At 43.6% G+C, this 288,358-nt stretch overlaps 2 protein-coding genes across 8 annotated transcripts; one reads left to right on the top strand and one right to left on the bottom strand.

Annotated features, from left to right (window-relative positions):
* Positions 1-8,428: 8,428 nt before the first annotated feature.
* Positions 8,429-82,763, bottom strand: LARP7 (La ribonucleoprotein 7, transcriptional regulator). Of its 4 annotated transcripts, none has more exons than XM_077278894.1 (13): positions 82,661-82,763; positions 79,814-80,027; positions 49,726-49,826; positions 49,567-49,650; positions 48,814-48,978; positions 46,478-46,586; positions 44,618-44,989; positions 43,064-43,202; positions 28,309-28,457; positions 25,461-25,561; positions 15,862-16,021; positions 10,374-10,465; positions 8,429-8,750 (listed from the first exon to the last, which is right to left on the bottom strand). In XM_077278894.1, the coding sequence occupies exons 2-13, from the start codon at positions 80,025-80,027 to the stop codon at positions 8,670-8,672; spliced, it is 1,767 nt and encodes a 588-aa protein (XP_077135009.1). In that variant the 5' UTR covers positions 82,661-82,763; the 3' UTR covers positions 8,429-8,669. The 4 variants fall into 4 exon arrangements, with proteins under 4 accessions (XP_077135009.1, XP_077134988.1, XP_077134994.1 ...); XM_077278873.1 differs by lacking the exon at positions 82,661-82,763 and adding an exon at positions 82,245-82,414; XM_077278879.1 differs by lacking the exon at positions 82,661-82,763 and adding an exon at positions 82,118-82,252.
* Positions 82,435-232,264, top strand: ZGRF1 (zinc finger GRF-type containing 1). 4 transcript variants are annotated; one of them, XM_077278833.1, is made up of 29 exons: positions 82,435-82,567; positions 82,910-82,970; positions 96,138-96,215; positions 98,922-98,981; positions 105,324-105,500; positions 110,207-111,731; positions 119,451-119,548; positions 134,012-134,182; positions 142,376-142,469; positions 143,302-143,396; positions 145,213-145,339; positions 147,413-147,876; positions 152,158-152,299; positions 157,728-157,909; positions 159,678-159,874; positions 186,616-186,755; positions 187,075-187,221; positions 197,618-197,732; positions 198,214-198,461; positions 206,649-206,808; positions 207,529-207,606; positions 208,319-208,466; positions 208,935-209,062; positions 210,159-210,282; positions 217,195-217,371; positions 219,755-219,889; positions 222,027-222,291; positions 223,280-223,416; positions 231,931-232,264. In XM_077278833.1, the coding sequence occupies exons 2-29, from the start codon at positions 82,950-82,952 to the stop codon at positions 231,934-231,936; spliced, it is 5,439 nt and encodes a 1,812-aa protein (XP_077134948.1). In that variant the 5' UTR covers positions 82,435-82,567; positions 82,910-82,949; the 3' UTR covers positions 231,937-232,264. The 4 variants fall into 4 exon arrangements, with proteins under 4 accessions (XP_077134948.1, XP_077134977.1, XP_077134968.1 ...); XM_077278853.1 differs by having other exon boundaries at positions 82,477-82,594; XM_077278843.1 differs by lacking the exon at positions 82,435-82,567 and adding an exon at positions 82,682-82,810.
* Positions 232,265-288,358: the final 56,094 nt, after the last annotated feature.

Below are 288,358 nucleotides of genomic sequence, written 5' to 3' on the forward strand. Positions count from 1 at the left end.
TGCTATATACTACATGGGCAGTGTGATATACTGTATGGGCAGTGTGATATACTGCGTGGGCTGTGTGATATACTGCGTGGGCTGTGCTATATACTACATGGGCAGTGTGATATACTGCATGGGCAGTGTGATATACTGCGTGGGCTTTGTTATATACTGCGTGGGCTGTGCTATATACTACATGGGCAGTGTGATATACTGCGTGGGCAGTGTGACATACTGCGGGGGCTGTGCTATATACTACATAGGCAATGTTATATACTGCGTGGGCTGTGCTATATACTACATGCCCTGTGTTATATACTACGTAGCCTGTTATATACTGTGTGGCTGCTATATACTGCGTGGGCTGTTATATAGTACGTGGGCTGTGTTATATACTGTTTGGGCTGTGTTATATACAGCGTGGCCACTGTTATATACTGCGTGGCCTGTATTAACGCATAAATATGTATGTATGTATACATAGCAGCCACATAGTATATAGCACAGGCCACATAGTATTTGCCTGCTACATACTACCTGGCTCCTATATACTACGTGGCCTGTGCTATATACTATGTGGCTGCTATATACATACATACATACATATTCTAGAATACCCGATGCATTAGAATAGGGCCACCATCTAGTATATATATATTAGTTGTGTAAATTTTCAGGTTATACAAATTTTTATGATTATATAAAAAGGAAGCAGAAGGTCCATTGTGATGCCATTGAAAGGAGCTGTGGGGCTAAGCACAAAATTGGGCAGATGACCTGGAGACTATTTCTGTAATTTTAAAGTAATGCTTTTGTAAGTAGAATTAAAGAGGACCTGTCATTAGGAAAGCACATGCATGTAGAAAAGCCGCAGAGACACCATCACGTGTTTCTCAACGCAAGCAATGAATAGCCAGGTCTTTCACCAGGAAGGAACAACCACGGGAAGAGAAGCATCCAATAAAGGAAAACCACCTATGCCAAAACATGGTATCCATCCACAGACAGCTGTTTCGGGGTATTTGCCCCTCATCAGTGTGGAGTAGGAAGCTGGCTATTAGGAGCAGTGCCTAGTGAAAAGGCTATGAACATAAGGATAGGTATAGGCATAAGTGGTTTTCCTCTATTGGATGCTGCCCTTCCCGTGGTTGTTCCTTCCCGGTGAAAGACCAGGCTATTCATTGCTTGCGTTGAGAAACACATGATCGTGTATCCGCGGCTTTTCTACATGCATTTGCATATCTCCCATAAGGGATGGGGACAGTGTTCTGGATCACTGCGTTGAGAAACACGTGATGGTGTCTCCGCGGTGTTGGATGTTTTGATCTCCCCGAGGTCATTCATCCTTATGTTCATTAGGAAAGCACAGTCCAATCTGCCAGCATCATGTTATAGGGCAGTGGGAGCTGAGCAAAATTATATATAGTTTTGCAAGAAAAGAATCAGTCCAACCTGTGATTTCATCATTTACAACTCTGCTGTTTCTGGGGTCTTCGGTCCAGTGAGCGGTCCTTTCAGTGACTGACAGCTAGCTCTGTGTGCACTCTTATATAAAGAAAGCTGTCAATCACTCATCTGACCGCCTACTGGACCCCAAATCCCAGAAAGAGCAGAGGATTAAATGATGAAAACACAGATTATACTTTAACTCAGTTTTGTGGTGGAAGTTTTGTCCACACATCAATACTATAAGTATTTTCTGTTTTAGGACTGGGAAAGAAGAATGCTGTAGTGATCCATGCACTGGCCTCAAGGATTTTAAAGAACTATTAAATTTGCTGGCATTCAGTTTTAAGTCTGAAATATCAACATTAGTGTTCATGTTTCTAGACTGGAAAACCAGCTAAATTCTCATAGTGCACACCTCCTATTGATAATTGTGACTGTTTTCTACCAGCTCTTAAAGTGAACCTGTCAGAAGGATTGTGCTCAGTAAACCACATACAATGTCAGGTGCATTTATCAGGCAAGCACCGGCAAAAATCCTCTTCAGGGCTACATACTGTCCTTTCTCTAGTAACACTGCTGTTAGTGGCATTCAGTGTAGGGATAGCATATAATAATAATCTTTATTTATATAGTGCCAACCTATTCTGCAGTGCTTTACAATTCAGATGTTCATATACAACAGTTATAAGCAGCAATGTTAAAGATAAAACAATAATTAAAGCGAAAATAATGACGATCCTTCTTGTAAGAGCTTGTAATCTACAATGAGATGGGGGTGACACAAAGTGCAGGTGCTTATTTACAATGATGGTCTCTTCTCGACCCTCTTCAATCTGGCTTCCGCTCTTTACACTCTACTGAAACTGCCCTCACTAAAGTCTCTAATGACCTACTAACAGCTAAATCTAATGGTCACTACTCCACGCTAATTCTATTGGATCTTTCCGCAGCATTCGACACTGTGGATCATCAGCTCCTCCTCACTATGCTCCGCTCCATCGGCATCAAGGACACCGTTCTCTCTTGGTTCTCCTCCTATCTCTCTGACCGATCCTTCACTGTATGTTTTGCTGGTTCCACCTCCTCTCCTCTTCCCCTTACTGTTGGGGTTCCTCAAGGATCAGTCCTAGGCCCCCTCCTCTTCTCTTTGTATACTGCCCCTATTGGACAAACAATCAGTAGATTTGGTTTCCAGTACCATCTCTATGCTGACGACACCCAATTATACACCTCTTCTCCTGCTTTCACTCCGACCTTCTTAGAAAACACCAGTGATTGTCTTACCGCTGTCTCGAACATCATGTCCTCCCTCTATCTGAAACTGAACCTGTCAAAAACTGAACTCCTCGTGTTCTCTCCCTCTACTAACCTACCTTTGCCTGACATTGCCATCTCCGTGTGCGATTCCACCATTACTCCCAAGCAACATGCCCGCTGCCTTGGGGTCATCCTTGATTCCGAGCTTTCATTCACCCCCCCACATCCGATCACTAGCTCGCTCTTCTTATCTGCATCTCAAAAATATTTCTAGAATTCGCCCTTTTCTTACTTTCGACTCTGCAAAAACTCTTACTGTCTCACTTATTCATTCTCGTCTGGACTATTGTAACTCTCTACTAATCGGCCTCCCTCTTACCAAACTCTCCCCGCTCCAATCTGTCCTGAATGCTGCTGCCAGGATCATATTCCTCACCAACCGTTACACCGATGCCTCTACCTTGTGCCAGTCATTATACTGGCTACCCATCCACTCCAGAATCCAGTACAAAACTACTACCCTCATCCACAAAGCACTCCATGGCTCAACACCACCCTACATCTCCTCTCTGGTCTCAGTCTACCACCCTACCCGTGCCCTCCGCTCCGCTAATGACCTCAGGTTAGCATCCTCAATAATCAGAACCTCCCATTCCCGTCTCCAAGACTTTACACGTGCTGCGCCGATTCTTTGGAATGCACTACCTAGGTTAATACGATTAATCCCCAATCCCCCCAGTTTTAAGCGCGCCCTAAAACTCATTTGTTCAGATTGGCCTACCGCCTCAACGCTTTAACCTAACTATCCCTGTGTGGCCTAATAAAAAAAACAAACAAAAAAAACAAAAACATAATCAGGTTCCTCGCATCATGTTCTCATACACTTTATGCAGTCAATAGCACTCTGTGTCTGTACTGCTACATACTGTACTTAGGCAGTTAACTGGTTCATGCAGCTTTACATGAACACCCGAGCCTTACACTATGGCTGGTCCAAATAACTAAAGCAATTGTTACCATCCACCTCTCGTGTCTCCCCTTTTCCTCATAGTTTGTAAGCTTGCGAGCAGGGCCCTCATTCCTCCTGGTATCTGTTTTGAACTGTGATTTCCGTTATGCTGTAATGTCTATTGTCTGTACAAGTCCCCTCTATAAGTTGTAAAGCACTGCGGAATATGTTGGCGCTATATAAATAAAATTATTATTATTATTATGGTCCAGCCATTTTGAGGGAATGGGGGATAGATAAAGGCTACATGAGGTAGTCACCAGCCACTATTTGTAATGTTTTTGGGTGCATTGGAGTTTGATAGAAAATTACCATCACACCTTCAAATAGAACCTGAAGACCTACCTCTTCCGACAAGCCTACAACCTGCAATAACCACCGATAGACCAAACCGCTGCACAACAGCTCTACCCTCACCTACTGTATTCTTACCCATCCCTTGTAGATTGTGAGCCTTCGCGGGCAGGGTCCTCTCTCCTCCTGTACCAGTTATGACTTGTATTGTTTAAGAATATTGTACTTGTTTTTATGTATACCTCTCCCCACATGTAAAGCGCCATGGAATAAATGGCGCTATAATAATAATAATAATTATGTTCAGAGAAATAGTGAATGGGGTATATATAAAAAGGACATCAATTAGGGAACGTGATAGGCTGTTCTAAACAGATGTGTTTTTGGGAGCGACTAAAACTGTATAAATTGTGGTTAGTCCTAATTTCTTGGGGTAGAACATTCCAAAGAATTGGCGTAACTCGGGAGTGGGGGGTACAGATTAGTGCAGAGATTAGTTGAAAGCCGCTTGCAGAGCGTAAAGAACGGGTAGGCCGATAAACAGAAATGAGGGAGGAGATGTAGGAGGGTGCCACATTGTGGAGAGCTTTGTGGGAGAGAACTAACAATTTAAATTGGATCCTATAACGTATGAGCAGCCAGTGCAATTACTGGCACAGAGAGGAGGCATCCGAGTAACAATTGGCCAGATAGAGGACCCTGGCTGCTGCATTAAGGATGTATGGGAGAGTGGAAAGTCGAGTGAAAGGGAGGCTAACTAATAAAGAATTACAGTAGTCAAGGCGGGTGTCACGGGCTTACTGCAACAGAGAGAAGCCAGAAGACTGCAGCATCTGATTTCTCCTACTCCTGCACTGATTAGAAGAATTTTACCTTAACACGCTGCGCATGCTTTTTACTGGAAGCCCCAAAGAGAATGAATGGAACCGCAGTCAGGCATACCACCTGCCACTCCATTTTAAAATGGGGATAAAAGTGTCCTATCAGGAATAAAACCCCAATTTTCCGATGGGTGCGGTTTCCAATGGTCAGACCCAAACAATCAATAAGTTATCACCTATCCTGAGGAGCTCATGGATCGGTGTGTTTTAACCAAAGAACCTCTTTAATGCAAACTACTGGTAGCCCCAAAGAGCATGAATGAAGCCGTGGTCAGGCTTTTAAAAATGGGCATAAAAGTGTCCTGTCAGGAATAAAACTTCCCAGTTCTTCCGATAGGTGTGGTTCACAGTGGTCGGACCCAAACGATCAATAAGTTATCACCTATCTCGTGATGCTCATAGATAGGCATGTTTTAACCAAAGAACCTCTTTAATGCAAACTACCATAATTGTGCATTCCAGTTATGGTGTGTGCACGGTATAGTTGTGCAGGACCCACCTGCGTAACTCCACTACGGTATAACTGGGATAACAGTTAACAAGCATTTTCATATAGCTGTAGGGTGGGCCCCTAGGGTCAATTCCTCCTATAGACCCCAGACACCTCATGTCTCTTGTCCACAACCCTCATGTCCCTGGTCCTTGCCCCGCATCATGCTACATCCACGGAAAAAGGAAAATAAAAAAGATTTTTCTTACCTGTCTGTGCTCCCCTCATCTTCTCCCTTCAATGTGGTCATGTTAAAATGGCCGCTAACCTATCAGAGGTCATTGACTGACGTCAGGGTGCCCATCAAGGTCACTTTCATGCAGCATCGGATGCCTGGACACCCGACGATTCTCCGGTGGACTCGAGTCCTCGGGGGGCCTGGAGCAGGACATAGAGGTGGCCCGCTGGTTTTAACTGAATGTGTGTCCAAGCTGACCCCTGCATCCCTAGTCCTGGACCCATATCCCTTGTTCTGGCCACATGTCCCTGGATCATGCCCATGGTGCCATGCCCCTGGTCCCATTCTATGTTCCCTTGCCACTGGTCCCATGTCCCTAGTCAAATCTTCCTGGTCGTATATTCTGGCCTCATGTCCCTGGTCCTTTGTTCCTGGCCCATGCCCCTGGTCCCATGTTCTGGCTCCATGCCCTTTACCCCATGTCGTGGCCCCATGCTCCTGGTCCTTTGTCCCTGATCTCATGTTCCTGGTCCCATGTGCTGGCCCAATGCCCTTAGTCCCATGTAATTTCCTCATGTCCAAAACAAAAGGCTGCTAAAGAACATTCAGAGAAGTTTTTTTTAAAACAGCCGCAAAACATGTGGGGCGGGGACTAGAGCATGTGCTCAAGCCCCAGGGATACTCGATCGAATACTGAGCGTGCCTGAGCACCACAATGCTTGATCGAGTATCGAGCAGTAGGGCTACCATTAGGAATTTCAGGGCTCCATACTGGCCAAATTTGAAGGCCCCCTTGAGACTTTGCCCAGTCTCCACCCCAGTTCTGACTCCACCCCTCAAACTTTCCACAGTCCCATGGCCCATTCTTGGAAAAACTCCACTTCTGTACCACGTCTTCTCCAATCACACAATAACAGTTCCCATCAAATCCAACAGCTTTTGTTTTGACGAAAAGATTTTTTAAGCCTGCCACCACGACAAGGTAGACTCTTTTGGCAGGACCCTACTCTACTCTAACCTATTAAACATTAATTAAAATAGTAAATACTCTTTTTTAGGTTTATTTTTATTTATTTTTCTTTAAGGGAATGTGTCACATACATTTTTTAACTAATTGATAACAGATTGTGATAATTTTTTCATAATTTGTATTTCAGGTTTTCAGATTATTGTATTTTGTTTTCTGGACATTTATGGAAGCTGCTCTCTTGTCTATTTGGAGACATGGACATTGGACATATGCATGTATATATATAGATCATAAGACATTATAGGGGACTTTATTTCCTTGGGAGAGTTTTCTATACATGTTTAGTGAAATGCAGGAAGAGGGGAGAGGAGAGCTGTGACACTATCTACTGTGAATGGTGGATTCTGTTTCTCATTGTAATCCTCCTAGTTATGACAATTACGTGACGGCTGAAAATGGATCTCTTCTGGACTTGTCAGTCTATTAGAAAAGCAGTTTCTTTTTATTTATTATTTTATGATATAAAGGGGTGACACAAATTTTAAAGGAAATTCTTCCAAAACTTTAAACTGAGATTAACCCCTTAACCTGCAGATATGGGAATTATCTGACTGATCCTGGCTCTGCATTATGGCTCAGTGGTCAGTAAGGGCCGAGGGTGTTGTTACAGACGCCGTTCTGTATACTCAGAGGGGTGACTAAACCAGCGCCGGCCCTGTGGCTGAAATAAAATGCTGCCAGGGATAATAAAGTGAATTTTCTTCCCGCAGCATTCGGCTACATGCAGGCGTCGGGCAGGTTGGTAACTGATTTAACCCCTATATCTGCAGGGTAATAGTGTTTTTTGTTTGTTTTCTTTAAGTGACAGGTTCCATTTAAGTGTTTTCAGTAGAGGACATTACTGTGAAAAGTGATTTATTGTGTTGCAGAATTTGGGTTTTATCTGTATTTACTACTTGTACCAATATTTTTAGGCAAAAAAGATTTATTTCAAATGTACTACATGTCATGGTTTGTCTGGGTCAGTTCTTCTAGGGTTAATTCCTGTAGCCTCACACTGATCCTGGGTGGACTTTTTATAGCCTCCATCTGCATCCTTTGTCAGTAATACTTCCGCCCTTGGCTAAGTGTATTGACCCCTGAGTGAGTTTTGTGCTGTGTGCTGGTTTGCTTGATCCCTTGGCTTTTGACTAGGTCTGTTCTCTGGATACTGTTTGTTGGATTCCGTCTCTGTACTTTCTCTGTCCGTTTGGTGTTTGACCCCTGCTTGGCCCCTACTATCCTTTGTCTAGTCCCTTGGTACCGTTACGCTATCCCGTGCTCTGACCCCGGCCTGATCTGTTTATGTCTATGTCTGTGCCCCTTGGTAGCTCTGTTCTTTAGTTACCTTTCTAGGAGTTTTCCTTCAGCTTTTAGCTCCCTGGAGCTTAGGCCACGCCCTCCAGCAGTCAGGTGATTCAGGTCCTGTCAGGCCTGAAGCAATCTCTCTCCAGTCTCGCTTGCCCCGCATTCCTGGGAGTCTGTGGCTCTCTCCGGGTCCTGTCTTCCCAGGAGATGGCATCGGTGAGTGTCACTTATAACTCCCTTCGTGATACTACACAAGAGTAGTCACATCCCTGTTTAGGTGCTGTTAGGAACATGTATCATCAAACTCACCACAGGAAAAAACACTACAAACCGGGATTAACAGTAAAGTTGGCCTTTTTGCCAAAAACAACCCATCACAGCTCAGCTTTCATTTTATTAGATGCTATGAAAAATGAAAGCTGCACTGTTATTGGTTGCTATGAGCAACAAGGCCAGTTTTACTCACACAGTTTTAATAAATGAGGTCTGTTTTGTTTTATAGCTGTCAGCCAGTAAGAGGCGTATTATGTCAAATACATTGATTATTCGTCAGCCATCAATATTCACCTCAGTTAAATATATTTTTATTATAAAAACAATGTTGCAATCATTTTAATTCAAAAATGTCAAATCATGGGTTTTCTAATTGAGATGTAAAGAGTTGTAACAAAGAATCTTTCATGAGAACGTGTTCAAGTGCTACTGGAGCACAAATCCAACATGGAATATCCAACTCTGAATGAAAAGTGGAGACCAATTTACAAGCATAGGGTTATTTCATTTGTAAAAAGATGCAAAATGTACAGATTTCAAGGTTCTTCAAGGAATCGGATGTGCTTGCTTGCCTCCTGAGCCTTGACCAGCCTCATGTTTTCACCTTTGGCAACCAGCTGCAAAAAAAAGAAGCCCAGTCAGACCAGAAACTAATCTGAATGATCAGAATCCATACGCTACATCCAGAAGTCAGCTCCAGCGATCAAAGCTGCTGTTAACCCGTGATGCAAAAACATTAAGGAGATCAAAAACAAAAATACTGTAAAGTGGGAACCGGTTCAGAAAACAGCTGCTGTTTAATTATCCCTTTCAGCCCGCAAGTAGGAAGAGGGTTACAGACAATGCGCTGCCTATGGCCATTTTACGTCCCTTCCGCGGGAGTGACAGGAAACAGCCATAGCCGCACATAGTCTGTAACCCCCTTCCTGCTTATGCACTGAAAGGATAAGAAGCCATTTTATGTCCTATGAGGGGCCCCAACTTTGTTCCTATGTTTCAGAATACAAAAAGGCATAATTATTTGTATAATACAAGAACTAAGGGACCTTACCGGACAATAGCACAATGATACTGGGAAAATAAAGCATTATACTTTGTGTACGGAAATAAAGGCAGCAATAAAGGTTGTTTTTTGCAACCGTTCCCCAATGTGGCTGATAAAAAGGAGAATCCTTTCCATTTCATCCAACTAGTTTTGGCTAAAATCAATTACCTTTGTCATACAATCATGGCTGAAAGTGTTGGCACCCTTGAAATTGTTCTAGAAAATGAAGTATTTCTCCCAGAAAATCATTGCAGCTACGCTTGTTTTGTTATACACATGTTTATTTCCTTTGCAGTTATATATTCCAAACGGTGTGAAACCAAATGTTAAGTTCAGTGTGCCATGTGCCAACAATTTTGTCCTGTCCATTTTTAGTGTTTTGTGTGAAATTAAGTCCAATTTGCGTTTTGTGTGTGTTGTTCCAATGCACACAAAGGAATTAAACAGGTGTATAACAAATCATGTGGAAATACCGTATTTTTCAGATTATAAGGTGAACTTTTTATCTCTAAACTTGGGAGGAAAACTGGTGTGTCTTATAATCCCTAGTGAGTATATTGGGGAAGGGGGGGGCTTTGGTGGAGCGGGGTCACAGGAGGCGAGGATGTGGCTTCAGAGGCTAGTGGCAGGAGTGGAGCGATGTCGGCAGAATCCCATTTCCTGTATATTTCCAGGTGCTGAGCTTTGGGAAAATGGCTGCTGGATGACGAGATCTCGATGTGCGGATACGCCACCTCTGGCGGCCATTTTTCCCAGGCCCATGGCAAGGAAATCATTGGGAAAGGGGACTCCGCTCACCGGCCCTGACATCTTATGAGACCCAAGGGCCAGCAGTGTCGCCCCACTCATGCAGCCACTGGCCTCCTGAAGCAGCACCCTGCTTCCTGGGACCACCGTTGCCCCCCAATAAGCTACCGTAAAAACAGACTGTAAGAAGCACCCCCATTTTATTTTAAAACTCTTTATTTATTCCCCCCCCCCCTCCAAAAAAAAAGTGGGGTGCGTCTTATGCTCCAATGCATCTCATAGTCCGCAAAATATGGTACTTCATTTTCTAGAACAAATTCAAGGGTGCCAACACTTTTGGCCATGACTGTATATTCCATACATATAAAAAAAAGCAGAAATAATGGATGCATAATATATGGATGTACAAATCGCAAATTATCTAGAAAGGAGCTATCAAGTATTATACCTTTTTAGTGCCACGGATTTTTTCACGAGGTCTGTTTAATTTTGCTTGTCTGTCCACCAAGATCTTCTGCCAATATCTCTGCTCACTATCTCCTGCAAAAGAAAAGGCTTTAGCATTTACAAAGCTACAAATCAGCATGGTTCATTTACCGTATATATTCGAGTATAAGCTGAGATTTTCAGCCCATTTCTTTAGGCTGAAAGTGCCCCTTTCGGCTTATACTCGAGCCATTGTCCCAGGGGGTTGGCGGGGGAGGAGTGGCGGCTGTGACATCATACTCCCCCCCCCTCCTGGTGCAGTCTCTGCATGTCCCTGCTTCTCAGATGGTCTCTGGCACGCGCCGGCAGCTTGTATGGACGTGCCTCCACTTCCATAGGCGTGGAGCGCATATTCATTACTTTAATGAGCGGTACCACGTGACCGCTGAACAAAGGAACAAAGCTGCCAGCGCGCACCGGAGACCATCGGAGAAGCAGGGACGTGCAGAGACTGCGCCAGGAGGGGGTGAGTATGATGGGGGAGGGTGAGCCATGCGATATTCACCTGTCCCCGTTCCACTGCCACGCTGTGTCTTCCGCATCCTCTGGCTGTGACGTTCAGGTCAGAGGGTGCGATGACGTGTTTAGTGCGCGCCCTCTGCCTGAACAGTCACTGCAGAGACCTGGAAGACACAGCGGCGCGCGGCAGTGGAACGGGGACAGGTGAATATCGCAAGTGCCAGGGGCCTGAGCCATCGGTGACACCGGCACCTGGCCCACATAGCGCGCCGGTGTCCCTGCCTGCTCAGGTCACCGGCACCTGGCCCCCAGCGATGAAAGGTCAGTATGTCATTTTTTTTTTAATCGCAGCAGCAGCATATAATTCTATGGAGCATCTTATGGGGCCATCAAATTTTATGGAGCATTAAACGAGGGATATTATTCTATGGAGCATCTTATGGGGCCATCAACTTTCATGTAGCATTACCGTATATACTCGAGTATAAGCCGACCCCCCTAATTTTGCCACAAAAAAACTGAGAAAACTTAATGACTCGAGTATAAGCCTAGGGTGGAAAATGCAGCAGCTACCGGTAAATTTCAAAAATAAAAATAGATACCAATAAAATTAATTGAGATATCAGTAGGTTAAGTGTTTTTGAATATCCATATTGAATCAGGAGCCCCATATAATGCTCCATACAGTTCATGATGGGCCCCATAAGATGCTCCATATTAAAATATGCCCCATATAACGCTGCAAAAGGTTAATAATGGCCCCAAAAGATGCTCCATAGAGACATTTGCCCAATATAATGCTGCACAAATGTTGATTATGGCTCCATAAGATGCTCCATATAGATATTTACCGCATATAATGCTGCACAAATGTTGATTATGGCCCCATAAGATGCTCCATAAAGATATTTGCCCCATATAATGCAGCACAAACGTTGATTATGGCCCCATAAGATGCTCCATACAGACAGTTGCCCCATATAGTGCTGCACAAACGTTGAATATGGCCCCATAAGATGCTCCATAAAGATATTTGCCCCATATAGTGCTGCACAAACGTTGAATATGGCCCCATAAGATGCTCCATAGAGATATTTACCCCATATGCTGTTGTTGCGATTAAAAATAAAAAATTACATACTCACCTCTCGTCACTCAGGCCCCCGACACTTGCAATACTCACCGGTCCTCGTTAAGGCGTCGCTGTGTCTTCCGCGACCGCTGTAATAACGTTCAGGCAGAGGGAGCGGACTAACCATATCATCGCGCCCTCTGACCTGAGCGTCACTGCAGAGGACGCGGAAGACGGAGCGGCGCCCGGAACGAGGACAGGTGAATATCGCGCAGCGCTCCCCATTATACTCACCTGCTCCCGGCGCGGTCCCTGCATCTCCGGTCTGACAGCTTCTTCCAGCGTTGAGAGGTCACTGTTACCACTCATTATAGTAATGAATATGCAGCTCCACCCCTATGGGAGTGGAGTCGGGTCCATATTCATTACTGTAATGAGCGGTACCATGTGACTGCTCAACACTGGATGAAGCTGTCAGCGCCCGGAGACCGGTGATGCAGGGACCGTGCCAGGAGCAGGTGAGTATGTCACAGCCGCCGTTCCCCCTCCACCGCTGACCCCCCTGGGACAATGACTCAAGTGTAAGCCGAGAGGGACACTTTCAGCCTAAAAATGGGCTGAAAATCTCGGCTTATACTCGAGTATATACGGTATATGTGGCATATTATTTTATGGGGCCATTATTAACCTTTGTGCAGCATTATATGGGGCATATTTTTTGTATGAAGCATCTTATGCGGTCCATCATGAACTTTATTGAGCATTATATGGGTCGTATTTTGTATGGAGTATCTTATGGGGCCATCAGGAACTTTATGGAGCATTATATGAGGCTCCTGATGCAATATGGATATTCAAAAACATTTAACCTACTGATGTCTCAACTAATTTTACTTTTATTGGTATCTATTTTTATTTTTGAAATTTACCAGGAGCTGCTGCATTTCCCACCCTAGGCTTATACTCTAGTTATTAAGTTTTCCCAGTTTTTTGTGGCAAAATTAGGGGTCTCGGCTTATATTCGGATCGATTTATACGCAGGTGTATATGGTAATAAAAAAGGAAATATGATCGTCTATAACAGTGATGGCGAACCTATGACACGCGTGCTACAGGGGGCACGTAGATCCCTCTCTGTGGGCACGCATGCCAGGCCTCCTGCCCCACACACTCCACTCCCTTCCGATGTTCAAATGTATTTGTGCCTTTTAGTAAGATTATTATCTTGTTCTTAAAAACACTCAGAATAATCTTGCAGTGTAAATAGACTCCGCACAAAAATTTCTGAAACACAGACGTGTCCACAAGATATAATGACATGTGTCTGCATATTTGCTTTACTTGTACTGTAAGTAAATGGACAACATGTGCAACCTTCTACTATACAGATAATATGCATATTGAGTATGCTGCAAGCACAAGCTTCTTGCCTTCCTTCCACATATCATATACAAAGTACCAAGCTGGTACCAGCCAATGGATGGGGGTGTATTTTTTGCTGCTGAAAACACCTTCAACATTGTATGTTTATGGCGACATTCTCCCTAAAATTCAAAGCAACCTTTTGAAAACCTGGAGTCACATCTTCCTCAAATGGAAGTTAAAGGGAACCTGTCACCATAAAAACACCATCCAACCTGCAGGCAGCATGTTATAGAGCAGGGGAGCTGAGCAGATTGATAAAGTTTTGTGAGAAAAGATTCCGTACAAGGGATGGTCCAGATGACTAATTTTGGTCCGAGTGCAATCCTTCAAAACATCGGATCACACTCAGACCACTGCTTTTCAATGAGGCAGTGCACACGTCCGATTTTTTTCCTCGCACAGAGTGGTCTGCAAAAAGGTAAAAAAACAAAAACTCGCAGCATACAAGTCTTGCCTCCGATAAACAGATTGCACTCGACCATTCATATCTATGGGTCTGTGGAAAACATCAGATTGCACTCTGATATCCAAGTATGGTCCAATTTTCACGGACAAATTGAATGGGGAAATTTTTTTGTTCCACCTGAGAAAATCAGATCACACTCTGCAATTAGCATAATTGTACGGATTTTCTCGTGACCCGAGCCTAACTTGTGTTTTCATCATTTAAAGCCCTGCTCATTCTAGGATTTTCTGTCCAGCGGGCGGTCCTATCAGTGACTGTCAGCTCCCTCCTTATACACACTTACAGAAATAAAGCTGTCAGTCACTGATGGGACCGCCCACTGGGCAGAAAATCACAGAGACCAGAAATTTAAATGATAGAAAACAGATTATACTGGATAAAACTACATGGCAATGTGCTCAGCGTTCCCTGCTGTATAATATGATCCTGCAGATTGTGCTGCATTTTCATGGTGACAGGCTCCCTTTAAAGTGACTCCTCTTTTGTACTGTGCAGTAATATACTATGACTAGTGTTGAGCATTCCGATACCGCAAGTATCGGGTATCGGCCGATACTTGCGGGTATCGGAATTCCGATACCGAGATCCGATACTTTTGTGGTATCGGGTATCGGTATCAAAACAACATTAATGTAAAAATGTGTAAAAGAGAGAATTAAAATAAAAAATATTGCTATACTCACCTCTCAGACGCAGCCTGCACCTTACCGAGGGAAGCGGCAGCGTTCTTTGTTTAAAATTCGCGCTTTTCTTTCCTTTACGTGAAGTCCCGGCTTGTGATTGGTTGCGTCGCAGTCACATGGGCGACGCAACCAATCACAGCAAGCCGTGACGTAATTTCAGGTCCTTAAGGATTTTAAAATTACGTCCCGGCTTTGTGATTGGTTGCGTCGCAGTCACATGGGCGACGCAACCAATCACAAGCCGTGACGTCACGGGAGGCTAAACACGCGCGCATTTTATTAAAATGCGCGCTTGTCCAGCCTCCCGTGACGTCCCGGCTTGTGATTGGTTGCATCGCGGTCAACCAATCACAAGCCGGGAGGCTGGACACGCGCGCATTTTAAAATTTTAAAATGCGCACGTGTCCAGCCTCCCGGCTTGTGATTGGTTGACCGCGACGAAACCAATCACAAGCCGGGACGTCACGGGAGGCTGGACAAGCGCGCATTTTAAAATGCGCGCGTGTCCAGCCTCCCGGCTTGTGATTGGTTGACCGCGACGCAACCAATCACAAGCCGGGACGTCACGGGAGGCTGGACAAGCGCGCATTTTAAAATGCGCGCGTGTCCAGCCTCCCGGCTTGTGATTGGTTGACCGCGACGCAACCAATCACAAGCCGGGACGTCACGGGAGGCTGGACAAGCGCGCATTTTAAAATGCGCGCGTGTCCAGCCTCCCGTGACGTCACGGCTTGTGATTGGTTGCGTCGCCCATGTGACTGCGACGCAACCAATCACAAAGCCGGGACGTAATTTTAAAATCCTTAAGGGCCTGAAATTACGTCACGGCTTGCTGTGATTGGTTGCGTCGCCCATGTGACTGCGACGCAACCAATCACAAAGCCGGGACGTAATTTTAAAATCCTTAAGGACCTGAAATTACGTCACGGCTTGCTGTGATTGGTTGCGTCGCCCATGTGACTGCGACGCAACCAATCACAAAGCCGGGACTTCACGTAAGGAAAGAAAAGCGCGAATTTTAAGCAAACAACGCTGCCGGTTCCCTCGGAGAGGTGAGTATAGCAATATTTTTTATTTTAATTCTTTCTTTTACACATTAATATGGTTCCCAGGGCCTGAAGGAGAGTTTCCTCTCCTTCAGACCCTGGGAACCATCAGGAATACCGTCCGATACTTGAGTCCCATTGACTTGTATTGGTATCGGGTATCGGTATCGGATTGGATCCGATACTTTGCCGGTATCGGCCGATACTTTCCGATACCGATACTTTCAAGTATCGGACGGTATCGCTCAACACTAACTATGACGTAACTGAAGCCAGCTGATAACCATCCATGTATTTACCAGACAGGATCCGCAATTTCCAGTTGTGCTTTCTCTGCATTTCAGGGCATGAATTGAAGACTGCCTGGGCATCTTCGGGGGTTTTAAATCGCACATGGCACTCCGTATCACCTTCCAGCATGTCTACATATGCCACTTCAGATACTCCAGACAAAGCTTCCTAAAGGGGAAGACGCAACAGGTTAGTACATATTCACAAAGGCCAAGACCTAGTGAATACAGTCAGTGCTTGGGAAACTACCATTTTATCGACACTATTTTCTTACATTGTGATTTCAGATTAGTTATGCCTTCTTCTGACAGCTAGTGCAGGGAGCATATTGCTGCAGAAATATGGAAGCATGTCAGTGTTCTCTCCCCTGTGCTCACAGGCAGGGCCGTATTTGCCACTAAGCACTTGAGGGCACGAGCCTAGGGCGCCAGGATGCGGGGGGGCGGCACCTGAGCAAGGTTTTTTTTTTTTTTTTAATCCGGGCTCACCGCCAGCCCCCCGCCCCCCACCTCCCCACCCCGTACCCCGCCTCCTTGAACTCATCATACTCACCCTCCTCGGCTCCAGCGGTGCCTGCAACTTCGATAGTCTCAGTGCTGGCAGCTTCTTCCTGTGCTGAGCAGTCACATGGTACCGCTCATTAAGGTCATTAATATGGATGCATATTCATGACCTTAATGAGCGGTACCACATGACCGCTCACTCAGGAAGAAGCTGAAGCGCCGGGACTTAGGTGCAGGGACTTACGGAACGGTGTGACTGAGAAAGGAGAGTATGATGGATGGGACTGGAGGGGGAAACAGAGCCATGCATACAAGATGGGACAAGGGGGGGGGGAACAGAGCCATGCATACAAGATGGGACTGGGGGGAACACAGCCATGCATACAAGATGGGACGGGGGGGAACACAGCCATGCATACAAGATGGGACTGGGGAGGGAACAGAGCCATGCATACAAGATGGGACTGCGGGGGAAGCAGAGCCATGCATACAAGATGGGACAGGGGGGTTGCAGAGCCATGCATACAAGATGGGAGGGGGGAGCAGAGCCATGCATACAACAGTGGGAGCCACACAGAGCAGGACAGGATGGGGGGAACCACACATACTGGGATAGGAATGAGGGTACAATGCATACCCGGCTTATACTTGTGTCAATAAGCTTACCCAGTCTCCGTGGCAAAATTAGGTGCCTCGGCTTATACTCGGGTCGGCTTATACTCGAGTATATACGGTATGTAATATATACACATGTATGTGTGTGTGGATAGAGATATATATATATATATATATATATATATATATATATATATATATATATATATATATATATATATATATATACACATACATACATACACACACACATATATACATAGGGGTTGGACAAAATAATGGAAACATCTGGAATCAACAAAAGTTAGTTTAAAGGGAACCTGTCACCCTGTTTTTTCAGTATGAGATAAAAATACCGTTAAATAGGGCCTGAGCTGTGCATTACAATAGTGTATTTTGTGTACCCTGATTCCCCACCTATGCTGCCGAAATACCTTACCAAAGTCACCGTTTTCGCCTGTCAATCAGGCTGGTCTGGTCAAATGGGCGTAGTGACATCGCTGTTTCTTCCCCCAGATCTTGCTTATCTTTCCGTTGGTGGCGTAGTGGTTTGCGCATCTCGGCTTCAGGAAAATGGCCGCCGCGATCTCCATCTGCACACGCGCGGCATCCAGCGGCCATTTTCCTGAAGCCCCGGGCAGCAGAGCGCTCCATCTGCGCACGCGCGGCCTCAGGAAGATGGCCGCCCCCACGATAACCAGGGGAATAGCGCAGATCGCGCTCTTTTTCTTCACCTGCGCAGTTGGGCATGCGCAAACCACTACGCCACCAACGGAAAGATAAGCAAGATCTGGGGGAAGAAACAGCGATATCACCACGCCCATTTGACCAGACCAGCCTGATTGACAGGCGAAAACGGTGACTTTGGTAAGGTATTTCGGCAGCATAGGTGGGGAATCGGGGTCCACAAAATACACTATTGTAACACACAGCTCAGGCCCTATTTAACAGTATTTTTATCTCATACTGAAAAAACGGGGTGACAGGTTCCCTTTAATATGGTGTAGGTCCACCTTTTGCGGCGATTACAGCCTCAATTCTCCGAGGTATGGATTCATACAAGGTGTGAATTGTTTCCAAAGGAATTTTAGCCCATTCTGCAGTTAAAACACAATCCAGTTCTTTGAGCAACGATGGCGGCGGAAATCGAAGTCTAACTTGAATCTGTAAAATCGACCATAAATGCTCAATAATGTTGAGGTCTGGGGATTGTGGGGGCCAGATGAAATGCTCAACTTCATTAGAATGTTCCTCGTGCCATGCTTTAATGATTCTAGCTGTATGAATTGATGCATTATCATCCTGAAAGATGGCGTTCCCCTCCAGGAACAGTGCTTCAACCATTGGATGCACTTGGTCACCCAAAATGCCTAAATAATCTCGGCTGTTAATTCTTCCATGAAGGGATATCCTTGGCCCGGCGGATCTCCACGAAATAGCACCCCAGATCATCACAGAACCTCCGCCATGTTTTATGGTTGGGAGAAGGCAGTCTAGATGGAATGCTTCTTTTGGCTGTCTCCAAACGTACACTCGGCTGGAGGTCGGAAATAAGATAAACGATGATTCGCCTGAGAATATCACATGTTTCCACTGCTCGAGGACCAATTCTGGAGGTTTCTACACCACTCTAAACGCTTGGAAACATTTGTCATTGAGAGCAGCGGTTTTCTAATTGCATCTCTTCCATGGAATCCAGATTTGTGCAGCTCCCGATTTGTGGAAACTGGGTTCTGTAGGTGTTCAATGAGCTCAGCAGTGTTTTTCGGAGCTGTGGTCTTGCGATCCTCTCACACAATTCGCTTTAGAGTCCGACGGTCTCGCTCAGTCAACTTTGACTTTCGGCTGGACCTGTGCTTTGCTGCGGAAGTTTTTCCTTCTCTTTCAAACGCAGTCATTACTTTGGAGACAGTACCTCTTGACACGCCAAGCATTCGGGCACTTTCTGTTACACTAGCGCCTGCCATACGAGCACCAACAATTTAGCCTCTTTGAAAATCCGAGAGGTCTGCCATTGGTATCAGGTTCTCATCAATGTTCTTACAATTATGCAAAACAAACAGTTAAATTACATACACATATCACATAACACAAATAATCAACTACAAAACACTACCATATGTTACTGTTTGCATGTTTATCACATGTTCGAAGATCATGATGCCAAAACGTTAGGTGTCTCCATTATTTTGTCCAACCCCTGTATTTATGTGTGTGTGTGTATATATATATATATATATATATATAGATAGATAGATAGATAGATAGATAGATAGATAGATAGATAGAGAGAGAGAGAGAGAGAGACACACATAGATATATGTATATATAGATATCTGTCTTTGTCACCATAAAAGGAGGGGGGCCCAGACACAGTTCTTGCACAGGGGCCCCAAGCTGTCAGAGTCCGCCCCTGCCAAGGGATCAATTGTACTCGCATCTTTCAGAGGTGAGTCCAATTGAGGCTCTGACTGCTGGGTCAGAGAGACGTGAGCAGCGTGATCAGATCGTGCTGCTGATGTTGCTCACTTGCGCTGCAGAGGCAAACACTGGTGATAAGTGCTTCAGTGGAGCAAAAGACACCGAAGATTAAGTGCACGGGGGGGAGGGGAGGGGGAATTGGAGGGGGGAGGGGGAGATTTATTATGTGTGGAGAATTTGAGTGGGGATGGGGTTATTGTGTGTGGGGAGATTTGTAGTGGGGGGATTTAATGTGTGGGGGAGATTTGAGGACAAAATAAAGAGCAAAGGGGGAGGTGGGGAAACAGTACAGGGGAATGGGGGGCATGTATGAGGAAACAGCACTGGGGAATGGAGGGCATATATGAGGAAACAATATGGGGGAATGGAGGGCACGTATCAGGAAACAGTACAGGGGAATGGGGGGCATGTATGAGGAAACAGTATTGGGGAATGGGGGGGCATGTATGAGGAAACAGTACTGGGGAATGGGGGGCATGTCTGAGGAAACAGTATGGGTGCAGACAGTATGGGGAGCGAATGGGGGAATGTATGTGGACACAGTATGAGTAGTGATGTGAAAAATGTATGTGTGCAGAGTACGGTGAGTGAGGGTGATGGGATGTGTGCAGACACAGTATGGAGAGTCAGGTGAGCAGGAAGAATAGAAAGTGAGGGGGGAAATATATGAGACAGTATGGTGAACAGGAGGGATGTGAGAGGAGACAGTATGAGGAAGGAGGGGAATAGTGTGAGGAGACAGTATGGGTGGAGAAAAGTGAGTGGGCAATGAATAGAAACGGAGTAGTGCGTTCGTAGCATGGGGGGGGGGGTCAGTGTAAGGGCACAGCCAGGAGGGGACAGTATACCTAGGAGGGGGAGTGTGATGAGAGTGCAGTATACATACTGGGCCCTATAGGGTGGACACAGTGTGAGGACAGTGTGAAGACGGGGCTGGTATGGAAAGGAGAGGTCAGTGTGAAGAGCATATACCATAAGTGTGGGGGTCATATTTTGTGCAGACAATATAGTGAGGGGCAATTTTTTATTCAAGAGCATTATAATGACACTTGTATCTTTAAGGGCATCATGTGGAGATTTTCTGCAAAAGAGCGGAGAAGATGGAAGTCTGCAGAGACGGCTGTGGATGACAAAACTCATCATGGGGTCTGGACAAGATAAAGAAAAGAAGGAGAACGACTCCAGAGACAACGTCATCTATAAGGTGCCTGGATGTAAATGTTATTTGTGATACTGACTAACTCATGTTTTTATTGATGTTAGGAGCATTAAAGGGGATGTCCAGGTTTGTGATGAGGCTGCAGTCCTCCTTTGTGACTGCAGACTTCTGACTTCTCACAGTGCGCACTGCACGCTGTCAGCTTTCTCTCGTGCTGGTGATTTACATACATGCGGTCACGTGCTGACTAGACATGTGTGGCCTCACTCAATGAAAATGAACTGAGCGAGGCCGGGCTCGTCTAGTCAGAATGTGGTCAGAAGTATCCAAATCACATGCTTGTGCTGACATGACTGTCCACCGGCAAGAGAGAATCCTAAAAGTGTGCAGTGCATTCGCTGTGAGAATTCAGTAGCCTGCGATGTCAGGATTCAGCTCTGCAGGTTACAGTAGTCATCACATGGACACTTCACTCATATGTGACTTTCATACTTGTGGTCCTGTGACATTGAGCTTCTCTTCTGCTTCTCTGTTTTTCACTGATCATTGGGAGCATTAGGGAGAAGAGCTCATCGGTACATGACTAGTGTGAAAATCCCATATGTCCTTGGCGGGGAGGGGGTGAGGTAGGCCAAAATGAATTCTTGCCCCGGGTGCCAGAAACCCTAGATACACCTCTGGTGGTATGCTACTGCAAGCGGTGATTACCGGGTCCGGTGGAGGGAGGTCTGTGCACAGGCAGTGAGGCAGGGACTGAGGGTGTGAACAAAGAGAATGGAGACCAGGAGACTGCCCGTTCCTGTTTACGCCATAGCCTGGAGCCCTCATTATCGTAGGAATATGTCAGTTAATAAATTGTTTTTCTAAAGCTTTATAGTGTAGTTTTAGGTCAGGGAGGGATGGTTAGGGATGAGCTAGCAAGGTGCAGGGACAGGTAGTGATGGCTACTTGAGGACATGTGCGGCACTTGTGGTTTTGCACTTGCGGTGAGACAAAAAAAACACGGCTAGCAGCGTTTTCTTCCATTGCTCCAAGTACCGCATTTGCCGGATTGCGACAAAACCGCAAGTGCCGCACATGTGTGCAAGTCCCATAGGGAATGAATGAGGCAGAACGCAGTGTTGCCGTAAGTGATCCATTACACGGCAGATGCGGAAAAACTGCCGGATCTGCTGCAAAAGGCGACTTTCACATCAGCGATTATTGCCAAAGTCACCGCCGATAGTGTCATACTCACCAAAGGGGAGGCAGCACTAAAAGTGCCTAGGGCAGCAGAAACTCTAAATATGGCCCTGTTCACAGGTCTGACCTCTGGGTGAGATCGTTTGGCTTCACTGACCTGTGTGAGCGCGTGAAGAGCGTCTGCAATCGCAATCACAAAGGTCAAGCCAAAAGGATCTCACCCGGAGGTTAGACCTGTGAGAACAGGGGAAGAACACTGACATGCTTCCATGCTTCTACAGCAATATGCTCCCTGCGCTCGCGGTCAGACCTATGTGAGGTGAATGCAGGGAGTATAAGTTCTGCACACGGGGGGAACTCTCTTATGATGGCAGGAACTGCGCATGCTCAGCCTGCTGATCGGCCACTGGGAGGATGGATAAAGCTTGCAGATGGGAACGGAGAATCATTTTTAACCCCTTCACCCCCGGAGCTTTTTCCGTTTTTGTTTTTCGCTCCCCTCCTTCCCAGAGCCATAACTTTTTTATTTTTCCGTCAATATGGCCATAAGGGCTTATTTTTTGCGGGACGAGATGTACTTTTGAACGATACCATTGGTTTTACCATGCCGTGTAACAGAAAACGGGAAAAAAATTCCAAGTGTGATGAAATTGCAACAAAAGTGCAATCTCACACTTGTTTTTTGTTTGGCTTTTTTGCTAGGTTCACCAAATGCAAAAACTGACCTGCCACTATGATTCTCCAGGTCATTACGAGTTTATAGACACCTAACATGTCTAGGTTATTTTTTATCTAAGTGGTGAAAAAAAATTCCCCCCAAAAAAAATTTGCGTGATTTTCCGATACCTGTAGCGTCTCCAATTTTCATGATCTGGGGTCAGGTGAGAGCTTATTTTTTGCGTGCCGAGCTGGCGTTTTTAATGATACCATTTTGGTGTAGATAAATTCTTTTGATCGCCCGTTATGGCATTTTAATGCAATGTCGCAGCGACCAAAAAAACGTAATTTTGCCGTTTTGATTTTTTTTCTCGCTACGCCATTTAGCGGTTAGGTTAATCCTTTGTTTTTATTGATAGATCGGGCGATTCTGAAAGCGGCGATACCAAATATGTGTATGTTTAATTTTTTTTTACTTGTTTTATTTTGATTGGGGCGAAAGGGGGGTGATTTGAACTTTTATATATTTTTTATTTTTTTTATATTTTTAAACACTTTTTTTAAAATTTTTTGGCATGCTTCAATAGCCTCCATAGGAGGCTAGAAGCATGCACAACTCGATCGGCTCTGCTACATAGAGGTGAAGTACAGATCACCTCTATGTAGCAGAAATCCAGGTGTACTTTGAGCGCCGACCACAGTGTGGCGCTCAAAGCAATCGGCCATCAACAACCATAGAGGTCTCAAGGAGACCTCTGGTTGTTATGGCAATGCACTGCTGACCCCCGATCATGTGACGGGGGTCAGCGGTGCGAGCACTTCCGGCCGTGCGGCCGGGAGCGCTAGTTAAATGCCGCTGTCAGCGCTTGACGGCGGCATTTAACTAGTTAATGGGCGCGGGCGGATCGCGATTCCGCTCGCGCTCATTGCGCGCACATGTCAGCTGTACAAAACAGCTGACATGTCGTGGCTTTAAGGTGGGCTCACCGCCGGAGCCCACCTTAAAGCAGGGGATCTGCCAGCTGACGTACTATTCCGTCAGCTGGCAGAAAGGGGTTAAAAACTGTAAATTACAAAACCATTTATTTCCACCTTTCCTGCTTAGTTACATGTATTCTTTATGGTGACAAAACCCCTTTAATGACCGTGGGCAGCGTGAATCCAACAAACTGCATTTTTGTAGCTGTGTATGCTTTACACTTTAACGCTGCTGCGTTTCAGAAAATATGTATTTTGAAAAGCCATATAGTGACCAAGCATCTCAGATAATTAGTCTAAGAGACAAGTCCTCGGTGACTTCTCACCCCCCCTTCCCTTCACAGGTCTCACCCTATACACAAACACTTACTTACATACATACATACATACATGTACACACACACACACACACACACACACACACACACAAACATAAAGGAAACTGCCACCGGGACCAGCATCTATACTAAACTTATGGCAGATGATGTCGATACGTGATAAGTCTCTCAGACTGGACAAACATCTAATATCACCACCATAGATGCAATATTACACTTGGTGAATATAGTTCTTTCTGCAGATTGTTTTATAAATTTTTGATTATACTCTGAAACTGCTGATGGAAAATGGGCTTTTATCTTTTAAAGGGAATCTGTCAGCTGTTTTTTGCTATGTAATCTGAAGACAGCATGAGGAAGAGGGGTTGAAACAGATTTCAGAGAAGCCTCTCTTACCAAGTGCCAGGGTTTTGTTTGCTTGCAATGATTGTTTTAGTACCAGGAGTGTATCATTGCTGGGACACAGCAGGTGGGCATGCTACTCTGACACGCCCCCTCCTGTGATAGGCACCTCACTGTCTATGGACAATGTATATACAGAGGTGTGTGTGTGTTAAGGCCCCGTCTCACACAGCGACGCTGCAGCGATACAGACAACGATGCTGATCGCTGCAGCGTCGCTGTGTGGTCGCTGTGTGGTCGCTGTGGAGCTGTCACACAGACAGCTCTCTCCAGCGACCAACGATCAGGGGAACGACTTCGGCATAGTTGAAACTGTCTTCAACGATGCCGAAGTCCCCCTGCAGCACCCGGGTAACCAGGGTAAACATCGGGTTACTAAGCGCAGGGCCGCGCTTAGTAACCCGATGTTTACCCTGGTTACCAGCGTAAATGTAAAAAAAACCAAACACTACATACTCACCATCTGATGTCCGTCAGGTCCCTTGGCGTCTGCTTCCTGCTCTGACTGAGCCGCCGTACAGTAAGAGCAGAGCGCAGCGGTGACGTCACTGCTGTGCTCTCACTTTACGGCGGCTCAGTCAGAGCAGGAAGCAGACGCCAAGGGACCTGACGGGCAACAGATGGTGAGTATGTACTGTTTGTTTTTTTTTACATTTACGCTGGTAACCAGGGTAAACATCGGGTTACTAAGCGCGGCCCTGCGCTTAGTAACCCGATGTTTACCCTGGTTACCAGTGAAGACATCGCTGGATCGGTGTCACACACACCGATTCAGCGATGTCAGCGGGACCTCAAAGACCAAAAAAAGGTCCAGGCCATTCTGACACGACCAGCGATCTCGCAGCAGGGGCTTGATCGCTGGTACGTGTCACACATAGCGAGATCGCTACTGAGGTCGCTGTTGCGTCACAAAACTTGTGACTCAGCAGCGATCTCGCTAGCGATCTCGCTATGTGAGACGGGGCCTTTAGCTTCCTAGGCTCTCAGAACAGCTGCATCCAGTAAGCTAAGTGATACATCATTGGATTCCACTTCTCAGATGAGGTAGCAAAAACCTGCTGACAGATTCACTCTACGGAGCAGGGAAGAAGACAGTGAAAAGCTTGTATAGTTTGACTAATAACATACAGAGTGTTCAGAAAGGATAATAGTCATTCTCATTCTAGGATGGATTTGGACAGTTACCATGGCCTGATAATCTATCTAAAGATGCATACTGAATATTTTGCTAGATGAGATGGTGACATATCATCAACAACAAGATTATTGGAAAAGCTAGGTAAAGTAATCACCTTAACATGCTGGCGATTTGGGAAAGGCTCCAAACTGGTGATCTTCACAATAACCCCATTGACAAATTGGGGTCCAAGTGTTTCATTTTTCACAACGTTCACTGAAACACAACAAAAAACAAACAAACAAACATGAAAATCAAGAATTGATATACATCTAAATATCTACCTATTCAGAAGTTAAGTCATAATTATGGGCAGAAAATATAGCAATTTTGAAAAATGACATGTGTATGTATTTTCCATTTCCTCAATTGTCCATTTTAGGGAACTTCAGAGATTATAGAGGGGTGGCGGCACCATCTCATTTGGACTCTTATTAGTGTTAGCTGGTACGAAGAGTTTCTTCCTCTGGTGGACCAACATGTCCATTAATGACATGACAGCCAAGTGATATCAATGGGAAATGCACAATACTTTATTTCAGACTGGACTGAAACAAATAACCAAATCTGAAGGTGGCAAAGGGACCTACAGTACATTGGCCGCATGAAGTGGATCGCAAAATATTTGATATGTGGTATGTGCAGACCATGTCCCTGTACGGTCAGACACAGCAGGACACATTTATAAGATTATCCCAGCACAGGAACATTTTTTTTTTTTTTTTTTTTTTTTTAACGCATCCAATTGTGGAAATTATTATTATTGGAAGATTGATTAAAATGAAATTTGTTCATGGGACAACTCCTTTAAATCCATTATGTATCTACAGTTGGAATATGGATACAGATGAAAAGTATGGATATGGCCATTCCATGCCCTGCAGGGTTTGGCAGGTTCAGACAAAGCGCTGCAGGGCGTGTAGAAGCCTTAGCCATTCTTTTATCTATATTCTTATTCCGGCTATGGATTAGGCATTTAAAGGGAAGGTGCCGCATTTTATTTTTTGTATTAAAAATGATTGTTTATATAAACAATTATTTTTAATACAAATTTACATTTTTTTAACTTTAACATTTTTTTTAATTAATTTTTTTTTTCATCACCGGGCGCCGCCATTTTGCTTTGCAGTAGTGTAAGTGTAGTTGCACGACACTTACACTCTGCAAATACGGCAGCCCTGGGCATAGAGATCTGTGATCGGCATCCGACCCTATACTTTACATTGAGCTGCTCCCTGCTGTAATCTGGCTACGTCCCCTGAGCCGTCCACACCACAGCAGAGGCAGGAGATTGACACCATCTTTCTGGAGCTCACAGTGTGCTGTGAGCTCCAGCTTCCCAGTATAATCGCAGGAGCCCTGCGGTTATAGGAGGAGAAGGAGGAGGAGACCAAGGACGGCACAGGAGGGAGAAAGGACTCAGCGGCAGAGCAGTGAAGTAAGTATCAGCGGGGGAGGGGGAGAGGTAATCTAATCCTATCCTTTGTGATGCTGACTCTGAGTAGTGTATCTCCTTCCCATGTTTGTTACTGTGCTGAGACGTGTATCTAATCTTTTGTAGGATAGCTGCGGAGACACCATCACGTGTTTCTCAACGCAAGCAGTGAATAGCCAGACCTTTCCCCGGGAAGGAACAACCACGGGAAGGGCAGCATCCAATAAAGGAAACATTCAATACAGGAAAACCACCTATGCCAAGCATGGTATCCATCCACAGACAGCTGTTTCGGGGTGTTTGCCCCTCATCAGTGTGGAGTAGGAATCTGGCTATTAGGAGCAGTGCCTAGTAAAAGGCTGTAAAGGCACAGATGATTGGCCTCGGGGAGACCAAAACATCCAACACCGCGGAGACACCATCACGTGTTTCTCAACGCGGTGATCCAGAACACTGCACCCATCCCTTATGGGAAATATGCAAACGCATGTAGGATAGCTGCGGAGACACCATCACGTGTTTCTCAACGCAAGCAGTGAATAGCCAGACCTTTCCCCGGGAAGGAACCACGGGAAGGGCAGCATCCAATAAAGGAAACATCCAATACAGGAAAACCACCTATGCCAAGCATGGTATCCATCCACAGACAGCTGTTTCGGGGTGTTTGCCCCTCATCAGTGTGGAGTAGGAATCTGGCTATTAGGAGCAGTGCCTAGTAAAAGGCTGTAAAGGCACAGATGATTGGCCTCGGGGAGACCAAAACATCCAACACCGCGGAGACACCATCACGTGTTTCTCAACGCGGTGATCCAGAACACTGCCCCCATCCCCGGGGAAAGGTCTCTCCACCATATATCTCCCAGAATCCTTGCTGCCTGACATCCTCTGTCTACTTGTCAGTATAACTTTGCAGTCACCAACAAAATGGCTGCTCACTGTGTTCCTGAATATCATCCTCTCTTATCCCTTAGCAAACACCCAGAAGGAGAGGAGAGGAGACATCACACATGTCAGCAGACTCCGCCCATAATTACTGCAGTGCAGTAATGTGAGCTAGTTGTACACTAGGTTTTTGTCAAATTTCATTAGCTGCTCCCCCCTAGTGGAAATGCCAAACCTTTTAAAATTATTTTTCATATTTTACTAAATTATAAACAAATGATAATATTTTTAAGAAAATTTAAACATTAATTCTTTACATTTTTTCAATCGGTGGAATTTTTTTTTTTTTTTATGGCACCTTCCCTTTAAAGACACATGGTGAGTGTCGCATTTTACATGTGGACCTACTGCTGGGCCTTTTGGACTGAGTACCAAAGTGGTCTATACATTATTAAAAAAAAATCTAAATATGCCAGTCATGGGGTTTAAAGGCAAATCCCCCAAATATCCAAATACATATGGCCTACATATCTGCACTGCCTTTTTGTTGGGTTGCGATTATTTTACAATTAAATTCACTTAATTCATAATTTTATTACAGCATGTGAAAATATAAAAAATAACCTTCAATTTAAAGCTCTTTTACCATCTTTCACATTGGAGATCTGTTTTGTTTGTTCAGCTTCCATTTCTCCCATGGAATCATAGTTTCGCCCACTTATTGACTTTTTCAGGAAAGACATGCTGGCTCTCTGCAGTGTCAAATATTCGGTCTTCAGATCTAACCATTCTTGCCTGTTGTGAGAGAAATTTATAAATTGACTTTCCATGTGAAGCTTTGTTTCCTAAAGGCTCAGTAAAAAAGGATTATTAATTAGGATAATAGTACAACTAAGCTCAGCATCAATGAAACAGCACAAACATTACCTGCAAGATGTAACAGACACCCTTACATACAAACTGCAATAATTAGCAGAGAGGGACATGGATGTTAATGGGAGACAATAGCACTGCTTTAGGGTTGTCATAGACTAGTATGTCTACACCCAAGTTACTTAAAGAGAATCTGTCACCAGGTGTTTGCTGGCCCAACCGAGACAACATAATGGAGGGGCAGAGACCCCGCTTCCAGCGATATATCACTTCATTTACTGACTAATGCAGTTTAAAAAAAATGTTTTATCTACCGCAGATCTAGAAGTGCTCTGAATGCTGAGCTCTGTATAACCCTGACCACAACTCTGATTTGAAGCTTTCTGTATACACTGTGCATAGGCAGAAAGCTGCAGATTACTGGTGGGGGCATGATTGGACTATCTGGCAGCACGCCAAGTAGTACTCTAGAGATAATCTCTTGCTGATGAAACTGTAATTTTATACAATCTACACTGCACTTTTTTTACTATATGATTGGTGGAGGTCTAACCTCTGCGACTCCCACCAATCCAAAGAATGAAACAGCTGATGGATTGGTGCACCGATCCTGTTTTCATCTGCACATCAGTGCTCCAAGCTTTCCACTGTGCGGAGAAGTGCAGCACGACCATTACATTTACAGGAACAGTGGGACTGCCAGAGCTTGGACTCCACCAATCACAGTGATGGCATATTCCAGCAAATAGCCATCACTGCTACAATGGAACTACTTCTCCAAGCCTATGGTCTAACTTTTATGGACTTTTTGTATAAGTAAACCAATATATTTTTTGGAAAGCCTTTGGAGTAATTTTCCATTACTATCTGAAAGGCTAAAATAGAGCCACATGGAGAGAGATCTTCACTTTTTTCCCTTTTTTATTTATTAACACTCCGCTGAGACATGGCTTGCGTTTTTAGCCCATCCGAGGTGAAGATCCCTGGTCTTGCATTCACCTAGACCATTCTCCTAGAAGAGGAAAAGCTAGCCAGTTCTTAACATTATACGAGGTGAGCATCCACCTTCTTTTGCTGCCTACATACCTCACCCTTAGTGAGCATACTATACAAGCTGAAGGTCTCCATGCTTTCTCTACAACATGGTTTATAATAATTTCCACAATCGGATGTTTAAATAAAATGTTCCTGTGCTGAGATAATCTTATAAATGTGCCCCTGCTGTGTACTGTGTAATGGCTGTGTCTGATCATACAGGAACATGGTCTGCTCGTACCACAGCTCTTGGGCAGGGGAGGAAGGAAAAGAGAGTATACAGACATGACAGTATGGGATCACAATTCTTTGAGGTAAAAGATTTTTTTTTAAAGAATCAGCTGTGATCCCATGCTGTCCTGCCTGTATACTTTCTTTTCCTTCCGCCCCTGCCCAGGAGCTGTGGTGTGCTCAGACCATGTCCCTGTACGGTCAGACACGGCCATTACACAGTAGCAGCATATTTATAGGGTTATCTCAGCACAGGAACATATTTTTAAAACATCCAGTTATGGAAACTAGTATTAATCCAAGATGTATTGATTAATATCATCTTTGTTTGTGGGACAACCCCTTTAAGTATACTACTCCTACTATCTTCTTGAGCATTTGGCTTTACACATAAGATCTATTTACATGCATAGTCTATACCTTTAAGCTATGTACACAAGTTGGCTGTGGTTTCCCTGAGTGATTTAAAGACAATCTGTCAGCAGGTTATTGCCTCCACATATGAGAGCAGACTGATGTAGGCAAAGAGAAGCTGAATCCAACAATGCATGACTTCGATTACTGGGTGCAGCTGTTTTCTCACAATTAAGAGTTTTTAGATTTAGCCATGTAGCAGCGCACAGACAGCTAACCCGGCCCACACCATACAGGCTCTCTGTGATCACAGTCTATAGACAGTGAGGTGCTTATCACAGGAGGGGGTGTTTGGGACCAGGGCTCACAGAGGCCAGCAAGTCACAACAATCATAAGCTAGCACTACCACTGTAAGCAAACCTAAACCTCAGAGCTTGATAAGAGAGGCATCAAAATCTGTGTGTTAACCCCTACCTCAAGTTGTCTTGTGATTACATAGCAAAGACCTGCTGACAGATTCCCATTAACCACTTCCGCTGTCAACTCACACAGCGGCATTTAATATGATTGCGCTGGCAGCACGTCACTAATTCCACCGCATTCAGTCGCCCAATCTATCAAGATAAAAAATAATGAATCCGATCGGTAAACAGTGTAGCAAAAAAAAAAAAAGAAGTCAGAACATTGCATTAAAATGCAATAATAGGGGATCAAAAGATCGTATCTGCGCCAAAATGGTACCATTAAAAAACATCAGCTCAGGACGTAAAAAATTAGCCTTCACCCAGCCCGAGATCACAAAAAATAGAGACGCTACGGGCATCGGAAAATGACTTTTTTTTTTTTTTTTGAACAAACCTTGGAATTTTTTTTCACCACTTAAATAAAAAAGCACCTATACATGTTTGGTACCTGTTAACTCGTAATGACCTGGGAAAAAAAAAAAAAAAAAAAAGAGTTGTGGAATTGCATTTTTTTTTGCAATTTCACCGCACTTAGAATTTTTCCCTTTTTCCAGCACAGAATATGGGAAAACCAAAGTTCAAAAGTACAACTCGTCCTGCAAAAAGCAAGCCATTACACGGCCATATTGACAGAAAAATAAAAAAAGTTATGGCTCTAAGAAACGCAAAAATTAATATGGGCTGTGGTGTGAAGGTGTTAATATATGGTGTTACACTGCCATCTACAGAGGGCCTATTAGATGAGAAAGGTGACTATCGTATTGAACTGTACAGCCCTATTAGCAAGTGTTAAGCCCCCCATATACATTAGAGTAATGTCGGATGAACCCACCAGTATTAATGTATTGGGGGCCTGAACAATTGATCATGTCATCCAGGTCCAAGAAGGAAGCCCATACAAGGATTCTTTGTTGGTAGGCCAAATTTACCAGTTGCCTGACATGTACTGGCTATGTGGTGACAAGAAAATTAGGCCCAGACTGTACACCCCTTGGAAAGGACAATGTGCTATGGTAAAAACCTTTATGCCCTTCCATATATTTGATCTACCCAGCTGGGATCAAGTACTCCGAGATGACCACCTACCCCAGAAAGTAAAAATGGAACTACAAGTTTCTTTTGACCCCCATATCTACATAGACGCCATTGGGGTCCCACAGGGAGTACCTAACGAGTTCAAAGCCAGAAATGAGCTAGCAGCTGGATATGAATCAATCATCCCTATGATTGGGATAAACAAGAATGTAAAATGGATAAACTACCTATATTATAATCAACAAAGGTTTGTTAATTTCACTAGAGATGCTATAAGGGGGGACTTATTGAGCAACTAGGCCCCATATCCATCATGGCCATCCAGAACAGGATGGCCCTAGACATGATCCTGGCAGCAAAATGATAGGTACTAGCTGCTGCACTTCCATACCTGACAACACAGCCTCGGATGGGAGCATATCCAGAGCACGCAAAGGCCTTACTGACCTATCAGAAGAGCAAGCCCAAAACTCAATGGTAAAGGATCAATGGGACACCTGGTTTGGGGGTGGGACGGATGGCAAAGAGCATTCACAAAATTTGGGATAGCTATTTTATGCGTTTTGATTGTATTAGCCTTAGTTCTATGCTGCATAGCTCCATGCCTTAAGAAAACGATGATGAAAACCATGGAAACCACAGTGATGACCATGCACGCCGACTTCGATGAACTTCTAGATGAAAGAAGCTGTTGCGAGAGGAATGCCATATCCACCTCCCCCGGAATATGTCTGCCTGACACATGCCAAATAGGGAAAGACAAGGATCGGACTTCCTTCTGCACAAGTCAGTTAAGAGGGGTCCCTCTACTAGAGATGGGTCGTCTCGTAAGCGGCGAAAACAGCCATCATCAAGAACAAGTGCACTAGGACAGATCGACAGGCTCAATGAGATTAGGGTTTTCATTTTGCGTATCTCCAAAGGGGGGGGGGGGGGGGGGGGGTACTGTTAAGGACATTGATTAAAGATATCCAAAAATAGACGCTTTGCTGAATATTTATAAGAATCACAGATTCTAATTAATGTGTGCACGTGCTCTAAGTCATACCTGTCAGCAGGTTATACAACACTCAAGTGGACTATGATACGACGTGTCCACTTAGCTAATGAAGAATGAGGTAATACTTAGGAGAAAAACAGAATCATAAAAACTAATGAACATTGATTAAAGCCCTCCCAAAAGAAGGCGGACTTGGGGGTTTAACCACAGATTTACACTGGTAATTGATACCCTATAAAAAGGATGTACCTTCCCGGATTTGCTGCTAGTGACTGTTGTCAATCACAAGTGTTTTTTTTTTTTCTCTATGTGCATGTAAAATCTCTATCAAAGATACAATTTGTTTTTCCGTTACCTACAACTAAGGTCAGCCTTCCAGTCACACATGCGGAGTATGGGTACAGGCCGAGCTATCTCAGATTTACCGTTAATAGGTATCCTTAATTCGCAGGGTCCCCAGGGACTTATTTCCTCTCTGTATACCTATCTGTTATCCATGGGTGAGGGATCCACCATAGATTTAATTAAGGGGAAATGGGGACGGCTTCTCCCAGACACACTGGGAGAGGAATGGGACGAAATTTTGGAATCCCCAACTAAAGTCTCCCAATCAGTTAATAATAGGATGACACAACTATACATCATATATCAATCCTATCTGACCCCGATTCGTCTCTTTAAAATGGGTCGTCTACATTCATCAGACTGCCTGAGATGCCATTCTAGCAATGCAGATTTTATCCACATGATATGGAAATGTCCTATTGTCTTCCAATTCTGGAATGAGGTAACGACATTATTGACATCACTGGTGTCGATCCCTGTCCCACTTGAACCCCTGGAATGCTTGTTTGGAGTATGGGAGGCTGAGACTTGGGATCGTCATACGGGAATTTTTCTGAGGGAGACTCTGTTTTTGGCACGAAAGGTGTTGGCCCTGCGATGGATGGGGGGTTCTTGCCCAACTCTTAGAGCGTGGGTCGACTTGGTAAATTCCATTATTCCGTATGAGCGAGCATTATATCAGAATAGAGGTAATCCAGCCAAATTTGAGAAGATATGGGGAAGATGGAACTCCTCTTGCCATACTGTTTAGGTTAACATAACTTAACAATTATACAAGGAAAGGGTGTAAGATTGCATGGGCATTATCTACTTACAGGGCAGAATCTATCTAGAACTCTCTTTTAAGCGGCAGCGTGTTAGTTTTAGAGGTTTCATTAGAAGTTAAGGTAGTTAAAGTTTGAATAAGATATGAACAAATGATTGACATGCATTGCTTGTAACCTTTGCAATATCCCAGACATGGTTATGTGTGGTAATTTTATGTACCTTATGGATAATAACGAATATAAGCAAATGTATGTATGATTCATGCTGTAATCAATAAACGAATTTAAAAGATACAATTTGGCCTAGTGTGACCCCTTTAACATTGGGAAAGTTAAAAAGCAACTTTGTATTACCGTATATACTCGAGTATAAGCCGAGATTTTCAGCCCCAAAAAATGGGCTGAAAGTGCCCCTCTCGGCTTATACTCGAGTCATGGAAGGCCCCAGGGGGGTTTCGGCGGGTGAGGGGGAGCGACGACGGTCACATACTCACCTGCTCCTGGCGCGGTCCCTGCCTGTCCCATGGTCTCCGGCACTTTCATCCTCTGTTCAGCGGTCACATGGTACCCGCTCATTAAAGTAATAAATATGGACTGCACTCCCATAGGGGTGGAGCCGCATATTCATTACTGTAATGAGCGGTACCAGCGACAGCTCAATACAGGAAGAAGCTGCGGGCGCCGGAGACCATCTGTCTGGGAGAAGCTGCCAGGGACCGCGCCGGGAGCAGGTGAGTATTTCATATTCACCTTCCCTCGTTCCACCGCCGCCCCGTCTTCCGCGTCCTCTGCAGCGACTGTTCAGGTCAGAGGGCGCGATGACGTATTAGTGTGCGCGCCGCCCTCTGCCTGAACAGTCAGTGCAGAGAGACGGGACGCTGAGGAGCAGCGACGAGAGTAGAGCATGTCATTTTTTTTTTAATTGCAGCAGCATTATATGTGGCACATTGTTATATGGAGTGTCTATGGGGCCATAATAAACTGCATGGAGCATTATATGGGGCATATTTGTATATGGGGCCATAATGAACTGTATGGAGCATTATATGGGGCATATTTGTATATGGAGCATCTTATGGGGCCATAATGAACTGCATGGAGCATTATATGTGGCACGTTTGTATATGGAGCATTATATGGGGCGTATTTTAATATGGAGCATCTCATGGGGCCCATCATGAACTGTATGGAGCATTATATGGGGCTCCTGATTCAATATGGATATTCAAAAACACTTAGCCTACTGATGTCTCAATTAATTTTACTTTTATTGGTATCTATTTTTATTTTTGAAATTTACAAGTAGCTGCTGCATTTCCCACCCAAAGCTTATACTCGAGTCATTACGTTTTCCCAGTTTTTTGTGGCAAAATTAGGGGGGGGGGGGTCGGCTTATACTCGAGTATATATGGTATATTATATCAGGCTCTGAGTGACCCGTGGCCAGAATGCCCACATGTGCGGCGTGCAGGGAGCGATCCCTGCAGCTCCGCTGCCTATAGGAGAAAATGGCAGCAGAGTGGAGCTGCAGGGATCTGTTCTTTGCTACCTGACCGGCGCTTTCTGGCTGACACAGGCATGTGCGACTGGATGACGGTGAGGCTGATGCTGCGGGGGACGGACAGAATTGAGTGGTGGTGTTTGTTTTTCTAAACAACACACTGGGGAGAGGTCCAGGATAATCAGTGGAGGTGGGGGAGAAGAGAATAACGATGGCGATGGGGGAGAAGGCAGTGACCGCCGTGGGGGAGAAGAGAACAATGATGGCGATAGGGGAGAAGGCGGTGACAGAGGTGGGGGAGAACAATACATCTCTCTTACATAGTCTCCTTTATTATGTATATTGCTATCCCTTATTACACAATGTATATATATATATATATATATAAATAAATAAATCACACTATAATCTATAGCATATACAACTTGATTCCTTGAAGGGGGTTTAAATATGAGGGCTGTGCACTACTGTATTAGCTTGACAAAGACCACAGGTATCCTAGGGGTTGAAATGTTGCTGCTGTTTCTGGACTTGTAATGCCATCATATAACAAGTTGCTAAGTACTGGATGTTGAAACCACCTTCTTTTACTTCACTGTTGAATTGACAGGTTCCCTTTAAAGAAATAAGTGTTGAATGGTAAATGAAAGCTCTATATGCAGAACAGAAAGCAAATACCGTATTTTCCGGCGTATAAGACGACTTTTTAACCCTTAAAAATTGTCCCAAAAGTCGGGGGTCGTCTTATACGCCAGGTACGGCATGTGCAGGGAGCGATCCTGGATGTTCCCAGGGTCTGAAGGAGAGGAAACTCTCCTTCAGGCCCTGGGATCCATATTCATGTAAAAAATAAAGAATAAAAATAAAAAATATGTATATACTCACCCCTCCGAGAAGCCTGGCTGTCACCGCTGCAAGCGTCTGCCTCCGTTCCTAAGAATTGCAGAGCGTGAAGGACCTTCGATGACGTCACAGTCAGGTGACCGGTCACATGAGCGGTCACGGACCAATCACAGGACTGCGACGTCATCGAGGGTCCTTCACGCTCTGCAATTCTTAGGAACGGAGGCAGACGCTTGCAGCAGTGACAGCCAGGCTTCTCGGAGGGGTGAGTATATACATATTTTTATAGTGCTTTGGAACAAAGCACTATACTGTTATTCCACCGTGGTAAACTTCTTATTATTATAGTGCTTTGGAACAAAGCACTATACTGTTATTCCACCGTGGTAAACTTCTTCTTATTATAGTGCTTTGGAACAAAGCACTATACTGTTATTCCACCGTGGTAAACTTCTTATTATTATAGTGCTTTGGAACAAAGCACTATACTGTTATTCCACCGTGGTAAACTTCTTCTTATTCTTATTATTCAGTCCGCACGTAATGCGGCCCGAACCGCTAAACTCACAGACTCCAGTGAGGTGTCATTTCGAAGCCAGCGTCCCCAAGAGGTGTGCTAAGTATTTTTCGTGCCGATCGGATTTGTAGTTTTTGCGCAATTTGTGTTTGAAAAAAGTCTTTCAATGCGTTTCAATAGGGAAATTGTCCCATACGTTTATAATGGGCCTGGTTTCTGAGGCAATTTCTAAAAATAACTGCCACCTGGCCGATTAGCTCATTGATATGCGCAGTCAGACACAGTTACTATGCCAACGCCTATGAAGTCTACATCAGCTCACCAGGTCACAAGTTTTGTCAGATAATATCAGCTCTTAAAGTGACAGTACAGCACAATTCCAAACCACTATCTGTAGTCTTATAATTATAGTGCTTTGGAACAAAGCACTATACTGTTATTCCACCGTGGTAAACTTCTTCTTATTCTTATTATTCAGTCCGCACGTAATGCGGCCCGAACCGCTTCACTCACAGACTCCAGTGAGGTGTCATTTCGAAGCCAGCGTCCCCAAGAGGTGTGCTAAGTATTTTTCGTGCCGATCGGATTTGTAGTTTTTGCGCAATTTGTGTTTGAAAAAAGTCTTTCAATGCGTTTCAATAGGGAAATTGTCCCATACGTTTATAATGGGCCTGGTTTCTGAGGCAATTTCTAAAAATAACTGCCACCTGGCCGATTAGCTCATTGATATGCGCAGTCAGACACAGTTACTATGCCAACGCCTATGAAGTCTACATCAGCTCACCAGGTCACAAGTTTTGTCAGATAATATCAGCTCTTAAAGTGACAGTACAGCACAATTCCAAACCACTATCTGTAGTCTTATAATTATAGTGCTTTGGAACAAAGCACTATACTGTTATTCCACCGTGGTAAACTTCTTCTTATTCTTATTATTCAGTCCGCACGTAATGCGGCCCGAACCGCTTCACTCACAGACTCCAGTGAGGTGTCATTTCGAAGCCAGCGTCCCCAAGAGGTGTGCTAAGTATTTTTCGTGTCGATCGGATTTGTAGTTTTGGCGCAATTTGCGTTTGAAAAAAGTGTTTCAATGCATTTCAATACGGAAATTTTACCATACGTTTATAATGGGCCTGATTTCTGAGGCAATTTCTAAAAATAACTGCGAACTGCCACCTGGCTGATTGGCTCATTGATATGCGCAGTCAGACTCAGTTACTATGCCAACGCCTACGAACTCTACCATGACAGTTTTGCCAGATAATATCAACTCTTAAAGTGACCCACCCACCAATCGGATCCCGAGGTGCGCAGCCCACCAAATTGGACCCCGAGTGGCCTCGCCCAACAAATCGGACCCAGAGTGGCCTCGCCCACCAAATCGGACCCGGAGTGGCGCCGCCCGCCAAATCGGACCCGGAGTGACTCCGCCCGCCAATTCAGACCCGGAGTGACTCCGCCCGCCAAATCGGACCCGGAGTGGCGCCGCCCGCCAAATCGGACCCGGAGTGGCGCCGCCCGCCAAATCGGACCCGGAGTGGCGCCGCCCGCCAAATCGGACCCGGAGTGGCGCCGCCCGCCAAATCGGACCCTGAGTGGCGCCGCCCGCCAAATCGGACCCGGAGTGGCCCGCCCACCAAATCGGACCCGGAGTGGCGCCGCCCGCCAAATCGGACCCGGAGTAACTCCGCCCGCCAAATCGGACCCGGAGTGGCGCCGCCCGCCAAATCGGACCCGGAGTGACGCCGCCCGCCAAATCGGACCCGGGGTGGCGCCGCCCGCCAAATCGGACCCGGGGTGGCGCCGCCCGCCAAATCGGACCCGGGGTGGCGCCGCCCGCCAAATCGGACCCGGGGTGGCGCCGCCCGCCAAATCGGACCCGGGGTGGCGCCGCCCGCCAAATCGGACCCGGAGTGGCGCCGCCCGCCAAATCGGACCCGGAGTGGCGCCGCCCGCCAAATCGGACCCGGAGTGGCGCCGCCCGCCAAATCGGACCCAGAGTGGCCCCACCCACCAAATCGGTTCCAGAGTGGCCCCACCCACCAAATCGGACCCAGAGTGGCCCCACCCACCAAATCGGTTCCAGAGTGGCCCCACCCACCAAATCGGACCCAGAGTGGCCCCACCCACCAAATCGGTTCCAGAGTGGCCCCACCCACCAAATCGGTTCCAGAGTGGCCCCACCCACCAAATCAGCACCTGAGTAATGCAAACACCTCAGAATATCTCAAAACCTGAGGTAAAATACTGAGTGATGCGAACACTTCAGAATATCTCACGCCCTGAGTTGTCTACTTGTCCATAGGATTTTTGAGAATCGTGAAGTAAACCTCTGGGAGAGGTGAGCACCTCATAACTGGTTATGTTATGTTATGTACAGTAGATCTTTGGATGAGGCAAATGCCTCAGAGTGGGCCAAATTGTGAGGTAACGCTCTGGGAGAGGAAAACGCCTCAGAGCTGCTAGTACCGTGAGGTAATTGTCTAGTTATTCTTATTATTATTATTCAGTCCGCACGTAATGCGGCCCGAACCGCTAAACTCACAGACTCCAGTGAGGTGTCATTTCGAAGCCAGCGTTCCTGAGAGGTGTGCTAAGTATTTTTCGTGTCGATCGGATTTGTAGTTTTGGCGCAATTTGCGTTTGAAAAAAGTGTCTCAATGCATTTCAATAGGGAAATTTTCCAATACGTTTATAATGGGCCTGATTTCTGAGGCAATTTCTAAAAATAACTGCCACCTGGTTGATTACCTCATTGATATGCGCAGTGAGACCCAGTTACTATGCCAACGCCTATAAACTCTACATCAGCCCACCAGGTCACAAGTTTTGTCAGATAATATCAGCTCTTAAAGTGACAGTACAGCACAATTACAAAGCACTATCTGTAGTCTTATCATTATTGCCCCGCTCACCAAATCGGACCCAGCCCACCAAATCGGACCCAGAGTGCCCCCGCCCACCAAATCGGACCCAGAGTGCCCCCGCCCGCCAAATCGGACCCAGAGTGGCGCCGCCCGCCAAATCGGACCCAGAGTGGCGCCGCCCGCCAAATCGGACCCAGAGTGGCGCCGCCCGCCAAATCGGACCCAGAGTGGCGCCGCCCGCCAAATCGGACCCAGAGTGGCGCCGCCCGCCAAATCGGACCCAGAGTGGCGCCGCCCGCCAAATCGGACCCAGAGTGGCGCCGCCCGCCAAATCGGACCCAGAGTGGCGCCGCCCGCCAAATCGGACCTAGAGTAGCCCCGCCCACCAAATCCTCAACCCTGAGGGGCTATAACTACCAAACCAGCATCTGAGGGGCACCCAAGTGTGAAAGTCTTGCAGGGGCAGCCCGGGCACCATTCCAAAGCACTATCTGTAGTTCCTTCAGGAAATACCCATCTAGTTCTTCTTATTATTATTCAGTCCGCACGTAATGCGGCCCGAACCGCTTCACTCACAGACTCCAGTGAGGTGTCATTTCGAAGCCAGCGTCCCCAAGAGGTGTGCTAAGTATTTTTCGTGTCGATCGGATTTGTAGTTTTGGCGCAATTTGCGTTTGAAAATGTTTTTTCCCCTCATTGTAATGCATTTCAATAGGGAAATTTTCCCATAGGTTATAATGGCCGGGTTTCTGAGGCAATTTGAAATGTACCTGCCACTTGCCACCTGGCTGATTAGCTCATTGATATGTGCAGTCAGGCCCAGTTACTATGCCAACGCCTGCGAACTGTACATGACCCCAGCACAGTTTTGCCAGATAATATCAGCTCTTAAAGTGATAGCACAGCACAATTTCAAAGCACTATCTGTAGTCTTATTATAATTATTGCCCGCTCACCAAATCGGACCCAGAGTGGCGCCGCCCGCCAAATCGGACCCAGAGTGGCGCCGCCCGCAAAATCGGACCCAGAGTGGCGCCGCCCGCAAAAATCGGACCCAGAGTGGCGCCGCCCGCCAAATCGGACCCAGAGTGGCGCCGCCCGCCAAATCGGACCCAGAGTGGCGCCGCCCGCCAAATCGGACCCAGAGTGGCGCCGCCCGCCAAATCGGACCCAGAGTGGCGCCGCCCGCCAAATCGGACCCAGAGTGGCGCCGCCCGCCAAATCGGACCCAGAGTGGCGCCGCCCGCCAAATCGGACCCAGAGTGGCGCCGCCCGCCAAATCGGACCCAGAGTGGCGCCGCCCGCCAAATCGGACCCAGAGTGGCGCCGCCCGCCAAATCGGACCCAGAGTGACCCGGCCCACCAAATCGGACCCAGAGTGACCCGGCCCACCAAATCGGACCCAGAGTGACCCGGGCCACCAAATCGGACCCAGAGTGACCCGGGCCACCAAATCGGACCCAGAGTGACCCGGGCCACCAAATCGGACCCAGAGTGACCTAAGCCACCAAATCGGACCCAGAGTGACCCGGGCCACCAAATCGGACCCAGAGTGACCCGGGCCACCAAATCGGACCCAGAGTGACCCGGGCCACCAAATCGGACCCAGAATGACCCGGGCCACCAAATCGGACCCAGAGTGACCCGGGCCACCAAATCGGACCCAGAGTGACCCGGGCCACCAAGTCGGACCCAGAGTGACCCGGCCCACCAACCGGACCCAGAGTGACCCGGCCCACCAAACCGGACCCAGAGTGACCCGGCCCACCAAATCGGACCCAGAGTGACCCGGCCCACCAAATCGGACCCAGAGTGACCCGGCCCACCAAATCGGACCCAGAGTGGCCTCAACCCTGAGGGGCTACAACTACCAAACCAGCGCCTGAGGGGCACCCAAGTGTGAAAGTCTTGCAGGGGCAGCCCGGGCACCATTCCAAAGCACTATCTGTAGTTCCTTCAGGAAATACCCATCTAGTTTATTTTTATTCTTTATTTTTAACATGAATATGGATCCCAGGGCCTGAAGGAGAGTCTCCTCTCCTTCACACCCCCTGGGAACCACACGCCGTATAAGATGACTGGGCGTATAAGATGACTGGGCGTATAAGATGACCCCCGTCTTATACAGCGGGCATATCCCAAATTCCATATTTTATATGGAAAAGTTGGGGGTCGTCTTATACACCAGAAAATACGGTACTATTGTAAAGATGTGTAATGTGCTTCTTGTTTGGCAGTCATGCTTTCCTGATACACGTTGTTGGGAATATGACCACTGTCCATCACTGCCCTAAGCAGCTACCAATGCTAATGTGCACCTCTGCAGTAAGAAGAACTGCACCTTAGCAATGGTGACTGCTTGTGACATTTCCCTGCACAAGATAAAAAAAATTGTGACATTTTCTAAATCATTGGAAAACTGCTATTCATTGTGTCTCGTGAATAGATATTACATCAAGATTCATATTGCTTTTGTTTTTTTTCCTCCAAGAGACAACTTTTTTTTAATGACAGCCATGTATGAGGGTTTGTTTTGCCTAGCACAGGTTGTAGATTTTAAGAGTTCCATTTAGTTTATCAGAAGAAGCACTAAAAACTCAATTTCAACATAGTTACTCGGGTTTCATTCTTACAGTGTTCTCTGTGTGGTAAAAATTACAACTTTATTCGGACGGTGAATATGATTATGATTCAAAAGTTATATACAGCTCTGGCAAAAATTAAGAGACCACTGCAAAATGTTCAGTTTGTCAGATTTTTCTCTTTATAGGTATATTTTTGAGTAAAATGTAAATTGTTAATTTATTCTATAAACTTCTGACAACATGTCTCCGAATTTCCAAGCAATACATTTTTTATTTTTTTCTGAAAAAGGAGAAATGGTCAAAATTAAAAAAATGCATTGCTTTCAGATGTCAAATAATGCAAAGAAAACAAGTTCATAATCATTCAGAAGCAACAATACTAATGTTTTACCTTAGGAACAGTTCAGAAATCAATATTTTGTGGAATAACCATGATTTTTAATCACAGCTTTCATGCGTCTTGGCATGCTTTCCACCAGTCTTTCACACTGCTTTTGGCCAAAAATTTAAGCAGCTCTTGTTTTATGGCTTGTGACTATCCATCATCCTCTTGATTACATTCCATAGGTATTCATTGGGGTTCAGGTATGGAGATTGGGCTGCGCATGACAGGGTTTTGATGTGGTGGTCTCTTAATTTGCCAGAGCTGTATTTTTATGCTATGCTTAATAAAAAATATTAATGGGTGTTTATTGCAGTTTAAGAGTTCTAAGAAGATGGATCTCACATGAAGCAGAGGAATAGATTCCTTCTAGACCCTCAGGACAGGCCAACATTTGTAGAATACATAAAGCTAGAATTCCACTTTAGGCTTTGAAACGAGACCTAAACATGATTTTTTTGCTTCCTTGTTGATTGGCTTTTTTTGTGTATGGATCAGGCCAAATGACCTCTGAAGTCCCCACCAGTAAGTCTCCTTCTCACTTTAACTGTACATATAAAGTATTAAAAAGCAAAAAAAAACAAAAAACCACAAAACATACTTTGATAAGACTCTTAAGGGGATGACTTCTTCCCCAACTCTATGTCTCTCCCTATGCTTCTTCTTTCTTTTTCTCTTCACCTTACAAGCAGAAGTTTCCTTCTTGTCACTTATATCTTTTTCTTCTTCAGTCGAAATCTCTAGAAAAAAAAAAAAAAATGAAATAGAAAGCTTATTGCACTTTCTGGCACTACACTACAGACAATATTTAATTTGTCAGAGAGTGTGCAAATGCTCCTTAAGGCTGCGTGCACACAATCAGTAATACCAGGGTTCTGGATGCTGCATTGTACAGTACACACACAGTGGATGGAATTAATAGAAATCTCATGCCCCCTGTGCCGTGAATTTTTTAAATTCAAATAAAGTAGTTTTATCTTTGTGTGCGTTTTTATTTTTTTTTTTTATTACCGGGGTAGTAATGGTGGTGTCTGATAGACGCCTCTATCACTTATCCCAGGACTTGATGCCAGCTATGATTTTTGATGAATCACAGCTGTCGTGAATCCCAATTGCCAATCCCAGAGCTGGGAAAATCTGATTGATGCTGCAATTCTGGTGCTGCTGCCGGCGTGTATTTTAGTTTGTTAAGGGCTGATGAGTCGGAGAGCTGGACGGGACTGGCTAACCACACACAACTCCCACCTATGGGGGTGGTTTAAGCTACATAATGTGACCTTGGTTTGGGTCACAAGTTCGAGGTTGTAAGGTCCTGTATGAGGTCAGGCATGTGTGCTGGAAAGTCCTACGAGTGGACGGACTTCCTGAAGAGCACATGGTGAGGCCGTGTACCTGGAAGGTCTCTGTGTTGGAAGGCCCAGTGAGTGTACCACACATGGTGAGGCCGTGTACCTGGAAGGTCTCTGTGTTGGAAGGCCCAGTGAGTGTACCAGATTCCTGAATAGCACATGGAGAGACCGTGTACTTGCAGCGTCTGTGACGGCACCGTGTTAGGGAAGCTACGGACCTTCTTAGTGTCTGGACGGACGAGATGGTGATCCCAGTAAGGCAGCTTCCCTAGATGCCAGGACTGACGAGGAGTCAGCGTGTGGAACAGGATCTCCTGTAAGGTAACTCCAGACAAGGGAGTTATAATAAGGGCAGACAAGTATCTGCCATTGGAACAGACTGTTGGTGCTTGTTGTGTTCCGTGGATGTTAATGAACTGTTCGGCGGGTGGTCGCCCATGTTAACTGGACAAAGAGAAGTACGGCGTGTTTAGGGACCGTAATTCAAAGCCGTATACTACGAAGTGCTATGTGAGGTCTGTGATGTGTAACATGGCCTACAGAGGTTTATGAGTTACATAATAAACTGCATAGACTGTTTTGTGAGGAAAAACGTGCCTGTGTGCCTTCATCCCGTTGCCAAGCAAGTGTCCCCCAACACATGCAGTAAGCGCTGTCTTACAAGCATAACTGATCTGCTCACTCAGCCATTCTGGACACCATCTCAGAGAATCCCTTCAAAGGAAACCTGTCACCAATGCTGTGGAATAAGACTGCGGTGCATAAGTAAAATAATATCCTCAAACACATTGATAATGTCTGCATACCTCTACATTCTGTCAGCTCTGGCGAGGGCAATTTTGATTTTGATGGTGCATCTTCTTTATCGTGCAGTTTTCTGTACTTGGAAGAGTCCTGCTCCTCTGAACTGCTGTGCTTCCTTTTGGCTGGTCTGCCTTCCTCTGACAGGTCCGAGCTCTCTGCTCGGTCTCGTTTCCTTGTCTCCTTCTTAGAGGCTTGTCTGGCAGAGTCTGATGTATCCGTTACTGAGCTTTCAGAAATACTGCGCTGCCTCTTAGATTTTGCAGCTTCTTTTGTTGATATTTCCATGATAATCTGGTCATTGATCTCATCCTCTGCTGTGTCATCACTTTCCTTTTTGCTTTTTGATTTTTTCTTCTTCTTCTTTTTCTTTTCCTCTAAAATTAACAGAACAAAAAATGTATGAGGCTCTTCTGCCATTGTGGCTTCAATACATAATGTAAGGGGCTGATCCCAACAGCTCCTGCAGCACTGCGCTGACTAATCGGATAATCAGGCTTACTGTACACTGACGTGACAAGAACAGTGCTGCATGTTTTGCTCTTGGTGCCAAACCTGACGTAATTTGTGAACACTTCTACATTTATTATGTGTCTGCATGAGATGGCCACCTCACCAGCAATACATGGCCAGTAACGACCAGACATTTATGGTATATCCTGTAGATATGCCATAAATGTCTCAGATGGGAATAATACATATTTAAAGTGTTGATGGATATTCTAATTCATGATACTCTAGACCAGGGGTGAACAACATTTTCTGGTCCAAGAGTCTCAATCAATCTGAACCAATTCCAAGGGCTGTAATAAAACTATAGCAGTTTTATGATATAGGACAGTTATAAAATATTGCAATTAAAAGCCATAAATCTCAAATATATGCAAGCTCCAGCACTCCCACCTATCATGAAAATAAGCAGTAACCTTCTCACCTGTTTGCACTCTAAACAGTAAGAGACCCTGCATGCTGCATTGTACAATATGCGAGTTGCTAAAAAGTGTTTCATGCCTCCCATAAAACTACATTGAAAACAAGCTCATTCATGCGTGGCCACCTCACCACGTCATCCACTTCTTTCTAAAGTGATACATAGTGGTAAGGAGACCTCCTTTCTGCTAATATTTAGGGCATCCAGAGAGGGATCAGCTATTTTCTTTTCAGACATGATGATGATGTGGTGTAATCAGACGTTCCTGCTTCATGAGGAGGTGCACACCTCTCCATGAATCAGGAGCATCTGAGGAGCATCTCCATGGGCCACATCAGAAATCTTACTCCAGTTTCTGAGAGTGGAATAGATAACAGCTCGTCATGAATTAGACTAGCTGTAGCGTCACGCCCCTTTGGCGCACTGCTTCTGCCACATGTCCACCCATTTTGGAGGAGTTGAGGGAAACTAGTCTGAAAATGCCAAAAGTCACAACATTTCTGGCGTTGCGCTAAAATTTAGGGACTTTTTTAAGCAACTAAGACAGAATTCTGGTGAAACTGCTTTGATGAATAGGGGCAATAGTAAACCATAGGCACTTATCCATTCTTACACTGCACTACGCCACATACCTTCACTCTGGCAACAATCATATATGGCAAAAACCAGCACAAAGACAAAAATTTCTATGAATAGATGGTTGGTGGTTGCACGGAATAGCATCATGGGCCACAGGCTGTGCCCCTCTAATCTAGGCTAAGCAGCTTCATTTATGATCTTAACATCCCTGCAATTTCTATAGTTATATGGAGTAAATCACATCTACAAGATGTTTTTTGATTGAAAGATTATCACCAAATTGTAAGTGCTCACCATTGGCCATTAAACCTTATGCACCAACGTGCACATATCCAGCCCTTACATTAAGACATACCTGATTCATGGGTCTCTTGTGCCTTTAGCTCTGGAATAGGTTTGTTTTTTACAGTTTTTGGAAACATGCCTGCTTTTCTTGGGGCTTCCTCAGGAGGGTTGTTCAAAAGCTAAGGAAGGAAAAGAAAAGTTCAAGACCTTCAACTGTAGATAATTTTAGAGATGACATAGAAGTTGTCAAGTGGTAGAGTTTGTGTGTAACCTCTAACTTTAACCCTATTGCTTGGGAGTCAATTTTGGTTTTGAGCTTTTGCTTTTTCCAAGAGCCATAACTATTTTTCAGCCCGCAGAGCTTGACTGTTTTTTGCACAACAAGTTGTAGTGAAATGGTGTACAAAAAGATATTTTTAGTTTCGCCATTTATCACTAAAGCAATGTTGTTATACATAACCCCTTGTTAATTAAGCCAAGTTAACCTCCCCCACCTTAGGTTCATCGGCCGATTGAGCTTATTATCACTTTTTATTGCATTTTTTACTGCAGAGATGCAACATCCAAAGAAAAAAATAGCAATTCTTCTATTTTTACATTATTTTTTGCTCTTTGGCGCTTAACGTATAGGTTATCTAATTTTAGATTTTGATACATTGGACTTTTGCGGAGGTGGCTACACAGAATATGTTTAGATAACCATCTAAAGGAGATACCTTGTCACTAGCAGATGGGCTCACACAACTTGATTAAACCGTGTGCCAAGTTCCATAGATATATAAACATCCCGAATAGGGTCACCTTGACGTGGCAGGATGGCTTTTAGGTCAAAACAATGTTAACTAAGTACCTGTTGATATTTTAATGAATTATTGCTATTTATTTACTTACTGCAGGGTATTTGCTCATTTTGTTTTTATCAATTTATAAACAGTCTATATAGCAGTAAAGCAACATTATGCTGTAGGAAATCCTTTAAAGGGAACCTATCACCCCGTTTTTTAAAGATTAGATAAAAATAGTGTGAAATAGGGGCAGAGCTGGGCTTTACATTAGTGCCTTTTTGGTGCCTTTACACCCCCGTTAGGCTGCCGAAATACCTTTGTGAAGTGGCCGTTTTCTGCTGTCACTCAAGTTGGTCAGGTCGGATGGGCGTGGTCACAGCGCTGTTTCTCCCCCAGATCAGGCTCATCATTACGTTGGTGGTGTAGTGGTGTGCGCATGTCCAAAGCGAAGATCCACTGCCCAGGAGATTCAAAACAGCGCGGTCTTCGCTATTCGCCGTTTACCGGTGGGCGCGGCCATCTTTCCTGTGGCCGCGCGTGCGCAGATGGAGCGCTCTGCTGCCCGGGGCTTCAGGAAAATGGCCGCCGCGATCTCCATCTGCGCACGCGCGGAATCCCGCGGCCATTTTCCTGAAGCCCCGGGCAGCAGAGCGCTCCATCTGCGCACGCGCGGCCACAGGAAAGATGGCCGCGCCCACCGGTAAACGGCGAATAGCGAAGACCGCGCTGTTTTGAATCTCCTGGGCAGTGGATCTTCGCTTTGGACATGCGCACACCACTACGCCACCAACTAATGATGAGCCTGATCTGGGGGAGAAACAGCGATGTGACCACGCCCATCCAACCTGACCAACTTGAGTGACAGCAGAAAACGGCCACTTCACAAAGGTATTTCGGCAGCCTAACGGGGGTGTAAAGGCACCAAAAAGGCACTAATGTAAAGCCCAGCTCTGCCCCTATTTCACACTATTTTTATCTAATTTTTAAAAAACGGGGTGATAGGTTCCCTTTAAAAAAATGTAAAGCCCAACTATACACTTGGTGTCAAGACCAATGACTTGTTTGGCTTGCCTCATATGGTCAGTATATGAAGAACATTCTGTCCCAACTGATCACCCATTAACCAAACAAGCAATATTAGTATTTCCATATTTACATGGAAATATTCTGGTTAGTATTATGCATCCGTAATTTTCAGCCATAACTAGCAGCTGGCCCAAATGTTTTGAACTAGCATTAGAATAAAGTGGCATTAGTCCTGTATTCTCACCTATCCCTTGTAGATTGTGAGCCCTCGCGGGCAGGGTCCTCTCTCCTCTTGTTCCAGTTGTGACTTGTATTGTTCAAGATTATTGTACTTGTTTTTATTATGTACACCCCTCCTCACATGTAAAGCGCCATGGAAAAAATGGCGCTATAATAATAAATAATAATTAGTCCTCATCAACATCTGCCCAATACTGAATGCTAATTGGGTTTTGGAGATTGCTTATATCTACACTTGGCACATTATCTGATCCTTATTATCTAATGCATTCGTATAATTTACTGTGACTTTTCATTAAGAAACATAATACAGATAAAACAAACAAAAAGTAATAAAGCTAAAAAAAATAATCACCTCGATTGCTTTGGCAGCTTGTTCTGGTGTCTCAAACTCAATAAATGCAAATCCTTTTGTGTCACCAGTGGTTTTATACTTGGGGATGCTGATGTAGACCACTGTGCCACATTTACCAAACACCCTTTCTATCCAGCTGTGTGTAACGTTTTTAGGAAGCAGCTCCTGAGAACACAAAAAAATGTGTAAGTGACTGAAAAAGAAACACTGACCCCGGTCCACAGATGTTAGAAAATGCTCCAAATAGCTGATGTAGGATGGTTCAGCTCACGGTTACATGACAACAAAATATGAATGGCGGAGACACATCATGTCTGCTGATTGTTGGATTGTTTTTGTTAAAGGGATTCTATCAAATTCTTAAATGAGAAAAATTACAAAAGTGCTCATAAAAGCAAGGAACTTTGCAATTTACCTCTTATTAAAAATTCCTTGGTTCTCAAGAACTAGGGAATATTTAATTGTATTGTGTACTGCTTGACACCTAGGCTCCTGGCCACCTCGGCAGTCTGTGGTGGCAGGTTTCCTAGCAAAAGAGAGCAGCATTTGTAAGCACCGCTCTAAAGATAGCCGGATATTTCATAGGATGTACACATGAGATGAACATAGGCTGTATCCGTAGACCACAAAATGTGATTAGGTTGTTCCAACAAATTCTATGCATGGATTTTAGCGCTCTGATGCTTTTCGTCTTAGGAAGATAATCATAAGATGGGTCCGGAAGCGGCTTAGTCCTATTATATATACACTTACCGCGTATACAGTACGCGCATCAACATCTTGAGGTTTTTCACCAAGGGGAAGTCGTCTTCGGATTTTTGTGCTGTCCAAATTTATCTTAGAATCAAAGACGAAAGAATTAGAAGATGGGAATGAAGTGTAAGGGCGACTTGGTGATAAATAAATACTCACCTCTACTACAGAAGAATTCTTCAGAGCTCTGGCAATAAGCTTGGGATCTGTAGTCAGTTTTTTCATTTTATTAAAGGATGCCAAAAGTGAGAGGTCGATATCTAGAACAGAATATATTGATAGTATCCTTAAAAACCTGCGTAGTTTTAAATTGCAATCATCTGAAGAATGATCTGTATTGTGCTTATGCACCTAGAAACATTTAGTGGTATGGTTACGTTTTACACACCAACTGAATCCCATGGTGCAGATTAAAGATACATAAAACGTCATCCCATCCTGTACCAGGGATGTGTCTGGTGTAGCTCAGCCTTCAATACCAGACACCTCCCATAGACAGGAATAACTTTTTTTTTTTAGGGGAGAGGGGAAACAAACCATTCTTCTAACATCACATAACCCCTTTACAGGTATTATCCAAACAAAATTCTGTATGATAGTGCGTAGGCAGTAGTGTCTCCACCATGCATATGGTAAACGTTCACATTACCTGATGGAGTGCACCCTTCCAAGTACAAAATGCATTGTAAATGTTACATGAATTAGGACACATATAAAGACTTGCATTCTTTACAGTGTTTAGTCCTCAATTTTGTATCAATTTTTACTTGTAACATTTGTTTAATATATTTTTAATAAATGTAACTTCAAAACAAGTAAGTCCTGAAGATCTTGAACTAAGAACAGCACCACAAAACAGACCCCCTTCTTTTTTCATTGTTTTACTTTGGGCCGAATTTCCACTGAATCAACAAAGGTTGTGGCCATCTTCAAATAAATACATCCCCTCAACCAAATCAGGAACATCCTCACATTATACAGCACCAGACTGATAATACTACACATGAAGCATCGTCTCCGCTCAGATTTTCTTTTAAATGTCTCTTTATCACAAATCCCCAGCTTTGGGGTAAGCCTGGACTCTGCCCTGTCCATTCAACCACTTGTCCAAGCCCTTACAATCTCCTGCTCCCCAAATCACTTAAAATATTAGGGCCTGTTATCATCATCTGCCTTGACTTTTGCATCTCTTTAGTTCATTCTTAACTCCGCTGCTTAATTAAGCTACCTTTTATATGGTGAATGTAGAAATTTTTTTTTTTTTTTAGATACATTTACATTACATTTTGGGGCACTACAGGGATAGGTGCCTTTACATTACAAGGTGTTATTTATTTTTCACCAAAAAAGGCTTGGTGAGAGCTGGGTTTTAGTGGAGGGAATTAGAAAAAAAAATTGAAGCAAAAAAAAAAAAAAAAAAAAAAATGTGGTCAATTCTGTACTAGTATCCCCTATCCTGGTATGCATGGCCCCCTCATCCCTATCCTGGTATGCATGGCACCCCTTATCCCTGTCCTTGTATGCATGGCCCCCTCATCCCTCTCCTGGTATGCATGGCCCCCCACTGGGGGGGGTGTTTGGTTGCCCCCTGTTCATCAAGGGTTTTATTATATCCCACTTTCCAGTTCGGAACTTGCAGCTCTCTGGCACCCCCTTACCCTCAGGTCAGTCAGGGAACTACACCTAGGATAAGTAGTCGCCAGAAGGGCCACCTTGCTGTGTACTGGCTATTGGGCACTCTGCAGTGAGGGCGATATAACTATTCCCAGTCTCAGGCAGGAAATACACATATAAATCTCCATCCGTCACTGCCAGAGTCTCCCCAAAAGCCCAGAACACTTCGCTGCCACCAGCTCCTATTTCGTATGATTAATATCGGGCCAGGAGCCAACCAAATCAGTAGTGTTGATTTAGTTCGGAGGACGTGGCGATACGTTTAGAGCAAGGAGAACAAAGCTAGTAAAGTTTTATAGATTTTACTCCAAAAAGAAAAGGCAGTGTTTACAAAAATATAAAAAGATGCTATAAACGAGATAATTACAGTATATACAAGCAATTACAAAACAAAATGGATTAAAGACGAGGACTTGCATATCTCAGTCAATGGCACGCCATGCGGGAGGGGGGAGGGGAGTTCCCAAGGACCAGGATTCAGTTCACAGTAGGGATGGTATGTGCTGTCTCCCCAGGTCTGAACACATTTGTTCAGAGCGGCCTATCACGTCTCCTAATCAAAGTAATTTCATGTGTAAGTCTGTGTGTGTGTGTAGCCCATTCACTATCTCTATCTATCTCCCACTCCCTCAAAATGGCTGGACCATCATTGTAAATACACACCTGTACTTTGTATCTTCCCCACCCCATTGTAGATTGTAAGCTCTCACGAGCAGGGTCGTCTTATTTTGATTAATTATTGTATTGTTAACATTGTTACTTATGACTGTTTTGTTTGAAACAGTTAGGGTACGTTCACACAGGACTTTTTTGCTGCTTTTTTTATGCTAATTTTCAGCTGCTTTTTACAGTACCAGTAAAGCCTATGAGATTTCAGAAATCTCATGCACACACGTTGGTTTTTTATTTGATCAGTATTTTCTGCTTTGCTGCTTTTTTTGGACATAGGGCATGTCACTTCTTTCAGCGTTTTTGCTGCGTTTTTGCAGCGTTTTTTCACCCATTGACTTGAATGGGTGATGAAAAAAACGCTGCAAAAACGCTGAAAAAACGCATGTAGCATTATTTGCTGCGTTTTTTTGTGCAGAAAATCATGGCCAGCAGGAAGGGATCTCACAGCCAAGAGCTTAGGGGTGTGGTTAGTGAGGTGTGAAGAGCCATTGTGAGGTGTGAAGAGCCATTGTGAGGTGTCCTGATTGTGATCTATTGTGAGGGAGTTCCTGGTTCCTGGTAGTGAGGTGTGAAGAGCCATTGTGAGCCATTGTGAGGTGTGAAGAGTCATTGTGAGGTGTCCTGATTGTGATCTATTGTGAGGGAGTTCCTGGTAGTGAGGTGTGAAGAGCCATTGTGAGCCATTGTGAGGTGTGAAGAGCCATTGTGAGGTGTCCTGATTGTGATCTATTGTGAGGGAGTTCCTGGTAGTAAGGTGTGAAGAGCCATTGTGAGGTGTGAAGAGCCATTGTGAGGTGTCCTAGCAGCTGAAAATTGGCATAAAAAAAGCAGCAAAAATCTGCAGCAAAAATCTGCAGCAAAAAAATCCTGTGTGAACGTACCCAAAAAACGCACCAAAAACGCACCAAAAAACCGCACCTAAATTAGCATAAAAAAGCAGCAAAAAAAAGCAGCAAAAAAGTCCTGTGTGAACGTACCCTTAAACTGTAAAGCGCTGCAGAATATGTTGGCGCTATATAAATAAAGATTATTATTATTGGTATGCATGGCCCCCTCATCCCTATCCTGGTATGCATGGCCCCCTCAAGCCTACCCTGGTACGCATGGCCCCCTCAGGGATGAAGGGGCCATGCATACGAGGACAGGGATGAGGGGGCCATGCATACAGGGCAGAAAAGTACGCCTGCGCAGGAGCGCGATGCTGGGAATCATAAGAAAATGGGGGCTTATCTACAGTATTATAGAATGCTGTAGATAAGCCCTGAAAGGTAGTGGTCGTATCTTATATCGGCCAAACCTGGTGACAGGTTTGCTTAAAGAATTTGGTTGTTGGTCAGGATTGTGAATTAACTGGGAAAAATCATCACTCTTACCAGAGGATACGCTTTCCCCCACAGAATTAATGTCAGATACACAGAATCAGGTGGTAGAAAAAGAGGGATTTTTGGTTCTTACCGTAAAATCTCTTTCTTGGAGCCTTCATTGGGGGACACAGGTAACCATGGGTGTATGCTGCTGTCACTAGGAGGCTGACACTATGCAAATAAAGAAGTAACTCCTCCCCGGCAGTATACACCCTCCGACAGGCACCAGGCAACTCAGTTGGTGCAAAAGCAGTAGTAGGAACAGGTAATATAAAACTCAACCTATGTACCAACCCACAACAACGGCACGTTAGCCAACACGGTACAACTTCAAGGGAGGGTGCTGTGTCCCCCAATGAAGGCTCCAAGAAAGAGATTTTACGGTAAGAACCAAAAATCCCTCTTTCTTTCTCGCTTCATTGGGGGACACAGGTAACCATGGGACGTCCCAAAGCAGTCCCTAGGGCGGGTATTCTGCAGAAAAAGAAGAGTCAGGTTGGCCGGTGAGAAACCGCCGCCTGCAGTATCCTCCTACCCAGGCTCGCGTCCGCGGAAGCCTGAGTATGCACCCCGTAGAATTTGACAAAGGTGTGCATGGAAGACCACGTAGCGGCCTTGCAAACCTGCGAGGCCGAAGCTTGGTGACGAACTGCCCAGGAAGCTCCCACTGCCCGGGTAGAGTGAGCCTTCACCCCCGAAGGAGGCTGTTTGTCTTGGACGCGGTATGCCTCCAAAACCGCTGAACGGATCCAACGAGCAATCGTGGATTTGGAGGCAGGAAGACCCTTTCGACGCCCATCCGAGACGACGAACAGAGGATCGGCCTGACGAAAAGAGGCAGTTCTGGCGATGTAAATCCGGATAGCCCTGACCACATCCAGCTTGTGAAGGGATTTCTCCAATGGATGAACCGGGGAAGGGCAAAAGGACGGGAGGACAATGTCCTCGTTGATATGAAAAGATGAGACAACTTTCGGTAAGAAGGAAGGAACCGGACGAAGAACCACCTTGTCTTGATGCAGGACCAGAAAGGGAGAACGACAGGATAAAGCCGCCAGCTCTGAAACCCTTCTAATGGAGGAGATGGCGATCAAAAAGGCTACCTTCCAGGATAGAAGCGAGAAGGAAACATCCTGAAGCGGTTCAAAGGGCGGCCGCTGCAGGGCATCTAAGACGAGGTTGAGATCCCAAGGCTCAACAGGAGACCGGTAAGGGGGAGCTATATGAGCGACCCCCTGGATGAAGGTCCTCACCTGAGGCAGGGAAGCCAGGTCTCTTTGAAAAAGAATTGATAGAGCGGAGATCTGACCCTTCAAGGTGCTAAGGGAAAGACCCGAATCTAGGCCCGTTTGAAGAAAGCTGAGAAGGGGAGGAAGGGAAAAGGTCATAGGAAACAGATTGTTATCCTGACACCACCGGAAAAATGCCTTCCAACATCTGTGGTAGACACACGATGAGGCCGGTTTTCTCGCTCTTATCATAGTCTGGATGACGCTATGAGAAAAACCCGCATTCTTCAGGACCGCGGCCTCAACGGCCATACCGTTAAATTCAGCGACCGAGAATTTGGGTGGGAGAGAGGCCCCTGTGAAAGAAGGTCCGGAAGATCCGGAAGTCTCCACGGAACATCCGATAACATGTTTATCAGCTCTGCGTACCAGGCTCTGCGAGGCCAATCTGGAGCTACCAAGAGTACGGGGACCCCTTCCGACTTGATCTTCTTTACGACCCTTGGGATCAGAGGGAGAGGCGGGAACAGATAGGGCATCCGGAACTGGGCCCAAGAGATCACGAGAGCGTCGCATCCGACGGCCATCGGGTCCCGAGACCTGGCGACGTACTGGGGAACTTTGTGGTTTGCCCGGGAGGCCATCAAGTCGACGTCCGGAACGCCCCACCGCTGGCAAATCTGGCTGAAGATTGCTGGAAGAAGAGACCACTCGCCCGCCACGATGCCCTGGCGACTTAGAAAGTCGGCCTCCCAATTGTCCACTCCTGGGATGTGGACGGCTGACAGAGAGGGAACATGACCCTCCGCCCAGCGGAAAATTTTTGCTACTTCCGCCATGACTTGACTGCTGCGAGTCCCCCCTTGGTGATTTATGTATGCCACGGTCGTGGCGTTGTCCGACTGAATGCGGACCGGCTTTCCCGAAAGGAGAGACTCCCAGCGGATGAGGGCTAGGAAGATGGCTCTGATTTCCAAGAGGTTGATCGAGAGGCACGCCTCTTGAGCAGTCCAGCGGCCCTGGGCTGTGAGGTGGAGAAAGACCGCTCCCCAACCTTGGAGACTGGCGTCGGTGGTAATCACCTGCCAGTGGGGGGGTAAAAATGACCTCCCGCGCAGAATGGAGGTGGACAGCGTCCACCAAGAGAGAGACTGTCTCGCCCTGGGGGAGAGGCGAAACGGACGGTCCAGGGAAAGCGGGTTCCTGTCCCAGGCAGACAGAAGCTGGAGGGGACGAGAGTGGAACTGAGCATAGGGGACCGCTTCCATAGAAGCGACCATTCTCCCCAGAACTCTCATGGCTAGACGAAGGGACAGAGGACTCGGACCCTTTAGCGCTCTGACACCGCGATGAAGAGAATGAAACTTCTCCTTGGGAAGGAAGACCTGAGCCCGAAAGGTATCGAATTCCATGCCTAGGAACTCCAGCCGTTGGGTTGGAATCAAGGAAGACTTCTGGTAGTTGATCAACCAGCCTAGGCGAACTAAGGTGTCCAGAGTAAGATGGAGGCTCTGGCTGCAATCCCCCTGGGATGGGCCCTTGATCAATAGGTCGTCGAGGTATGGGATTACCAGAATCCCTTTTGAACGCAGGATGGCCATGACAGCTGCCATGACCTTCGTAAAGACCCTGGGAGCAGATGCCAGCCCGAAGGGGAGGGCAGTGAACTGGTAATGATGCTCCCTGATCGCGAATCGGAGGAACCTCTGATGCTGCACGCAAATAGGAATGTGAAGGTACGCATCCCGAATGTCCACTGAGCACAGAAACTCTCCCGGCTCCATGGACGCGATCACCGAGCGCAGAGATTCCATTTTGAAGTGTTGAATCCGAAGGTGGCGGTTCAATCGTTTGAGATCCAGAATCGGACGGAGAGAGCCGTCCTTTTTTGGAACCACGAACAGGTTTGAATAAAACCCGGAAAACTGCTGACGAAAAGGCACCGGCACTACGACTCCCGAGGCGAGGAGCGAATCGACGGCTTGGAGAAGCCCTGGGAGATGAGAGGGCTTTTTGGGAGGACGAGAGAGCATGAAACGTCTTCCTGGGGGCGAAGAAAACTCTATTTTGTAGCCTGACGTGACGATCTCCCTGACCCAGGCGTCGTCGACTACTGAAAGCCAAACCTCTGAGAATAGAAGAAGGCGGCCTCCCACCCTGGAAGGAGTTCCAGGTGGGGGCGACCCGTCATTTATTAGAAAACCTGCGGCCCCGAGATCCCGATGGTTTTGCGGGGTGGCTCTTGGCTCTCCAGCGTGGCGGATGCCTGAAAGAAGGTTTTCTTCGGTCCCCTTGTGAGGAGGGACGGTCCTGGACGGGGTTTCCCGAAGAGGCAAAAGACCGAAAGGGACGAAAGGACTGGGGACCCCTCCTGTTGAAGGGACGTTTAGGCTTGGACTGGGGTAAGGAGGTACTCTTACCGCCAGTAGCGTCCGAGATCATTTGATCTAGCTGCGAGCCGAAGAGTCTGGAGCCCTGGAAGGGCAGACCCGTGAGCGATTTCTTAGATGCGGGGTCAGCGTTCCACGCCTTTAACCAAAGAATCCGGCGAATGGCGACAATGTTGCCATTAGCCCTGGTAGAGCAGGCCGCTGCATCAAGGGAGGCATTCATCAGGTATTTTCCTGCCAGTGAAATCTGATCCGCTAATTCAGACAGTTCTTCAGCAGGAGCAGAGGCCGAAATGCCCCTGCGCAGGGTCTTGGCCCAGGCTGAAACAGCCTTGGCTACCCATGACGAGGCGAAACTAGGGCAAAGGGAGGCTCCGGAGGCCTCAAATGCTGATTTTGCTAGCGCCTCGATTTGTCTGTCCGAGGGGTCCTTAAGGGAAGCCACGTCCGGAATAGACAGAACTGTCTGTGAGGATAGCCTGGACACAGGCGGGTCGACCTTAGGAGACTCGGACCACTTGGAGACCAGGTCGGAGTGAAAAGGGTATAACACATCAAGCAGTTTCCTGCCTGGGAAACGCTTGCCAGGGTTTTCCCAGTGAGTGGCGGTAGTGTTGTCAAACTCCTTGTGATTAGGGAAAACCCTAGAGGGACGTTTAATCCGTTTAAAAGCAACGGAGACGTCCTGAGAGCTTGCCTCATCCTCCTTAAGATCAAGCGTCTGAATGATAGCTGAGATAAGGCTATCAACCATGTCTTGTGTTCCGGAAGTCTGATCTGCATCCGAGTCAGATTCCGACAGAGGTGACATCAGACCCGAGGTCCGCCTGTGAGGAAGGGGAACGGGCAGATAGGGGAATCCCGATGTGGTCCGGTGAACTGGAGAAGGATCTAGATAAGGTCCGTTTTCTGTCTCTTTTGTCCGGTCTGCCTCTGTGAGAGTCTAGGACAGGTGCGGGCGAATCGCCGTGAGAGGCGTTCGTGGCACTGGTGGCATTAGAGAGAAGCGGGATGCGTTCAAGTGCCTGGACCAGGGACTGAGAAACCTTAGTCAGGTCGGACACAGATTGAGACATAGCAACAACCCACTCCGGGGGAGGGGGGGTGCACTCGTCCCGGGACCCTGAAGCTTCCAGGGGAGCTGACATGGTGGGAGGAACGCAGGACGGGCAGAAAGGAGATGGCTGACCTGAAACCCACTTTTTCTTACAGTGAGCGCAGGCGTAATGGATGGCCGTAGGGGCAAAGGCCGGGGTGGGGTCGGACATAGGTGGATATTACCTTGTCCCCAGAGAATACTGCCAGGTGGAGTAGGAGGTAGCGCTGAGCCTGGTGAAAGACAGCGGTAACCGCAGGTGCCTGTGTTCCCCCGAGAAATCCTGTGTCCCACGCGATGAGCAGACGCTGACAGGGAGCAGGAAGCAGGAGAAAAAGAGCGCGGAGAAAGTGCGATGCTGTGGGCGTGCACAGGACCGAAGGGCGGAAAGAAAGGAACGCCCCCTGTAAAACTGAAAGCAATCCGGCCGCTATACCGTCGACCGCCACAAGAGGGCGCTCAAGCGGCAAGAAAGGGAAAAGCAGGGAGACGCTGCACATCCCGGCCGCACTAATTCCGGCCACCACCAGAGGGCGCTCAAGCGCTAAGAAAGGGAAAATGAGGCAGAGAGAAATGGCGGGCGAACGAGCCTGCAAGTTTGAATAAGGAGGGGGAAAAGATGCCAGCCTTCCTGCACTCATTCCTACGTGGTCTCAACGCCCGAATATGCAGCCCACTTCCCTGTCAGATGCTCCCCTATGGTAAGAGGAGATCGCTGCTGGGCAGGGTATTGGTGGGGATGGGGGGTTTGTTGATTGAAGATTCCCTACCTGCAGATGAGGAATCATCAGGATCCCTGGTAGATAGAGGGTCCTGGAAGTAGTCCTCCTTCCCGCGCCACGACTCTCCGGCGCAGAAGACGGCGTCGACCCCTGAACAGGGGGAGAGGGTCACTGGATGTGACTGCCGTCTTCCTCTCAGCCCGCTCCGAGGAGAGGGATGAGGAGGGGAAACGGGCAGGACTGGCCACCGAAGAGAGGGTCACCCTGAACACCCGAATGGGTGACAGGGGACAGAGTCCTGCCCAGCGGGTCCGAGAGGGTGCGATGTGGGTGATACCACACTGCTCTCTCGGTCGCTCAAAGTGGGGAAGACAGGGTGAGAAACTGCACCCTGTTACCCTGAAGAAAGAGTCTGAAAAAGAAAGGGGAAATGATTAAAAACACACAACAAATCCCTGTAAAAGAAATGCGGATCTGGTGTTAGATCCAGGTCCACCTCCTACAGACACTAAGCAAAAACTGAGTTGCCTGGTGCCTGTCGGAGGGTGTATACTGCCGGGGAGGAGTTACTTCATTATTTGCATAGTGTCAGCCTCCTAGTGACAGCAGCATACACCCATGGTTACCTGTGTCCCCCAATGAAGCGAGAAAGAAATGTAAATATCTTGGAGTGATTGATGCACATATAAAAGATTATATAATGCTAAACATTAACCCCTTGTTAGAGAGATTCAAGTCTAAAATCAATGCATGGTGCAAACTCTCGCTATCGTTAAAGGTAGAGGAAATCTCATTAAAATGATGCTAATGCAACAATTGCTATACATACTACACATCTCTCCATGTTGGATTCCTCCCCTATATTCCGTAAAGTGCAGTCAATGTTTAGAGAAGTAATCTGGTGCAAATGCAATGAAATAATTAAGTTACTACCGTATATACTCGAGTATAAGCCGAGATTTTCAGCCCAAAAAATGGTCTGAAAGTGCCCCTCTTGGCTTATACTCGAGTCATGGTCGGCAGCGGGGGGGGGGGTCGTCAGGTGAGGGGGAGCGACGACGGTCACATACTCACCTGCTCCTGGCGCTGTCCCTGCGTGTCCCATGGTCTCCGGTGCCGGCAGCTTCTTCCCCTGTTCAGCGGTCAAGTGGTACCGCTCATTAAAGTAATGAATATGGGCTCCACTCCCATAGGGGTGGAGCCGCATATTCATTACTGTAATGAGCGGTACCAGTGACCGCTGAACAGAGGAAGAAGCTGCGGGCGCCGGAGACCATCTGTCCGGGAGAAGCTGCCAGGGACCGCGCCAGGAGCAGGTGAGTATTTCATATTCACCTTTCCTCGTTCCACCGTCGCCTCGTCTTCAGCGTCCTCTGCAGCGACTGTTCAGGTCAGAGGGCGTGATGACGTATTAGTGTGCGCGCCGCTCTCTTCCTGAGCAGTCACTGCGGAGAGACGGGACGCTGAGGAGCAGCAGGCAGCAACGAGAGGTGAGTATGTCATTTTTTTTTTTTATTGCAGCAGCATTATATGTGGCACATTGTTATATGGAGCATCTATGGGGCCATAATGAACTGTATGGAGCATTATATGTGGCACATTGTTATATGGAGCATCTTATGGGGCCATAATGAACTGTGTAGAGCATTAGGGTATGTGTCCACGTTCAGGATTGCATCAGGATTTGGTCAGGATTTTCCATCAGTATTTGTAAGCCAAAACCAGGAGTGGAACAATTAGAGGAAAAGTATAATAGAAACATATGCACCACTTCTGCATTTATCACCCACTCCTGGTTTTGGCTTACAAATACTGATGGAAAATCCTGACCAAATCCTGATGCAATCCTGAACGTGGACACATACCCTTATATGGGGCTCCTGATTCAATATTCAAAAACACAACCTACTGATGTCTCAATTAAATTTTACTTTTATTGGCATCTATTTTTATCATTTACCGGTAGCTGCTGCATTTTCCACCCTAGGCTTATACTTGAGTCATTAAGTTTTCCCAGTTTTTTGTGGCCAAATTAGGGGTCTCGGCTTATACTCGGGTCGGCTTATACTGGAGTATATACGGTACTTTTTTAAAGCATTCTTACTTGCAGCATTTTTTCCACACCTGTCTAAAACAGTGGCACAGGACTAACATGCATTTTTCATCCATTTTTACCAATGAACTGACTGTTTTAGAGATCATTCAACAAGGTAAAAATCAAAGTTCACCACCTGATATAAAAGGGATAAAACAGAGGGTGGGCTGGCGAGCCACGTGGATGGAGAGTGGCCAGCTATGCCATTAATATACAAGGTGTGGGATAGGGGAAAGAGATTGCTGGGAATTACTGGATATGCCAAATTTACCCCAATATGGCACAATCATAAATTAGTGGAGTTTGACAAGTTAAAGGTGTTTGTATTTCCTTCAAATCGCATCATCTAAACTATGGAAAATATACTAGAAAACGGAACACTTAACAGCTTCAATAAACTCCAACATACCTAATGCTTCCTTCTTTCAATACCTACAACTGAGGCATGTGTACTGGTCCCAGTTTGGCGTTACTGCACCCAAAAAAAAAACCCCCAAAAAACTATGCACTTGAGTCATTAGCATCGGCAAAGTATACAACTGGTCTAATCTCTAGAATATATAAGCAGATGTTGCAGTCTCGTACTGATGGCCATACTTGGACAGCAAGGTTAAAATGGGAATCAGATGTGGGACAGATCACAGTAGAACAATGGAAAGAGGTATCGGAGCAAGTTCCCAGACTATCCCCGTGTGAGTCTCAGAGACTCTCGCAGATATATCTCCTACACAGGGTGTATAGAATGCTGAGCTTCCTTTTTAAGATATGGGTCCGCTCTGATGCAGACTGTCCTAGATGTGGAGCAGAGGATGCCCATTTAATGCACATGTTCTGGGAATGCAGTAAACTGGGCTCATATTGGAAAAGCACGTTAGCTCTAATACAAAGGGTGTTTAAAGTGCAACTTCAGGCAGACCCAAAGGTGTGTGTGCTGGGATATCTGGGCAAGTCAACGGACTTTGAATCTCCACTGGCCATTGGGTTATGGCGAACATTTTACCAGGTAATTGCATGACATTGGTCAGATGTCCAACCTCCGTCGGTCAATGTACTAATAAACAGGATAAATGGTAACATCTGGACAGAAATGGGGGGTTTATAGAAAAAGAAAAGCAATAACAAAATCTGAAAATATATGGGGACCATGGTTAAATACGCCGGGCCTACCGTCTGGCGCTCTGGTGAGAGATAGGATACGGCAGCTAGTGGTTCCAGGAGGGGTAGTCAGTGGACATAATAAATAGAAGCGACTATTGTGTGTCAGTCACGTCGGGGTATATTGGATGTAATGCACAACAAATATAGCTTGGTCTGGTGTGTTATTGGAGGAAGAGGGAGGGGTGTTTGTTTATATTTGTAAACTAGAACAAAAACAATCAATAAAATTGAGTTAGAGATGGATATATGGAAAGTTGTTGATACAATTAAATGCATAACAGTAATGCAAAGGCATAATCTGTAATTATGAACAAGTTATTATTTGATGGTATATTGGTAACAATGTTATGCATGCTTTCTTACAATAAAAATTATCTGATTAAAAAAAAAAACACATAAAAAACTGGCAAAAAGTGTAATCTTTTCCAATAACCTAGAAAAAAGGTACCCTTCATATGCTGCTTTTAGAAAACAAAGAAATAAAGCCCACATGTCCCCAGTGTATAAAAAGCAGTCTCTTACAACCATACACGTGACGGGCCACTATGCCCTCCTGATACATGCTGACCCCTATGGCTGACATTTGCCCACAACACATAGTCATGAATCAGCTCTACAAACTCATTGTCCTAACACAAAAGTCACAAAAACTAAGCATGAAAACTCCCCCCCCCCCACTGGGTCATCACATAAAAGAGACTCCAGGCCCATTTATACTCCATATGTGGGTTTCCCATCAAGTCACCTGGGTTCATAAAGACAATGAGCTCCTGCCAGTATTTGTATAGGTCAGAAAGTGGGAGACAAGGGGCAGCACCCTGTCTGGAACAAGGAGCAAGAGAACATAACTCATCAGACTAGAATCCCTTACACAGGGTGGGGGTTAGTTCACAATACCACTCAATTAACTATTACATAACATTTCAGTGCCATCAATTCAGGCTAAAATATAAGGAATATTTTGTAGGCAATGTTAAAAGAAGAGAATATGGCCCCAGGGCTCTGCACAGAGCTGGAACCCCAGTGCAGTAATATTCCTCTGTGCAGTAAACCACAGGACAGCACATAGGTCAAGTCCTCTAGCAAAGCTGAGAAAGCAGCATCTTGTCTGCCCCAGATATAAGATTACCAGTTTCACACACTAGTGCACCATTTCAGTTCACCAATATCTGTGAAACATTTTTTCCAGTTCTAAAATGCGTGCCAGAAGCGGACAGCATTCATTGAATGAATTAGTAGGTGACTTTTTTCAGGAGGTGTTTAACCCCTTCATGACCCAGCCTATTTTGGCCTTAATGACCTTGCCGTTTTTTGCAATTCTGACCAGTGTCCCTTTATGAGGTAATAACTCAGGAACGCTTCAACGGATCCTAGCGATTCTGAGATTGTTTTTTCGTGACATATTGGACTTCATGTTAGTGGTAAATTTAGGTCGATAATTTCTGAGTTTATTTGTGAAAAAAACGGAAATTTGGCGAAAATTTTGAAAATTTCGCAATTTTCACATTTTGAATTTTTATTCTGTTAAACCAGAGAGTTATGTGACACAAAATAGTTAATAAATAACATTTCCCACATGTCTACTTTACATCAGCACAATTTTGGAAACAAATTTTTTTTTTGCTAGGAAGTTATAAGGGTTAAAATTTGACCAGTGATTTCTCATTTTTACAACAAAATTTACAAAACCATTTTTTTTAGGGACCACCTCACATTTGAAGTCAGTTTGAGGGTTCTATATGGCTGAAAATACCCCAAAGTGACACCATTCTAAAAACTGCACCCCTCAAGGTGCTCAAAACCACATTCAAGAAGTTTATTAACCCTTCAGGTGTTTCACAGCAGCAGAAGCAACATGGAAGGAAAAAATGAACATTTAACTTTTTAGTCACAAAAATGATCTTTTAGCAACAATTTTTTTATTTTCCCAAGGGTAAAAGGAGAAACTGGACCACGAACGATGTTGTCCAATTTGTCCTGAGTACGCTGATACCTCATATGTGGGGGTAAACCACTGTTTGGGCATACGGCAGGGCTTGGAAGGAAAGGAGCGCCATTTGACTTTTTGAATGAAAAATTGGCTCCAATCTTTAGCGGACACCATGTCGCGTTTGGAGAGCCCCCGTGTGCCTAAACATTGGAGCTCCCCCACAAGTGACCCCATTTTGGAAACTAGACCCCCCAAGGAACTTTTCTAGAAGCATAGTGAGCACTTTAAACCCCCAGGTGCTTCACAAATTGATCCGTAAAAATTAAACAGTACTTTTTTTTCACAAAAAAATTATTTTAGCCTCAATTTTTTCATTTTCACATGGGCAACAGGATAAAATGGATCCTAAAATTTGTTGGACAATTTCTCCTGAGTACACTGATACCTCACATGTGGGGGTAAACCACTGTTTGGGCACATGGTAAGGCTCGGAAGGGAAGGAGCGCCATTTGACTTTTTGAATGAAAAATGATCTCCATCGCTAGCAGAGACCATGTCACGTTTGGAGAGCCCCCGTGTGCCTAAACATTGGAGCGCTCCCACAAGTGACCCCATTTTGGAAAGTAGACCCCCCAAGGAACTTATCTAGAAGCATAGTGAGCACTTTAAACTCTCAGGTGCTTCACAAATTGATCCGTAAAAATTAAAAAGTACTTTTTTTTCACGCAAAATTTCTTTTAGCCTCAATTTTTTCATTTTCACATGGGCAACAGGATAAAATGGATCCTAAAATTTGTTGGGCAATTTCTGCTGAGTATGTTGATACCTCATATGTGGGGGTAAACCACTGTTTGGGTGCACGGCAAGGCTCGGAAGGGGAGGCGTGCCATTTGACTTTTTGAATGGAAAATTAGCTCCAATCGTTAGCCAACACCATGTCGCGTTTGGAGAGCCCCTGTGTGCCTAAACATTGGAGCTCCCCTACACGTGACCCCATTTTGGAAACTAGACCCCCCAAGGAACTTATCTAGATGCATAGTGAGCACTTATAAGCCCCAGGTGCTTCACAGAAGTTTATAACGCAGAGCCGTGAAAATAAAAAAATAATTTTTCTTTCCTCAAAAATGAGTTTTAGCCCAGGATTTTTTAATTTTCCAAGGGTAATGGGAGAAATTGGACCCCAAATGTTGTTGTCCAGTTTGTCCTGAGTACGATGATACCCCATATGTGGGGGTAAACCACTGTTTGGGCACACGGCAGGGCTCGGAAGGGAAGGCACGCCATTTGGCTTTTTGAATGGAAAATTAGCTCCAATCATTAGCCGGCACCATGTCACGTTTGGAGAGCCCCTGTGTGCCTAAACATTGGAGCTCCCTAACAAGTGACTCCATTTTGGAAACTAGACCTCCCAAGGAACTAATCTAGATGTGTGGTGAGCACTTTGAACCCCCAAGTGCTTCGCAGAAGTTTATAACGCAGAGCCGTGAAAATAATAAATGTGTTTCCTTTCCTCAAAAATATTTTTTTAGCCCAGAATTTTTTATTTTTGCAAGGGTAACAGGAGAAATTGGACCCCAAAAGTTGTTGTCCAGTTTCTCCTGAGTACGGTGATACCCCATATGTGGGGGTAAACCACTGTTTGGGCACATGCCGGGGCTCGGAAGGGAAGTAGTGACGTTTTGGAATGCAGACTTTGATGGAATGCTCTGCGGGCGTCACGTTGCATTTGCAGAGCCCCTGATGTGCCTAAACAGTAGAAACACCCCACAAGTGACCCCATTTTGGAAACTAGACCCCCCAAGGAACTTATCTAGATGTGTGATGAGCACATTCAACCCCCAAGTGCTTCACAGAAGTTTACAACGCAGAGCCGTGAAAATAAAAAATCATTTTTCTTTCCTCAAAAAAGATGTTTTAGCAAGCAATTTTTTATTTTCACAAGGGTAACAGGAGAAATTGGGCCCCAATGTTTGTTGCCCAGTTTGTTGTGAGTACAGTGATACCCCATATGTGGGGGTAAACCACTGTTTGGGCACACGTCAGGGCTCGGAAGGGAAGTAGTGACATTTGAAATGCAGACTTTGATGGAATGGTCTGCGGGCGTCACGTTGCATTTGCAGAGCCCCTGATGTGCCTAAACAGTAGAAACACCCCACAAGTGACCCCATTTTGGAAACTAGACCCCCCAAGGAACTTATCTAGATGTGTGATGAGCACATTCAACCCCCAAGTGCTTCACAGAAGTTTACAACGCAGAGCCGTGAAAATAAAAAATCATTTTTCTTTCCTCAAAAAAGATGTTTTAGCAAGCAATTTTTTATTTTCACAAGGGTAACAGGAGAAATTGGGCCCCAATGTTTGTTGCCCAGTTTGTTGTGAGTACAGTGATACCCCATATGTGGGGGTAAACCACTGTTTGGGCACACGTCAGGGCTCGGAAGGGAAGTAGTGACATTTGAAATGCAGACTTTGATGGAATGGTCTGCGGGCGTCACGTTGCATTTGCAGAGCCCCTGATGTGCCTAAACAGTAGAAACACCCCACAAGTGACCCCATTTTGGAAACTAGACCCCCCAAGGAACTTATCTAGATGTGTGATGAGCACGTTCAACCTCCAAGTGCTTCACAGAAGTTTACAACGCAGAGCCGTGAAAATAAAAAATAATTCTTCTTTCCTCAAAAATTATGTCTTAGCAAGTAATTTTTTATTTTTGCAAGGGTAACAGGAGAAATTGGACCCCAACAGTTGTTGCCCAGTTTGTCCTGAGTACGCTGGTACCCCAAATGTGGGGGTAAACCACTGTTTGGGCACACGTCGGGGCTTGGAAGGGAGGGAGCACCATTTAACTTTTTGAATGCAAGATTGGCTGGAATCAATGGTGGCGCCATGTTGCGTTTGGAGACCCCTGATGTGCCCTAACAGTGGAAACCCCTCATTTCTAACTTCAACACTAACCCCAACACACCCCTAATCCTAATCCCAACTGTAGCCATAACCCTAATCCCAACCCTAACCCCAACACACCCCTAACCACAACCCTAACCCCAACACACCCGTAACCCTAATTCCAACCCTAGCCCTAATTCCAACCCTAACCCTAAGGGTATGTGCCCACGTAGCGGATTCGTGTGAGATTTTTCAGCACGACTTTTGAAAAATCTGCAAGTAAAAGGCACTGCGTTTTACCTGCGGATTTACAGCAGATTTCCAGTGTTTTTTTGTGCGGATTTCACCTGCGGATTCCTATTGAGGAACAGGTGTAAAACGCTGCGGAATCCGCACAAAGAATTGACATGCTGTGGAAAATACAACGCAGCGTTTCTGCACGGAATTTTCCGCACCATGGGCACAGCGGATTTGGTTTTCCATAGGTGTACACGGTACAGTAAACCTGATGGAAAACTGCTACGAATTCGCAGCGGCCGATCCGCTGCGGATCCGCGGCCGATCCGCTGCGGATCCGCGGCCGATCCGCTGCGGATCCGCTGCCAAATCCGCACATGCCATAACCCTAACCCTACCCGTAACCCTAACCCTAGTTCTAACCCTAACCCTAGTTCTAACCCTAACCACAGTGGGAAAAAAAAAAATATATATATTTTCTTTATTTTATTATTGTCCCTATCTATGGGGGTGATAAAGGGGGGGGTTTATTTATTATTTTTTTTATTTTGATCGCTGTGGTAGAACCTACCACAGCGATCAAAATGTACCTGTAAGGAATCTGCCGGCCGGCGGGCGTACTGAGCATGCGCCCGCCATTTTGGAAGATGACGGCGCCCAGCGAGGAGACGGCCGGACACCGGGAGGATCGGTAAGTATGAAGGGGTGGTGGGGGGGTGGATCTGAGCACAGGGGGGGTGATCGGAGGACGGGGGGAGCGGACAGCAGGACGGGGGAGCGGGCAGGAGCACGGGGCAGCGGAGCACAGGACGGAGGGGACCGGACCCCATAACGGAGCGGTGGGGGGGCGATCGGTGGGGTGGGGGGTGGTCACTTCAGGTTTTCCAGCCATGGCCGATGATATTGCAGCATCGGCCATGGCTGGATTGTAATATTTCACCTGTTTTTTAGGTGAAATATTACAAATCGCTCTGATTGGCAGTTTCACTTTCAACAGCCAATCAGAGCGATCGTAGCCACGGGGGGGTGAAGCCACCCCCCCTGGGCTGAAGCACCACTCCCCCTCTCCCTGCAGATCGGGTAAAATAGGAGTTAACCCCTTCACCCGATCTGCAGGGACGCGATCATTCCATGACGCCACATAGGCGTCATGGGTCGGATTGGCACGGGTTTTCATGACGCCTATGTGGCGTCATGGGTCGGGAAGGGGTTAAGCAAAAATTAGTCAAAACTACTCAGCCATCATATTCTACTGACTGAGAAGCTCATCATCATCATTATGCCAGATGAACAAGACATGCTGCTAGGGTAACATAGTAACATGGTTATTAAGGTTGAAGGAAGACTTTAAGTCCATCTAGTTCAACCCATAGCCTAACCTAACATGCCCTAACATGTTGATCCAGAGGAAGGCAAAAAAAAACCCATGTGGCAAATAGTAAGCTCCACACTGGGGAAAAAAATTCCTTCCTGACTCCACATACAGCAATCATCAGACTAGTTCCCTGGATCAACACCCTAACAAGGAATCTAGTATATATACCCTGTAACATTATACTTTTCCAGAAAGGCATCCAGTCCCCTCTTAAATTTAAGTAATGAATCACTCATTACAACATCATACGGCAGAGAGTTCCATAGTCTCACTGCTCTTACAGTAAAGAATCCGCATCTGTTATTATGCTTAAACCTTCTTTCCTCCAGACGTAGAGGATGTCCCCTTGTCCCTGTCTCAGGACTATGATTAAAAAGATCATCAGAAAGGTCTTTGTACTGTCCCCTCAAATATTTATACATTAACATAAGCTCACCCCTTAGCCTTCGTGGATCACTCTACGTTTTAAAACCTAAGCCCAAGGGCGGACATACTACCTGTGCAGCTGTACAGGTGGCAGCATTACAGAACTGCAGCACAACATACATAAGGACCTCTCTATTCTGTTCTGTCAGAAAAGAAGGAGAGAGCTGGATGGTGGACTAAATGTCTGCAGAGCTTCCTTACTAACCAGCCGCTGTATTCTGCCCTTCCCAGTGCTGCTCCAAGCTCAACTGTCCATCTTGTGACTTCTGACTGACAGAAGTCAGAGTTAACGGTCACAATCTCCCAATGTAAATTTATGATCTTCGTTCTGGCTCTCCTAGTCTTACACTGAAAAGCGACCTCCAGCTCACCCAGCAAACACTGGAACAATCTGGCAGGACACAACCTGTAGAAGACCATGGCCAGCGGCGATGGATTCGCGTGGTTGCAAATAAGAACAGTACAGCTCTGTGAACTTTATAGTGGCCACAGCTGGGTCCTGCAGATGTACCCATTTCAATTTGAACAGACGTGAATGTGCAGTACCCAGTCGTGGACACTATACATTTCACAGAGCTGTACTGTTCTGCTCTGCAACCGAGCACTTCTGGCTGCCACTGGTCCTGGGAATAGTTGATCGGTGGAACAGACCCTTTAAATACCCTGCCCTAGTGACATGTCACCTACACTGTGTTCCAAATTATTATGCAAATTGTATTTAAGTGTCATAAAGATTTAATTGTTTTGTTTTTCAAATAAACTCATGGATGGTATTGTGTCTCAGGGCTCAATGAATCACTGAAATCAATCTTAAACACATGTGATAGTTAGTTTTCCAGGTGATTCTAATTAAAGGAAAACTACTCAAAAATGATGTTCCACATTATTATGCAGGTCACAGGTTTCAAGCAATATGGGAAATAAAAAGGATCTCTCTGCTGCTGAAAAGCGTTAAATAGTGCAATGCCTTGGACAAGGTATGAAAAAATTAGATATTTCACGAAAACTTAAGAGTGATCATCATACTCTGATGAGATTTGTGACTGAAACAGAGCACAGACAGAGTTCATGCAAATAAAGGCATAATGAGGAAGTTTTCTGCCAGACAAATTCATTGGATTAAGAGAGCAGCTGCCAAAATACCATTACAAAGCAGCAAACAGTTATTTGAAGCTGCTGGTGCGTCTGGAGTCCCTCGAACCTCAAGGTCTAGGATCCTTCAAAGGCTTGCTGTGGTGCATAAACCTACTATTCGGCCACTCCTAAACAGTGTTCACAAGCAGAAACGGTTGCAGTGGGCCCAGACATACATGAAGACTATTTTTCAAACAGTCTTGTTTACTGATGAGTGTCGAGCAACCCTGGACGGTCCAGATGGATGGAGTAGTGGATGGTTGGTGGATGGCCACCATGTCCCAGCAAGGCTGCGACGTCAGCAAGGAGGTGGAGGAGTCATGTTTTGGGCTGGAATCATGGGGAACCAGCTGGTAGGGCCCTTTAAAGTTCCTGAAAATGTGAAAATGACCTCTGCAAAGTATATAGAGTTTCTGACTGACAACTTTCTTCCATGGTCTAAAAAGCAGAAACGTGCCTTCAGGAACAAAATCATCTTCATGCATGACAATGAATACCTCGAGTAATTGGCTGCTATGGGCATAAAAGGAGATAAACTCATGGTGTGTCCACCATCTTCCCCTGACCTCAACCCTATAGACAACCTTTGGAGGATCATCAAACAAAAGATCTATGAGGATGGTAGGCAGTTCACATCAAAACAGCAGCTCTGGGAGGCTATTCTGACTTCATGCAAAGAAATACAAGCAGAAACTCTCTATAAACTCACAAGTTCAATGGATGCAAGAATTGTGAAGGTGATATCAATGAAGGGCTCCTATGTTAACATGTAACTTGGCCTGTTAGGATGTTTTGGAGTTAAATAGCTTTTTTGTTCAGTGAATGTGACATCCTAATGCTGCAAATTCCACAAATGAGCATTTTCAGTTCTTTAACCCCTTCACCCCCAAGGGTGGTTTGCACGTTAATGACCGGGCCAATTTTTACAATTCTGACCACTGTCCCTTTATGAGGCTATAACTCTGGAACGCTTTGACGGATCTTGGCGATTCTGACATTGTTTTCTCGTGACATATTGTACTTCATGTTAGTGGTAAAATTTATTTGATATAACTTGCGTTTATTTGTGAAAAAAATGGAAATTTGGCGAAAATTTTGAAAATTTTGCAATTTTCCAACTTTGAATTTTTATGCCCTTAAATCACAGACATATGTCACGCAAAATACTTAATAAGTAACATTTCCCACATGTCTACTTTACATCAGTACAATTTTGGAACCAAAATTTTTTTTTTGTGACGGAGTTATAAGGGTTAAAAGTTGACCAGCAATTTCTCATTTTTACAACACCATTTTTTTTTAGGGACCACATCTCATTTGAAGTCATTTTGAGGGGTCTGTAAGAAAACAACTGTGGGCGCTGCACTAGTAATCCTACTGCTGCAGATAGACGGACACAACTACCAAAAAACGTCCGGATTGGAGTAGATACACACCAGAGATCAATTAATATATGTATATCCGCGCTGCAGGTTACAAGAAATCTATCTATTGATGAGAGTGCAATATTTTACATAGATCATTCAACATGCACTCTATCATTAATTATCCCAAATTAGTTGTTGTATTGCCTTTAAAAATCTATATATTCATATTTACCGGGCATTTATGCATTCCAAGTCTCCTGATTTGGTATCCTTGGTTGCCTCGTATGACACGGTCTGGATTCACTAGGTAACTGTACTTCCAAAGTCCTTGCGTTCTTTCCTTCTACTACAGATATGAGGAACGATTAAGGAGGTTCTGTCCCGGCCGGTGACAGTCACCCCCTACTTCATTAGTAGTGAGCCCCAATCTTCGGCGTGTCTCAGCGCTTCCACACGCTTGATGCCGACGAGGCGCAGAGAGGCTGCAGGACCTCGTGTGACGTCACTATCACGTGATGTTGCACGTGAGCGGCTAGAAACTGCACAAAGTACCGAAAAAAAGCTATCCAACGCGTTTCGAAGTCGGCGGACTTCTTCCTCAGGGATAGTGCAGTGCCTATGAAGATAGTTTATATAGCATATAGCAAGTGGAAGCGCATGACTTATTTATTAAACGCAAAAAGTTCAATCTCACTGTTGAGTCCATTTGGGATCAGGGTGTTCATTTCAAAAATCCATTGGCTCTCCTCCCTGGACATCTTATGAATGAAATTGCCCTTACGCCAATCCTTTTTGACAACTTTAATTCCAGTAATTACAATGTCCTTAATGGACCCATCGTGATGTTCTTTAAAGTGCTGTGATAGGGGGTGACCCAAAAATTTTTTATTTATATTTCGTAGATGTTCCCCTATACGCATAGTTAAAGGGCGTATAGTACGCCCAATATACAATTTGTCACACGGACATTTGATGCCATAGATTACTCCACGGGTAGAGCAGGTGATAAAATCTTTAATGTCTGCTGTATTACCTTTATAAATGATATTAGATTGTTTTTTTGTTTTTAATTCTCTGCAAGGAAGACATTTCTTGCATGGAAAAAAACCAACGGAATTTTGCAGTACAAGGGGTGATCTTGTGAGTGTGGGTTGTCGAACAGTTGGAGCTATCATGTTCCCCAAATTCTTAGCCCTCCTGTATACAAACCTTGGCCCTTTGATTAGAGTATTGCCAATCACCTTATCATCCTTAAGTAGACCCCAATGTTTGTTAACTATATTTTTTATTAAATGACTATTGGAGTTATATGGCATTATTATGGGAATTGCTTCCTCTTCTATGTTCTGACTTTTATTTCCTTTTAGTTCAAGTAGTTTTTTTCTTGGTTGTTTACCCACCTGTTCCCTAACCCGTGTTAGAGTCTCTTTATCGTAGCCTTTATGGCAAAATCTCTCTATTAGGATATTTGACTCCTTCATAAAATCCTCTTGTTTAGAGCAATTTCTATACGTCCTTATGAATTGGCTCTTAGGGACGTTCAAGAGCCAACTGGGTAAATGACAGCTATTTAATGAAATGTAATTGTTCGAATCAGTTGGTTTATGATATAGACTGGTTTGTATCCTGTTACCCTCAATAAAAAATTTTAAATCTAAAAAATTAATTTCTTTATTATTAATATTAGCAGTAAAATTTAAAAAATAACTATTTTTATTAAGACCATTAATAAAATCGGATAATAAAATGGGACCCCCTGCCCAAATAAATACTATGTCATCTATAAAACGCTGCCATAGGACCAGGTTCGCCGGTAGGAGTCCACCTTGGTAAATGTGGTCCTCCTCCCACTTGCCAACATACAGATTGGCATAGCTGGGTGCGAACCTGGTACCCATGGCAGTGCCCCACTTCTGGGAGTAGTAGTTCTTCCCATAACAGAAGTAATTGTGGGTAAGTATAAAATTTATGCATTTAATAATAAAAGAAATCTGATCATTCGGTAAAATTTTATTTTTGGATAAGAAATATTCAGCAGTCTCACAACCTTTTTGGTGTTGGATGACTGTGTATAGCGAAGTTATGTCAAGAGTGCCCATAATGTAATGATCCTGCCACTGAATGGTTTGTAATAGCCGTAAAATGTGTACACTATCTTTAAGATAGGATGGGAGTAGGGGACATAGTTTCTGTAAGTGACAATCGACATACCTCGACAAATTAGTAGTCAGGCCTCCTATAGCTGAGATAATTGGTCTCCCTGGTGGATTTAATAAATTTTTGTGTATCTTAGGCAGGTAGTAAAAATAGGGTATTCTAGGGTGTACGGTGTTAACAAAGTCATATTCAGATTTATTTAAAAAGTTCTTGTCTAATCCCATTTTTATTAATTGTTTCATTTCACCAATATATCTATCTGTTGGATCCAACTTGAGTATTTCGTATGTAGAGTCATCTCCTAGCAGACGTAGTGATTCCTTGTTATAGTCCTCAGTGTTGAGTATTACTACCCCACCCCCTTTATCTGCTGGCCTAATTGTTATCTCTTTCTTATTTTGAAATTGTCTTATTGCCATACGTTCGCGGTGAGGAAGATTGTACTTATATTTAGAACATTTCTTATCGGAAATTTTCCTGATGTCGTTGACCACGTTTTTCTGGAAAGCATTAAAAGCTTCAGAGTACTCCTGAATGGGATGAAAATTAGATTTGTTTTTTAGGGAGGTATGTTGGTATGGGTTAAAAACCCCTACATCTCCTTCAGGTTCCTTAGTGGCAAGTTTCTTTTTCATATAATATTTTTTAATGGCCAACTTTCTCATGAATAATTTTATGCCAACAAAGGCCTCAAATTTGTTAAATTTTGTACTAGGTGCATACTTAAGACCTTTATTTAGTAAATTAATTTCATCGACATTTAGCACATGGTTGGTGAAAATTTTGAAAATTTCGCAATTTTCCAACTTTGAATTTTTATGCCCTTAAATCACAGACATATGTCACGCAAAATACTTAATAAGTAACATTTCCCACATGTCTACTTTACATCAGCACAATTTTGGAACCAAAATTTTTTTTTGTGACGGAGTTATAAGGGTTAAAAGTTGACCAGCAATTTCTCATTTTTACAACACCATTTTTTTTTAGGGACCACATCTCATTTGAAGTCATTTTGAGGGGTCTATATGATAGAAAATACCCAAGTGTGACACCATTCTAAAAACTGCACCCCTCAAGGTGCTCAAAACCACATTCAAGAAGTTTATTAACCCTTCAGGTGTTTCACAGGAATTTTTGGAATGTTTAAATAAAAATGAACATTTAACTTTTTTTCACACAAAATTTATTTCAGCTCCAATTTGTTTTATTTTACCAAGGGTAACAGGAGAAAATGGACCCCCAAAGTTGTTGTACAATTTGTCCTGAGTACGCTGATACCCCATATGTGGGGGTAAACCACTGTTTGGGCGTATGGCAGAGCTCGGAAGGAAAGGAGCGCCATTTGACTTTTCAATGCAAAATTGACTGGAATTGAGATGGGACGCCATGTTGCGTTTGGAGAGCCCCTGATGTGCCTAAACACTGAAACCCCCTACAAGTGACACCATTTTGGAAAGTAGACCCCCTAAGGAACTTATCTTGATGTGTGGTGAGCACTTTGACCCACCAAGTGCTTCACAGAAGTTTATAATGCAGAGCCGTAAAAATAAAAAATCATATTTTTTCACAAAAATGATCTTTTTGCCCCCAATTTTTTATTTTCCCAAGGGTAAGAGAAGAAATTGGACCCCAAAAAATGTTGTGCAATTTGTCCTGAGTACGCTGATACCCCATATGTGGGTGTAAACCATTGTTTGGGCGCATGGCAGAGCTTGGAAGGGAAGGAGCGCCATTTGACTTTTCAATGCAAAATTGACTGGAATTGAGATGGGACGCCATGTTGCGTTTGGAGAGCCCCTGATGTGCCTAAACATTGAAACTCCCTACAAGTGACACCATTTTGGAAAGTAGACCCCCTAAGGAACTTATCTAGATGTGTTTTGAGAGCTTTGAACCCCCAAGTGTTTCACTACAGATTATAACGCAGAGCCGTGAAAATAATTTTTTTTTTTTTCTCAAAAATGATTTTTTAGCACCCAGCTTTGTATTTTTACAAGGGTAACAGAATAAATTGGACCCCAAAATTTGTTTTCCAATTTGTCCTGAGTACGCTGATACCCCATATGTGGGGGGGAACCACTGTTTGGGCGCATGACAGAGCTCGGAAGGGAAGGAGCGCCATTTGGAATGCAGCCTTAAATGCATTGGTCAGCAGCCGTCACGTTGCATTTGCAGAGCCCCTGATGTACCCAAACAGTACAAACCCCCCACAAGTGACCCCATATTGGAAACTAGACCTCCCAAGGAACTTATCTAGATGTGTTGTGAGAACTTTGAACCCCCAAGTGTTTCACTACAGTTTATAACGCAGAGCCGTGAAAATAAAACATCTTTTTTTTCCCACAAAAATGATTTTTAGCCCCCCAAATTTTTATTTTCCTAAGGATAACAAGAGAACTTGGACCCCAGAAGTTGTTGTTCAATTTGTCCTGAGTACGCTGATAACACATATGTTGGGGTAAACCCCTTTTTGGGCGCACGGGAGAGCTCGGAAGGGAAGGAGCACTGTTTTACTTTTTCAACGCAGAATTGGCTGGAATTGAGATTGGACGCCATGTCGCGCTTGGAGAGCCCCTGATGTGCCTGGACAGTGGAAACTCCCCAATTCTACCTGAAACCCTAACCCAAACACACCCCTAACCCTAATCCCAACGGTAACCCTAACCACACCCCTAGCCCTGACACACCCATAATTCTAATCCCAACCCTAATCCAAGAGTAAATGTAATCCAAACCCTAACCCTAACTTTAGCCCCAACCCTAACTTTAGCCCCAAACCTAACTTTACCTCCAACCCTAGCCCTAACCCTACCCCTAACCCTAAATGTGACTGAAATACGTGGCACTGAGATACGTGGCACTGAAATACGTGGCACTGAAATACGTGGCACTGAAATACGTGGCACTGAAATACGTGATACGTGGCACTGAAATACGTGGCACTGAAACACGTGGCACTGAAATACGTGATACGTGGCACTGAAATACGTGGCACTGAAATACGTGATACGTGGCACTGAAATACGTGGCACTGAAATACGTGGCACTGAAATACGTGGCACTGAAATACGTGGCACTGAAATATGTGATACGTGGCACTTAAATACGTGGCACTGAAATACGTGGCACTGAAATACGTGGCACTGAAATACGTGATACGTGGCACTTAAATACGTGGCACTGAAACACGTGGCACTGAAACACGTGGCACTGAAACACGTGGCACTGAAACACGTGGCACTGAAACACGTGGCACTGAAATATGTGATACGTGGCACTTAAATACGTGGCACTGAAATACGTGGCACTGAAATACGTGGCACTGAAATACGTGGCACTGAAATACGTGATACGTGGCACTTAAATACGTGGCACTGAAACACGTGGCACTGAAATACGTGATACGTGGCACTGAAATACGTGGCACTGAAATACGTGGCACTGAAATACGTGGCACTTAAATACGTGGCACTGAAATACGTGATACGTGGCACTGAAATACGTGGCACTGAAATACGTGGCACTGAAATACGTGGCACTGAAATACGTGGCACTGAAATACGTGGCACTGAAATACGTGGCACTGAAATACGTGGCACTGAAATACGTGGCACTGAAATACGTGGCACTATGACTGTCAGAAAATGTTCATTAAACGGTTAGGGGTGAGGTTAGGGGTAGAGTTAGGGTTAGGGTTTGGATCCCTTTATCACCTTGATGGTGGTGGGTGGCTTTTCAGTGTGTTTTCTGTTTTTTTCAATAAAAATGCATGCGTTTTTAACGCAAACGCATGTGCTTAAAAACGCAAGAAAATACTGCAGGTTGTATTTCTGAAAATGAACGCATGCAGAAAAAAAACGCATGCGTTTGAAAACGCGACCAAACGCGTACAAAAAAACCGCATGCATTTTCAATGTTAAATATAGGGAAAAAACGCATGCTTTTTTTGTGCAAAAAACGCTGCAGACAAAAACGCAAGTGTGAAACCAGCGACGCTTTTTATAGCAAAAAAGTTTTTGCGTCTCCACATTTTGAGACCTATAATTTTTCCACATTTTGCTCCACAGAGTCATGTGAGGTCTTGTTTTTTGCGGGACGAGTTGACGTTTTTATTGGTAACATTTTCGGACACGTGACCGTTTTTGATCGCTTTTTATTCCGATTTTTGTGAGGCAGAATGACCAAAAACCTGCTATTCATGAATTTCTTTTGGGGGAGGCGTTTATACTGTTCCGCGTTTGGTAAAATTGATAAAGCAGTTTTATTCTTCGGGTCAGTACGATTACAGCGATATCTCATTTATATCATTTTTTTATGTTTTGGCGCTTTTATACGATAAAAACTATTTTATAGAAAAAATAATTATTTTGGTATCGCTTTATTCTCAGGACTATAACTTTTTTATTTTTTTGCTGATGCTGTATGGCGGCTTGTTTTTTGCGGGACAAGATGACGTTTTCAGCGGTACCATGGATATTTATATCAGTCTTTTTGATCGCGTGTTATTCCACTTTTTGTTCGGCGGTATGGTAATAAAGCGTTGTTTTTTGCCTCGTTTTTTTTTTTTTTTTCTTACGGTGTTTACTGAAGGGGTTAACTAGTGGGGCAGTTTTATAGGTTGGGTCGTTACGGACGCGGCGATACTAAATATGTGTACTTTTATTGTTTTGTTTTTTTTATTTAGATAAAGAAATGTATTTATGGGAATAATATATATATTTTTTTATTATTTATTTAGGAATTTTTTTCTTTTTTTTTTTACACATGTGGAAAATTTTTTTTTTAACTTTTTTACTTTGTCCCAGGGGGGGACATCACAGATCGATGATCTGATAGTGTGCACAGCACTCTATCAGATCACCGATCTCACTGACAGGGCTGCAGGCTTACCAGCGTCTGCACTGAGCAGACACTCGGTAAGCCACCTCCTTCCCTGCAGGACCCGGATGCCGCGGCCATCTTGGATCCGGGACCTGCAGCCAGGAAGGAGGTAGGAGACCCTCGCAGCAACGCGATCACATCGCGTTGCTCCGGGGGTCTCAGGGAAGCCCGCAGGGAGCCCCCTCCCTGCGCGATGCTTCCCTATACCGCCGGTACACTGCGATCATGTTTGATCGCGGTGTGCCGGGGGTTAATGTGCCGGGGGCGGTCCATGACCGCTCCTGGCACATAGTGCCGGATGTCAGCTGCGATAGGCAGCTGACACCCGGCCGCGATCGGCCGCGCTCCCCCCGTGAGCGTGGCCGATCGCGTATGACGTACTATCCCGTCGGTGGTCATACGGGCCCACCCCACCTCGACGGGATAGTACGTCTGATGTCAGGAAGGGGTTAAAACATATCAAATGTTTAGAAATACTACTGTGCCTAATAATTTGGAACAGTGCATTTTTGAGTTTTTATTCATTTTGGAGATTATACTGTTATCATTGGGAGGTTTCTTCAATAAAATTCGATGTATACTCTAACGGGTGATGACTTTTATTAGACTGACTGTCATTTGCACCGACCATTTAGGAAAGTCCGAGAAAAATGTCATTTGCATAATAATTTGGAACATAGTGTAATGTGCAGGAAATAGCACACATGCAGAGTATGCCCATTGAATAGGGATACTTTGTAAATATATCCACAGTATATCAAAACTGCACGGCTGAGACTACATCAAGTTGACAATTGCTCCATCTGTAAATATCCATCTATATTTTATAGGCTTGGTATGGAAAGGATGGGGACCCAAGCACACTTCTTGCACAGGGGCCCTCCAGTGTCATTCCCTGCCTAACCCTATATTTCAAGAAGACACAATAGCCCCAGAAAAAAAACCTGTCAATTATGTTTTAAAGCGAATTGGTCATCAGGATTTTGCTAAGCAAACTACAGACATTGTCATGTTGGTGCTGTTAAACTGACTAAAATGATACTTGGAGTGAAGAAACCCGTCTTGTGGTTCTTGTGTAATCAGTGTTAGAACTTTACAGGTAATGAAATGCTCGTGCTCCGGGGCAGGACTGTAGGCAGAGTCTTATCTTCCTGCTCTAACCAGAGAAACCAAGTTAAGTCCTGCCCACAGTCCGCCCCGAAGCACAAACATGTTCCTCATCATAGAGAGAGACAGACTGTTTGAGCTTCAGGGCGGCATGTGGACAGGTCTCTCTTTCTAACACTGATTACACAAGAACCACAAGATGGATTTCTTCACTCCAGGTAACATTTTACTCAGTTTAACACTGTCCAGCTGACAATGCATGTAGCTTACTTAGCAAAATCCTGTTGACTGGTTCACTTTAACAGAAAGTGAAAACATTCAGTAATGTGTGGTCAGAACTTACAGCCATCTCTGGATTTTTCAATTTGTTCTCTCAAAAAACGATCTTTATGAAGATTAACGTCACCAAACCAGAAGTCCACCTGTTTGGCGATGTCAGCAAGGAGCTGTTTCACCCGAGAACGCTTCTTTTTCTCACGATCCTTCCTTGTCTCAGCACTTTCATCTTCCTTCAGTTCATTCCTTGGTGTATCCATCTCTATCTCAGCCATAGTCATCTGAATGTGAAAAAATTGCATTTTATGAGTTCAGCTAAAGAGAGCTCATGAGTCCAAGTGTATTCAGTTTCTACCCACCCAGCCAGACAGCTGCAGCTTGTACTAAGCAGTGTGAGATATCAGTAGCAGGGAGGAGACACTGAGGCAGGGTTCACGTGAGAGTATTTCACAGTGTGTATACGAACTGCAATGCCAGGACTACCCGTGGGTTTCCCAAACCCAAACTTAGAGAGTCAGACACATATCATGCTGTATGTTCTGATCAGGAGACCCACTGCCACACTGTATATGGACCATGTAATAAGCTTCTGGGAACCCAGCATGAGGAGCTGTCAATCAGGCTATTTTTTTATTGCAGAGCTGGAGTGGAGCTACTAATCTAAGTCCCCTGCACATAGTCTCATACTTATAAGGGCCATCTTCATTGTTTATCGGCGCATTTCCAGTTAGTCTCCAGCAGACTGTGACCTGTCGGATTGCTCCACTGTTTGCTGGAGCGATCCAAAAGTCATATCTCATGGTAAGTCTGTGAGGGCGATAACGAGGCCCTCCTAGACATGCACTGAGAACTTATAAATATTGCGACTTCTGACTGAGCAGAAGTCAGAGGTAATCATAAGATGATGGCGTGGGATCAGCGGAAGACGGAGGCTGGTATGTATGAGACTAGGGTCAGGGAATTTAAATTAGTAGCACCATTCCAGCACTGAAATAATAAATAAAAACAAAAATAAAAAAAAATCTAGAATGTTGCTCTAACTTTCACAATAAATTTTATTTCTATTCTTACATGGGTTTTCATAGTCAGCCTCATTATGTCTATGAGAGCTATTTTACTTTATTTATTTTTTTATTACATACATTTTTTTTTCCCACGGGGTAATTGACTTGTCTTGGCACGCTTGATCTGCAAGATGGGTGAAAATTGTTTGTTTTGTTTTTTTTGCAGACAATCAGTCTGACAAAAAAAAAGTACAATCAGTGTAATTGGTCAGTGATCTACTTGCAAAAGTAACGGACAGTACATGTACAAAAAAACTGCCGTGTGACAGAGCCCTAACTGTGACTTATGTTAGCTCCAATTATAGGAGAAAACAATGAAAAAAAATGATGACGTTAAGTGTCCTGTACTGGTAATACAACAAGAAAACATCATTGGCACAAACTACAAGTATGACCACAATGTGAAAAAAGGCATACACCGCGGAAAGGTTTGAGACAAGTTGTGACATTTAGAATAACGTGATAAGGAGCGAGCACCACCCAAGTAGCATGGAAAAATAGGTGCTACAAATCCACACAACAGCAACACACAAAACGTAATTTATATAAAAACGGATCATGCACACAATAATAATAATTCATACAGTTTATGAGGTGAATAAGGACAAATCTATGTGGCAAAAAAAGCATTAAAATAATAATAAAAAATGCATCTCAGCAGAAAATTAAAAGTAAGACCCATGAAAACACCATAATAAGTGTTGGGGTCAAAAGACCCCTTATATCTCATTACATAGAAAATACAGAATATGACACAGACACGTTGTGCAAAGAAAATCTGTGCAATATACGGAGGTCCAAGCTGTGCTAACCCCAGTGTATCGTCACATGTGACGTCCTCAGGGGTCTGCTGGAAGGTCTATGTCCATACGAGTGTCCGACCACCCCCAATGTATGGGAGGACAGCGGTTATGGACCATTCAGAAGATCGGGAAATATAGTGACCAAGACGGGCGCAAGATGGGGACTTCGGCCACAACACTACCTGTGCATCAGATCACTGTGCAGGTGACCGAGGTCCTGCCGTGTAAGGCAGCTAAATGGGGTGGACAAATGCGTATATTGACTCCTAGGGCAGCGCAACAAGCTTATCGGAGAAAAATCCAGCCTGGCCAAACTTTACGTGGCCCATTTATTGTGGTACCCCAGGGATCACAATGCTCATTTACCCACCCCATTAACCTGCCTTACACGGCGGCCCGTGCATGGGGGCAGCTACAGAGCTACAGCAGAAGTTGGTAGAACTGGATTACTGGACGAAAGATGTCGTTATCTAGCCGTAATGTGCTACAAGAAGGGGACTGTACCGGGGCACTAACAGGGGGACAATGAGGGGACACACAGGACCCGCTCAGACCGGCCACCAGCAGGTGCAGGTACCGAGAACAGCCGGGAGTCCGCACACAGCACCCGCCGTCACTGCGCTCCACTCACCTCCGACCCTCACATGTCACTCACGGCTCAGCTACTGAGCGCTGACGTCACCACTGCGCGACCCACGGCAGAGTAGGACCCAACACCCCTGAGAGCGGCCGCTGACGTGCCTGTGTTGCCATAGTAACCCCTCTGCGACTGACGCTTGTGGACTCCCTCTGGCTTTGGGTGGAGCAATAATGCTTGTGTATTTTATCACTACTAAATCAGAGCGAGTAGTTGGAGGGTCCTCGGGCTGCAGCTGTGAGGCGCTGGGCGATGACGTCATTCGGGCGCGAAGTTTTGGAAACGGAGTGTGACATTGCTGTGCGCAGTACTGCTAGGTGCGGGGTCTGCGTGCGACCACTGCGGTGGGTGTATGGCCCCCAATTGTTAACCCTTTGTGTGCGGTTTCTCTTCCATTCCCATACCATTACCTCACGGCCCAGGAGACGGCACCTATGGATAGCTATTGCCGCTAAGCCACGCCATTATTGCCGCACTGACCTCTTCTGTGCCCACAGTATAGTCACGAGGAGTTAACGTCATTCTATGCATCATAGTGTCTGCGGCAGTGTGAGCCAGGTGTAAGTGCTTACAAAGCCACAAGCCCCAGGTTTTGGAAACTAAAGAATAGATTGTGTCTTTGCTATTAATTTATTAGTTTGATTAATCTCTTTTTATAGGTGAAATTGACCGTGTGTAAATAGCTCGTCATAAGGAAGAATGGCTGCTCAGGTGTACACAGTAAGTGGAAAGGTTCAGTGCAACTTTGATGCGGTTTTTTTTTCTGCATGAAAATCCATAAGTAAATGATCCTGAATTTCGATGCATTTTTTGTTGCTGATTTCTGGTTTGGTAATTTTTATGACACTTTCTGGTGTGGAAATGTATGTAAAAGACATTAAAAACTATTCCAGCACTTACGAATAAAAATTTTTATGTGAAAAATGATTTCCTTTTTAAAGGGAACCTGCCCGTAGGAGCAACCTTTGTCTATATGGGCATGTAGGTTATAGGAAACTGAGTAACATGATACCTTGATATCTGTGATCTGATGTCTAAATCCTGAGAAATCCATGTCTTTCTTAATATGTAAATGAGCTGATAAGATCTATGGGCTGAGCATAGATCTCCCTTAGAATCTGCCTCCAGAGCTTATTTTAAATTCAGCTTCCTGCTGTGCTAGATGCGTATCAGACCATTTGTGGTGGGCTCCTGGATGTATGACTGATGGTGAATCCCAAACTTGCACACTTCAGAATGGGTAATGTGGAGAATGATGATTTGCACAGTAGCTGCCTCTTTTAAGTAGAGGATGATGGTGGCAATAGTGGTCTGTGCAACTAAGCCTCAATCATGAGGAAAACATGTGAACTTAAACAGAATAGTCTCTTTCCGAATAGTAATGGGGCAAGTAAAATATATAGATAGATATCTCTATCAGGGAATTGGTGTTAGGCCATGTGCACACGTTCAGGATTTTTAGCGGTTTTTTCGCTATAAAAACGTGATAAAAACGCAAAAAAAAGCTAACATATGCCTCCTATTATTTACAGTGTATTCTGCATTTTTTGTGCAAATGTTGCGATTTTTTTTCCGCAAAAAAATCGCATCGCGGAAAAAAAAGCAACATGTTCATTAAAGGGAACCTGTCACCACGTTTTTGGAAGATGGGATAAAAATAGCGTTAAATAGGGGCAGAGGTGGGCGTTACATTAGTGTGTGTGTTATGCGTTTATTACCCACCTAAGTTGCCGAAATAACTTTGCAAAGTCTCCGTTTTCGCCTGTCAATCAGGCTAGTCTGGTCAGATGGGCGTTGTCTTCACCCAGATTTGGCGTAGTTTTCCGTTGGTGGCGTAGTGGTGTGCGCATGCCCAAGGTCCCGAATCCTCTTCCAGGGGATTTAAAATAGCGCGGTGTTCGTTATTGCATTGGTGATCGGTGGGCGCGGCCATCTTCCTTTGGCCGCGCGTGCGCAGAAGCGGCGCTCTGCTGGCCGCGGCTTCAGGAAAATGGCCGCCGCGATATCCATCTGCGCACGCGCGGCATCGCGGCGGCCATTTTCCTGAAGCCGCGGCCAGCAGAGCGCCGCTTCTGCGCACGCGCGGCCAAAGGAAGATGGCCGCGCCCACCGATCACCAATGCAATAACGAACACCGCGCTATTTTAAATCCCCTGGAAGAGGATTCGGGACCTTGGGCATGCGCACACCACTACGCCACCAACGGAAAACTACGCCAAATCTGGGTGAAGACACCACGCCCATGCGACCTGACCAGCCTGATTGACAGGCGAAAACGGAGACTTTGCAAAGTTATTTCGGCAACTTAGGTGGGTAATAAACGCATAACACACACACTAATGTAACGCCCACCTCTGCCCCTATTTAACGCTATTTTTATCCCATCTTCCAAAAACGTGGTGACAGGTTCCCTTTAAAAATGCGGAATTGCGAGGATTCCGCACACCTAGGAGTCCATTGATCTGCTTACTTCCCGCACGGGGCTGTGCACACCATGCGGGAAGTAAGCAGATTATGTGCGGTTGGTACCCAGGGTGGAGGAGAGGAGACTCTCCTCCACGCACTGGGCACCATATAATTGGTAAAAAAAAAAGAATTAAAATAAAAAATAGTCCTATACTCACCCTCGATGTCTTCCCGCCTCACCGCTGCATGCTGCCGCTTCGGTTCCTATAGCTGCTTTGCGGTGAAGGACCTGCCGATGACGTCACTGTCTTGTGATTGGTCGTGAGCGGTCATGTGACCGCTCACGTGACCGCTCACATGACCGCGACGTCATGGAAGGTCCTGCGCGCACACACCAGCTATAGGAAGAGGAACGGACGCCGCTGATGAGATGGGTGTGTATAACTGGGTCTGGGTGAGTATAACCATTTTTTTTATTATTTTTAAACATTCTATCTTTTACTATAGATGCTGCATAAGCTGAATCTATAGTAAAAAGTTGGTCACACTTGTCAAACAGTATGTTTGACAAGTGTGACCAACCTGTCAGTCAGTTTTCCAAGTGATGCTACAGATCGCTTGGAAAACTTTAGCATTCTGCAAGCTAATTACGCTTGCAGAATGCTAAAAAAAATGCGGATTTCTTGCAGAAAATTTCCGATTTTCTTCAGGAAATTTCTGCAAGAAATCCGGACGTGTGCACATACTTAAGGTTTACACTCAGTTGAAGATTGACTTATGCCCGCAGACAGGCAGATCTCTGTGTGACACTTGTTTTATCAAATCAGTATTTCCCTTCCTTAGAGCTGCGTTATGTTTCTGCCCTGAGAGTTTTTCCTCCTAGAGGTGCAATAGGTATTTTCCTAAGGCCGGAGTCACACTTGCGTTTGCAGTGCAAGAAACTCGCACTTCAATAGCCGGCACTGCTGCCAGCACTCGGGACCGGAGCGTTCAGCTGCATGTATTTAATGTAGCCGCACGCTCTAGTCCCGAGTGCCGGCGGCAGTGCCGGGTATTGATGCACAAGTTTCTCGAATTGCACACGCAAGTGTGACTCCGGCTTAATATGAAGGCTGTCAGCTCCCTTCTTTTATTAGTCCTTCCTAAACCCAGCAGTCGGATGGGAAGGAAACTCCTTTTCCTACAAAATGGCTTCCTCTTTTAACTCTTCACAAAATGTCTGACCTCCAGCTGCCATCTCAATTATTAACTGCCTCACAGGATTTATCCCCTCCCACTCTCATGTGACTATTACAACTGCAGTCATTGGTAGAGTTGAGCAAATTTTTCAATATTCAGTGCGGATTACGATTGCCGACAAATGTTGAATTTGCAATATTCGTCAAACACAGCCAAACGCCATTGGAGTCAGTGGGAGTAGAAATAAATAAATATGTTCGGAAACGATCAGCAAACATAAGTTCGGCATGAATAGGGTACCAATATGGATAAGGATCATAAAATAATAAAATGCAATAAAGACCAATACAATTATAAATAAAACAAAAATTTTATTTTTTAAATCAAGTACTTTTTATTAAAGCATAAATCCAGATTTTAACACAGTCTGACATGAACTCCAGTCAGATACAAAATGTTCAAAGCAGAGTAATACATTTTCCATTAATATGAACTAACACCCTTGAACAATAGGTTAATAATTTAAATCACGCTTCGCTGATTGGTCGCGCCAAGCCGACACGACCAATCAGCGAAGCGTGATTTAAATCCCGCGCCAATGTCGCTGATTGGTCGCTCCGATTTGACAAATCCGCATGTAAAAGGCACTGCGTTTTACCGTGGATTTTTTGCGGATTCCACCTGCGGTTTTACACCTGCGGATTCCTATTATGGAGCAGGTATAAACCCCTGCGGAATCTGCACAAAGAATTGACATGCTGCGGAATGTAAACCGCAGCATTTCCGTGCGTTTTTTTCCGCAGCATGGGCTCTGCGGATTGCGTTTTCCATAGGTTTACATTGTACTGTAAAAGCATGGAAAGCTGCTGCGGACCCGCAGCTGCAGATCCGCAGCAAAATCCGCAATGTGTGCACATAGCCTAAAATTGATTCCATGCTGGAAAAGGGGCAATTTTGGATCAAGCCACTCGGTTGGGCAGTACCTATATAATGATTGCTTGAGCTGAAACCCTTCCTTGTAGATATGGCCAAACCTCAGGTAACACTACATGAAGGTCAATGGACACAAGTGGCTGAATTGAAGGAATTGCTTCATCACCCATTTACAGTGACTAAAAAGTTACATGTTGAGGATTTAACTCCTGTCATTTTTATAAAAGAGTGGAAGAGCTTGTTGTTTTGCCTGTCCCAAAGAGGATGTTTAATCGCAGATGGCATTGCTGCTTCAATTAAATGGAGAGACACTGCTATTAGAAAATAAAATTCTTCTGGCAGCTGTTTGTGGACCCGAGTCATCGTATATTGCTGGATGATCAACAGCTTACTAAAGGAAAAGAAGCTCTGATTGAGGTAGCAAATATGACCAGTAGGCTACAGGACAGCCAAGAGCAAGAGTACTTGGGTCCTGCCAGTGCTGCTGCTGCCGTTCCTTCATCCTCATCAGATGAGGAGTTTGATTTTGACAAGTATTTGGAAGACATGGAGCAGGCAAAGCACTGCTGCAGGGACAAAGATACCACTCCCATAGAAAACAGATTGACCATATTTCAGCAAAATTTTTCACTTGCTGTCAAAGAAGTAGAAGAGTTCAATCTTTCATCAAAACTGCCTGTGCACGAGGCAATGCCTTTATACCTTGAAATTGTTAGAGATGTTGCCCATGTGGTTACTGCTTTGCCACCAACCTAAGTTAGTGTAGAGAGGTTGTTCTCTAGCCTTAAAATAGGTTAGATTTGAGGTCATCTATATAAAGGAGGATCTGATGGAGGCGATACGATTTCTCAGAACAAATTCGTAGACTGCACAAATGCTATTTTTTTTTTTTTTGTTGAAAAGTTTTTGTTAAACTTTTTTTTCTCCCACTTGCTGCATAGTGTATAGTCAATTTTAAATATATATATATATATTTTTGGTCTAAAGTTGTTTTCCAATAAATATATGTTCTATCTAAATAGCTTGATTATTGTATCATAATAAATATTAAAAGCCTGATGTTATCATTTTACTACAGTAAATATATCACTTAAACATGAGCCATGTGTGAGGGAGTTGTTGTCATAGGAATTGAGGAGTCAGAGGTTTGGCTTACTGACTCCACAGCCCTGCTAGCAGTGCAGGGGTTAATCTGCTCAGTTGAGTGCTCCTGGAGCTTTTATGCTCTCAGCTGTTTAGTGTTGGCCATTCCTCTCTGGCAAGCAGTCATTGCCAGTGTTGGGCTATGTGTACACAGTGCATTTTTTTAATGCGTTTTCTCTGCTTGGAAATGGGCCAAAAACGCTATGGAATCCTTATGCAATCTAATTCAATGACAGTACTGAAGTGTTGTGCACATAAATCAGTACATTTCCTTAAAGGGAAGGTGCCATAAAAAAAAAAAAAATGTTTTTCCAGCGATTGAAAAAATGTAAAGAATTAATGTTTAAATTTTCTTAAATATTATTTGTTTATAATTTAGTAAAATATGAAAAATAATTTTAAAAGGTTTGGCATTTCCACGTTTAAACACTAGGGGGAGCAGCTAATGAAATTTGACTAAGACCTAGTGTACAAATAGCTCACATTACAGCACTGCAGTAATTATGGGCGGAGTCTGCTGACATGGGTGTGATGTCTCCTCTCCTCCCCTCCTGGGTGTTTACTAAGGGATAAGAGAGGATGATATTCAGGAATCCAGTGAGCAGCCATTTTGTTGGTGACTGCAGAGTTATACTGACAAGTAGACAGTCAGAGGATGTCGGGCAGCAAGGATTCTGGGAGATATATGGTGGAGGGAGCAGGGTAACAGCAGCACAGAGTATTTCAGGAGAGCAGTGTGCAGGTCTATGGGGGCACCATGTTCGGTGCGCGGAGGAGCCAGGGATTGTACATAGAGCGCTGTCTTTTATACACATGGATGGACCGTCTGCTCCACAAAAATCCAGGAAACATTTCTGCGGATTGATGGCCTATTGTGATCCAGACATTGTATGCAGACCCCATTCCCCACCTCAGCTCCTGTCCTGGTGATGTATGAAAGCGAGGTGACAGGCGCAGTCGGGGTGACGCTGGGGGGAAATGTAGCCATATAGTAACGATAAAAATGAGACCCCTCTCTTCAGCTGCCTCACCAGCCCTCCCCTGACTGCACGTAACTGGAGGTCATGCTGCCCCCTCTTACCCCCAGACGCGTGTGCAGCTGCTCAACCGGAACCACCCTAGATTGGGTCCCCTTTCTGCAGATAATACTGCCATAGTGTTCTCACATAATACCGCCATATAGATCACACATAATACTGTCCTATAGTTCTCACATACCATCATATAGATCGCAAATAACGACGCCATAGTATTCTCACATAATACCGCCATATAGATCTCACATAATACCGCCATATACTTCACACATAATACCGCCATATACTTCACACATAATACCGCCATATACTTCACACATAATACCGCCATATAGATCACACATAACGGGGGGAGAGGAGTGGATAGGATTAGATACACGACCCAGCAGTCAGTATCACACATAGGAGGATTAGATACATGGCTCAGCAGTCAGTATCACACAGGACAGTATTGGATACACAGCTCAGTCAGTATCACACAGGATAGGATTAGATACACGGCTCAGCACAGTATCACACATGACAGGATTAGATACATGGCTCAGCAGACAGCATCACACAAGACAGGATTAGATACATGGCTCAGTCAGTATCACAGGGTAGGATTAGATGCATGGCTCAACAGACAGTATCACACAGGAGAGGAGTAGATACACAGTCAGCACAGTAACACATAAGAGGAGATACACTGCTCAGAGTCAGCATCACAAAGGATAGGATTAGATTGCTTCTCCCCCTTCCCCACTGATACTTACTGCTCCGCTGCTGAGTCCTTTCTCCCTCCCGTCCTTGGTCTCCTCCTTCTCCTTCTATAACCGCAGGGCTCCTGCGATTATACTGGGAAACTGGAGCTCACAGATGCACTGTGAGCTCCAGAAAGATGGTGCCAATCTCCTGCCTCTGCTGTGATGTGGACGGCTCAGGGGGCATGGCCAGATCACAGCAGGGAGCAGCTCAATGCTAGGTACAGGGTGGATTGCCAACCACAGATGTCTATGCCCAGGGCTGCCGTATTTGCAGAGTGTAAGTGTCGTGCAGCTACACTTACACTTCTGCAAAGCAAAATGGCAGCGCCCAGTGATGAAAAAAAAATTAATAAAAAAAAATGTTAAAGTTAAAAAATGTAAATTTGTATTAAAAATAATTGTTTATAGAAACAATCATTTTTAATACAAAAAATAAAATGCGTCACCTTCCCTTTACGTATTTGTAGTACTTTTTTTCAGCAGCATGTCAATTCTTTTTGCGTTTCTGCAGCGTTTTTCCCCCATTGACTTCAATTTTGTCAGTCAAATCCGCAGCAAAAATGCAGGTATAAAAATAGTTGCGGATTTGCTCAGATTTTGTTTTGCATTTTACTGGCTTCATCTGCTTGACAGCATAGGAAACACCGTTGTGGTTGTTCCTATTGGCGTTAACGCAACCACTGGTAAGACAATCGGTCAGAGCGCTGTGGGGTCATGTCAGATGTCAGCGTGACCCTGCAGCTGTGACTGTCACCCGTGGTAACACTATCGGACTGTTGCTCAGGGCGCTGCAGGATCATGCTGTCAGATGTCAGCGTGACCCCCGCAACGGTGACCTGCAATAAAAAGCTTACCACAGGTCACCAGGCATGAGCTGATGAGACTACAGGTCCTATCGGGCTACGTCTGCTGTCAATGACAGCAGGTGCCGCTGATGGGAGACATAGTCTCATCTGCCAGCGTCTGTGCTCACAGTTGAAAAAAATAAGTTAAGTAATTACATACACATTCACTTAAAAATAAAAACACATTCTACTCACCTAACGCCAGGTCCCCAACACCCTCGTCTCCTAGAAATAATCAAAAATAATAAACCAACAAATACTTACCTGTTCGCCGTAGTCCATGTAATCCTGAGTGTCCCACGGTGATCTCACTTGTAGAACAGTCACATCGGGAGACGTGATTGATATACCCGGCCGCCGGCGATGCACTGCAGGAGCGATTACCTCCTGTCAGTGTATCACTGAGCTGCCTGAGCTGAGCTTCACTGGAGTTCAGCAGCTTTGGTGCGCTCACTTCACTTCTGCGTGAGAACTTTCTAACGCAGCAGTGGTGCCGTAAGGGAGATAACCGGAGCTGATGAACTCTGGTGAACTCTCTCATGGCAGCTGAGTGATACACTGTGGGAGCGATTACCTCCTATCAGTATATCGCTGGCTGTCTTTGAGAGCAGTCACATCAGTGACTACGCTAAGTGATCAGGATCGTCGTGGGACATTATGGATTATCTTCTCTGCGGACAGGTGAGGAATATTGTGGTTTATTTTATTTTTGTTGAAGGAGACGTTGGCTTCAGTGCATTAGGCTTTCAGTGAGTATGGTTTAATTACCAGTCATTAAAGGAGTCTATGTAATTTCAAATAAAGGACTTTATTCTGGGTGTCTGATTCATACAATATCACTATGGGGTTCCTAATGGATAGATATCTTATAGACGCCTCTCCGTTACTAACCTATGGACTTAAAGTTACCTTACAGTACAAAGGTGACATCAACTGTTATGATCCTTAGTGGTTGAGGATCACAAATTACTCCAGCTAAGTAACAAACATAGGACAAGCTCTAGGGAGGTGGCAAACTGGACTGACCGCAAATCTGAACCTATCCAAACACTAGAAGTAGCCGGTGAACGTGCCTAAAAATCCTAGACGTCTCGAGCCAGCCTGAGGAACTAACTACCCCTAGAGAGAAAGAAAGACCTCTCTTGCCTCCAGAGAAATAATCCCCAAAGAAATAGAAGCCCCCAACAGATAATAACGGTGAGGTAAGAGGAAGGCACATACACAGGGGTGAAAGCAGATTCAGCAAATGAGGCCCACTAATACTAGATAGCAGAAAATAGAAAAGGGAATCTATGCGGTCAGTAAAAAACCCTTACAAAATATCCACTCTGAGATTTCAAGAACCCCCACACCAACTAACGGTGTGGGGGGAGAAACTCAGTCCCCTAGAGCAACCAGCAAGCGAGGAAATCACATTTTAGCGAGCTGGACTAAAAACATAATGAACACTGATAATCAAAAAATGATCAAACAAAAACTTAGCTTGTCTTGGAGAGACTGGGAGCAAGGTAGCCACAAGGAATCTGAAGAGCACTGAATACATTGATAGCAGGCAAGGAACTGAGTCTCCAGGTGAGCTAAATAGGAAACCAACCAAGGATAACGAACCAGCTGATGCAGCCAACCTGCAGAAAGACAACACTACACAGTACCGCTTGTGACCACTAGAGGGAGCCCAAAAATAGAATTCACAACAATCAACCCCACAGGGCAAGTGGAAAGAGCGAGGCTAAGCGCCAGATTTGGCACATCTTATAGATGCGCCTTTTCTGGGATGGTTGAAAGCTAATGTTTTTAGTCTGGGAGGGGCCAATATCCGTGGCTCCTTCCTGGGCTATTAATATCAGCCCACAGTTGTCTGCAAGCCTTTGCTGGTTAGATTTTATAGGGGGACCCCTATGTCAATTTTTTTTTTTCTGGGGTCCCCTTGTAAACTAGCCAGTAAAGGGTAAGCAAACAGCTGTGAGCTGATATTTAATAACCTGGGAACCTTTATGGCTATTGGCTACTTATCAGAATATTAACATCAGACGTCGGCTTTCCCTCTGCTGACTTTTAAAATTAAGCGGGAGCCCACGCAATTATTATTATTTTTTTTAATTAACAGTTGCTGTCTGGTTACAACCTATGTATGTATGTATGTATGTTTGTTCATTTAACGCTCCTACATAGGCTGGTGACAGTGTATTTGTTTGTGTTTACTTATCAGCTTAGTGATGGTTGCCTAAATAAAGGTCATGGAATTGTTTACTATACTCTAGCTCTGTTGATTGTGTGGTACCTGAGAAGGACCCCGTGACAACTGGTGGCAAGCAGTGGGATCAACAGAGCGTAACCTAATGGAGAACCACCAATAGAGTGAGTACAGAAATTGGACTATATCCAGTTTACAGGAGGGAGCCAGAGACCTGGGCCTAAACTACCAGGGACTGACTAAAGAGGCCTTAATTGACCTACTGGTGGGTGCCAGCCCGGCCACCTCCTCCCATATGTCTGAAGGACGAGCACTGGAGACCCCCACCCCAAAAAGCCGGTGGGTGGTGTGGTACGAAGAAGAGATGGCGGTTCTGGGCCCAGGCATCTTATCAGGAGTACAAGGAGGAGGCAGCGGAGACAAGAAGCAATGGAGCTTGAAAGAGGGAGTAACGCAATGTGGAATGTAAACCCAACGATCTGGGAGCCTGTACGGATCACCCGGACAGAGTTTAAGCCATTTGGTGAGGCTTCCGGAGATGTGGAGGGGTTCTTCAAGAACTTTGAGCAGCAGTGTGCTGTGATGGAGGTGCCCCACTCTGGCTGGATGCGTTTGTTAGTGGGACTCCTGAACGGTAGCCTGGCGGAGGCTTTCCGAACCATTGACTCACAGCAGAATCGGGATTATAACATTGTAAAGCAGACTATCCTGGATTACCATGCTATCATCCCAGACTCATATAAGGCCAAGTTTCGAGACCTCCCATGCACTACTAACTTCTAACGGGGGGGGGGGGGGGGATCGTTTAGGATGTATTCACATAAGATGTCCCAGGCATGTCGGAGATGGCTGGAAGCAGAAAACGCCATTACTGTGGAAGATGTTATACAGACGTTCCTTATAGAACAATTTTTTGCTAAGTGCCCCACAGAGGTACGGGAATAGGTCCGGGAGCGCACGCCGTACACTGTGGATAGAGCTGCAGCCCTGGCCAATGAAGCACTTACTATCCGACCGCAATGGAGGAGTCTTCTGGACAATGAACCACGGCCTGCTCCCGTGCCCCGTCCCCCTCTGATTATATCTGCCCTTCCACCTAGTTGCAAGCCGATGACAATCACGCTTCACAGTCCTGGGCCCCAACAGTTCCGACTACGACCTGGGGGTATCACAGAGAGATGTTATGGGTGTGGGCAACCTGGACATTTGCAGTCTGGCTGTCCCTCAAGGATTCGAATGGAGCCCCACGCAGCCTCACCTCGTCCAGTACATCTTGTGCACTCCATCCCACCTGAGGAAGAGCTACCACCACCCCCACCAGAGTGGGCCACCGACCACGGCACCATAGATACCCCACCTGGAGTGTACGGACTCCGGCCTTTGTCCATCAGAAATACAGAGCAACGGCATTGCCACCTGCAGGATGTGTTAATTGATGGATACAAAGTGTCGGGATTTAGAGACACGGGGGCATTCCTGACTATCGCTGATCCCCGTGTGGTTCGACCCGAGGCAATTCACCAGGGCCCGGGAATTCCCATTGTCCTGGCGGGGGGTGTCCGAAAATATATACAGCGAGCGTTGGTGCATTTGGATTATGGTTTTGGAGAAAAACTGTGTTGGATTGGAGTTATGGGAGGACTTCCTGCAGATATCCTCCTTGGACATGACATTGGGGAGTTACAAAGTCATTTTGTGGGAGCAGAAGGTCCGTGGGCCTCTCACTCTTCTGAAAGAACAATTGGAGGGAGATATCGCAGACACCGGAACGCCCATCATTCCCTACGTTCTAGAGTTCAGAGGCTGTCTCGCCCAGCTAGCTACCTTGGCTAATGAACATCAGCGAACGGCCCAGTCCAGTCAAAAAGCCTGGTATGACCATAAAGCCAGGACCCGGGAATTTATGGACAAGTGCTCATGATTATTCCAACCCCTGCCACTGCACAAGGAACTATAAACAGTGGAGCTATGTGGACTAAAGTGAGCAGGCCAGAGGTCTGTGTAGACCTCATAGCGTGCTCACTTATTATGAGGGGGGAGAGGTTGTGATAGTGTAATATGCTATGTGGGTATCATTTTTGTGTATATTTCTATTTTACTTATTTTCATGGTGTTCTCTTGTAGAAGGAGTTATTTGCTAATTGATTGGCTGTTGCTGCCATCTGATATCAGCCCCCACAGTATTGTTTGCTAATATGCTAATGACATATTGACCTAGCTTGTTGAAACAATGAGCCCCTGCGACCTTCCCCCTCCTGACCTGTGAATGAGGAGAGGGACTTGTAAATATCAGGGAGGTGAGACACAGAGCAGTCCTGTGTGGATTGATGATGTGTTCACAGCATCTGAGAGAAAGAAGAGTATATGGACTATGCTATCCTCTGTCTGCTGGATTGTTGGACTTTTTTATCCTGTTACTGAACTGCATTCGTGTTCTGGACTGTTTTATCCTTTATGTGGTGGATCGTATATGGATCTTTCATATTTTTGCCTAAATAAAGGTCATGCAATTGTTTACTATACTCTAGCTCTGTTGATTGTGTGGTACCGGAGAAGGACCCCGTGACAGTGGTGTTTTGGTGTGTTGTTCAGGAAACTGTTCCTTAGTGATTTGTCTAAGTGCATATCCTGATCCCCCTCTCTTTTTTTTTTTTTTTTTTTTCCCTTCCTTTACTTCCCAGTGTACCACTCTGTTTGCGAGTGCATATTTGTATGATTGGTATTTCCATTTATCCCTGTACGTCACCCCTTGTTAGTCTGGTTTGTGTATTCTTATAGACTACAACTCGCCATTTCCCTGGGTGGGGGAGGGGACGGATAAGGACTGATTTATGAGCTCAGCATGACACGAGCGTATTAAACATCAAAAGTATTCTGGGGACCAGGGATAGCTTAGGGTGCCCTATCTTTAGGGATAGGGAAGGAGCCCCTAGCCCTGGGATATCCTGCAACAGTGCTGTGACATTCTTCATACCAAGCAGAGCTGGGTCACATGATCCAGACTCTGAGAGGGAGATTAACCCTTTTTTGTGCTGCCTGTCAGCAGGTCTCACAATGTGTTCACAATATACAGTTTACACAGAAATCACAGTTATTTGTATGGAGCACACTATACATCTGGTATTCCTTGGAAATGGCCATTTTGTGGGATACCACACGTGCCCAAATAGACGGCTTAGGAGGGTTGATCCTGCTGACAAATGCTTTTTAAAGTTTCTGGGGAAACTGCATCTGAAATGCAGAAACAATAGACATTATTCCAGTTGTAATAATTGCACCCAACGTAAATTTACACCTGGAATGAAAAAAACGCATCATGTGCATTTGCCATGAAGATTTGTTTATTTTATTTGGCAAAAAAATGTTTGCATGAATAATAATAAAAATAATCATTTTTTCTTAAGGTTCTGTATACTCACCAGAAAACAAAAAAGGCAAAAGTTTGGCAAGATGGTATTTTGAAGATATCAGGAGGACAACAGGTAATATTTATAGTCTAATATGTCATAATGATAAGTCTGTATTCCTGGTAATGTAAATAACACTAACAATGTACCTTTTGGCTAGACGAATGCATGGGACTCATAGTTATTAGTTTCCGGTATGTATGGGGCGATGGTTCCACCTTCCCCTTGATTAATAAGTTGTGTTCTGCATCATTTTTCGCCACTCCTAGTGGCCAGAAGGTACAACATGTTTATGCTATTAGGCCCTGTATCACCAATATTCTGCATTTCCAGAATATTTAAGGGGAGCCGTCAGCACAAATTAACTATTCAAACCAAGCACAAGCACTCGATGCACCAATAGCGTAGCCAAACAGTTCAGTGCACCTTTCCATCTACTTGCATTGTGTGCATCTTGACCCGCCTCTTCCTTGATTAACAGCTTTTGCGTTACAGGAGTCAGATGAGGGTGTAGATAAGGGGAAGACAAGTGGGAAGATGCACAGAACTATTAGGTCACATCAAACGTGCCTCGAGGGCATGTACTTGGCTTGAACTATCATTTTATGCTTTTGGATCCACTTTAATGAGATTAGAAGTGTGTATATTTCATGCAGATTAAACAATTTCTACTCTTTTCACATATATTACTACACATATAGAGCATATTATTTGATAACACAATATCTGAGCACGCTCGCTCATCACTAATTATAATAATACTAGATGGAGGCCTGATGTTATTTCATTGGGAGGGCGGTAATGTCACGATGGGGGCAGGCATGCGGCGTTGTTGTTGCCTAATGGCATCCTGTGATAATCTAATGACTTTTGCATCAGGGGACACATGCTTGACGCCTACGCTTATATGCATTGTTTTTGTCCCAGCGATGCTGTTGCTCCTCAAGAGTCTCATTTGCCCGTTGTGGTCTTCGACGTTGTGCCTTTGCAGCTTTCCTTTCATTGTCATTGGCGTACTTTTTAGGAGGAGCCATGTTGGCGTTGATATTTGCTTTTTAAAGGGGTTTTCCCATGAACAAAAGTTCAGTTTAAAAAATTGTTTGTGTCTGACTGTGTACCGAACATACCACAGCTCCTGGACAGGGGAGGAAGCAAAAGACAATACTGACATTACAGCAGGAGATCGCAGACGATACATTTTGTGAGGTAAACCATTTTTATTTTTTTTTTTCAGTGAAATATTTTACCTCACAAAATGAATCCACTGTGATCCCCTGCTGTAATGTCAGTATTGTCTTTTGCTTCCTCCCCTGCCCAGGAGATGTATGCTCCGTACACGGTCAGACAGACAATTTTTAAAATGAACTTTCGTTTGTGGGAAAACCCCTTTAATGTGACCGCCGGCTTCCTCTGCCTGTAGACACGTCGCATATCTGCTGCCGGGATCATCTGAATGACTCACTGTACCTGCACAGTAAATCAGACCGCCGCCATCTTTGTGCAGACAGATAGCGGCGGTCACATTAAAACTGCGCATGTGCTCCTCCTGTGCAAAGATGGCGGCAGTCAGTGAATCATTCGTCTGAACCTGGCGGCGGCGTGTTCGTGATGGTGTTCCGCTGGTGGTACCGCATAAGAGGCTGCGTCTGTGTGGTGCGATGGTGTTCCGCTGGTGGTACCGCACAATAGGTTGGTACCAGCAGCAGTTTCCATATTGAGACACCCATCACTTGGGTGTCCCAATATGGCGGTCGGTGAGCTTCCTCTGCTTGGAATTCTGGGATACGGTGACATCTGGACAGAACAGGAAATGAAAACATTACAAGGCAATTCTATAAATAGATGAGAATCACACCTGCCTTGGTTCGGTCTCATTCTTCTATCAGGCCACCATTGGCTTTCACATTACATGACTATAAACTGCAGTGCATTGTCTGCCCTTGTTTGGTTATGACACTCTATCCATCAGCAGCCTTCAGTGAGAAACACTGAGCGCTGCATTGCTGTGCACATGCACCAGTTTCCCATGCCTTCACAATGTTATTCAATGGAGGCGGCTGATGGATGAACTTGGTCCTATGCCAGGTCAGCTGCCATGTTAAGCAGCAAAGCACTTTACTGTCTGCTGAGCAGAAAAAGTCTTCTGGGCTGAGCTAGCTGTTGATCATTTTATCTGCAATTTACTAATATCCTGGTAAAAGTAACAAGAAAGTGTCCGGCCCCCGTAACTTACTCTGTTCAAATGTACTGCCCCGTAATTACACGACCATGATCATAGTCAGTTGGCCCCCATATTATCGCAGAAAAGCTGCAGTAGCTTATGTATCCATGGCTATGACCACTAACTGTCGACCACTGTCACTATGAGTGGTCGTTACCATGGATGCCTAACTATGTTACATTTCTAATTGGAGGTATTTGCTAATATTATTATTACACCTACCACATATTGGAATAGGATCTTGGAGATGGAAATACCACTTTAATTTTTCTGTTGCTGAGCATACTGTATTATTTTATCCAATAAAAACACCTCATACGCTGATGTAAGAGATCTATTATAAGCCCCATCACGATCCACTACTAAATTGATTGTAACCTATCCATTATAACTCCTGTAAAAATAGAATTCACGATGCCTGTATTAACATTGCATATGCACTACATATCCATATGTCTGTGACCATTGAATAATATATTGTAGAGGGAGGCTACAGGATGACAGATTAAATATAAATAGATTATAAGTGTTTCTATTTACTACTCCTTTACTTTATATAGGCAGCATTATATAGTGACAACGGGCAGCGTTTGGACACAGTCTTTGTGAAAACTGGAGTGGTGAGTATTTCTTCCATGGAGAACACAATACAAATTGAGCATTATCTTCACCTTGTCGGCCGGCTGATATCTTTTTAATGCATTTAAAGCGTATTGATCTCATACAGCAAAGTCTATTTGGGGTTTACAGATTGTACTGTTCCCAATGTCTAATGGCTACTTGCCACCATTGAGAAATTTATAGATATGCCATCAATGTTAATTATTATATTCTATTGTTAACCCCTTAGTGACCAAGCCAAATTTTTCAAATTTGACTTGTCACTTTTATGGAAACTCTGGAATGTTTCCAAATATTCCAGTGATTTTTTTTTTTTAGATTCTTTTTTTTTGTGACACATTACACTTAATGTTGGAGGGAAATTTAGGTAGATATGTTTTGCATTTATTTATTTATTTAAAAAAAAATCACACATTTGACAAAATGTTGTACAAAATTTGTAATTTTCAAACTTTGAATGTTTCTACCTTTTAATACAGAAAGTCATATCATAGAAAAAAGTTAATAAATTAACATTTACCTTACATCAACACCATTTGTAAAGTGTCTTCTTATGTTGTTAGGAAATTTACAAATTAAGCAACGGTTTTTCTTTTTTTTTTTTTTTTTTTTCTTTCAAAAAAACGTACAAAACTTATTTTGGAAAACCCCCAAAGTGATACCATTTTAAATACACCCTCCCCCAAACATAATCCAATCTGTCAGATAGTTTGTTAACCCTTTGTGTGCTTTTCAGGAATTATTGCAATGTGTCATGGCGGAAATTAAAGTTCTTTTCACCTCTAAAATGTTGCTAACATCCAAACAGGTGATTGTAGCTGGCAGACCCCAGAGTCAGTACTTGAGACCTGAATATAGTATTGAGGGGTCTGACTGTCATGCCCTTTGAACCTATGGTCAAAATCCGAATGGATAAACTTTGTTGCAAAGCAGCTCTATTGGTAGTCACTGCAACAGCAAGGAGGGTTGGCAAGATACAGGCCCTATCCATTAGGGAACCATAGTTGAAAATAATTCTTCATTCCTTTAGTCAGAAGCCAAAGGACCATAAAGAAACAGAACCATCCTTTATTAAATCAAACTGGACCTTGGAGAAAAGATCAAAACCTTTTAGCCCATTACTGTGGAGCAAGGGAAGAAAGCCTCCAAGAGCTTTCTAGCAAACTGGATTAAAAAAGCAATCACAGAAACATATAAAAAATTATCTCCTTCTGAATCACTAAGGGTTCCCTCCACTAGAGCCGTATCTATCTCTTGGGCTGAAAGGGACATTGTTTATATCGAGCAGAGCTGGTACCTGGGCCTCGGTCCATACCTTTACTAAGCATTACATATTAGACCTAATGTCTATAAAACATCTAGCCTTTGGCAGGAAAGTCCTCCATACTACTGTCTCTCCATAGTTATTCTTTGACATTTCTCCTGTGGTGCTGTCGTGGATGGGATTAAAGAAAATAAAAACCAAATTACCAGTAATCGTAATTCTAAGACCCTCCACGACAGCACGGGTAAACTCCCCCCCCCCCCCCCCCCCTTCCCCCACCCCAAGAGACTTTATGTTCAATTGATTCCTTGGCATTAATAAATTCAAGCATTCACACTGTTTGGTCCTGGGAAATGGAGGGAGTTGGAGAGCTATTTAAGCCTCTTGTGTTTCCTGTCCCTAATTAGGATGGGGAGGCAACCTCCCGTGGTGCTGTCGTGGAGGGGCTTAGAAACCGAATTTCCAGTGAGCGTAATTCTATATTGTTAAACGCTTGGTCTCCTCTTTACTCCCATTGGCACCCCAAGATCATGTGGGTGGTAATGATGGCTGCAATGGCAATCCACAGCCGAGTACTGACCCTAGGGCCTGCCAGCTATAACCACCTGTTTGGATGTTAGCAACATTTTAGAGGTAAAAATAACTTTCAGTTTCTGTCATTCCACTTTTTTTCTCTTTTAACCCCTTCATGACCTTGCCGTTTTTTGCAATTCTGACCAGTGTCCCTTTATGAGGTAATAACTCAGGAACGCTTCAACGGATCCTAGCGATTCTGAGATTGTTTTTTCGTGACATATTGGGCTTCATGTTAGTGGTAAATTTAGGTCGATAATTTCTGAGTTTATTTGTGAAAAAAACGGAAATTTGGCAAAAATTTTGAAAATTTCGCAATTTTCACATTTTGAATTTTTATTCTGTTAAACCAGAGAGTTATGTGACACAAAATAGTTAATAAATAACATTTCCCACATGTCTACTTTACATCAGCACAATTTTGGAAACAAATTTTTTTTTTGCTAGGAAGTTATAAGGGTTAAAATTTGACCAGTGATTTCTCATTTTTACAACAAAATTTACAAAACCATTTTTTTTAGGGACCACCTCACATTTGAAGTCAGTTTGAGGGTTCTATATGGCTGAAAATACCCAAAAGTGACACCATTCTAAAAACTGCACCCCTCAAGGTGCTCAAAACCACATTCAAGAAGTTTATTAACCCTTCAGGTGTTTCACAGCAGCAGAAGCAACATGGAAGGAAAAAATGAACATTTAACTTTTTAGTCACAAAAATGATCTTTTAGCAACAATTTTTTATTTTTCCAAGGGTAAAAGGAGAAACTGGACCACGGACGTTGTTGTCCAATTTGTCCTGAGTACGCTGATACCTCATATGTGGGGGTAAACCACTGTTTGGGCGCACGGCAGGGCTCGGAAGGGAAGGAGCGCCATTTGACTTTTTGAATGAAAAATTGGCTCCAATCTTTAGCGGACACCATGTCGCGTTTGGAGAGCCCCCGTGTGCCTAAACATTGGAGCTCCCCCACAAGTGACCACATTTTGGAAACTAGACCCCCCAAGGAACTTATCTAGAAGCATAGTGAGCACTTTAAACCCCCAGGTGCTTCACAAATTGATCCGTAAAAATGAAAAAGTACTTTTTTTTCACAAAAAAATTATTTTAGCCTCAATTTTTTCATTTTCACATGGGCAACAGGATAAAATGGATCCTAAATTTTGTTGGGCAATTTCTCCTGAGTACACCAATACCTCACATGTGGGGGTAAACCACTGTTTGGGTGCACGGCAAGGCTCGGAAAGGGGAGGCGTGCCATTTGGCTTTTTGAATGGAAAATTAGCTCCAATCGTTAGCGGACACCATGTCGCGTTTGGAGAGCCCCTGTGTGCCTAAACATTGGAGCTCCCCTACAAGTGACCCCATTTTGGAAATTAGACCCCCAAGGGAACTTATCTAGATGTGTAGTGAGCACTTTGAACCCCCAAGTGCTTCACAGAAGTTTATAACGCAGAGCCGTGAAAATAAAAAATGTGTTTCCTTTCCTCAAAAATATTTTTTTAGCCCAGAATTGTTTTATTTTTGCAAGAGTAACAGGAGAAATTGGACCCCAAAAGTTGTTGTCCAGTTTCTCCTGAGTACGCTGATACCCCATATGTGGGGGTAAACCACTGTTTGGGCACATGCCGGGGCTCGGAAGGGAAGTAGTGACGTTTTGGAATGCAGACTTTGATGGAATGGTCTGCGGGCATCATGTTACGTTTGCAGAGCCCCTGATATGCCTAAACAGTAGAAACCCCCCACAAGTGACCCCATTTTGGAAACTAGACCCCCCAAGGAACTTATCTAGATGTGTGGTGAGCACGTTCAACCCCCAAGTGCTTCACAGAAGTTTACAACGCAGAGCCGTGAAAATAAAAAATCATTTTTCTTTCCTCAAAAAAGATGTTTTAGCAAGCAATTTTTTATTTTCACAAGGGTAACAGGAGAATTTGGACCCCAATATTTGTTGCCCAGTTTGTTGTGAGTACGCTGATACCCCATATGTGGGGTTAAACCACTGTTTGGGCACACGTCAGGGCTCGGAAGGGAAGTAGTGACATTTGAAATGCAGACTTTGATGGAATGGTCTGCGGGCGTCACATTGCATTTGCAGAGCCCCTGATGTGCCTAAACAGTAGAAACACCCCACAAGTGACCCCATTTTGGAAACTAGACCCCCGAAGGAACTTATCTAGATGTGTGGTGAGCACTTTCAACCCCCAAGTGCTTCACAGAAGTTTATAACGCAGAGCCGTGAAAATAAAAAATAATTGTTCTTTCCTCAAAAATTATGTTTTAGCAAGTAATTTTTTATTTTTGCAAGGGTAACAGGAGAAATTGGACCCCAACTGTTGTTGCCCAGTTTGTCCTGAGTACGCTGGTACCCCAAATGTGGGGGTAAACCACTGTTTGGGCGCACGTCGGGGCTTGGAAGGGCGGGAGCACCATTTGACTTTTTGAACGCAAGATTGGCTGGAATCAATGGTGGCGCCATATTGCGTTTGGAGACCCCTGATGTGCCTAAACAGTGGAAACCCCTCAATTCTAACTTCACTAACCCCAACACACCCCTAATCCTAATCCCAACTGTAGCCATAACCCTAATCACAACCCTAACCCCAACACACCCCTAACCACAACCCTAACCGCAACATACCCGTAACCCTAATTCCAACCCTAATCCTAACCCTAATCCCAACCGTAACCCTAATCCCAACCCTAACCACAACTGTAACCCCAACACACCCCTAACCCTATCCGTAACCCTAACCACAAGCCTAATCTTAACCCTATTTCAAACCCTAGCCCTAATTCCAACCCTAACCCTAAGGCTATGTGCCCACGTTACGGATTCGTGTGAGATTTTTCCGCACGATTTTTGAAAAATCTGCAGGTAAAAGGCACTGCGTTTTTACCTGCAGATTTCCAGTGTTTTTTTGTGCGGATTTCACCTGCGGATTCCTATTGAGGAACAGGTGTAAAACGCTGCGGAATCCGCACAAAGAATTGACATGCTGCGGAAAATACAATGCAGCGTTTCTGCACGGAATTTTCCGCACCATGGGCACAGCGGATTTGGTTTTCCTTAGGTGTACATGGTACTGTAAGCCTGATGGAAAACTGCTTCGAATTCGCAGCGGCCAATCCGCTGCGGATCCGCGGCCGATCCGCTGCGGATCCGCGGCCGATCCGCTGCGGATCCGCGGCCGATCCGCTCTGTGTGCACATGCCATAACCCTACCCCTAACCCTACCCGTAACCCTAACCCTACCCCTAACCCTACCCCTAGTTCTAACCCTAGTTCTAACCCTAACCCTAGTGGAAAAAGAAAAAAAAATATTTTCTTTATTTTATTATTGTCCCTACCTATGGGGGTGATAAAGGGGGGGGGGTTTATTTATTATTTTTTTATTTTGATCGCTGTGATAGAACCTACCACAGCGATCAAAATGTACTTGTAATGAATCTGCCGGCCGGCAGATTCGGCGGGCGCACTGAGCATGCGCCCGCCATTTTGGAAGATGGCGGCGCCCAGCGAGGAGACGTACGGACACCGGGAGGATCGGTAAGTATGAAGGGGTGGTGGGGGGGTGGATCGGAGCACAGGGGGGGTGATCGGAGCACAGGGGGGTGGATCTGAGCAAGGAGGGAGCGGACAGGAGGACGGGGGAGCCGGCAGGCGGACGGAGGGGACCGGACCCCATAACGGAGCACTGGGGGGGCGATCGGTGGGGTGGGGGGGGGGGTCACTTCAGGTTTTCCAGCCATGGCCGATGGTATTGCAGCATCGGCCATGGCTGGATTGTAATATTTCACCAGTTTTTTAGGTGAAATATTACAAATCGCTCTGATTGGCAGTTTCACTTTCAACAGCCAATCAGAGCGATCGTAGCCACGGGGGGGTGAAGCCACCCCCCCTGGGCTGAAGTACCACTCCCCCTCTCCCTGCAGATCGGGTAAAATAGGAGTTAACCCCTTCACCCGATCTGCAGGGACGCGATCATTCCATGACGCCACATAGGCGTCATGGGTCGGGAAGGGGTTAATTCATGAATCATTGTTTTTAGTTCCTCTTGAAGGATCTTGGTTACATTCTTGCTAACTGATCCTTCTGACACATGTCTTGGTCTATGACATTATTTGCAACAGCAATGGGAACCTCTTATGGCTACAATAAAAGTGACCCATTTGTGTGTGCTGGTTTCTGGGAGCTTTAGGAGATGGTTATAGTTTATTTATAGGCAGCTATAAAGATAAACATTTTAGCAATATATCTGTAAATTGAGATCTATGACCTTTATCAATAATGAACTAGAAAAGTGAAGCGGATTTTGTACTTGTTCTAAGTGATGAAACACATTTTAAAAGGTCAGAATTAATTCCCATTCTTAGTATCTTACACATGACTACAATACAATTTTTGTATTTGGATGTAATAAAATCTTTTAATTTACTACAATTAATTACCTGACAACAAGATAATAAATGTCGTCCTTTTACATCCTATTTTTTTTGTAATAGATGAACTCTGGAGATGAAATGGAAAGTGATCGCTATCTAATCACAGTGGAAGCAGTGGGTGACAGCATCAGCTCCACAAGCAGCTCTACTGAAAATAAGGATGTGCAAAACTTTAGCAGGGGTGCTCTGAAACCCATTTGTCTGCAGCCTCGAGCTGGTTTAAAAAGAAAGTTTACTGTAAGAACTTTTTTCATTTTTTGATAATTGTTACTATTGGAAATATGTGCTCAATGTTGTCGGTTTGGGAGCACCAGATAGCTTTGTCTTCTGTTACATCTCTAACCATGAGCAAAGGGAAAGCTGAAATTTGTAATTTTTCTTTAATAAATCAATAGTACACATGAAAATAAGCAATTTTGTAATATATCTTTTCAGAGAAATCTGCTTCTTTCAACTCCTGGATTGATCTTTCACTCCAATTCATGGCTAAAATGTGTATTCAGTGAATACAGACTTTCCCATTACTAAAGTATGAGCTGATAGTTTGTGCTTTTCAAATTCTACAAGGGGGAGTGAGAGGCAGACACAGCCATTCTGCAGCAAGTTCTCCAGGATCGACAGTTAGTTTTCCGTAGAACTTCAGGTGCACCAACTGTCATACACTATCTCGGTAATGAGGAAGTGTGTATTCACTGAACATAGATTTTTACCTGTGAATTGGGAATGAATGATCAGTCCAAGAGGAGAAAGAAACTGATTTCACTAATAAGATATATTACGACGCATATTTTTTCCTGTGTACTATTATTGAGTTCTGAATAGTGATGAGCAATCATGCATGGATAAGGTGTTATCTGAGCATGCTCGTGTCCTAACTGACTGGAATAATATAATCGAGTCCCTGTGCCTGCATGTCTCGCTGCTGTTCAACAACTGCAACACATGCAAGGAATGCGTAACAAACAGGTAATCACTGTTTGTGTTAAAAGGAACCTGTCACCACGTTTTTGGAAGATGGGATAAAAATAGCGTTAAATAGGGGCAGAGGTGGGCGTTACATTAGTGTGTGTGTTATGCGTTTATTACCCACCTAAGTTGCCGAAATAACTTTGCAAAGTCTCCGTTTTCGCCTGTCAATCAGGCTGGTCAGGTCACATGGGCGTGGTGTCTTCACCCAGATTTGGCGTAGTTTTCCGTTGGTGGCGTAGTGGTGTGCGCATGCCCAAAGTCCGGAATCCTCTTCCAGGGGATTTAAAATAGCGCGGTGTTCGTTATTGCATTGGTGGTCGGTGGGCGCGGCCATCTTCCTTTGGCCGCGCGTGCGCAGAAGCGGCGCTCTGCTGGCCGCGGCTTCAGGAAAATGGCCGCCGCGATATCCATCTGCGCACGCGCGGCATCCCGCGGCCATTTTCCTGAAGCCGCGGCCAGCAGAGCGCCGCTTCTGCGCACGCGCGGCCAAAGGAAGATGGCCGCGCCCACCGACCACCAATGCAATAACGAACACCGCGCTATTTTAAATCCCCTGGAAGAGGATTCCGGACTTTGGGCATGCGCACACCACTACGCCACCAACGGAAAACTACGCCAAATCTGGGTGAAGACACCACGCCCATGTGACCTGACCAGCCTGATTGACAGGCGAAAACGGAGACTTTGCAAAGTTATTTCGGCAACTTAGGTGGGTAATAAACGCATAACACACACACTAATGTAACGCCCACCTCTGCCCCTATTTAACGCTATTTTTATCCCATCTTCCAAAAACGTGGTGACAGGTTCCCTTTAAGACTGTCTAACGGCCACGAGACATGCATTGGACTCAATCATTTATTCAAGCATGCCAAAGACATTTTGTTAGCACCCGAGCATGCTCGAATAATACCTTATCCAAGCACGATCGCTCATCACTAGTTATGAAATGAAATACAAATTACCGGTATGTTTACACTTTTTTTTTTTTTTTTTTTTTTGTGTGTCATTTCAACAAACATTGTATGAATTAGTTGTACAGACTAATAGAAGAAAATGTTCAATATCAGAGAAATATGCTTTCTCCACTTATAAGTCAGTTTTCCACTTCCTCCTGATCTCATCATGCAAACTGAAATGCAGCTAAAATCCATCTTGGTCAACTCAAGACTGAATGCTAGCACAGTGGGATTTAAAGTTACAGAGCTTATTGGTGTCTAAGGTGGGGGAAAGTGAGGCGCACTCTGCACAGTGATAGACAAGGCAAATCAAACTGTAGCTTCTAAGAGCTTTGTTTCCCTTCCGTGCAGGATGTACAGCCACACAGCACAGTCCTGCTGTATGATGCTGCTTCTGTCAGAGAAAAAATTACTGAAGAAAAATCTGTTGCGTACAAGGCTATATTCAATGTAATTATCATAAATAACCTCATTAAAGACAATTTTTTTTACCTTTATTAATAAATCATAAAGAGGAGACGAACAACACATAACACACACACGATACAAAAAGTGCATACTAGGTACACCCTAACAATGATCCCTGAAACCAACCCCTACCTATCAGCGGAGGTTGGCACCCTATAGAAAATTACGAGAATGACGCCCCCGCTCAACGATGGCTGACCCTAATGTCCTGTGCTTCCCTCCTTATAAGTGATCAATATGCACCCAAGATGTCCAAGAGGACAGACACAGTCACACTAGTTTCTACAGGGACAGCAAAAAAAAAGGGGAAAAAGGATAAATATATGGTCAGGGATAGTGACCTGTAATGCACAGTGATGAAAAAAGATAAATACCAAATACAAAATGCAAAAGACCCCTCTGTAGTGAACCTACGCTGTGCCCTGCCTACACAGCTCAGGTTGGCACCCTACTTGTCAGCGTATATGGCGCCCCTGCTCCACGATGACTGTCCCTAAAAGGCCCTAATAAACCAGTAGCCCACAGGTTAAAATGCAATATATGGAGACAGAGGGCATATGGGTGCGCAAATGATCAAATAATATATGCAATATCAAACTCTCCACTGATTACACATCTATAAGTATCACCCGATATTCCAATATAATATTATATGATATTCAAGAATGAAAACATATATACACTGGCGCTTATTCACCTGGAAGGATGAGGTAGGAAGCCACGGAAGCTGCAGGTGGTTAAAACAGGTTCTGTGCAAAACTCTGTTAAAAATTAAACCAGTTGATTAATAATACTATTAACCACCGCGCTATACCGAAACTGGAATATCAATGTACTTACTTTTGATATGGCTATTACTATGTTGTCTGGGGTCCCTTGTGAGTGAAGGGTTACACCTGGTTACAGTGGTTTGCTGAAAGGTAAAGTGTGCAGCAGAGTGATATATTATGATATATATTATGATTATGATATATGATATATTATTTGATTTGGACCTTACAAAAAAAAAAAAAAAAAAAGGTGTTGGTTACAAACACTTACTCTTTTTATGAGGCTGTATAGGTTGCACCTGTGGTGTTTCAATGTGGGGTTAATAGTTTCTCTTTCCACAGTGTAGTGAACCGATACTGGAAGGCAAAGTGTGTAAAACCTCGGTATATTGTTTATATTGTACACACAAAGTATCAAGGGTATTAGCTGGGTGCACTTACTCCTTATATAAGGTTGTACAGTTTACACTTGGGATGTTCTTATGTGAGGTTTTGGTATTTGTCTTTCCACAGTGTGGTAAACTGATGCTGGTGAGTAAACAAAGTAGAGAATAAAGTGATTTGCAAGCAATACACTAGAATAGTAGGAAGTTACTGGCCACAATAATTGCAGTGGTATATATGATATTCAAAAACCAAGTCCATAGAATATAGACCATGCTTAGATGTATCAGTGGGATATAAAATAGCACATGAGAATCAAATCAGAGGGGTACTTATCCAATACATGTCATGTGACCTCTACGCGTTTCACCACACGGCTCATCAGGAGGTTAGATGAATGGATATAGCATGCTGTCCCTGTAGAAACTAATGTGACTTTGTCTGTCCTCTTTGGACATCTTGGGTGTATATTGATCACCTATAAGGAGGAACGCACAGGACATTAGGGTCAGCCATCGTTGAGCGGGGGCGCCATTCTCGTAATTTTCTATAGGGTGCCAACCTCCGCTAGTAGGTAGGGGGTTGGTTTCAGGGATCATTGTTAGGGTGTACCTAGTATGCACTTTTTGTATGGTGTGTTATTATGTGTTGTTCGTCTCCTCTTTATGATTTATTAATAAAGGTAAAAAAATGTATCTGTCTTTAATGAGGTTTTTTATGATAATTCTGTCAGAGAAAGAATAGGATTGCATCCTTCATTATGTACTGTGTAGGAGACATCATAGCAGTCTCCACCACCATGCCTGAGAGAAAACTGGTGAAAAATGCAGGATACAAGACATTTAATGTGCACAAATTGCTGCCTGTTCTGAAAAGTTACCTGTGGGCATGTGCTGTACCTTGCTTCACCAGCTTGTCTCTATGGGCCTCTAGGGACTACACAAATTAATATTGTTTCCTACTTCTAATGGCAATGTTCATAAATAAGTTTCCAAATAGTGCCTTAATTAAAGGAACAGATATTATCACTATGCTAATACTGATCAAAGGGCATTATTTCAGGGTCAATAATTCCAATATATGTATATACAAGAATAAATACACCCGCCACACCACAATTAGTACAGTTCTCACCACGTACCAACAGTACAGTTACATCCAGTGACGGACAGGTGATTTCTTCTCTGATTGCAGTAGTTGCCATTTCCTCCTCTTCTCCATATTACAGATTTCCTGTGTGGATTCTGCCCCAATATTCCCACCAGCGTTCGGTACAATGCTAGTGAGCAGTGTTTTATTAACTGCAAAAACACATAGCAGGACTAATTATATACAGATTTGGGGTCATGCTGCAGATATGTATTTAAATTTATAGCGTGTATCTTCTTTCCAGGGATTTAAAGTTCCTCGTGAAATTCCAAAAAGGCCATCTCTACAAGTGGAGAAGACTGCCGCTCCGTCATCTCATCAGTTGGCACATGGGTGCTCTTCACAACCTCCACAGTTCTCTGCTACATCCCCCCTCTTTGCTGCTTCTTATGGAAACCAAGAAAATAAAGACAAGGCAGTAAACTGTTCTTCAAAGCACAAACTGGCGACTGCAACAGATCTAAATGTTCAAGAAAATATTTTTCCCGGTAATTTTTCAGCTTCTCAAGAACAGACAACAATCACAGGAAGTGTTCAGGGAGTAAAAGGAGAAAGAGTTAACCAAAACCCAAGAAGCACAGCACAAATTTTGGCCCTACTAAACATTTTACCAATTCAGAAGGGACCAGTTGCTGCTCAAGTACCTACAGGGGTATCTAACCTGTGCAGTAATGAGCTCCAAAGAACTACATCTACAGTAAATGCCCCAGGAGGCACACAACTTTGTCCGCTCCCCAGTGAGCTGTCCCATGTAAGGACTAATCCTATGAAGAGTCGATGGGATGTTTACTTGGATAGCCCTGCAGATTCCAGTCTTTCCCAGATCGACCATGAGGACTTTGAACTGCCATTTAATCAGGGCAAACCTCTGGATAACCATGCACCAGTTGAAGTGAGGGTGCTAGAAAGAAATGAAGATCTGGTAGATAACAAGCAGCAGTCCGATTCCTACATTTCTGTACCTGACCTATCTAATAGTCCGTCACTTACACCAGAAACATTGGCTGCAACTGATTTTATCCCAGATAATGAGAATAATGATGGGGCTTTCGCAGAAATCACATTTAATTTAACGGACAGTTTTGATTTTACGGAATTAGATGATGCTGATTCATCAGAGAGTCAAGTGGACTCAGCCAAGGAACATGCAGATTTAACCGAGAGACAAAATCTTCTACAGAATAAGAAGCAAAAAGAATATAATGAATCGTTAAAGAACCATATGGAAAATGATTCACTCCATGAAAATAACTCCACGGTTCCTGAACTGTCATGTATGAAAGCCGAAAGTGAATTCACTATAAAAGCACTCCTGGAGAGACCATCTACCAAGGCTAAAGCAGGGGACACTGGCCACAAAACCGAGGTAATGAGTGAAGTGAATGTTTTGCAGACAGTAGAAAAGAGGATACTCTTATTTCCTAACAAAGCGATGGAAGGCCGTGTTCCTTCCAGGCAGATTATATTTCAACCAGATGATCCATCCAAGCAGAAGGCAGCACCTAAAAATCTGGATGACACGTTGGGATACCTTGGGGGAGAAAAGCCACCTATGTTGACAAATGCCATCATACACCATTCAGTTCAAGGGTCTACTAAAGATTGTAAGTTACCTGAACTATGGCCTTCAGGAAGCAGCATCTCCCTCTTGAAGTCTTTAAGCAAACCTAGGAATGCTCTGGAGAGTCTAAAACTGTTTAGTGAGGGGTCAACAGCACAGAATACAGACAGCAAAGCACAGCCATACCTGAAGAGGGTAGAAAAGAAAGGTCAGAATTACTAGAGGTGAACCCAAACTTATAGATGTGACTTTGTAAAGCAATATGTCACTAGTCCATTTTTTTTTTTCTTGCCATTAGGAGACTCGTGCCTTGATTCATTAAGACTGGTATTTTGTATGCCAGTAATGAAGGGTGTGTAGGAAAAAGATGCATCGAATTCTTTAATACATTTTGGTGCATTTTCTTAGTGTCCTGTCCCTCCATGCACCTCGCCAGAAATGTTACTCCAGGCAGAGACATTGCTCGTGTTAGGAACGCTATTGATGGGAACGTGTTGCCCTGTCCCATCCCAGCTCTGCCCTAGTTCTACCTGTTTTGGCAGGCCTGCCCTAAAATAGAATACAATTCTTTGCATCTAAGTGTTGTGCAAAATTTGTGACTTTTCAAAGTGTTTTCTGCCGTTTTTTTGGTGCAAAGACTCTGCTGCATTTAATAAAAACATTATCTCTATTGCGATAAATCCCATTTAGTTTTCATATGTTTCATGATAGTGCCTAGTGTTCATTTGAGACCTAAAGACAAATGCAAGTATCCAGCTAACAGCTATCTAAAGTTCATAAATACTTTTAGTTCTCTGATATAGAACTTCTTATAGATTAACCATACAATTCAATAAAGGTTACTTTGCATTGTATCACATTAGAGAAAAAATGCACTCCACTGATCGGGCTCCTCAGCTTCAATTAGAGATCAGGTTACAATCTGCCCACAGAAGTCTATGGAGATGGACAAACAGCAGGATCCTACCATTCATGCCACACAGGAGTGCGGAGAGAGAAAGATCCTGCCCGTCTAAGAATACGTTCCCACAAGGGTTTGGGCATGTTTTTTTGATGTTGCAGTTTTTTATGCAGCAATTCTGCACCAAGTAGCTAAATTAGGTTACCGGCATTTTTTACATTGCGTTTTTGAGTGTTTTTTTTTACACGCTTTTTTTTATCGCAATTTTGACGCTGTAGCTTTTTTTTTGGTGGGGGGGGTATGTGATGTGTTATTGAAGATGCTTTGTTTGGATACTTCCTGGTATTTGGCTTTAGCAAAACTTTATTGGTACAGTCATGTGCAGATTACATGTGTTTTTATGCATTTCTGCAGCGGAAACATATTGAAAACGCATGTGCACTTTTTACCTGCTGATTTTTATTTATTTATTTTTTTTGCATCTAATCCAATTTTACAGGAAAAATCGCTTGTTAAGCTTAGCTACCCTAAAGTGATATTGACATAATAAGATTATAAAAAAATAATCAGAGTGGGCAAGAGATTCCTGGAAATCTCTACGTCTTTACTGTAACAGTAACACACTGCATCTCTTTTGCATCAAAAATACTCTTGTGATGCTATTTTATACATATGGACGATCAGTCAGTATGTAAAAAAACCAAAAAAAAACAAACCCCTTCATCTGAACTATCATATTGACTTTTCTTGGTCCTTGTGCTGATTGTGTGCAGTCTGTTTGGCACAATGACAACATACAAATCGAAAATACACTTGTCTGTACAAGCCCTTTGGTCGAATTTAGATATCTGTGTATCACAATTTGAGTACAGACCATGACAGGAGGGACTGGCCGCAGGTATACTGACCTGAAATTGACAGCCTCATATACAGTGCTCATCAAAAAATGAGTGCACCCCCTTGAAAAATAATATTTTAATCAAGGTGTCACTGAGCAAGAAAACAATTTCCAAAATTTTGACAACTGAGTTTCATAGAACTTTTTTTAACCCCTTTAAAACATTGGGCATAATAGTGCGCCAACGTCGGACTCCCCCTGTTTGGTGCAGGCTCCAGCTCTGAGCCTGCACCTTTCCGGGCACAAGATAGCTAATCTATACAGCTGACATGTGCCTGCAACAGCCACGTATGGAATCAGGATCCGCCCACGGCTGTTAACTAGTTAAATGCCGCTGTCAATTTCTGGAAGCAGCCTTTAACTTGCGCTTACCGGAAGTGCGTCGCTAATCCTGCCCATCGGTCACCCCGTTACATGACGGCGGGTCACTGATGGGTCGGCATGACAACCAGAGATCTGAAGTAGACCTCTATGGATGCCATTGTCGGATTGCTATGAGCGCTGACCCGTGGTCGGCACTCATATCAAGTGAGAATTTCTGCTTACACCAGGCGATCTGATAATCGCCTGTATCAGAGGTGATCAAAGTACTGCAGCCTCTAGTCTCCCATGGAAACTATTGAAGCATGCATAAAGTAAATAAAAAAAAAAAATGTTTGAAATATATAAAAGTTCAAATCACCCCCCTTTTGCCCCATTCAAAATAAAATAGCAAAATGAAATTACACATTTGGTATCGCTGTGTTCAGAATTGCCCGATCAATATAAAAAAAGAACCTAAACGGTGTTACGGGAGAGAATTTCAAAACGTCAGAATTTTTTTATTTTTTTTGGGTCGCCGATACATTGCAATAATGGGCAATCCGAAGATCTACACTAAAATGGTATCAATAAAAAAAGTCAGCTCAGCACGCAAGAAATAAGCCCTCACCCAACCCCAGATCACGAAAAATGGAGACGCTTCAGGTCTCCGAAAATCGCTCAATTTTTAAAAAAAATTATTACCGTATTTTCCGGCGCATAAGACTTTTTAACCCCTAAAAATTGTCCCAAAAGTCGTGGGTCGTCTTATACGCCGGGTATGGCGTGTGCAGGGAGCGATCCTGGATGTTTCCAGGGTCTGAAGGAGAGGAAACTCTCCTTCAGGCCCTGGGATCCATATTCATGTAAAAAATAAAGAATAAAAATAAAAAAATATGGATATACTCACCCCTCCGAGAAGCCTGGCTGTCACCGCTGCAAGCGTCTGCCTCCTTTCCTAAGAATTGCAGAGCGTGAAAGACCTTCGATGATGTCACGGTCAGGTGACCGGTCACATGAGCGGTCACGGACCAATCACAGGACGGCGTCATCGAGGGTCCTTCACGCTCTGCAATTCTTAGTAACAGAGGCAGACGCTTGCAGCAGTGACAGCCAAGCTTCTCGGAGGGGTGAGTATATCCATATTTTTTTATTTTTATTCTTTATTTTTGACATGAATATGGATCCCAGGGCCTGAAGGAGAGTCTCCTCTCCTTCACACCCTGGGAACCACACGCCGTATAAGATGACTGGGCGTATAAGATGACCCCCGTCTTATACAGCGGGCATATCCCAAATTCCATATTTTATATGGAAAAGTTGGGGGTCGTCTTATACGCCCAGTCGTCTTATACACCAGAAAATACAGTATTTTTTTAAATCAAAGTTTGGATTTTTTTTTCACCACTTACATAAAAAAGAACCTAGACTTGTTTGGTGTCTGAACTCTGGAGAATATTACTGGCAGTTTTGGTATTTGGTGAACATGGTAAAACAAAAACAAAAAAACAACTGTGGAATTGCACTTTTTTTGCTTTTGCAATTTCACCGTGCTTGGAATTTTGTTTCCGTTTTCCAGTACACGATATGTTAAAACGAATGGTGTTGTTCAAAAGTACAACTTATTCCCGCAAAAAACAGGCCCTCACATGGCCGTATTGACTGAAAAATAAAGAAGTTATGGCTCTGGGAAGAAGGGGCGCAAAAAATGAAAATGCATATCCATAGTATGAAGCTAAGGTTAATATAACTTTCGTTACAAAATCTTCAGTTTCACTCAAATTGGTTGATGCACAAATGAATACACTTCACATAAGAAAACTACTGTATCTAATAGGACAGCACAGGAATAAACAAATTGGTGACATCGTAGAATCTATTTCCATTCTTCAAGAACTTCCTGTTACAGCTGGGATGCTGGATGGAGAGTGATTCTCAACTTTTCTCTTCAGAATTCCCCATATTTGTGCATTTGGGTTCCAATCAGGTTCCAATCAGGAGACATACTTGGTCACTGAATCACTTTCACCCTGTTCTTCAGAAATGAAACTGCATAGATATGTGTTTTGGATCATTATCCAAGGTGTAATTTTTTTTTTCCTTGTGGAGAGTTGCGTTCCATGCCTGACATTTCAGTGTCAGGAGACTTTTAAGCATTGCAGTGCTTCTCTGGGAAATATATTTACTTTTCAGATTGCTACTTCCAAAGGTGGAACTAGAGTTCTAGTCCTCTTCCTCTCTGAAGAGGCAATTTGCACATATTGGATCATTGTGGTTTTGGAAAAATGCACGTCTACTAACGGCATGGAGTGATAGTAGCATCTTCTCTTTCAATAAGTAGCAGTATATCTATGAATTAATTATACCATCAGTGAAATGTAGGTCCCTGGCACCAGCAGCACTCATGCAGCTCCACCTAAGGACACTGCCACCACAATTCCGTTTCCTTGTATGCATCATGCAGTTTTTTTTATTATTTGTGCTCCTCATCTTTGCACACCACACACTTTTGAAGTCATCAGTTCCATTTATCTTGTTCTCTCACACCAGAGTATGGGGTCCCAGTAGTCTTCACATTTTCAGCATGGCCATTGGCCAATTGTAGGCTTTTTTGTGGATAGGCTCCAGAAGAGTCTCTCTTCAGGACAACACGCATGCATGCCATCCCTCTGCAGTGTACACCGTATTGCGTCATAGGAAGCATCTTGATTTGGCTTTCTGCTTCATTAGCAGAAGATGCTCCTGTTTAGGTGTTTACTTTCATGGTTGGCATGGTTGTTTCTGTGAGATGTTTGCAGTTCCCTGTTGTTAAATTTTGGATCACTTTTGCTACCGTATTCTGACTAATGGTAAAGCCTTGCTGACCTTATTGTAGCCTTCACTTTTCTTGCGTAAATAAATTTTCTCTCTTAGGTCTTGTGGCATTTCTCTTCCATATGAACTAATGAAAACAAAAAGAGAAAAGGGACATCACCAACTGGGGAACATCCTGTACATTAATATCACATATCAAAGATCAATAGAAAAATATTTTATTTATTTGAGTCCAAAACACACAAAAAAATCAATAAAAACATTTAAAAACAATGAAACAACATACCCCAAAAAGAGGTAGAACCCCCCTGGACCCACACATGCACAGCTAGTGATAATGCCGTATCAAAAATATAATAATAAATAGCATAGATAAACAAATGCTAGAGAGCAGACCCCATATAGAGAGCCTATAACTACATTTATGGGCACACAGTACATGTATATATAAATCAGTCACTGTTAATCTATACATAGTATATCTATATCACAGCAGCAGGGCTAGATATAACCCCATACCATGTCTCTTAATGATATAAATGCCAAAAAACGGTTAAATGCACTGGTACAAAACCGCAACAATTCCTAGTATAAAACTAGATAGTAGGAAGACCAGACGGATTTTCCTCCCTATAATAACCATGTAATAACATGCCCAAAGAAAATCGTTGTAGATAAAGTCAAAGGCTCAAAAATAGAGACATTACTGCCATCCCCATGGAAAAATTACCCATGTAAGGAGAAACCACCAATGAAGCCTGCCTCACAGCAATGTATGTGATGAAGAGAAAAGGGGGCCAGGGGGGGTCAAAGACCCAACACGTGTCGCCACAGAAGTGGCTTCATCAGGGGTGAAAGTGAGAGTGGAAGACTCTAAAATGCTTTATATACATACTACAAAAGTGGCATAAGTACATACAGCTGGAGATGCACATAACGTGCATATAATTAAGGAACGCCATACCTGAAAAGAACGTAAAAGCAAGACACCGGGTATACCAAGATGGACGGCACAAGCTGAAGTGCGCACGCGCAAGCAGCGAGAACCGAGAATATAGGAGGTACAACCGGGTGATATGCAATGACGCTTTAGAACATCAACGCCGGGTATACCAAGATGGACAGCACACGCTTGCGCGTGCGCACTTCAGCTTGTGCCGTCCATCTTGGTATACCCGGCGTCGATATTCTAAAGCGTCATTGCATATCACCCGGTTGTACCTCCTTCATTTCCGGGTTCTCGCTGCTTGCGCGTGCGCACTTCGGCTTGTGCCCTGCTGCTGTGATATAGATATACTGTGTATAGATTAACAGTGACTGATTTATATATACATGTACTGTGTGCCCATAAATGTAGTTGTTATAGGCTCACTATATGGGGTCTGCTCTCTAGCATTTGTTTATCTATGCTATTTATTATTATTATCTTTTTGATACGGCATTATCACTAGCTGTGCATGTGTGGGTCCAGGGGGGCTCTACCTCTTTATGGGGTATGTTGTTTCATTGTTTTTAAATGTTTTTATTGATTTTTTTTTTGTGTGTTTTGGACTCAAATAAATAAAATATTTTTCTATTGATCTTTGATATGTGATATTAATGTACAGGATGTTCCCCAGTTGGTGATGTCTCTTTTCTCTTTTTGTTTTCATTAGTTCATATTTTTTACATACCTTGGGTCGATTGCCCTCTATTATGTGATACATTGTGGTTGGTGCCCTCCATTTCTTTCTATTTCTCTTCCATATGGTGCCATTGCTGATAGCCTGAAATAGGAAAGGGTTTTCTTTAAAGAAATCTTTTATAGGCCGGGGTCACACTTGCGAGTGTGATGTGAGAAACTTGTGCAACTCGGACCGGAGTGTGCGGCTACATAGAAATGCATGCAGCCACATGCTCCGGTCCAAGTGCTGGCGGCAGTGCCGGGTATTGATGCAAGAGACTCGCATCACACTCGCAAGTGTGACGCCGGCCATAGTGAGCTGTCTGCTAGACACCTGATTAATGAATAATTAGACTTGCCTGTCTTTGGATTGTTCTTAATTAGAACTTTTTAGTCTAAACTTTAGCTTTGATCCTAAGACTTTCGTTGGGGTATACTCACTTTTGCAACAGGGTCTTGACTGAATTTAAGAAAATTACTTTTTGGGGTGCGCAAAATAATCTTGATTGCAATCAATGGCCCACATTTTTGGGAGTTTTTTGTAGTATGTTATTCCATAGACATTGTTGATTCTGAAAGGAAACTAAAGATTTTCTGATAAATCTGTTGGGGATGTACTCATTTTTCTGAGCAATGTATGACTATGGAGCTGTCAAGTTCAAGACAGGAGACGTGTGGTCAGTTCATGCATTACTGTCCAAACAAGAACCGGGACAGTGTTACACGGATGTCTGAATTCGGCCTAAGGCCTCTTTCACATTTCCATCGGTACGGGGCCGTCACAAACCGTCGGCCCGATGTACCGACGGACATTGTGCAAATAGTGCAGTTTTCAGACGCATCCGCTACCCATTATGAATTCCGGGGAGGAGGGGGCGGAGTTCCAGCCGCGCATGCGCGGTTGGAAATGGTGGTTCCGACGGACGAAAAAATGTTACATGGAACGTTTTTTCGTCACGACGGACCTCAAAAACACGATGCATCCGTTGCACGACGGATGCGACGTGTGGCCATGCGTCGCTAATGCAAGTCTATGGAGAAAAAACGCATCCTGCGGGCAACTTTGCAGGATGCGTTTTTTCTCCAAAACGACGCATTGCGACGTTGGCCAAATGACGGAAGTGTGAAAGAGGCCTAAATGTGTTTTTGTGGGTTCTTGGTAACGTTGATAAGAATTACATGCTCAAGTACAAATTTATTTCAGACCTAATCTGAAATCCACTCTTTTAACTAATAGACTATTAACTTGCCTACAAAGAATGAAAATATCTGCAGTGGTTATATTTAATGATTATATATTCAACAAAAAAGTTATTTCGAAGCTAAAACAGAATATATTGCATACATTAAGATCTTTACAGGTTAAGTCAGAGGGAGAAGCCCCTGGCGGCTACTCAAGACTACCAGGCAACGCCTTCATGCAGCGCTCAGCTTGTCTCACATCATCTGGTAAATATTACTAAATTAGCATAATTCCAGAACTATAAATAAAGTGTCAACACATACACAAGCACGGACCCTTGAGTCGGGCACTTACTACCGTAGGGAATGGGAGGAAAGTTGGCAGCCATGCACCATTCATGTTAGTATAGACTTATTGTTCCCAACTAGTGACGAGTGAGTGTGCTTGTGTCCTAACCGAGCGTCTTTGTCATGTTAGAAATTAAATACTCTATAATCTCCTCTGCTGCATGTCTCGTGGCTGTTCAACATCCACAACACATACAGGGATTGCCTGTTTATTAGGAGGGGAGGAGTCTGGAATCCATCTTGTTAGATACTCAGCTGGTCCCACCCACATTCATATAGGGGCCCCTCTTATGCATTGTTAGTACATTTAGTCAATCAATGTATTTTTTTAATGTAGCGTTTCCAGCACATGTCAGCTAACAGTTGCGGATGGAATCGCGATCCACATATTCGCATCGGAAGAGCGACACTTCCCACCCATCGGTGCCCGTGTCACAGAACCACGGGTCGACGATGGGTTGACAGGAGACCCCTGTGGATGTCATTGCAGGATAGCTATGAACGTGTCCAGCGGTCGGCGCTCATAGCAAGTAAGCATTTCTGCTACATAGAGCAGGGCTGCAGCACTGCTACAAGTGCTTCTCACAAAATTAGAATATCATCAAAAAGTTAATTTCAGTTCTTCAATACAATAAGTGAAACTCATATATTATATAGAGTCATTACAGAGTGATCTATTTCAAGTGTTTATTTCTGTTTATGTTGATTATGCCTTACAGCCAATGAAAATCCAAAAGTCATTATCTCAGTAAATTAGAATACTTTATAACACCAGCTTGAAAAATGATTTTAAAACCAGAAATGTTGGCCTACTGAAATGTACGTTCAGTAAATGCACTCAATACTTGGTCAGGGCTTCTTTTGCATCATTTACTGCGTCATTGCAGTGTGGCATGGAGGCGATCAGCCTGTGACACTGCTGAGGTGTTATGGAAGCCCAGGTTACTTTGATAGCAACCTGCAGCTCGTCTGCATTGTTGGGTCTGGGGTCTCTCATCTTCATCTTGACAATACCTCATAGATTCTCTATGGGGTTAAGGTCAGGCGAGTTTGCTGGCCAATTAAATACAATGATACTGTTTTTAACCCCTTCATGACCCAGCCTATTTTGGCCTTAATGACCTGGCCGTTTTTTGCAATTCTGACCAGTGTCCCTTTATGAGGTAATAACTCAGGAACGCTTCAACGGATCCTAGCGGTTCTGAGACTGTTTTTTCGTGACATATTGGGCTTCATGTTAGTGGTAAATTTAGGTCGATAATTTTTGCATTTATTTGTGAAAAAAATGGAAATTTAGCGAAAAATTTGAAAATTTCGCAATTTTAAAATTTTAAATTTTTATTCTGTTAAACCAGAGAGTTATGTGACACAAAATAGTTAATAAATAACATTACCCACATGTCTACTTTACATCAGCACAATCTTGGAAACAAATTTTTTTTTTTGCTAGGAAGTTATAAGGGTTAAAATTTGACCAGCGATTTCTCATTTTTACAACGAAATTTACAAAACCATTTTTTTTAGGGACCACCTCACATTTGAAGTCAGTTTGAGGGGTCTATATGGCTGAAAATACCCAAAAGTGACACCATTCTAAAAACTGCACCCCTCAAGGTGCTCAAAACCACATTCAAAAAGTTTATTAACCCTTCAGGTGCTTCACAGCAGCAGAAGCAACATGAAAGGAAAAAATTAACATTTAACTTTTTAGTCACAATAATGATCTTTTAGCAACAATTTTTTTATTTTCCCAAGGGTAAAAAGAGAAACTGGAACCCAAAAGTTATTGTACAATATGTCCTGAGTACGCCGATACCCCATATGGGGGGGAACCACTGTTTGGGTGCACAACAGGGCTCGGAAGGGAAGGAGCGCCATTTGACTTTTTCAATGAAAAATTGGCTCCAATCTTTAGCGGACACCATGTCGCGTTTGGAGAGCCCCTGTGTGCCTAAACATTGGAGCTCCCCCACAAGTGACCCCATTTTGGAAACAAGACCACCCAAGGAGCTTATCTAGATGCTTAGTGAGCACTTGGAACCCCCAGGTGATTCACAAATTGAGCCGTAAAATGAAAAATTACTTTTTTTTCACAAAAAAATTTTTAGCCTCAATTTTTTCATTTTCACATGAGCAACAGGATAAAATGGGTCCTAAAATGTGTTGGGTAATTTCTCCTGAGTACACTGATACCTCATATGTGGTAACAAACCACTGTTTGGGCACACGGCAGGGCTTGGAAGGGAAGGAACTCCATTTGACTTTGTGAATGAAAAATTAGCTCCAATCGTTAGCGGACACCATGTCGTGTTTGGAGAGCCCCTGTGTGCCTAAACATTGGAGCTCCCGCACATGTGACCCCATTTTGGAAACTAGACCTCCCATGGAACTAATCTAGATGTGCGGTGACCACTTTAAACCCCCAAGTGCTTCACAGAAGTTTATAACGCAGAGCCGTGAAAAAAAAAAAAGTCAAAAATTATGTTTCAGCAAGCAATTTTTTATTTTCACAAGGGTAACAGGACAAACTGGGCAGCAACTATTGGGGTCTAATTTCTCCTGAGTATGCTGGTACCTCACATGTGGGGGTAAACCACTGTTTGGGCATACGTCGGGGCTCAGAAGGGAAGTAGTGACGTTTTGAAATGCAGACTTTGATGGAATGGTCTGCGGGCGTCACGTTGCGTTTGCAGAGCCCCTGATGTGCCTAAACAGTAGAAACCCCCCACAAGTGACCCCATATTGGAAACTAGACCCCCCAAGGAACTTATCTAGACATGTGGTGAGCACTTTGAACCCCCAAGTGCTTCACAGAAAGTTAGAATGCAGAGCTGTGAAAATAAAAAATCATTTTTCTTTCCTCAAAAATTGTTTTAGTAAGTAATTTTTTATTTTCACAAGGGTAACAGGAGAAGTGGACCCTGATAGTTGTTGTCCAGTTTGTCCTGAGTACGCTGATACCCCATATGTGGGGGTAAACCACTGCTTGGGCACACGTCGGGGCTCGGAAGTGAAGTAGTGACATTTAGAAATGCAGACTTTGATGGAATGGTCTGCAGGCGTCACGTTGCGTTTGCAGAGCCCCTGATCTGCCTAAACAGTGGAAACCCCCCACAAGTGATCCCATTTTGGAAACTAGACCCCCCAAGGAACTTATCCAGATGTGTGGTGAGCACTTTGAACCCCCAAGTGCTTCACAGACGTTTATAACGCAGAGCCATGAAAATAAAAAATCATTTTTCTTTCTTCAAAAATTGTTTTAGCAAGCAATCTTTTATTTTCGCAAGGGTAACAGGAGAAGTGGACCCCAATAGTTGTTGTCCAGTTTGTCCTGAGTATGCTGGTACCCCATATGTGGGGGTAAACCACTGTTTGGGCGCACGTCAGGGCTCGGAAGGGAGGGAGCACCATTTGACTTTTTGAACGCAAGATTGGCTGGAATCAATGGTGGCGCCATGTTGCGTTTGGAGACCCCTGATGTGCCTAAACAGTGGAAACCCCTCAATTCTAACTTCAACACTAACCCCAACACACCCCTAACCCTAATCCCAACTCTAGCCATAACCCTAATCACAACCCTAACCCCAACACACCCCTAACCACAACCCTAACCCTGACCACAAGCCTAATCTTAACCCTATTTCCAACCCTAGCCCTAATTCCAACCCTAAGGCTATGTGCCCACATTGCAGATTCGTGTGAGATTTTTCCGCACCACTTTTGAAAAATCCGCAGGTAAAATGCACTGCGGATTTCCAGCGTTTTTTTGTGCGGATTTCACCTGCGGATTCCTGTTGAGAAACAGGTGTAAAACGCTGCGGAATCCGCGCAAAGAATATACATGCTGCGGAAAATACAATGCAGCGTTTCCGCGCGTTATTTTCCGCACCATGGGCACAGCGGATTTGGTTTTCTATAGGTTTACATGGTACTGTAAACCTGATGGAAAACTGCTACGAATCCGCAGCGGCCAATCCGCCGCGGATCCGCAGCCAAATCCGCACCGTGTGCGGAATTGATAAATCCGCAGTGCAAAACCGCTGCGATTTTTACTGTGGATTTATCGCGGTTTCTAGTGCGGTTTCCGCTGCGGGTTTACACCTGCAGTTTTCTATTGGAGCAGGTGTAAACCCACAGCGGAATCCGCACAAAGAATTGACATGCTGCGGAATATAAAGCGCTGCGGATTTCGTTTCCCATAGGTTTACATTGTACTGTAAACTTATGGGAAACCGCTGCGGACCTGCAGCAGTGGAAACGCTGCGATTCCGCAGCGAAATCCGCAGCGTGTGCACATACCCTAATTCTAACTCTAACCCTAATTCTAACCCTAGTTCCAACCCTAACCCTAGTGTAAAAATAAAAGTAAATGTATTTTCTTTATTTTTATTATTGTCCCTACCTATGGGGGTGATAAAGGGGGGGTTCATTTACTATTTTATTTTGATCACTGTGATAGGTTTTATCACAGTGATCAAAATGTACCTAGAACGAATCTGCTGGCCATTTTGGAAGATGGCGGCGCCCATGGAGCAGACGGACTGACACCGGGAGGCTCGGTAAGTATGGGGGTGTATCGGAGCACGGGGGGTGTATCGGAGCACGGGGGGTGGGATCGGAGCACGAGGGGAGCGGCGCACAGGACGGAGGACTGGGGAGGCGATCGGTGGAGGTGGGGGGGGGGGGCAGATCAGCGTTTCCAGCCATTGCCGATGATATTGCAGCATCGGCCATGGCTTGATTGTAATATTTCACCGTTTTCATAGGTGAAATATTACAAATTGCTCTGATTGGCTGTTGAAAGTGAAACAGCCAATCAGAGCGATCGTAGCCACGGGGGCGTGAAGCCACCCCCCCCCGGGCTGAAGTACCACTCCCCCTGTCCCTGCAGATAGGGTGAAATTGGAGTTAACCCTTTCACCCGTTCTGCAGGGATGCGATCCCTCCATGACGCCACTTAGGCGTCACAGGTCGGATTGGCACCGGCTTTCATGACGCCTACGTGGCGTCACAGGTCGGGAAGGGGTTAAACCAGGTATTGGTGTGGACAGGTGCCAAGTACTCCTGGAGAACTAAATTTCCATCTCCAAAATGCTTGTCAGCAGAGGGAAGCATGAAGTGCTCTAAAAATTTCCTGGTAGACGGCTGTGCTGACTTTGGTCTTGATAAAACACAGAGGACCTACACCAGCAGATGACATGGCTCCACAAACCATCACAGATTGTGGAAACTTCAAACTAGACCTCAAGGAGCTTAGATTGTGTGCCTCTCCACTCTTCCTCCAGACTCTTGGTTTCCAAATGAAATGCAAAATTTACTTTCATCTGAAAACAGTCCAGTTCTTTTTCTCCTTGTCCCAGGTAAGACGCTTCTGGCGTTATCTCGTTCATGAGTGGCTTCACTCAAGGAATGTGACACTTGTAGCCCATGTCCTGGATACGTTTGTGTGTGGTGGTTTTTGAAGCAATGACTCCAGCAGCATCCACTCCTTGTGAATCTCCCCCAAATTTTTAAATGGCCTTTTCTTAACAATCTTTTCAAGGCTGTGGTTATCCCGGTTTCTTGTGCACCTTTTTCCTTCCAATCAACCTTCCATTAATATGCTTGGATACAGCACTCTGTGAACAGCCAGCTTCTTTAGCAATGGCTAACGTTCCTTGTGTAGTGTGTCGGTGACTGCCTTCTGGACATCTGTCAAGTCACCAGTTTTCCCCATGATTGTGGAGCCTACTGAAACAGACTAAGGGACCTTTTTAAATGCTTAGGAAGCCTTTGCAGATGTTTTTTGTTAATTCTATTGTACTGTAATAATGACGTTTGGGTTTTCATTGGCTGTAAGCCATAATCATCAACCTTAACAGAAATAAACACTTGAAATAGATCACTCTTTGTAATGACTCTATATGAGTTTCAGTTTTTGTATTGTAGAACTGAAATAAACTAACTTTTTGATAATATTCTAATTTTGTGAGTAGCCTGTGTGTGTACCACAAGTGATCAGAAAATCTCAGCTTCTAGTCTCTCCAGACTATTGAAGCAAGTGTAAAGTAAAAAAAAGTTTTTAAAAATAAAATGTTTTAAATCACCCCCCCATTCGCCCCATTCAAAATAAAACAATAAAAAATACACATATTTGGAATCATTGCATTCAGAATCGCCCGATCTATCAATATATAAAAACAATCCTATCTGTAAACTGCGTAACCAGAAAAGAAATCAAAAGCCAGAATTACATTTTATTCGGTTGCCCATGACCGCACCAACGAGAGAGGGGATCCGCCTCCAGGAACCGGAAACCAACTGATGCATGGGACAGGTGTCGCCCTTTTCTATCAGTTGGTTTCCTGTTCCTGGAGGACAGGGTTCCTACAGATACCTGGAGGAGTCATCGGATCGCAGGCCCGGCCAGTTGGTTCAGGTAGTGGGGGTTCTTCTACCTTGGCCGGTGCCGGGTCCCTGGAAGCGCCACGGTGGGCCCGGGGAGGATTCCACGTCAGTGAGCGGGGCAGGTGGAGCAGTGTCTGGAGGATTTCTGTCTCCGGAGGGCCAGCGCCAGAAGGTGTTTCCTCCATGATGCATCCGTCGGCTCCTGACTGGTGCTACCCGGGTTGCTGCTCCCTTTCCAGGTCCAAATGAAAAGAATTCACCGCACAACTCTATCCGTATGGTGATGCAAAAAAGGAAATTTATGTGGTCACACACAATATTCGTAGAGCAGAGAAGAGATAAACATATATGAGCGACTCAATTCGACGTTTCGACCGATCTCCGGTCTTATTCTATATGCCACCATATGTTGAGAAATGCTTGAGTGGTCCTGTGAAGTGGACGTTATGGGCAGCGCTCCAGCGCTTTGCTCCCTTGAACAGTGTCTCTATCCAAGACAATACGTGAAACCCTCTGGAGTTGTGAACGGGGAAGGCTGGTTTTTAGTCGTCCTAGAGTGACAACTTGTAAAATGTAACAGACTGTTACATTCCATCGGTTTCGAGTATGGATCTGTAGTAAGGTGACCGTTCAAATCTTTAATGTCCAGCATGTCTAGAAATGAAATATGGTGCAGGTCTTGATTAAGAGTGAACTGCAACTCTGGTCTGACGGAGTTGAGGTAAGTATGAAAAGTGGTAAGAGAGTTCGGTGTGCCCGCCCAGACACCGAAGTTGTCATCAATATATCTGTAATAGCAAAGGGCATGTTGTATGAACAGTTCCTGTGAGTAGATGTTATCCTCCTCAAATCTGCTCATGTAGCAATTAGCGGAGGCCGGCACTACGTGAGAACTCATCGCGGTCCCACGTCTCTGGATATAGAAGGTGTCCCCGAATAAAAAGTTCTCATGAAGTATTAAAGTGAGTAACTCCAGGCAGAACCTGGTGAAATCACTGGGCAGATTTGATTGAGAGAATATCTGAGACTGCTTCCAGACCCCTCTCGTGAGTTATGGAAGTGTATAGGCTGTTAACATCTAGGGTTACAAGGAGACTATCAGGCGGTATGGTGGTAAGATCTCTAATGATGGTAAGGAAATGGCCAGTGTCCAATATGAATGAGCATGCCGTTTTAGTCAGGAATGTTAAGATCTTTTCCAGGTAAACTGATAATGGAGATAAAATGGAATCAGTAGATGCCACAATAGGGTGGCCTGGGGGTTGGAAAGTGACTCGTGAATTTGGGGCAAAACATAGAAGACTGGTGTTATTGGGTATGGGTTAGGAAAGTAGCAGTCTGTTTGTCAATGATCAGTTTGTCAAGGTATTGTTGTAGCAAATTCTTAATCTTGTGGCTAATACTGATAGTGGGATCTGTGGAGATCCTCTCATAAGTGACAGTGTCCGAGAGTTGTCTGGTTTTTTTTGTTGCGGTACATGGTGGAGTCCATGACCACTAGGGCGCCCCCCTTGTCTACTGGTTTGATTATGATCTGTTTGTAATGTAGTGACTTGATCGCCTGTTTCTCATTTGTAGAGAGATTTGGGGGGTGATTTAAAACTTATTTTATTTTTAAAAACTTTTTTTTTACTTTACACTTGCTTCAATAGTCTGGAGACTAGAAGCTGCGATCTCCTGATCACTTGTGCTACATATACACATGCTACTCACAAAATTAGAATATCATCAAAAAGTTAGTTTCAGTTCTTCAATACAAAAAGCGAAACTCATATAAAGTCATTACAAACAGTGATCTATTTCAAGTGTTTATTTCTGTTAAGGTTGATGAAGGTTGGGAAGGAGGGGGTGGTGTTGTTAGGGCTCTGTATACCTCTTTGTTAAGTAATGTATCAGGTTATGCTCGGTTTCTAAATTTGTTGGACATGTCCTTCAATCGGTCAGTAAGTAGGCCTCTATCCTAGCATATCCTGATACATTACTTGACAAGGAGGTGTCCAGAGCCCTGACAACACCACTTTCTCCCTCCCAACCTAGGAACAACAATGAAAGTCCCTTTTGTACATGTATATCACCCTATGATGCCCAAAATCCAGGCCACCATCAGAAAACAATGGCCCCTCTTGACTAAAGCATATCCTAATGTGGAAGCATTTAAATCACCCGCACTTATGTGCACCAACAGACCCCCCCCCCCCCCCCCAATAGATGTGATAAATTAGTAAGGATGGATGTGGGCAGCTCTAAAATTCCCTCACATCGTTTCTTGGGGGACTCGTAAAAATGGCACATTCCCATGCCTTAGTTGCGCAGCCTGCTCGAGCTTTATCAAAACTGATCACATTACACACTCTAGGACAGGAAAATCCTATCCCATTAAGGGATTTTTCACATGTGACTCGAATTTTGTGGTGTACGCGGTCAGATGTCGTTGAGGGTTGTTGTACATGGGGGAAACTACGCAGCTTGTCAGGGACCGAATAGCGAGTTATAAGTCCACCATACGTTGTGGCAAAACGTGGCTTCGTCTACTGGATCACTTCATACAAACATATGGTAGCACAACTACGCTTTCCTTTCAAGTGATCGAACAAGTCCCTAGACCCAGACGAGCAGAGAGCAGACACAGCCTAAGCACACTGTTCAAGGGGGTAAAGCGCTGGAGCGCTGCCCTTTATGTCCACCTCACAGGACCACTCAAGCATTTCTCAACATAAGGCGGCATATTGAATAAAACCGGTGATAGGTCGAATAGTCGCTCATATATGTTTTTCTCTTCTCTGCTCTACGAATATTGTGTGTGACCACATAAATAAGTTTCCTTTTTTGCATCACCTTACGGATAGAGTGTGCGGTGAATTCTCTTCATTTGGACTCAGGGTCTCAAGGGCCCATTCCACCAGCACCTCACATTTGGACCGAGTGCAGGCCAATTTATTGTATCTGGCATTTCCAGGTCCGGCAGGGGCTGGCCGGGTGATGCGGCCGGGGGCTCGGCTGGTGACATATCTCTGGGCGGTCCTCTGGCACGATCCTGCTTCTTCATTGGGGGTCGCGGTGGTGACATATTGGGAGGAGGGCAGAGCCTGGGGGGCCGTTCCGGAAGCCCTATGCCTGCCGTCTTTTTTCCCCGGTATACCGCCGATCACGTGCGTGCGGTTTTCCGATGATAATGGGCGGGGGGGAGGCGTGGGGTTGGGAGGCGTGTTGGGTCCAGAGGAGGGGCGGTACACCCCTGGCCAGAGACCTGCTGGCATAAAAAGGTCCTGGATGCCTGCAGACAGTGCTTCTGAGCCATTTCCAGGATGGACGTGGCAGAAGCTCCCTTGAAGCAGCAGGGGGACCAGCAGCAGCAAGGACAGCAGAATACAGAGCAGCACGCTTCTGAGAGGCCCCGTGCAAAGCCCTGACAAAAAGCCCGGGAAACGGGTAGTAGCCGGGCAAGTGGTCAATCCAGCCGTAGGAGTTCCTCCAGGGTGGAGGAATCGGCAGTGTCGGCAGAGAAATTGTGATCCAGTACGATTCCCCTCGTGATCCAGTACCTACTAACTGCAACACGGGTAAGAGATCTTCGTGAAAGTACACTCGGTGATGCAGTCTTCCCCTTATTTTTTTCGGTCCTGCTAGGGAAAGAAGTGTTCTAGGAAATCAAGACACGGAGTGTGCTGATGACCCCTTCTAGACGCTTACCCCAAAAAATTATGTCAGCCTGTGTACGGCAGATGGTAGGGTTCTAAAAGGGGGGCGGTTAGCCTCTAGCTTAGAGTGCAGTACCTTTATATTACCCCCTTCTACAGGTAGTGGAAGAAACTCCCGACTTCACCACAAGCCTGAGGGAGATTTAGGAGTCCTTAAGGTCCCTATCTCAGAACGAGTGTTCCAAGAGGAAAGGGAGTGGAGGTAGAGCGAGTTTTACAGACTGATTCCTCGGCTGACCTTAGAAGGGATGAAGATTCCTCGGAACCGCCTTCTTCATCATCTTCAGAACTTAATGTTTGGTGGATTGGATCCAAGGAAACTCAGGTCCTTTCCGCTAAATAGTAAAATTCAGAGCCTGGTAGACCGTGAATGGATGAGGCCAGAAAAAAGCTTTCCTAGCCATCGCTTCAGCAGACTCTGTAAGGATGGCGGCTAGGGCAGCAGGACTGTCCCAATGCGGCTCAAAGGGCACTGTGGCTGGAATGTTGGCCTAGGGATATCCAGGCCAGATCCCGACTCTGCTCCATCCCATGTGAAGGAGAGTACCTTTTTGGACCAGTCCTGGACGAACTTTTAGAAAAAGCAGGGGATGATAAAAAGGAAGTTTCCCCAGTTTACCGACTCCTTCCTACCAACGTCCTTTTAGCAAGAGAGGGTTCAATCATAGGAGACCTTCCAGGGAGCGAGTTAAGTGGGATGAAAGGAAGAGGAAAGGTTCGGGATTTATGTTTGGAAGTTCCTCATGGGACCATAGGAAACCATCCCAATGACTAGTGGTGCGGGGTAGGCTGGGGGCCTTTTACCCGGCCAGGTCTCTTATCTCCAACAGTGACTGGATTTTAAGTCCAATATCATCATGACTTCAATTAGAATTTTCTTGTGTTCCTCAGAATAGGTTCAGGATTACTCCCTTCCGATCTTAAGAGCAGCCTGCCCTGGAGTCGGAGATCCGTGATGAATGTCATAAAAGGGTCCTGGTAGAAGTACCAAGAAGTACCAGCAGAGAAAGGTAGAGGATTGTACTCCCCTCTAATTTTGGTTCGAAAGCCAGACGATTCCTTCAGAACCATCATTGATCTTAAAGCCCTCAATACGTTTCTGATAATACGTCACTTTAAGATGGAGTCAATCAGTTCAGCAATAAAGCTATTGTTTGAAAACTGTTTTATTGTGGTATTAGATCTAAAGGATGCATATTATCATGTACCCATTCATGTAGCCCATCAACGTTTCCTTAGAGTGGCAGTTTCCATGGGGGTGTTCAGTCCATCACTTCCAGTTTAGGGCCCTTCCCTTTGGCCTGCAGTTGCTTCTCGCGTGTTCACTAAGGTTGTAGCTGAGTTCATGGCTCACCTACGTGAATCCGACATCCTTAACATTCCCTACCTCGATTTCTTTATTGTAGGCAGAACAGCGGACCATTGTCTAGTACAGTTGGAAAGGGCAATATCCATCCTGAAATGCTTAGGGTGGCTACTAAATATTAATAAAATCACGGTTACAGCCCCTGAGAGTGCAGCAGTTTTTGGACCTAATTTTAGGCTGAGTCAGGAGTGTCTTCTACTTCCCGACAAGTTGATTCGTCTCCGCTATCGAGTTCTGAACGCTTCTAACAACCCCACCATGTCCCTCAGGAAGGCCATGTCCCTTTTGGGTTCCCTGTCATCTTGCATCCCTGCGGTCCTTTGGGCACAATTTCATACAAGGGCTCTAAAAAGGGACGTCTTGTTGAATGATGGGAGCCCTGGGGGTTGTTTGGAGGGTCTGCTGATTTTTATCCTGAACCCCTGTAAAATCCCTTGAATGGTGGCTAGACCAGAGTAACTTATCCAGAGGGGTTCCCTGGGAGTATAATATAACCCAAGTAGTCACCACAGATGCAAGCCCTACTGGTTGGGGGGCTCATATGGGTGAGATCATGATCCAGGGCCTATGTGAACACCATGAGAGAGTTCTAACCTGAAGGAATTAACGGCAGTAGAATTGGCGGTTGAAAAAACTCCTTGTATATCTGCAGGGTCATCACGTGCGGGTCCTTTCTGACAATCAGGTCATGGTGGCCTATATCAACCACCAGGGCGGGACTTGTACCAAACCTCTGATGGAAGCAACAGAACGCCTGCTCCAGTTAGCAGAGCAACATTTTCTATCTTTAACAGCACTGCGTATAAGAGGAAAAGACAATGGCACAGCAGACCTTTTAAGCCGCAACCAACTAAGACAGGTCATCTTCAACCAGATTGTGCGGATATGGGGTCAGCCGGATGTGGACCTCTTCGCTACCAGGACGAACAGAAAAGTGAGACAACTCTGTTCACTGGACCCCAGAGAAGGCCCGCTGGCAGTAGATGCCTTGCTGATTAAAATGGGATTTCCATCTGGCTTATGCCTTTCCTGCCTTATCTCTGCTACCTCTAGTAGTGAGGAAAATCAGGAAGGACAAAGCAAGGGTAATAGTGATCACTCCCTTTTGGCCCAGGAGGTCTCAGAGCCATGTCGGTGTCCGATCCTTGGGTGCTACCGGCCGTTCCAGATCTCCTATCCCCAGGGCCCAGTCTACCATCCTCAGGTGGCGGGCCTCCATCTGACGGTGTGGAGTTTGAATGGTCGTTACTAAGGGATAGAGGTTTTTCTCCAAACCTAATTAATACCCTTCTTAAAAGTAGGAAAGATATTACAACCATGATCTATGCTCGGACCTGGAAAAAATTCTTACAGAACTCAGAATTTATAGCTTTCTTGGAGGCATTAACGTCAGCACGGAGGGTGAGTGACATCCAGGCACTTTCTAGACTCCCTCCATATACACAGTTCTATGATGATAGGGTAATACTTAGGCCTGATCCAGCTTACTTACCTAAAGTGGCTTCCAGTTTTCATAGAACACAGGAAATAGTCCTTCCATCTTTCCTCCCCAACCGAGCCAACCAGAAAGAAAGTAAGCTCCACACTCTAGACGTTAGGAGATGTCTCGTAGAGTACCTATCAGGCACGGATTTCTGGAAAAAGGACAATGCCTTGTTTGTCTCTTCAAGGCACCAGGAAGGGTCTTAGGGAAGCTGAGGGCGCATTCCACTCGATCCATGGCAGCCTCGTGGGCGAAGAGGTCGAAAGTCTCCATTGACCAAATATGTGAGGCGGCTTGGTCCTCTCCGATCACATTTTACAATCATTATAGGTTAGATATGGGTGATCCCTCAGACCTCCCCTTCGGTATAAGGGTACTGCAGGCTGTAGTCCCTCCCTAAGTAGTTATTACTCTCTGTAATTCTCTCGTTGGTGCTATCATGGGCGACCGAATAAAGTCTGTTACTTACCGTTAACGGTATTTTTCGAAGCCCATGACAGGACCCTTAGATTCCCTTCCCCTTTTACTTTGGGTGTGCACTTCTTCCTCTAATAAAGTGAAATAGAGCATTGTACATAATTTTGCCATTAACCATTGTGGTCCTCTCGAGCTCTAATCCAACTGATTCGTGGGAGAAAAAGGGCAGCACCTCTATCTGTAAGTTTCCTGTTCCTAAAGGACAGATCCCCTCTCTCTTTGGTTCTGTCATCGGCTCAGAAAATACAGCTAACAGTAAGTAATGAAGACTTTTTGGTCGCCGGAACATTGGATTAAAATTCAATAACAGGTAATCAAAGAACCAAACTAGTATTAATAAAAACATCAGCTCGGTGTGCAAAAATTAAGCCCTCAGCCAGCTATGGGTCTCGGAAAATGGCATTTTTTTTTTCATTTTTTTTTTTTTTTAGAAACTTTTGGATTTTGTTTCACCATTTACATAAAAAGAACCTATACATGTTTTGGTTTCTACGAACTCGTGATTAACTGGAGACTCATGAGGACAGGTCAGTTTTAGCATTTAGTGAACATGGTAAAAAAAATTGTGGAATGGCACTTTTTTTTGCAGTTTCGCCGCACTTTGATTTTTTTTTTTCCCCCCCATTTTCCAGTACACTATATGGCAAAACCAATGGTGTAGTTCAAAAGTACAACTCGTCCCGCAAAAAAACAAGCCATCACATGGCCATATTGACGGAAAAATAAAAAGTTATGACTCTGGGAAGAAGGGAGCAAAAAATGGAAACTCAAAAAATAGAAAAACCCATGGTGGTGAAGGGGTTAAAAAGTTTTAATTTAGTGCAAGCGTTTCCACAATGTGCTGCACCCGATGTGTTTTTCCACCAGTGAAGTGCAAATGCTTTTTTCATCATTATATTTTTAAAGTTACCGTTCTTCATGGACCCAATGTAACGTCATGTCTTATTTATTTATTTATTTTTATAATCCAGCCAGTTGAAATCCAAAGTTACAAACTGAAAGGATCGGTATCTAGTGCAGTTATAACTAGACGACATAATCCAGTGCTAATCTGCATCACCCCTCCAGACAGACGTCCGTACCCTGCATCATGCAGTCGCTCTCTACCATCACCCACGTGCATTCTGGGTGACATCACAAAGGTACAAGTATTTTACACGTGGGTTAAAGGGCACCAATCAGGTTCCCCAAGGCTCCCAAACCACCATCAACAAGCCACAGGTCAATTCCTACGTTGTAGGATATCCCAGATAAACATTCATACCTTTACAAAATCAACACTTAATGTGTTACTCTTCATGTGTTAATTTCCAAGGACTGGTCTGGCAGACATCGCTTCTTGGACAATAGATCAACCTCAGCATGATTGATGTCTTCCTCACTGCCCCTTTCATTTCTTCAATGTAGCTAGCAACATTTTGCATGGCACACTGCATTGAAGAGATGACTAGGACAGTAAGGAAATTGTCAGCCATGCCAAAGGGAAGGTGATTATAGAATCTAGGTCCCACACTGAGGAGATCTGGGGGACAATGAGTCAATCACGCAGAGGGGTTTCTGATTTAGGCCGGAGTCACACTAAACGTATGAAAAATAGGTCCGAGTTTCCCTGCCGAGAGTGGCATGAGTGTAATGTATATGTCCATGAGTACTATCCGATTTTTCACACCTAGCATCCAATTTACATCCGAATGCAGTGCAATAGCTGTCTGATTGCAATGCGATTTTAACATGATCTTTTACATAGAGCAATTCTCTGTCATTTACACATAATTTTTAAAGGAAATATTTGTCAAAACACACATGCTTATATAGAATAAAAGCCGGCAATTCATGTGCTGCGTACAGTAAAATCAGTCACAGGTTAGAATGGATATATACACATACATAGGGCAGCCAAGTAGTGTAAAATCACTGCAGGAGCTTACAGGATAGAAGAGATGGATTACAGTATACTTAACCTTTACTGGCTATTAAAATGGGGGATCCTAAAAAACTAAAGTAGGGTCCCCATATAATTAATAACCAGCAAAGGCAATGCAGACAGCCACGGGCTGATATTGAAAGCCTTGAAAGGGGCCATGGATACTGCACCCCCCTCACCCGGAGTCTAAACATCAGATCTCAGCCTCCCCAGAAAAGGCGCATCTTTAAAGCTACGTTCACATTTGCGTTGTGCGCCGCAGCGTCGGCGCCGCAACGCACAACGCAAACAAAAACGCGGCAAAACGCATGCACAACGCTGCGTTTTGCGCCGCATGCGTCCTTTTTTCTATTGATTTTGAACGCAGCAAAAATGTAACTTGCTGCGTCCTCTGCGCCCGGACGCGTGCGCCGCAGTGACGCATGCGGCGCAAAACGCAAGTGCACCGCATGTCCATGCGCCCCCATGTTAAATATAGGGGCGCATGACGCATGCGGCGCCCGACGCTGCGGCGCGGACCGCAAATGTGAACGTAGCCTAAGATGCGCCAATTCTGGCACTTAGCCTCGTTCTTCCCACTTGCCCTGTAGCGGTGGCAAGTGGGGCGATAGTTCGGGGGTTGATGTCACCTTTGTATTGTCAGGTGAAATCAAGACCCGAGGTTAGTAATGGAGAGGCGTCAATAAGACGCCGCCATTCCTAACCCCATAGTCATATCATATAAAAACACAGACACCCAGAATAAAGTCCATCTCTTCTATCCTGTTGGCTCCAGCTGTGATTTTACACAACGCGGCTCCTGAATTGCTGGCTTTTCTTCTATCTGTCTCTCAATGTGATATATATACATATATAGATGGGAGATGTTTATCACTGACATCTATTTATCTATGTGTTCTATGTGTATATATCTGTTCTATTCTAACCTGTCAGTGTGATTTTACTGTATGCAGCAGATGAATTGTCGGCTTTTCAAAGGACACCGGTGCGTAAAAATCGGACAGCACTTGCATGGTCTAAGTGCTGTTAGTGTTTTTTTTTTTTGTCTCGCACCCATAGCAATGCATTGGCGAGTCTCGGCTGAGTCTCGGTGACAATTGCAGCATGCTGTGATTTTACATGCATGCTGAATACAACTGAGAAAATAAACGCTGATGTGAGCTGCTCCATAGATTATCACTGGGCTGAGTGCTATGTGATGTTTTCTCGCATAGCACTCGCCCGTATTCTACGGTAGTGTGACTACAGACTAAAGAGTCTGCTGTCAGCATTGATATGGTGATGGGGACAGTGAGAAAGTGTCACTTCCAACCAGGAGCGTCATTATAAAGGCCCAACTAGTGCTAACCAAGTAGTATATGAAGAAGTATTGAAACTTATTTCCCATAGGTATGACAATTTATCTAGGACGTCAAGGACTTTTTGCAGGAATTGGCCTGTAACCTAATGGTAATGGTTTGGTAGACTTGGGGGACCTGATGGGTTCCCTTTAATATCCAGAGGAGTAGAATTACATAACTATACTTTATTATGCATTTTTTTTCACTGGATTGTAATTGAAGATAAGTGTGCCAATTAGGCATCAATAATTTCAGAAATAAAAAAACAAACAACTTTTGGCCTGAAGAATATCTCCATATTTAGGGTGTATGTCATGGATTCTCAATATGGTGGCAATGTATTTCCAAGTAGACATGAATACTGTCATGTTCTCATCTAGCAGTATACAGTGTACAGCAAGATCTGTCAGATATGGTTCATCCGTCCTACTAGTCCTGGTAGTGGGGAACACAGACAGTACTGGACCATACAGATTGGAGTATGGCAATGAATTGTGGGATGACGAGTACATTTTATTCTAAGACGAGAAAAGCATAAGAATGCCCTGGCACTGCTCAAATTAATTCTTCTGTGGCACTGACCGGGCAGTCTGGCACATCAATCAGCAGCTTATGCTACGTTTGTTGGGGTGCTCAATCTTATGAAATTGGTCTAATACAAACAAAAGTCCCACCCAAAAAAATAAGGGGCTCTCACCACTGATGTAAAATCATGTGATTTTTGAGGATGGAAATTTGCTGCTGAGAAAAAAGAAAATAAACCTGAAGAAACATTTGGTATTGGCTTTTGGACATTGACCAATAGGATCAGTGGTAAAATCTGTTAATGCCCTATGTTAGAGAGTCATTTACCTTGATAGGAGGCGAATAGGAAACCAAAATGTTTGTTTTAGACGTGCAAAACTATAAGGCTGGCCTCACCCTCAGCGTATGTAAATACGGTCCGTTTTTTACGGCCGTAATACGCAGAAAAGTCCCCAAAATAGTGATCCGTATGTCATCCATAGGCAGGGTGTGTCAGCGTATTTTGCGCATGGCATCCTCCGTATGTAATCCGTATGGCATCCGTACTGCGATATTTTCTCGCAGGCTTGCAAAACCGACATCTAATGGATTTATGTGCTCAAATGTTCATTAAAACATATATACAGTATATACACTCACCGGCCACTTTATTAGGTACACCTGTCCAACTTCTTGTTAACACTTAATTTCTAATCCGCCAATCACATGGCGGCAACTCAGTGCATTTAGGCATGTAGACATGGTCAAGACAATCTCCTCGGTTCAAACCGAGCATCAGTATGGGGAAGAAAGGTGATTTGAGTGCCTTTGAACGTGGCATGGTTGTTGGTGCCAGAAGGGCTGGTCTGAGTATTTCAGAAACTGCTGATCTACTGGGATTTTCACGCACAACCATCTCTAGGGTTTACAGAGAATGGTCCGAAAAAGAAAAAAAATCCAGTGAGCGGCAGTTCTGTGGGCGGAAATGCCTTGTTGATGCCAGAGGTCAGAGGAGAATGGGCAGACTGGTTCGAGCTGATAGAAAGGCAACAGTGACTCAAATCGCCACCCGTTACAACCAAGGTAGGCCTAAGAGCATCTCTGAACGCACAGTGCGTCGAACTTTGAGGCAGATGGGCTACAGCAGCAGAAGACCACACCGGGTACCACTCCTTTCAGCTAAGAACAGGAAACTGAGGCTACAATTTGTACAAGCTCATCGAAATTGGACAGTAGAAGATTGGAAAAACGTTGCTTGGTCTGATGAGTCTCGATTTCTGCTGCGACATTCGGATGGTAGGGTCAGAATTTGGCATAAACAACATGAAAGCATGGATCCATCCTGCCTTGTATGGAGCATCTTTGGGATGTGCAGCCGACAAATCTGCGGCAACTGTGTGATGCCATCATGTCAATATGGACCAAAATCTCTGAGGAATGCTTCCAGCACCTTGTTGAATCTATGCCACGAAGAATTGAGGCAGTTCTGAAGGCAAAAGGGGGTCCAACCCGTTACTAGCATGGTGTACCTAATAAAGTGGCCGGTGAGTGTGTATATATATATATATATATATATATATATACTGTATTTATATTTAATTCAGCGCGATATATGTGAAAAGCCGGTAATTCAATTGCCGGCTTTTCATTTCTCCTTCCCAAACCCGACAGGATATGAGACATGATTTACATACAGTAAACCATCATATCCCCTTTTTTTTTTTGCATATTTCACACTACTAATGTTAATAGTGTGTATGTGCAAAATTTGGGCGCTGTAGCTGCTAAAATAAAGGGTTAAATGGCGGAAAAAATTGGCGTGGGCTCCCGCGCAATTTTCTCCGCCAGAGTGGTAAAGCCAGTGACTGAGGGCAGATATTAATAGCCTAGAGAGGGTCCATGGTTATTGCCCCCCCCCCCCTGGCTACAAACATCTGCCCCCAGCCACCCCAGAAAAGGCACATCTGGAAGATGCGCCTATTCTGGCACTTGGCCACTCTCTTCCCACTCCCGTGTAGCGGTGGGATATGGGGTAATGAAGGGTTAATGTCACCTTGCTTTTGTAAGGTGACATTAAGCCAGATTAATAATGGAGAGGCGTCAATTATGATACCTATCCATTATTAATCCAATTGTATGAAAGGGTTAAAAAAAACACATGCATTATTAAAAAGTATTTTAATGAAATAAACACACAGGTTGTTTTAATATATCATTGCTCTCTCAATCCACCTGAAGACCCTCGCTCTGAAAAATAATAAACCAACAATATACATACCTTCAGATGATCTAAGATGTCCCACGAAGTAAATCCATCTGAAGGGGTTAAATCATTTTACAGCCAGGAGCTGCGCTAATGCACTCGCTCGTGTCTGTAAACCCCGGGTACTGAAAGGAAAGCGCCCTCTGCTGGATGTCCTCATATGAACTCGAGCGTGGGAACTTTTCCAAGGCTCCAGTTCATGAGGACATCCAGCAGAGGGCGCATCACCGCAACTCAAGGTAAGTACAGATCATCCTGCTTTCCTTTCAGTACCCGGGGTTTACAGGCACGAGCGAGTGCATTAGCGCAGCTCCTGGCTGTAAAATTATTTAACCCCTTCAGATGGATTTACTTCGTGGGACGTGACAGATCATCTGAAGGTATGTATATTGTTGGTTTATTATTTTTCAGAGCGAGGGTCTTCAGGTGGATTGAGAGAGCAATAAAATATTAAAACAACCTGTGTTTATTTCATTAAAATACTTTTTAATAATGTGTGTGTGTTTTTTTAACCCTTTCATACAATTGGATTAATAATGGATAGGTGTCATAATTGACGCCTCTCCATTATTAATCTGGCTTAATGTCACCTTACAATAGCAAGGTGACATTAACCCTTCATTACCCCATATCCCACCGCTACACGGGAGTGGGAAGAGAGTGGCCAAGTGCCAGAATAGGCGCATATTCCAGATGTGCCTTTTCTGGGGTGGCTGGGGGCAGATGTTTGTAGCCGGGGGGGGCCAATAACCATGGACCCTCTCTAGGCTATTAATATCTGCCCTCAGTCACTGGCTTTACCACTGGCGGAGAAAATTGCGCGGGAGCCCACGCCAATTATTTCCGCCATTTAACCCTTTATTTTAGCAGCTACAGCGCCCAAATTTTGCACATACACACTATTAACATTAGTAGTGTGGAATATGCAAAAAAAAAAGGGATATGAGATGGTTTACTGTATGTAAACCATGTCTCATATCATGTCGGGTTTGGGAAGAAGAAATGAAAAGCCGGCAATTGAATTACCGGCTTTTCACTAACACCGCTGCGTATTTCTCGCAAGTCACACTGCTGGTCCGTGTGGAATCCGTATTTTTCTCGCCCCCATAGACTTTCATTGGCGATTTTTTTTTTTTTTTTGCGCAATACGGTGACAAACGCAGCATGCTGCGATTTTCTACGGCTGTACAAGACCGTATATTACGGATGCGTAATATACAGCAGATAGGAGCTGGGCCATAGAGAATCATTGGGCCGTGTGTAATGCGTATTTTACGGACGTAGTTTATGCGCTCATACGTCCGTAAAACTCGCTAGTGTGAGGCCGGCCTTAGGGTATGTGTCCACGATCCGGAAGTGGCAGCGCCTTGGACGCAGAGCATGTTTACGGAGTCCAAAGCGCTGCTGGCTATTGAACGCAGGTGAGTCCGCATGTGTTCACTGAACCGTGTGGATTTACCGCATCCAAAACATTCTATGGGTGAAAAAGAGAGTGACATGCTGTGGTCTGGAGAGACGCACCACATGTCCATCTCCGCGGGCATCTGTGGACACATAGTGGGCACAGGATTTCTTGAAATCTCAACCACTACGCTGTAGCAGCTGAACACTGCAGGTTGGACGCTACACAAGTAGGTAGCATCCAACCTGCAGTGTTTACTGATCGTCTGCACATACCCTAAAAGATATGGTGTTGAAAGGGAAGTTTACTGAAAAAGGTGCATATGAAGTGCATACATTGGCATTATTGGAACAGTGTGAACCAGATTTCATTGGGAGGCTTCATATTTTGTGTAAATCCGTTTTTAACATGCAGCACAGTTTGCGGTATATACAGTGATATATGACTAAAAATGTTTCCTACCCACAACCATGCCATTGATGTATAAGCATTTTAGAGATCATGCTGAATAGCTTCTAGGAAGGAAAAGGGTTCTAGTAGGTTGATACAGTATTCCATAAGTATTTTTTATGGATGTGATAGGCAAGTAGTGGCAACAATAGACATAATTTACTATTAAAAAGCAAGCCAAGCTCATATTGGGGACAGAAGCACTGACTTTTATAATACATATGCCCCTTTATCTAGCAGTGTTCCCCAACTCCGGTCCTCAAGAGCCACCAACAGGTCTTGTTTTCAGTATTTCCTTAGGATTGCACAGGTGATAATTGCATCACCTAGACAGGCAAGCATTCTATCACCTGTGCAATACTAAGGAAATCCTAAAAGTATGACCTGTTGGTGGCTCTTGAGGACCGGAGTTTGGGAACACTGATTTACAGTATAAGTCCATAAGGTCAATGACATCCGGCGCCCCCACTGATCAGCTATTTGAATGAAGCTGCTGAGCACCGTGTAGTGGCCGCTCCCAGGTGCTGTGGCGCAGTATTCTTTTGCATATAAGCTGTGTTACAGTAGTCTGCAGCGGCTGCTACACTGTGATCAAGTCAAGAGCAAGAAAACAGCTGATCGGTAGGGGCACTAGTATTGGACCCCCATCGATCTGCAATATATGACCTATGCTGTAGATGGATCATAAAGTATTCATGCTCGGACAATCCCTATAATAAAAGCTTTGGTATGCTATATTTAAAGCGGTAATTGACTTGGCTTAGAGCAAGCCATGGCTCTCACATGAAATGGCTGTTGGCCTACATGTATCTATTTCCTGCTGTAATTTGAGACCACAATAAGGGGGGAAAAAGTTAGTTTTACATCAGTAGTCAGTACACCCACTATTCTCTTTTGGACTTCTGCTTATATTGCACATAGCTGTGTGTGACGCCTTTACATGACCACTGACTGTATTTGACACTTGTTAGGCAGGCAACCTTGTTATGAAGCATGATGTGTTCTACTGAATCTGCCATGAACCGTGGAATAGAAAACCCTATTATTATTATTTTTACAATAGCACCATTTATTCCATGGCGCTTTACATGTGAATCTATGGTATGGTCATTCAGAACCACGGAATAGAAAACCCTCTATGGCAGTGTTCCCCAACTCCGGTCCTCAAGAGCCACCAACAGGTCATGTTTTCAGGATTTCCTTAGTATTGCACAGGTGATGGAATTATTGCTTGTGCAGGTGATGCAATCATCACCTGTGCAATACTAAGGAAATCCTGAAAACATGACCTGTTGGTGGCTCTTGAGGACCGGAGTTGGGGAACACTGCTCTATGATATGGTCATTCAGTGTGTAATGACTTGGCTCTCAGTTTTTTAAAAGGAGCGCTTTATCATTGTGCGGGTGACTATATCAATATTAATGGCTATAATTTTACCACCATTTTTATTAGGTATCCAGTAGCACCTCCAATGAGAAGACAACATCCTTTACGTGGAATATTCATTCTGAATCTGTATGCAGTCACAGCCCAGGTCCCTATGATGGTAATTTACAGAAGACAATGTTGTATAGACTATACTTATTGTGGATACAAGGTTATAATTGTTTTATGTTTGTCTGTAATGTTATATCTCCTCAAATTACAAAAATAGATATTCATTAGCCGTTTTTACATTAAAGGAAATTTGTCACCAGGTTTTTGCCACCTAATCTGAAAGCTGCATAATATAAGGGCAGAGACCCAGACTTCAGCGATATGTCACTTACTAAGCAGCCAAAAAAGTGATGCATCTCTAGAATCTTGGTGTGCCCCCTACATCATGATGCTCTCAGATGGGGTAGCAAAAGCTTAGTGACAAATTCCCTTTTAAGATGAAGACTAAATAAAAGCCCGTTTTACACAAGGCAGATATTGAAGTACCACACTTTTTCCATTGCTGGTATTGACCCAATGTGAATCGTAGTCCCCATTCATTTTCAGAATGAGACATGCATTTATTTACACCTCTCCAGATAAAGTAGATAATTTCGGAATGATACAGAAATCAGAACAGACAAGCATGGTGGCTCAGTGGTTAGCACTGTCACTTTGGGGTCCTAGGATCAAATCCTACCAAGGACAACATCTGAAAGGAGTTTGTATGTTCTCCCCGTGTTTGCTCGGGTTTCCTCCGGGTTCCTCCCACACTCCAAAGACATACTGATAAGGGATCTATAGTGTGAGCCCCGATGGGGACAGCGATGGTAATGTCTGTAAAGTTCTGTGGGATAAGATGGTGCTCTATAACCAAAGCATAATAAAGAATAGATTTTTAACAGCAAGAGTAGAGAATTTATTTTCTGAAAGTTAATATTACTTTTTATCCACTGTTACAGCCATGCAAAATTGCCTACCTGAGTGGACGGTGGGAACTCCAGGTTCAGACTGGGATTGGGAATCGTCACAGCACTCAGCAAACGAGTCTAATAAGGTCAATATCAAACTTACTGATTTCTGATGTCGTAAATCCAATGCGTCAATTGCAAAATATCTTTACAACACCTGCCTTGTAACTGGTGCATTTTAGCCGTGCATAGTATCATATGTAGTATCTGTAAAATATCATAGTACTGTCTGGGATGTTTCTGTTTTATATCAAGACAATAAAATAGGATGCAAATTTGAAAAATCTACTTTAATTGCATTAATAGACAGTTTCAGATGACTTTTTTTTAAATACACTGCTCAAAAAAATAAAGGGAACACTAAACTACCTCATCCTACAGTAGATATCACTGAATGAAATATTTCAGTTGGAAATCTTTATTCATTACATAGTGGAATGTGTTGAGAACAATAAAACCTAAAAATGATCAATGTAAATCAAAATGAATATCCCATGGAGGTCTGGATTTGGAATGATACTCAAAATCAAAGTGGAAAATGAAGTTACAGGCTGATCCAACTTCAGTGGAAATGCCTCATGACAAGGAAATGATGTTCAGTTGTGTGTGAGTTGCCTCCATGTTCCTGTGTGATCTCCCTACAATGCCTGGGCATGCTCCTGAAGAGGCGATCTCCTCCCAGGCCTGGACAAAGCATCGGCCAACTCCTGGACAGTCTGTGGTACAACGTGACGTTGGTGGATGGTGCGAGACATGATGTCCCAGATGTGTTAAATCGGATTCGGGTCTGGGGAATTGGCGGGCCAGTCCATAGCTTCAATGCCTTCATCTTGCAGGAACTGCTGACACACTCCAGCCACATGAGGTCTGGCATTGTCCTGCATTAGGAGGAACCCAGGGCCAACCGCACCAGCATATTGTCTCACAAGGGGTCTGAGGATTTCATCTCTGTACCTAATGGCAGTCAGGCAACCTCTGGCGAGCACATGGAGGGCTGTGCGGCCCTCCAAAGAAATGCCACCCACACCATTACTGCCCCACTGCCAAACTGGTCATGCTGAAGGATGTTGCAGGCAGCAGATCGCTCTCCACGGCATCTCCAGACTCTGTCACTTGTGCTCAGTGTGAACCTGCTTTCGTCTGTGGAGAGCACAGGGCGCCAGTGGCGAATTTGCCAATCCTGGTGTTCTGTGGCAAATGCCAAGCGTTCTGCACGGTGTTGGGCTGTGAGCACAACCCCCATCTGTGGACATCGGGCACTCAGACCATCCTCATGGAGTCGGTTTCTAACCGTTTGTGCAGACACATGCACATTTGTGGCCTGCTGGAGGTCATTTTGCAGGGCTCTGGCAGTGCTCCTCCTGTTCCTCATTGCACAAAGGCTGAGGTAGCGGTCCTGCTGCTGGGTTGTTACCCTCCTATGGCCCCCTCGACGTCTCCTGGTGTACTGGCCTGTCTCCTGGTAGGGCCTCCAGCTTCTGGAAACTACGTTGACAGACACCGCAAACCTTCTTACCACAGCTCACATTGATGTGCCATCCTGGATGAGCTGCGCTACCTGAGCCACTTGTGTGGGTTGTAGAGTCCGTCTCGTGCTACCACGAGTGTGAAAGCACAACCAACATTCAAAAGTGACCAAAACATCAGCCAGAAAGCATTGGTACTGAGATGTGGTCTGTGGTCCCCACCTGCAGATAATTGCAAAAAATTTCCATCAGTTGTCTATTCCATTTGTACAAAAGCATGTGAAATTGATTGTCAAACAGTGTTGCTTCCAAAGTGGACAGTTTGATTTCACAGAAGTTTGATTTACTTGGAGTTATTTTCTGTTGTTTAAGTGTTCCCTTTATTTTTTTTGAGCAGTTTACATTTTCTTGCTAATCTGTTTTGGTTACTGTTCAGGTGAAAACGCCAACACAGAATTCATCTGAAAAAATCCATCGTTTTTTTCTGAGACCAAAGCTAAGCAATGTAGCAGAGAACCCTCCAGTACAGTCACAGGACTCTTTAGCTTCACTGCAACAACCGTGTAAGTGCTTTGTGCAATTCCACCCTTTTACCACAAATTTGTTTTCATTGTTGCAAAAAGTCTTTACATTAAAAAGCAGCTTTACAGATAGTCTTTACTAAAAGTCACTTTAGCATCTTGATGTCCGCTGCAGACCTACATGTTTCCACGGTTACAGACTACAAACAAACCCTGTGTAGTCTGATTCTGCAGCCATATGTCCATCTGTAAGCACTTGGGACGGGTGGGAGCATGATTGGAATATTAACTACAGTTTGAAGTTTGTTGTGAAAATAGTGGTCTATATAGGAACTTTCAATGCACAAATTAGGTTAATTTTCTTAACACTATTTGTGTAGTTGCTTTATTTATTTTAAATACAAATATTATACACAATGTTTGTTTAGCGAAGATGGTGATCTCTTAATTCCTAAGGAGCGTTTATGATGAGTTTCTAAATACACCAATCAACCACTAAGTTAAAACCACTTGCCTAATGTGATGCATTATGAAGTGTCTCAGCCATATACTTAGCAAAGTCCTCTAGAATGTGTGTTCTGACACTTTTCTATCATGGCCACCATTACTTTTTTCAATAACTCTTCTATGGGATTGGACCACAAGGGTCAGTCTTTACTCCCCACGTACATCGGTGAGCTTTGGGAGCCCCAAAACCCTGTCACTGTTGCTGACATAATGGCAATAACCCAAAGACCTGCCGTTCTAGAGATACTCTGTTGGTCTGGAGACCCTGTCGTCTAGACAGCACCCTAAATGGGTTGTTCACTACTTGGACAATTTGACTTCACTCTCCACTCCTTTGGACAAATTGAGACATTCAGAGGATGTCAGAGCTGTGTTTGCTCTCACATTTGCCAGATGTTCATTACGTCTGTAGGAGAGGAGACTTAAGCCAGCGCTGATTAGCCACAAGGAACTCCTGACATAATGTCACGCAAGCACTGGGAGAGCCAGCTTCGACACTGTTGGAGTAGCACCGGAGGAATTCAGAAGAGGTTGTACAAGTAGTGATAACCGCTTTAATCACTATCGACCTTGTTAAAGCCACATGTCCCATTTCCTGCTTCCAACTCATCAGATTTAAGAGCTAAGGCTTCTTTCACACTAGCGTCGGGCCGACGTTCCCGACGCTAGCGTTGTCTCCGCCGCACAACGGGAGCAGCGGATGCATTTTTCCAGCGCATCCGCTGCCCCATTGTGAGGTGCGGGGAAGTGGGGGCGGAGTTCCGGCCGCGCATGCGCGGTCGGAAAAAGCAGACCGTCGTGAGCAAAAAACGTTACATGTAGCGTTTTTTTCTCCCGACGGTCCGCCACTGCACGACGCATCCGTCGCATGACGGGTGCGACGTGTGGCAATCCGTCACAATGCGTCGCTTAATGTTAATCAATGACGAAAAAACGCATCCTGCAAACACTTTTGCAGGATGCGTTTTTTCGGCAAAACGACGCATTGTGACGGAATGCAGTTAACGCTAGTGTGAAAGTAGCCTTACTGTTCACTTACTGCTCGGTATAACCCTCCCCTTGACAGGGCCCCATTGTAACAAATCAGTCAAGGTTATTCACTTCATACATTTGTTTTAATGTTGTGGCTGATCTCAATCTGTATACTCACTAAAATATAGAAAATAAATGACTAGTTTTAAACCATCACATTAAGTACCCAAATAAACATTGTTTGGGAATTTGATTTGAGGATTACACTTTCTGGGGCCACAGAATGTTGTAGATATATCTTTGAAAAGTTTGCCTACATTTTTATATACTTATAACTTGTACATTTGCATATTTTGAAGGTAAAGTTAAAGGAATTCTCCACTACTATGATATTGATGACCCATCCATAAGATGGGTCATCAATATAAGATCAGTGGTGCTCTAACCCCTGGACCCCCACTGATCAGCTGTTACATGTTCTGGTAGTAGTGTACGGAGTGCATGACCAGCGCGCCGTACATTTAGTGGCCACTCTCAGGTACTGCAGCTTAGCGCCTATTCATGTGACAGGACATCAATACCATGCTAATAGAAAACCCCATTTAATCATGTATAATTTTATTTTTATACCCTTAGATATTGTGAAATCTATTAAAAAAGTACAGTCCAGTCTTATAAAGGATTTGACAGAAGTCTCTGTATCTGAGGATGAGGTGGATGATGCTGCCTATAACACCCCTAGTACTTTCTCATTAGGAAACAACAGACATATGGTGTCTCAAGAAATAGTCTCAAGCAAATGGACAGTGTACGAGCGCATTTCTCCTGAAAGTGCACAAATTGTAGACAAAGGGAACAGTGATTTCTGTCCACAAAGTGTATTCAGAAGCCGGGATAGAACGTATGAATTACCAAATAATGATCTGACACCAACTGCTTCACCTCACCTTGCCTCCTTAAAGGGTAGATTTGGCTACCATAATCATAGAGATAATGGATCAGGGGGTGAGATTATCACTCAATTCCATACCCCATCTGAACATTTCCGGCCTCTTGTACAGAAGCGTTGTCTACATTCACCAAACACAGGAGATGAGCAGGTATGTGTCCATAAAGTAGCAATACTTGGCATTCTCATCGCTTATTAGGTCTCCTTCACACAAGTTTTTCGGTACATGTGCTATATTTTTCTTTCAGACCCATTACAATGAATGTGCCTTTTTATGCGTAAAATTTGGCAGCTGAATAAGAGAATGAGATTTGTCCTACTTTGATCGATTTTACAAGTTGCCAGCCAATAGCCCATATAAAATGACATCTGTGAGCTATTGTTATTTTACTGTTAAATTACCGTAATAACAGAATCTCAAAAAAACAATGTTTATGCAACAAATTAAAAAAAAACACACATGGACCAAAAGTGAATCCAGCAGAAATTAACATGCAAATCTGGCCTTAAAGGGGGGTTTCCCACTAATAAAAGTAAACAGTTTAATCAATAGATCTTGGAACAATAATAATTTCCACAACTGGATGTGTTTTAAAAAAAATGTTCCTTTGCTGAGATAATCTTATAAATGTGCCCCTGCTGTGTACTGTGTAATGGCTGTGTCTGACCGTGCAGGGACATGGTCTGATCATACCACAGCTCCTGGGCAGGGGAGGGAGAAAAAAAGTATAGACAGTACAGCACAGGATCACAAATAATGCTTTCTTTGAAGTAAAACATTGTTTAAAAACAGGCAGGGAAATGTTTTATCTTAGCATCAGCTGCGATTCGGTGTTGTAATACCTGTATACTCTTCCTCTTCCTCCCCTGCCCAGGAGCTGTTGTATGATCAGACCATGTCCCTGTATGGTCAGACACCGCTATTACACAGAAGTAGCACATTTATAAGATTCTCAGCACAGGAACATTTTACTTAAACCTCCTATTGTGGAAATTATTATTTTTATAAAATGTATTGATTAAAATGAACTCTTGTTTGTAGGAAAACCCCTTTAAGGAGAAGAAAAAGATTGGTTCACTGGTAAGACTTGCTGCGTGTGTACACACGAGAGGTCTGTAACTTTTATCGTAGGTACACTTCAACTGTGGAAAACCCCCCCCACAAAGAAATTGTTTGATTTTTACATAATTAGCATTATATTGCATGAAGTAAGTATTTGATACAATAAAAACGAGTGTGATGTTTGGTACAGAAAATGTTCTTTGCAATTACAGAGGTCAGTTTGCGCACACTGCAGCAGGGATTTTGGCTTTTGGTGTTGGGGCTGTCAGTAGGCAACATTGAGTTTCATCTCCCTCCAAAGATTTTCTGTTGGGTTCAGGCCTGGAGACTGGCTAGGCCATTCAAGGATCTTGAAATTCTTCTTACAAAACCACGCCTTAGTTGCCCTCGCTGTGTGTTTCTGGTGATTTGTCATGCTGAAAGACCCAGCCATGACTCATCTTCAATGCTATCACTGAGGGAAGGAGGTTGTTGACCAAAATCTCGCGATACATGACCCCATACATCCTCCCTTTAATACAGTGCAGTCGTCCTGTCCCTTTTGCAGAAAAGCACCCCTCAAAGTATGATGTTTCCCCCACCATGCTTAACGGTTGGGAAGGTGTTCTTGGGGTTGCTCTCATCCTTCTTCTTCCAAACACGACGAGTGGCGCTGATGCCAGAACGTTCTATTTTGGTCTCATCTGACCACATGACCTTTTCCCATCCCTCCTCTGGATCATCCAAATGGTGATTGTCGATCTTCAAAGAGGCCTGGACATATGCTTGAAATTCCCTGCAGGATTTTAATCAATGACTGCGTAGTGTTACTAATGGTAATGTTTGAGACTGTGGTCCCAGCTCTCTTCAGGTCAATGATTAGGTCCTCTTGTGTAGTTGTGTGCTGATTCTTAACCTTTCTCAGAATCATCTTTTCCCCACACGGCGAGATCCTGCATGGAGCCCCAGACCGAGGAAGATTCACAGTGATCTTGTATTTTTTCCATTTTCTAATAATTGTGCCAACAGTTGTTGCCTTTTCACCAAGTTGCTTGCCTATTGTCCTGTAGCCCATCTCAGCCTTGTGCAGGTCTACAATTTTGTCCCATGTGTCCTTAGATAGCTCTTTTGGTTTTAACCATGGTGGAGAGTTTGGCGTGTTATTGATTAGGTTTGTGGACTGATGTCTTTTATACTGATAACTAGTTCAAACTGGTGTAATTAAGAAGGTCCCCTTGAAAAAGCAAGCAGAATTGCAGCGAAACGTGCGTCGGGGGTAGCGCCCAATTCAGGGGTCCTCAGTACCGGGTAAGATCCTGCTCCTAGCGGTGTCTCAGTGGTGGGATATATTTGTTGACGCCAGTGGGTTTTTTACTCCTATCTCTCCACGGACACTTCACAGGTTAATCCCCACTCTGGGCTGTGTTAGCTAGACCTGTATAGTTAAAGCCACAATTGGCATAATCGTGACAAATAGGTTATTGCTGTAGGCTTCACAGCCTGTTTCTTCATTTTTGGGGGGCTTTTGGAGACTATGGATCTTTTACTTATGCACAATTATATATACTGATGTTACCTGTTGGTGTCTTTGTGAGACACCCATCGGAGCGGGACCGCCCCTGGCTGAGCATAATCTAACCTCTTTTTCTCCTCTTTCAGGTAACATCGGGGGCTTATCTACAGCATTACAGAATGCTGTAGATAAGCCCCTGATGCCGGTGAGCTTACCTCACCAGCGATTTTGGGGGTGACAGGTTCCCTTGAAACAACACACACAAAACAGAGGTGAAAAAAGGCAAATTGGACGTAATTTCACACAAAACCCCCAAAATGGGCCAGACAAAATTGTTGGCACCCTCAACTTAATATTTGGTTGCACACCCTTTGGAATAAATTAGTGCAATCAATCGCTTCCTATAACCATCAACAAGCTTCTTACATCTCTCACAGGAATTTTGGACAACTCTTCTTTTTCAAACTGCTCCAGGTCTCTCATTTTAATGGTGCCTTCCCCCAACAGCACTTTTAAGATCTCTCCACAGGTGTTCGATTGGATTTAGATCTGGACTCATTGCTGGCCACTTCACAACTCTCCTGTGCTTTTTTTTTTTCCATCCATTTATGGATACTTCTTGAAGTATGTTTGGCATCATTGTTCTGCTGGAAGAACCATGACCTGGGACCCAAACCCAGCTTTCTGACACAGTGCACTACGTTAAGATTGTTCATTATTCTTTTTATTTTTTTTATTTTTTTATAATTTTGGTTCTCAGGTCCTCAGACAGTTCTCTTCTCCTCTTTCTGTTCTCCATGCTCGGTTTGGCACACAGACAAACAATGCATTGATGCAACTTCTCCCCTTTTTATCTGGATTCAGGTGCGATATTTTCATATTGCCCATACATTTTACTTGCCACAGGTGAGTTTAAATGAGCATCACATGCTTGAAACAAAGTTGTTTACCCACAATTTTGTTAAGGTGACAATTTTGTGTGGCCTATTTTGGGGGTTTCGTGTGAAACAAGTGGGTATATATGTATGTATGTATATGTATGTATGTATGTATATATATATATATATATATATATATATATATATATATATATATATATATATATATATATATATATATATATAGTGTAATCTCTACCAATTAACAATAAAACTTGCCACCAAAGTAGCGCTCGTGTGTCGAGGCATAGACTCCATAGAACCTCAGAAGGTGTCAGTATATTAGCAGCGGATCCTTTAGTTGCTGTATGCTGTGAAAGTACATCTGGTAGATGCTATGCCCATGGTGCAGTCTGGTGGTATTCCTTCCTCAAGTAAGTGACGCACATTCACCAGGCCATCTGCTTGATGCAAAGGAAAACCTCATTAATCCTCAAGCTAGTCCACCTTTTTATTGCACCATGGTCCAGTTCTGATGCTTACATGCACATTGGTAGTTGCTTTTGAAATTGGACAGGAGTAAAAAAAAAAAGTGCACTCTGGCCACTTTTGATAGGTTCTAACTATTACACACGAGGAACATGCCACAAGACTTATGGTTTTCATAATACTCTAAACAAGTCATCTATCCATCACAATTTGGTACTTCTCAAACTTGCTGAGATCCTTAAACTTGCATATTTTCCGCTTTCAACACCTCAACTTCACCTGACTCTTCTCTTGCTACCGAATATATGCCACCCATTGACGTGCCATTGTCACAATAAAATCAATAGTACTTAACCTGTCAGTGGCTGTATTGTTATGGCTGTTGGGTGTATTGATAGGTAATACTAGTCTTATATGTTTCATTGTAATAGCAGCTGCTTCTCATATGCGACAATTGATGTGTGGATGTTATTTCTATCCTGCTCATCTATCCCATTTTATTAACCCTAGGTTATGCTGACTGGTGAACTTGGCTTTCCATGTAGGCAGACTGTTCTGCCTTCATCATCCATCCCTAAAAGAGAAATACATATTCCAGTTTTATTCAAGTCCTCGGCACATTATAAGCAGGTTTTTAGTGCGTGCCTTGCAGGTGGGGGAATGTTTTCTCATTTATATATTTTTCAGCACAGAGGTTCTGAGTATAAGCTGAATACATATCTGCATTCATTGTCAGTCATTTGTTAAAAAGAATATTCTTATTACAGAAAATAAAGATATCGTATGAGGGGAAATGCTGTAATATGCTTTTTACATCAGTTCCTCATGTTTTCCAGGATCTCTTCTTGTTGTCATAAAGCAAAACTTTGTTATATCAAGTGAATACAGTACATATTTGCCCAGGTCATGTAATGCACACACATGTGCACGTATCATTAGTTATCAGAGATGTGACGTACAACAAAAGACCAACCGTCACATGAATTGGCCAATTTATGTGCTAAGCATTCTCAATATTTTATGTTCTAGTGCAGTAGTGCAATTTAATTTTCATATTTCATGTTTGCTACAGTGTGCTACTTTTTTTTTGATTGTATATGAGTTGGCGACTCTAGGTAAGCACCTGTTCAGACCTATTTGTTTGGATGTGACGGTCAGTTTTTTTAATATTTGTATTAGCCTTCTGACTGCGCACTCTGCCCCTTAGCCTCAGGTGTTTTTAATTGCAGCAGAATCCTACCCCTCCACAGAGATAGAGACTTCAGTCCAAGAGAGGATTCACATTATATTCCCATAGAGATTTAGACTTCAGTCTAAGAGAGGATTGGCATTAGGTCCTGGCAACAAGAATCGTCTTAACGTGGCTGCCAGGTACACATGAATTGGAAAAAACTCACTGAAATAAAAATATATCCTCATAAATCACTGAAAAAAAGGCAGAGATGCTTACCTGCCCAGGGCCCAAAACAAATGCACTGTCAGGATGCAGTGGACCCAAGTAATTATGGCAACAACACAGGTTCAGCAATACCAATAGAATAATCACTCTCAGCCTACCAAGCCATGGAGGGGGTGATTGTTTAGTATACTAGTGCACACAAAAAAATCTCCAATCTGTGTGCGGCATAATTCACACAAGTATTGCAGAGCATCCGGCTTACAGCTTATTACCAACGCCCATACTTTTAGATCAGGTGGGCTTCCCAGTGCCTCCCAAATGCATCCTGTGTGAACAGAGGCCACAATTACAGAGCCATCTGGGCCCAACTGCACCCTGAAAAATAGATAAAGTGCACAAAAACATATCATTACATGTAAGGTATTAGTTAATATTATGGCCACAATACGTAAGCTTGCAACCCACGTCACGGGTCCTACCACTAAACATCAAAAAACTCACTGAAAGAAAAAAGCTGGAGATTTTTTGGTGTGCACTAGTACACTAAACACTCGCCCCCTCCATGGTTTGGTAGGCTGAGAGTGATTGTTCTATTGGTATTGCTGCACCTGTGTTGTTGCCGTAATTACTCGGGTCCACTGCATCCTGATGGTGCATTTGTTTTGGGCCCTGGAAAGGTATGCATTAGTGATGAACGAGTATGCTCGTTGCTCGACCACGCTCTGGTGGTCTCCGAGTATTTGTGACTGCTCGGAGATTTAGTTTTCCCTGCTGCAGCTGCATGATTTGCGGCTACTAGATAGCTTGATTACATGTGGGGATTCCCTAGCAACCAGACAACCCCTACATGTACTCAGGCTGGCTAGCAGCTGTAAATCATGCAGTGTGCCAACAAAAACTAAATCTCCGAGCACTCACAAACACTCGGAGAGCACCCGAGCGTGCTCTGGAAAACCTGAGCAACGAGTATATTCGCTCATCACTAGTAAGCATCTCTACCTTTTTTTTTTTTTTTTTTTTAGTGTGTTTTTTTTATTCATGAATTGGCCAATTTATGCGCTAAGCTTTCTCAATTTTTCATATTTCTAGTGCAGTAGTGCAATTCAATTTTCATATTTCATGTTTGCCATAGCACTACAGTGGCTACTTTTTGTTTGATCACAGACGTGACTGACACACTTGTGCAAGTATCATTACAGTCATCAGAGATATGTGGTGTAATAAACTGTCCTCCATCTTATGGACATTGTGAAGACTCCCATTAAATGACTACAAGCAGAGATTTTGAAAACTATAGGGGTTTCGTACATATAATGCTTTTTGCTGAAACAATATTCTTTTAATTCCGACAGTTCTACTTTTCTGTATTGAAATTCTCCTATAGTTGGCAGTAATTTTCCTAAGTAAACCAGGGTGTGTGTTAGAGTTTTTCTTGAACTCATGTTGCTACACAGAGCTACAAAGATTCAGCTAGTCAGTTTTTAATCACTCAATATTCATAGAACTAATAGAAAGGATTAGCTGGATAGAAAGGCAAAATGAGCAATTGTAAGCGCACAGTGTTTTATACTATGATTATTCCAATAGATTAAGAGGATAGAAATATTGATGGGTTGGCTTCTTTAAAGCACGCTAACATTTACACAAGTTTAGAAAATAAAATAAACGGGAGTTCTTCTTTAACAGAGTGTTAAAGGGAACCTGTCACCCCCAAAATCGAAGGTGAGCTAAGCCCACCAGCATCAGGGGCTTATCTACAGCATTCTGTAATGCTGTAGATAAGCTCCCGATGTATCCTGAAAGATGAGAAAAAGAGGTTAGATTATACTCACCTGGGGGGGGGCGGTCCCGCTCAGATGGGCGTCTCAGGTCCGGTCCAGGGCCTCCCATCTTCTTATGATGACGTCCTCTTCTTGTCTTCACGCTGCGGCTCCGTCGCAGGCGTACTTTGTCTGCCCTGTTGAGGGCAGAGCAAAGTACTGCAGTGCGCAGGCGCCAGGCCTCTCTGACCTTTCCCGGCGCCTGTACACTGCAGTACTTTGCTCTGCCCTCAACAGGACAGACAAAGTACGCCGGAGCCACAGCGTGAAGACAAGAAGAGGACGTCATCGTAAGAAGATGAGGCGCTGGACCAGACCGCGACGCCCATCGTACCGGGACCGCCCCCCAGGTGAGTATAATCTAACCTTTCTCTTTCAGGTTACATCGGGGGCTTATCTACAGTATTCCAGAATGCTGTAGATAAGCCCCTGATGCTGGTGGGCTTAGCTCACCTTTGATTTTTGGGGGTGACAGGTTCCCTTTATGGCATGTACAGTAATAGGTGGGATCTGATTAGAGAACTCCGTATTTTTAGGTCTGTGTCACGGTCTGAGCATGAATTGTACTACGTGTACAGGCCGCTGGTCTCCTGGCTCGAACTTGACTGCCTTGTAGACATACAGTGAGGTTTGGGTCAGGAGATCTGTGCCCAGTCCACGTTCAGACCGTGACACACAGATGTTAGAATTGCGCCTTCTCCAAGACTGAGGAGCCTCTGATGCCCAATGTGTTTAGAAATAGAGATACCTTTAAAAAAAAAAAAGTCTCAAACTAGTTTCTTACTACTTTGTCTGAGAGCAGCATAATGTTGTGGCAGAGATTCTGATTCCTGTGATGTAACTTTTTGAGCTGCTTGCTGTCTTTTTTTTTTTTTTTTAAATCTCTTTTACCTGCTGCAGATCAACCAGTTATCTGAAAGCTGAGCTCTGTATTACCCTGCCCACCCCACAATGTAACCTCACCCATACTACTACAGAAAGCTGACAATCAGAGGGCTAGCTAAGGGTTCAGCTCAGAATGGCGCGTGTGGGCTAGGGGGACAAAACTTCTGAGTGGGCCTGTAATCCTAATCGCAACTATGGTGGCGCACCCCAGTCGTGGGTATAGAAAATCTCAGCAGATGACCGTGCTGTTATTGAAAATAAATCTATACAAGGGACTCGAGCATATTAGCAGAGCACTGAAAGATGCTCGAATAATGCCTTATCCGCGCACACTCGCCCCACACTAATGCCCCCAGAGTTACACCACAAGTTTTATTTAAAATAAAAACATTATATACTCTCCTAATCCAGAATCCTGACAAGGGCCTTGCTGGTGATGGAGTGGCTGAGGTCGGTAGCGCACGCACAGGATGTCAGAGTCCCGGCACAATGATGTCAACGAGCCACTCTGGAACTCTGACATTCTGTGTGTGCTCCAGCATCTTGGCCACTCAATCACCCTGCCGTTCTGTAGACTGCAGGCAGTATGTGACCTAAGGTCTACAGAAAGAAGAGCGACAGTGCAGGAAGATTGTCTCCCTGCTCTACTGCACAGCTTAACTAAATCAGCTATGCACACCGATACAGTCAAGGCTAGTGGTAGCTCTGAGTGGCCCCTCTGAGCGTGGGGCCCAGGGCAAGTGCCCGCTCTGCTGCCAGTCAGTGGTAGGGTTGGGGTCATGTGGTAGTGTTAGCGGGGTTATACAGAGCTCATGAATATGCTTGATTATCTGGCAGTAGGTTACTAGTCCTCTAAAAATAATCTGCTGAAAAAAGTGATTTTATCAAATCTGCAGCAAGCAACCCAGTAAGTAATTGCTGTAACAATTTTTTCTGTGTCTACATCATGCTGCTTTCAGATTAGGTGCCAAAAACCTCATGACAGATTCCCTTTAAAGGGAACCTGTCACCATGTTTTTGGAAGATGGGATAAAAATAGCGTTAAATAGGGGCAGAGGTGGGCGTTACATTAGTGTGTTTGTTATGCGTTTATTACCCACCTAAGTTGCCGAAATACCTTTGCAAAGTCTCCGTTTTCGCCTGTCAATCAGGCTAGTCTGGTCAGATGGGCGTTGTCTTCCCCCAGATTTTGCGTAGTTTTCCGTTGGTGGCGTAGTGGTGTGCGCATGCCCAAGGTCCCGAATCCTCTGCCAGGGGATTTCAAAGAGCGCGGTGTCCGTTATTGCATTGGTGATCGGTGGGCGCGGCCATCTTCCTTTGGCCGCGCGTGCGCAGAAGCGGCGCTCTGCTGGCCGCGGCATCAGGAAAATGGCCGCGGGATGCCGCGCGTGCGCAGATGGATATCGCGGCGGCCATTTTCCTGAAGCCGCGGCCAGCAGAGCGCCGCGGCAAGCAGAGCGCCGCTTCTGCGCACGCGCGGCCAAAGGAAGATGGCCGCGCCCACCGATCACCAATGCAATAACGGACACCGCGCTCTTTGAAATCCCCTGGCAGAGGATTCGGGACCTTGGGCATGCGCACACCACTACGCCACCAACGGAAAACTAAACAAGATCTGGGGGAAGACAACGCCCATCTGACCAGACTAGCCTGATTGACAGGCGAAAACGGAGACTTTGCAAAGGTATTTCGGCAACTTAGGTGGGTAATAAACGCATAACAAACACTCTAATGTAACGCCCACCTCTGCCCCTATTTAACGCTATTTTTATCCCATCTTCCAAAAACGTGGTGACAGGTTCCCTTTAAATGCAATATAGAATGCTTTTCCCTCTGTGAACATTTGTAGTACCTCATTGTGATCTGCAGGTGTCGCTCTTACTTTTGAACGGTTTGTGTCACCATTACAGATAAGTTGTTGTGTATCTCATTCATTTAGCAAACGTCACTACAACGTATTCCCTCTTTCTGTGCAGAGCATTTAAATATAATCATGTACGAGCTGTCACAGAGACTGCACAAAGCTTTCTCCAAAGTTGATATGTCTTTCTATACCTCAAGCGGAGACGAGACACTTGGGAACTATAATGCTGCTCCCATTTGCCTTCATCAGCAGCGAGCTAAGCTTGTAATGGTGAGAAAAGAAGGCCCCAACAAGGTAAATTGTTCCTGTCCATGTATTATACGTTTACATTAGGTGGAGTAGGTCAAGAGGATGTAGGTGGTCTACTTAGCTACTGGGAATGTGGACCACCAGCACTGGACGTTCCCTAAAAGGAATTTAAAAAAATTAAAAAATCATCAGGAGGCCCCATGACAAGTATGTAACTGTAATATGTAGACACAAGAGCTTTGTTTTATTCGTCAATATTTCCTTGACTCTTGTCCGTGCTCCTTTCTGTTGAATACGGTTAATCTTCTCTATCTCATAGACCAATAATAGTTTTACCAACTTTCATTCAACATGTAAGCTGTAAATATAGAACCACTGCGAAAAAATAAAAGTAAAATGTGTGAAAAAAAGTTTTCTATTTGAAAGTGGTGTCTGAGATTAAACAATTTCTGACGTATCAGTTGGGGTCTGACACCAGTGGCACATTGCTGCTCCCTAGCAGATTTCAGCTAATCGCTGGGCGTGCAGGGTGCCAGACCCCATTTATCTCATATTGATGACCCATCCTCTACATGGCACCTATGCCAATCCCTATCTGAATCCTGAACAAGGCAGCCTCATAAAACTGACCCCAGGGGACATAAATGTCAAATACATACCATCTGCCCCAAAAATATGGATGTTTGGTCCTGTTCTGATATCTGTGTTTTTCATCATATGTAATATCACGGACTGTTGTTCTTCAGTGGCTTGGTTCGGAGTTTCATCAACGTTTGGTCAGTTTTAGTTTTCTACCATAAACGACTGTTTGTTTAATTTATTTTTAATGAATTGTAAAGCTTCTCCTATACATTACAATGTTAATCACCGTCAGCACATGGGTTACATATTGATGCCATCCATGTGCTGTATGTGATTTTCATGGATACATAGACTTGTATGGATGTTTTTTGATCTGTGACTTGGTTCACAAAAAAAAAAATCACGAGAACTTTTCTGGACAGAAGGGGCAGTGTCTGCAGAAAAATCAGACATTTGAAGAGCTCCACAGATTATTATGTGTACATATTCCATCTGTGAAAAACAAAGATCGCGTGTGTGAAAAAGGCCTAAACAAGAGCGTTTTCATTGCCCTTAAAGGGAATCTGTCACCAGGTTTTTTCTGCCCCATTTGGGAGCAGCATAATGTAAGGGCAGAGACCCTGATTCCAGTGATGTCACTTAGTGGACTGCATGCTGTCATACTGATAAAATCCCTGTTTTATCTGCTGCAGATCTACTAGTTCTTTAAATGTTGAGCTCTGTATAACCTCGCCCACAACCCCACAACACTGGCAGTTTTCTGCCCATGTACAGTGTACACAGAAAGCTGCCAATCATTGGTGTGGGCGGGGTTACACAGAGCTCATGAATATGGAGGACTACATGGCAGCAGGTTTACTAGTCCTCTAGTGATAATCTCCTGCTGATAAAACCAGTGATTTTTATCAAAACTACTGCAAGCAGCCCAGTAAGTGACACATTTCTAGAATCCGTTTCTTTGTTTGCACTATATTACTCGCAGATTATTTAGGCAAAAATCTGGTGACAGATTCCACTTAAGAGTATATTCACACATAGCAGTACTCTTTAGCATCTAAAAACATGCGTAACTTCAACTCCCATCCGAATATGCATGTTCTTTTTAGACAAACTTGTGAGAAACTGCTTCTATTGCTTTTCTTGTGTTTTCTAATTATTTCATTGGTAATATTTGCATTTCAAGGAATAAATCTTCACATATGATTTTAAAACACATTTCTGTCTATAATAGGGGCGCTTCTTTTTTGCGTGTGATGCTCCCAAAGCCAGGCAATGTAAATTCTTTAAATGGCTGGATGAATTAAAAGTGACGCATAAAGAAAGGGACAAACCTGAATCCCGAGTGGTCCTGGCGGATATGAAGAGTCTGTCCAGTTATGTCAGATGTCAGAATATAAGCCTGTATGAGGAGAGCCAGCTCATTATTAGGTATGTGCTAGCTATTGTACCTTTATGTACTAATCATTTACACAGTCTCTACTATTTGGGCTTTAGAAGTATTAACCCTTATTGATAAAACAAATATTGTAAAATATTTTAACATCGATACTTTTAGTAATGAATAAACATATATTATTTAATTTGTAGCATATATGAAGGTTCCTGTGATCTTCTTATTTTTTTTTTAGACTTTGGATAATTGTGTAACAAATGTCTCCTGTATAACATATGGTACAACGCAGCAGAGTATCTAACCAGTTATGTTTATGGTGGTTATAATATTGTGTCCTCTCGTGTATAGAATTATATATCACCAATTTTAAATAATTTCTAAAAAGTGTGGATAACATACGGTAGTCAGCACATTCATGTCTACTCTGTACCCAACCTCCTGTAAGGGGTACATCAACCTACATAAGGGTGTGACCTTGATACTGTGTAGCTTCACCTACCTCCCTAAACATTCCCAGAACCCTTTAATAGCCAGATATTTTCCCTTTTGTAGTTTTTCACTGGCTGTGGAGTGAACCAGAGAAAAATCCAAGCAGTCAAGATCCATTTTAAAGTGTTCCCTCAGTTAGTAAGAAAAAAAAAAAGATTATTATAGGAGCTGCACTAAAATCAATTTTCTAGTTCACTTTCATTACCGATTTTGCACTTTAAGGGCTGTTTTCGTCTATTCATTTCTGGTGCTCATTACTGCCCAGCCTTGCCTGTGCAGCATTGGTCGCGCAATGGGGCTGCATAGAAGTGGCCGGGATTAGGAGATCCAGGCTCCAGAAATCCCACTAGATCTCACTGCAGCGCTTACAAGCTCACTTCAAAAGTTTGTAAGCCCAGCACAGTTGGCAACTATGGCTAGAACACAGAGATGGCGAAGAATGTTAAAAAATAACATTGATAAAAAAATTGAGCTAATGGTAGAACAAGGGCAATTTTTTAAGTAGCTTGTTTTTACAAGCACTGTACAATTCTACCCATATAGGAAGATGCTGGTTAGATGATAACTTGTGGATTGATGGGTATGCAACCACCAGGACATCCAAACAGAAATCTGGTGTGAATAGGTGCCTACTAAGAGCAGCCATTTCCATATATAACAAAATAAGACTCTGTAGCGCTATAACTTGCAATCATGAAATTAGAAAAGTTGAGAATACCTGCTGCCGGGTGCACATGAATTGGCCAATTTAAGTGCTAAGTATTCTCAATTTTTCTAATTTCCTGGAATAGTAATACAAATAAAATTTTATGATTGCATGCTATAGCGCTACAGAGTGCTACATAGTACACAGCTAGGGAACATTTTATAAGATTATTAGTGATGACGAGCGAATATACTCGTTACTCGAGATTTCCCGAGCATGCTCGGGTGACCTTCGAGTATTTTTCAGTGCTCGGAAATTTAGTTTTTATTTCCGCAGCTGAATGATTTACATCTGTTAGCCAGCATAAGTACATGTGGGGGTTGCCTGGGCACAGAATTTTAGGAAAAAACCTCTCACTAACCATTAAGCATGGTGGTGGATCAATCACTCTTTGGGATTGTGTTGAAGCCAATGGCACTGGGAACATTTCTCGGGTAGAGGGAAGAATGGATTCAATGAAATTTCAACAAATTCTTGATGCTAACACCATCTGTTAAAAAGCTGAAGTTGAAAAGAGGTTGACTTCTACAAATTAATAATGATCCTAAACACACATCAAAATCCACAATAGACTACCTTTAAAAGGCGCAAGCTGAAGGTTTTACGATGGCCCTCACAGTCCACTGATCTGAATATCATTGAAAATCTGTGGCTAGACCTCAAAATAGTAGTTCATGCAAGACGACCCAGGAATCTCACAGAACTGGAAGAATTTTCTGAAGACGAATGGATGAAAATCCCTCAAACAAGAATTAAAGTCTCTTGGTTGGCAACAAAAAGCGCATTTACAAGCTGTGATACTTGCAAAAGGGGTGCTAATAGGTACTAACCATCCTTTTTGTATTTTTTTTTAAATGTGAAACATTAAATTTATATATATATTTTTGCATCAAATACAAAGGAAATGTATCATCTTTAACTTCAGGCCTGTAATAACAGTAATTTTGACCAAGGGTGCCCAAATATTTACATGCCACTATGTGTGTATGTATTTGTTACATGCATATGTTAGTTACATGCATAGTGACTCGTTTGGTCTATTTGCATTTACATACGTCCTACATAATGGCTTGTTTGCATATACTGATCCCTGAGTGTACAGTATTCTAGTGTCATTTTCGGCACTTTATATAACTCAATTAGGCAGATGCAACATTTTGTGGTAGTACATATTGTGGTAGATTGGCTCACTTGGCTGCAAATGGAGGTACACAGGTACACTGTCTCTTTAAATCTTCTGCTGCTGGTTTATTATACACTAGATTGTGGCCCGATTCTAACGCATCGGGTATTCTAGAATATGCATGTCCCCGTAGTATATGGACAATGATGATTCCAGAATTCGCGGCAGACTGTGCCCGTCGCTGATTGGTCAAGGCAACCTTTATGACATCATCGTCGCCATGGCAACCATTATGACATCTACGTCAATACTGTGCCCGTCGCTGATTGGTCGAGGCCCAGGCGGCCTCGACCAATCAGAGATGCGGGATTTCCAGGACAGACAGAAAAACCCTTAGACAATTATATATATATAGATGTGGCATAAACCAATGTGAAGTGAAAATAAACACGGCCTTTGGGACAAAACAAAATGGTATAAGGTCTCTGCAGCTGCAGGAATCTGCCCCCTCAGGATATAACAACCAGGTTCAGTACAGTTTAACACAAAACCACTTATCTGCCAGCTCCAGACCCACTGAGCACTTAATGACTCAAAAGGCTGGCTATTTATATCCCAGACCATACCCTAGGGTGGAGATATCGAGAACAACCTCCCACCCACTCTGTGGTTGTTCTAAAAAACCCAGCTCTTTTAAAAATGGCTGCTTAACCCCTCTCAACACTTAGTGTGCTGGAGCAAAACTTCTGGGTTTCAAATCACTGAAGCTAATAGCCTCAGTGAAACATACCTCCCGTTCAGCACTTTGCCAGTGACTTTGTCACAATATATTCACTTTTTGCATGGCTGTTTGTGCGCATACATACTCAGTTTCATTGTACACCGTTAGTTTGTCGTGCCCACATACACTTGTATTATACAACGTACCAGCGTATCACCTTTTGTATTGGTTTGCATGTGTGCATGCTCTGCTATTGTTGTTTTCAGCTCTGGGAATTACTATGTATTACTAGCTTGTCGTATTTATTCACATTCACAATGCGCCCATCATTAGCAACCGAGCATCCCTTAGGTACATGCGCAGTAATATATGATCAAATTGCCCATACGTAGGCACCATCTTTTGTTTGGGTGTTCTATAGTAGCAAACATTCTTGATTTGGTTAAGTACCATTTCTTGCTTCTTATGTAATTTGCTTTCATCTGACTTCTGAAGGTCCTCATACAGGTATTTTGATTCTCGTGCGTTTATTGATTTACTTTTTGACTGAGTAGAATATGTAAATGTAACAACCATCATTTTTGGAGGACTGCTCTTTGTTCCTCCCTTTAAAGTGAACCTGTCATCAGGATTTTGCTCAGTAAGCGGACCTGTCAGGTTGGCGCTGTTATACTGATTAACCCCTTTACCCCCAAGGGTGATTTGCACATTAATGACCGGGCTAATTTTTACAATTCTGACCACTGTCCCTTTATGAGGTTATAACTCTGGAACGCTTCAACGGATCCCGGTGATTCTGACATTTTTCTCGTGACATATTGTACTTCATGGTAGTGATAAAATTTCTTTGATATTACCGGAAAGAAATATATCTTGGTACCGTGTTAGCCAGTAGATAGAAAAATATTTAGAATTGAGAGTCCTCAGTGGTTGATACCTTTTAATGGCTAAGTGAAAAGATGGTAACAAATTGCAAGCTTTCGAGACTACATACGTCTCTTCATCAGGCAAAGACTAAAACAAATTCTGAAGAATCACATATTTATGCACAACATAGTATAGAGAGAAAAAAAAAGGGGAAAAAAACCATGGATAAGCCAGGTGACATGAAGCAGAATTACCATGGGTGATAAATAGTTACGTCCATAAATATTGGGCCAATTCTTAGATAAGGATTGTTTTATTGTCCTGTGATTAGGGTCTCTGTTGTGATGACCCCACATGGTCTGATGGGCAAGTTCCTTAATTGATGTAAAAAGACATAAATCCATGTGACACATTCATTCCTGCAGTTAGTGTCAAAGGTCGTCATCAGTTTATATTCCCAGACTCTCCTGTCTTTCTGTGTTTTGAAGTTACCTTTCAATACAAGTAATTTCATGTCCATAATGCTATGATTTGGGAGACAGAAATGTATTGCCACAGGTAGATCCATTCTTTTTTCTCTTATTGTATGGCGATGAGAGTTCATCCTTGTACTCAGTTTCTGCCCTGTCTCCCCCACATACAGACCCCCAGTTGGACATTTAGTACATATAATTAGGTACACCACATTAGAAGTGACGCAGCTGAAAGTACCTGGTATCTTGTAGTCCTGATGTGAGTTGGGAATCTTTATCTTGTCCGTGGTCATTATAAATGGACAGGTTTTACATTTTTTCTGGTTGCAAGGAAAGGTACCTGCAGCTGTTGGAGAAGACAGGGAGCTCTTGACAATGATGCTTCTTAGATTTGGGGGCTGCCTAAAACACAGTAGTGGGGGGTCTGGAAAAATGGATTGTCAGCGGGCATCTTTTTGTAGTAAAGGTTGTAATTTCCGTGCAGCTCCCTGTCATGATCTCAATGGCAAGAGAACATAGCATAAGCATATATAGGAACTAGCTCTTGGAAGATGGGAACTGAGCTGACCATGAACTAAACCTAACGCACAACTAGCAGTGGCCGGGTAGCATGCCTACGTTGATTCTAGATGCCCAGCCCAGCCGGAGGACTAAATAAAGCTAGCAGAGGAAAATATTAGTCCTAGCTCACCTCTAGAGAAATACCCCGAAAGGAGACAGAGGCCCCCCACATGTATTGGCGGTGAGTTGAGATGAAATAACAAACGTAGTATGAAAATAGGTTTAGCAAATTTGAGGTCCACTTACTACATAGCAGAAGACAGAAAGGACACTTTCATGGTCAGCTGAAAACCCTATCAAAAACACCATCCAGAAATTACTTTAAAACTCTGGCATTAACTCATAACACCAGAGTGGCAATTCCCGTTCACAAGAGCTTTCCAGACACAGTAACGAAACTACAGCTGTGAACTGGAACAAAATGCAAAAACAAACATGGACAAGAGTCCAACTTATCTAGTAGTTGTCTAGGAGCAGGAACAAGCACAGAGAGGCTTCTGATAACATTGTTGACCGGCAAGCAACTAACAGAGCAGCAAGGTTATATAGCGACTCCCACATCTTGATGGGAACAGGTGAACAGAGAAGATGAAGACACCAGTTCAATTCCACCAGTAGCCACCGGGGGAGCCCAGAATCCAAATTCACAACAGTACCCCCCCTCAAGGAGGGGGCACCGAACCCTCACCAGAACCACCAGGGCGATCAGGATGGGCCCTATGAAAGGCACGAACCAGATCGGAGGCATGAACATCAGATGCATTCACCCAAGAATTATCCTCCTGGCCGTATCCCTTCCACTTGACCAGATACTGGAGTCTCCGTCTGGAAACACGAGAGTCCAAGATTTTCTCCACAACGTACTCCAACTCACCCTCAACCAACACCGGAGCAGGAGGCTCAACGGAAGGCACAACCGGTACCTCATACCTGCGCAATAATGACCGATGAAAAACGTTATGAATAGAAAAGGATGCAGGGAGGTCCAAACGGAAGGAAACAGGGTTAAGAATCTCCAATATCTTATACGGGCCGATAAACCGAGGCTTAAACTTAGGAGAAGAGACCCTCATAGGGACAAAACGAGAAGACAACCACACCAAATCCCCAACAGAAAGCCGAGGACCAACACGACGGTGGCGGTTGGCAAAAAGCTGAGTCTTCTCCTGGGACAACCTCAAATTGTCCACCACCTGCCCCCAGATCTGATGCAATCTCTCCACCACAGCATCCACTCCAGGACAATCCGAAGATTCCACCTGACCAGAGGAAAATCGAGGATGAAACCCCGAATTACAGAAAAACGGGGACACCAAAGTGGCAGAGCTGGCCCGATTATTGAGAGCGAACTCCGCCAATGGCAAAAAAACAACCCAATCATCCTGGTCAGCAGACACAAAACACCTCAGATATGTCTCCAGGGTCTGATTAATCCGCTCGGTCTGGCCATTTGTCTGAGGATGGAAAGCGGACGAAAAAGATAAATCTATGCCCATCCTAGCACAGAATGCCCGCCAAAATCTAGACACGAATTGGGTCCCTCTGTCAGAAACGATATTCTCAGGAATACCATGCAAACGAACAACATTTTGAAAAAACAGAGGAACCAACTCGGAAGAAGAAGGTAACTTGGGCAGAGGAACCAAATGGACCATCTTAGAAAAACGGTCACACACCACCCAGATGACAGACATCTTCTGAGAAACAGGCAGATCTGAAATAAAATCCATCGAGATGTGCGTCCAAGGCCTCTTAGGAATAGGCAAGGGCAACAATAATCCACTAGCCCGAGAACAACAAGGCTTGGCCCGAGCACAAACGTCACAAGACTGCACAAAGCCTCGCACATCTCGTGACAGGGAAGGCCACCAGAAGGACCTTGCCACCAAATCCCTGGTACCAAAAATGCCAGGATGACCTGCCAACGCAGAAGAATGAACCTCAGAGATGACTCTATTGGTCCAATCATCAGGAACAAACAGTTTATCAGGTGGGCAACGATCAGGTCTCTCCGCCTGAAACTCCTGCAAGGCCCGCCGCAGGTCTGGAGAAACGGCTGACAATACCACTCCATCCTTAAGGATACCTGTGGGCTCAGAGTTACCAGGCGAGTCAGGCTCAAAACTCCTAGAAAGGGCATCCGCCTTAACATTCTTAGAACCCGGTAGGTATGACACCACAAAATTAAACCGAGAGAAAAATAATGACCAGCGCGCCTGTCTAGGATTCAGGCGCCTGGCGGTCTCAAGATAAATCAAATTTTTGTGGTCAGTCAATACCACCACCTGATGTCTGGCCCCCTCAAGCCAATGGCGCCACTCCTCAAAAGCCCACTTCATGGCCAAAAGCTCCCGATTCCCAACATCATAATTCCGCTCAGCGGGCGAAAATTTACGGGAAAAGAAGGCACAAGGCCTCATCACGGAGCAGTCAGAACTTTTCTGCGACAACACTGCCCCAGCTCCGATCTCAGAAGCGTCGACCTCAACCTGAAAAGGTAGAGCAACATCAGGCTGACGCAACACAGGGGCAGAGGAAAAACGGCGCTTAAGCTCCCGAAAGGCCTCCACAGCATCAGGGGACCAATCAGCAACATCAGCACCCTTCTTAGTCAAATCGGTCAATGGCTTAGCAATATCCGAAAAATCAGCAATAAATCGACCAGAAATTTTTGGGCTTTGCTAACTTTTATCAAGACTGTTAAGAGAAGAGGGCTGCGTCCAATCACAAATAGCTTGAACCTTGACAGGATCCATTTCAATGGAAGAGGGGGAAAAAATATATCCCAAAAAGGAAATCCTCTGTACCCCAAAAACACACTTCGAACCCTTCACACACAAAGAATTAGACCGCAAAACCTGAAAAACCCTCCTGACTTGCTGGACATGAGAGTCCCAGTCATCCGAAAAAATCAGAATATCATCCAGATACACAATCATAAATTTATCCAAATAATCGCGAAAAATATCATGCATAAAGGACTGGAAAACTGACGGAGCATTAGAAAGACCAAAAGGCATCACTAAATACTCAAAGTGGCCCTCGGGCGTATTAAATGCGGTTTTCCACTCATCCCCCTGCCTGATTCGCACCAAATTATACGCCCCACGAAGGTCAATCTTAGAGAACCACTTGGCCCCCTTTATGCGAGCAAACAAATCAGTCAGCAACGGCAATGGGTATTGATATTTAACAGTGATTTTATTCAAAAGCCGATAATCAATACATGGTCTCAAAGAGCCGTCTTTTTTTGACACAAAGAAAAAACCGGCTCCTAAGGGAGATGACGATGGACGAATATGTCCCTTTTCCAAGGACTCCTTTATATATTCTCGCATAGCAGCATGTTCAGGCACAGACAGATTAAATAAACGACCCTTTGGGTATTTACTACCCGGGATTAAATCTATGGCACAATCGCACTCTCGGTGCGGAGGTAACGAACCAAGCTTGGATTCTTCAAAGACGTCACGATAGTCAGACAGGAACTCAGGAATTTCAGAGGGAATGGATGATGAAATGGAAACCACAGGTACATCCCCATGAGCCCCCTTACATCCCCAGCTCAACACAGACATAGCTCTCCAGTCGAGGACTGGGTTGTGAGATTGCAGCCAAGGCAATCCTAGCACCAAATCATCATGTAGATTATACAGCACCAGAAAGCGAATAATCTCCTGGTGATCCGGATTAATACGCATAGTTACTTGTGTCCAGTATTGTGGTTTATTATTAGCCAATGGGGTGGAGTCAATCCCCTTCAGAGGAATAGGAGTCTCCAAAGGCTCTAAATCATACCCACAGCGTTTGGCAAAGGACCAATCCATAAGACTCAAAGCGGCGCCAGAGTCGACATAGGCGTCCGTGGTAATAGATGACAAAGAGCAAATCAGGGTCACAGATAGAATAAATTTAGACGGTAAGGTGCAAATGGAAACAGATTTACCAAGCTTTTTAGTGCGCTTAGAGCATGCTGATATAACATGAGTAGAATCACCACAATAGAAACACAACCCATTTTTCCGTCTAAAATTCTGCCGCTCGCTTCGGGACAGAATTCTATCACACTGCATACTCTCTGGCGACTTCTCAGTGGACACCGCCAGATGGTGCACTGGTTTGCGCTCCCGCAAACGCCTATCGATCTGAATAGCCATTGTCATGGACTCATTCAGACCCGTAGGCACAGGGAACCCCACCATAACATCCTTAATGGCATCAGAGAGACCCTCTCTGAAAGTCGCCGCCAGGGCGCACTCATTCCACTGAGTAAGCACAGACCATTTACGGAATCTTTGGCAGTAAATTTCCGCTTCATCTTGCCCCTGAGATAGGGACATCAAAGTTTTTTCTGCCTGAAGCTCCAAATGAGGTTCGTCATAAAGCAACCCCAAGGCCAGAAAAAACGCATCCACATTGAGCAACGCAGGATCCCCTGGTGTCAATGAAAAAGCCCAGTCTTGAGGGTCGCCCCGGAGCAAGGAAATCACAATCCTGACCTGCTGTGCAGGGTCTCCGGCAGAGCGAGATTTCAGAGACAAAAATAATTTGCAATTATTTCGAAAATTCTGAAACCCGGATCTATTCCCCGAGAAAAATTCCGGCAAAGGAATTCTCGGCTCAGATACAGGTGCATGACAAACAAAATCTTGCAAATTTTGTACCTTCGTGGCGAGATTATTCAAACCTGCAGTTACACTCTGAAGATCCATTACAAACAGGTGGACACAGAGCCATTCAAGGGTTAAGAGGAGGTAAGAAGCAGCTAGACAGCAATTAAGGGCTAGGCAGCAAAACTCTGAGGGGAAAAAAAAAAAAAAAAAATTTCCCTTCAACACTTCTTTTTCTCCTGCTTCAGCCCAAACAATTAACACTTTGCGGGCCGGTCAAACTGTCATGATCTCAATGGCAAGAGAACATAGCATAAGCATATATAGGAACTAGCTCTTGGAAGATGGGAACTGAGCTGACCATGAACTAAACCTAACGCACAACTAGCAGTGGCCGGGTAGCATGCCTACGTTGATTCTAGATGCCCAGCCCAGCCGGAGGACTAAATAAAGCTAGCAGAGGAAAATATTAGTCCTAGCTCACCTCTAGAGAAATACCCCGAAAGGAGACAGAGGCCCCCCACATGTATTGGCGGTGAGTTGAGATGAAATAACAAACGTAGTATGAAAATAGGTTTAGCAAATTTGAGGTCCACTTACTACATAGCAGAAGACAGAAAGGACACTTTCATGGTCAGCTGAAAACCCTATCAAGAACACCATCCAGAAATTACTTTAAAACTCTGGCATTAACTCATAACACCAGAGTGGCAATTCCCGTTCACAAGAGCTTTCCAGACACAGTAACGAAACTACAGCTGTGAACTGGAACAAAATGCAAAAACAAACATGGACAAGAGTCCAACTTATCTAGTAGTTGTCTAGGAGCAGGAACAAGCACAGAGAGGCTTCTGATAACATTGTTGACCGGCAAGCAACTAACAGAGCAGCAAGGTTATATAGCGACTCCCACATCTTGATGGGAACAGGTGAACAGAGAAGATGAAGACACCAGTTCAATTCCACCAGTAGCCACCGGGGGAGCCCAGAATCCAAATTCACAACAGCTCCCCTTAGCACCTCCAGATTTGGATTGTAGGTAACTACTAGAGGTACCCGGTTATTTTCTTCTTTAGTTTTGTAATGTAGCAGGTGATTCCTTGATATTCTGGTGGCTCTTGTGATCTGATTTTCAATTGTTCTTGGATGGTAGCCCTGATTCAAAAAGGTCTTTCTGAGGCGACCCAGGTGTTCATCTCTATCCATTGGGTTGGAACATATACGATTGTATCTGATGGCTTGGCTGTAGACAATGGAGTTTTTTATGTGTTTTGGATGAAAACTGTCCCATTTAAGGTATGTTGGACGGTCGACTGGCTTCTGATACAGGGATGTCTCTATTTTATTGTTCTGCAGCTTAATGATGGTGTCCAAAAAGTTAATTTCAGTGCAGGAGTAGTTGAGTGTCAAGTTGATGGTGGGAAGAAATTGATTAAAATGTTCATGGAACGTCTTTAGCTGTGGTTCAGACTCCGTCCAGATGATTAAAATGTCATCAATGTAGCGGTAGTACGCCAGAGGCCTGATGGGACAAGAGGACAAAAAGTCGCTTTCAAGCTTGGCCTGCAAACTCTTTCTGGAAAACACAGGGACTGATGCAAATTCTGTGGTGAAACTTAAAAAATTCATCCTCACCCACAATTACTTTGAATTTGACAAGAAGATCTATCTACAGGAGACTGGCACAGCAATGGGAAGTAAAATGGCCCCACAGTATGCAAATCTTTTCATAGCCAAGCTTGAAAGCGACTTTTTGTCCTCATGTCCCATCAGGCCTCTGGCCTACTACCGCTACATTGATGACATTTTAATCATCTGGACGGAGTCTGAACCACAGCTAAAGACGTTCCATGAACAGTTTAATCAATTTCATCCCACCATCAACTTGATACTCAACTACTCCTGCACTGAAATTAACTTTTTGGACACCATCATTAAGCTGCAGAACAATAAAATAGAGACATCCCTGTATCAGAAGCCAATCGACCGTCCAACATACCTTAAATGGGACAGTTTTCATCCAAAACACATAAAAAACTCCATTGTCTACAGCCAAGCCATCAGATACAATCGTATATGTTCCAACCCAATGGACAGGGATGAACACCTTGGTCGCCTCAGAAAGACCTTTTTGAATCAGGGCTACTATCCAAGAACAATTGAAAATCAGATCACAAGAGCCACCAGAATATCAAGGAATCACCTGCTGCATTACAAAGCTAAAGAAGAAAATAACCGGGTACCTCTAGTGGTCACCTACAATCCAAATCTGGAGGTGCTAAGGGGAGCTGCACGGAAATTACAACCTTTACTGCAAAAAGATGCCCGATTACAATCCATTTTTCCAGACCCCCCACTACTGTGTTTTAGGCAGCCCCCAAATCTAAGAAGCATCATTGTCAAGAGCTCCCTGTCCTCTCCAACAGCTGCAGGTACCTTTCCTTGCAACCAGAAAAAATGTAAAACCTGTCCATTTATAATGACCACGGACAAGATAAAGATTCCCAACTCACATCAGGACTACAAGATACCAGGTACTTTCAGCTGCGTCACTTCTAATGTGGTGTACCTAATTATTTGTACTAAATGTCCAACTGGGGGTCTGTATGTGGGGGAGACAGGGCAGAAACTGAGAACAAGGATGAACTCTCATCGCCACACAATAAGAGAAAAAAGAATGGATATACCCGTGGCAATACATTTCTGTCTCCCAAATCATAACATTATGGACATGAAATTACTTGTATTGAAAGGTAACTTCAAAACACAGAAAGACAGGAGAGTCTGGGAATATAAACTGATGACGACCTTTGACACTCTAACTGCAGGAATGAATGTGTCACATGGATTTATGTCTTTTTACATCAATTAAGGAACTTGCCCATCAGACCATGTGGGGTCATCACAACAGAACCAGACCCTAATCACAGGACAATAAAAAAATCCTTATCTAAGAATTGGCCCAATATTTATGGACGTAACTGTTTATCACCCATGGTAATTCTGCTTCATGTCACCTGGCTTATCCATGGTTTTTTTCCCCTTTTTTTTTTTTTCTTTTTCTCTCTCTATACTATGTTGTGCATAAATATGTGATTCTTCAGAATTTGTTTTAGTCTTTGCCTGATGAAGAGACGTATGTAGTCTCGAAAGCTTGCAATTTTTTACCATCTTTTCAGTTAGCCATTAAAAGGTATCAACCACTGAGGACTCTCAATTCTAAATATTTTGATATTACCTGCGTTTAGTTGTGAAAAAAATGGAAATTTGGCGAAAATTTTGAAAATTTCGCAATTTTCCAACTTTAAATTTTTATACAATTAAATCAGAGATATGTCACACAAAATACTTAATAAGTAACATTTCCCACATGTCTACTTTACATCAGCACAATTTTGGAACAAACATTTTTTTTTGTGACGGAGTTATAAGGGTTAAAAGTTGACCAGCAATTTCTCATTTTTACAACACCATTTTTTTTTTAAGGGACCACATCTCATTTGAAGTCATATTGAGGGGTCTATATGATAGAAAATACCCAAGTGTGACATCATTCTAAAAACTGCACCCTTCAAGGTGCTCAAAACCACATTCAAGAAGTTTATTAACCCTTCAGGTGTTTCACAGGAATTTTTGGAATGTTTAAATAAAAATGAACATTTAACTTTTTTACACCAAAAATTTACTTCAGCTCCAATTTGTTTTATTTTACCAAGGGTAACAGGAGAAAATGGACCCCAAAAGTTGTTGTACAATTTGTCCTAAGTACGCCGATACCCCATATGTGGGGGGTAAACCACTGTTTGGACACATGGCAGAGCTCGGAAGCGAAGGAGCGCCATTTGACTCTTCATTGCAAAATTGACTGGAATTCAGATGGAACGCCATGTTGCGTTTGGAGAGCCCCTGATGTGCCTAAACATTGAAACACCCCACAAGTGACACCATTTTGGAAAGTAGACCCCCCTAAGGAACTTATCTAGATGTGTGGTGAGCACTTTGACCCATTAAGTGATTCACAGAAGTTTATAATGCAGAGCCGTAAAAATAACATCATATTTTTTCACAAAAATGATCTTTTCGCCCCAAATTTTTTATTTTCCCAAGGGTAAGAGAAGAAATTGGACTCCAAAAGTTGTTGTACAATTTGTCCTGAGTACGTTGATACCTCATATGTGGGGGTAAACCACTGTTTGGGCGCATGGCAGAGCTCGGAAGGGAAGGAGCGCCATTTGACTTTTTAATGCAAAATTGACTGGAATTGAGATGGGACGCCATGTTGCGTTTGGAGAGCCACTGATGTGCCTAAACATTGAAACCCCCCACAAGTGACACCATTTTGGAAAGTAGACCCTCCTAAGGAACTCATCTAGATGTGTTGTGAGAACTTTGAACCCCCAAGTGTTTCACTACAGTTTATAACACAGAGCCGTGAAAATAAAAAATATTTTTTTTTACACAAAAATTATTTTTTAGCCCCCAGTTTTGTATTTTCCCAAGGGTAACAGGAGAAATTGGACCCTAAAAGTTCTTGTCCAATGTGTCCTGAGTAGTGTTGAGCATTCCGATACCGCAAGTATCGGGTATCGGCCGATATTTGCTGTATCGGAATTCCGATACCGAGATCCGATACTTTTGTGGTATCGGTATCGAAACAACATTAATGTAAAAATGTGTAAAAGAGAGAATTAATATAAAAAATATTGCTATACTCACCTCTCCGACGCAGCCTGCACCTTACCGAGGGAAGCGGCAGCGTTCTTTGTTTAAAATTCGCGCTTTTCTTTCCTTACGTGAAGTCCCGGCTTTGTGATTGGTTGCGTCGCAGTCACATGGGCGACGCAACCAATCACAGCAAGCCGTGACGTAATTTCAGGTCCTTAAGGATTTTAAAATTACGTCCCGGCTTTGTGATTGGTTGCGTCGCAGTCACATGGGCGATGCAACCAATCACAAGCCGTGACGTCACGGGAGGCTGGACACGCGCGCATTTTAAAATGCGCGCTTGTCCAGCCTCCCGTGACGTCCCGGCTTGTGATTGGTTGCGTCGCGATCAACCAATCACAAGCCGGGAGGCTGGACAAGCGCGCATTTTAAAATGCGCGCGTGTCCAGCCTCCCGGCTTGTGATTGGTTGACCGCGAAGCAACCAATCACAAGCCGGGACGTCACGGGAGGTTGGACAAGCGCGCATTTTAAAATGCGCGCGTGTCCAGCCTCCCGGCTTGTGATTGGTTGACCGCGACGCAACCAATCACAAAGCCGGGACGTAATTTTAAAATCCTGAAGGACCTGAAATTACGTCACGGCTTGCTGTGATTGGTTGCGTCCCGGCCACATGGGCGGCACGCGACCAATCACAAGCCGGGACTTCACGTAAAGGAAAGAAAAGCGCGAATTTTAAACAAAGAACGCTGCCGCTTCCCTCGGTAAGGTGCAGGCTGCGTCGGAGAGGTGAGTATAGCAATATTTTTTATTTCAATTCTTTCTTTTACACATTAATATGGTTCCCAGGGCCTGAAGGAGAGTTTCCTCTCCTTCAGACCCTGGGAACCATCAGGGATACCGTCCGATACATGAGTCCCATTGACTTGTATTGGTATCGGGTATCGGATTGGATCCGATACTTTGCCGGTATCGGCCGATACTTTCCGATACCGATACTTTCAAGTATCGGACGGTATCGCTCAACACTAGTCCTGAGTACACTGATACCCCATATGTTGGGGTAAACCCCTGTTTGTGCGCACGGGAGAGCTCGGAAGGGAAGGAGCACTGTTTTACTTTTTCAACGCAGAATTGGCTGGAATTGAGATCGGACGCAATGTCGCATTTGGAGAGCCCCTGATGTGCCTAAACAGTGGAAACCCCCAATTATAACTGAAACCCTAATCCAAACACACCCCTAACCCTAATCTCAACTGTAACCCTAACCACACCCCTATCCCTGACACACCCCTAACCCTAATCCCAACCCTATTCCCAACCGTAAATTTAATCCAAACCCCAGCCCTAACCCTAGCCCTAATGGGAAAATGGAAATAAATACATTTTTAAATTTTTTTATTTTTCGTGATGAAGGGGGTTTGATTTACTATTTATAGCGCGTTTTCTAGCGGATTTTTGATTGGCAGCCGTCACACACTAAAAGACGCTTTTTATTGCAAAAAATGTTTTTTTGCGTTACCACATTTTGAGTGCTATAATTTTTCCATATTTTGGTCCAGAGAGTCATGTGAGGTCTTGTTTTTTGCGGGACTAGTTGACGTTTTTATTGGTAACATTTTCAGGCACGTGACATTTTTTGATCGCTTTTTATTCCGATTTTTGTGAGGCAGAATGATCAAAAACCAGCTATTCATGAATTTCTGTTTGGGGGGGGCGTTTATACCGTTCCGCGTTTGGTGAAATGGATAAAGCAGTTTTATTCTTCGGGTCAGTACGATTACAGCGATACCTCATTTATATCATTTTTTTATGTTTTGGCGCTTTTATACGATAACTATTTTATAGAAAAAATAATTATTTTTGCATCTCTTTATTCTGAGGACTATAACGTTTTTATTTTTTCGCTGATGATGCTGTATGGCGGCTCGTTTTTTGCGGGACAAGATGACTTTTTCAGCGGCACCATGGTTATTTATTTCTGTCTTTTTGATTGCATGTTATTCCACTTTTTGTTCGGCGGTATGATAATAAAGCGTTGTTTTTTTCCTCAGTGTTTTTTTTTGTTTGTTTTTTTTTTTTTACGGTGTTCACTGAAGGGGTTAACTGGTGGACAGTTTTATAGGTCGGGTCGTAACGGACGCGGCGATACTAAATATGTGTACTTTTATTGTTTTTTTTTCTTTATTTAGCTAAAGGAATTTATTTATTGGAACAATATTTTTATTATTATTTATTTAGGAATTTTTTTTTTTTTTTTTACACATGTAATTTTTTATTTTTTACATTTTTTACTTTGCCCCAGGGAAGGGCATCATAGTAAAGTGACAGATCGCCGATCTGACACTTTGCTGTGCACGGTGTCAGATCGGCGATCTGACGTGCCCTGCTCCTGGCTTCCCGGCGCCTACTCTGAGCAGGCGCTGTGAAGCCACCTCCCTGCAGGACCCGGATGCAGCCCCGCGGCCTTTTTGGATCCGGGGCCTGTAAGGAGGAGACGCTCGGTACAAGGTGAGCACATCGCCTTGTACCGATCGTCTCAGGGAAGCACGCAGGGAGCCCCCTCCCGGCGCGATGCTTCCCTGTACTGCCGGAACACTGCGATCATGTTTGATCGCAGTGTGCCGGGAGTTAATGTGCCGGGGGCGGTCCGTGACCGCTCCTGGCACATAGTGCTGGATGTCAGCTGCGATAGTCAGCTGACCCCCGGCCGCGATCGGCTGTGCTCTCCCCGTGAGTGTGGCTGATCACACTGGACGTACTATTCCGTCCTTGGGAAGTAGGGCCCACCCCACATGGACGGAATAGTACGTCCAGTGACAAAAAGGGGTTAAAATGATACCTGGGTTGATGAAATCCGTCTTGTGGTTGTTGTTTAATCTGTATTTGTAGTTTTCAGTTAAATGAGATTCTCGTGCTTGGGGGCGGCCTGTATTGCTCTGTTCACATACTCTGCCCCCTACTTTTCATAATGTATATAATTTTGCTGGTTTAGAAAAAATAATTACCATACATCCAGCAAAATGGCGGCGGTGCCTGCGCAGTTGCATCCATCGCATGATGCATATAATATTGTTGGCTTACAAAAAAACATTTAACTTCAGCAAAATGGTGGCGGCGCATGCTTAGAAGCATCTGTCCCTTGCTGATATATGCTACTGCGCAAACGCCGTCAGCGTTTTGCTGGAGGAAAGAAAATGTGGCTGCCACAAAATGTCGGCGACAGCGCTTGCGCAGTAGCATCTATCGCTTGCTGGATGTAATTTTTTTTCTAATCCAACAATATTATATCATAAACCCATAACGATATAGGAGGAGCAATGCAATCAATAATGATGGAATATATACATTTTCTTAAATATGCTAATGAAAATTATAATACAAAAAAATGAAAACAGGGTACTGTATTCCCTGTCACACATGTAACATGTAAACAGTGAAAGAATACTAGAACATCAGACCATCATATCCTAACAAGATAAATTCTTAAATAGTACCATGAACCTAAATATCTGCATGTGATCATAAAATATACTCTAACTGACCAATAAATATCAAATATTATTCGCCTCCTGACAAAACTGCAGAGGCAGTGAAACGCGCGTAGAGGTGCGGTCACAGACCATATATCCCCTTCATCATGGCCACAGGTAATCGATCGTTGATTTAATGTCATGATTGTATTTTGACTGTATGTGCCAGTTTATTGCCATCATCTAATCACTAACACTATAGATATCGGTGCACATGCAGTGGTTACTGTGAGCCAATACATCCACCTGTAAACACATATATCGGTAATAATATTTGACATCTATTGTTCAGTTAGATTGCTGATATTTAGGTTCATGGTGCTATTTAAGCATTTATCTTTAGGATATGACGATCTGATCTTCTAGTATTCGGTCACTGTTTATGTAGCGCCCCCACTGCCGCAGGGCCGAGGGGTACCCGGTACCGGGCCTCTGAGTCTCTGCTCTGGGGTTGTCACGGTGGCTAGGCCCCGGTCCGTGACCCTGCCGAGGGGCGTACAGTGATAGATATGATGGATGATGGTAGTGGTGAGGCTGTAGTGGTGCGGTGCAGTAAATAACGAGGACACCAGGTTGCAGTCTCTTTACCTCTTTACTGAAGGGTGTAGAGACCTCAGTCCAGAGCGCTGTCCACCGGGCTGTCAGAGACCGGCCGGTCCAAAGGCATATCAGGAGTTCTCTTTACAGGTGGGAATCAGTGTCTACCTTCTAGCGCTGGGTGTTGTAGTCCTTCCCTGCTGAGCTCCCGGGATAGTCCTCACAACTGAATCTGTCTGTCTCTGATGTTCGTTCTCTCCGTCCCCCAGATGATATGGCTAGGACGCACCCGTATGACGGGGTAGGCCTGGAGTTCTTCCGGGACCCTAGAGTCGCCCCTCTCCCACAGCTGCCTCCGATGTCTGCTTAGGTGATTTGTGTGAGACAGCCAACCTATAATTGGCTGCCCTGCCGTGGTTTGCAGTAGTACTTAGTCTCTTACTTGCTCGGCGTTCCGGCCACCGACTGTTTGCGCCTCAGAAGGATGTTGCCTCGGTCTAACAGCACGACTCCTTCTGGTCCTAATTCCTCTTTACTGTATTCCCGTTGTTCACTGGTTAGTTCTGCTCTGAGGAGTCTCCCAGGATCCCATCCCTGACAGGTCCTCTCACTAGCTCTTCCCAGCTACTTCTCCCTGTCTTCCTGTCCAACCCCCAGTTTTAACAGAGTGTGAGGAGTGGCCTACTAGATAGGACCACCCCCCCTGGTGGCCGGAGTGTGAAGTGTAGTGAGGTGTTACCTGGTCAGAGAAACTCCTTTAGTGCAATCAGACGTACCATAGCTCCCCATAGTGGCGGAGCCACAGTACTGCAATGACCAGGTCTCTGGGGCGCTGCACTCCCCCCCCGGTTAAATCCAGTACTCCTGGACTGGGAAAACAAGAACAACAATACATGTTAACAGGAAACACACAAAATGTTTGAAATAGCATAACAATTAAACATAACAGTGCTTCCCTTTATGGGAGGTGAGAACTCTTGAACGTTGCGAAAGTTAGGTCATGCACAGTTTATGACTCTCAGTTCAGTGGTTGAAACAGCGGGGACCCCGGGTAAACAAAGGGGTCCCCCTTTTTGAAAGTTTTTGAGCAATTCACCGTCCATTACTCTATTGTCCATTTTAAAACCTGTAACAAAAGATATACACACAAACATTCTCAACTAAATAGCAGCCCTTATTAATACCTCCAAGTTTTGTAGCGGAGGGGAGTTTGATTTTGAGTGCTGCGTGTGGACCTTCGCAGCGCAGGGGTTGCTATTGGCCTAACAGGGCCCGCTATGCTTGCTACCGCTGGTGTAGTGCACTGTCTTCTAGCTACACTTCTAGTGAGTCTGGGTAGCACTGGCAGGTTGGGGCTCTCAGAGCTGCTGCTATCAACAGTGGGTACAGCAGATTCACTGATAGCAGAGGGAGGGTTTGCCGGTTCAACGGTTGGCATGGCATCTTCAGGTAAGGCTTGTTGAGGTTGCGGGACCGGATGATCTGGTACCACCATTGTTTCTGGTGGGTCCGGCTGTGGAAACATTAGAACAGGTACCACGATGGCTTGATTTATCTGAGTCCAGGACTGGGGAAAGTCACCAAGGACGGTATGGATCATCTTCTCCTTTTCCACCGGCGGGGAGATTTCTGGGGCCGTGTCCCTCTCTCTCAACTTATCGGGGCAGACCTTAAGGTGATCCCTGGATACCGCTGTCGAGGTCTCCCCTCTGTCCTTGCTGATGAGACAGACCTTCGTGCTGTCGAAGTCGGATGGCAGGATGGTATACGGTTCCGCTTCCCATTGGTCATCGAGCTTGTGTAATCTCCTCTTTCGTTTAAGTACTTGCTCACCAGGTGACAGGGGAATCGCAGGAGCGTGTTGGTTGTAGTCCCTTTCTTGTTTCTGCCTAGCCTGGGCGAGACTTCTTTCTACACACTCCTGTACTTCGCGGTACCTTCGCTGCCTTTCTGCATCCCAATCTGCATCCGGCGAGGTATCTTCGGGTACTAGGACCCCCATGTCCAGATCAACGGGTAACCGACTAGATCTTCCTCGCATCAGGTACGCTGGAGTACAGTTGGTGGAATTTACTGGGATGTGATTGTACATATCCACCAAGTCAGGCAACTTTATCGGCCACAGGTTCCGTTCCTCCACAGGCAAGGTCTTCAATAAATCGATTACCACTTGGTTCATCTTCTCGCACATCCCGTTGGTTTGAGGGTGGTACGGTGTGGTTCTGATTTCTTACACCCGTACAGTTGGCAGAATTCTTGGAACACTTCTGCTTCGAATGCAGGTCCCTGATCGGTCAGTACCTTCTCTGGGTAGCCATGGGGCCTACAAAAGTGCTGCTGGAAGGCCCTGGCGGCAGTCCTGGCCGTTAGATCCTTGACAGGTACAACCACCAAAAACCTGGAGTAGTAGTCCACGATAGTAAGGGCGTAGATATAGCCCGACCGGCTAGGTGTCAGCTTCACATGATCCAGCGCGACCAGTTCGAGCGGCCGTTTGGTGATGATAGGCCGCAGGGGAGCCCGTTGACTGTCACGGTCCTTCCTGCGCAGATTACATGGACCACACTCCCGACACCACTTCTCAATGGTTCTCTTCATGCCAATCCAATAGAACCTCCCTCGGAGTAGCCTTTCTAGCTTCCTCCATCCGAAGTGTCCGGCTCCATCATGGTAGGCTCCCAGAACCATGGGCGCATCTCGCCTTGGCACCACTATCTGCCACACCAATTCATGAGTACGTGGGTCGATGCTCCTCCTGCACAACTTGCCATCATGGATAAACAGTTTGCCTCTCCCCTTCCACAGCTGTTGGGTCTCGTGGGTCATCTGGGCCAGGGTGCAACCCTGCCTGCGTCAAGAGCTCTTTCACCCGACGGACCGCGGGGTCACCATCCTGGGTTTCCGCCCACCCGTGATGGGGCAGGGGATTCAGCGTGGCATCCGGTTGGTTCTTGTGCCTGTTCTTCACATGATGAGAGCTCTGAGTGGCTTTGGGGCGATGGAATGCAGGCAGCTCCACCTCTTCAAGTGCCTCCGGGTCTTCTCCCGCTTCTGGCAAATTGGGCATTCGGGACAAGGCATCGGCATTGGCATTCTCGTGTCCTGCCCGGTACTTGATGGTGTAATCGTAGTTGGACAGCCGGGCCATCCATCGCTGTTCCAAAGCCCCGAGTTTGGCAGTATCCAGATGCGTTAGCGGATTGTTGTCCGTGAAGATGGTGAATTTCGCGGAGGCCAGGTAGTGTTTGAACCTCTCTGTCACTGCCCAGACAATGGCAAGGAATTTCAGCTTAAAGGAACTGTAGTTGTCAGGGTTCCTTTCCGTGGGACGGAGTTTCCTGCTGGCGTAAGCGATCACCCTTTCTTTGCCTTTCTGGACCTGAGACAGCACGGCTCCTAATCCCACATTACTGGCATCTGTGTACAGCACAAACGGTTGGTCGTATTCGGGGTAAGCCAGTACCTCTTCTCCCGTCAGTGCCGACTTCAAACAGGTGAAGGATTCCTCCAGCTCCTTGTTCCAATCAAAGGGGGTGTTCCTCCCCTTGGTCTTCTTTGGTTGGCCCACCAACAGGTTTTGCAAGGGTGCGGCCTTCTTGGTGAAGTCCTTAATGAACCTTCGGTAATAGCCTACCAGCCCGAGGAACTGCCGGACTTCGTGGAGGTCACTGGGCTTTGGCCAGTCCTTGATCACTGTGACCTTGTCGGGGTCTGGGGCCACTCCTTCAGCGCTCACCACATGGCCCAGGTACTGCACTTTAGGTTTCAGCAGATGACACTTGGACGGTTTCACCTTTAAGCCGAAGTTGGACAGGGCTTCAAATACCTCGGCCAGGTGCTTCAGATGGTCTTCGTAGGTCTTAGAGAAGACAATGACATCATCCAAATACAGCAGCACAGTTTCAAAGTTCATGTGTCCTAGGCAGCACTCCATCATCCTCTGGAACGTCCCGGGAGCATTGCACAATCCGAAGGGCATGTAGTTGAACTCGCAGAGACCCATTGGTGTCGTGAAGGCCGTCTTCTCTTTGTCCGCCTCCGCTACAGGAACCTGCCAGTACCCACTGGTGAGATCTAAGGTAGAGAAGTAGTTAGCAGATTTTAAGGCAGCCAGAGACTCCTCTATCCTGGGCAGTGGGTATGCGTCCTTATGTGTAATGCGATACAACTGCCTGTAATCAACACACATCCTCATGGTACCATCTTTCTTTTTAACAAGGACTAACGGAGCTGCCCAGGGGCTACAGCTGTCTCTCACCACCCCAGCCTCCTTCATTTCCCGCAACATGTCCTTGGCACACTGATAATGAGCTGGGGGTACAGGGCGATATCTCTCTTTTATGGGTCGGTGATCTCCCGTGGGGATATGATGTTGGATCCCTTTCACCTGCCCAAAATCTAAGGGGTGTTTGCTGAATACCTGCTCGTACTCGTGTACCACCCTGTAGGCCCCCTGTTTTTGATAAGATGGGGTAGAGTCAGTGCCCACATGCAATTCCCGACACCAGTCTTTCGAGTGCTCTGCAGAACCTTTGTTCTCCGCCACGTTTGACGGGACCAAGGGTTCAGGTGTCTGTATCACACTATTATTGACAGTGAACAGTTTGGCGAGCGTGGTATACTTGGTGAGGTGAACCTCTTCCTCCCCACAATTGAGGACACGTACGGGCACTCTCCCCTGGCGGACGTCGACCACCCCCCGGGCTGTCAGAACAGTAGGCCTATTGTCTGAATATACGGGTTCTACCAAGGCCTGGTAGTCCTTTCCCCTGAGGCCTATGGCTGCCCGACACCATATTAACATTTCACTCCTGGGGGGGTATCGCGATGGGGTTTGAATCACTCACAGTGACACGACCAATCTCACCCCCAGTCAGCTCTACCTGCTGTCTCTGCATCAGAGCTCTGATTTCCTTCTGCAGGGCACGTTGCTCACTGTGGCCAGCGGTTTCCGCCACCTGTTGCAACAAAACAATAACTTCTGCAAGACAATTTTCTATAACATTAGTACCAAGAGTCATCATGGGATTACATTCTCGACGATCAATATCAACAATCACAATCCCTTGGGCTTTCAATTCCACCCGCCCCACCTTGATGGTGACCTCCTTATACCCCACTTGTGGCAACGGCTGACCAGTACTGGCTATTATGGTGAAATCATCGTCAGGGCCACGAGTAATATCAGCGTCCTCCCAATTCCGTTTATAAAGCACGTGAGGTATAGTCGTCACCTGAGAACCGGTGTCCAGCAAAGCGTTCAAGGGGATTCCATCAATCACTACAGGGAGAACTGGTCGTCCTCCAATATACTTGGTTCTCCAATGCTGCGGGCCTGACCGTCCTACTCCTGGGGGTTGGCCCTTTGCCCCAGGGGTTGCTCGTTTAAAGGACAGTACCTTGCAAGGTGGCCCACCTGGTGACATCGGCGGCAGATGGGTCGTCCGTCCTGATGGAAGCGATCGCTGTCCCGGCCTCTGGTCGGTGGGGTCCTCTTCTGTCGCGTCCAGGGGACATCTTCTGGTCCGGAGGCTAGCTGGATCTTTTCTTTGGGGGCCTCCTGTAGGGACTGCACCGTTCGGGCTAGGGCAGCAACGCTCTTGGTTAGCTCTTGCATCTGGAGGCAAAGTCCTGCAGGGGAGTCGTCCTCGAAGCTCTGGGCGTCGGCCTCGGCGGCAACTGGGGTATCCGATGCCACCTCCTGGTGGTATGTGAGAGCGGGGCGCCTGGGTGGTATTGCGCGGCTGAGCTGTCGCTCCTGCAATGCCTGGATAGCCTTATCTTTGAATTGCGCAAAAGTCAAGTCTGGATTTTGCATGGCCAGGAAGTGCAATTGGCCCCGCTGGTGACTGCACAGGAGCCCCTCAATGAACCGCTCCTTCAGGAGTTTATCCTCATCCTGCATGCTGCCGGGGTCACTCTGCTTAATGGCCCGCATCGCCTCCTGGAGATTAAGGGCATAGTCCCGTAAGCTATCCTGCGGTCTCTGTTTGCATCCATAGAAAGTCAGTTTAATCTCTGTAGCAGTGCGAGTATCGAAGGTGGCTTTAAGCTTTGCAAAAATCTGCTGTGCAGTTCCCTTATCCTCGGCGGGCCAAGACTTCAATTCTCTCAGAGCCGCCCCAAAGAGTTGGCCGGTTATCATATGAACCTTCTGAGGCTCTGTCAGGGGATAGAACTCGAGCAGGCTGCAGAGCCCTTCCTTAAAGTCAGTGAATGTATGCGACTCCCCGGAGTATCGTGGGAGCCAGCCGCTCCGGGCAGGTACGGCATGGAGAAGGGCATTATGGCTTTTGTGTTAGCGGCAGTGTCCGACTGGCTGCGGGGAACAGCGGGTTCTGCGGCAACCGGTGGTGGTATTAGGGCCGCGACTTCACTCGCTGCGGGGACCGGAGCTGCCCCTGCGTCCGCGGCTGCGGCCGCCACCTCCTCTCCTCCCGACTCGGACATGGCTGTCCCTTCCTCCCACTAACCTGCTGGAGGTCGGAGTTCCTCTTCCGGGATTGGTGCCTTACTGCGCTTTCCGTTCCGCGCTTCTTTTGGCTGGTCTACGCCTACTCCACGCCCCTCTTCTCTTCCTGCACTCTCCTCAGCGCTGTAATGGCGGCGGATTTTGGCGGCAAATAGCGCAGCACAGTCCTTGCAATAAAGTACAGTCCAAGCACAGTAAATCACAGTTCCAAGGCACACATGACCTGATTCTTCAGGCTTAAGTAGATCCTGTTCGTGACGCCAAGTTGTAGCGCCCCCACTGCCGCAGGGCCGAGGGGTACCCGGTACTGGGCCTCTGAGTCTCTGCTCTGGGGTTGTCACGGTGGCTAGGCCCCGGTCCGTGACCCTGCCGAGGGGCGTACAGTGATAGATATGATGGATGATGGTAGTGGTGAGGCTGTAGTGGTGCGGTGCAGTAAATAACGAGGACACCAGGTTGCAGTCTCTTTTCCTCTTTACTGAAGGGTGTAGAGACCTCAGTCCAGAGCGCTGTCCACCGGGCTGTCAGAGACCGGCCGGTCCAAAGGCATATCAGGAGTTCTCTTTACAGGTGGGAATCAGTGTCTACCTTCTAGCGCTGGGTGTTGTAGTCCTTCCCTGCTGAGCTCCCGGGATAGTCCTCACAACTGAATCTGTCTGTCTCTGATGTTCGTTCTCTCCGTCCCCCAGATGATATGGCTAGGACGCACCCGTATGACGGGGTAGGCCTGGAGTTCTTCCGGGACCCTAGAGTCGCCCCTCTCCCACAGCTGCCTCCGTTGTCTGCTTAGGTGATTTGTGTGAGACAGCCAACCTATAATTGGCTGCCCTGCCGTGGTTTGCAGTAGTACTTAGAGTCTCTTACTTGCTCGGCGTTCCGGCCACCGACTGTTTGCGCCTCAGAAGGATGTTGCCTCGGTCTAACAGCACGACTCCTTCTGGTCCTAATTCCTCTTTACTGTATTCCCGTTGTTCACTGGTTAGTTCTGCTCTGAGGAGTCTGCCAGGATCCCATCCCTGACAGGTCCTCTCACTAGCTCTTCCCAGCTACTTCTCCCTGTCTTCCTGTCCAACCCCCAGTTTTACCAGAGTGTGAGGAGTGGCCTACTAGATAGGACCACCCCCCCTGGTGGCCGGAGTGTGAAGTGTAGTGAGGTGTTACCTGGTCAGAGAAACTCCTTTAGTGCAATCAGACGTACCATAGCTCCCCATAGTGGCGGAGCCACAGTACTGCAACGACCAGGTCTCTGGGGCGCTGCATTTACATGTTCCATGTATGACAGGGAATACAGTACCCCTGTTTTCTCATTTTCTGTATTAACATTTTTATTAGAATATTTAATAAAATTAACATATTCTATCATTATTGATCGTGTTGCTCCTTTTATATCGTTATGGGTTTATGATATGTACCGTAGGTCTGAAGGGATCATATATATTTTGCATGAGGATTACTATTGGTTATATACAACCATATTATATCCATTATGTAAAATAGGGGGCAGGTTACTGAGGGATCAGTGTCCTGTCATAAGCCTAGAAGGATGCATATGTAAGCAAAGCACCACATAAAGGCCGCCCCCAAGCACGAGAAACTATCTGAAAACTACAAATACAGATTAAGCAACAACCACAAGACTGATTTCATCAACCAAGGTATCATTTTAATCAGTATAACGGCGCCGACCTGACAGTGTCTGTAGTTTACTGAGCAGAATCCTGCTGAGAGGTTCACTTTAAGCATTTGTTTGTTTATTCATGTGACATCATCGGTGGGCCATTGAGAAGTAGAGTTTTGATTTGGTTTCAAATGAATGCGTACTGTTAGATTTTTCAGTAAAATATTGTTATTCCAATTTATGTGGCTGTTTTTTCTTTAATACAGCAAAAATTAATTGGGGAAAGGTAGAAAAATGTTAAATATAAAGTAAAAATGAATATAAAGTTACATCATATTTTTTAAAACAAATTGCATTTTGTCCTGAATATCTCAAAATATCTTCCTGCATATTCATTTACAGAAAAATATCGACCTTTCCAAATAGGCAGTATGGTAAATTTACAAAATTTGCCAGTGTCGATTCCGAATTTGGTGGTGAATTGAAAACAAAACTGTATCTGAAGTTGAATAGAAAGGATCATTCATCTGCTTACAGTAAAGGTACGGTAATAAAGCGCAACTGCCTTATGACTGGGAAAAGGATTGAAATATTACATTTATTATTTTATAGTGGTACTTATAACATGTATAGAGAAATAATTGTCCATAATAGGCAACATAGCTTTCCTTAGTATTGTAAAAGAAGTGAAAATGAGTAGATGGAAATGTTCACTGTTCCATATGAAGTGCTATTACATCCTTAGATGTGACCTAAACATCAGCCTGCCCATTAATTGTATAGAACTCCTTGTCATCTTCACATTGAGTGGTTATAGATAACAGGACTTTTTTATAATCACCACCTTTATCACTTTTTCAGATGATCTCTGGATTGTTTCAAGAACCCTGAACTTTGATCCACAGGAGACGTTTATTGCTTGCAGTGTTTTCTTTGGACCCTCGGCAAACAATGATATAGAGATTTTACCTTTGAAGGGATACAGTCCATCCAATTGGCCAATAAATAGTATGTGAATAGTAAATTTGTACAGCGAAATATGAAGTTAAATCAAAAATTTCACATTTTCCTTGTGGACATTAAAGGGAACCTGTCACCCCGTTTTTTCCGTATGAGATAAAAATACTGTTAAATAGGGCCTGAGCTGTGCATTACAATAGTGTATTTTGTGGACCCCGATTCCCCACCTATGCTGCCGAAATACGTTACCAAAGTCGCCGTTTTCGCCTGTCAATCAGGCTGGTCTGGTCAGATGGGCGTGGTGTCTTCCCCCAGATCTTGCTTAGTTTTCCGTTGGTGGCGTAGTGGTTTGCGCATGCCCAAGTCCCGAATCCACTGCACAGGGGAGGGAAAAGAGCGCGATCTGCGCTATTCCTCTGGTGATCGGTGGGGGCGGCCATCTTCCTGTGGCCGCGCGTGCGCAGATGGAGCTCTCTGCTGCCCGGGGCTTCAGGAAAATGGCCACGGGATGCCGCGCGTGCGCAGATGGAGATCGCGGCGGCCATTTTCCTGAAGCAGAGTTTGCATCTCGGCTTCAGGAAAATGGCCGCCGCGATCTCCATCTGCGCACGCGCGGCATCCCGCGGCCATTTTCCTGAAGCCCCGGGCAGCAGAGCGCTCCATCTGCACACGCGCGGCCACAGGAAGATGGCTGCCCCCCACCGATCACCAGGGAAATAGCGCAGATCACGCTCTTTTCCCTCCCCTGTGCAGTGGATTCGGGACTTGGGCATGCGCAAACCACTACGCCACCAACGGAAAACTAAGCAAGATCTGGGGGAAGAAACAGCGATGTCACCACGCCCATCTGACCAGACCAGCCTGATTGACAGGCGAAAACGGCGACTTTGGTAACGTATTTCGGCAGCATAGGTGGGGAATCGGGGTCCACAAAATACACTATTGGAATGCACAGCTCAGGCCCTATTTAACAGTATTTTTCTCATACGGAAAAAACAGGAAAGATATACATTCTTGTACCGTGTTAGCCAGTAGATAGAAAAATATTTGGAATTGAGAGTCCTCGGTGGTTGATAACTTTTAATGGCTCACTGAAAAGATGGTAACATATTGCAAGCTTTTGAGACTACTCAGGCCTTTTCATCAGGCATAGACTAATACAACATCTGAAGAATCACATATTTATACACAACACAGCACAGAACTGTCATTATGGGAGAGTGATAAACAGTTGTGTCCATAAATATTGGAACAGTTCATAGATAAGGAGTTTTTTCAGGCAGAAAAAAGAATGGATCTACCTGTGGCCAAACATTTTTGTATGCCTGATCACAGCACCATGGACCTGAAATTACTTGTATTGAAAGGTAACTTCGAATCTCAGAGTGACAGGAGAATCTGGGAATATTAACTTAGGACAACCTTTGACACACTTAGTGCAGGAATGAATGTTTGCATGGTTTTATATCTTTTTACGTCAATTAAGGAATTTGCTCTTCAGATCTTATGGGGGCATCATAATACAGAACCAGACCCCAATCAGAGGACAATAAAACATTCACTCCTTATCTATGAACTGTTCCAATATTTATGGACACAACTGTTTATCACTCTCCCATAATGACAGTTCTGTGCTGTGTTGTGTATAAATATGTGATTCTTCAGATGTTGTATTAGTCTATGCCTGATGAAAAGGCCTGAGTAGTCTCGAAAGCTTGCAATATGTTACCATCTTTTCAGTGAGCCATTAAAAGTTATCAACCACCGAGGACTCTCAATTCCAAATATTTTTCTATCTACTGGCTAACACGGTACAAGGATGTATATCTTTCCTGTAGTAAAAACTAAGCATACAACTGTGAGCTGATATTAATAGCCTGGTTATTAAAATTTGGGGGGGCCCTACCCCAGTGTTTTTCTTAGTTATTCAATTATTAGTTACATACATGAACATTAAACTACACACACACACTGCACTAATTATATATGACACTGACATCTTTCTATCTACAGTTGTGTGAAAAAGTGTTTGCCTCATTCCTGATTTCCTGTTCTTTTGCATATTTGTCACACTTAAATGTTTCAGATCACCAAACAAATTTGAATATTGGACAAAAATAACACAAGTAAACACAAAATGCAATTTTTAAATGAAGGGAAAAAGAAATCCAAACCTAGAGGGCCCTGTGTGTGGAAAAAGTGATTCCCCACCCTTCCCTCCTTAAAACATAAATTAGCTGTGGTTTATTTCATCTTTTTGAAGGCAAGTTCAAATTCCCTAGCCAGACCCTGGCCTGATTACTGCCACACCTCTTATCAATGAAGAAATCACTTAAATAGGACCTGCCTGACTAAATGAAGTATACCAAGAGATCCTCAAAAGCTGGACATCTTGCCATGATCCAAAGAAATTCTGTAACAAATGAGAAACAAAGTAATTGAGATCTATCAGTCTGAAAAAGGTTAGAAAGCCATTTCTAAAGCTTTGGGATTTCAGCGAGCCACAGTGAGAGCCATTAACCACAACACGGATGATGATAATAATAATTTTTATTTATATAGCGCCAACATATTCCGCAGCACTTTACAATTAAGCGGGGACATGTACAGACAATAAATTCAATACAAGTTAAGACAATTTAAACAGTGACATTAGGGATGAGGTCCCTGCTCGCAAGCTTACAATCTACAAGGAAATGGGGGGACACAATAGGTGAAAAGTGCTTGTTATTTCAGGTCTGGCAATTATAGTAAATAGGGATTTTCATATAAAGCTGCATGATCTGGTCATCAGCTCGTGTGTTTAAGTGCAATAGTCAAGTATCAAGTGCAGTTATCATGTGCATGGAGGGTGTGGAGACAGATGAAAAGTAGGGTGCAGATTCAGAATAATATTTGGAAGGAGGGAACAGGGCAAAGTTAGTTCACTGAGTAGTTGATGTGGTAGGCTTGTTTGAAGAGATGGGTTTTCAAAGCGAGCTTGAATAGGTCGGGGCTAGGTATCAGTCTTGATCGTCTGGGGAAGTGCATTCCAGAGAGCTGGCGCAGCACGAGAGAAGTCTTGGAGACGGAGGTGCGTGGTTCGGATTACGGGAGTTGTTAGTCTTAGGTCATTTGTAGAACGGAGGGCATGTGTAGGGCGATAGACAGAGATGAGAGAGGAGATATAAGGCGGTGCAGAACTGTGGAGAGCTTTGTGGGTGAGAGAGATGTGTTTATACTGGACCCTGTAGCGAATGGGTAGCCAGTGTAATGACTGGCACAAGATGGAGGCATCGGTGAAGCGGCTGGACGAAAATATGACCCTGGCTGCCGCATTCAAGATGGATTGGAGAGGAGAAAGTTTGGTAATAGGGAGACCGATCAGAAGAGAGTTGCAGTAGTCCAGACGAGAATGAATAAGAGCGACAGTAAGGGTCTTAGCAGTTTCAAAGGTGAGAAAAGGTCGGATTCTGGAGATGTTTAGAAGATGCAGGTAACAAGTGAGTGAGTGATCGGATATAGGGAGAAAAGGAAAGTTCGGTGTCAAATATGACCCTAAGACAGCGGGCATGCTGCTTGGGAGTTATGGTTGAACCCTCCTGGGTAATTTCGATGTTGGGTAGAGTGAGGTTAGTAGAAGGGAGAAACACAAGAAGTTACGTTTTGGAGAGATTTAGTTTCAGATAGAGGGAGGACATGATGTTAGAGACAGCAGACAGACAATCCTTGGTATTTTGAATTAGGGTAGGGGTGTTGTCAGGGGAAGAAGTGTATAATTGGGTGTCGTCAGCATAGAGATGATACTGGAACCCAAATTTGCTGATTGTTTGTCCAATAGGGGCCGTGTAAAGAGAGAAGAGGAAGGGGCTTAGGACTGAGCCCTGCGGAACCCTGATAGTAAGGGGATGAGGAGAGGAAAAGGAGCCAGCAAAAGATACAGTGAAGGAGCGGTCAGAGAGGTCGGAGGAGAACCAGGAGAGGGCTGTGTCCTTTAGGCCTATAGAGCGGAGCATAGTGAGGAGGAGCTGGTGAGCCACAGTGTCAAAGGTGGCAGAGAGAGCCAGGAGAATCAGCAGGGAGCAATGCCCTTTGGATTTAGCTGTTATTAGATCATTAGAGACTTTAGTGAGGGCAGTTTCAGTCGAGTGTAAAGAGCGGAAACCAGATTGTAAAGGGTCGAGAAGAGTTATCCGAGAGATAGCGGATCAGACGGGAATGGACCAAGCGTTCCAGGAGTTTAGAGATGAAAGAAATGTTAGAGACAGGTCTGTAGTTAGCAGTGCAGTTCTGGTCCAGGGATGGCTTTTTAAGTAAAGGGGTTATGATGGCATGTTTAAATGAGGAGGGAATGATACCTGAAGAAAGAGAGAGGTTAAGTATTTTAGTCAGGTGAGTGGTGACCACTGGTGAGAGAGACTGCAGGAGATGTCAAGGAATAAAACAATTAGAAAAGAAAAGATATGCATAACAATGGGATCAACCATCAAAAAATTACAGCTTTATTCATACAAAAAGGCACAGCAGAGCATGACACACATTTAAAAACAATTAAAAACCACAGAAAAACAGCACTACTGCTGCCGTATTCTGCACCTTGTGCAGCTTTCTTGGAGCTGGTTGTTCGCCTTATTCCCAGCGCCGTAGGTGATATATTGCCTGGTGACTTATATATGGTTGTCCTTTTCCCAGTCTTTTATGGAACTTTGACATCTTGTTCTATATAGAATATATAGGTCTGGGAGGTGGAATTTACTATGCATTTTATGTGCTTCATGCCTATACGGTATAGCTGGCAGCAGATGGATATATATTAGTGCTCATGTCTATATGTGTGTACATGCATTATTTGGCTATTTAATGCTTTTTGAATTACTAGGTGCTGGACGTATTTGTTTTCATCTGTCTGGGGGGGGGTGCATGTGGCTTATTTGCCATATGCTGTTTTTCTGTGGTTTTTAATTGTTTTTAAATGTTTGTCATGCTCTGCTGTGCCTTTTTGTATGAATAAAGCTGTAATTTTTTGATGGTTGATCCCATTGTTATGCATATCTTTTCTTTTCTAATTGTTTGATTGCCTTTTTATATGCATTTGGTTGATCCCTGATGTACTTGTATCTGTGGTGCCCGCTGTTCCTTTTTGTGTACCAGATGTGAAGGAATGGGGTCACTGTAGCAGGTTGTAGGCTGAGCAGAAGCGAGGAGCTTGGAAACTTCTTCTTCTGAAACCGGCTCAAAGATGTCTAGTGAGCTTGAGGTGCAGCAGGGAAGGGGATCCAGGCAGTGAGGAGATTGGGCTGAGATATCCTGATGTATGTGGTTGATTTTTTTCTAGTAAGTGGCCAGATCCTCACCGTTGAGGTTGGTGATGGGGGGCCTGTACTTTAGGTTTCAGGAGGGAGTTTAATGTTTCAAAAAGTCGTTTTGGGTTGTTGGATAGTGAGGTGGTGAAGTAGGATTGTTTGGCCAGATGAAGGGCAGAGTTATAGGTTTTGAGCATGAACTTATAGTGGATGAAGTCTTCTGCTAAGAGAGATTTTCTCCACTGCCGCTCTGCACACCTTGAGCAACGCTGAAGAAAGCGTGTTTGCATTGTGTGCCAGGGCTGCCGTTGTCTGTCGGGTCTTTCTGTGTGTGGAAGGTGCTGCTTCATCTAGGGCATACCTCAGTGTATTATTGAAGTGTGAGAATGCTAAATCTGGACAGGAGAAAGAGGAGATGGGGCCAAAGATGTGTGGAGATAGTCCATAAGCTGCTGGGTATTAATGGTACGTGTATTCCGATAAGTGTGGTAAGTGGGGGGTGTCCCGGGTGAGGAGACAATTCTTGACAAAGAAGGTTGTGGTCTGAGAGTGGGAGAGGGGAGTTAGTAAAGTCGCGCAGCTAGCCGGGACGGGAGAAAACGAGGTCCAGAGTATTCCAGTCCTCATGCATAGGAGAATTAGCAAACTCTGAGAGGCCGAATGAAAAAGTTAGAGAAATAAGATGAGAGGCAGATTGGGAGAGGGGATCATTGATGGGGATGTTAAAGTCTCCCATGATGACGGCGGGGATGTCACAGAATAGAAAATGAGTAAGCCAGGTGGCAAAGTGGTCTAGAAACTGGCGGGAGGAGCCTGGAGGGCGATAAACAACCGCCACTCACAAGGAGAAGGGCTTAAAGAGTCTGATAGCATGGACTTCAAAGGAAGGAAATGTAAGTGAGGGAACCAGGGGAGCACCTCGAAAGCACATTGTGATGAAAGGAGCAAACCAACACCTCCACCCTGTCAGTTCTCAGGTCTGGCGGTATGTGAAAATTTCAGCCCACCAAACGAGAGAGCGGCAGCATCGGCGGTGTCTGAATGCTGGATCCAGGTTTCTGTAATAGCCAAAAGGTTAAGGGAATTAGAGAGGAAAAAATCGTTAATGTAAGTTAGTTTGTTACACACAGACCGTGCATTCCAGAGAGCACAGTGGAAAGCGATAGGAGAAGGCATACACTGAATGTTAATCAGATTAGCAGGATGAACCTTCCCAGGAGTGGCAGCTTCTGGAGATATGCTCCCCTAATTTAAGCGGGCTCTCATCGCTACAGAAATGCCAAACATGTACACTGAATGTCATTTAGGCAAACTATGAGGCTCAGAAAGGAAGGGGGCATTTGGATTCGGGAGTGCAGAGTTTTTTGGATTTCTTTTGGGGGACGAGGAGCCATAGCGCTTTTTCAGAACCTTTGTACTACCAGTAACATGGAAGTCCCCTATATTTCCATTAACAGGACGGACCTGAGTGGAGACTTCCTTTTTTTTGTGAATTGAGTTGAAGCTCTTATTGGGAACATTATATATAATGTTTGGGATCACATTTATCCTGTGCTCTAAGCTGAGCACTTCTACCAGAGTTTCCATCTAAATGGCATGATTCAGATGACACGCCTGATGGGTTCTTCAACTATAAGGCAGCAGAGTTACTATAAACTCCATCTAGCCTCTGTTCATCTGTGTCCTTCTTTTCAGAAGTGCACAAAACTGTGGCGGACCGCGCTTTTATGCACGCCTAAAAAGACACACCGCTGCATCGTAGGCCAGATGGCATTCACAGTGTGTCTCCATCTGCCTCATCTTCCTCCAGAGTTTCTGTCAGAATTGCGTATTTCAGAGATTTACATGGAAATCCGGTGTAACCGCAGAGCGCAGGATAAATGTGAGCCAAGCCTTACTACGAACTTTGGAAGGCTGAACGAAAAAATTAACAGCAGATGAAGAATTGGTTTTATTTTTTTTTTTACGCTGTTCCGCATGCAGTATAAGACATGATGCGATTTTATTCTTTGGGTCTGTGCGACTACAGCTATACCAAGATTATACAATTTTTCCTTATGTTTAGCTGGTACCACACACTAAAAGATGTTTTGTGTTTGTTTTTTTTACAGAAAAAATTTTTTTTGCATCTCCTTACTTGAGAGCGATAATTTTTCTTATATTTCAGCCGACAGTCATGTGTGGGCTTGGTTTTTGCAGGACGAGTTGACATTTTTATTAGTACCATTTTCAGGCACATGACTTTTTTTTTTATCGCTTTCTATTCCGATTTTTGGGAGGCAGAATGAACAAAAACCAGCAATTCAAAAATTATTGTTTTATTTTTTAATTTATTTTTAGCCATTCACAATATGATAAAAGTTATACGACAACTTTATTCTTCGGATCAGTACAATTACAGTGATACCACATTGATACGCTGCTCAAAAAAGTAAAGGGAACACTTAACACATTGTAAGTCAATTACACTTCTGTGAAATCAACTTGTCCAGTTATGAAGCAACACTGATTGTTCCATTTGCACAACAGTAGGAAAAATTGATTCACAAACAGGTAGAAATTGTAGGCAATTAGCAAGACAACCCCTATGAAAGAGTGTTTCTGAAGATGGTGACCACAAACCATTTCTCATCCTGTTTGACTATTGTTTTGGTCACTTTTGCATTTTGTCATTGCTCTCACCCCTAGAGGTACAGTAGCATGAGGCGGTCTCTAAAACCTGCAGAATTTGCTCAGGTAATGCAGCTCATCCAGGATGGCACATGAATGCGAGCTGTGGCAAGAAGGGTAGCTGTGTCTGTCAGCAAAGTGTCCAAAGCCTGGAGCAGATACAGTACCAGGTGACAGGCCAGTACACCAGGAGATGTGGAGGGTGCCTTAGGTTGACAACAACCCAGCAGCAGGACCACTACCTTCTCCTTTGTGCAAGGAGGAACAGGAGTCGCAGTACCAGAGCCCAGCAAAATGACCTCCAGCAGGCCACTAACATCCATGTGTCTGCTCAAACTGTCCGAAACAGACTCCACGAGGGTGGTTTTAGGGCCCGACGTTCACAAGTGGGTCTTGTGCTTACATCCCAACACCGTGCAGGTGATTGACAGTTGCCACAGAACACCAAGATTGTCAGATTTGACATTGGTGCCCAGTTTTCTTCATGGATGACAGCAGGTTCAAACTGAAAACCTATTACAGACGTGACAGAGTCTGGGGACGCCACAGAGAAAGTTCTACCTGCAACATCCTCCAGCATGACTGGTTTGGCAGTGGATCAGTAATGGTGTGGGTAGGCATTTATTTGGAGGGCCGCACAGCCCTCCATGTGCTAGCAAGAGGTACCATGACTGCCATTAGATACCGGGATGAGATCCTCAGACCCATTGTGAGACCATACGCAGGTGCATTGGGCCCTGGGTTCCTTCTGATGCATGACTGTGCTAAGCCTCATGGGGCTGAAGTGATAGCATTGATGCTATGGACTGGCCTCCCGTTCCCCAGATCTTAATCCAATCGAGCACATCTGGGACATCATGTCTCGTTCCATCTACCAACAGACTGTTGAGGAGTTGACTGATGCCTTAATCCAGGTCTGGGAGGAGATCCCTCAGGAAAACATCTGCCGTCTCATCAGGAGCATGCCCAAGCATTGTAGGGAGGTCATACAGGCACTTGGAGGCCACAAACACTACTGAGCATCATTTCCTTGTCTTGAGGCATTTCCACTGAAGTTGGATCAGCCTGTAATTTGATTTTCCACTTTGATGAACAGTATCATTCCAAATCCAGACCTCCATGGGATATTAATTCTGATTTACATTGATCATTTTTTTGTTTTATTGCTCTCAAAGCATTTATAGATTGCCATTTCTACACAATAAAAAAAAAAAATTATAGGAAACATTTTTTTTTTTTTGCATTGCTTTAATCTGAGACCTATAACTTTTTTTTCTGTACTGATGAAGCTGTATGGTGTCTTGTTTTTTTTGCAGAACAAGATGACTTTTTCATTGATACCATTTTTATTTTCATAGGATCTTTTTGATCGCGTTTTTTACTACAATTTTTGTTCAGCAGTATGATGAAAAAGCATTTTTTTTTTTTTTTTTACTGTGTTCACTGAAGGGGCTTAATACTGTGACAGTTTTATAAGTCTAGACATTCCGGACCTGGCGATACCAAATATGTATATATATTTTTTTTTTCATTTATTTATTTTTTTTTACAGAAATATTCCTATTTATTGGTATAATATTTTACTGTTTATTATGATTTTTTTGAAAAAATATATTTTTACAGTTTTCTTTAAGGTTATTTTCTTTCTTTTCTACTTAGTCCCTCTATGGAACTTTAATTTGTATTTGTCTGATCGCTGGCATAATGCATTTAAATGCAATATACCTGTCAGTTCTGCACTAACAGAAGCCTTCTAAACCATCCTTTGAGCATGGTCTAACATGGCCAGTGTAGCTGGCAGACTCTTACGTTGTTATGACCATTGCAATGGTCCTGTGCCCACATGATTGCTATGATATAAATTTACATCATTTTTACTGGGTGCAGTGATTCTAACAGAATCAGAGTTCTTAGATTTAGCAGTGTAGCAGAGCTGAGAAAGCTAACCCCGCCCACACCAACAATGTCTATAGACAGTGAGTTGTTAATCACAGGAGGGGGCGGAGTCGGACTAGCATGTACGCATTCCTGCAGTCCGGATAATGATAATCATTAGGTGATGAAACCTTCATTGCAGATAAACACCACCACACAGCCTGACATGTGACACATAGTTGGATTCTGTGCTTTAACCGCTGCCTCAAGCTGTCCTCAGATTGCATAGCAAAAACTTGCTGACCAATTCCCTTTAAAGGGGCGGCGCTGTTTAAAAATCCTAATGATATTTACCGGTTAGGGAATAATACGTTTATAGGAGAAGGAGGTCCCCTATTTATAATCCTCATCTATTGGCTAAAGTTAATAGTAATTACAGAGAGCGTCTCTCCCTCTATAGTCCTGTGTGACACAGACAACCTATTGAATTGAAAGGGCACTGTGTAATGTTTTGTTTTCCCTGTGGTGGCGCTGAAGGGCAATGACACTCCAGGGACACGTCTAACAAGTAGGGGTTGTCCAATGACTGCCCTTTTTAAGTGCTGTTTCTTTTCCAGCGGTTGTCCACGCGTTACTGGTTTGTAATGCAAGTTCTGAACTGACATGTTTGAGAAATATAGAGGAGCACTTCAACCCGTCCTCTCTGCCGATTATGCCTCATCTCCTCATGATGTAAGTAAAGCGACAATCCCCATGCGGTAAGAAGAGTTTTAACATCACTACATACAAGGCTGCCTTCACACATCTGGGGTACAAGTCTGTGGGGATTTGTGAAACCCGGACGCAAATCAGAAGACTTTGTGTCTGTCGGATTTTCTCTTCATGATAAATTTGATGTGACCTTCGACATGTCTTTTTATTGGATTGGGGACAAATATGACTTTTCAATGAAAAGAAAAAAATGGATGAGAAACACTGAAGCAACTATGATTACACCTGAAAATAAAGGTCTGCTTCTCATTGATGTGTGAAGGTAGCCTTTGTAAAATACCTGTTTCTATTATGGCCCCTAGTGATATATACCGTAACACTAGTCTCGGTCTGGATTGTAACAGACCTGCCAATCACACTACATTGTGTACAACCACATTACTGGCACCGCTAGAGTACAGGACAAGAAATCGCTATATGATGTCTCTCTCCCTGGTCTTAGGTCTTCTGAATATGAGAAACCAACAAAAATTCCTAGAGGGAAATTCAACCCACCTGCAGTCACTGCTAAAGTCCCCAGCAAATGTAATATTGCAGATCATACTTTGGTGCTGAATGTAGCAAGGGAGATGATCACACAGTTTTCATTGAATGAGGACCAAGCCAGAGCAATGCTGCAAATAGCACATATGATGGCTATCTCTGATGAATTCCAGGGTCCCAGGCCTGCCCCCATCACAATCATTCATGGTAAGAGGAAAATTATTATTCTGTTCAGTCACTCTCTATTGTAAGAAAGATACAAACCGTATACGTCAATCGGAATATATCGAGGGAAGTAATTACCAGAAATTAGCCTTTTGTTTAAATCATTTTTTTTGTGTTTCATGTATCTTTTGTTTTTTAAATTGTCATTGTTGTTTTTTTGTATTCTTGCACTTATCATACTAGTCCATGGGGCTTTTTTAGACTCTTTCTTGTCTTTCATGAAGAGTTTTCAGCAGACTTCTTATCAGAGGCAGGATTGCAAAGACAGGTAACACCTCCCTATACAGCTAATAACACAGGATCCACCAATGATAGGCATTGTCACACTTGACCCTGCTCCCCTTTCCTGTACAATGACGTTAGCAAATGTTCATAATAAAAAATATAAATAGGGTCTGGATATCACCCTTGTGGTTATGTACATTTGTTGATTCCTAAAAATAAAGTTGTTGGAATCTTGAAAAGCCTCAGAAATCCTGCAATTTTTACACTTGTCACTATTTATTTTCTTTAATACAGATTGTTATATGTAAAAAAAAAATGCATTTAACACAAAAGCCTAGCTTAAACATTAGGTCTTTTCATAACAATAGCTTACCTTTACAAGACGGCTGAGATCTATAGACTTTAGCCCTGATTTACTAAACGGTTTTCATTACAATTCTAGCATAAAATTGTTAGAAATGTCACAAATGTTTGCACAATTTGTTGGTATGCAAAAATTTTGCAAGTTTTCAAAAAATTTTCAAAAATTGCTGTAAAAATGCAAAGTTGTGGAGGTTAGTTGGGAAGGGTGTGGGTGACCACTGCCAACAATTTAATGATGATTCATGCCGCAAAAGTAGTGCAGATTATGGCAGAAATGTACTTCACTTAAGACTATGTGCACACAGTGCGTTTTTTATGCGTTTTCCCGCGCGGAAATGGGCCAAAAACACAATTGAATGCTTATGCAATGGCAATCCTGAAGTGTTGTGCACATGATCAGTAAATTTCTGTGCACAGTGCTTTTTTTTTTCTGCAGCATGTCAGTTCTTTTTGCGTTTCTGCAGCGTTTCTGCACCCATTGACTTCAATTGAGTCAGTCAAATCCGCATTAAAAACGCAGGTATAAAAATGTTTGCGTTTTTCCTGGCTTCTGATAGTGTTTCCCACGCTGTCATCTGTGTTACACCGTGGGAAACACCGGCACGGTGGTGCTTATCGGTGATAAGGCAACCGCCAGTAAGACAGTCGGTCAGAGTGCTGCGGGATCATGCTGGCAGATGTCAGCGTGACTCCGCAGCTGTGACTGACCCGCAGGCTACGAAGACTACTGCTCCCATTGGGCTACGTCTGCTGTCACTGATAACAGTGACAGTGGGTGCCAATGACGGGAGACGTAGTCTCATCTGCCAGCGCCTGTGCTCACAGTATAAAAAAAAGTAAAATTACATACATATTCAAATTAAAAAAAACAAAACAAAAACATTATACTCACCTTAACACCCAATCCCTGATTCCCTCGTCTCCTATAAATAATGTAAAGTAGTAAACCAACATATGCTCGCCTGTCCGCCGTAGTCCAGGTAATCCGAGTGTGCCACGGCGATCTCACACCGGGAAATGTGACCTCTCTATCCGGCCGCCGGCAATACACTGACAGGAGGTAATCGCTCCAGCAGTGTATCGCTGTGCCACCGTGAGAGTTCACCGGAGTTCCTCAGCTCCAGTGCTCTCGCTTACAGCACCGCTGCGTGAGCACTTTCCCACGCAGCAGTGGTACCGTAAGGGAGATCACCGGAGCTGATGAACTCCGGTGAACTCTCACGGCAGCACAGTGATACACTGTGGGAGCGATTACCTTCTGTCAGTGTATCGCCGGCTGTCTTTGAGTGAGCAGTGATGTGACTGCTCTCAATGTGATCAGGATCGTCGTGGGACATTATGGATTATCTTTTAGGTGGACAGGTGAGGAATATTGTGGTTTATTTTATTTTTGTTGCAGGAGACGTTGACATCGGTGGATTAGGCGTTCAGTGAGTATGGTTTAATTAAGATTAGGAGTCTGTGTCATTATTTCAAATAAAGGACTTTATTCTTGGTGACTGTGTTTTCTTGCAATACCATTATGGGGTTATTAATGGATAGGTGTCTTATATATGCTTCTCCATTACTAACCTGTGGGCTTGATGTCGCCTTACAATACAAAGGTGACATCAACTCCAAAAATATGAACCCCACTTGCCATCGCTACAGGGCAAGTGGGAAGAGCGAGGCTAAGCGCCAGATTTGGTACATCTTATAGATGCGCCTTTCTGGGGCAGCTGAGAGCTTATGTTTCTAGTCTGGGATTTGCCAATATCAATGACCCCTTCCTAGGCTATTAATATCAGCCTGCAGTTGTCTGCCTAGCCTTTGTTGGCTATTATTAGACGGAGGGACATCCTTTTGTTGGGGGGGGGGGGTAGTTCTCCCTTTTTAATAACTAGTAAAGACTAAGCATATAACTGTGAGCTGATATTAATAGCCTGGTTATTAAAATTTTACAGGACCCCACGCCAGTGTTTTTTCTTTAACTCCTTTCTGACATCTGACGTACTATCCCGTCGAGGTGGGGTGGGCCCGTATGACCACCGACGGGATAGTACGTCATACGCGATCGGCCGCGCTCACGGGGGGAGCGCGGACGATCGCGGCCGGGTGTCAGCTGCATATCGTAGCTGACATCCGGCACTATGTGCCAGGAGCGGTCACGGACTGCCCCCGGCACATTAACCCCCGGCACACCGCGATCAAACATGATCGCGGTGTACCGGCGGTATAGGGAAGCATCGCGCAGGGAGGGGGCTCCCTGCGGGCTTCCCTGAGACCCCCGGAGCAACGCGATGTGATCGCGTTGCTCCGAGGGTCTCCTACCTCCCTCCTCGCCGCAGGTCCCGGATCCAAGATGGCCGCGGCATCCGGGTCCTGCAGGGAGGGAGGTGGCTTACCGAGTGTCTGCTCAGAGCAGACACTTGGTAAGCCTACAGCCCTGCACAGCAGATCTGGCAGAGTGCTGTGCACACTGCCAGATCAATGATCTGTGATGTCCCCCCCCGGGGCAAAGTAAAAAAGTAAAAAAAAATTCCCCACATGTGTGTAAAAAAAAAAAAAAAAAAAAAAAAAAAAAAATATCCTAAATAAAGAAAAAAAAAAATATTATTCCCATAAATACATTTCTTTAGCTAAATAAAATAAAAAAAAAATAAAAGTACACATATTTAGTATCGCCGCGTCCGTAACGACCCAACCTATAAAACTGCCCCACTAGTTAACCCCTTCAGTAAACACCGTAAGAAAAAAAAAAAAGAGGCAAAAAACAACGCTTTATTATCATACCGCCGAACAAAAAGTGGAATAACACGCGATCAAAAAGACTGATATAAATAACCATGGTACCGCTGAAAACGTCATCTTGTCCCGCAAAAAACAAGCCGTCATACAGCATCATCAGCAAAAAAATAAAAAAGTTATAGTCCTGAGAATAAAGCGATACCAAAATAATTATTTTTTCTATAAAATAGTTTTTATCGTATAAAAGCGCCAAAACCTAAAAAAATGATATAAATGAGATATCGCTGTAATCGTACTGACCCGACGAATAAAACTGCTTTATCAATTTTACCAAACGCGGAACGGTATAAACGCCTCCCCCAAAAGAAATTCATGAATAGCTGGTTTTTGATCACTCTGCCTCACAAAAATCGGAATAAAAAGCGATCAAAAAATGTCACGTGTCCGAAAATGTTACCAATAAAAACGTCAACTCGTCCCGCAAAAAACAAGATCTCACATGACTCTGTGGACTCAAATATGGAAAAATTACAGCTCTCAAAATGTGGTATCGCAAAAAATATTTTTTGCAATGAAAAGCGTCTTTCAGTGTGTGTCGCTGCCAATCATAAAAATCCGCTAAATAACCCGCTATAAAAGTAAATCAAACCCCCCTTCATCACCCCCTTAGTTAGGGAAAAATAAAAAAATTAAAAAATGTATTTATTTCCATTTTCCCATTAGGGCTAGGGCAAGGGCTAGGGCAAGGGTTGGGGCTAGGGTTGGGGCTAGGGTTGGGGCTAGGGTTAGGGCTAGGGTTAGGGCTAGGGTTGGGGCTAGGGTTAGGGTTAGGGCTAGGGTTGGGGCTAGGGTTGGGGCTAGGGTTAGGGCTAGGGTTGGGGCTAGGGTTGGGGCTAGGGTTAGGGCTAGGGTTGGGGCTAGGGTTAGGGCTAGGGTTGGGGCTAGGGTTAGGGCTAGTGTTACGGCTAGTGTTAGGGCTAGGGTTGGGGCTACAGTTAGGGTTGGGGCTAAAGATAGGGTTAGGGTTTGGATTACATTTACGGTTGGGAATAGGGTTGTGTGTGTCTGGGTTAGAGGAGTGGTTAGGGTTACTGTTGGGATTAGGGTAAGGGGTGTGTTTGGATTAGGGTTTCAGTTATAATTGGGGGGTTTCCACTGTTTAGGCACATCAGGGGCTCTCCAAACGGGACATGGCATCCGATCTGAATTCCAGCCAATTCTGCGTTGAAAAAGGAAAACAGTGCTCCTTCCCTTCAGAGCTCTCCCGTGTGCCCAAACAGGGGTTTACCCCAACATATGGGGTATCAGCATACTCAGGACAAATTGGACATCATCTTTTGGGGTCCAATTTATCCTGCTACCCTTGGGAAAATACAAAACTGGGGGCCAAAAGATAAGTTTTGTGGGAAAAAAAGGATTTTTTATTTTCACGGCTCTGCGTTGTAAACTGTAGTGAAACACTTGGGGGTTCAAAGTTCTCACAACACATCTAGATAAGTTCCTTGGGGGGTCTAGTTTCCGATATGGGGTCACTTGTGGGGGGTTTGTACTGTTTGGGTACATCAGGGGCTCTGCAAATGCAACGTGACGCCTGCAGACCAATCCATTTAAGTCTGCATTCCAAATGGCGCTCCTTCCCTTCCGAGCTCTGTCATGCGCCCAAACAGTGGTTCCCCCCCACATATGGGGTATCAGCGTACTCAGGACAAATTGAACAACAACTTTTGGGGTCCAATTTATCCTGATACCCTTGTGAAAATACAAAACTGGGGGCTAAAAAATCATTTTTGTGAAAAAAAAAAAAGAATTTTTATTTTCACGGCTCTGCGTTATAAACTGTAGTGAAACACTTGGGGGTTCAAAGTTCTCACAACACATCTAGATAAGTTCCTTAGTGGGTCTACTTTCCAAAATGGTGTCACTTGTGGGGGGTTTTAATGTTTAGGCACATCAGGGGCTCTCCAAACGCAACATGGCATCCCATCTTAATTCCAGTCAATTTTGCATTGAAAAGTCAAATGGCGCTCCTTCCCTTCCGAGCTCTGCCCTGCGCCCAAACAATGGTTTACACCCACATATGGGGTATCAGCGTACTCAGGACAAATTGCACAACAATTTTTGGGGTCCAATTTCTTCTCTTACCCTTGGTAAAATAAAAAAATTGGAGGCGAAAAGATCATTTTTGTGAAAAAATTTGATTTTTTATTTTTACGGCTCTGCATTATAAACTTCTGTGAAGCACTTGTTGGGTCAAAGTGCTCACCACACATCTAGATAAGATCCTTAGGGGGTCTACTTTCCAAAATGGTGTCACTTGTGGGGGGTTTCAATGTTTAGGCACATCAGGGGCTCTCCAAATGCAACATGGCGTCCCATCTCAATTCCAGTCAATTTTGCATTGAAAAGTCAAATGGCGCTCCTTTCCTTCCGAGCTCTGCCATGCGCCCAAACAGTGGTTTACCCCCACATATGGGGTATCAGCGTACTCGGGACAAATTGTACAACAAATTTTGGGGTCTATTTTCTCCTGTTACCCTTGGTAAAACAAATTGGAGCTGAAATAAATTTTGTGTGAAAAAAAGTTAAATGTTTATTTTTATTTAAACATTCCAAAAATTCCTGTGAAACACCTGAAGGGTTAATAAACTTCTTGAAAGTGGTTTTGAGTACCTTGAGGGGTGCAGTTTTTAGAATGGTGTCACACTTGGGTATTTTCTATCATATAGACCCCTCAAAATGACTTCAAATGAGATGTGGTCCCTAAAAAAAAAATGGTGTTGTAAAAATGAGAAATTGCTGGTCAACTTTTAACCCTTATAACTCCGTCACAAAAAAAAATTTTGGTTCCAAAATTGTGCTGATGTAAAGTAGACATGTGGGAAATGTTACTTATTAAGTATTTTGCGTGACATATGTCTGTGATTTAAGGGCATAAAAATTCAAAGTTGGAAAATTGCGAAATTTTCAAAATTTTCACCAAATATTCGTTTTTTTCACAAATAAATGCAAGTTATATCGAAGAAATTTTACCACTATCATGAAGTACAATATGTCACGAGAAAACAGTGCCAGAATCGCCAAGATCCGTTGAAGCGTTCCAGAGTTATAACCTCATAAAGGGACAGTGGTCAGAATTGTAAAAATTGGCCCGGTCATTAACCTGCAAACCACCCTTGGGGGTGAAGGGGTTAAGTTATTCAATTATTAGTTAAATATATGAAAATTATTTTATAGGGGGAGCCTATGTAATTTTTTTTTCTGGGGTCCCCCTGTAAACTAGCCAGTAAAGGGTAAGCAAACAGCTGTGAGCTGATATTAATAGCTTGGAAACCTTTATGGCTATAGGCTCCTTCCCAGAATATTAACCTCAGCTGTCGGCTTTCCCTCTACTGGTTATTAAAATTATGCGGGAGCCCACACAATTTTTTTTTATTTTTTTTTCTTTAAAATTAACAGTTGCTGTCTGGTTACAGCCTATGTACTTTCATTCTGTTAACGCTCCTACATAGGCTGGTGACAATGTGTGTGTTTGTGTTTACTTATCGGCTAAGGCTACTTTCACACTTGCGTCATTTGGCCTCCGTCGCAATGCGTCGTTTTGGAGTAAAAACGCATCCTGCAAAGTTGCCCGCTGGATGCGTTTTTTTCTCCATAGACTTGTATTACCGACGCATCGCGACGTATGGACACACGTTCCATACGTCGTGCACTGGATGCGTCGGTATTTGGCAGACCGTCGTAGCAAAAAAACGTTCAAGAGAACATTTTTTTCGTACGTTGGGTCCTGCATTTTGAACTGCGCGGCTGGAACTCCACCCCCTCCTCCCTGGGACTTCACAATGGGCAGCGGACACGTTGAAACACTGCGTCCGCTGCCCACGTTGTGCAAAAAATCACCACTGTCCGTCGGTACGTTGCACCAACGCTTTGTGACGGCCCCCTACCGACGGAAGTGTGAAAGAAGCCTTAGTAATGAGTATGTCGGGCTGACACCTTTTCATTACTAAGCCTACAGCTAGGTGTCAATGACAGCTGCTGACACCAAACCCTACTAGTGCATCAGCATGAAAAAGGTGGTGTTGAACCAAGAAATTACATCACAACATTTTTTTTTTTCTAAAAATAGCTTAAAAAAGCAGTCATCACTGTACAAATACGTACCAAAAACATGGCAAAAACGAGCTTTTTTTTTTTTTTTTTCCACAGAGGTTTTGCTGCCAAGAGATGCAGAAACCTTGCGGACATTTCTGCAAGTAAATAATCAATGTCCGCACATAGCCTTATAGTTTTGATACATTGTGTCCTTTTGTGTAATTTTACAGCCCAATATGACATAAAGGCATTTTATAGATTCATATGTAAAAAGTTTGTTTCGCAATCCTTTTACAGTGGATATCAAATGTCTACATTTACAAGTTTTTGTTATATAAAATAACACATAACAAAAAGTATAATGTTAGAACTTTTTTCACCTTGATGTCACCCATAATCTGAATAAATCCAGTGAGATACAAAACTGAAAATACTTTGAGGGGAAAAATATACGCCAGGGAACCAAGATTATCTGAAGGGTGACAACCGCTTTAATTCTGTCTGTGATGCAGTGCTGTGTGTGTGTATATAGATAGATAGATAGATAGATAGATAGATAGAGTCGGGGTGGTCATTTGGGTGCCGCTGGTGTCAATCATGCAACAGATCTGTCACAATTCTGTTTCTGTTTCTAGAACGGAACAGAAAAGCCAAATTCATAACAATATGGCCTTTACCTGAACCACTTCTGTGCGATGGAACAGTAAACATTATCTATACATGTTTATCGTAATATAAAGTCTTATGCTTTTGATATTCCAGGCGTTTTTGGAGCTGGTAAAAGTTACTTGCTGGCCGTGGTGGTTTTGTTCTTAGTCCACCTTTTTGAGACCCACAATCCTCCTGAAGAACACGGCTCAGTCCATTGGAAATTGCTCATCTCATCATCCACAAATGTAGCAGTTGATCGCGTTCTTCTGGGGTACGTAACATTTGTGCATTGTACCACACAGACACACTTATTATTATTTAGACACATCCTCCCTTTTGACAAAACATTTCTTTAATGGTAATAGTTGATGCTTGAGTCTGATTATGGTTAGCTTGTGTTGAGTTCAATAATAGTAAAATACACATCACGGCATGATATCATGGGTGCATGACTATTATCAGCAAAACCACAAATCTCCAACCATTTCTCACAGAACCATTGTAAACAGGTTAAGAATGCGAAGCATAAAACATCCAGTGTTCCCAGTCCTGTGGGTTATACTATGGTGTGGCATCTGGCAACTCCGTGTGTCCGATTCTGATCCACCATACCATATTCTTATGTTGTCCTATCTAAAAAACAAAACAAAAAAACAAAACCGAAACCTCTCCAGCGGGTATATAAGCGAAAAACTGTGACTATAACCATCTATAGTGGCTTGCCGATTAAGATGGACAGCTCCTGATTCTGGATTGTGCTCGCTGGGTAGGCTGGAGAGTCATAAGTGCTGTAGAATATATTGGTGACCACAAAAAAGAATACGTTCCAGCGTCGGGATGAGTTAAAAATAATTTTGTTTATTTAGTAAGTGCTAAAATAGCATGGCACTAGGCATAGTAACACAGAGAAAAAGCGTGTTCACTATATAAAAAAATCCTACTTGGCTTATATAATAGATATATATTCCACACTGTTTTATGTTTTTTACAGATTACTAAATCTCGGGTTTGACCAGTTTATTAGAGTTGGAAGTATAAGAAAAATTGCAAAACCCATCCTACCGCACAGGTGAGTTGTAGCCTTTGAGCAATGCTATTAATGGTTGCCAAAATATTTGCCATTTTGCCAATATAAAGGAGCTGTCCGCTACCTGTACCAACCCCTTTTTAAATACACTGCTCCCCGTTGTAACATAAATTTAAAAAAAAAAAATAATCAATCTAATCACCTCTAGCACCGGTGCTATTCTAAGAATGTCGGAGTTTTCGTGGCATTGTTATGTCATGTGAGCCTGTAACCAATCAGTAGCCGCTACTCACAGAAATGAGAGCGCAGCAACGCAATTGGCTGCAGGGCTTACGTGGCATAACAATACCTGGTGGTGAGCTCGGACAGACCGGGTACTGGCAGTGCTGGAACGGAGCCAGTGCAAGATGTTAGTATATGTTTTTTTTATTTATCCAGGTAGAAGATAACCCCTTTAATTTCTAGAATAGTTAAATCTAACAAAAACATATCTGGAAAAATACCACAACGGAATATTTTTTTTTTTTATAACTATTATGCTCAATAAGATTGCGTTTCTTTCTAGTCTAATCGCCTTCCAATACATGTTTTCCTACATATTAAATCTACTAACTATCCTTCTTGTTTGAGCAGCATAGAGAATTATACTTACACACATACATATAAAGAGGTTTTCCGCTCAAAATTTATTTTTAGAAAATGACAAAGATGTATATTTTGATGCTATTGATTTTGCATTTTCCTCAATATGAAGCTTACATGCTGGGTCTGAGAATGAAAGTGAACAACTTAAAGAACTCCAGGCACTGTTAAAGGAAGACTTAACCCCTGGAGAAAAGGCATATGTTCGAAAAAGCATTGAGCTGCATAAACTGGGCACTAATAAGTCTATGCTGAGACAGGTATGTGTTTTTTCCCTGAGCGTGTTTGGTATTCATTACAAAATGCATTTATTCTTGACATGCTTTTCATATACACTTGTGCTCAAAAGTTTACAAACCCCAGCAGAATTTTTGCTTTCTTGGCCTTTTTTCAGAGACTATGAATGATAACACCAAAACATTTTCTCCACTCATGGTTAGTGGTTGGGTGAAGCCATTTATTGTCAAACTACTGTGTTTTCTCTTTTTAAATCATAATGACAACCCAAAACATCCAAATTACCCTGATCAAAGGTTCACATACCCCATTTCTTAATACCGTGTATTGCCCCCTCTATCATCAATGACAGCTTGAAGTCCTTTGTGGTAGTTGTGGATGAGGTTCTTTATTTTCTCAAATGGTAAAGCGGCCAGGGTATGTAAACCTTTAAGCGCAACTGTAAGCATATTTGTTTTTGCAATGTGCTTTATCCTCCTGCATTTCGCCAGGTTCGTGTGGTCGGTGCAACTTGTGCAGCGTGTCCCTTCACTTGCTTGAGTAATCTGAAGTTCCCAGTTGTGATTCTTGATGAATGCAGTCAGATGACGGAGCCATCATCTTTGCTTCCAATCGCCAGGTAACATACATGTGGCCATAGTATAGTTATGACAATCTATCAGAGACATTATCTCAGTGGCAATCGGGGCACTGGGAAAGTATTTCCATCTGTGGCCCTTTCATATACTGTACTTCCAGCCCTGATTTACAGATGTTAGGGAAACTTACACTGTGTAGGAATTGCCTCCATGATCTAATTTACGAATATTCATCTTGAGGGCTATGAACAATTTTTTTTTTTTTTTTTTTTTACACGTTAGTAATTATCTTTAGTAAATAATATTGGATTGTTTCACTCTGCAATCCTCATATTGATTCCATTATTCATTTTCAAACCCTGGATTTGCAGCTCAAATTTAATTTTTTTTAATCTTGTTGAAATGTCTCTCCCAGTAATAAAGGCTGGATTTGAAGGCTGTGTAAATCCAGCTTCTATCCTGCCATAATTTCCTCTTAATAATTTTTTTGTTTCTGCCCTGAGAATGTAAATACCTTCTCCCGTTTCTTCAAAGTATACAACCTCCTTGCTATTGTCTTGTAACACTGGAAGGGAAGGGGAAGCAGACAGAACCATTAAGAGTAGGAGCTCTGCCAGATTTGTAACATTTTTGCAGATTAATCAGCTTTATAAAGAATTTATATTCACTCTCAGCAGCAAAATGTTAATAAAAACGATTTAGAAAGTTGCTTAAATTTTTGCATTTAGGCAGCAAATGAGCAGTTGAAAAAATAACAATGCAGCGTGGACTGTTCGTTGTGCCCTACAGAATTCTCATATTAGGTAAAGAAACAAAGCTCCAACATCAACTCAGAGTGAAACCACTGTACTGTATATGCCTAGAACGCAAAACTATTCATGACGGCACATTCCCAATGATAATCCTTTATAGATAAACTTTATAAATTCTTATAAATAGCTTGTTCACCTATATCTACTTCCATGTCATTGATTTTGGACCTTACCAGTCACTAGAATGAGGAAGCCCATCAACTTTACATTTCCATGTCCCCAACAGGCTGTAAAGCTAAGCTCAGCTGTTTGTCAGCCATAGATGTTATATTAGCGCCATACCTGTGTATCATTGTGTCGATTTAGCCTTTTTTTGTATATGCAGGTTTCAGTGTGAAAAGCTGATCATGGTTGGTGACCCAAAGCAGCTTTCTCCCACCCTGCAAGGCTCTGAGGCTGCCCATGAATATGGGCTGGAACAAACTCTCTTTAATCGTCTCTGCCTCATGGTACGTTTCCTGTGACTGCTGCATTCACTAGCACTTGTCTGTTACTCTGCATTGTTTATATGGAAACTCATTTGGGGATCGTTGGCTGTATTTTATTGTGAGACACACTAAATGTACAGGTCATTGATCTGATTTAATTCGAATAGCAACTATTGCCGTAATAGTACTGTCATGCTGTATACTATTAAGACTTACCAATCCAATGAGCACTACACGTGTACCCCACCAACCCTCCCGCCATCATAAAATGTATGAAATAACAATGACAAATAAACATGTAAACTCGAAATAGTGTTGTCTATGCTAGTGTAGGGGGATAATAAATTAAATACAGTATACCCTTATTTAATCCCTGAAATTATACCACTGATGTGTATATATATATATCTCTTCTCAAGATGACAAATAACCGGTGATCAGGGTGTACTGTAAAAACAACAGTGGGAACCACTGTGATTAGGGAGACCCAAGAGCTGAACCACCATAGATACGGAAAACACCAGAAAGTCTTAAAGCCTTAGGAATTTTTTTGAATAAGCCTTTATTTCTAGAAATGGCAACAATATATTAAAAAGTGTATAAAAAATTTTTTTTATATAACAAATATGAACATATACATGAAACTACCGCAAGGACAGGATTTAAAATGCCCATACACAAAATAATACCCCGATAAAAAAATAATATATATAAATTCCTTATATCTTATTTTATTTACGCTGTGTACATAATAAAGTGCAAAGAAGTAGAAGGTGCAATAGTCATATAAACGTGTTGTAATGAGAGCCACGCCAAATATTACATTATATCTGTGAAAAGTCCATACAACAATTCCATAACAATGTGCAAAATACGCAATAGCAGCTGTGAACAAAGCTTGACCAAATTGTGTAAAAAGAAAAAAAGAGGGAAATTTAGTGCACTATCTCTGAGTAATTTGAAAAAATATAACACTACATATCTTTGTAAAGTGCCTTAGTGCATAAACCAATGTGAAGACAGTGGACAGATGTCCGTACACAGCGATATAAAGCTGCAGCAGTATAGCCACTATATTTACCTGGGGATGTGCTGGGTCCTGAGCCTGCGGGCGCCCGACGCGCGTTTCGGATATATTTCCTTCGTCAGGGAAAAACGTGTTGCTAACAGGACAGATATAGAAATTATTCTTCTTTGAAATCGAGTTTTCCCTCAATGTCGGGTCGTGCACGGAGCACTTCCTGCAGGACAATCTTTTGTACTGCCCCTTCTGCAAGTAGGAAATAAAAATAGTACATGGAACAAAATCTGCTTTTCCTTTCCATGGAAGGAGTGAATAAGATCTGCAGGATAGCACTTATTGGGATTTTCTGTACGCCGCCTGAAAAGCGCAAGGCATAGAGAAAACCCCTTTGGTTGCTTCCCCCTGACGAAGGAAATATATCCGAAACGCGCGTCGGGTGCCCGCAGGCTCAGGACCCAGCACATCCCCAGGTATATATAGTGGCTATACTGCTGCAGCTTTATATAGCTGTGTACGGACATCTGTCCACTGTCTTCACATTGGTTTATGCACTAAGGCACTTTACAAAGATATGTAGTGTTATATTTTTTCAAATTACTCAGAGATAGTGCACTAAATTTCCCTCTTTTTTTCTTTTTACACAATTTGGTCAAGCTTTGTTCACAGCTGCTATTGCGTATTTTGCACATTGTTATGGAATTGTTGTATGGACTTTTCACAGATATAATGTTGTAATATTTGGCGTGGCTCTCATTACAACATGTTTATATGACTATTGCACCTTCTACTTCTTTGCACTTTATTATGTACACAGCGTAAATAAAATAAGATATAAGGAATTTATGCAGCGCCCCAGAGTCCTGGTCGTTGCAGTACTGTGGCTCCGCCACTATGGGGAGCCATGGTGCGTCCGATGGCACTGAAGGAGTTCATCTGATCAGATATCACAGACACCAATAGATTTCACAGCCGGGCCTCCGGGGGGAGCTAAGGGTTCTATTCATTAGGCCACTCCCCACCATAGTGGGTAAACTGGGGGTCAGGCAGGAAGTTAGAGCAGAAAGCTGACTGGATTGGACGAAGCAACACCTAGTGGCAGAGGGTGTTGTGGAGGAAGAGACAGTAGGGTCTCTGTCAGGGGTGGGATCCTGACAGAGGCTTGGCATTGAAAAGAACGTAACGGGTCCGCGCCAGCTCCGGGAAGCGGCGGGACCCAAGAAAGGACTAGAAGCGAGATAGATTGTGCTGAGTGAGAAACGAGATCAAGCAATAGGAGAATACCAGTAGGGGTCGTGCTGTAAGACCGGAGCAACATCCTACTGAGGCGCACTACCGGCGGCCGGAACGCCGAGGGAGTATTTCATTAGACAGCTTCAAGCAATACTCTAAACAGCGGCAGGACAGTCAGTCTCAGGCGGGCTGTCTCACCTAAATCACCTATGAAGTCTTGGGAGGCAATTGCGGGAGAGGGGCGTCTCTAGGGTCCCGGAAGAACTCCAGGCCTACCCGACAAACGGGTGCCGTTCTAACTGTAACATCAGGAAGGGACGGAAGATTAGCAGAAGATCAGTTAATCGAGTTGTGAGGGAACACGAGAAACAGACACAACGGTTGTGGGGTACTTTCCGTAAGCATAGCAGGGAAGGACTATAACACATAGCGCTAAGAAGGAAGGCACCGATTTCCACCTGTGAAGTGAACTCTGGAGGTACCATTGGACCGGCCGGACTTGCGCAGCCTGGTGAACCGTATTCTGGACTGAGGACTCAGAGATCTCCAGTAAAGAGGTAAAGAGACTGCAACCTGGTGTCCTCGTTATTTACCGCGACCTGCACCCCACAACTGCACCACCAACATCCACACCTATCATTGTACTGTGCGCCCCACGGCAGGGTCACGGGCCGGGGCCTAGCCGCCGTGACAACCCCAGAAGCAGAGACTCAGAGGCCCGGTACCGGGTACCCCTCGGCCCTGCGGCAGTGGGGGTGCTACATTTATATATATTATTTTTTTTATCGGGGTATTATTTTGTGTATGGGCATTTTAAATCCTGTCCTTGCGGTGGTTTCATGTATATGTTCATATTTGTTATATAAAAAAAATTTTTTATACACTTTTGAATATATTGTTGCCATTTCTAGAAATAAAGGCTTATTCAAAAAAATTCCTAAGGCTTTAAGACTTTCTGGTGTTTTCCGTATCTATGGTGGTTCAGCTCTAGTGTAGGGGGATGGGCACATGATGGGAATAATGTTATTATAGTGTTGAGGGAGGATCTAAAGTGATCCTTCAAGGTTAACTCAGTGATTTTCAAATTAATCTACAGGGCGTTGCCGGCAACTGAAAATGACCAGACGGAGACGTGTGCCTCTGTATGGGGGATCGAGCAGATCTCTGGCCCCCGTTTTATTGTAGATCACTTTTCATAGTCATAGAAATTATACTTCAACCAATCAGCATAAGAACACGCTCACAGTTCTTAACCTATAAGAATGCAGGAAAAACTTAACCCATGAGGATACAGAAAAACCGGAAACTACAGATATGGTCGTGTCTTTTTGGCATAAAAAAGACATACTAACAGGTGGATAGCGATACACCCCCGAGTCCCTTCCCTGGCTCGAGTCAGAGCACTCAAGGTCTTTATACCAATTATGAACCATAACCTAGTTGAACAACAAGATAAAATTACTTCATGGCAGCTATATCCCTTTACCTAATTAAATAACAGAATTTATCTTTAAAGGGAACCTGTCACCTGAATTTGGCGGGACCAGTTTGGGGTCATATGGGCGGGGTTTTCGGGTGTTTGATTCACCCTTTCCTTACCCGCTGGCTGCATGCTGGCCGCAATATTGGATTGAAGTTAATTCTCTGTCCTCTGGAGTACACGCCAGCGCAAGGTAAGATTGCCTTGCGCAGGCGTGTACTCCGGAGGACAGAGAATAAACTTCAATCCAATATTGCAGCCAGCATGCAGCCAGCGGGTAAGGAAAGGGTGAATCAAACACCCGAAAACCCCGCCCATATGACCCAAAACTGGTCCCGCCAAATTCAGGTGACAGGTTCCCTTTAAGCAACAAGAAAATGGAGTCGAAAAGCACAAAATGGAGAATCTTAATTTGTTCCTTCACAATAGTATGCCCAAGACCAGACAGTGAGTAGGGCAATAGAGTTAAGTCCAGGGAGGGAGGGACTGTGCAGCAGGATCAGAAAGGACTTTCTGATAGTTATTCAGAAAGAGCCCAGATTGTGGAGCGTAAAGACCTACTGTCCAGTGTTAACAGTGCTGCATGCAGCAGATAGTAAGAGCCGGAAACAGAAGCGAGTATCAGTCTGGAATCGGGACAGAGAATGAGACCATATCGGGGTCTAGGGCAGGAAGCCTAGCAGGACTGTACGGAGACTTCATCAGGCCGGGGTCAAACTTGCGAGTTCAATGCGAGAAACTCGCGCAAGTCTCTCGCATGAAGTCCCGGCACTTCCGGTTAGATAAGCATTCATCTGCTGTATATAGTTTATATCAAGTTATTCTTCAGTAAAACGAAGTTTAATTTTAAATGGTGTTCTCTTTTCAAGAACTAGTTAACATCTGATCCTGGCAAACCAGCGTCATCGGTTACATTCGGCCTGTACCGGCGTACCGCCCCTATGACACAAGTTCACTCACCCAGCCAGGACCCCTACTTTCATGTATCGTTCCGGGGCCCAGGAGACAAGTACCTCGCCCATGGCTACTGTCTCGTGTCACATTACACTAGGTCGCTTTTTCTCACAGACAGCACTTGTACCGAAAATAATGTTGTGTGAATGTACCCTCCTGTGATAAGCTTTTCTAGGCACAGACAGGAGCAGGATGTAAGTGTCAAATTACCTGTGCATCCGCTACACGACCAATTCATATCCAGTGGAAGCAAAAAAAATAAAGTTTATATTCCTTACCTGCCAGAAGAGATCTTAAAAATAAATAGTAAAATATTAAGATTTGAGAGTCCTCAGTGGTTGATATCTTTTAATGGCTAAATCAAAAGATAGTAACAAATGGCAAACTTTCCAGACTACTCCGGTCTCTTCATCAGGCATAGACTAACACAAAATTCTATGCATGATGAAGAGACGTATGTAGTCTGGAAAGTTTGCCATTTGTTACTATCTTTTGATTTAGCCATTAAAAGATATCAACCACTGAGGACTCTCGCTTCTAAATATTCTATCTACTGTCTAACACGGTACAAAGATCTTTCCTGTAAAAAAAAAACAAAAAAAAACCTAACTTTTCTTAAAGAAAAAAATGTATTTGTTAAATCTGGATTTCCCCATCAAGGCATAAATGGAGAGGATCTTTTTATATGGGAATTGCTTTATGAAAAAAGGTTTACATTTCTTCACACAAGCCAGGCAATAGTAAGACATGGCATACCGCACCGCCTGTAATTCAGGTGAACTAGATAACTCCTGATCTCCCTGGGTCCAGCTACTGAAGTATGGAAAATGATATAGTGCCTTTTACAATAAATGTATTATATGAAAATGTATATGTTGTGCATCATATGTTATCATTATTATTATTTTTTTTTTAATCTAGGAACCTATAGGTGATATATACCGCTTAGAGGCATCTGATAAATATCTCAGATTTCCTTGGATTGACCAGACCTATCCACAGGTTGTGTGTGGTGCTGCAGCTCCTCTTCATTATAGCATAAGGGACAGCATACAGACCACGCACTCACCAATAGTAGCCTTGACCTTTAGCCCTTGGGAAAAAACTGCAGTATGTACTATTCTTGTCCATCTTACGGATGAGAACAGTTCATGCAATGGCAGGCAGCTCCAAAACTGGTCCACAAAGCTTGCAGAGCCTCACATGGACCTGCGGATCGAAGTGGCTCAATTATTACAACAGTTGTAAGACCTCGTGAATGGACTCAAGTTATAGTAGCAGACACAACCTATGGACAGGTGTGACGATGATTTTGGAAAGAAGCAGCCAGGTTTTTCTTCTGCTGGAAAACACCTTTGAGATAGGTGCACACAATGTCTTTTTCAGATGTATTCCATACGAAAAAGCACTTTAAAACCATCAATATAATAAACATATGGACAGCAATGTCAAAACAACTTGCTGTGCATATGTTTCGTTTTTGTACCTTCTTTTAACCGCTTTAGGCTTCAAAACCCATGAAGCGACTAAAAGAAGTGACCTGACCATTCTTCAGGCAGCTTTCACTTGCCGCCAATATCCTATATACAAGATTAAAAAAAGATGTCGCCTGTAAAGCTGCTGTGAAAATGACAAAAAAAGGACATTAAAGACACTTCAGGAAAAACATTACCAGTATTTTCCTGAAGCATCTTCTGCATTAAAAATAAGCAGAGACACTGGTGGACCTATCTAGGCTTGCCAAGATCGGTCTTCCTACAGAGCATGTATCCAAAATCGAGCCAAAGGCCATTAATAAATATTAAATTGCTGTAGCTGCAGTAAGTTTATTAGTCCTCTAATGATAATCTCCTGCTGATAAAACAGTGATTTAATTAAAACTACAGGAATCAGCTCAGTAAGTGGCACATCGATGGAATCAGGGTCTCGCTCTACATTATACTCTCAAATTAGGTGGCAAAAACCTGATACTAATTCCCTATAACTTTTATATACGGTAATCAGCTTTTCGTTGCATTTTATACCTTTTTTATGTTGTAATAAGAATCCTTTTTTGAAAAACTGTAATAATAAAAAGCATTAGTTTTTCAAGTTGCGTTTCATCGTGTGGGAGAGTTTAGTTTTTGCAGTAATATGTAGTGATTTAACAATAAAATCTGTCATATTATCCCATTTTTATCTTAGAATGTATGGAAATTTTGAAATTCTGTATAATTTCCAATCACTTGGCTGTCTTGATCTCCAGGGCCATGAAGCCGTTATGCTGAGGACACAGTATCGCTGTCATCCCTCTATTAGTGCTGTAGCTAATGATCTGTTTTATGAAGGGAATCTTCTCGATGGAATATCAGCTGAAGACCGGAAGCCCCTATTGGACTGGTTACCCACACTGTGCTTTTATAATGCAAATGGCTCGGAGCAGGTATGCATAAAGGGAGTAATATATTTGGATGTTGTTGCAATGTGTGTACAGTAAAAAAAAATGACATTTACTGATATACCAGAATTAAGAAATATTCCTTGAGCCAAAGTATCAGAGGCAGTCCTGAGTCCTGGCAGCTTCACTTCCAACTTTGTTTCGACATTGAAAAAAGCCTCCACCGTCTTCCTGTGTCTATGATGTGTGTGGAGGGGATTAGCTGACCGTCTCCTTTAAGTAGCCTCTTGTCACAGCTGATGTGAAGATGGAAAAGGGGGCTGGCTTAGCTATTGAAATGGGCCTTCATACATATCACAGATGTGAGGCTGCACAAAGTGGTCATAATGGTCCCTAATGCCCCCCTAAAGGACTTGAATTTCTAGGAAAAGTCAGGTTCAATCTTCCGCATTGCATGTTATCGCTCTTTACACAAACCTAGCGCTGCCCTCTTCCCTACGAATTGGTTCCGGAAACTGTAACATCAGTAGAGCAGTTACTGTTTGGTGACTGCTCAGTGCAGTATGTGATAAACCACAAAAGGAGCCATAAAATATACTTGCTCAGCCATACGTATAGATAGGAAAACCAATTGAAAATGGACACTAGAGCAAGAATAGATAAAACTTCAAGTTTATTACCAGATTAAAACCAAAAGTATAAATACATATTCATAGAGGCAAAAACAATAAAAGTGTAAGACCACAACAAAGTGCCACGTCAAGGAAGGAAGTGTGGGAAATATTGCATTTGTATTTATACTTTTGGTTTTAATATCTGGTAATAAACTTGAAGTTTTATCTATTCTTGCTCTAGTGTCCATTTTCAATCGGTTTTCCTTAGTACAGTATGTGGCAGTGCTGGGTTAGTGCAAACAACAAAAACCCTTTAGGCTATGTGCACATGTGGATTTTGCTGCGGATCTGCAGCTGCGCTTTCCATGCGTTTACAGCACAATGGAAACCTATGGAAACCGCAATCCGCAGTGCCCATGCTGCGGAAAAAAACGCGCGGAAACGCTGCGGGTTACATTCCGCATCATGTCAATTCTTTGTGCGGAGTCTGCTGCAGTTTACACCTGCTCCACAATAGGAATCTGCAGGTGTAAAACCGCAGGTGGAATCCGCATAAAAACCACGGTAAATCTGCAGGTAAAATGCCGTGCCTTTTACCTGCGGATTTCTGAAATCTGCTGCGGAAAAATCCGCAGAGCTCCAAAATACGTGTGCACATACCCTTATACATGAATGATCTTGCTCTTTTACAGTGAGGAGGGTTGTGGGACCCTACTCTGCATGCCAAGATCCCACAACCTGGAGGTTCAAACCTGACTTACTGGAAAGACGGGGTTCATTAGAGACCCCTGTGACCACTAATGGGTGATATTTAGAAAAATCAGCATAATTCTGACACATATTATGAAGTATCTATGAATATAAATTGAATAAGATATTTAATTCAACGTTTCATTAAAGGGGTTTATTTGAAAGGTATCCTCAAGTAATAGTATAGCAGTTGGACCCCCATCAATCTCAAGAATGGAGCTCTGGATCCTCAGAACAGGGCTGATTGCAGAGTCCTGTCTTAAATGGTGCTGAGGTGATTAAGACTATTGGACTGGTAGAGCAATCTGTGTACAGCGCTCGGCCATTTATGGCAGTCCCATAGACAACGAATGGAGCAGGCTTTATCTGGGGTTCCCACCGAACAGTACGTTATACTCTATCCTATAGATGGGGATAACTTTCAATTCTGGGAATAACTTGTTTCCTTTTTTAACCTAAAGGCTTGCTAAATGTAAAAACGGCCTTATTTATACCCTGTCGCTACAGTGCTGACACTCGCTATTGCCCTGGCCTTTGTGGACATGGCTGCTGTGGTGACGTCATAACTACAGCACTTGACTACTGCAGACAATCAGTGGGCTCAGCATTCTTGATTGGCTGCAGTGGACGTATGCTATAGTTGTGACTTCACAGCACTAGAACAGCGTGTGGGGTAAGTAAGGCTGATCTTATTTTTGCACAGAACAAGCCTTTGGGCTAAAAAATAAAAAAGTTAAACGTGATAAACCCCCTTTAATGAAATGAGATGATTATCAAGTCCATTATCTTTTGTAACTATTAACCACTCAGATTTTCAACGTTTACGGACTCGTTTGAATATTCTTTCTTAACTTTAATCAACTTAATAAAGTTATCATAAGGTTATCATTTATAGATCAATTTAAATTTTAAGTACGTATATCACACTCCTTAATAATCTGGTAAGGGTCTTACATAGAAACCACATGCTGGCACGTATTTGTATGTATTTAGAGACCTAGTTTGTACGTGTAGATGTTGCTCAGAATGACCGATCTGGATTCTTACAATTGTGGTGTTTGCAGGTGGAGGGGAATGCCAGCTTCTACAATGTGGAGGAAGCCAACTTTACAGTGAAGCTTATTCAGTCACTGATTGCAAGTGGCATACACGGATCCATGATTGGAGTAATTACCCTCTACAGATCACAGATGAATAAGGTTTCTTTAACCCTTTCTAATTGTTCATGTGCAAATTTTTGGGGGTGTTGATACATTCTGTATGGGAGTATCCTTCTACAACAGTGGCCCGCTTTGGCCAATCGTTAAGCCATCAGCCATTCTTCCTATACACAAAAGCGGTCATTCGGCCATTCAATTCTGGATTCTCTTTTCTCCGGGAGAACATATGACTCGGCAGTCTGAAATCAAACATGCCAGATTTTTTATCTTCCCTCGACATTATATTGTCCAGGGCTCCCATACACATTAGTGTCGGCCAACCCAGTCGATATTGTTTCTTTTGGCCATCATTAGTCTAATGAGTTTGACTGGAGAATATTTCTTACTCTGGCTCCTGGGTATCTATGATTTTCAAGGATAGATCTAACATCCATTCTGGTCCTGTTCGAGTTTTTTGGGGCAGTGAGGAGTCTGCAAAAAAATAACAATGATATGTCTGTTTTTATTTAATTCTAGGATCAGACTCACCAAGGCAAGTCTATGGGTCCTTGAACAATCGGATAGTAGTAGCGTGCTATGTTAGTTGCATTCCAGTACTGCCCGATTTTCATGTTTGTTTGATAGGAGAAATTTGAAAAACAATCCCAGATGCAATCCCAGATGTAAAAAAGATAAACAATGAAACTCTGATGCTAAAAACTGGGTTTTTTTGCATACAAGAAAAATCATTGATGTCTGAATGAGCCCTAAGCTGCTTCCGTCTCTTAATGAATTTATGGCCTCTTACTGTGGCAGACCTTGGATCAAGACTGGAGTGAAAAAGCCATTCTTCATGAACTCCCACCCTTTAGCTTACTTCACATCACAATTGTGACATGTGCAAGGGTGCTTGAGGACTTGTCAAGTATACGTCAGAGAGTGCTCCTGACATATTTTTCTGACGTGTACAAATCTAGTTGCAGATTAATCCTTTGGGCACGTTTACATCAGCCAATCTACAGTGTTAACCACCTATCTGCTACAGATTTGACAATTGATGGTCTTTTAATAATCTGTCTGGAAGCTGACTGCGCTTTTGATGCACACAGAACAATTGGGAATACATCGTTAACACAGGAAGATGTGCTGCCAAAAATGAGAATTTTTCACCTGATGATCAAGCGTTTTGCTCGTTTGTCGGTTGATTGGTAGCCTGTTTTCACTGCCTGTTGATTGGTAGCCTGTTTTCACTGCCTGTTGATTGGTAGCCTGTTTTCACTGCCTGTTGATTGGTAGCCTGTTTTCACTGCCTGTTGATTGGTAGCCTGTTTTCACTGCCTGTTGATTGGTAGCCCGTTTTCACTGCCTGTTGATTGGTAGCCTTTTTTCACTGCCTGTTGACTGGCAGCCTGTTTTCACTGCCTGTTGACTGGCAGCCTGTTTTCGCTGCCTGTTGACTGGCAGCCTGTTTTCACTGCCTGTTGACTGGCAGCCTGTTTTCACTGCCTGTTGACTGGCAGCCTGTTTTCACTGCCTGTTGACTGGCAGCCTGTTTTCGCTGCCTGTTGACTGGCAGCCTGTTTTCGCTGCCTGTTGACTGGCAGCCTGTTTTCACTGCCTGTTGACTGGCAGCCTGTTTTCACTGCCTGTTGATTGGCAGCCTGTTTTCACTGCCTGTTGATTGGCAGCCTGTTTTCACTGCCTGTTGATTGGTAGCCTGTTTTCACTGCCTGTTGATTGGTAGCCTGTTTTCACTGCCTGTTGGTTGGTAGCCTGTTTATCTGGAGACCAATGCTCCAAGGAATGCTCAGTCTTGACAATCGTGCAGTGTACATTCACCCCTTGTGTGATACATGCTTAAAGAAAAATGTTTGTTGCAGTTTTTTTCATCTACAAGAAGTTTTTTGCATTTCTTGCATTAAAGTGATTGCCCTGATTACATTTAACTTGGTATAACTTGTCAAGAGAAAAAGTCTGTAGTTTGTCATTTGTTTTATTCCTATAGACTGACTAGCTACATTCCTGCTGGCTTTTACCTGTAATATTAAACTAGTAATAATGGCTGCAAATAAAATAAGCAGTTTACTACTTTGGTCATAAAGTGACCGTCCCTTCCAGGCAGGGTAACCACTAATATGCCTGTTGTACAGTATATCTTCTTGTTATGTAATAGAGCATTATTACTCCCTGTATACAGATTTGCTGCATGCTTAGCTCTGCTGCTGTGTTTGACCCCTCGGATATGAAAGCAGTTCAGGTGTCCACAGTGGATGCCTTCCAAGGAGCTGAAAAGGAAATCATCATCTTGTCTTGTGTCCGGACGAAGCAGGTTGGGTTTATAGACTCGGAGAAGAGGATGAATGTTGCGCTGACGAGGGGAAAGCGGCATTTATTAATTGTTGGCAGGCTCGCCTGCTTGAGAAAGAACAAGCTATGGGAGCAGGTCATCCATCACTGTGAATGTAAGTAGGAAAATGCTATTTGGTCAAGCCAGTGTGTAACTATACCTCTGAGGTTAGATTGCTACTAGAAAAATGCTCAGGTGTCTGTTTACCCAGAACTGTGTAATCTGGAATTGCTGGGGTCCATTACTGGTTACCCCCCAATGATTTCCTATAATGATGGGAGCTACACTCATGTAATCTCCAAGCTGTTCGCTGAAGGCGCCGTCCCTTTAAATAACATGGGAAAAGTCACATTTAAAATCCTGCTAATGTCATCATACTTATGGAAAAATGCAGATTGCGCCCCCGTGTGAATAAATTGTGGGAAGTAAATATTATTTAAAATTTGTTTCAGTAGCAAAGGACCCGATTCATCATTACATTTCTGCCAGTTTTTTGTGCTGAATACCTCCCAATTAGTGACTTTTGATTTGCCACAAATTCTTTAAAAAAATAAAAAATAAAAAAAGGCACAAATGTTTAAAGTTTTTTTTTTTTTTTTTGTGATTTTTAGCTAGTTAACAAATTATTTTTTTTACGTCAATGGGGCTTTTTCAGATGTTTTTTAGACTGATAATTGAAATATATGAATCACGTTCCCTGTTTTGATGAATTCAGAAAGACTCAAGTGAAAAAAAACTATTTAAAAAAAACTACAAATGATGAATCAGACCCCAGAGTGCTATATAAAATAAATAAAAAAGTCTGTACACTGTCAAAGCAGAGTATACATTATGTTTTAGCTCTGACTGAATTATGAAGGCTGCAGCCAATCAGTGGTCAATCATTGACTGCAGTGATCATGCAATATTGTCAGAGATGGTCGAAGGGAAGGCGTGCTCCAGGAGGTAAGTATACATTCTTTTTTTATTTTATGCAAGCACTCTGGGGACATACATAAGAGGTTGTCAGTTCATGGACAACCCCTTTAAGCTGAGACTAGGTTATATATTATATGATGTAAATGAAATATGAAAAATACATTAATATAGTGCTTTTTTTTCAGTGCATAAAGATGGTTTAAAACATGTAAGTCAGTGGGATGAAAGACTAAATGCTATACTTACACTTTATCAAAAAAATAAAGAAGCGGAGGAGGCATTATGTACACAAAGAACACGTACCAAAACCAAGGCTGGGAAGGTAAGCAAAGCTAAAGAAGACCCTCAGAATTGAGTGTATAGTGTTATCGCCACATATTCGTCTTCAGGGCGGTACTACTCAGTAATTGACAGCTATCTGCATGCGCAGTTTTACAAGGCAGACTGTCAATCACTGAGTAGGACCGCCCACTGGACTCGTATACATACAAGCACCTGGGATTTCAAAAGATAAAATACAAGTTTTACTGAGACCTTAACTTCAAAATGTATATGAATCTGATGTTCTCATCCTGCTGTATAACATCCTACCTGCGGATTAGGTAACATTTTCACTTGACAAGATACCTTTAAGACATTTTGCTAGATTTGATTTTTTTTGCTCAGTGAAGAGAATAGGTGGAGGAAGAGAAACTAGATTGACCGTGTGTATGATGCTTAGATGCTGCACGGTTTTATTAAAGGGCTTGTCCTGTTTCAAATATTATTAACCCATAGCTCAGCGACCTATAAAATGACAGACTGCACTTTTCCACACCCACCCTGGGTTCAGCGCTGCCAACTACTCTGTTCTTTTATTGATTGGCTGCAGCCAAACATAGGGCTCAGCAGCACTGCCAATATAGATAGTACGAGCTGCCGATCTCAAGGATTGGCTGCTGTGCTATTGACGTGATGTTACCCCTGCCGCCAATCAATAAAGACCAGACCAATAACGATAGGCAGCGCTGGACCCAGGGTTGGTGAGTAAAAGCTCAGTTTGTTATTTTTTTAGGTCACTGAGCCTATGGGCTAATCTTTGAGACCGGACAACTCCTTTAAGGTAAATACCGTATTTTTCGGATTATAAGACGCACTTTTTTCCCAAAAATTTTTTGGGGAAAATGGGGGTGCATCTTAGAATGCGGATATACCTAAGGCTACGTTCACATTTGCGTTGTTGGGCGTTGTGTCGGCGACGCAACGCATGCAAAACCGCATTGTTTTGTGACGCATGCGTCCATTTTTGGCTTGATTTTGGACGCAAAAAAAATGCAACATGCAGCGTCCTGTGCGCCCTGACGCTTGCGCCAAAAATGACGTATGTGTCACAAAACGCAAGACAACGCATGTCCATGCGCCCCCATGTTAAATATAGGGGCGCATGACGCATGCACCACTATGCGTCGCCGAACCTACGCAACGCTAATGTGAACGTAGCCTTACCAGTACAGTTGCTGCAGGCCGCGATGAGGGGGTGTCCGGCGGTGCTGCGGGTGTATCTGGGGCTGTGCGGGTGTCTCTGGAACTGTGCGGTGTCTCCAGTGCTGCGGGGGCTCTGCGGACATTTTGTGAAAGGTCAGAGCCCCTGCAGTTCCATGGTCTCCTATGCAGTGGGGGGTGGCGCATGCGCAGATGGAGATTTCGGCACCAAGATCTCAGGAGATGAGATCTCAGCTAGAATAAATAGGGGCTCTACCTGGTATGGGGGCACAATGTATGGACACTAAACTGGCATACTAGTAATTCTCCAGAATAAAGCATGTTGATGTTACAAAATAGTCACTGCAGCCGGTGACTAATTGAGAGGTGCAATTTCCACAATAGGGTCACTTTTAAGGGGTTTCATGCTGCTCTGGCACCTTGGGGGCTCCACAAATGTCGCCCATAAACTATTTTACCAGAATCTGTTCTCCAAAAGACAAATAGCGCTCCTTCCTTCTCAGCCCTGACAAGTGGCCAAACAGTAGTTTCTGACAACATACAGGGCATCACTGCGTCTGGGAGAAATTAAAGTGTGGGGTCCAGTTTCACCTATTAACCCTTGTGTAACGGACAAATTGACGTCAAAGAAAAAAAAAACATTTTTAGCACTAAAATGTTCTGTGAGGCACATGTGGGTTCAAAATAATCGGTCCACCCTTAGATGAATTCCTTAAGCAGTGAAGTTTCCAATATGGGGTCATTTGTTAGGGTTTCTGATGATCTGACGCCCACAATTTCAGACGGAATCTGCATTCTAAAAACCAAGTAGCGCTCCTTATCTTCCGATCCATGCCGTGTGCTCAAACAGTAGTGTACAACCACATGTGGGGTAAAAATTGCATAACAAATTACGGCCTCCATTTTCTCCTCTTACCCCTTATGTAAATTATAAATCTGGTGCTAAAACAGTATTTTAGTGGAAACAAATGTAATTTTTGGTTTTTACATTTAAATGTTATACAGTTTTGTTAATCCCCAGTAGGTTAACCCCTTCATGACCCAGCCTATTTTGACCTTAATGACCTGGCCATTTTTTGCAATTCTGACCAGTGTCCCTTTATGAGGTAATAACTCAGGAACGCTTCAACGGATCCTAGCGATTCTGAGGTTGTTTTTTCGTGACATATTGAGCTTCATGTTAGTGGTAAATTTAGGTCGATAATTTTTGTGTTTATTTGTGAAAACGGAAATTTGGCGAAAATTTAGCAATTTTCAATTTTTATTCTGTTAAACCAGAGAGTTATGTGACACAAAATAGTTAATAAATAACATTTCCCACATGTCTACTTTACATCAGCACAATTTTGGAGACGACATTTTTTTTGCTAGGAAGTTATAAGGGTTAAACTTTGACCAGTGATTTCTCATTTTTACAACACAATTTACAAAACCATTTTTTTTAGGGACCACCTCACATTTGAAGTCAGTTTGAGGGTTCTATATGGCTGAAAATACCCAAAAGTGAAACCGTTCTAAAAACTGCACCCCTCAAGGTGCTCAAAACCGCATTCAAGAAGTTTATTAACCCTTTAGGTGTTTCACAGCAGCAGAAGCAACATAGAAGGAAAAAATGAACATTTAACTTTTTAGTCACAAAAAATGAACTTTTAGCAACAATTTTTTTATTTTCCCAAGGGTAAAATGAGAAACTGGACCACTAAAGTTGTTGTACAATTTGTCCTGAGTACGCCGATACCCCATATGTGGGGGGAATCACTGTTTGGGCGCACGACAGGGCTCGAAAGGGAAGGAGTGCCATTTAACCTTTTGAATTAAAAATTGGCTCCAATCTTTAGCGGACACCATGTCACATTTGGAGAGCCCCTGTGTGCCTAAAGATTGAAGCTCCCCACAAGTGACCCCATTTTGGAAACTAGACCCCCAAGGAACTTGTCTAGATGCATAGTGAGCACTTTCAACCCCCAGGTGCTTCACAAATTGATCCGTAAAAATTAAAAAGTACTTTTTTTTTCACAAATTCTTTTAGCCTCAATTTTTTCGTTTTAACATGGGTTACAGGATAAAATGGATCTTAAAATTTGTTGGGCAATTTCTCCTGAGTACACAGATACCTCACATGTGAGGGTAAACCACTGTTTGGGCACATGGTAAGGCTCGGAAGGGAAGGAGCGCCATTTGACTTTTTGAATGAAAAATTAGCTCCAATCGTTAGCGGACACCATGTCGTGTTTGCAGAGCCCCTGTGTACCTACCATTGGAGCTCCCCCACAAGTGACCCCATTTTGGAAACTAGACCCTCCAAGGAACTAATCTAGATGTGTGGTGAGCACTTTGAACCCCCAAGTGCTTCACAGAAGTTTATAACGCAGAGCTGTGAAAATGAAAAAATATTTTTTTTCCTCAAAAATGATTTTTTTAGCCTGCAATTTTTTATTTTCACAAGGGTAACAGGAGAAACTGAACCCCAAAAGTTGTTGTCCAGTTTGTCCTGAGTACGCTGATACCCCATATGTGGGGGTAAACCACTATTTGGGCACACGTCGGGGCTCAGAAGTGAAGTAGTGACGTTTTGAAATGCAGACTTTGATGGAATGGTCTGCGGGTGTCACGTTGCATTTGCAGAGCCCCTGATGTACCTAAACAGTAGAAACCGACCACAAGTGACACCATTTTGGAAACTAGACCCCCCAAGGAACTTATCTAGATGTGTGGTGAGCACTTTGAACCCCCAAGTGCTTCACAGAATTTTATAACGCAGAGCAGTGAAAATTAAAAAATCATTTTTTTTTTTCCACAAAAATAATTTTTTAGCCCACATTTTTTTATTTTTCCAAGGGTAACAGGAGAAATTAGACCCCCAAACTTGTTGTGCAATTTTTCCTGAGTACGCTTATGCCCCATATGTTTGGGTAAACCACTGTTTGAGCGCACATCGGGGCTCGGATGGGAGGGAGCACCATTTGACTTTTTGAATGCAAGATTGGCTGGAATCAATGGTGGTGCCATGTCGCGTTTGGAGACCCCCTGATGTGCCTAAACAGTGGAAACCACCCAATTCTAACTGCAACACTAACCCCAACACACCCCTAACCCTAATCCCAACCCTAACCATAACCGTAATCACAACCCTAACCCCAACACAACCCTAACCCCAACACACCCCTAACCCCAACACACCCCCAACCCTAATCCTAACCACAAGCCTAACCCCAACACACCCCTAATCTTAACCCTAATTCAAACTCTAACTCTAGTTCTAACTCTAAGGCTATGTGCCCACGCTGCGGATTTGTGTGCGGATTTCTCCACACCATCTTTTTAAAATCTGCAGGTAAAAATGCACTGCGTTTTACTTGCGGATTTACCGTGGATTTCCAGTGTTTTTTGTGCTGATTTCACCTGCAGATTCCTATTGAGGAACAGATGTAAAATGCTGCGAAATCCGCACAAAGAATTAACATGCTGCGGAAAATACAGCGCAGCGTTTCCGCACGGTATTTTCCGCACCATGGGCACAGCGGATTTGGTTTTCTATAGGTTTACATAGTACTGTAAACGTGATGGAAAACTGCCAAGAATCCGCAGTGGCCAATCCACACCGTGTGCACATAGAATTAGGCTTAGGGTTAGAATTAGGCTTAGGGTTAGAATTAGGCTTAGGGTTAGAATTAGGCTTAGGGTTAGAATTAGGCTAACCCTAAGCCTAATTATAACCCTAAGCCTAATTCTAACCCTAAGCCTAATTCTAACCCTAGGCCTAATTCTAACCCTAAGCCTAATTCTAACCCTAAGGGTACATTTCCACTGCCGAGAGACAAATCGGTCCGTAATCTGGACCGAAAAAACGGATGTAACGTATGCGATTGTCATGCAAGTGCAATGCGAGTGCAATGCGATTTTTAATCGCATCATCCGTATGACATCAGTATGACATCCGTATTGCTGTCCGATTTTTACGCACCAGTGTCCTTTGAAAAGCCGGCAAATCAGCGCCGTGTACAGTAAAATCACACTGACAGGTTAGAATAGAGTAGATATATGCACATAGAATGTGTGTATATACATATATATATATGTCAGTGAGACACCTATATATGTATATTTATATTTAATGCAGCGCTAGATAGCATAAAAGCCGCTAATTCAATTGCCGGCTTTTGCTCTCTCCTTCACAAACCCGACATGATATGAGACATGGTTTACATACAGTAAACCATCTCATATCCCCTTTTTTTTTGCATATTCCACACTACTAATGTTAGTAGTGTGTATGTGCAAAATTTGGCCGCTGTAGCTGCTCAAATAAAGGGTTAAATGGCGGAAAAAATTGGCGTGGGCTCCCGCGCAATTTTCTCCGCCAGAATGGTAAAGCCAGTGACTGAGGGCAGATATTAATAGCCAGGAGAGGGTCCATGGTTATTGGCCCCCCCGTGGCTAAAAACATCTGCCCCCAGCCACCCCAGAAAAGGCACATCTGGAAGATGCGCCTATTCTGGCACTTGGCCACTCTCTTCCCACTCCCTGTAGCGGTGGGATATGGGGTAATGAAGGGTTAATGCCACCTTGCTATTGGAAGGTGACATTAAGCCAGATTAATAATGGAGAGGCGTCAATTATGACACCTATCCATTATTAATCCAATTGTTGGAAAGGGTTAAAAAACACACACACACATGATTTAAAAGTAGTTTAGTGCAATAAACACAGCGGTTGTTGTAATAATTTATTGTTCTCTCAATCCATTAGGAAACCCTCGCTTTGAAAAATAATAAACGCACAAGATACATACCTTCTGGTGAACCGTCTCGTCCCACGACGTAATCCATCTGAAGGGGTTAACTAATATTACAGGCAGGAGCCCTGCTAAATGCAGCGGTGCTCGTGCTTGTAATTCCCCAGCGAATGAATGAAATGTAGGTCATTGACCTACATTTCCTTCAGTCGCGGTGATGCGCCCCCTGGTGGATGTCCTCATATGACCTGGAGCGTGGGAAAAAGTTCCCAGGCTGCAGTTCATGAGAACATCCACCAGAGGGCGCCTCACCGCGACTGAATGTAAGTATAGATCCTGCTTTCCTTTCAGCACCCGGGGATTACAGGCACCAGTGAGTGGTTTATCGCAGCTCGTGCCTGTAATATTAGTTAACCCCTTCAGATGGATTACTTCGTGGGACGAGACGGTTCACCAGAAGGTATGTATCTTGTGCGTTTATTATTTTTCCAAGCGAGGGTGTTCCTGATGGATTGAGAGAACAATAAATTATTACAACAACCGCTGTGTTTATTTAATTAAACTACTTTTAAATCATGTGTGTGTGTGTTTTTTAACCCTTTCCAACAATTGGATTAATAATGGATAGGTGTCATAATTGACGCCTCTCCATTATTAATCTGGCTTAATGTCACCTTCCAATAGCAAGGTGGCATTAACCCTTCATTACCCCATATCCCACCGCTACAGGGAGTGGGAAGAGAGTGGCCAAGTGCCAGAATAGGCGCATCTTCCAGATGTGCCTTTTCTGGGGTGGCTGGGGGCAGATGTTTTTAGCCACGGGGGGGCCAATAACCATGGACCCTCTCCTGGCTATTAATATCTGCCCTCAGTCACTGGCTTTACCATTCTGGCGGAGAAAATTGCGCGGGAGCCCACGCCAATTTTTTCCGCCATTTAACCCTTTATTTGAGCAGCTACAGCGGCCAAATTTTGCACATACACACTACTAACATTAGTAGTGTGAAATATGCAAAAAAAAAGAGGATATGAGATGGTTTACTGTATGTAAACCATGTCTCATATCCTGTCGGGTTTGTGAAGGAGAGAGCAAAAGCCGGCAATTGAATTAGCGGCTTTTATGCTATCTAGCGCTGCATTAAATATAAATATACATATATAGGTGTCTCACTGACATATATATATGTATATACACACATTCTATGTGCATATATCTACTCTATTCTAACCTGTCAGTGTGATTTTACTGTACACCGCGCTGAATTGCCGGCTTTTCAAAGGACACCGGTGCGTAAAAATCGGACAGAACTCGCATGGTGCAAGTGCTGTGCGATTTTTTTCTCGCACCCATTGACTTGCATTGGCGAGACTCGCAGCAAATCGCAGCAAGCTGCGATTTTTTTCTCAGTCCGATTTCGGCCGAGAAAAAAATCGCAAATGAAAAGACACCTATTGAATAACATTGGTCCGAGTGCAATCCGATTTTTTATCGGATTGCACTCGTCCGTTTTCCTCGCCAGTGGAAATGTAGCCTTAGCCTGATTCTAACCCTAAGCCTAATTCTAACCCTAGGCCTAATTCTAACCCTAGGCCTAATTCTAACCCTAAGCCTAATTCTAACCCTAAGCCTGATTCTAACCCTAAGCCTGATTGCAACCCTAAGCCTAATTGCAACCCTAATCCTAACCCTAGCGGAAAAATAAAAATTAATATATTTTCTTTATTTCATTATTTTCCCTACCTATGGGGGTTTCCAAAATGGGGTCACTTTTGGAGAGTGTCTGCTGTTTCAATGTGTCAAGGGCTCTACAAGTGCAACATGGCATTCACAATCTATTCCAGACAAATTTATGCTCCAAAAATCAAGTAGTGCTCTTTCCTTGCTGACCCCTGCCATGTAGCCAAACCGCCATTTCCATGAAAAAAATGAACATTCTCAATATCCATGACCTAATGTTACCACATATAGTTCATGTGGAATCAATATGCTCACTATACCCCTGAATAAAATCCATAAGGGGGTGTAGTTTCCAAAATGGGTTCACTTGTGGGGAGTTTCTACTGTTAGGGGACCTGCATGTGACATGTCGCCTGCAATCTATTTCAGCCAAATTTGTGTTCCAAAATTCAAATGGTGCTCCTTCCCTTCCGAGTCCTTCAGGTTTCTGACTACATGTGGATATCAGTGCTCTTAGGAAAAACTGGGTAACAAATTGTGGGGTTCATTTCTTCATGCTATTCCTTGTAAAAATGGAAAAAGTGGGGCTAAATCAATATTTTAGAGGAAAATTTGCAATTTATTTTTTTTAATTCCTCTGTATCACCTGAAGAGGGTTAAAAAATTTCCTGCAGGCAGTTTAAGTGTTGAAGGGGTGCGGTTTTTAAAATGGTATCACTTTTGGGGAATTTACAATATATTGGCCTGGTCCGGAATCTGTCAATAAGGGGTTAAGGTAACTGTTTGTGATACATATGATGGGATTTATCAATAAATAAAAGCCAGACCATATTCATATGCTGATAGTAAGATGTAGCCATCCACTCTATTGTTCCAATTTGAGCATGCATATTCAGAGAGAGTATGGCATATAACATTTTTCAATTAAATCTTTTCCCCAGACATAAATGAAAACCAGAAGAAGGCTCTTTAATCTTCTACTACTGGATCTATGTGAAAGTGAAGATAATCCAGTCTGCTTTGATGTTTGTCATGTCCAGTTTAAAACTGAAAATTTTACAATTTACTTTATTTATTTATTATTTTTCGTTTTTATGGTTGGTAAGATCCACCTCACATGTATAGTAATTCATTATCTTTTAAACAGTAATAACTTGCCTATCTATTGAGTCTCTGAATTGTCTTACTATGATATTTCATTAAACTGTTATTTGGTTTGCTAGTATGTTTTTATGTATATAGACGAGGAAGCAATGTAATAAATTGTATACTTAACACTAGGTGGCGCTAGAGTATTCCTTGTGTATATAGCTGTGCGGCTAGTTTTGTGTATTTTTTTAGCAAGGTTTAGCAATATTCTTATCTCGTAGCGTCTACCTGGAAATGTAGATCAGAAATTACAAAATATATAAGTTTTTTAATTTTTATGTAATTAATAACTGCCGTCACTTTCCAGATTTCTGCTGTGCTTTTATTATTGCAGAGTGGTTGGGTTATTTCTTTCTATGAAAAGTTCCTTCAATGTATTAACAGTGTTCAATTATTTTGAAGTAAGGGGCTTAAAAATTAATAAAAACGAAGTCTAGGACCATTGAATTCTCTTATTTAAATTACTGCTGACATCTCCGTATAGTCCCTTTCTAAATCTCAATCAACAATCCATTAGAGCTCAACAGGAGGAAAACTAAATCCTCGTTTAAGTGTATTTATCCAATCTCTTCTCTCTCTTTCAAATGCAAAATCCATTTTAGCATATGCCCCTTCTTTCTCTCGCCTTTTTCTAAAGCCTAGCAGCTTCTATTACCCTTGTAAATATGAAAGTTGCTAATCATATGACATATCACGTCTCAGTCGGAGCCTGGAATAAAGCCTTGAGATGTGGGATCATTGCATCCAGACAACAGCTTCATCAGCCAGAAAGTTGTTTTTTTTTTTTTTGTTTTTTTTTTCTTTCTGCCTTCAACTCTCAATCCCTTCTTTGTCTGTGGGGGAAAATGTAGGCAGTGCGAGCTTCCATGGCCATATGGTCCACTCGGAATCAGTAGAGATTCACAGTATCCTCCTTTTTTATCCTGTTTCCAAATGTGCATGAGCTTTTTATTATTATTTGTGTTTTTAAGCATTTGTATACTATTAACTCCTGTATTGCCAGTATTGGCTTTTGCAAGTTTTTATTTTTCTACACTTCTTCCAAGAGCCATAATGCTTTCTTTGTTTTTTTTTTGTTTGTTTTTCTAAATTTCCGTCAATGTAGCCACATAAGGGCTTTTATTTATTTTTTTTTAAAGGACAAATGGTAATTTTGAAATAACCATTCATTTTACCACATCATGTACTGAAGAATGGGGAAAAAAATGACCTGGCAACATGATTCTTCAGTCAGTACAATTTTTTTTATAACTTGCAATTATAACTTGCACTTGTTCTATATACTGATATACTTTTGTATTAGAGTATATAGTGAAGAACATAGTACTCCTTTGAAGCCCAGCCATAGCCTGTTTCTCATAGGAGACAAAGATACTATGTGAATTTGTTGGCAGCCATAGTGTCATGGGGGCTACTGGGCATTTGAACGGATGATCACACCACTTAAAGGGAATCTGTCCGCTCTTGCACATCCCCTTCCAACATTTCCGCACACATACGCACACCCAAATTAATAGCATGTGCAGGTATGTTAAAAGAACAATCTCAAAAAATCTCTACCAATCCAAAAAAATGTGTTTAACAGCAAGGTAGTAATGGTACTAAATTGGACTAAAATGTAACTTTTAATTATATTGTTTAAAACCCAATTAGGAAAAGAACAACGAATCAAACACTACATTACAAACAACACAATAAATCCAATGTTAAATGTACAAATCCTATGGGTATATTAAGATTCCAATATTGCTCAGATGAGTATTCAACTCTCAATCTCTCAGCCAATGAACTCATATAATTTAAAGCAATATCCCAGCAGTGACTTTTGGCACCATGCAACTGTTCTCTATACCACATCTGAATGCAGAAGCATACCAGTACTACATAAATATCATTTGTTGCGTGGTAGCATTGTTTACGTACAAAAAGACATCTGCTTAAAATAATGGAACGGTCTCACCCAGGTGTCATGCGCATCGACTCTTTCCTGGTCTCGAGAACAGCTCCAGTAGTTTCTCTGTTGATCTGGAGGCGGGGGATGGGCGTGCATCAAAGCCCACACCCTCAAACCCACCACTAGGACTCCCAGATTCACAACATTAACCCCATGGCCTCCCAACACGTTTCATTTCTTAAAATCATCAGGGGAGGAATAAGAAATAAATAAGCTGCCAAGTTGGGGAGAGAAGGTGTTTTCCTCACAGGGAATAAACAACCTTCTTGTTCAAAATCATCTTGCGGTCTACCGCCGCTCTTGTCTCAACTTTTTATAGTATACAAGAACCCACCTCCTCCATTTCCGGAGTAGATGTCCTCACTGCGCTGTATATTCCACGTGCATATCATCAAAAGGATGCCCGAAATGGATCCACCCCCATACTGCGGCGTCATAAACACGCCCACCTGGTGCGTCATCCAAGGATAAAGTCCGGCCTGTATAATTCTGCGTTCCAGACGGCTAATACGTCCGTCACTTCCGGTGTATGAGGCTGGGGGTAACGTTTATTACTCTTCCCCCTACAACCTCGACATCACGGAACTCAACCTGAACATAAACCGGCCCATCCTGGTAACTCTTCCCAGACCTTCTGCTGGGGTGACACTCTGCTATTTTGTGTTCTACACCGCATCAATCTCTTCCGGTGTGTGAACAATCATGTGTTGGGGTAACATTTATTACTGTGCTCATCCGAAAACTAAAACCCCATACTCTTAGCATAAGTCCCCGTGCATATTTCAAAACATCTATTGGCGTTACCATTCGGACTTTATTGCCCATATAATGAATGATTGGTGAGGTGAACTCTTAAATTCATTATGTTAAACAAAAATATATCATTGCCCCAGACTCAATTTTACTAGTCTATAAGTGTATACTCAATGTATAGGTATCCTACCACTCAAAACATTGAGGGAGAAAAAAAAAGGGCACATACCAATTCCAGTTAGACACAATAGACACGGAGAACATGGATCCTGGATCAAGAAAAATAGAGAAGAAGGGTGAGTGCAAATACTAAAAAACACCCTACTCCTCTCTCTGTCGCCTACCTAGCCATATCCACATATGATAAAAAGTAGGAACCAGGGGTGCCAACAGTTATATGCCTATTATCTTTACTAAGATATACCCTGCCTAGACAGTGGAGGTTGGCACCCTATAGGGAAAAACGATAATGGCGCCCCCACTCCGCGACGGCAACATGTTAAAAGAACACTAGTTAATCCTTACCTTTTATTAAACAAAAACTCTGCGCTATTGCAGAAAATGTGACTTTGGAAGCGATACGTGAATGAGGCTGTATGTGCTCTGGGCAGGATGGAGCACTGAACAAATAACATTAAAAACAGGAGGTATGTTGGTCTCCACAGGTCACCCTTATAATGTATTATTGCCTTGATTGGTTTTGCTTATATGGATTAAGGTTGGATCTCAACATGTGTTGTCCTGTGGAGACCAATGTATCTCTTGTTTCTAAATGGTTTTTCATTTTATTTGTTCATTTTGTGTCCAATAAAATATTGAAATTTTTCATTATCTTGGTTTCTGGCGACTTTAGTGCTTGTTCAGAACTCGCTTTCCCTTTCGCTTCACACTATTGACTTTTTTGGGTTATGGCACAATTCCCTAATAATTTGGATGGCACAGTTCCCTAATTATTTAGTGGTGCCAGTCCTTTAACTTTTTTTAACTGGAAAAATTGATAATATACTTCTAAGGATGCTGATGCTTATGGAATTCTGCTGATATCATTTTATTGGAGCAGGGAGACAAAGGTAAAACTTGTTCGTAATGGGTGAGGGTACAATCCTGGGGTAGAGTGCAAGCCAATGGATGTGATTGTGTTGTACTGTGTTTATGCTGTACAATGGTTGTTCTTCTGGTCCACATTGTGGTGCACATTGTAGATATTATATATTGAGGTATCAGGTTGGGGTTTTCTTAATATTGTTCTATATTTGAAATTCAATTAAAAAAACATTTGATTACAAATAAAAGTTCACTGGAAAGGAAATGAAAACTACAACACATCAGTGAAAAGACAAGGATTACTAATGGAGAAGGTTAGTACTAGGTCACTGCAGGATGTAGACAGGGCCCAATGCAAATTACAACATCCACTCGCATACCTGCCATTCACAAAGGTGGTGATTGGACATACAATGATTGTGTAAGGTGCCAGTTACATGTAGTGCACCAAACTGTTGGTCATGCCCATACTATTAGATTAGGATGGCTGTCCAGGACTTCTGTAAGCACATGCCTAATTCTGACACCCCAGTATCACTAGACTTCTCCATATCCTGCAAAAGAAATTCTAAAAATGAAGTGTTAGTTAATATTTGGAGCAAAGTACGCACATTATCAATTCTCTTCAAGGATCCTCATTGTCTTGAGAATCCCTACAATAAAAATATTTACAGAGCCAGAGGTGAGATCCACATTTATGGGATATCCATATATTCCTGATGTAGAAGTAGAGAATATCCCTTAATATGCTAACTGGAGCAGAATGTTCAGAATATTTCTGAAAAGTTTTGTTTATTGATCTAGGGATAGAACTAAACTACATAATTTATGTGGGATATTATATTTTTGTCATTCACGTTGCACCAGACTTCCTGCTTCAGTCACACTCCAATAGATGTCAGTGTGAAAAATCAGCCAACGGTCACAACATGCACTTCAGTATGGGGGAACCTGGGCAGCAGTCAGTTAACAATTGCATCAAAATGTAGCTGACCCATTGGTGGCCACATACAAAGCTGGCTGAATGGTGTAGTGTGCTGTATTTCTCAGTGCATGACCTTTGTGGTATACAGCCCACCAAACTGAATAACGGCAGGTCTCTATCATTGTTCAACATCATACAAAACTATCATTCCCCTTTTCCTCCATATATAGCACATTAATGTATTAAAACATTCTGCTAGGCAATAAATGTCATTGCATTCATTCATGGCCCCCATTGATTCTCAGTTCTATGGCTACACATGCCATACCTCAGACTTTATTTACAGTATATACACTATATAAATTTATATTACACGTGTGTGTGTGTATATATATATTTTATTATTTTTTCTTTTACATATTAAAATCAGCAAATCAGACAAATTAAAAATCAAGTCCCGTAGAGGGACTAAGTAGAAATGAAAAAGTTAAAGAAAACTGTAAAAATATTTTTGTAAAAATCATAAAACAGAAAAATTAATAAAAATATTATACCAATAAATAGGTATATTTCTGTAAAAAAAAAAAAAAAATACACTACGGTTCCAATGTTTAGGGTCACCCAGACAATTTTGTGTTTTCCATGAAAACTCATACTTTTGTTAATCAAATGAGTTGCCAAATGAATTGAAAATCTAGACCAGACATTGACAAGGTTCGAAAAAAAGATTATAATTTGAAATAATAATTTTCTCCTTCAAACTTTGCTTTTGTCAAAGAATGCTCCCTTTGCAGCATTGCAGACCTTTGGCATTCTAGCAGTTAATTTGCTGAGGTAATCTGGAGAAATTTCACCACATGCTTCCAGAAGCCCCTCCCACAAGTTGGTTTGGCTTGATGGGCACTTTTTGCGTACCATACGGTCAAGCTGCTCCCACAACAGCTCAATGGGGTTGAGATCTGGTGACTCTGCTGGCCACTTCATTACAGATAGAATACCAGCTGCCTGCTTCTTCCCTAAATAGTTCTTGCATGATTTGGAGGTGTGCTTTGGGTCATTGTCCTGTTGTAGGATGAAATTTGGCTCCAATCAAGCGCTGTCCACAGGGTATGGCATGGCGTTGCAAAATGGAGTGTTAGCCTTCCTTATTCAAAATCCCTTTTACCTTGTACAAATCTCTCACTGTACCAGCACCAAAGCAACTTCAGACCATCACATTACCTCCACCATGCTTGACAGATGGTGTCAGGCACTCTTCCAGCATCTTTTCAGTTGTTCTGCATGACACAAATGTTCTTCTGTGTGATCCAAACACCTCAAACTTGGATTTGTCTGTCCATAACACTTTATTCCATTCTTCCTCTATCCAATGTCTGTGTTCTTTTGCCCATATTAATATTTTCCTTTTATTAGCCAGTCTCGGATATGGCTTTTTCTTTGCCACTCTGCCCTGAAGGCCATCATCCCGGAGTCGCCTCTTCACTGTAGACGTTGGCACTGGCGTTTTGCGTGTACTATATAATGAAGCTGCCAGTTGAGGACCTGTGAGGCGTCGATTTCTCAAACTACAGACTCTAATGTATTTGTCTTGTTGCTCAGTTGTGCAGCGAGGCATCCCACTTCTCTTTCTACTCTGGTTAGAGCCTGTTTGTGCTCTCCTCTGAAGGGAGTAGTACACACCGCTGTAGGAAATCTTCAGTTTCTTGGCAATTTCTCACATGGAATAGCTTTCATTTCTAAGAACAAGAATAGACTGTCGAGTTTCACATGAAAGTTCTTTTTTCTGGCTATTTTGAGAGTTTAATGGAACCAACAAATGTAATGCTCCAGATTCTCAACTAGCTCAAAGGAAGGTCCGGTTTATAGCTTTTCTAATCAGCCAAACTGTTTTCAGCTGTACTAACATACTTGCACAAGGGTTTTCAGGGGTATTGTAACCATCCATTAGCCTTCTTACACTTTTAGCAAACACAAAGTACCATAAGCACACTGGAGTGATGGTTGTTGGAAATGGGCCTCTATACACCTATGAAGATATTGCATTACAAACCAGACATTTGCAGCTAGAATAGTCATTTACCACATTAACAATGTATAGAGTGAATTTCTGAATCATTTAATGTTAGCTTTATTGTAAAAAAAACTGCCTTTCTTTCAAAAATAAGGAAAATTCTAAGTGGCTGTAAACTTTTGAACGGTTGTGTGTGTATGTATATATCTGTATATATGTATATATATTAGGGTGTTTCATTTTTCCGAAGTTATGATTTTCATATGACTTTGCTTGAATCCTTGGTCTAAGTCATCTAAAAGATCCATGTAAAAAATTTTAGCGAAATCAATTAATATTTAGAGGTTGCACACTTTGATCACTTTTATCTGAAAGTACCGAAATTCATGAAAATGTATCATCGACATCACACTAATGTGTATGTTGTGTTTCTATTATGTTTTGCGGGTAGTTTAACTGAAAAAGAGTACTAGAAAGGGAATTTGGTTACTTGAAAAGATGCCTGGTGTTGAATTTTTGAGAGCTCAACTCCCTTCCAAGGAACAAGTGCTTTTAGTTTTTATTTACCATCACAAGGAAATGAAAGAAACACTCTCGTGTGCTGCTAAATCCACAAGTATTAAACTAAAGGAAGTGTGGAAGAAAGCAAGTATCCCTGTCATGACAGAGGAGAATATCTGAACTCGTATGCAGAAGTTATACAAGGAATATCAACATCTGGGTAAAGAGAAATCAAGAAACATTGACAAAGTAAATATGAAGCGGCAGATTTGGTAAGGTGATCTTGTTGAGCTATTTGATATTGTCAGGCAAAATGTGATCTCCATGAATAGCGTACTAGAAGACGATAAAGCATTCCTTATGTCACAAAGAGAGGATTATATGAGTATATCAATGAGTGGTGTAGATAAGGTTCTTGCCTCACAAATTTAAAAAGAAAATAAATGCAGAAAAAAGGAGGCATACAAGGAGAAACATTATAAAGCAATCACCAAAATGAACAGTGGAACACTCAGTCTCATCTCCATCATCATCAATTCACGAAGAGGACAAATTTTCTGCACCACCAGTGAAAAAATCTTGTGCAGGTCGTAGATTAAAACCTCTTGATCACACACTCACGGCTACATGGGATCGAGAACAACTCTCCATTCGACAAGCAAGTACTTCATTTATTGCAACTGCAAAAAGCCTTGGTCACGATGTTTCATGCATTTCCATATCTCCATCTACCGTTTTCCGAGCTTGGGCAATTAACAAGACAAATGGCTGAGAACATGGAAAAGTCACTGTTTGAAAATCCTCCTCATTTAATCTTACATTGGGATAGTGAATTGTTGCCTGAGGGAGTGTCAAAACTCTAGAAGATAGAGCTGCTGTTCTTGAAACTGGAAAAGATTTTGAGCATTTGCTTGGCGTACCTGTTGCCCAGAAAGGTACTGGTGAGCTGAAGTTGTTATTCAGGAGGTGGACCGTTTCGCTCTACGTGACCTTATCATTGGTATATCTTTCGATACAACTGCATCTAATACAGGAATGATCCAAGGAGCATGTATCAGAATTGAAACTGAATTTGGGAGACCATTGTTGTGGTTGGCTTGCCGCCACCACACCCACGAATTAATCTTGAAAGGAGTGTTTGGTAACTGTTGTAACATCCCATCAAGTTTTCCTGACATCCAGATTTTCCGAAAGTTCCAAAATCAGTCGAATTCAGTTGATAAGAAGTCCTATTTCACGATGTTAGATGAAGAAAATCCCATTCAAGGTTTTCTAGAAGAACGGGTGAAAATAGTGGACTACCTCAACAATGTCTTGCAAGATGGCAGTCATCCAAGAGAAGATTACAAAGAGCTATTAGAACTATCATTTCTATATCTTGGAGGCTGGGATGAAAACTATTTTGAATTTAGGGTTCCAGGGGCTCTGACTGAAGCAAGGTGGATGGCAAAGGCCATATATGTACTCAAAATTGTGCTATTCACTAAACAATTGCATATTTCTAATACCGAATTGAAAGGAATAAGAAAAGTAGTGCGTTTTGTCTGTCTAATATATGTCCGCTTTTGGCACGAGGCAGTTGTAAGTCGATGGGCTCCAAAGAATGATTTGGAGATGCTACAGCTTTTGCAATATTATCCAGATAAAGATGTCAGAGAAAGTGCCCTCACAGTGGCTAAGTCACATTTGGTATCTGTCAGAAACTAACATAGGATTGGCATTTTTGGATGAACATATCGGTCAGGCTGAGAAGGATAAGATGTTTGAAAATGTAAGAATGAAACCTGCAAAGAAAAGGAGCTGAAACAGTTGGAAGGTAAAAAACTAGTTTTTGAAGGAAAAGACCTCAGCGATTTTGTTACAAGTAAAACAGACATTCTTTGAATTGAATTTTGGGATCCACGATGTAGAAGAATATTGCAGTGATACACTAAGAAGCTCCATCAATGCTCTTAAGGTGGTGAATGACACCACAGAAAGGGGCATTGCTCTGATAAAGAAGTTTAATAATTCAAACAGAGATGAACAACCGAAACAGTTCTTGAGTTGTCGAGTATCATAGAAAAGCCGTCACCAAGCGAACAAAAGGAGTTGCATCTTTCACAGCACATTAGTGTAAATCATTTAATACGTATGATACTGCCTATCAATGTTACTGTTTATTGTCACTATTATTATTTTTACATTAGTGAGACTCGGGGCGTAAGCAAAGTCTGCAAAAATTTGACATTTTAATTTTTACCATACAAAATGAAACATATTATATATATATATATATATATATATATATATATATATATATATATATATATATATATATATATATACAGTCCTGGCCAAAAGTATTGACACCCCTGCAATTCTGTTAGATAATACTCAGTTTCTTCCTGAAAATGATTGCAAACACAAATTCTTTGGTATTATTATCTTCATTTAATTTGTATTAAATGAAAAAACACAAAAGAGAATGAAGCAAAAAGCAAAACATTGATCTTTTCACACAAAACTCCAAAAATGGGCCAGACAAAAGTATTGGCACCCACAGTCTAATACTTGGTTGCACAACCTTTAGCCAAAATAACTGCGACCAACCGCTTCCGGTAACCATGAATGAGTTTCCTACAATGCTCTGCTGGAATTTTAGACCATTCTTCTTTGGCAAACTGTTCCAGGTCCCTGATATTTGAAGGGTGCCTTCTCCAAACTGCCATTTTTAGATCTCTCCACAGGTGTTCTATGGGATTCAGGTCTGGACTCATTGCTGGCCACCTTAGAAGTCTCCAGTGCTTTCTCTCAAACCATTTTCTAGTGCTTTTTGAAGTGTGTTTTGGGTCATTGTCCTGCTGGAAGACCCATGACCTGTGAGGGAGACCCAGCTTTCTCACACTGGGCCCTACATTATGCTGCAAAATTTGTTGGTAGTCTTCAGACTTCATAATGCCATGCACATGGTCAAGCAGTCCAGTGCCAGAGGCAGCAAAGCAACCCCAAAACATCAGGGAACCTCCACCATGTTTGACTGTAGAGACTGTGTTCTTTTCTTTGAATGCCTCTTTTTTTCTCCTGTAAACTCTATGTTGATGCCTTTGCCCAAAAAGCTCTACTTTTCTCATCTGACCAGAGAACATTCTTCCAAAACGTTTTAGGCTTTTTCAGGTAAGTTTTGACAAACTCTAGCCTGGCTTTTTTATGTCTCGGGGTAAGCAGTGGGGTCTCCCTGGGTCTCCTACCATACAGTCCCTTTTCATTCAGACGCCGATGGATAGTACGGGTTGACACTGTTGTACCCTTGGACTGCAGGGCAGCTTGAACTTGTTTGGATGTTAGTCAAGGTTCTTTATCCAACATCCGCACAATCTTGCGTTGAAATCTCTTGTCAATTTTTCTTTTCCGTCCACATTTAAGGAGGTTAGCCACAGTGCCATGGGCTTTAAACTTCTTGATGACACTACGCACGGTAGATACAGGAACATTCAGGTCTTTGGAGCTGAACTTGTAGCCTTGAGATTGCTCATGCTTCCTCACAATTTGGTTTCTCAAGTCCTCAGACAGTTCTTTGGTCTTCTTTTCTCCATGCTCAATGTGGTACACACAAGGACACAGGACAGAGGTTGAGTCAACTTTAATCCATGTCAACTGGCTGCAAGTGTGATTTAGTTATTGCCAACACCTGTTAGGTGCCACAGGTAAGTTACAGGTGCTGTTAATTACACAAATGAGAGAAGCATCACATGATTTTTCAAACGGTGCCAATACTTTTGTCCACCCCCTTTTTTATGTTTGGTGTGGAATTATATCCAATTTGGCTTTAGGACAATTATTTTTGTGTTTCATTTAAGACAAATAAAATGAAGATAATAATACCAAAGAATTTGTGTTTGCAATCATTTTCAGGAAGAAACTGAGTATTATCTGACAGAATAGCAGGGGTGTCAATACTTTTGGCCATGACTGTATAGTACAGACCAAAAGTTTGGACACACCTTCTGATATAAAGATTTTTCTGTATTTTCATGACTATGAAAATTGTACATCGACACTGAAGGCATCAAAACTATGAATTAACACATGTGGAATTATATACTTAACAAAAAGTGTGAAACAACTGAAATTATGTCTTATATTCTAGGTTCTTCAAAGTAGCCACCTTTTGCTTTGATGACTGCTTTGCACACTCTTGGCATTCTCTTGATGAGCTTCAAGAGGTAGTCACCGGGAATGGTCTTCCAACAATCTTGAAGGAGTTCCCAGAGATTCTTAGCAGTTGTTGGCCCTTTTGCCTTCACTCTGCAATCCAGCTCATCCCAAACCATCTCGATTGAGCTCAGGTCTGGTGACTGTGGAGGCCAGTTCATCTGGTGTAGCACCCCACCACTCTCCTTCTTGGTCAAATAGCCCTTACACAGCCTGGAGGTGTGTTTGGGGTCATTGTCCTGTTGAAAAATAAATGATGGTCCAACTAAAGGCAAACCGTATGGAATAGCATGCCGCTGTGGTAGCCATGCTGGTTCATTATGCCTTCAATTTTGAATAAATCCCCAACAGTGTCACCAGCGAAGCACCATCACACCTCCATGCTTCACGGTGGGAACTAGGCATGTAAAGTCCATCCGTTCACCTTTTCTGCGTCGCACAAAGACACGGTGGTTGTCACTAAAGATCTCAAATTTGGACTCATCAGACCAAAGCACAGATTTCCTCTGGTCTAATGTCCATTCCTTGTGTTTTTTAGCCCAAACAAGTCTCTTCTGCTTGTTGCCTGTCCTTAGCAGTGGTTTCCTAGCAGCTATTTTACCATGAAGGCCTGCTGCACAAAGTCTCCTCTTAACAGTTGTTGTAGAGATGTGTCTGCTGCTAGAACTCTGTGTGGCATTGACCTGGTCTCTAGCCTGTGCTGCTGTTAACCTGCGATTTCTGAGGCTGGTGACTCAGATAAACATCCTCAGAAGCAGAGGTGACTCTTCGTCTTCCTTTCCTGGGGCGGTCCTCATGTGAGCCAGTTTCTTTGTAGCGCTTGATGGTTTTTTGCAACTGCTCTTGGGGACACTTTTAAAGTTTTCCCAATTTTTCGGACTGACTGACCTTCATTTCTTAGTTATGATGGCCACTCGTTTTTATTTACTTAGCTGCTTTTTTCTTGCCATAATACAAATTCTAACAGTCTATTCAGTAGGACTATCAGCTGTGTATCCACCAGACTTCTGCACAACACAACTGATGGTCCCAACACCATTTATAAGGCAAGAAATCCCACTTATTAAACCTGACAGGGCACACCTGTGAAGTGAAAACCATTCCCTGTGACTACCTCTTGAAGCTCATCAAGAGAATGCCAAGAGTGTGCAAAGCAGTCATCAAAGCAAAAGGTGGCTTCTTTGAAGAACCTAGAACATAAGACATATTTTCAGTTGTTTCACACTTTTTTGTTAAGTATATAATTCCACATGTGTTTTGACGCCTTCAGTGTGAATGTACAATTTTCATAGTCATGGAAATACAGAAAAATCTTTAAATGAGGTGTCCAAACTTTTGGTCTGTACTGTATATACAGTATATGTATGAATGTGTGTATATGTATGTATATATATGTGTGTGTAATATATATAATGTGCTTCTCACAAAATTAGAATATTATATAGTCAGTACTAACAGAGTGATCTATTTCACGTGTTTATTTCTGTTAATGTTGATGATTATGGCTTACAGCCAGTGAAAACCCAAAAGTCATTATCTCAGAAAATTAGAATACTTTATGACAATGTTGGCCTACTGAAATGTATGTTCAGTAAATGAACTCAATACTTGGTGGGGGCTCCTTTTACATCAATGTGGCGTGGCATGGGAGGCTATCAGCCTGTGGCACTGCTGAGGTGTAATAGAAGCCCAGGTTGCTAGAGAATCTATGGGGTTAAGGTCAGGTGAGTTTGCTGGCCAATCAAGCACAGTGATACTGTTGTTTTTAAACTAGGTATTGGCACCTGTCCACACTGCCTAAGGTACCAAGCCCTGCCGGAGAATTAAATTTCCATCTCCAAAAAGCTTGTCGGCAGAGGGAAGCATGAAATGCTCTAAAATTTCCTGGTAGACTGACTCAGGTCTTGATAAAACACAGTGGACGTACACCAGCAGATGACATGGCTCCCCAAACCATCACTGTGGAAACTTAATACTAAACCCTCAAGCAACTTGGATTGTGTGCCACTCCACTCTTCCTTCCTTGATTTCCAAATGAAATGCAAAATTTACTTTCATCTGAAAACACCACCTTGGACCGCTGAATCCAGTTTTTTCTCCTTGGCCCAGGTAAGACGCTTCTGGCATTGCCTATTGGTCATGAGTGGCTTGACACAAGGAATGTGACACTTGTCGCCCATGTCCTGGATACATCTGTGTGTGGTGGCTCTTGAACCGATGACTCCAGCAGCAGTCCACTCCTTGTGAATTTCCCCCAAATTTTTGAATAGCCTTTTCTTAATAATCCTTTCAAGGCTGTGGTTATCCCGGTTGCTTGTGCACCTTTTTCAACCACACTTTTTCCTTCCACTAATCTTTCCATTAATATGCTTGGATACAGCAGTCTGTGAATAGCCAGCTTCTTTAGCAATGACCTTTTGTGGCCTACCCTCCTTGTGGTGTGTAAATGACTGCTGACTTGACAGATGTCTAGAAGACAGTCTTCCCCATGATTGTGGAGCAGGTGTTTTAACATTAGAAACAGTGATCGATTTTGAGTGTTTATTTCTGTTAATGACTCTATATAATGAGTTTGAGTTTTTGTATTGAACTGAAATTAACGTTTTGATTTTCTAATTTTATGAGAAGCACGTGTGTGTTTGTGTGCGTGTGTATATAATTATAGTGTGGAGCAAAAGGGTAACAATGTTTTGAACTTATGACTTTTTCAGGCCCCATATCGCACCATCCACTACTGCTTCGAACATGTGACTACCATCATTATATAGACCATCCTCTTAGCTTTCATACTTACATAAATTTGTCTTGCAACTATTTAGCATATGACTAGTTATGCAGATTCTTCTCATTTCCCAGCATTGTTACTTTTTTGCTCCTGGTGGTGAACATCATCTTCCTGTATACTACAAAATACAACCTGTTCTCACTTTCCCTTCGGAATCAACTTAATAGTACACTGAGCTCTTAGGTAAAGGGCACTGGTTCGAATTGAGAAGCCGCCAATAAGATTTCCCGAGGAAAGAGAAATGGCATCATTCAGCTCATCGATAGCGGTCTCTCAGCCAAGAAAATTGCTAAACTGCATTATGTGTGCACCATGACAGTTAGAAGAATACAAAATGAAGTCCATTCAAAAGTCAACAAATCATTTCATCCCAAACTGAGTTCTGGCACGACAAACATGGCAGTGGAGGTGGCTCGTATGCTTCATAATTGTGAGATCACAGACGTCCATGCAAGCACCGTGTGACGTACATTACACAAGTCTGGAATAGTGGCCCAAAAAAAGGTGAAGAAGCCTCGACTGCAATATTGTCATAAGAAATGTCAGCTCGAGTTTGCAAAAAAGTGGACAGTAGAAGATTGGAAACGGATGATTTGGAGCAATAAGACGAAAGGCAATAGACTATGCTTTGATGGATGCAAATGGGTCTTGAAGAAACAAGGGGGGAAAAGGGGCTAACTGACTGAGAAATTGAAGGAACTGTCAAGATTGGTTTAGGGAGCCTGATGATATGGGGTTGTTTCACAGCCAAAGGCATTGGATACTTGACCAGGATCAATGGTAGTCTTAATGCTGAGCTGTATCTGTGTATCCTACAAGACGAGTTACTTCATACACTCAAATTCTATGGGTATGAAAAGGACAACTTAGTTTTCTGGCAGGACAATGACCTGAAATATACATCGAGATGGTGAAGAAATGGTTCAATGACAATGAAGTAGAGATGCTGGATTGGCCCCCACAGTCCACAGACCTCAACCCACTTGAACACTTGTGGGTAGAGTTGAAGAAAAACCTGTATACACACCCGAGTGAATCGATCGGTATGCACCAACTTTGGGAACATGTAGAAGAGACCTGGGATCAGATTTCAGTCAACACATGCTTGCATCTGATCAAGAGCATGCCCAGAAGGATTCAGGGAGTATTGAAAGTCAAAAGCAATTTACAAAATTAAAATTTAGATTTTTAGGAGCAAAACCGTAAAATTGCAGTCACATGACAAGAAACTGCATAACTAATCATATCCTAAATAGTAAGCAAGTCAAATTTATGTATGAGAAAGCCAAGATGATTGTCTATAAAATGATGGTAGTCACATGTTTGAAGTATTAGTGGATGTTGAGATATGGAGCAAAAAAGTCAAATGTTCAAAACATTGTTACACTTTTTCTCATCCGTGTGGTATGTGTGTGCGCATGCATGTATGCGCGTGAGAATGTGTGTTGATTTCTAGTAGCATGTCCTATGGGCAGGTGATTGTAATACATTTTGGGCCAAAGTTGCCATGAAATTGGGCTTCACATTTTAGCCTATAGAGCAGATGTAATTGTGATATGTAATAGTCATTCCTGCAAATGTCATGTTTTCCACAGACTCTGTTCTGAGCTTTGCCCTAGCAAGAGTGGTAACATAAATCCATAGTGTGGCGTGTACAGTGCTTTGTAGACGTGTCTTTAAATGACATCTAATGTTTTTAAGGAGTAGCCTAACTTGGATGGCTGCCTATAAATCCCCTCCTTCCCATTCCATTCCTAGCTCAAACCCCAAAAGGCTTTCAGCCAAATCATTAAATTCAACAGAGGTGGTCAAGCTAGCACAGCTTTTCTGTGATGCCATGAAAAGAAAGGCATCCTTGAAGTTTAGAAGATGCCCAAGGAAAACTGCCTGAAAGACATGAAAAGATTGAGTTTCCATAGCTGTTGGAGCACGAGAGCAGTGTAAGAGCACAAAGGGGGATTGGAGCACTGCCACTGGCCCACTGCTCTATCTCCGCACAATTGGGTCACTGAAATGGGGAATTAATTACCATTGGTGAGTGGGCAGTCCATTCACCACTGGCTGAGTTTTATTAAACGCCAATATAAATAACAAAACAACTCTTGTGGCTGCACTATTCCTACACGCCAAAGGAAGGATTATGCCGAGGATTAACATCTTAAAGTCTATGAGACTTTCTGACTCAGGGCTCCGAGCTCGTAATCGTATTTGTCTGCTGTATCAGCGATTAGTGCTCTCATTCTCCCACTTTTGCCTGGATGGCCAATGTCCCTTTTTGCAGGCAAGAGCTGCAGCACAATAGGCTGTTCTTTTCTATGCATCTTTGTAGTAGAAGAGGAATATAATAAAGCGCAGTCTGACCAGTCTTCTTTATCTTAACAACGGCACTTGGAGGGTTATCCTTGATTGTTGTGCTTGGAAGGAAGGGTATTGGATCTCTCTATATGACTATAGAACAAGATGAGAGGCGTAATCCATGCAACAGTGTGTATACATAGATGAGCGTTGAGGATAAAAATATATTGCTTCACAATTATCAATGATATCCAAGATGAGCTGCAATGGATCATGCATTTAAGATTTCAGATTGTATGTGATGTAAGTACAGGTCACAGCACAGAAGAGTACGCTGAGAAGCTGCTTGTAGAATAGGAGGACAAAGTGTTACTTGATACATCAAGTATCCTACACATCGTATAGACTGATTAAATAATTCAGTATCCATCACTCATAAAATGCATGTGGCTTTTGGCGTCACATAATCACATTAAAAGCCCCCATATATCTAATGATTTATTTGTATCTAAAAGGATACTCTACTTTATTCTTGAAAGGGTGTTTAGTGTACTCACCACTCATGTGGCAGAACGTAAATCAGGACTTCCCTTTGTTGTGTGTTTTTACAATACCCCCCTGTATTCCTTTCCAGTTGACCTACTGAAAAAGAAAGACTTGTTGCTATCCAGGCACGCTACTTGTGGGGTCTTTCTCTCTTTCATAGTCACCAATGACTATAAACACACCTAAACTTCTGTGCTTAATTCCAGACCTTACAAAGTTCAGATAAACAAAGAGGTTTCTTCCAAACTTGGAGAGTCCTATTTCTTGCAGAAGTGTTGGTGGGACAAGCTGAAGCCACATTGTGTGTGATTTCTTGATCCTTGCCTAAGTTTTGTGCCTTTGTTGATGTAAAGTAGGATTGTCCTACAAAGGGTTGGAGATGAACAATTTGACCCTCAAGGCCAGTTCATATGTTGGAAAGTAAAGACATGACTTTTCTTAATCATTTTTCCTGGATATTTTTTATCACATTACAGCTTGGGTCCAATTATTATTATACAAATGAGAAAAAAAATCACTGCCTTCCTGCCAACTAACTAGGGTGGAGCTCTAACCACATTCCAAAATTAAAACAAAACTGGAGTTTTAGACCCCTCTCTCTCCCCAATACTCCCACCTTCCTACTATTCCCAATTCCTGTTATATTATCTGTTCTACATTTTAATATAACTATTATCGTTGTCTATAATGGCTTAATTACAATGTTAATATGTTATTGAATATTCAAAAACAAAGAATATACATTAAAAAAAAACTTGAAATTTGTAAAATATCCCAATATCCGTTTACAATACTTAATTGATTAAATGTATATATTTTTTTCATTTTCCAGAATTAGTTCTGGGATTTTAACAAAAAAAAGTTGTCTGCTTGACCTAAAGGTGTATGAAGTCGTCGCATCTTTGACCACAGTTTCAATCAGTTATTTTAAAATTAATTTTAGTTTTCTGTTGATGTGTTTTTAATTAATTTTACCTAACCGTGAATTACTCTAAGGCTGCATATCCATGATCAGGAATAGTAAAGTTTTGGACTCAGCGTATTTTTGCTGCGCCCACAATGCGGCATTGTACAGTATAAGCACAGTGAATAGGATTAATAGAAATTCAAGGCCCACTGTGCTTTTTATGCTGCGTAAACTCACCTGTGGAGTGAGTGAGTGCAGATTTTCCCTATAGATTTGCATCAGATGTGGTAAATCCGCAGTTAAAAAGTTACATGTTTTGTAAAGTGCGTTTACACAGCACAAATGCACCCAAAAATAATTTTAAAAAAAATTACTCGGTCTCCCCTATTTTTGATAATCAGCCCAGATAATGCAGACAGGTGTGGGAATGTCCATGGTTATGTTTCCCTTCCCAGCGTAAAAATACAAGCCCGCATCCGCCCTCAAATTGGCGCTTCCATTAGTTGCACCAGTTCTGGCATTTTGCCCGAGTTTTGGTGAATGGGGGAGGGTTTCTTGTTCTTATTTAACTCACTCTCTCTCTTTTATGTCTTTCAGGTTCCCATGTTTGGACTACTTCTGATTTGCTGGATTACGTCAGATCTTCATTTTTTATTTTTTTTTTCTTTAATACATTTGTGAATGAGGTGTGGGGGAGTATTTTTAAAAATAAACTGGTTTTCGTGTGTTTTTTTGTTTTACGAGTATTACTGGGTTAGTAATGGGGGTGTCTGACACCTCTCCACTGCTAACCCCTGGGCTTGATGCCAGCTGACACTACAAAGCTGACATCAACCCCATATTACCCCGATTGTCACTGCACCAGGGCAGTCGGGAAGAGTGAGGCAAAGTGCCCAAATTAGCACATCTAATGTGATGCTCCACTTCTAGGATGGCTTTGGGCTGGGAAGAGCAAAATAACCATGAACCTTTACAGCCTGATGATATAAGCCCGCACCTGTCTGCTTTACCTGGGCTAATTATCAAAAATAGGGAAGACCTCACATCATTTTTTTTTTAAATTATATATTCATTTATTTATTAGAAATTCGTGAGATTAACTAGTGCATATCATACTTGTAATTGCCTATCTATCCCATATCTATCTTTAGGAAAACGCAAGTGAGCACAGATGTGGAATTTGTTCAGGTTTTGACGCAGGTGAATTTCCACAAACGCTTAACCTAAGAAATCTAATGCACACCTCAACCAAATGATTTCTATCAGTGATTGGCTGATGGTTCCACTTTTACCATCTGTTGTTCTTGTTGAAAATAAAAAATTGTTTCCGAATTTCTCCCAACCAGTAACTCCTTCACAACATCTGTCGTACATCCACCAGGAGCTGGTGTATGGAGCAGGCTCATGTAGGGAGCTTGCCCCATACCCAGCAGGAGATGGCTAAGTATTGCAACCCAGACCTGCCGCTAATAATCGCTAGTAGAGCGGAGCTCCGCCTCAATTGTTAACCTGTTAGATTCCACCTTCAATCTCTTGACAGCGGCATTTAACATGTGCGCGTGTGACAACAAAGCATTTAATCTTGATTATCCAGACAACTATTTTCAGTATGCCAGGAGAGATTTGCGGTTATCTTTGTTGACTTTTGAATTTGTGTTTTTCTTTGGTTGGTCAAGAAACACGTGTTCTTATCATTAAACAAAACGTTTCTAAAAGAGGATGTCTGAGTAATAAGTACAGGTTGTAACTCAATCATGAATATCACCATCCCAATGTATTAAATCCAATGAGATGGTCTAAACGAGTACCGTATATTGAACCATAAAAAGTATTTTATTAAATAATTATTACAATAATAAACAAAGTAACACTACCAAGGACAATTAATGGGGTAAAAATATAGGTATAGCCTGAAAATTGCACAAGGATTATCCAAAATCAAAAATTAAGTGCTTAAGAAAATGGAATTTTTTATAATTATTGCACATATGTAAATAAGAGCAAAAAATAATGTTCATAAAGGGTTAATGCCCGTGCAAAAACATACAGAAATATCAAGGGTTAATCCCTATGCAAAAGCAAAGCAACAGCATGAGGGCAATACCTACATAAGAGGTGGATGGATCCTGACCTGCCGCCCTACCCGCGTTTCGCCTGGCCTTCATCAGGAGGTAGGTATTTGCCTAAATTATTTACATTACACTGCTTTTGCACAGCGGGTACTTTTATTGTGTTTACATGTTTTATCTACCTCACTCTCCACCTCACATGAGGATGGTATTTGCTATTATGGAGACCTTGAGTTTACATTGAGAACATATTGTTGTCTGTACCCTTGCCCTCATGCTGTTGCTTTATTTTTGCATAGGGATTAACCCTTTGATGTTTCTGTATTACTGTTTTTGCACCCTTTATGAACATTATTTTTTTGTTCGTATTATTTATGTATGTGCAATATTTTTTTTTTTTTTTTTTTTTTCATTTTCTTAAGCATTTAACTTTTTTATTTCGGTTAAAGGGAACCTGTCACCTGGCAATATTGCCTTGCGCAGGTGTGTACTCCGGAGGACAGAGAATGAACTTCAATCCAATATTGCGGCCAGCATGCAGCCAGCGGTGTTGTGAATTTGGATTCTGGGCTCCCCCGGTGGCTACTGGTGGAATTGAACTGGTGTCTTCATCTTCTCTGTTCACCTGTTCCCATCAAGATGTGGGAGTCGCTATATAACCTTGCTTCTCTGTTAGTTGCTTGCCGGTCAACAATGTTATCAGAAGCCACTCTGTGCTTGTTCCTGCTCCTAGACAACTACTAGATAAGTTGGACTTTTGTCCATGTTTGTTTTTGCATTTTTGTTCCAGTTCACAGCTGTAGTTTCGTTACTGTGTCTGGAAAGCTCTTGTGAACAGGAATTGCCACTCTGGTATTATGAGTTAATGCCAGAGTTTTAAAGTAATTTCTGGATGGTGTTTTGATAGGGTTTTCAGCTGACCATGAAAGTGTCCTTTCTGTCTTCTGCTATGTAGTAAGTGGACCTCAAATTTGCTAAACCTATTTTCATACTACGTTTGTTATTTCATCTTAATTCACCGCCAATACATGTGGGGGGCCTCTGTCTCCTTTCGGGGTATTTCTCTAGAGGTGAGCTAGGACTTATATTTTCCTATGCTAGCATTATTTAGTCCTCCGGCTGGTGCTGGGCATCTAGAATCAACGTAGGCATGCTACCCGGCCACTGCTAGTTGTGCGTTAGGTTTAGTTCATGGTCAGCTCAGTTTCCATCTTCCAAGAGCTAGTTCCTATATATGCTGATGCTATGTTCTCTTGCCATTGAGATCATGACAGTCATGACACAGCGGGTAAGGAAAGGGTGAATCAAACACCTGAAAACCCCGCCCATATGACCCAAAACTGGTCCCGCCAAATTCAGGTGACAGGTTCCCTTTAATCCTTGTGCAATTTTCAGGCCATACCTCTATCTTATTACCCCATTAATTGCCCTGCTTTTTTGGTAATGTTACTTTGTTTATTATTTTTTTGTATAAATCAAGTTTATTAAAGCAGAACATGTAGAAATACAGTCATTTATAATAACAAAAATATTAAATATTGCTTATGCACTGTTTGAAATTTAGTAATACACCAATTCCACAAAATTCCAGATTTGTACTCAATCAAATGTCGCAATACCTATTTGTTGATATTGAGTGCTAGTGACAATAAATCAATAAAAAGGTTTTTGTAAAAAAAAGCTTACATACATACTATACATACTACATACATACTACATACATACTACATACATACTACATACAATACATTGCATACAATACATACATATAACATATAGTACATACTCACCATCACTTGTCACTTTGATCCCCGAAGCCAGTGTCACCTGTAAAAAAAATTAAAATAACAAACAAATAATATACTCCCTGATCCGCAGAAATCCACGAGTGTCCCATGACAATCTCCCGTGGAGAGCAGCAGCAGCAGCTGATGCGACCGCTCTCTAGGGGCTCCAGGAATACAATGATGGGAGGGAGGTATCCCTCCGCACTGTATTCCTCCGCCACTGTAAAAAAATAGTCCCTAGTCTCACTTTTGGCACTGCTGTGCGAGAAAGTTCCCACGCAGCAAATGCCATAAAGTGAGACCAGTGAACTACAGTAACATCTCAGTGATGCTCTGCAGGAGCCATTGTCTCCTGTCAGTGTGTCACTGGAGGTCCTATAGAGCAGTAACATCACCCGATGTCACTGTTCTATAGGGGAGATCGTCGTGGGACACTCGTTATTAATTGGACTGCGTCAGACAGGGAGTATACGGTTTATTATTTTACGTTTTTTGCAGGCGCTGAAGTATGGTTAAATTAATAATAAAATACTTTTTTCTGGCTGTGTCTTTATTTTGTTTTTAACTCTTTCACAACTCTAGGATTAACCCCTTCATGACCTTGGGATTTTCCATTTTTCCATGTTTGTTTTTCGCTCCCCTCCTTCCCAGACCCATAACTTTTTTATTTTTCAATTAATATGGCCATGTGACGGCTTAATTTTTGCGGGACGAGTTGTACTTTTGAACGACATCATTGGTTTTACCATGTCGTGTACTAGAAATCGGGCTAGCTTTTTTGCTAGGTTCACTAAATGCTAAAACTGACCTGCCATTATGATTCACCAGGTTTTTACGAGTTCATAGACACCTAACATGACTAGGTTATTTTTTATCTAAGTGGTGAAAAAAAATTCCAAACTTTGCTAAAAAAAAAAAAAAAAAATTGCGCCATTTTCCGATATCCGTAGCATCTCCATTTTTCATGATCTGGGGTCAGGTGAGGACTTATTTTTTACGTACCGAGCTGGCGTTTTTAATGATACCATTTCAGTGCAGATACGTTCTTTTGATCGCCCGTTATTGCATTTTAATGCAATGTCGCGGCGACCAAAAAAACAAAATTCTGGCGTTTCAAATTTTTTTTTCTCGTTACACCGTTTAGCGATCAGGTTAATCCTTTTTTTTTTATTGATAGATCGGGCCATTCTGAATGCGGCGATACCAAATATGTGTAGGTTTGATTTTTTTTTTTTATTGATTTATTTTGAATGGGGCGAAAGGGGGGTGATTTAAACTTTTATATATATTTTTTTTTTTTTCACATTTTTTTTTACTTTTTTTTTTTTCTTTTGCCATGCTTCAATAGCATCCATGGGAGGCTAGAAGCTGGCACAACGCGATCGGCTCTGCTATATAGCAGCAATCATCAGATCGCTGCTATGCAGCAGAAATGCAGGAGTGCTGTGAGTGCCGACCACAGGGTGGCGCTCACAGCTACTGGGGATCAGTAACCATAGAGGTCTCAAGGACCTCTATGGTTACACTGCAGAAGCATCGCTGACCCCCGATCATGTGACGGGGGTCAGCGGTGCGCTCATTTCCGAAGCGCCAGTTAAATGTAAACTAGTTAATAGCGGCTGGTGAATCGCGATTTCACCCGCCGCTATTGTGGGCACATGTCAGCTGTTCAAAACAGCTGACATGTCCCAGCTTTGATGCGGGCTCACCGCCGGAGCCCTGCATCAAAGCAGGGTTCTGACCTCGGACGTACTATCCCGTCGGAGGTCAGAAAGGGGTTAATAATGGATAGGCAACTTATTGACGCCTCTCCATTATCAACCCGGCTTAATGTCACCTTACAATAGCAAGGTGACATTAACCCCTTATTACCCCATATCCCACCACCCTTCGGGAGTGGGAAGAGAGGGGCTAAGTGCCGGAATAGGCGCATCTTACAGATGCGCCATTTCTGGGGCGGCTGTGGACTGGTATTTGTAGCCGGGGGGGGAGCCAATATCCATAGCCCCTCTCTAGGCTATGAATATCAGCCCGCAGCTGTCTGCGTAGCCTTTCTGGCTATAAAAAATAGGGGGACCCCACGTCTTCTTGTTTTTTTTGGGGGGGGGGGTCCCCCTATTTTAATAGCCAGTAAAGGCTATGCAGACAACTGCGGGCTGATATTCATAGCCTGGGAGGGGCCATGGGTATTACCCCCCTCCCAGGCTACAAATATTAGCCGTCGGCTTTCCCCCTCTGGCGCAGAAAATTGCGCGGGAGCCCATGCCATTTTTTTCCATGTTTTTTATTTTTATTTTTTAAATTGAACGCTCATTAAGAAACATCGGCCTTTCTTTTATATATGTATGGATATATCGATCTATAGATATATTTATAAATAGATGTATCTATCCATATATCTGGCTGCTTTCACTCATCAGGTTTTCGCCGTCTGGCACAATCCGGCGAGTTTAGAAAAAAACTGATCGTTTTTTTTCCACTGGATCCGTTTTTTTCTCATAGAGTTGTATTAGCGCTGGATTACGCCTAATGGCCACACCTTTCATCCGTTTTTTGCCGGATCCTTCAGAAAGCTGTTTCCGGCGGACGGAGAAAACGTGCAGAAGAACGGCGAATAAACGAACAGCGACGGATCCGGCGAAAAATGTATGAAACTGAGATCTGAAATGATGAATCCGGCCTCCAAATCCGTTTTTTCATGCATTTTTTCCATTGAAATCATGCACATCTTCCCCGATATTTTATGGCCAGAAAGGCTACACAGACAGCTGCGGTCTGATATTCATAGCCTAGAGAGGGGCCATAATACAAATACCAGTCTGCAGCCGCCCCAGAAATGGCGCATCTGTAAGATGCCCCAATTCCGGCACTTAGCCCCTCTCTTCCCACTCCTGAGTAGCGGTGGGATATGGGGTAATAAGGGGTTAATGTCACCTTGCTATTGTAAGGTGACATTAAGCCGGGTTAATAATGGAGAGGTGTCAATAAGACGCCTATCCATTATTAATCCTAGAGCAGTGAAAGAGTTAAAAACAATAAAGACACAGCCAGAAAAAAGTTTTATTCTTAATTTAACCATACTTCAGAGCCTGCAAAAAACGTAAAATAATAAACAGTATACTCTCTGTCCGACGCAGTCCAATTAATAACGAGTGTCCCACGACGATCTCCCCTATAGAACAGTGACATCGGGTGATGTCACTGCTCTATAGGACTTCCAGTGACACACTGACAGGAGACAATGGCTCCTGCAGTTCATCACTGAGAGGTTAGGCCTCTTTCACACTTCAGTCTTTTTGTTTCCATCCAAATCCGTCATTTTGTGATGGATGGCCTTGTTTCATCCGTCGTAAATTCTGTGTCTGTCGGGCGGAGACCAGACACATAGAAACGTTTTTTGTGTACGTCATAAAATCGCCCAGCGACGGATCCAGTTCTCTCTCTGTCTAGAATTCTGTTTCTTAAAATTCCGGCTGTAACTACTTCAACGGATCCGTCAAAAAAATCGGATCCATGGCATGTTTTTTTACAATGGGCACAGGATCCGTCTTTTCAAGACTTTGACGGATTGAGACTGATTCTAAAAAACAGATGTGTGAAAGAGGCCAGACTGTAGTTCACTGGTCTCACTTTATGGCATTTGCTGCGTGGGAACTTTCTCACACAGCAGTGCCAAAAGTGAAACTAGGGACTATTTTTTACAGTGCAGAAGGATACCTCCCTCCCGTCATTGCGTTCCTGGAGCCCCTAGAGAGCGGTCGCATCAGCTGATGCTGCTGCTCTCCACGGGAGATCGTCGTGGGACACTCGTGGATTTCTGCGGATCAGGGAGTATATTGTTTGTTATTTTAATATTTTTTTACAGGTGACACTTGCTTCGGGGATCAAAGTGACAAGCGATGGTATGTACTCTATGTACTGTATGTTATATGTATGTATTGTATGTATGCAGTATGCATGTATGTACAGTATGTATGTTGTATGTATGTTGTATGTATGTTTGTGTTTTGTTTGTTTTTTACATTCAACACATTAGCCGGATGATGGGACTACTACAGAAGTGTCTCCATTTTTTTTTTCTTTGGCGGATACTTGGTCCATCAGAAAGCAGACATGTGAACAGTCCCATAGTGTATAATGGGTGATTTATTTGTGAAACACACAGATGTGAAAGCATGTGCAAATAAATGATGTCAGAGACCTTTGTCTGTCTTATTGCCACAATGTCAAGCTCAAGTATGGGTCATAGGAATATATGAAACTGTTAGGCTATGTGCACACAATGTGGAATGGGGTGCAGAATTTTTTGCACAAAATCCGCATCTCCTGGTAGGAACCGCAGGTGCAGATTCGCCGCAGATTCTGTGCGGTTTTTACCACTGTGGACTTCTATAATGGAAGGATGCAGAAACGCTGCAGATCCGCACAAAAGAAGTGACATGCACTTCTTTTAAATACGCAGCGTTTCCGCGTGGATTTTTCCGCACCATGTGCACAGCTTTTTTTTTCCACATTGATTTACATTGTACTGTAAATCACAGTGCGGATCTTGTTTTTTCGTGACATATTGGGCTTCATGATGGTGGTAAATTTAGGTCGATAATTTTTGCGTTTATTTGTGAAAAAAACGGAAATTTGGCGAAAATTTTTAAAATTTCGCAATTTTCAAATTTTGAATTTTTATTCTGTTAAACCAGAGAGTTATGTGACACAAAATAGTTAATAAATAACATTTCCCACATGTCTACTTTACATCAGCACAATTTTGGAAACAACATTTTTTTTTTGCTAGGAAGTTATAAGGGCTAAAATTTGACCAGTGATTTCTCATTTTTACAACAAAATTTACAAAACCATTTTTTTTAGGGACCACCTCACATTTGAAGTCAGTTTGAGGGGTCTATATGGCTGAAAATACCCAAAAGTGACACCATTCTAAAAACTGCACCCCTCAAGGTGCTCAAAACCACATTCAAGAAGTTTATTAACCCTTCAGGTGTTTCACAGCAGCAGAAGCAACATGGAAGGAAAAAATGAACATTTAAATTTTTAGTCACAAAAATGATCTTTTAGCAACAATTTTTTTATTTTCCCAAGGGTAAAAGGAGAAACTGCACCCCGAAAGTAGTTGTCCAATTTGTCCTGAGTACGCTGATACCCCATATGTGGGGGTAAGGGAAGGAGCGCCATTTGACTTTTTTGCATGAAAAATTAGCTCCAATCGTTAGTGGACACCATGTCGCGTTTGGAGAGCCACTGTGTGCCTAAACATTGGAGCTCCCCCACAAGTGACCCCATTTTGGAAACTAGACCCCCCAAGGAACTTATCTAGATGCATAGTGAGCACTTTAAACACTCAGGTGCTTCACAAATTGATCTGTAAAAATTAAAAAGTACTTTTTTTTCACACAGTTTCTTTCAGACTCAATTTTTTCATTTTCACATGGGCAACAGGATAAAATGGATCCTAAAATTTGTTGGGCAATTTCTCCTGAGTACACCGATACCTCACATGTGGGGGTAAACCACTGTTTGGGCACACGGTAAGGCTCGGAAGGGAAGGAGCGCCATTTGACTTTTTGAATGAAAAATTAGCTCCAATCGTTAGCGGACACCATGTCGCGTTTGGAGAGCCCCTGTGTGCCTAAACATTGGAGCTCCCCCAAAAGTGATCCCATTTTGGAAACTAGACCCCCCAAGGAACTTATCTAGATGTGTGGTGACCACTTTGAACCCCCAAGTGCTTCACAGAAGTTTATAACGCAGAGCCGTGAAAATAAAAAATAATTTTTCTTTCCTCAAAAATAATTTTTTAGCCCGCAATTTTTTATTTTCCCAAGGGTTACAGGAGAAATTGGACCCCAAAAGTTGTCCAGTTTGTCCTGAGTATGCTGGTGCCCCATATGTGGGGGTAAACCACTGTTTAGGCACACGTTGGGGCTCGGAAGGGAGAGAGCACCATTTGACTTTTTTCAACGCAAGATTGGCTGGAGTCAAAAGGTCGCGTTTGGAGACCCCCTGATGTGCCTAAACAGTGGAAACCCCTCAATTCTAACTCCAACACTAACCCCAACACACCCCTAACATGACCCTAATCACAACCCTAACCCCAACACACCCCTAATCCCAACCATAACCCTAACCACAAGCCTAACCCTAATCTTAACCCTAATCCCAAACATAACCACAACACACCCTTAACCCTAATCCCAACTATAACCCTAACCACAAGCCTAACCCTAACCCCAACACACCCCTAATCTTAACTCTAATTCTAACCCTAAGGCTATGTGCCCACGTTGCGGATTTGTGTGCGGATTTTTCCGCACCGGTTTTGAAAAATCCGCAGGTAAAACGCACTGCGCTTAACCTGCGGATTTACCGCAGATTTCCAGTGTTTCCAGTTTTTTGTGCGGATTTCACCTGCGGATTCCTATTATGGAGCAGGTGTAAAACTCTGCGGAATCCGCACAAAGAATTGACATGCTGTGGAAAATACAATGCAGCGTTTCTGTGCGGTATTTTCCGCACCATGGGCACTGCGGTTTTTTCCTTAGGTTTACGTGGTACTGTAAACGTGATGAGAAACTGCTACGAATCCGCAGCGACCAATCCACTGCGGATCCCCAGCCAAATCCGCACCATGTGCACATAGCCTAATTCTAACCCTAAGTGCAACCCTATCCCTATTTGCAACCCTATCCCTATTTGCAACCCTATCCCTAAGTGCAACCCTAACCCCAAGTGCAACCCTAGCCCTAGTGGAAAAATAAAAATAAATATTTTCTTTATTTTTTTATGTTCCCTACCTATGGGGGTGATAAAGGGGGGGGTTTATTTACTATTTTTTTTTTATTTTGATCACTGTGATAGGTTCTATCACAGCGATCAAAATGTACCTGGAAAGAATCTGCCAGCCAGCAGATTCGGCGTGCGCACTGCGCATGCGCCCGCCATTTTGGAAGATGGTGGCCCCCATGGAGAAGACGGACGGACACCGGGAGGGACATCGGAGCTCGGTAAGTATGGGGGGGTGGGATCGGAGCACAGGGGGGAATCGGAGCACGCGGGGAGCAGGTCGGATTGGCACTGACTTTCATGACGCCTACGTGGCGTCAAAGGTCGGGAAGGGGTTAATATCTATAAGTACAGTTTTGAAAACTAAGCAAAAGGTTGTGGCTTTAAAGAGTCGTAAAAGCACCAAATGAATGAGTTCCTTACGGTTCTTCTGACGTCTATTTTATTAAGTACACTAGATGGTGGCCCGATTCTAATGCATCTGATCTGGTAATCTAGAGTATGTATGTATGTACGTCGCGCTGTGAGTGGGGGTTAAATTCCGCGCCAATATTGCTGATTGGTCGCGCCCGGCTGGCCGATCAGCGAAGCGTGGTTCAAATCTGGTGCCAATTTGCTGCTGGACTGCGCCTGTCGCTGATTGGTCGCGGCCGGCCAGGCACGACCAATGACCGAAGCTGTGTTTAAATACCGTGCCAATATCACTGATTGGTCGGGGCCGGCCATGAGCTGCTAATCTCTGAAGTTGTGTTTAAATCGCGTGCCAATATCGCTGATTGGTAGCGGCCGGCAGGGCGCGACCAATCAGCGAAGCGTGGTTTAAATACCACGTCAATTCGCACACAGCCACACAGCACAGCCACTTAGTATGTAGTATATAGCACAGCCACGTAGCATATAACACAGCGAGACCGCTAAGTCATCTGGGTAATTTCGCAATGCATCTCTGGGAACGGAAGCTGGCGGCAGCCTCGCCGCTCGCGCGCATCAGTGGACAGCGGAGGGTGCATAGCCAGCATCAATAGTAAAAAGTTCATCACAGTGTTAATAGCAGCGTTAACAGACTGCGTCACACCGCATTATGCCGCGGTGCAATGCAGTCGGTTTAACGGACTGCTAAAACGCTATGTGGGCGGCAGGCGCTGACTGGGGGGGGGGGGGGAGTGTGGAGGGGGCACTGACTGCAGGGGAGTAGGGAGCGGCCATTTTGCAGCCGGACTGTGCCCGTCGCTAATTGGTCGAGGCCGCTGGCCGCGACCAATCAGCGACTTGGGATTTCCGTGACAGACAAATAGACAGACAGATAAACAGACGGAAGTACCCCTTAGACAATTATATAGATAGATGTATTCTCTATTAAAGAACATTTGTAATATATTACACTAATTATTTTGTTCCTTAGTTATTACTCCTGGAAATAGAAAATGGCAACAAAAAGTTGTCAATATACATGTCAGTGAAGTATTTCCATATTAATAAGATTGTTAAAACACTTAGCAATTTATTTAAACATTTCCAGGAAGAATAATAGAAAACACTACAACACAGAAATCAAAGAACATATGTCTCAGATTTCATACAAAATATTTACTAAAACAGACATTTCCAGAGAGCTGATGAGCCCATTTAAAGAAATGTGCCCTTTTTACACATGCGAAAGTTAAGAAAATGATGGAATCCATCAACCAAAAGGGCAGCCGTAGTTTTGGGTTCATGCAACCAGAATTTTATCAAATTGTGTTCTTGCAGGTGATTTGGTTAACAGTTTAATAAAAACAGCCCATATAGATGGCTTAGGAGGGTTGATCCTGATCGATTCTCTTTAATGGTAGAATATCTGTGCTGCTGCACTATCACTTTTAGCCAGGAGATGGCAGATATTCAAAGGCCACATACACAATGCGTAAGCTCACTGCAACTAGACTATATGAACTCCAATGTTGATGCAAAACATTAAAAACGTAAAGTTACTTACTTAGCATTTGGTGATGGAAGAGGGCAAAAGCCATCCAGTCATGTAAGGGTGACATTTTAATATGGATGGTCCCTAAACAATAAATGTCTTACCTCTCTGTGCCAAAAAGCCTCATTTGAATGTTTCCTTTTCCTTTTCACTCCCCATTCACATGAGGCTGTTTTGGCCATATTAAAAGGTGTCATGAATCACAGGGGGAATATTTTTATCATCCCCACCTCTGACACCAATATGTCACAAATCACAAGGGGGATATTTTCCTCATTCCACTGCTTGCACCAATATGTCATGACCTGGGGTTGTTTGGTTGGCCCCGGTTCTTTTCTGAAGGGGATTTATCTATATCCCACTTCCCAGTTCCGGTTTGGAACTTGCAGCTCTCTGGTGCCCCCTTACCCTCAGTTCAGACAGGATACTGCACCTAGGATAATTAGTCACTAGAAAGGCTGCCTTACTATGTACTGGCTAATGAGCACACTGCAGTGAGGGCGCTATAACTCCACTCCCACTCAGGAGGGAACAATAAGGCCGGGGTCACACTAGAGAGGAATACGGACGAGGGAGGTACGCAAAAACAACGCATTGCACATGGACCAATGCTCTATGGGGCAGCTTCCATCAGCCGTATATTTTGCAGCCTTATTTTACAGGCTGAGAAAATCGCAGCATGCTGCGTTTGTCAGCGTATTGCGCAAAATATCCACCAATGAAAGTCTATTGGGGCGATAAAAATACGGATTACACGGACCATGCGTGTGACTTGCGAGAAATATGCACCGGTGTTCTATAGAAAAGCCGGTAATTCAGTGCCGTGTACAGTAAAATCAGACTGGGGGTATGTGCACACCTTGTGGATTTTGCTGCGGATCGGCAAAAATTTTCCCTGAGTTTACAGTACCACGTAAACCTAAGGAAAACAAAATCCGCAGTGCACATGCTGAAAAAAACGTGCGGAAATGTAGCGTTGTTTATTCCGCAGCAAGTCAATTCTTTGTGCGGATTCTGCAGCGGTTTACACCTGCTCCATAATAGGAATCTGCAGGAGTAAAACTGCAGGTGGAATCCGCACAAAATCAGCAAAAAAAATCATGGTAAATCCGCGGTAATTCCGCTGGAAATCCGCAGTGCGGATTTACCAAAATCAGTCCGGAAAAATCCGCACCACTTTCCGCAACGTGTGCACGTGGCCTGACAGGTTAGAATAGATAAAATAAATGTCTACACACAGAATAGGTAGATAGATAGATAGATAGATAGATAGATATAATCATTGACAAACACATATTTATATTTAATACAGAGCTAGATAGCAGAAAAGCCGGTAATTCAATTGCCGACTTTTGCAATCTCCTTATCAAACCCGACAGGATATGAGACATAGTTTACATACAGTAAACCATTTCATATCTATATTTTTATATATTCCTCACTAACAATGTTAGTAGTGTGTGTGTGCAAAATTTGGGAGCTGTAGGTGTTAAAATTAAGGGTTACATCATGGAAAAAAAAAACATTATTTTCGGTTTGAAATTCGTTTTCTAATAAGTCTAAACATGGAATGGAAGTAAGAAATCCATTTCTGTGATTGCGCTGATTCTGGAACCTAGAAAACTCACTGGCTGGTAGTTCTACCAAGGCACATGCCAAAGATGTATTTGTCCCACTTCTATCATTAATCGGTGCTAAGATACTTACGTTTGCATTGACAAACCGTGATTTTTTCCATGTGCTTCTACTTTGTACTTTCAGTTTAGGGCCATAAACCACTCAGTGAGGGCTGCTGGCATGCTGGTCTCACGTTACAGCTGTATAGCAAGGGAGGGGGAGTGAAATCGCATGCAGGCAGAGGAAACTGCAGCTGTTGTGAAGGGTTAAACTAAGAAAAATTAAACCATGCCAAAAGGAGAAAAATTCACAGCAATGATTTATAAAACAAACTTTAATTGCCATAAATAGTACAAAAATATATATCAAAACATCTTTTGGCGTATCTACTGCCAGACCTCGTGCGCTCACAAAATGTATTTGGGAGTTTTGTATTTAAGAAAAATTAAAGCAGGCTTCATTTTGTGCTTTTTGACTATCTTGCTGTTTTAAGATACATTTTGTTACTAGGCTAAAGTTCACAGCTGTTATGAGACCCTGATTGTTCCAGCTCAAACAAGATATGACACTGAGGGTGTATTGCTCTACCGGACCTTGACGTACAAGCTGTTCCTGCATTCTTATAGGTTAAGAGCTGTGAGCGTGTTCTTATGTTAATTGTTTGAAGTATAACTTACTAAGATTATGAAAAGTGCGACACAATAAACAGGGCTCAGAGATCTGCTCCCCCCCCCCCCCCCCCCAAACAGAGACACACGTCTCCATCTGGTCATTTTCAGTTGCCGGCAATGCGCTGTGGATCAATTTGAAAATCACTGTCAACCATGAAGGGTCACTTCAGATCCTCCCCAACAGCTTGGTGCCCAACGTGACACAGGCACTGGAAAATTGGGACTGATCATCCCCCACAAAAACCACAGTAAGTTGGCAGTTATACTGTTCAGACTGTCCGTTTGGTGTGGTTTTCCAGTGTTTGTTGCTGCAAAGAGGATCTGAGGTTTGTCCCCGATGGTGGGGTGATTCTTGGGTGGAATCATATAGAGGTGTAGTTCCGTTGGGGGCCCAGTGCTTGAACCGTACCTCATAAGGGACAGACACCCCGGATTGACCAGTGATTGTAATTCTCTTTATAGTCAAAATATCTTGAAATCCTGATCACTGTTAGAATCAGGCATGGTGAGGTGATCGAAGATTGGGTAGGATACGTAACTCAGGAATATATAGATATATATCCAGAGGTGGCTGGAGGGAATAGTCTGAGATGCCCTCCTTTCACTGAGTACCGCGTTTTTTGGGTTGTCCCAGTGGGGATGGTAGACCCGGTGGAACAGACTATACAGCCGCTCTATTACTGTGCACAACTGAAGTAAGGATATTTAGCTCTGAAGGAGAATCATGTTTCCGTGGAAGAAAAAGAATTTGTGTGATGGTTTTGTAGAAATTAAGTCTGAGAACTGCTGCATTCTGTTTCTGTGAAATTTCTAAAAATCTGATGGGAGGGGCAGTGTAAGCAGCAGTGCGATTGCTTTCTCTTTTCTGTGTGGAGAGATGCTATGAGTTCTTATCTCCGCTGAAGTCTCGGATGGGAGGGGGCACGTAGGTGCGCTCAAGATTCCTGTATATTCTATCCTTGGTGTAGTATGCACTGGGAGATCTATGTTTTGTTTAAAGCAACAGTACTGTATTGAAGTAGAAAGAAATATTGTAAGTTTAAGTTGGAAGTTGAAAGTAAAATATGGTGCCTAGTTTTAGAAGGAAACTTGTAAGTGATTGTTTGGTTCAGTGTGATTGAAAGATTGGTAAAAAATTCACCTGCTTCAGTTGAGTGATTGATATTATATATATATATATATAATATATAGCAAAGTGAGGATCAACAGAGGAAGTGAGTTCTGATTGTTTCTGTTATTGTTACGTTGAAAACGGAAAGCTGTCTACTACTATGACAAAGACTGGATGTTATGTGGTGCAAGAGGGAATTGAGAAAGTGCTTGAGGGTAATGTGCCAGAAAAAAACAAACAATTAAACATAATGATCTGGGATGATATGGTCCCTCCCCAGGAAATTAAGCCTCTTCTCCAGACTGTAAGCCCTATGCCCCTTTACCACAAGGCATCAATATATCCTGGATTGCCGAGAAGTTCTGTGGGCGTCTTATGATAGTATTTAAAGATCTGGGATTCTCATTGTATAATAAAGCCCATTCACACCTTTTTGTGGCAGCTTTAATGTCCGGCCTTAAATCTGAATTGAAAGAGGCAATAATGTCAGTTAGACCTGACATCGAGACTTCCACTCCTGATGATGCATTGAAAATAGTAAAACGTTTTCTGAAGAACTTAGCCCACTCTGCATCAGTAGGGAAATTAAAGGTTAAAACAACAGCTACAGCGATTCCTGCTCCAACCTCAGTCCCCACCCCAGCTACAAGGTCGCAGCTCGTTCCTTATCAGTGGCCCACACAACAGACTCCTGCCCTCCTCCCCTACACAAATCCAGTCCCCTACTCCAATATTCCTTTTAACCCTATGGGAATCTCACTCCCCAGCCCCGCCATGTCAATTCTCAGACCAAGAGCTTGTTTTAATTCGAGTAGATGGCAGACCCAATAAACATACTCTTACAAAACCCATCCCTGTGGGACCTGTCCCTGAGGTTACTGCTCAGTTCGCAATCTCTCCCACATGTCTGGTAAATTTACTGGGGGCAGATTTATTATCACAGTTCCACTCCAGAATACAATTCTAAGATGATGGTCAGATGGTTCTTACGTTACATAACCCTTATGCAGATGAACAGAATGAGATATGTATCCTACATGCCCTTCCCACAGTTATGATGGCCCTGATAGGCTCAGACCCTCTCCCAATAATGCCTGAGGACCAGCGACTCACCCCATATCTCTCAGAGATACCACCCAAACTCTGGTCAAAAGGGCCAGATGATATAGGGAAAATGCCTGTAGAACCAGTAAAAGTGTTTCTCAAACCTGGTGCCCCTTTTCCCAAAGTCCATCAATACCCTTTGAAACATCAGGAGCGAGGCCTAAATGGGCAAATACAAACGTTACTCGATAATGGTGCCCTGTGTTTCCCCATGTAACACGCCCTTGTTTCCCGTTAAGAAAAAGACCCCACCCGGCCAACCCCCTGTGTACCGGCTGGTACAAGATCTACGGGCAGTTAATGCAACTACTGTTCTGGAAACTCCGGTGGTGCCTAATCCACATACTCTTTTGTCCCAGATACCTCAGGATGCTGCTTAGTTACCAGTCATCGACCTTGCCAATGCCTTCAGCATTCAATTACACCCAGATTGCCAGTTTCTGTTTGCATTTACTTATCAGGGATGACAATTGACGTGGACAGTTATGCCACAAGGGGCCCAAAACAGTCCCAATCAGTTTGCAAAAAATATGGGCGAGTGTCTTTTACTCTGGCAGTTAGATCACACCTATGTCACGCTGCTTCAGTATGTGGATGATCTTTTGTTGTGTGCACGAACAGAGCAGGAAGCCATTGCTGCCACTGTTAGCCTCCTCAAGTATCTGGCAGATCTGAACTGTCGGATTTTGGCCTCAAAACTTCAGTTCTGCCTTGGTCAAGTGATATTTTTGGGTCACTGTCTCCTTCAGGGTGTCAGACACCTCACAAAAGAAAGAAAAATAGCCGTCAGCTCCCTTCCTTTTCCGAAAGATGAGACTGAACTCCAGCGTTTTCTTGGACTATGTACTTATTGTCGTCAGTGGATACCGGATGCATCCCACATAATGCAACCTCTCTACAATGCCTTGAAAGACGGTATAATTAACTATAAGGAAAGATCACCGGTTTGTATGGAAAGCCTTTATCGTGCCTTCTCTGAATTAAAGCGGCTTATTGCTTCCACCCATGCCTTGGGCATCCCGGACTATACTCGACCGTTATGGGCCAATCGAGGGTTTATTACTACCGCCGGGACTCCAGTGAAGAATGCTGAAGCTGTTAAAACCCTCATGGACTCAATCAAATTACCTACTCAGGTGGCCATTATCAAAGTTAAGGCACACGGTCCTAGGAACAGTCCACAGACTGTTGGTAACGCCTTTGCGGATATGCAAGCAAAAGCTGCTGCTCTCCTACCCGTTGAACTGACCATACCAGCTATGGTGACCACACGCTCTCAGCGTAAACAGTTACAAGAAACACTGACTCTACAGGAACCTGATCTACGTCAGACTGAGGTTTTCTGTCGGACCCCACGAGACCGCTTAATGACGATGCAGAGAATGTCCCCAAAGGAAGAAGTGAAGCAGTGGAAGGCTGATGGACAATGGTCTCTGGAAAAAGGACCAACTTGTGTGTGTCCCTAAGCAGATGTACCCTGCTATTGCCACGTGGGCAAATGGGCCCACACATCGAGGAAAAAAACAGGCCCTAGCCCTGGTACAAAAATTCTACTGGGCTCCAGGTATTTCTACAGTCCTGACAGCACTCAACCGTGCATGTAATATCTGTCAGACCTGCAATCCCGGTCAACTTCAATGTGTACCCCAAAGCACCTTGCTAAGCCCGACTATCCTTTCCAAAGGCTCCATGTGGACCACATCATATTGCCTAAGTCTGGAAGGTATGAATATTGTCTGGTGGTTGTCAACATGTTCGCCAGTTGGCCGGAAGCATTCACCGTTACCAACATGACTGCAAAAACTACAGCGAAGAAACTGGTGATGGAAGTCATATGCAGATATGGTGTTCCAGAAGTCATTGAAAGTGACCAAAGGCCTTTTCTTCTCATGTGTATCAGGAGGTTCTGACAATGCTTGGATCCACTGTAGCGATCCATACTCCGTACTATCCACAATCTAGTGGGAAAGTTGAGAGGCTAAATGGCACACTGAAGGGACAATTGACCAAAATGATGCAGGAGACTACGGCTCCATGGCCAGAGCTCCTACCCATTGTACTGTACCACATTCGTACTACCCCTATTGCAAAACATGGCCTGTCCCCATATGAGATATTGTTTGGTGCTAGGCCCCCAGTTGCAAATTTCCAGCCTCAGCAGTTGTCAGAGGAAACTGACCGTACTGTTCAATATGTTATTCAGCTTAGTAAAAATCTTGCTAACACCCATGCTCTAGTTTCTTCTTCCCTTCCAGATTCAGCAGAAACCGACACTTGTCACAACTTGAAACCTGGTGATTTTGTGGTCGTGAAAAGGCATGTCGCAAAACACAGACTAGAACCCTTGTATGACGGTCCCTACCAAATCCTCCTTATCACTCCTACATCAGTAAAGCTGGAAGGGAGACCGACGTGGATACACGCATCACACTGCAAGCTGGTCAAACAGACTAGTAGCAAATAAGGGGACATAATGTTTTGGTTTTTCTCTTTGGGGAGACCACATGTAGTACAGATGGGTATAGCCAAAAAAATTGTCAGTTCTATTTTTATTTACCCTATGATTACACAAATGTGGGATGAATTGGTTAGGGCCACAGACTATCTAGATGATCAAATTTGGGATATATTGGATATGCTTAATACTACTGTTGCTGTCCAAAACCAACTTATCATAGTCACTAAACATACTGTAGTACTGGATTACTTAACAGCAGCACAGGGTGGTATGTGTCAGGTTATTGGACCCGCTTGCTGTTATTATATAGATCCCAATAGCACTATGAAGTTAAAGTTAGAGGGTATTCAAAGACTCAGAGATCAATATGATATAGACAATGATCGTAATAAGGACAGTTGGTGGGCTGACACCTTCTCCATTCTTAATCCAGCCAATTGGTTTAAAGGACTTGGGGGCTGGATAGCTGGGATATTGCAAAGTTTGTTACACATCGCTGCCTTTATCCTTGTCATGTATGTAATACTAAAACTTGTTCTTTGGTGTATTTCTGTCACGGGGAGACTAGGTGGGCAAGAGCTAATAACCCGGGCCCCTGCAATTTCCCTCAGACTAGGGAAATCCTGACTGACCCTCTACCTAGAGTTTACACTGATGGTGTGCATGTCTAGGCCTCGACACTCGCCCTGTCTCCTGTTTCAACCCTAGGCTGAAACCACTGCCCAAGACCCAGTGAAAAGATAATACACCAATACCCAGAGTTAGCACAGACAAGGATAACGGAAAATATACACCACGCCGCAGTCACTCAGGAATACACTATAAATGCGCAAGGGCAAAATAAATACAAATATAGGAAGGAGTAAATAAGACAAAGGGAAATACACCACCAGCAACGATACTCCAGCTACTAGCTCACCACTCCAGACCGAGATAACAACGCACAAGACAGAAGCTATAATTGGCGACGCCCAATGTTCAGGAGAACTATTTAAAGGCAATGGGCATGGCCCAGCTTCCAATCCGAGCATCAGGTAAATTAACCCCGGACCAGCTAGATAAAATCTAGCCGACGCCAATGAGCACATAGTGGTCAAAAGCGGAATTACCGCTGTTTGTCGAACGACCTGGTCTGAACAGCGTCTGACATGACAGTACCCCGCCTTCTATGAGGGACCCCAGGGCCCTCACGGCTTATAGGACCCGGCTTGTCCGGATGGCGGCAGTGAAAAAACCTGACCAGCCGATCCGCATGAATGTCCGAGGCTGGTACCCAGGACCTCTCCTCAGGCCCATAACCACGCCAGTGTACCAAGTACTGTAAAGTGCGGCGCACTACACGAGAGTCAACCACCTTGGAGACTTCAAATTCCAAATTACCATCCACCAAGACTGGAGGTGGCATAGGCGCCGTGTCCACAGAACCCACCACCTTCTTTAAAAGAGACCTGTGGAACACTTTGTGTATCTTATACACCGTAGGAAGCTCCAATCGGTACGCTACTGGGTTAATGACAGCGGCGACCATAAATGGACCAATAAGCCGTGGACCCAATTTAAGGGATGGTATTTTGAGTCTTATGTTTTTTGTGGATAACCACACCCAGTCATCCACACTCAGGTCCGGACCTGGCACACGCCTACTGTCAGCCACACGTTTGTACCTAGCACCCACACTCAACAGGCGCTGTTTAACTCTCCTCCAGACTGATGACAATTGTGCTCCAAACTGGTCTTCCTCCGGAACGCCGGAAGAGCCCCTCTGACTCAAAGTACAAAATTGAGGATGTAGCCCGTAAACACAAAAAAACGGAGACTCCCCAGACGACTCCTGGCAGTGATTATTGATGGCAAACTCAGCCAAAGGAAGAAAGGTAGACCACTCCTCCTGGTTATCAGAGACAAAGCAGTGTAAGTACTGCTCCAAATTTTGGTTCATACGCTCAGTCTGACCATTTGACTGAGGATAAAATGCCGAAGAATGAGACAACTTGATCCCCAGCCGTGAGAAAAATGCTTTCCAAAATTTTGCCACAAACTGAGTACCCCTATCAGACACGATGTCAGACGGAACCTCATGAAGTCTGACCACCTCCTGCACAAATACCTGAGCCAGAGTCTTAGCGTTAGGCAACGAAGGCAAAGACACCAAGTGCGACATTTTTGAAAACCGATCAACAATCACCAAGATGACCGTGTTCCCAGCTGAGGAGGGCAAATCAGTGATGATATCCATGGAGATTTCCGTCCATGGCTTACTAGGTACCTCAAGAGGAAGTAGTGTGCCAACAGGACGGGAGCGGAGCGTCTTAGCCCTAGCGCACGTGGTACAAGCTGACACGTATGAGACCACGTCCTGTCGGATCTTGGGCCACCAAAACCGACGTGACACCAACTCCAAGGTACCTCTAACCCCTGGGTGGCCAGCCAGGACAGCATCATAATGCTCCGCCAAAACCTTTAAGTGGAGATGAAGCGGTACAAAAGATTTGTTGATGGGAAGCTCAGATGGTACCTCCTCCTGAGCCTCGGCAATCTCAGCCTCAACCTCGGTAGTGAGAGCCGAAACCACAACACCCTTTTGGAGGATGGGTACTGGATCTTCCCGAGGTTCTCCCCCCGGAAAACACCTGGACAGAGCATCCGCTTTAGTGTTTTTAGACCCCGGTCTGTAAGTGACAAAATTGAACCGCGTGAAAAACAATGCCCAGCAAGCCTGCCTGGGGGACAGACGCTTGGCTGACTCCAAATACAGCAGATTCTTATGATCGGTAATAACAGTAACCTGATGTACCAACCCCTCCAAGAAGTGTCGCCATTCCTCAAAGGCCAACTTGATTGCCAACAACTCCCTGTTGCCGATATCGTAGTTACGTTCGGCGGACGACAGTTTCTTGGAGAAATAGGCGCATGGATGCAAATCACTCAAAGATGAGCCTTGTGATAGTACCGCCCCCACACCAACCTCAGACGCATCGACTTCCACAACAAAAGGTTTTGATACGTCTGGCTGCACAAGAATGGGGGCTGAAACAAAACTGTTCTTAAGAAATTCAAATGCGCGCACAGCAGCCTCAGGCCAAACGGAGAAATTGGTACCCTTTTTAGTCATGTCAGTTAGTGGTTTAGCAATGATGGAAAAATCCTTGATAAATTTCCTATAGTAGTTAGAAAACCCAAGGAACCGCTGAAGTGCTTTCAGGTTATCAGGCCGTTCCCAATGCAGCACCGCTTGCACCTTAGCGGCGTCCATTTTAAAACCAGAAGCAGACACAATATAACCCAAGAAAGGCAACTCTTGAACAGAAAATACACATTTCTCAAGTTTAGCATACAGCTTATTCTCTCTGAGAAGCTGTAACACCTGCCTGACATGAGCTAAATGAGTATCACGGTCGCAAGAATATATGAGAATGTCATCTAGGTACACGATAACGAATTTCCCCAAAACATGCAAAAACACATCATTAATGAAATGTTGGAACACTGCAGGTGTGTTAGTCAACCCAAATGGCATCACCAAATTTTCAAAATGACCCTCAGGGGTATTAAAAGCCGTCTTCCACTCATCACCTTGACGGACTCTTATGGGGTTGTACGCCCCCCTGAGGTCAAGCTTGGTAAACCACTTAGCACCTGCCACCTGGTTGAACAAATCTGGTATTAGTGGTATACGGTATGGATCACGAACCGTAATCTGGTTCAATTCCCTGAAATCCAAACACAGGCGTAATCCGCCATCTTTCTTCTTCACGAAGAAGAACCCTGCTGCCACAGGCGAGGATGAAGGCCTGATGTGCCCTTTGCTCAAACTTTCAGCAATGTAATCCTTTAATGCTTGTCTCTCCGGACCAGAGATGTTAAACATCCTTGCTTTAGGCAATTTGGCCCCTGGTTTAAACCTGATAGTACAGTCCTAGGGGTGATGTGGCGGCAACTCTGAACAACCCTTCTCAGAGAACACATCCACAAAATCCAGAAGTGACTCCGGAACGCTTGAAGTCACAGCAGACACACATGTGGCCAGGCAATTCTCCTGGCAGAATTCGCTCCACTGAATTATGTCCTGAGTTTTCCAGTCAATTACCGGGTTGTGCATAGACAACCATGGAAAACCCAAAACCACCTGAGCAGGAAGATTCCTGAGCACCTTACATGTAACCTGCTCAGAATGTAGAACCCCAATGTGGAGTTTCACCTGAGCCACAAATTCAGCAATCTCCCCCTGTGAGAGAGGAGCAGCATTGATGGTGACCACGTGGATAGGATGAGGCAGTTTTTCAATCCTAAAACCTGCTGTGCACGCAAACTCCTCATCAATGAGATTTGTGGCTGAACCACTATCCACAAAAACAGTAATTGGCAGCTCACTGCCAGCGATTATAACCTTAGCAGGGAGCATGCATTGAGAAACCACCATGGAGGATATACATAAGCTCAGATTGGTCTCCTCCACACCCTCTGAGCTTAGAAGTTTTCCGCCGTTGCGTTTTTCTTAGACAGTAGAGGACAGATGTTAATAAAATGACCAGTCTTACCGCAGTAAAAACAGGCTCCCTGCTTCCTGAGCTCAGGAGCTCGACTCTTCACATGTGACACCCCTGCGATTTGCATAGGCTCCGTGGGCTCACCTGCAGCAACCACACGTGAACCTAAACCCTCTCCCATAGGCGGTGTCTCATGCTCCCCCTGACGCAAACGGCGATCAATGTGGACAACCAGACTCATAGCGGAATCTAGAGAAGTAGGAGTATCGTACATCAGAAGGGCTTTTTTAACCCTTCCAGAAACCCCATGAATAATCTGACTCCGCAGCGCTGGATCATTCCACTGTGTATCGATCGCCCAGCGATGAAATTCAGAACAGTAATCCTCCGCAACTCGCTCCCCCTGGCGAATAGTGCGTATCTTAGATTCTGCTAGAGCCATTCTGTCTGGCTCATCGTAAATGTTTCCAAGAAAGGAAAAAAAAACTCTCCACAGTCAAATGCAGCAGAATCAGATGGCAAAGAAAACGCCCATGCTTGGGGATCCCCGCTTAACAATGACAACACCAGGCCCACACGCTGAGCCTCATTACCTGAGGAGATCGGGCGCATACGGAAATATAGTTTGCAAGCTTCATGAAAAGAAACAAATTTACTGCGTTCCCCAGCAAATTTTTCAGGCAAAGGAAACTTAGGCTCAGCAACTCTACCTGTCGCTCCAGCTTGCACATTAGATACTGCTAGTCCCTGTTGCTGCACTGCCCCCCTCAACTCAGTGACCTGTAGGGACAGCTCCTACAACTGGCGGGTTATGGAAGTCATGGGATCCATGACAAAACAAAAAAAAGGAAACCCCTTTTTTGTTTTTTTTTTGTTTTAAAGGCCGATTATAATGTCACGGGGAGAGCAAGAGCTAATAACCCGGGCCCCTGCAATTTCCCTCAGACTAGGGAAATCCTGACTGACCCTCTACCTAGAGTTTACACTGATGGTGTGCATGTCTAGGCCTCGACCCTCGCCCTGTCTCCTGTTTCAACCCTAGGCTGAAACCACTGCCCAAGACCCAGTGAAAAGATAATACACCAATACCCAGAGTTAGCACAGACAAGGATAACGGAAAATATACACCACGCCGCAGTTACTCAGGAATACACTATAAATGCGCAAGGGCAAAATAAATACAAATATAGGAAGGAGTAAATAAGACAAAGGGAAATACACCACCAGCAACGATACTCCAACTACTTAGCTCACCGCTCCAGACCGAGATAACAACGCACAAGACAGAAGCTATAATCGGCGACGCCCAATGTTCAGGAGAACTATTTAAAGGCAATGGGCATGGCCCAGCTTCCAATCCGAGCATCAGGTAAATTAACCCCGGACCAGCTAGATAAAATCTAGCCGATGCCAATGAGCACATAGTGGTCAAAAGCGGAATTACCGCTGTCTGTCGAATGACCTGGTCTGAACAGCATCCGACATGACAATTTCTGTATGTTTTAGGAAATTCTGCACTAGGACAACTAATGATGATACCAAAAGCGTTGCCACCCCTGCTCTTCTCTACACCGATTTCACAAAGTTACCTGATGAAGATGTTGAAGCCAAGCGCATGGCTACCTTCAAAAGACCTCCTCCACCGTCATCAAAAATAGTTATCCGTAAATTGTAGCATACAGGGGGGACGGGTGCGCCGCAACAGCCATGGCTGGTAACATGGCACCAGTCATGTGAAGACCATACCCCTCGAGCTTGTAGCTCAGGATAGTACCTCTGATGCTGCATATTAGTTAACAAAATTTATCTAGAGGGGAATGTGAAGGGTTAAACTAAAAAAAAATTAAAGCAGGCTTCAATTTGTGCTTTTCGACTATCTTGCTGTTTTAAGATAAATTTTGTTACTAGGCTAAAGTTCACAGCTGTTATGAGACCTTGATTGTTCCAGCCCAAACAAGATATGACACTGAGGGTGTCGTACAAGCTGTTCCTGCATTCTTATAGGTTAATAACTGTGAGCGTGTTCTTATGTTGATTGGTTGAAGTAAGTATAACTTACTAAGATTATGAAAAGTGCGACACAATAAACGGGGTCTCAGAGATCTGCTCGATCCCCCCAAACAGAGACACACGTCTCCGTCTGGTCATTTTCAGTTGCTGGCAACGCCCTGTGGATCAATTTGAAAATCACTGTTTCAACCGTGAAGGGTCACTTTAGATCCTCCCCCAACACTGTGAGCTCTGTATGTGTAATTGGGACAATAAGAAATTCTCCATAGTTCCTGACGAAAGGTCACCTTGATGTGGTTGGATTGCTTTTGCACTCAAAAAACACTAACTACCTTTATGTTTTGCAATATTGGAGTTCATGTATCTATTAATTGCAGTATGCTGACGCATCTTGTATGTACATGTTTGTATATTGGCCACATAGTGTATTTGTTCACCTGTGCATCAATTTAATACTAAAGGTGCTTGTTCTTTTATTTTTTGACCGTATCATTCAGAGAGTGTCATATGATAATGAAAACAAATTAAATAAGAAGTTTTAAAATAGCGCTATAAAATCACACATTTTAACCTAAACACAATTTATATCTATATATAATAGGTTAGTAATAGTAGTAAAATAAATAATAGTAAGATGAATGTGAATTCTCTTTTTATCACTGGTGTTACCCATACTACCGTACACTGAATATATTAACTCAGCTCACGTAGCCTGCAGATGTTTTATGTTTTTTCATGCCTCGCACCAGAGGGGTATTACGCTGTACTGATCATCCCACTGTGAGATACAGAAGTATTCAAAGTGACATAAAATTTCACTACACATGCAAGACAGTGAAATGCTAATGTCAGTGATCAGGCTTATCAAAAGGAGACATTTTAATCAAACCAAGTAGGCACTTCAGAAAGCTGCAGTGAAGCATATGAAAAGGCCAGTACTAGGGATGATGTGAGGACTGTGGACACCACTAACCTGATCAGTTCTTGTAGTTATAAGGGTAAGTTCACATAGGGCGTTTTTGCTGCGCTTTTTTTTCTGCAGCAAAACCCGATCTTCTTGGCAGGAAAGAAGCTGTGGCAAAAACGCAGGTTTAGGTGCATTTTTGGTGTGTGTTTTGTTGTGGATTTGGTGCGTTTTTTTTTTCTTTGTCCATGCTAATGTCCTTGACTTTTCAGCAGCAAAAAGGCAGCAAATAATGATACCTGCGTTTTTTCAACACCCATTCAATTCAATGGGTGAAAAAGCTGAAAGAAGTGACATGCTCTATGTCCAAAAAACGCAGCAAAGCACAAAATCTAATAACACAAAAATCAACGTGTGTGCATGAAATTTCTGAAATCTCATAGGCTTTGCTGGTACTGTAAAAAGCAGCTGAAAATTAGCATAAAAAAAACGCCCTGTGTGAAATTACCCTAAGGAAATACTACAGCATAGCCTGTATAAAGTATATACAACATACCTGTATATATGGCGGGATACAATTCGCATTGCTATGGGAGCTAAGGACTTTTATATGGAAACCAGAGTTAAAAACCATAATCACCACAAAATAGTTCCTAATAAATGATGTACTGCAATTTATAAGTCAAATCACGAAGAGAGACACCTAGCATACTTTAGAAGAATATCAATGGACACAAAATAATAACTCCTAAATTAGGAAAAATAGAGCAAAACCATGGGCATAATACAAATACAGCTCAGTACAATTAGTCATTAGAAAGATACCAGTAACATGAGAATATCCCACTATTTAGACTCACTCATAGACAAATTATATAAAAAGGAGAACCAAGAGTTTGCTAAATATACCATTTATTATATAAAAAAAAGTTTTTCACAATTAAAATAGGATATTATATATCGAGTACATGCTAGGTGAACTACCCAGGTGAGTGAATTTGACCATAGGTGAACACAGGATAACCCAGTATGACCAATATAATTAAATAGGCTGTGGTACTAGACAGATAAATGCACAGATAAGTGGTAGCTTCTTAATACACTATTTGTCATGTTACTGCTCAGTGCTGATTCAATAGGCCACCCACCATACTGTTCTACTTATATCAAAAGCACCAGCCCATTTATAAATTGCTTAATAATAGTTACCCATTGGTGTTATCCAATTCCTGTGAGGACCTCGGTCACCTACTGCAATTTATAAGTCAAATCACGAAGAGAGACACCTAGCATACTTTAGAAGAATATCAATGGACACAAAATAATAACTCCTAAATTAGGAAAAATAGAGCAAAACCATGGGCATAATACAAATACAGCTCAGTACAAGCTGCAAGTTGTATGGAGCCACAATACAACACCCATAGAATTTGATAAACAGTAGCTTTGTTTCATAGTGGATTTCTTCATAATGCAGTACTATATAAAGATAACAGGTTGCTATACAGATGCAATGTACACAGCTCAGCTATAGGCAGGGAACCTTAAGGCTATGTGCACACGATGTGGATTTGCTGCAGATCCGCAGTGGATTTTTCCGTGCAGAAACGCTGCAGATCCGCACTGTGATGTACAGTATAATGTTATTCAATGGCAAAAAAAAAAGCTGTGCGGAAAAATCAGTGCGGAATTGCTGCGGATTTCAAAGAAGTGCATGTCACTTCTTTTGTGCAGATCTGCAGCGTTTCTGCACCCCTCCATGATAAAATTCCACAGTGGCAAAAACCGCTGAAAATCCGCACGAATTCCGCAGAAAATCCGCATAAAAACAGTAAAAATCCACGGCTGCGGATTTTGTGCAGAAAATTCTGCACCTCTTTTCCTACGTGTGCACATACCCTCACTCCTTCACCCCGAAGCCTGTTTTCACCTTCCTGACCAGGCCAATTTTTACAATTCTGACCAATGTCACTTTATGAGGTAATAACTCTGGAACGTTTCAATAGATCCCACTGATTCTGAGACTGTTTTCTCGTGACATATTGTACTTCATGATAGTGGTAAAATTTCATTGATATGATTTGTGTTTGTGAAAAAATTGGAAATTTGGAGAAAATTTTGAAAATGTCGCAATTTTTAAACTTTTAATTTTTATGCCCTTAAATCAGAGAGAACATTTCCCACTTGTCTATTTTACATCTGCACAATTTTTTAAACATGATTTTTTTTGTTCGGAAGTTTTAAGGGTTAAAAGTTGACCAGCGATCATTTTTGCAAAAAATTTTACCAAACCATTTTTTTAAGGACCACCTCACATTTGAAGTGTCTTTGAGGGGCTTATATATAGTGGGTACAGAAAGTATTCAGACCCCTTTAAATTTTTCACTTTGTTTCATTGCAGCCATTTGGTAAATGCAAAAAAGTAAAAAAAAATTCTCATTAACGTACATTCTGCACCCCATCTTGACTGAAAAAAACAAACGTAGTAATTTAATAAAAAAGAAAAAACTGAAATATCACATGGTCATAAGTGTTCAGACCCTTTGCTCAGACACTCATTTAAGTCACATGCTGTCCATTTCTTTGTGATCCTTCTTGAGATGGTTCTACTGCTTCATTGGCATCCAGCTGTGTTTAATTAAACTGATAGGACTAGATTTGGAAAGGCACACACCTGTCTATATAAGACCTCGCCGGCTCACAGTGCATGTCCGAGCAAATGAGAATCATGAGGTCAAAGGAACTGGCCAAGGAGCTCAGAGACAGAATTGTGGCAAGGCACAGATCTGGCCAAGGTTACAACAGAATTTCTGACATACTCAAGGTTCCTAAGAGCACAGTGGCCTCCATAATCCTTAGGCTACTTTCACACTAGCGTCGTGCACTGCACGTCGCTATGCGTCGTTTTGTAGAAAAAACGCATCCTGCAAAAGTGCTTGCAGGATGCGTTTTTTTCACCATAGACTTGCATTAGCGACGCAGTGCCACACGTCGCAACCGTCGTGCGACGGTTGCATCGTGTTGCGTCGGTCCGTCGGCACCAAAAAATGTTGCATGTAACGTTTTTTGGTGCGTCGAGACCGTCTTTTCCGACCGCGCATGCGCGGCCGGAACTCCGCCCCCGCCTCCCCGCACATCACAATGGGGCAACGGATGCGTTGAAGAACAGCATCCGCTGCCCCCGTTGTGCGGCGCTTTCACTGCTTGCGTCAGTACGTCGCAACAACGCAATTCGCCGTGCGTCATACGATGCTAGTGTGAAAGTAGCCATAAATGGAAGGAGTTTGGGACCACCAAAAGTCATCCTGGATGAAAATCTCTTCCAGAGTGCTCTGGACCTCAAACGTGGCCGAAGGTTCACCTTCCAACAAGACAATGACCCTTAGCACACAGCTAAAATAACAAAGGAGTGGCTTCAGAACAACTCTGACCATTCTTGACTGGCCCAGCCAGAGCCCTGACCTAAACCCAATTGAGCATCTCTGGAGAGACCTGAAAATGGCTGCCCGCCAACGTTCACCATCCAACCTAACCGAACTGGAGAGGATCTGCAAGGAAGAATGACAGGGTGTGAAAAACTTGTTGCATCATTCCCAAGAAGACTCATGACTAGTGATGAGCGAATATACTCGTTACTCGAGATTTTTCGAGCATGCTCGGGAGTCCTCCGAGTATTTTTTAGTGCTCGGAGATTTCGTTTTTCTTGCCGCAGCTGACTGGTTTACATCTATAGCCAGCATAAGTACATGTGGGGTTTACCTGGTTGCTAGGCAACCCCCACATGTACTTATGCTGGCTAACAGATCTAAATCATTCAGCTGCGGCAAGAAAAACTAAATCTCCGAGCACTAAAAAATACTTGGAGGACCCCCGAACATGCTTGACAAATCTCGAGTAACGAGTATATTAGCTCATCACTACTCATGACTGTACTAGCTCAAAAGGCAGACGATCAGCTCTCCATCCTTCTGTGAAGATCACATCTCACCACTTGCATGCTTGACCCGCTCCGTCCCTCCTCATCCCTAACCTCGCAAAAGTCTTCATCCCAACCCTAACACAACTCTTCAGCCTCTCACTTACAAACGGTGTCTTCCCCTCATCCTTCAAACATGTATCAATCACACCTATCCTCAAAAAAACCCTCGACCCATCCTCTGTGTCCAGCTATCGCCCGATATCCCTTCTCCCTTATGCCTCAAAACTACTGGAACAGCAGGTCCATCTTGAACTGTCCTCCAACCTCTCCTCCTGTTCCCTCTTTGACCGGTTACAATCTGGCTTCCGACCTCATCACTCAACTGAAACTGAACTAACTAAAGTGACCAATGACCTACTAACCGCCAAGAGCAAGCGACACTACTTTGTCCTTCTCCTGGACCTGTCTTCTGCCTTCGACACTGGACCACTCCCTCCTGTTACAGATTCTCTCATCTCTTGGCATCATAGACTTAGCCCTATCCTGGATCTCATCATATCTAACAGACCGGACATTCAGTGTCTCCCACACCACCTCATCTTGCCCTCTGTCTGTCGGTGTTCCCCAAGGCTCAGTTCTAGGCCCTCTACTCCTTACTGACCAAAATCCCACAATGTCTGTCTGCTATTTCATCTTTCTTTTGTGCTCGCTTTCTAAAACTGAACATGGACAAAATAGAAATCATCATCTTTCCCCCACCTCACTCTACCCCTCTACCCTACCTATCCATCAATGTCAATGGCTGCTCACTTTCCCTGGTCCCGCACGCTTGCTGCCTCGTGGTGATCCTTGACTCTACCCTCTCTTTCAAGCCACATATCCAATTCCTTGCCTCTTCTTGCTGATTCCAACTCAAAAACATTTCCCGGATCCGTGCATTCCTTGACCATGAAACAACAAAAACACTAGTACATGCCCTTATCATCTCCCACCTCGACTACTGCAACCTCCTACTCTCTGGCCTCCCCTCTAGCACTCTGGCACCACTCCAATCCATCCTAAACTCTGCTGCCTGACTAATCCACCTGTCTCCCCGTTATTCCCCAGACTCTCCTCTCTGCCAGGCCCTTCACTGGCTTCCTATTGCCCCGAGGCTATAGTTCAAAACACTAACAATGACATACAAAGCCATTCACAACCTGACTCCTCCATACATCTGTGACATGGTCTCCTGGTACCTACCTACACGCAATCTCCGATCGTCTCATGATCTCCTCTACTCTCTCATCTCTTCCTCCCACATCTGCATCCAAGACTTCTCCCGTGCTTCCCCTATACCCTGGAACTCTCTACCCCAACACAACAGGCTCTCACCTTCCACAGGAACCTGAAGACCCACCTCTTCCGACAAGCCTACAACCTGCAGTGATCCTCAGTCTACTGAACCGCCACATGGCCAGCTCTACCCTCTCCTAGTGTATCCTCACCCATCACCTGTAGACTGTGAGCCCTCACGGGCAGGGTCCTCTCTCCTCCTGTACTTGTGTGTGCCTTGTTTTACTCATGTTTATTGTACTTGTCTATATTTGCCCCATTCACATGTAAAGCGCCATGGAATAAATGGCGCTATAAAAATGTATAATAATAATAAAAAGGGTACTTCTACTCAATACTGAACAAAGGGTCTCAATACTTATGACCATGTCATATTTCAGTTTTTCTTTTTTAATAAATTTACTACATTTCTGTTGGGTTTTTTTTCAGTCAAGATGGGGTGCAGAGTGTACATTAATGAGAAAAAAGTGAACTTTTTGGAATTTACCAAATGGCGGCAATGAAACAAAGAGTGAAAAATGTAAAGGGGTCTGAATGCTTTCCGTACCCACTGTACATAGAATACACAAAAGTTACACCATTCTAAAAACTGCACCCCTCAAGGAACACAAAATCACATTCATGAAGATTATTAACCCTTCAAGTACTTCACAGGAATTAATGGAATATGGAAAGGAAAAAATAAACATTTAACTTTCTTTCACAAAAATTTTCATTTAGATCTAGTTTTTTTTTTAATTTTCGCAAAGGTAACAGGAGAAAATAGACCATACAATTTGTTGTGCAATTTCTCCTGAGCATGACGATACGCCATATGTGGGGGAAATCTACTGTTTGGGCACACGGTAGGACTTGGAAAGGAGCGCCATTTCACTTTTTGAAGGTAAAATTTGTTGGCATAGTTAGCGGACACCGTGTCATGTTTGGAAAGCTACTGATGTGACTAAACAGTGCTAAACCCCCCAAGTGACAGCATTTTGGAAACTAGACCCTTATGGAATTTATCTAGATGTGTATTGAGCACCTTGAACCCACAGGTGCTTCACAGAAATTTATATCGTAGAGCCAAAGAAATAAAAAATAAATAACATTTTTTCCCAAATAAATCTTTTTTAGCTCTAAATTTTGTATGTTCACAAGGGTAACAGGAGAAATGGACCCCAAAATTTGTGGTGCAATTTTTCCTGAATTCACTGATACCCCATATGTGGTCAAAAACTACTTTTGAGGCACAGTGCAAAGCTCAGAAGGGAAGTAGCGCCATATTACAGTGCAGATTTTGCTGCACTTGTTTGAGGGTGCCATGTTACATTGCAGAGCCCCTGAGGTGCCAGAACAACAAAAAAAACCATAAGTGAATGAATTCAACTAGGGGTGAATTGATTAAATTGATACCAAAGGTATGACACACCATTAGGCAGTGAATAAAAAATAATTTACATTTTTACCCCCAAGCTTCTGTGAGCCCCAGGTTTTACATTTTCATACTAGGAAATGGGTAAAAATGGCACCAAAAATTTGTCCCACAATTTGAATGTAGAAATACCCCACATTTGGATGTACAGTACTGCTTACTTAGCCATAGCCTAGCCACGATTTTGACTGCATGGGTGTTTTCCATAAACAAGCTGCAGTGGAATGTTGCTGAGTGAAAATTGCAAACTGCCATTGTAGTGACCAGTACGTTGCAGTCACCAATAAATTATATTATGCATTATATTATACATTATTAGATGCTTCTGGAGATAAAAACCTGTATATTAGCTAGGCTCTCATCTACAGAAATGCCAAAATGTGGGCGCTAAATGTGATTTACGCATGCTGGGGCCCAGAAGGGAGAGGGGATTTGGAAGTGGAGAATTTGCTGAATTTCTTTTGGGGAACGAAGAACCATTTCACTTTTCCAGAGCCTTTGTGCTACCAGCTACCATGACCGGTTTGGCAGTGGGTCAGTAATGGTGTGGGGTTGCATTTCTTTGGAGGACCGCACAGGCGGGCCAGTCCATAGCTTCAATGCCTTCATCTTGCAGGAACTGCTGACACACTCCAGCTACATGAGGTCTGGCATTGTCCTGCATTAGGAGGAACCCAGGGCCAACCGCACCAGCATATGGTCTCACAAGGGGTATGAGGATCTCATCTCGGTACCTAATGGCAGTCAGGCTACCTCTGGCGAGCACATGGAGGGCTGTGCGGACCTGCAAAAAAATGCCACCCCACACGTCACGGGGGTACTGGGTAGACTACAGCTGATTACCCGGGCCCCTGCAATATCCCTCAAACTAGGGAAACCCTATCTGTCCCTCTCCCAGAGTTTACACTGAAGGTGTGCATGTCTGGGCCGCCAGTCCTGACCCTGAGTCCTGTTTCAGTACTAAGCTGAAACCTCTACCCGCCACCCAGTGATAAGACCTCTCACCAACCCCCACAGAAAGCACAGACAGGGAAAACTAAAAAACGCACCACGCCGCAGACACACAGGAAAACACTATAATGTGCACAGGGCAAAACAATACAAATATAGGAAGGAGAAATATAACGAAGGATAATACACCACCAGATACGATATTTCCTCTGCTAGACCACCACCCCAGACCGAGATCACCAGGCACAAGACACAAGCTATAATCGGCGACGCCCAAAGCCCAGCAAAACTATATAAAGGCAATGGGCGTGACTAAGACTCCAACCCGAGTACCAGCCAGATTAACCCCGGACAATCTGGATCAATCTAGCCGGCGCCACTGAGCATATAGTGGACGAATGAGGAATTACCGCTGTCTGTCGGACGCCCTAGTGTGAACAGCATCCGACATGACAGTACCCCGCCTTCTACGAGGGACCCCAGGGCCCTCACGACTTATAGGACCCGGCTTGTCCGGATGGCGGCGGTGAAACATACTGACCAGCCGGTCCGCATGTATATCTGAGGCTGGTACCCAAGACCTCTCCTCCGGCCCATAACCACGCCAGTGTACCAGGTACTGTAACGTGCGGTGCACCACTCGAGAGTCAACCACCTTGGAGACTTCAAACTCTAAACTGCCATCCACCAAGACTGGAGGAGGCATCGGCGCCGCATCCACAGAACCCACCACCTTTTTTAATAACGATCTGTGGAACACGTTGGGAATCTTATATACCGTAGGGAGCTCCAATCGGTAGGCAACCGGGTTAATGATGGCGACGACCCTAAACGGACCAATTAACCTAGGACCCAATTTAAGGGATGGTATTTTGAGTCTTATGTTTTTTGTGGATAACCACACCCAGTCACCCACACTCAGGTCCGGACCTGGCACACGTCTACTGTCAGCCACACGTTTGTACCTTGCACCCACGCTCAACAGGCGCTGTTTAACTTTCCTCCAGATGGAAGACAGTTGTGCTCCTAACAGGTCCTCCTCCGGGACGCCGGAAGAGCTCCCCTGACTCAAAGTACAAAATTGAGGATGGTGCCCGTAAACACAAAAGAACGGAGACTCCCCGGAAGATTCCTGGCGGTGATTATTTATGGCAATCTCAGTCAAAGGAAGGAACGTCGACCACTCCTCCTGGTTGTCAGAAACAAAACAGCGTAAGTACTGCTCCAAATTTTGGTTTATACGCTCGGTCTGACCATTTGACTGAGGATGAAATGCCGAAGAATGCGACAACTTGATCCCCAGCCGTGAGCAAAATGCTTTCCACAATTTTGCAACAAACTGAGTACCCCTATCAGACACGATGTCAGACGGGACCCCGTGATGTCTGACCACCTCCTGCACAAATACCTGAGCCAGAGTCTTAGCGTTAGGCAACGAAGGCAAAGACACAAAGTGCGACATTTTTGAGAACCGATCAACAATCACCAAGATGACCGTGTTCCCAGCTGAGGAGGGCAAGTCCGTGATAAAATCCATGGAGATCTCCGTCCATGGCCTACTGGGTACCTCGAGAGGAAGTAGTGTGCCAGCAGGACGGGAGAGGAGCATCTTAGCCCTAGCGCACGTGGTGCATGCTGACACGTTTGAGACCACGTCCTGTCGGATTTTGGGCCACCAAAACCGACGCGACACCAACTCCAAAGTACCCCTAACCCCTGGGTGACCAGCCAGGACAGCATCATGATGCTCTGCCAATATCTTTAGGCGAAGATGGAGCGGTACAAATGATTTGTTAACGGGAAGTTCTGGTGGTACTTCCTCCTGAGCCTCGGCAATCTCAGCCTCAACCTCTGTCGTGAGAGCCAAGACCACTACACCTTTTTGGAGGATGGGTACCAGTTCTTCCCGAGGTTCTCCCCCCGGAAAACACCTGGACAAAGCATCTGCCTTAGTGTTCTTAGACCCAGGTCGATAAGTAACAAAAAAGTTGAACCGCGTGAAAAACAATGCCCAGCGAGCCTGCCTGGGGGACAGACGCTTGGCTGACTCCAAATAAAGCAAATTCTTATGGTCGGTAATAACAGTAACCTGGTGAACCGACCCCTCCAAAAAGTGTCGCCATTCCTCAAAAGCCAACTTGATAGCCAATAACTCCTTGTTGCCGATATCGTAGTTACGTTCGGCGGGCGACAGTTTCTTGGAGAAATAGGCGCATGGACGCAACTCGCTCAAGGATGAGCCTTGAGACAGCACCGCCCCCACTCCAACCTCAGACGCATCGACTTCCACGGTAAATGGTTTCGATACATCCGGTTGCACCAGAATGGGAGCTGAAGCAAAACTGTTCTTCAGAAACTCGAATGCGCGCACAGCAGGCTCAGACCAGGCGGAGAAATCGGTACCCTTTTTTGTCATGTCAGTGAGCGGTTTAGCAATGGTAGAAAAGTTTTTGATAAACTTTCTATAATAGTTAGAAAACCCAAGGAACCACTGGAGCGCTTTTAGGTTATCAGGCCGTTCCCAACGCAGCACCGCTTGCACCTTAGCGGCATCCATTTTAAACCCAGAAGCGGACACAATATAACCCAAGAAAGGCAACTCCTGAACCGAAAATACACATTTCTCCAATTTAGCATAGAGCTTATTCTCTCTGAGTAGCTGTAACACCTGCCTAACATGCTCTAAATGAGTATCACGGTCGCATGAATAGATGAGAATGTCATCAAGGTACACAATAACGAATTTTCCCAGGACATGAGAGAACACATCGTTTATGAAATGTTGAAATACAGCAGGCGCGTTTGTCAAACCAAATGGCATCACCAGATTTTCAAAATGACCCTCAGGAGTATTAAAAGCCGTTTTCCACTCATCCCCTTGACGGACTCTTATGAGGTTGTACGCCCCCCTGAGGTCAAGCTTAGAGAACCACCTAGCACCAGCCACCTGATTGAACAGATCGGGTATCAGCGGCATAGGGTATGGGCCACGAACCGTAATCTGGTTTAACTCCCTGAAATCCAGACACGGGCGTAAACCGCCATCTTTCTTCTTAACGAAGAATAACCCTGCTGCCACAGGCGAGGACGAAGGCCTGATGTGCCCTTTGCTCAGACTCTCAGCGATGTAGTCTTTTAAGGCTTGCCTCTCAGGACCAGAGATGTTAAACATCCTAGCTTTCGGCAATTTGGCCCCTGGTTTTAACCTAATAGTGCAGTCATAGGGATGATGTGGTGGCAATTCTGAACAACCCTTCTCAGAAAACACATCTGCGAAATCCAGCAGAGACTCAGGAATACTAGGAGTCACAGCGAACACACATGTGGCCAGGCAATTCTCCTGGCAGAATCCGCTCCACTGGATGATGTCCTGGATTTTCCAGTCAATCACCGGGTTGTGCATAGACAACCATGGAAAACCCAGAACCATTTGTGCAGGAATATTACTGAGCACCCTATATGTAACCTGCTCTGAATGTAGGACCCCGATGTGGAGTTTAACCTCAGCCACAAACTCAGTAATCTCCCCCTGTGGGAGAGGAGCGGCATTGATGGTGACCACCCGGATAGGATGAGGCAGTTTTTCGATCCTGAAACCGGCTGTGCGCGCAAACTCCTCATCAATAAGATTAGTGGCAGAACCACTATCCACAAACACAGTGATTGGCAGCTCTCTGCCAGCGACCATAACTTTGGCAGGGAGCATG

This window comes from Ranitomeya variabilis, chromosome 1 (assembly GCF_051348905.1).
Source record: "Ranitomeya variabilis isolate aRanVar5 chromosome 1, aRanVar5.hap1, whole genome shotgun sequence".
NCBI lineage: Eukaryota > Metazoa > Chordata > Amphibia > Anura > Dendrobatidae > Ranitomeya > Ranitomeya variabilis.

Bases quoted from the DNA above. Each gene is read 5' to 3' on its own strand.
- LARP7 (XM_077278894.1), bottom strand. From the start codon at position 80,027: ATGACTATGGCTGAGATAGAGATGGATACACCAAGGAATGAACTGAAG. The intron at 48,979-49,566 runs GTAAGTGTATAT...TTGTGTTCTCAG, and splicing joins ATGCGCGTACTGTATACGCG to GAGCTGCTTCCTAAAAACGT. The intron at 44,990-46,477 runs GTATGTCTTAAT...TGTTAATTTTAG, and splicing joins ACAAGAGACCCATGAATCAG to AGGAAAAGAAAAAGAAGAAG.
- ZGRF1 (XM_077278833.1), top strand. From the start codon at position 82,950: ATGGCTGCTCAGGTGTACACA. The intron at 143,397-145,212 runs GTCAATATCAAA...GTTACTGTTCAG, and splicing joins CAGCAAACGAGTCTAATAAG to GTGAAAACGCCAACACAGAA. The intron at 209,063-210,158 runs GTAACATACATG...TTGTATATGCAG, and splicing joins TCTTTGCTTCCAATCGCCAG to GTTTCAGTGTGAAAAGCTGA.